The sequence below is a fragment of the Zootoca vivipara genome, chromosome 2, assembly GCF_963506605.1.
Source record: "Zootoca vivipara chromosome 2, rZooViv1.1, whole genome shotgun sequence".
Taxonomy (NCBI): domain Eukaryota; kingdom Metazoa; phylum Chordata; class Lepidosauria; order Squamata; family Lacertidae; genus Zootoca; species Zootoca vivipara.
This window is the reverse complement of record NC_083277.1, coordinates 110090399-110378756: the sequence shown is the minus strand read 5'-3', so window position 1 is coordinate 110378756 and position 288358 is coordinate 110090399. Positions and strand designations below refer to the sequence as shown.

At 47.2% G+C, this 288358-nt stretch overlaps 2 protein-coding genes and 1 non-coding gene across 8 annotated transcripts; all 3 read left to right on the top strand.

Moving 5' to 3' along the window:
- Positions 1 to 17503: 17503 nt before the first annotated feature.
- TRNAV-GAC (transfer RNA valine (anticodon GAC)) lies at positions 17504 to 17573 on the top strand. Its single transcript has one exon. It is a non-coding gene; the product is annotated as a tRNA-Val (tRNA).
- A 59226-nt stretch (positions 17574 to 76799) lies between these two features.
- Positions 76800 to 254340, top strand: ASIC1 (acid sensing ion channel subunit 1). 4 transcript variants are annotated; one of them, XM_060270982.1, is made up of 15 exons: positions 76803 to 77164; positions 81829 to 82024; positions 113507 to 113528; positions 121061 to 121087; positions 128678 to 128692; positions 171129 to 171157; positions 241473 to 241623; positions 242453 to 242580; positions 245622 to 245772; positions 248160 to 248216; positions 249100 to 249253; positions 250247 to 250338; positions 251572 to 251651; positions 252229 to 252333; positions 254033 to 254340. In XM_060270982.1, the coding sequence occupies exons 1-15, from the start codon at positions 76803 to 76805 to the stop codon at positions 254135 to 254137; spliced, it is 1674 nt and encodes a 557-aa protein (XP_060126965.1). In that variant the 3' UTR covers positions 254138 to 254340. The 4 variants fall into 4 exon arrangements, with proteins under 4 accessions (XP_034963831.1, XP_060126965.1, XP_060126964.1 ...); XM_035107940.2 differs by lacking the exons at positions 113507 to 113528; positions 121061 to 121087; positions 128678 to 128692; positions 171129 to 171157 and having other exon boundaries at positions 76800 to 77164; XM_060270981.1 differs by lacking the exons at positions 76803 to 77164; positions 81829 to 82024; positions 113507 to 113528; ... (1 more) ...; positions 128678 to 128692; positions 171129 to 171157 and adding exons at positions 214340 to 214489; positions 214526 to 215038.
- An 11356-nt stretch (positions 254341 to 265696) lies between these two features.
- Positions 265697 to 279366, top strand: SMARCD1 (SWI/SNF related, matrix associated, actin dependent regulator of chromatin, subfamily d, member 1). 3 transcript variants are annotated; one of them, XM_035103782.2, is made up of 13 exons: positions 265697 to 265897; positions 267079 to 267266; positions 268216 to 268258; positions 268347 to 268469; positions 269327 to 269449; positions 270300 to 270416; positions 270929 to 271030; positions 272229 to 272390; positions 272484 to 272581; positions 273782 to 273917; positions 276477 to 276599; positions 276810 to 276911; positions 277636 to 279366. In XM_035103782.2, the coding sequence occupies exons 1-13, from the start codon at positions 265730 to 265732 to the stop codon at positions 277687 to 277689; spliced, it is 1539 nt and encodes a 512-aa protein (XP_034959673.1). In that variant the 5' UTR covers positions 265697 to 265729; the 3' UTR covers positions 277690 to 279366. The 3 variants fall into 3 exon arrangements, with proteins under 3 accessions (XP_034959673.1, XP_034959674.1, XP_034959675.1); XM_035103783.2 differs by lacking the exon at positions 265697 to 265897 and adding an exon at positions 266037 to 266172; XM_035103784.2 differs by lacking the exon at positions 265697 to 265897 and adding an exon at positions 266287 to 266342.
- Positions 279367 to 288358: the final 8992 nt, after the last annotated feature.

Here is a 288358-nt window from a genome sequence, read left to right as displayed (position 1 = left end):
GCCAGGGCTAATTACTCCCATATCAACCCTGAATTACCGGCACGGCTGAGGTCCCATCTTGTGAGAGTCCGCCATTTCTCACCGCTGGAAACAGGAAGCCTTGTGGAATGGACTCCCTTGAGAGGTGGTGAACTCTCTTTCTTTGCAGAGCTTGGACAGCCATTTGTCATGGATGCCTTAGTCGAGAGTCCTGCATTGCAGAGGTTGGACTAGATGTCACTTACGATGCCTTCCAATTGCAATTCTATGATTCTACAAGGTGTGACCGGAAAGTTCGGGGAACGGTCACAGAAATCGGACAACGGGAAATATTTGAACATAAAATCGCCATCGGAAACCCACGAAATTCTCACAATTGTGTATGTAGATGATGAAGCTGTAACTCAAAAGACAGTGTATGAGTGGTTTAAGCATTTCCGTGAAGGGTGGCAAACCATCGAAGATGATCCTCGGTCTGGCAGACCGGCAGCGAGCAGACCAGCGGCAAATGTCAACAGAGTTCATGAGTTATTGATGCACAATCAGCGTTTGTCCGTCCGAATGATGGTGGAAGAATTGCATATTCAGTGTGAATTCGTTACTGAGGTTACTGAGTTGCCCCACCCTCCATATTCTCCCGATCTGGCCCCACCGGATTCCTTTCTTTTTCCAAAACTGAAATCTGCACTGAAACGGCACAGATTTTCCAACATTTCACATGTCTTAAGTTGCTGTGACAATGGAACTGAAAGCAGTACGAAAAGAGGACTTCTCCAGAAATTTCCAACAGTACTGTGAACATTGTCAACAGTGCATTGTATCAGAGGGGGCCTACTTTGAAGGCCTGTAAGGTATGTATGTTCGAATTTCCCCCCCTGTCCAATTTTTGTGACCATTCTCCGAACTTTCCGGTCACACCTTGTATGAGACCGAGTGCTTGCTTTTTAAGTTAAACGTGTTCAACAGCAATTCTTAAGAAACAGGTTTCAGTCTCAAAAGTAGAAGCTCATTGCTGATTGATTACCCAAAGTGTGTCCACTGGGATGCAGAATATATTTACTCCTCCCAGAGTCCTTCACGAGAGACGGAACTGTTCTGCATGACATTACAGGCCGCCCTGGCAGTAATGGCGGCAACACCAATGTACTGCAAATGCCGGAAAGCAGCGAGTCAAGTGGAGTCAGACAGACTCTCTCCTATTGATCCCCTTGATCAATAGTAACGTGAGGCCCAGCAGTAGCTGCGGCAGGTCTTTCACTCCAAGACACCCTGCCCAAATTGAACACAGGAAGCACAGTATTGATATAAGAAAACCATGCACCCCTTACCCAAGCGAGACGCACATACAGAGTTTTTTTTTCCACGACAAGGCAACTGGATTGTTTAACAAATTGGCTCCTCGGCAGCAGCAGAGACAAAACAAGGATTGTGGGAGAGGCTTCTGCTGAGACTTGCTCTTTATCCCGGGAAGCTTGGCGGCTAAAATCCTCCTACATCGTGTATTAAGGGCGAGTGGGCAAGTGGAGTTGGCAGCAGAGGTGTTTGCGGAGGAATTAAAGTCATGGTTAATGTTTATCTCATAGACCGGCAAAGGAGGAAAGGGGTTTGGGGAGGGGGACTAATCAAAAACGGCACACTGGCTCCGGGTGATCGAATCACAAGCCTTGTGAGTCCAAACCCCATTAGCTCAGCTGATGGGGAACAGACCGCAAGATAGAGCCACACACTGTTTGGGGATAGGAGAATAATGTCTGGTCTTAAGGCACTCTGGAATCACAGAAAAGAAGTACACATCCCTGCTTGGAGCAGCCCCAGGGCCCCCTGGGCATTGCGAATCTGTGAATAGCATCATTTTCATAATGTAGACAGAAGCAAGCAGGCTTGGGTTTCTAAAAGGCGGAGGGCTACTTCTCCGGGTTATGTTCGTCACACTGTTTAAAAAGCGTGCTGAAACTGGCCAATTTTATTTTGCAAGGAAATCATCTGCATCAGAATTATGTTCAAGATTAGGGGCCCACAGATGCTTTCCCCTTCAAAATAAAATTTGCCGGTTTGAATCTGCTTTTTAAAACGGCATGAAAAATGTAAGCATATTGTTTGGGGCAGAGAGAGAGAGAGAGAGAGAGAGAGAGAGAAAGAGAGAGAGAGAGAGAGAGAGAGAGAGAGAGAGAGAGAGAGAGAGAGAGAGAGAGAGAGATTCAACGCTCCTATGTGTTTGGAAGAGTTGGCTGTGGTGGCAATACCTCTAAGTGCGTACAGACTGCCTGTCTCCGCTTTTCAAGAAATGCAGCCCAAAATGTAGGATCGGGGAGGCCAAGCTCCCACATCAGTATCATTTCATATAGCACAAAGCAGCCAGCTTCCCTTCAAGAGTACAACCAACGGGAAACTGGGGCCAATCCAAGTTCTTGGACAACTATACCAACTTTGCATATGTGTACAATCACCAGTTTCTTACATGTACACCTAGAAACGACAGAGCACGTCAACCCCTTTAAATCGATCCACAGAAGCGAGTTTGAATCCCGGCACCTGTCATGAAAATAAACACATATCACTATGATAAATTGTCTAAGGGGCTTCTGCCCAACTGAACGCCGTTTCGGCCCTCAGGAAGAAAAGGAAAAAGTGGGTTAAACTGTGGAACTCACTCCCACAAGAAGCAGAGAAGGCCATCAATTTGGAGGGCTTTAAAAGACAATTGGACAAATCTATGGAAGAGAAGACTATCAATGGCTGCTAGCCAGGATATCTATGCTCTGTCTCCACTCTCAGATACCAGTGGCTGGGAATTGCAGGTGAGGAGAGTGTTGTTCCATCCATGTCCTGCTCCAATCAGGATTTTGGTTGGCCACTGTGAGAACAGGGCATTGGACTAGATAGGCGTGGTCCCCCGACCCCACAAGTTCTCCTTGTTTTCTTATATTATGTTTTTATGTTGAAGCCACCTAATAGGCTTAGAGGAAGCTGGTTTTTAATAAGCACAATCAAAATAAGCATAACTGAATCATCATCAAATACTACTCCTAAGAAAATCTATCAGTGGAAGAACCATGTAGATGAGCACTTCCAACTGTTGCTGGAAGGATTGAGTCATAAACCTCTGGCAAATTCAGGTTGCCCAATCATAGTTGACTGGGAGGTCTCCCACAACAAACTCACATTCCCCAATTAGGCTTTTTACACTAAGAAAAGTGACAGGAAGATGCACAGGAGTGTGTGGGACAACACTTGCTTTGATGCAACTGCCATCTAGCCTCCCTGCAAGCACCAGCAGGATGAATGCTCAATAAACAGCTTGTCTGTAGAAATAGCTCAGTCAGTAGAGCGTGAGACTCTTCATCTCAGGGTCATGGGTTCGAGCCCCACGTTGGGCAAAAGATTCCTGCATTGCAGGGGGTTGGACTAGATGACCCTTGTGGTCCTTTCTAAACTCTTATGATTCTATTTAGAACCTAAAAAGGCCGTACTGCATCCTTCTTTTAACAGGGAATATCATAGCAAGTCAACGGATGGCTGGTTAAGGGGTTGGTATTATGGATCAGAACTCAAGTTCTTTTTGTCATTCGCACACTTTTAATAGCAAGTGCCTTCTTTTGTGTGCCCGCTAAACCCCTGGCAGGCCATTCCTGCTAAACCCTGATAAGAACATTTCCCCTGAAGAATGTACTCTGATGGGAAGGCTGTTCTTTTTTCAAGGCAACATCATCTCGTCATGAACTGGCCAGAGAAGGGAGATGCTTTTTTGTCTGCAGGAGAGAAACCCTTCTCTTAGCATGAAGGAATGCCATTCAGTTTCCTAACACAAAAAAGCAACTGACTTGGGGAAGGGTTGGGCTGTCCCCAGAAGCCCATTTTTCAGCTTTGTAAAACGCAACTCCCAGCTTCCCTGGCCATTGGCTTTACTAGCTAGGGCTTATGGGAGCTGGAGTCTAACAATAACTGGAGCTGGAGTCTAACAATAACTGGAGGGCCACAGCTTCCCCCATCCAACTATAAATACAAGGTGTGACAGGAACGTTAGGTGAACTGTCACAGAAATCGGACAGCGAGAAATATTCGAACATACAATCGGCATCGGAAACCCACAAAATGCTCACAATTGTGTATGGAGATGAAGTTGTAACTCAAGAGACAGTGTATGAGTGGTTTAAGCGTTTCCGTGAAGGGTGGCAAACCATTGAAGATGACCCTCGGTATGGCAAACCCCCGAAGAGCAGAACGGCAGCAAATGTCGACAGAGCATGAGTTATTGATATGGGATCGGCGTTTGTCCGTCCGAATGATGGCGGAAGAATGGCATATTCCGCATGAAATCGTTACTGAAGTTACAGAGTTGTCCCACCCTCCATATTCTCCCGATCTGGCCCCATGGGATTGCTTTCCTTTTCCAAAACTGAAATCTGCACTGAAACAGCACAGATTTCCAACATTTCCAACTATGGGGTTGCAGCGCTCATCTCTGCTTTCAGACCAAGGGAGCTGGCATTTGTCCACAGTCAGCTTTTCTGGGTCATGTGGCCAGCATTACTAAACTGCTACTAGCACAACGGGACACTGTGACAAGTGCCAGAGCACATGAAAATGCTGTTTACCTTTCCGCCGCAGCAGTACCTATTTATCTACTTGTGCTGGTGTGCTTTCAAACTGCTAGGTTGGCAGGAGCTGGGACAAAGCAACGGGAGCTCGCCCCATCACGCAGATTCATATTGCCAACCTTATGATCAGCAAGCCCAAGAAGGTGTGTAATGAAGGCACCAGGCGAACCTCCCTGGGAAGAGCATTCCACAGATGGGGAGCCACTGCAGAAAAGGCCCCTTCTCATGTTTGCCACCCTCCAGACCTCTCATAGAGGAGGCACATGAAGAAGGGCCTCAGAAGATGATTTCAGGGTCCGTGTAGGTTCATATGGAGAGAGGCGGTCCTAGAGGTATTGTGTAGGTTACATGGGCTGCTCTGTCTAAGCTCCCCACCTACCTGCAAGCTGGCCTGCTGCTCTCAGGTTCAGAAAAGGACACTGTCCCACTGCCGGTGCTGAAGCAAGACTCCACTGTGACTTTATCGGGGACTGGGGGTTGCTATCTTGTCCCTTGCCTCAGCAAAATGCATTGGGCCAGTTCCATGCAGATTGCCAGGGGTTTTCCTCGTGATTTGAAAGAAGAAGAGGGCAAATGGCTGAGAATCGATGCAGCCACCGAGCCACTCAGCTATTAAAGGTACAAGAATCTCTGCTCTCTTTGGGTCAAGCGTTGACAATTCCAATCAGCCTCTTCTCCTAGGAAAAAAGACTATCTGTCCAACCCAATTCAGCCTCTTTCTCTCAACCCACTGTCATTCATACACACACACACACACACACACTGGATATATTCACAAATGCATTTAAAAAAATCAAAGCGGCCTGCAACAACAAATATATAAAGTTGAAAGCACATTACACACCTATGATTCAAGCAACTGCTGCCGCTCCCACCTCCTTGAGTCAGAGTGACTTTGAGTGACACCTGCAAGGTTTCTGCGGTACCTGGGGAAGCTGCTGCTGCTGCTCTTCCCATTGACTCAGTTCAGCCAAGAATGCATAATAAGACATGAAGTTTATCCCAGGGGCCCCTTGAGCCCCACTTTGCAGCCTGCTAATTAACTCCTTAATTGTGTTTACTTTTGCTGATATGGCAGTTTGGAGACAGGGCACCTTCTGTTCCTCACAGGGTCGGGTTCACCCATCCTGTCTCCTTGCTGCATCGTGAGGGCTTGGGGATGGGGTTATGACTCAGCACGTGCACCCTTAGTGTCGAAGTGGAAATTGGTTGCCACAGAAGACAGTAGCCCTACAGAGCTGGTTAGGCTGTTGTTGGTCTCAGCAGGCTTGCAACATTTCCCACTTGGGAATGGCTTTCAGAGTATGTACACATTGTGCAATTATTTCACATCTGTTGTCTGCTGCTTTGGTCTGCTTTCCTTTGAAATCCTTTTAGCCAAGTGGTTTTTGGCTTAAGCCAGTAGCTTGGCATTCCTTGCTTGCTCCATTTGTCGGGCTGCATACACACTAACCCGTTCGTAGCACAAAGATGTAGGTCAGTGGTGGCCAAACTTGGCCCGCCAGCTGTTTTGGGACTACAATTCCCATCATCCCTGACCACTGGTCCTGTTAGCTAGTGATGATGGGAGTTGTAGTCCAAAAACAGCTGGAAGGCCAAGTTTGGCCACCACTGATGTAGGTTTTCTCAATCTGGAAACGTTCATTCTCGTCCTCAACACACTGCTGCCAGCCTAGATTGATTCTAGGACCAGCTGCCCACAAGGGTGGGTACAGTTACTTGATATGCATTTGAAAAACCTCCCCTTGATTATGTTATCCATACTTTTTCCTCCCTGCATGAGCCCTAGGCAAATGAAGATGGAAGTGACAATTGCATTCTTGGTATATACAGGGTTGCCATATTGCAAACACAAAGGTTGTTGAGCTTTTCCTGGCGAAATCACAAAAATGACGTTTTTGGATCTATTTTAAAGGGAAATCGCCAAAAAATGACACTGCCGACATGGGTTGTCATATGTCCAGACATTTTAGTGATTTCTGCCCAGACACTGCTTACGACTGCAGTAATTCCAGTACAGTATTCCAGTATTCCAATACAGTAATTCCAGTGCAGTATTCCAGTACAGTGGTACCTCTGCTTGCGAACGGGATCCATTCCGGAGGCCCGTTTACAACATGAAAAGGCCACATCCTGAAGTGGCGCGTCTGTGCAGGTGAGTAACGTAATTTGGTGCTTCTGTGCATGCGCAAAGAGTAATTTAGCACTTCTGTGCATGCGCGCACGCCTAACCCGGAAGTAACCCGTTCCAGGAGTTTGGTGCGTCCGTATCCCAAAAAGACGCATCCTGAAGTAGACGTAACATGAGGTATGACTGTATTACGGCTATGTCCAGACATATGGCAACCCTAGGTATATGTTCACCCACAGCATCATTGGCTCTCACTGGCTGCTTTGGATGAAGTCAAGTGTCATGCCAAACAAGGGCATCCCTCGGCATTCCTAGGGAATTCCTGTTTTCATGTACCACTCTACTCCACTCCACCTACCCATCCACCCCCAGGAGTCATTTTTCATCCACCCCTTGGTCCTTCCAGGCCTTCTTGTCCAATTGCCCTGAAAGGTTGGAGTTAGGCCTAGTTCAGGAACACTGGGCACATCAGAGAGATAGACGAGTAAATGGCAGTGGTTGAGAGGCCCCCGGTTCAGGTAACAAATTGGAATATCATTTGCCTCTCCCCGATCCCCTTCGGAACAGGTGCAGGTATTGAACTGGTATTCACACAAAGAATGATGTCATAAATGTACATGCCAGGTGACAATGCAACACCACAGCACTAGATATTGCATGACAGTGTGATTTACATCTTTCCTGATCCCTTTTGAAATTAAGCACAGAAGTCGAACTGGTGTTTGAATATGGAGTGCAGACTTAACGTACATCCTAAGCACACATGCTGCCTATCATTCCGGTATTTCATATATTGGATCACACGGCATTTCCCATCTTTCCACTCCCCTTTGAAATGGCTGTCAACTTGGGTATGCCAAGTTGAAATGCAGAGCTGAGCTCCGAACAAGCAAATCAAATGCCATTTCGATGCACAAAGAATATAGTGGTTGCATATCCATGTCATTTCATTCTACGCTCGATGAAGACTGGGTACTTTCCCACGCACGGTCTAGAAAGATCTACTGTGCATGTTTTTGCCTGTGAAAAGGGCATCTTGAGGAGCTGGCTTTGTTCTCAAAATAAAAGCTCATTGCAGATTGAGTCTGCATTACCCTGCAGTGTGTCCATTTGAAAACCAGGTGTAGGTGGTCCTATCAACAGAAGGTGTCTTCACACCTGCCCCATGGGGTTGTGGTATACTAAGATATAAATCACCACATCCTTCTTCATTCACCTGTGGCATTTTGTAGGAGGAAAAGGTCAGTCAGTGCCTTTCAGCCTAATCTACTTCACAGGGATCTTGTGGGGATTCAGGCTGAGAAATATTCCTCACACCTGGGGATAGAGGGTCTCTCCCATTTACAAGAGTATGGCATGTACATAGCTCCTTTATTTCCTATAGAATGAATGAATGACACTTGTTCAGCCTGAGGTCTAGCTCTGAGGGCCTTCTGGCAGTTCCCTCACTGAGAGAAGTGAGGTTACAGGGAACCAGGCAGAGGGCCTTCTTGGTAGTGGCACCCACCCTGTGGAACGCCCTCCCTTCAGATGTCAAGGAAATAAACAACTACAGTGGTATCTCACAAGACGAATACCTCGCGCAGCGAAAAACTCGCAAGACGAAAGCCTTCTTTTTGTGATCTTTTTGTTGACTCGCAAGAAGAATTTTTCTATGGCCGTGCTTCGCAAGACGATTTTTTTTTTGGCTTTTTGCTTTGTTTTGTTAACATTGGAAAACCGCAAGACGAAATTTTCGCAATACAAAACAACTCGTGGAACGAATTAATTTCGTCTTGTGAGGCACCACTGTATATGGCTTTTAGAAGACATCTGAAGGCAGCCCTGTTTAGGGAAGTTTGTAATGTCTGATGTTTAATTGCTTATTATTATTATTATTATTATTATTATTATTATTATTATTATTATTGATCCTGTTCACCACCTTGAGCTCCTTGGAGGAAAATGTAGGATGTAATGTAAATGCAGCAGTTAAATAATATAAGTCCATCCTAACTGATTAGTCTAAATTGTTTTAATTGTGAGCTGCTCTGAGCCCGGCTTTGGCCGGGGAGGGTGGGATACAAGTAAAATTATTATTATTATTATTATTATTATTATTATTATTATTATTATTATTTCTATTTGAACCCACTGATTTGGCTCCTACATTCTGGAGGAACAGGGTTGCATTGCACAAAGTTGTTGCACGAGCAGAATGACGTTCCCTTGCAGAGTGGAAGTTCCCACCCCTCTCTTCTCTGTGCACCTCTCATAATCTCTTTGTGGGGGGGAGCACTGGGAGGGAAGGCGGAAAATTTACAGGGTGCACATGGAAGATGTTCTCTTTGTGTAGTGGATTCAAAACACCGAGAACAAATTTGCTCCACCGTCCTTGTGATACGTTTGAAGACGGCTATCTTATCACCTCTTAATCGTCACGTCTCCAACTTTCCACCTTTCCTTTGAATCTTGGGTTGACTCCATTTGTAAACACCTATAAACTTCTGTTGTCCTCTTGCACATCAAAGTATTGCTCTCCAGTTGGCCTCAGACATGTGGCAGCAGTCTGGGCTTACTAGCACCATCGAACACTGTGAATCAGGGGTAATGTATATGAATATCCAAATTAGCACTCACATCACCCCAGGAGCATTGCAATTCAACTGATTAGATGTTTGATGAACTAATTTCGGTGATGACCTCGGAAATTTTCCTTCCCAGCAATTACAGCATTAAACGCTGAGGATGGAATACATTTTCGGTTTATCAAGGGGAAGCCTGACAAAATGCTCAGGGTGAGACAGCCAAAAGACAGCGTGCGATACCACAGCGAGTCTGTCGGGACAATGACTAGCAAAATATGCCGTATGAGAGGGACAATATACAGAGGGAAACCCAAGATTATAGGAGCAAAGGGAGCTGTCCAACCATTTGGCCCATTTAGCTAAGTAAAAAAAAGGTAAAGGTAAAGGACCCTTGGACAGTTAGGTCCAGTCAAAGGTGACTATGGGTTTGTGGTGCTCATCTCGCTATCAGGCCGAGGGAGCCAGTGTTTGTCCACAGACAGCTTTCCGGGTCATGTGGCCATTATGGCTAAACCGCTTCTGGCACAATGGGACACCATGATGGAAGCCAGAATGCATGGAAACACTAGTGTATCCGAAGAAGTGTGCATGCACACGACAGCTCATACCTAAATAAAAACTTAGTTGGTCTTTCAGGTGCTACTGAAGGATTTTTTTTATTTTGCTTCGCCTCAGACCAACACGGCTACCTACCTGTAGCATGGAAACACTGTTAACTTCCCGCTGCAGCGGTACCTATTTATCTACTTGTGTTGGGGTGCTTTCAAACTGCTAGGTTGGCAGGAGCTGGGACAGAGCAATGGGAACACACCCCGTACTGTGGATTCGAACCGCCAACCTTCTGATTGGCAAGCCCAAGAGGCTCAGTGGTTTAGACCACGGCGCCACCCACATCCCTAGTCCAGCAACGTCTACGCTGACTGGCAAGGGCTCTTGAGGGTTCCAGGCAGGAAGTCTTTCCCTACCCTCCCTGTAGATGTCAGAAATTGAACCTGGGACCTTTGACATGCAAAGTAGGTCATCTACCACTAAACTACAATCACACCACCATTATGTAGTATAAAGAATCTTAAGTAACTATACAACGTGGAATTGTTCATGGCTTACAGTGGGGCGTAATAACACTACCAGGATTCTGAAATGGAAACCATTCAATGAGACTTTGCAATATTGTCGAAATAGAATAGCTTTGTCTATCTTTTCACCCTATTCTTGTGCATCTCCTGTGCTGCTGTGTTTATTGTAAATATTTTTTAAAAAATTAAACATAAAAGGCTGCTTTCACCTATCTACCGTGTTTCTCCAAAAATAGGACACCGTCTTATATTTATTTTTCCTCAAAAAAAAAACCACACGGTGGCTTATTTTCAGGGTATGGCTTATTTTCAGAGTATGGCGTATTTTCGGGGTATGGCTTATTTTCGGGGTATGGCTTATTTTCGGAGAAACACGGTAGCCCAGTCAGCAGAAGCCTAGCACAAGGCCAGTGGGATTTTCCCCACCCGAAGCACAGTTTTCTCCTCCCCTCCCCTCCTAACCCCCCCAAATTGCCTGTGGGGGTTCAGGAGAACCCCCCAGAACAGCACATGGGGTAGGGGGGGTCATTCCATCAGACAAGCTTGAAGTGCTTGCATGTACGGAACAATTGGGAGAGCGCAACATTGAATTCCATTCAAAATGTGGTTTTTTTAAATAAAATTAAAAAAGACAGAAAAGACAGGGAAGAATAGCAGGATGAAGAGAAAGAACTGGGAAAAGAAACAAATATCTTTTGAGACTCAAGACTGGTCAGAGCTGAACTGAAACAGGACTTCCCAAATTCTCCGTACTATTTACAGACAGTGAATTTGGGGTTTGTGCATCTGTGGACTTCCTCCAAACATTTGCCAGGGGAGGACTGAAATTCTCCAACAATTCAGGAGGAGTTCGAACATGTACATTTTCCCTCAAAAAAAAAAAAGTGCCAGAAAATTCTTTCCTGAAACATTTCAGCTCACTTAACGTTGACTGAAGGGTTATTGTTCGCGATGATGGATGAATTCAGCTCTCTAGATGTTGAACGCAACTCTCCTGTTCACGTTGATTGATGAAGGAAGCAATGGGCTAAGAAAAGACGGGAAGAGTAGGGGCCAAATGTGAGGGATTTATTTTCTGGGGAACTTTAGGATCGGCCATAGTTTAAAGGCACAAGGCCCATACTGTATAAGGATTTGAATAAAGCAATGAAAGGGTGCTTTGCTATTTAAAACATAAAAGAGAGACATAGGCCACATTCGCAAAATACATATCACTGTCATGACTTCCCCCAAAGAATGCTGGGGGGTGTAGTTAGTTAAAGGTGTTGAGAGTTGTTAGGCAACAATTCTCAGAATGGTTTAACAATCAATCCTTCTTCCCAGAGAACTCTGGGAATTGTAGCTTCCTAAAGTTGTGTCCTGACAACTCTTGGTGCCCTTAACAGCTCCCAGAATTCTTTGGGGGAAGCTGTGGCTGTTTGAAATATTTGTTTCTCGTAGATCAGTTTGTTCTTTTAATTATGTTGTGAAAACCTCAATAACCCCCCCCCCCAAAAAAGTGTGTCACCTACTGTAACAACTTCATGGTGAGTACTGGCACTTTTTATTTTTTTTATGAAAAAACAAGCACTGGGTAAACAACAGTGCCCAGAATTCCTGGAGAGAAAGAATGTGCTTTGAAATGTGCTCTAAGGATGTGATTTGTACACAGCCCCTGAGTTCAGTTTCTTCAATTCACTCTGCTATGTTAAGAATGATATCTGGACTGTCAGTTTGCATTTCTTAGTGCAGAAAGTATTGATCTGATGTGTAGAGATCTTTCCTATTCTACTTAATTCAAGAGGGTTCTTGAAATATACCCAGAGTCCTGTAGCGACTTCTTGCTCCTTATTGCAAAACAGTGAATAAAATGCACCCCAAACCTCAGGCTTTTATATACATTATTTACACAATGAGTCCCGTCTGGTTGGCTGATTCTGCTTCCCTTCTGGAGCCTGATTGGTCTTCCTTTTTTTTACCTGATTGGTCTTTTCCTGCAGGCCAATCAGGTGTTGCATTCTAGATCCTACCAACCTAATAGGCTGATTAACTTCTTCCTGGAGCCTGATTGGTCTTCTCCCACAAGCCAATCAGTTGTTGCATTCTAGGATCCTACTTGACTATTGTTCTAGGATCCAAGCTTAGTACATAACGCCTAACAGTTCTGGAAGCTTCTCTGTGTGAAAGAAGATTCCTGATGTTTCAGTTATTCCTTCAGAGAAGCTGAATACAGCTGGTTTAAACTGGTTCTTTTATCTCTTTCTGTCAGAAGTTTAAAACTTTCTCTTTTCTGGTTTAAAACTTTCTCTTTCTATATCTCTTCCTTCTGGTGTGTTCTGTACAGAGTGTTAAGTTTTTAGTCTTGTTATAAGTTATTGTAAGTTTAAGTTAAGACTGCTGCAACTGGATTTCTTATGCACATTGCCAATCCTGAATGTATTGGATTTGTGACCATTATGCTCATTTGCCTTCAGTAGCAGTAAAGCTCTGTTGGATGAAATACAATTGCCACTGCTCTATTTTTCTGGAATCTTGCAACGTGTTTAAGTTGTTACTCTGCTAACTATACATTGGAATCTATTCTGGATCAATACTGAGTGGAATTTAAATGACATGGACATCCTGGATTCCAACTACTTGATTTAGCCTTGGAGAAGACAAAATCTGGATGCTTTGGGCCCATCAGTACGGCTGGGGCAACCAGAGGCGAAGGAAGATACAGTGGTACCTTGACTTACGAAGACGATCCGTTCTGCGGCCGCCTTCGCAAGTTGAGGTTTTTGGATGCCGAAGCACGCAGGTGGCGAAAAGACTTCGGAAGTCAAAACCTTCGGAAGTAGAAGCGTTCGGATGCCGAGGTATGACCGTACAGCTCCTGCTTTTCTTAATAATTTGAGGTCATTTCAGCAGGTCTCGCTTTTCTCACCCACACACGACAAAAAGGCGCCTACCAATATTTGCTCTTCTACAAAACTTTTGATGCCTTGGGCACAGCATCGTACAGGAGTAGCATCTTCTTCCTCGGCACCTAGTGGCCTTTAGAGCTACTGCTGCTCTCTGAGCTGTGCTGAGCGTGCTTCCGCCTCTCCTCCTGGCACACCCTGCCTCTGTCCTCTGAATCAGTGGCTTCTCTTGCTCAGCTGCAGAAGGCACCATATTTTCCTTCCTGGTCCTTAGGAGGATGCAGAGACCTCCCGAGGGCTCACTTTCCCCTTAACAGCAAGAGCTTCTCTCTCCCTCCTCTCTCTGTTCCTTGTCCCCTCCCAACCTGCTAAATGCCTCCTTCTTCAGTGATCCGGCTCACTGTTATCCCAAGCAAGGCACTCTGCAGATTTAAATAGAAAGATATCAAAATAAAAGATAATTGTCGAGGAAAAGGAAGGTGCCGGGGGGGAGGGGGGGAGCTGTCAGTGCAAAGGAACTCTTGTCTAATTTTGCTACCCACGCAGAGCAAAGAGATACTAGTGCCTTGAACTCCAGCAGGTAAAAAAGCTTTCCAGACTCTCTTACCTGCTCCTTGAACAGCTGGTTCCTTCAACAAGAGGAAGTGTCTGGGTGGTAGGCCTGTCCCTAGAGGACCCTGAGAGCCAAGGTTTATGCACATCATGAGGGGGGCTAGTGTCACAGGATCATAGGAATCTTATTCTAGAATCAATGGAGACTTGAGTACTAAAGAGCCTCTGCTCTGTATACCTGAAAGAGTGTCTCTACCCCCCCCCCTCGTCCAGCCCCAACACTGAGATCCAGCTCCAAGGGCCTTCTGGCAGTTCCCTCACTGTGAGAAGTGAGGTTACAAGGAACCAGGCAAAGGGCCTTCTCGGTAGTGGCACCCACCCTGCGGAATCAGTGGCGGAGCTACTTGCTCCGGCAATGGGAGCGGTGTACATCCGGGGGCGTGGCGCATGTCAGGTGTGTGTGCAGCAAGTGGTACACGTCTCGGGGAGTGGGGGCGGCCGCAATGTCACATCCCCCCAGATGGCAGGTGGGGTGGACTGCCCTCACCTTCATCCGCCAGTGTGTGGAATATCCTCTCATTGGATGTCAAGGAGGTAAGTAACTCTACAACTTTTGGAAGGCAGCCCTGTATAGGGAAGTTTGTAATGTTTGATGTTTTATTATGCTTTTATATTTGTTGGAAGCTGCCCAGAACCTCTGGGGCAACCCAGTCAGATGGGCGGGGTACTCCAGATTCTGCTGCATATTTTTGGTCCCTGAAAAACGCTTCTCGAGAAACTGGTTTCATTCTTAAACTAAAAGCTCATTGCAGATTCATTCTGCGTTACCGTGCAATGTTTGAAAACACATGTAGGTAAATCCAGGAATGTGGGGTGTAGCCATAGTCAACCAATGACGTTGTACCAAGTTTGCAATCACGACTTTCTTCTTCATTCGCCTGGGGCATGTGCAGGGAGGAAAAGGCGTGAATCATGTAATCAAAGGGGGGAGTTTTCAAACGCATATTTAGTAACCACACCCACATTTGCAGATGACAGGATCCAAAATCAATCTATGTCTGTTATTGTTTGCCACTATGGACATCATATGGAAGGGTGGAGAGAATAAATGTAGAGATATGGTTGACCTGCCTAATTTCCAGTTTGTTTGCTTTTTTGGCAAGCGGAAAACCAGGTACACCAGATTTTGAGGTTTGAAGAAAGGTTGGAGAGATGCTATAAACGACTGAATCTCTAATGGCAGGAAGGAAAACCATTGGAGGGGGGGAGGTTTGAGGCAATTTTCCAGGAGCCGTTTTGCATCACCTTCTTTCATAACAAAATGCATTTGCACACATGATGCAGTCAGCCAGTTCCAAAGTCCATACATTACTTAATTAATTACTCATTTTAATTACTCAATCACTTCCAGTGATGCTTAATTGCACTTGGTTTCTTAATTATGTGGCTAGCTTGCTGTTTATAACCCACAATCTGCAAACCCTCTCTGCAAAAGAGATTCACACAGAGAAGCAGGATTATGTATGTGACGCCTGAGCAGATTCACACTCATGTCTATACTTATAAGTTTTGGAGGAGGGGAGTGCCCCTCCCCCCCAAAAAACCCTAGAATGGTCGAATTTTGATTTTTGGGGGATATGAAGGGAAAATACAAGCTGCAGAGGAATTCCTGGGCTGGTCTATGCAAAATAACCTGGCCAATAGGTTCTCAGGGCAATCAAGAACAAGAAAAACAGCAATTAAAAATCAGAATAAAACTGGGCAATAAATTAAAGCAATTAAACACAGTTGATTAAAACAAGAAAGGTCGAGGGATTCAAAGGTCTGGGAGAATAAAAAGATAAATTTCCTTAGAGGGGGCACCACCAATGAAAAAATCCCTTACCCAGAAGTAACCAAGTCAAACAAATACAGTTGGATCTACTAGTGGCTCTTTTCTGTTATTGTTGTTTGTTTGTTTGTTTGTTTGTTTGTTTGTTGTTGTTATTGTTTAGTCGTTTAGTCATGTCCGACTCTTCGTGATCCCATGGACCATAGCACGCCAGGCACTCCTGTCTTGCACTGCCTCCCGCAGTTTGGTCAAACTCATGTTCGTAGCTTCGAGAACACTGTCCAACCATCTCGTCCTCTGTCGTCCCCTTCTCCTAGTGCCCTCAATCTTTCCCAACATCAGAGTCTTTTCCAAGGATTCTTCTCTTCTCATGAGGTGAGGTGGCCAAAGTATTGGAGCCTCAGCTTCACGATCTGTCCTTCCAGTGAGCACTCAGGGCTGATTTCCTTAAGAATGGATAGGTTTGTTCTATCCATTGTTTGTTATTAAAACACATTTATTCAAAAGCTACAATACAGCTTCATCCACTGCCACAATATTGCAGACTGATTGCTCCAATCCTCAATCCCTCATCACTGCCACGTTAGCTCACCAAATACCCTCAGTAGGAACCCAACTACCGATCTGATTTACTAGACATTTTCAATTGTTGGGTAAGAATGCGGGTGGCACTGTGGTCTAAACCACTGAGCCTTTTGTGCTTGCCGATTGGAAGGTGGGCGGTTCGAATCCCCACGACGGAGTGAACTCCTGTTGCTCTGTCCCAGCTCCTGCAACCTAGCAGTTCAAAAGCACGCCAGTGCAAGGGCGGTAGATAAATAGGTACCGCTGCGGCAGGAAGGTAAACAGCCTTTCCATGCGCTCTGGTTTCCATCACAGTGTTCCATTGCGCCAGAAGCGATTTAGTCATGCTGGCCACATGACCCAGAAAGCTGTCTGTGAACAAACACCGGCTCCCTCAGCCTGAAAGCGAGATGAGCACTGCAACCCCATAGTCGCCTTTGACAAGGGTCCTTTACCTTTTTACCTTAATAAATAGTCTAGCTGCTGTGAACAGGGAGGAAATTCATTCTTTAAAGAGTAGACTTTGGGATCAAATCTAGTGATAGTAAGGCAAGCGCCGAATTAGGAGAGAGAGATTGTTTAATGATTTTGGACGTCAGAGAAATGACTTTTCCCCCAAAGGCATGGACCACAGCTCACATTCTTGATCAGAGGAGAAGAGCCAATAGAAGGCTCACACAGGTCCATATGGTACAGAAGGAGCATGCAGAAAGCAGGATAGAGAGCTAAAGAGCCTTGGCCATTACACAATAACTCAGCACAGGACATAGCCAATCACTTTGTACCGACTGGGAGATGTTAGGTCAAATTCCTGAAGCTCACAGTTCCCCCTAGCAAGAACTCTTGCTTCCTTAATTTAGTCTCTGCATCTATTTAATATCGGCCAGCAGGAACGAGCATCTTTTTTTGTTAGGGAACAACAGGGACAGAGGACCTGGGCTTCTGTCCTCGGGTTGAAAGGCCGCTCCTGCTGTTCTTTTCAAACAAAATACTCTCGCTGCAGAAAACCTGGACAAAAGGTACATCTGGTGCTCTGGAAGGCAGTGATTACAAAAAGCAAAGATCAATATAGAAGAGGAACTTGCAGCTCTCTGGGTCCTGTTTCCTGAACCTGTAGCTGATGGTCAGGAATGATGGGAGTTGCAGTCCAACACCACCACATGGTGGGATCGGGTTCCCCATTCCTGACACAGTCCTAGGGGCCACAGCAAATTGAGATGGAGACCCCTATTTGTATCACATGCATGACTCCCTAAAGGCAGGCTTGCTTTGATTTTGGCGTGTGTGATTCTGAAGTTGCAGCTTCTTATTCTGTGGATAGCTGGATAGCTCAGTTGGTTAGAGCATGGTGCCGACAACGCCAAGGTTGCAGGTTCGATCCCTGTGTGGAACAGCTGCCTATCCCTGCATGGCAGGGGCTGAATTAGATCAGGGGTCAGCAGACTTTTTCAGCAGGGGGCCGGTCCACTGTCCCTCAGACGTTTGGGGGGGGCTATATTTGGGGGGGTATGAACAATTTTCACCCACTTGCAAAGAGGCCTGAAGATGCTTCACTTTACCTGTCCCAGTTGTTGTCCCAATAGCCGCAGTTGGGCTTCTCCAGCCAGGCAGGCACCATGGCGGGGTAGGGGGCTGCGCTGGCTAGCAAAGACAGAAGCAGCAGCCCCGGTGGAGGAGCCACGGACAGAGGTAGCGGAACCGGTGCATTGCAGAAGGTGCTGCTGCTTCCAGAGAGGTCTGGAGAGTCTGGAGATGACCTTTATCTCAGATTCCAGAGAAAGAGAGGGGTGGCGGTGGGAGAGGGTGGGAGGGAGCACCACTCCAAGAATCCATATATTGAAACCACAAGTTTCCTCTTCTCCATATGGAACAGGTGACACCCCTAGACTCTCTACACAAGAAATCCAATTCCCCTGCTTTGATCACCTGCTCTGCCTTTTGCACTTTGATGGGCCTTGATCAGCCTGCCTGGCAACCCCTCACATCTCTCTGCCGCAACTGCCCCAATTTGGGGGTTTGGGTGCTTAGCGGAGCCTTTCATCTCTTTCCTTCCTTAATCAGAACCGCGCCAAGCGGCTGTTCTGTCGATCACACGCCCAGAAATAGAAGAGAACGAAAGAAGAGAGCAGTAAAGCGAGCCCAGTCCCAAATGCCTGCTTTGAGTTGCCAAATATTCAACTAGCCTCTGCAGCTGTGCCTTGAGTACCAGCTTGATGTAACAGATCTTAGCTGGCAAGAACAGCTACGGCATAGACTCTGCTGCAACGAGCTTTGTCTGCTGATTCCTGCAGGCCAAGCTGCTGTCAAAAGGCACAAGAGCAGGCAGGGTGCTTTTCTGCTTTGTGGTCAGTTGGCAACGTTATGTCAGCAAGAGGACGGAAGCGCAGACTCTTGCTAATTTGCCGCATGGCAAATTCACTGAAACGTATGCAATTTTTTTAAAAAACCACTCACCTTCTCCTAACAACGAGACAGGCAAACCAGCAAGCGAAAGCAGCGCTATGCTGGCCACGCATCAAAAGAAAGGTCAAACCAATTTAACATTGGCCAGGTAACAATCATTAACTCCAATAGGAAGAGAAATTGGGCGAGCAGGCAGGGAGCTCTGCAGCCAAACAACCCAGCCGCTGTTAAATCAACAGCTTTTGCAAAATGCAAAAGGGGGCTCTGTGTGTTTGGATGCGTGGGTAAATAGGTGCCCGCCCATGCAAAATCTGGATACAGTTATCCCGGACCTGCTACCTTATTGTAAACAGATTCCGAGGGACATACAAATGTGTGTTTCCTTCCGAAGCACGCCTCCCATCTGCTGAACCAGCTGCATCTCTTGATGCAAATGGGACTGTACCTACTCTCTACCAAAGTGAACCATTGCTTCAAATGAGACCTAGGCTGGGCCCAGAGAATCTGTGCTTTCCAACAGGTGCACAGCAGTCTTCAACAGGGACGCACCCAGTGCCGTAGCGTGGGGGGGCCACGACACAGGGTGCAAATTTCTGAGGAGGCACAACCAGGCACCCCCGCGGCAGGATCCCTCGTAGAGACCAGAGCCGCAGGGGGGCAAGCCACGCCACAGACGCTGAAGGAGCGTCTCCACCCCCATCGTTCTGCCCGGACACTGAGGTCCAGTACCGAGGGCCTTCTGACGGTTCCCTCGTTGCGAGAAGCCAAGTTGCAGGGAACCAGGCAGAGGGCCTTCTCGGTGGTGGCGCCTGCTCTGTGGAACGCCCTCCCATCAGATGTCAAAGAGAAAAACAGCTACCAGATTTTTAGAAGACATCTGAAGGCAGCCCTGTTTAGGGAGGCTTTTAATGTTTAATTGTTTTATGTCATTTTTCTGCTGTAAGCCGCCCAGAGTGGCTGGGGAAACCCAGCCAGATGGGCGGGGTATAAATAATATATTATTATTATTATTATTATTATTATTATTATTATTATTATTATTATTATTTGGTCCTGCGGTGGCAGCAACACCTCTTTCTCCTCATGGCCAGTGAAGGGACACCTGGGCCATCTGCTGCCCACTAAGGAGGGAGGGAGGAAGAGGAAGGCAGACAAGCACCGCCAGAGGCATGTGCATCGCCCAGAGCTCTTTCCTGCAAGGACAGGAGGGTGAGGCGACACAGCCATGCTCCTGGCTTCATGTTTCTCTGCTCCTAGGTTGGGGCTAGCTTGGAAGGTGTTATAAGAAAAACTGCTCCCTTTTCCTTATAGGGTATTCCAGAGCCCATATAGAGTCCTGAAGTGGGTTCCCCTAGAGGCAGGAAAAAGCAACAGAGGCCAACCAGAGTATATTGAGAAGCAAAGCGGCTAGTAAGCCTGATCTTTATTAACTGTTGCAACAGGGTCCCCACTCACCACATGCAGGAGGGAGGAGAGAACCCTGAACAATGGTGTGCAAGCCCTTATACAGACTTTGTCCACCCTGTAGCCCAAGACCACCCCCAAAACATCATACACACACCACAGAAGTTCTGACAGAAGGAGGCGGTCTACAGCAGAAATCCTGTCTGCCAGGGTACCTGACAATGGTCACTACCCAGGTAATGCAATCAGCGAGTGCCACTGCTATTTACTACATTGTTTACCCCTATGTGGAGATAAATTAGACATTGTGTGTAATTTTCTCAGCAGGTTGCGGGGTTTTTTGTGGTTTATCTCTTATTGCAAAGGAATTTTTGAGTTCATAGGGAGAGTCAAAATGGCTTCAGGGTTGCTCTCCCATACTATTTCAGACACATGGTTCATATATTTAGATATGTGTGCATTTATGAATATTTATTCTATATTTGAGACCTTAAAATAACAAAGGAGAGACTTCCCTGATTAGATGCTGGCTGGCAAAGGGACTCATCGCTGCCCAGTCCACCGGGTCGCCAGCAACCCATGCTACGTCCCTGGGCACAGGACAATCAAACATTGCACAAAATAAGCCAGAAATATAAAATATTGGGGTCCAGGAGGATGCCTTTGGCCAGGCCAGGCACATGTCCATCTTCCCCATTTTCTTCAATTCAGGCTATTAGTGGCATCCTGGTATCTGAGACAGAGGAAGATCTTTCTCCCCATGTTGCAAATGCAAGACGGTCTCTTCCATTTGCACCCAAGAGGCCACACCATTCTCAGCCCCCCACCTCTGTTGGTACTAGACAACCTGATGCAGAAATCTTCGGCGCTCCATCGTCTCCCATTGCCCCTCTGTGGAATATTAGTCGATTAATTAATTAATCTCATGCCAGCTGCGTGGCCTCCACTTGCTCCTGCCGGGGGGAGATGAGGCTCCAGCCTCCAGTCCCAGTTGCAGCAGCTGCTTCCAGTGGGTCCCGCCAGCCTTGGCCATCTGGGAAATCAGGCGGCCCCCTCTTTCCCGAGGTGTAATTGCATTTCCTCGCCTTGTGCGCGGCTGCGGCATTGACATGCTGTTTAATTGGTGTTGCTCTAATTTGCCGCCGGCCACGCTAATTGATGGCAGCAGTAAAAACTGTGCTGACAGGAGGAAGCAGGGCAAGAAAACACGGTCGAGATGCAACGGCAGAGTTCCCCACGACCTGTGTCTGAAAGAGCTGTTTGTTTGCGGCCTCTTTCAGAACCAACTTGGCTGGCTCTAGATCTGGGTTCTTCAACATCTCAGATATTGACGGACCGCAACTAAGATCATGGCCACTGGTCCCATCACCTCCTGGCAAATAGAAGGGGAAGAAATGGAGGCAGTGAGAGATTTTACTTTCTTGGGCTCCATGATCACTGCAGATGGTGACAGCAGCCACGAAATTAAAAGACGCCTGCTTCTTGGGAGAAAAGCAATGACAAACCTAGACAACATCTTAAAAAGCAGAGACATCACCTTGCCAACAAAGGTCCGTATAGTTAAAGCTATGGTTATCCCAGTAGTGATGTATGGAAGTGAGAGCTGGACCATAAAGAAGGCTGATCGCCGAAGAATTGATGCTTTTAAATTATGGTGCTGGAGGAGACTCTTGAGAGTCCCATGGACTGCAAGAAGATCAAACCTATCCATTCTTAAGGAAATCAGCCCTGAGTGCTCACTGGAAGGACAGATCCTGAAGTTGAGGCTCCAATACTTTGGCCACCTCATGAGAAGAGAAGACTCCCTGGAAAAGACCCTGATGCTGGGAAAGATTGAGGGCCCAAGGAGAAGGGGGTGACAGAGGACGAGATGGTTGGACAGTGTTCTCAAAGCTACCAACATGAGTCTGACCAAACTGCAGGAGACAGTGGAAGACAGGAGTGCCTGGTGTGTTCTGGTCCATGGGGTCACGAAGAGTCGGAAATGACTAAACAACAACAACAACAACTCCCATCATCCCCCAAGCACTGGCAAAACTGTCTGGGGGAGATGGAAGGTGTAGTACAACAACATTGAGGATCCCATGGCTGATGGATGCCGATCTGGAGGCTGGGTTCTCACAACTACCGTAGCTACCATTTATCAAGAGTTGACAGCAAGGGATGTGGGTGAGTCATCTCACCCAGCCAACTCCCTTGTTCCAGTTCCACATGTTGACTGATTATTGCATACTGAAAAGAAAAACACACATCAAAAATTTTAGAAAGGGGCAATATTCAACACGGACACAAAAATGATGCTTTCAATTAAAAGAATCAAGATTCCTTGATTTTGGTCCTTCTGGTCTAAGAAAAAAATTATACGAAAATGATATATCAATGGTATCTAACACCGAGTAAATTGGCAAAAATGTATACAGTGGTACCTTGGTTTAAGTACACAATTGGTTCTGGAAGTCCACACTTAACCTGAAGCGTACTTAACCTGAAGTGAACTTTCCCATTGAAAGTAATGGAAAGTGGATTAATCCGTTCCGGACGGGTCTGTGGAGTACTCAACCTGAAGCGTACTTAACCCGACGTATAACTGTAATTGGTTCTGGAAGACCTGAAAGAGTGTCTTCACCCCCATTCTTCTGCCTGGACACTGAGATCCAGCTCCGGGGGCCTTCTGGCGGTTCCCTCACTGCTGGAAGTGAGGTTACAGGAAAGCAGGCAGAGGGCCTTCTCGGTAGTGGCGCCTGCCCTGTGGAACGCCCTCCCATCAGATGTCAAGGAAATAAACAACTACTGTATCTAACTTTTAGAAGATCTCTGAAGGCAGCCCTGTTGAGGGAAGTTTTTAATGTTTGATGTTTTATCGTGTTTTTAATATTCTGTTGGGAGCCACCCAGAGTGGCTGGGGAAACCCAGCCAGATGGGCGGGGTATAAATAACAAAAAATGTTGTTTTTGTTGTCGTCGTTATTATCATTATCATTAAATCATAAGCCTGGATGGCTTTCATAATTCGGTGACTGTACTTGGGAAAACAGGAGACTTAGAGGGTATAATTATTGTAAGCCGTACAATGGGCCTATTGATGCATGCTTTTCGAAGTCACAAATCCCTTCGTGTTTGGTTGACGACCTATGATGGTTGTTATGAGGAATTGTTAGAAGTGAACACAACAACACACTGCTTTTTGGAAAAGTGCACTGCGGATTTATATCCAGGAGACATCTTTCCGGTAACATCTTGCTCCTGAAGTGAAATCTCTTTTTTCCCCTTTGCCTCATCTGCCACCGCTATCATCCACACACAGAAAAATCCAAAGCAGCGCCTCGGGCAGCATAAACAGATTTGTGGGGAATAAAAGGTGACAGAGCAATTATGGGGCTGCTGGAGGCAAGGAATTCATAAAGCAAAGATTTTAGGATCCTGGCCCAAATCAGGCTCTGGTCTCAAGGCCACATGGCAAGGAAACACTTCTGTGACGAGTGAAACATTTTTGGAAGGGTTATAGCTCAGTGGTAGAGCACGTTGCTTTGCATACAAAAAGTCCAGAGATCGGACTCTGTCACTTTCAAGTGTGGTTTGGGGCAAACTCCTGCCAGAAACTTTGGAGAGCTGCCACTATGTCTCTGTTGATCACACCCTGCAGATGCTCTCAACCTGGTGCCCTTCAGATGTTTGATTATTTGCCGTTTTAAACATTTATAATCCACACTTCCATGAACTATATCAAGGCAGCTTACAACATACAATAAAATCAGGCTAGGGCTATCCATAGAACGTAATTTTAAAGCATAAATAAAACATCAGAGGATGCTGGATGGATAAAAATAGAAATTAGTATTGTGATGCCTGGGAGGGACAGCAATTGCAGTTTGACATAGTGGCTAGAAAAACTGTTTTAAACGTTTTAAAAAAGTTTCTAATTGCATACCCCGCAGGTGTCCTGGAAAAAGACAGGACATCCTGTGTTTTTCCTGTGAGCGTACGGCGGTCATTTTGGTCACCTTGATCTTGCATGATTTCATGCTGCGATTTCCCGCTTTTGGGGGGGCCTGTGATCTCGCTCATCACCCAAAACCACATTTTTTGGGCTCCATGAGAGCAACCCCCCCCCAGAAAAGTGAGTCTTTTAAACTCTGTGTCCTTGCACGTGTCACATGACTTGCGCAGAAGCATGTACAGGAAGATGCATGCCCCAGTTTTGGGATTCAACATGTTGTTGTTAGATTTGTTTACCACCCTTCATCAAAAGATCTCAGGGCAGTTGGTATATAACGGTGGCAATAACTCAGGCCACCTCACCCAGACGGCCTCACTCTGCAGAAGGACCCCCTTGACCCTTCCTAAGAGCAAGGTGAGTCTGGGAGGAAGACACAAGGGGACATTAAAGAGCATTGGCTGGGGGTGGCCAAGCAGGGAGCCAAGCTAATAATGAGGCAAGGGGAGGGAGGGAGGAATATTTTGCATCCCTGCAGCTGCCACATAACACAAGTGTCTCATTCTCCCTCATTATTGGGCTGCCCTGACACCATTTTTATGCAGCACCGCTCACCCTGAAAAAAATCTCCCTGAATGGCAAAACAGGTGGCGATGCTAAAAAAAAGGGGGGGCACAGTCAGGGAGAAGATCAGAAGATATAGGGAGGGTGGAAAGAGGTTGTGGGGATGGCAAAGGCGTGGTTCACCAGGGGACTGGCAGGAAAAAAAGAAAATGCTGCGTCCCCACTTGCCCTCTCGCTGCCCCCGTCTCTCGCTCTGAGCGGCACAGGTGTCTCTCTTGAGATGCAATTGGCCTTTGCTCTCTGCAGCCTGTGCTTTGTCACCTCCAGGTGCGGCAGCTATTTAATTACTGCCACAGCCACCCTCTCATGAAATCCAATCCTCAGGGCAAGCCGGTATTTAATGTTGCCCGGGCTGCTGCTCCATACACGTGATGAGGCCGGGGAGAGTAGGAGAAAGTGGCCCGTCCTTCCCAGAGGGACCAAGCCTTGAAAGAGATTATTTATTCTAATGAATTGCACTAACTTGAAACCAGCTTGAATAATTCACCAGCCATGCGCGGCTTCAAGCTTGGAAGTAAGTCGTGTTCGCTGGGTTAGGGTTCTCCGGCTTTCTTCCTTCATTTCTCTCTCAATCGTTCACCTGCGCACAGGTACCTTGCCTCATAAACAGTGACTTCCAGTCCCATCCCCTGCTTTTCATCAAATCTACTCTGCTCCACATTTCTGCTGTTTAATGCATCGTGGAATTGCACTGTTGCTCAGAGGGCCTGGGCTTGGTCCAAGGTTTCGGCTTCACAGATACTGGACAATGTAAACCACTTTGCTGGATTTCTAATGCCCTTTCCTGCTAAAGGAAACTCCAGCAAGGCTGCACAAATGGCCTGCTTGCTGGGGGAAACAAGATTTGATTCCTCATCATGCGCTTGAGAAGTCTTACCCACAGAGGCTAGTGGTGCTGGGCGCCAGGGTGCCAAGTTCTGGAGGGTGCCAGGGAAGAGGCGGAGGCTGGATGCGGCACCTCACAGCATCAGCTCGCCGCCCTTGCCCGCCTCCGCCATGTCACGCCGAAGCAGTGCCATTCCCAGAGCCTCCATTTGTTGTGGCCACTGCGGCACGAAGCGGCCAGCTGAGCTGGGAGGCGCCATGTCCAGCCTCCGCCTCTTCCCCGCCAGAGGAGCTGCCCTCCAGCCGCTGCCCGCCTCCTCCAGCCCCGGTCGACAACTCTGAGAAACAGGGGCGTAGGGTGGCGCCAAAGGGAGCTTTGCACCACGGCACCGGATATGCTTAAGACGGCCCTGTGAGAAGCTATACTCCATACAATGCTCCACACAGGAACATAGTGGGGTTTGTAGGTAGCACAACTCTTTCCACCACACCAGACACTGAGCCTAGGGGGTGCCGCAAGACGTTGCAACTATTATAGTGAATTGAGCAGAACAGAAGGAAAGAGGTGGGGGTGTTGCATGGGGCGCTACTGAAATTTGAAAAACCAAAGTCCACCCCTGTTTCTAGTGGTTTCCACAAGGCTTTGTTGAAGTAAGAGTAGCGAAAGCACAGCTGAGAAGCTCAAACCATATATATGACTGACACCCTTCTTTGGAAATCAAACCAATGTCTTGACATTTAACATTCAAAAACTTTGCATGCAGAAACTCATAGTTATAGATGAATTAAAACATAATAGTTACAGGCACATGCTTATCTCTTCCTCTAACTTCCAAACAACTGTATTTTCTGTCTCTTTCCAGAGCTCAGCGCTCAGCCTTCTGTATCTCAATGAGGCCAGGCCTTGCAGCTCCCATGAGAGATTTCCTCTTTTGCCTTCTCCTGCAGCTTTGCTCTCTTTCTCCCAAGTGGAGAAGAAGCCCTCCAACACTCGATTCAATTTAGCAGTGTTCACAGTGGATTCTAAAACACAGCCATCTTGCTTCACATAAAACGAGGTCTCTCCTTCGCTAGATACCTCCCATGTGACCAAAGTTAGCCAATCCGATGAGAGCTGCTAGAGAACTCTCTAAAATTCGGTTGGCAACCAATCGACATAGTAATGCATACAAGCACCTAAAATTTTAGTGGATTAAAAAGCCTTAACAGGCTGGAGGTGATGACTTAGTGGCCAACCCAAACTACTGGTCAGCCATGGTAGGGCTTGGTGGAGCCACTGGTGCTTCCGTAGTCCAGACCTTCAGGGGCTCCCTGACAGTGCATCTTCTCCACCAACCACAGTCCTGCCCGTATGACAAAATACAACTAAACCTTCTCCAACATTGGAGTTTGGATGGCTCTGCTAATCATTTGGGACCCATCCCTTGAGGTATTATTCCATTTCGGCAGAGGTTTCCTGTACCTCATTACTGCCATGAACATCAGTCACCCGAGAAGGTCTGCCTCCTTTTATAGAAGGCCTATTGTAATTAATCCAGGGAAAGGCTGTTTTCTGCCACATTTGCCTCTGAAGAGTTCCCTTTTTATTAGGTCCTTTGGTAACATACAATACTTAAGTCCAACTGCAATCAACCTACAGCAGGTTTTATTAAGGAAATTGTGTCGGGATTGTGTGAGAATAGCCTAGAGCAAATATTGACTGTGCAGAGACGGCGGGAGGACATGGAGTCTTCAAGCCAGACGTTCACCGTGTCTAAAATCCTGTCTGGGATGCAAAATTCAGGCTATGTTGCGCAGTTGAAATGTTCAGCTCCGGTGGGCTGTAAGTTGTGAAAGCCTCTATAGCTCAGGAGCTGGGAAGAGGTCTCCCCCATGGATCACAAATCACACCATTCTTCAGGGTGCTGTACCTGGGAATTGCTCTGTTCCATCCTTGCAACAACTCTGTAAGATGGATGAAGGTGGCAAGGCAAGGATTGGCCTGAAACCCACCAATAAGATTCATGGCTGAGCCAAGATTTGAAATTTGCCACCCACCCAGTGAATTACAGCTTGCCAGGCACTTGACGGTCCCCCTGTTATTGCAGACCTGGAACAAATAGCCAAATCAGGAAGTTTATGGAGCCCTCTAGTGGGCTTTTCATCAGGGATTGGGGGGGGGAGAGAAAAGCGATTCGGTTTGCATTTATAGACGAATCTGTCCAATTTCGCACTTCCTGAAACATGAGGACCAAAGCACAGCCATCCCTTGAAATTAGCAATTCTGTGATTCAGTTCTAACCGACTAAACAGTGTTTACAAAAATGCATATAATTGCATGGATATGAATATATTAAGGCATTGAGTAAAATTCCTTGCAGGAAATGCGTGCATTAGTCAAAACTGAATTTAAGCATGTTTATTGGGAGAAAGTCACACTGAGATGTGATGACTTTCCATGGGGATCTTTTTCTAAAATGCAAATTGGTGCAGAACTGTGCAGAACTGAATTTAAAATTTAAAGCAGGGTAAATGGAGAGAACTAAAAATGGACAGTTCCTTGCCATCCTCAGCTGGTGGAATCTGTTTGGCTTTCTGGGTTCTGAGCCGTGCAGGCATCTTGTAAAGAAGAAACATTGGCAGGGTCAGCAAAAATTATTGAAACACCTGCATAAAGCGATTCAATCCTTGCCAACGCCTTTAGTTAAAAGGATCAGGTGACAGGTGTAGACCCTCCAAGTGTCCCTGTTTTCCAGGGACAGTCCCGGATTTACAGAAGCCGTCCCAGTTTCTGATTTGATTTTGGAATGTCCCACTTTTCCTTAAGATGTCCCTATTTTCTTTGGAGAAATGGTGGAGGGTATGGAGTTCTGTGACCCCTGAGCCGTCTGAAGGCAATCCTATATGGGGAAGTTTTTTTAAATCTTTTTTAATCTTTTATTATGTTTTTATATATGTTGGAAGCTGCCCAGAGTAGCTGGGGCAACCCATTAAGATGTGGAGTTATGCAACCCCTAAGCAAAGGAGATAAGTAACTATACGGAAGACATCTGAAGGCAGCCCTGTATATGGAAGTTTTGTAATGTTTAATGTTTTATTATGTTTTTATGTGTGTTGGAAGGCACCCAGAGTGGCTGTGGCAACCCAGTCAGATGGGTGGGGCATTATTATTATTATTATTATTATTATTATTATTATTATTGAATAAAGGTAAAGGTAAAGGGACCCCTGACCATTAGGTCCAGTCGTGACCGACTCTGGGGTTGTGCGCTCATCTCGCATTATTGACCAACCCCGGCGTATAGCTTCCAGGTCATGTGGCCAGCATGACAAAGCCGCTTCTGGCAAACCAGAGCAGCACATGGAAACGCCGTTTACCTTCCCGCTGTAGCAGTTCCTATTTATCTACTTGCATTTTGACGTGTTTCCGAACTGCTAGGTTGGCAGGAGCTGAAATGTTTGTGTGCGCACACAGACAGATTATTTCCTGATTTAACCTAAATTCTGCGCTGAGAAATCCTGGCCTTTGTGCATTGTGTAAATCATGCACATTTGCATATATTTGCTTGCTTTGCACCATTGATCCTGCTAATCATGAGAAGGAACAAGATACTGAGCAGGGGCTGAAAGCCGCTGCTCCTCCGCCCATATCTTATTGAACTCTCCAGCCTGCCGCCGCCGCTGCCCACACAATTTCAAGCCTATCCTCATCGCCGATGCTGTGTAGAAGCTATGCATATCCCTAGATGCTGCCAGCCCTAATAAGCTACTGCGTTTAAAATCACAATCTGAAAAGGACACTGGCTGGTTGGCAGAAGTACAGCCACAGCATTGCCACTTTCAGTTTTTCTGAGACATTTCTGGCTAAAAGCCCCCTTTTTGCAAAGGTGTGCAGCGCCTGCTTTACAGAATGGAGGGAAATGATCAAAAAAAAGGACTACTATCCTGAGCAACTAGAGGTTGGATCGTTTCAGTGTAATATTTAAGTCACCTCATAAAGGGTGAAGTGTCACCTCTGCAGGGTTCAGAGTTCAGCTACAACCTGGCAAATAATAATAATAATAATAATAATAATAATAATAATAATAATAATAATATTTATACCCCGCCCATCAGGCTGGATTTCCCCAGCCACTCTGGGCGGCTCCCAACAGAACACTAGAAACAGATTGAAAAGGGTGAATTTAAGATCAAATGTAATTTGTTTTGTTTATTTGGAAAATTTAATAAAATTTATTTAAATTTAAAAAAGAACACTAAAAAACAAAACAAAATTTCAAACATTAAAAACTTCCCCAAACAGGGCTGCCTTCAGATGTCTTCTAAAAGTCAGATAGTTGTTTATTTCCTTGACATCTGATGGGACAGCGTTCCACAGGACCGGCGCCACTACCAAGCAGGTCCTCTGCCTGGTTCCCTATAACCTCACTTCTTGCAGTGAGGGAGCAGCCAGAAGGCCCTCGGCGCTTGACCTCAGTGTGCCCTGCTCCCATTTTCTGCAGAAAACCATCCAACAAACAACACTGGAACATCAGTGGTTGTACAGGAGATATATTAGGCAAACTTTGGCCCTCCAGGTGTTTGGGACTACAATTCCCATCACCCTTAGCTAACAGGACCCGTTGTCAGGGATGATGGGAATTGTAGTCTCAATCATCTGGAGGGCCAGAGTTTTCCTATGCCTGAAATATATGCACTCAGGATGCCGGGATCTCTGCGTTAACCACAGCACATGTCTGCAGAACTGGAAAGTGTATGCGAGAAAGAAAACTATAGGTGGGCCCTGATGAGTAGAGTCAACTGGAGATTCCCAAAGCTCCAGAAATAGCCAGAGATAGGACTGAAGCATGAAACAGCCAGGCATTTAGGTTCTCCCCTTCGAAGCTTGAAGTCCAAGCATATCTCTCTCTCTCTCTCTCTCTCTCTCTCTCTCTCTCTCTCTCTCTCTCTCTCTCTCTCTCTCTCTCTCTCTCTCCTTGGTGCTGATTCCTGGCACAAGATTGCTGGTCTAGCAATGGGCCCTCCTCCCACCCCCCCACGCACCCATCCATCCATACGGTTAATGCATCTGCTATTGCTTTATTATGCACTATTATTTAATATCAGCGCTCCAACAGGGGCTTGAAATCCCTTTATAGCTTGTGTAAATATTTTATACTTGTTACTGTAAATAGAAGAAGCTTAAGAAGTGGCACAGAGGAGGGGATGGGAGAGCTGGGCTCCAAGATTTCAGCATGAAGAGCACATCCAGAGGATGGTGATAATTCAATCCGCTTGCTCCAGCTGCTTAATGCCCCCACTACAGGGGAGGAGAAGGAAGCGGGTGTCACCAGCAGATCTCTCCTGCCAGGTGCCAAGATGAGAGGGGAGGAGGAAGAGGACGGAATCCTCGCATTTGCGCAAAGGGAAGCATTAAACATATTGCATTAAAATAAAATAAAAACCTGCAACCCACTAATTTTTCATCCAGGATTGCACCCATTCTCCAATTTAAACTTCACAACAATCCTTTGAGGTACAGTAGGTTAGGCTGAGCAATACTGACTTGCTCAGGGTCATCTGTGAGCCTCATGGCAGAGTGGGGATTTGAACCTGTGTCTGCACAGTCTAAATCAGGGATGGGGAATCCTGTGGCCTTCCATATGTTTTTCGGACTGCATCTGCTGGCTGGATGTCAGGCTTCTGGGAATCGGATCCCTCCCCCGGTGGCAGTAAATCAGCAGATCAAACAAAAGGAGCATTCTTACCAGATAAGTTCTTTAATTATCACAGTGAGAGACATCTCTCTCTAAAAAATGGTGTTGCTCCCAGTAAAGGTTTACCCTCTCCGTCCCCATTAATCTACGTCACTCCTATGTCGGGTAATCTGAGTTTATAGCTACTGTGCTCTCTGTTCTATCACTTTCCAAGCCCGTCTAGTCTTAGGTGAAAGGGGGGGGTCAGGAATGCTGTCCAAGGACACTGAATCTGCCAGCTCTCTCTCTCCTGATGTTTCCTCTTCTAGCTGTTCCTCATCCAGTATTTCCCAGCTTTCCCCCTCTGGCCTATGCCCCTCTGCAAACCACTGTTCTAAATCAATACTGTCCTCCTGCCCTTGGGAAGGTTCAGAAAAAGGGGGTGTGGCTCCCACCATTCCTCCTCAGTCCAGTCCCCGAAACTGGACTTGGGAGTCCAGCAGGATCAGGAGAGATGTAGCCATTGTACCGCTCTGAAATCTCCCCCTTTCTTCTCCACTACAAATATGCACCAGCCTATAGAGATGCATAAGCTGTTGCTGCCTACTAGCTAGGTTAGGTCAGAATCCAAGGTTCAGGGGTATGCACTTATCTATTTAAGGTGTTTACATCCTGCTTTTCCTCCAGGGTGCTCAAAGTAGCATGCATGGTTCTCTCCCCACCCACCTCATTTAAGTATCACAACAACCCTGCAAAATAGATCAGGGACTCGGCTATATTAGTAAAGAAACAGCATTTTGAATGCGTTATCATCCTGCAACACCAGATGGAGCTGGAGAAAAAAAAAATCCGGGATTTTCCATAGCGGTTTTTTTCTTTTGTTATAAAAATTTAATTTCTAGTGTTGTTTTCCTGTGTGAGAGCCACCCTATATTGAGTGGTAGTAACTAGTCCAAAGTCACTCAGTGAGCTTCATGGCTAAGTGACCATTTTAATGTGGATCTTCTCCAGTCCTAATCTAACCCTTACACTACATTGGCTCTAGCGCTGGGGTATTCCGAGTTGACCCCATGTCTAATGCAAAGTCTAGATTTCCATTCAGCTTCTCTATCCCAAGTGCAGCAGAGCTCAGGAAATGTCCTTAAAAAGAGTAAGCCCTTCAGTGAAAGGAAACCCAAATCCACAGACTCTGCAAATCAACACAGCGAGCGGATGCAATTATTTTTTGCATTCCCGTTACCGGGGATGTTGCAGAAAAAATGGAGCACTGGATAAATGAGAGAAGGTGAAGGGCAGGAGGATCAAATCGGTAGGGGAATATGAGTAGAAAAATATACAGAAGCAATTGCTTTTCCAAGAAAGCTGTTTTGAGAGGTGAGTGTCTGCCGACAGGCTGCTAACTATCCCCCACCATAAAAACACACAAAAAGTTCTATTTTCACAGGTGTCACTTTCCCCAGATGTCAGCAATGGAGGGGCCAGGTCAGAGGGTGCTTCTTCTTATGGGCCTGGGTTTGGCATCAAGGCCTTCGGTTGCTGATTCCAACTGAACGACATAGACCTTAGAAAACATTGTCAGGAAACATTGTTACATACAGTCGTACCTTTGTTGACAATCGCCTTGCGACTCGAACGTTTTGGCTCCCGAATGCTGCAAACCCAGAAGTGAGTGTTCCAGTTTGGAACGTTCTTTAGAACCCGAACGTCTGACGCGGCTTCCACAGGTTCTGATTGGCTCCAGCAGCTTCCTGCAGCCAATCAGAAGCCGCACCTTGGTTTCCAAATGTTTCGGAAGTCGAACGGACTTCTGGAACGGATTCCGTTCGACTTCTGAGGTACCACTGTTTTTTTTGTTCTCCACAACTGCATACCCTCCAAGTGTCTCGATTACCCAGGGGCAGTTGCAGAACTATGAAAGCTATCCCGACTTCTTATTGGATTCCAGAATGTCCCTATTACCTCCGCCAGTGCTTCTGCCACTGAGCTCAGGAAGGAGAATGAGCCGGCGCTTCTCCCGAGCAGCGGCCGAGAGGCAGCATCCCATTGCCTCTCCGTGGCCTCTGCTCTGCTGCCAGCCTCCCCTTTTGTCAGCTCATAGTGGCTGCTTAAGAGTGGGTGACAAGGAGGAGAGGCTGCGGCTACCAAGGCGCTGTAATGTGCCAGCTCCGAGGGGCAGGCAGAAGGCCTGGGTGGAAAGAAAGGGGAAGCAGAGAGGAGCACAAGGAGTTTTGGTTTGGGGGCAGGGAATGCTTTGTGCATCCATCCCTAATCTTGCCCCTTTCTAAATTTTATGAGAAGAGAAGACTCCCTGGAAAAGACCCTGATGTTGGGAAAGATGGAGGGCACAAGGAGAAGGGGACGACAGAGGACGAGATGGCTGGACAGTGTTCTCGAAGCTACCAACATGAGTTTGACCAAACTGCGGGAGGCAGTGCAAGACAGGAGTGCCTGGCGTGCTCTGGTCCATGGGGTCACGAAGAGTCGGACACGACTAAACGACTAAACAACAACAAAATTTTATTTATTCATGTACATTTCTCTTTTTGTAAATCTACCAAAGAATAAAATAAAATTGGGATTAGAGGGTTTTCTCATGATAGTGGAGGGCATGTGTTCTTTGTCCCATTGATGTAGTCTCGGTGGCAGTGTGGTGTAGTGGTTAAGAGTGGTAGACTCGTCATCTTGGGAACCGGGTTCGTGTCTCCGCTCCTCCACATGCAGCTGCTGGGTGACCTTGGGCTAGTCACACTTCTCTGAAGTCTCTCAGCCGCACCCACCTCACAGGGTGTCTGTTGTGGGGCGGGGGGATTGTTAGCCGCTTTGAGACTCCTTCGGGTAGTGATAAAGCGGGATATCAAATCCAAACTCCTCCTCCTCCTCCTCCTCCTCCTCCTCCTCCTCCTCCTCCTCCTCCTCTTCTTCTTCTTCTTCTTCTTCTTCTTCTTCTTCTTCTTCTTCTTCTTCTTCTTCTTCTTCTTCTTCTTCTTCTTCCTCTGGTAGGCAATGCTTTGTGGGGAGGGTCACACAAAAAATGGAAGGTTGAGGAGGGTCAGTTGGCAGGGAGTGAGAAATGCAGAACCTACAAGTGTCCCTATTTTCCAGGGGTGTCCCCGATTTAGAGAAGCCATCCTAGTTTCTGATTTGATCCTGGAATGTTCTGCTGTTCCTTAGGATGTCCTTGTTTTCGTTGCTGAAATGTTGGAGGGTATGGAGTTATCTGACCCCTAAGCCGTGTGAAGGCAATCCTGTATAGGGAAGTGGTTTTTTAAAAAAATGTTTAATGTTTTGTTATGTTTTTATGTATGTTGGAAGCTACCCAGAGCGGCTGGGGCAACCCAGTAAGATGTTTGGGGTATCAACAGTAAAATTATCATTATGAAATGGGACGTCCCTCTTTTCATCGGAGGAATGTAGGGGAGTGTGCAACTGCAAGGGCTAGAACATGGGTCAGCAAACTTTTTCAGCAGGGGGCCAGTGCACTGTCCCTCAGACCTTGTGGGGGGCCAGACTATATCGGGGGGGGGGAGGAATGAACGAATTCCTATGCCCCACAAATAACCCAGAGATACATTTTAAATAAAAAGACACATTCTACTCATGTAAAAACATGCTGATTCCCAGACCGTCCATGGGCCGGATTTAGAAGGCAATTGGTCTGGATCTGTCCCCTGGGCCTTAGTTTGCCTACCCATGGGCTAGAAACTTGTTAGGAAAGCAAATATGTAATAAAAGGGAGGGGGAAGCAGATTTGAAAGCAGCAACAGTCATGCAAACTGTGTCCTAGACACCATATTGCAAAGGGGGGGGGGTCTTCATGTGTAATTGTTTTTGTGTTCAGTTCAATCAATCAATTTATTAACAATTTGACAGTCTGTCTGAGAAGCGGGTTGTTCCTTGGCCTTGATTTGGAAGCATGAAGGAGAGATTCCACCAACAAATGCCACCCCCTCCCCAACCAGCCTCTTGTGCCAACGGGTAATTGCTTATTGTTGCTAAAAATTATGCCTTGCTTCCCATCTGAATTCGCCTCGTCGGCGCCCCGAATGAGTACATGCGAGTGGCAGCCCTTTCCGTCTTTTGCGTGGGAACTCAGGCCGTGAAGTGGAGGGGAAAACCTCATCACAGAGCACAAGCAAACATTAGGCCCCAGGGCCCTATTATGCGTATGTTTGCAAAGCGGAGTAGGCTGTGTGGCTGCCGGGGTCTTTAGCATATTAAACACCCGACTTCACGGCCTATAAACAAGAGCAGGGATTTTGTGTGTGTGTGTGCAAGTGTGGGATGACGTGGTGGCTGCTGAAATCCTGCAAATGAGATCAAGCCCACAGCTGAGGCTCCAAAAATGTCTCCTTCCCCACACACACGTACTCAGCCTAGTTGGCGAGGAATGAAAGCACAGGGAAACTTCGCATTCTGGGAGACAGATGGCATCTTTTGAAAAGGGCATGTGCCGCTTTTCCTCCTCCCACAAAGAAAGAATGGGGCATGTTCACCTGCAAGGATGAAACGAAACACGCCCCTCTCCTGTGCCCATTCGCAGCAGCCTGAAATATGGAACTATTTTCATAGCTTCAGAAAGCATCAACTGTTTTCATAGCTTCAGAAAGCATCAACTGTTCCATTTGCATTTTCTACCAAACAGAATCATAGAATTGCAGGCCCTCCAAGTGTACTTTTTTTTCAGGGACAGATCCCGGATTTACAGAAGCCGCCCTGGTTTTCGATTTGATCCCGGAATGTCCTGCTTCTCCTTCGGACCATGGGCGTACCCAGGACCAAAGCTAGGGGGGGCACACCAGCCATGCCCCCCAGCCACCCGATTGGCTAGCTGACAATGACGTGGTCAGGATCCCCCCGAGAGGCATGGTCAACGTCCGCCCCCCCCCCCCAGAGAAAAGGGGGCCATTTGCAAGGCAGCACACGGAGCCATCCACGCTTGCACTCCTGCCTCACCCGCTCCTTTAATGGCAGCGGTGACTAAAAAGAGGCAGCAGCAGCAAAGCTGCCTCCGTTGAAGGAAACCTGGACCTGGACCTGGACCTGGACCTGGACCTGGGCTAACTTCAACCCACACTCATGTATGCAAATGAGGTGCCACGGAGCATTGTGGGGCAGCACTTTCTGTGCTGTGCTGGCTGTGACTTGAAGGAGTGTGGGCTGAAGTTAGCCCAGGTCCAGGTCCAGGTTTCCTCCAATGGAGGCAGCTTTGCTGCCGCTGCCATTTCGCTTCGGCCAAGCAGGCTGAGGCGGAGCACAGCAGGCAGCACCCCTGCCTGTCCTCTCCAGCTGCCCTGCTTCTAGGGGAGGGCAGCTGCCCCCCACCCCATGCTGGGTACGCCCATGCTTCGGACGTCCCTATGTTCATCCGAGAAACGTTGGAGGGTGGGGAGTTATGTGAGCCCCGAGGCAAGGAGATAAGTCACTAAACAACCTTTAGAAGACACCTGAAGGCAGCCCTGTATGGGGAAGTTTTTAAAAAAATCTTTAATGTTTTTTTATGTTTTCATATATGTTGGGAGCCACCCAGCGTGGCTGGGGCAACCCAGTCAGATGGACGGGTTACAAATAATAAAATTGTTGTTGTTGTGAGAATTATAAGTTCTAAGATATAAAATAAATGTACCAAGCAAACACATACATACAAAAATATATAAACCGTGTGTCTGAAACAGTACAGGAAAAAAGTCCAGAAACCATTTTGTCTCTCCCAAATTGACCTCAAATGCTTCTCTGCAAGGAGGGAGGAAATGGGAAAAACCTTTCCATTGTCTCTTTGCTCACAAATCCTGCCTTAAGGGCACATTTAAGATATGAATAGGGTGAGCCTGTGACCTGGATTCAGGAATTAAGTATTTATCATCACAAAAGAATGACCAGACTCTCCAGGAAAACCCATTAACAGCCAGGTAAACCCACCAGAGGTTAAACCACAGAGCCTAGGGCTTGCTGATCAGAAGGTCTGCGCTTCGAATCCCTGCAACAGGGTGAGCTCCCGTTGCTCAGTCCCAGCTCCTGCCAACCTAGCAGTTCAAAAGCACGTCAAAGTGCAAGTATGTAAATAAATAGGTACTGCTCCAAGCGGGAAGGTAAACGGCGTTTACGTGTGCTGCTCTGGTTCGCCAGAAGCCGCTTTGTCATGCTGGCCACATGACCTGGAAGCTGTACGCCGGCTCCCTCGGCCAATAGAGCAAGATGGGCGACGACTGGACCTAATGGTCAGGGGTCGCTTTACCTTTACCTAAACCCATCAACAAATTTCCTGCCAGGCAGGATTCTGTTGTAGACCGCCCCTTCTGTGATGTATGTATGCTGTATTGGGGGCGGGTCTTGGGCTGCAGGGTGGCAATTTTAAAAGTCTATATAAGGCCTTGCACACCATTGTTCAGGGTGCCTCCTCCCTCCTGCATGTGGTGAGTGAGCACCCTGTTGCAACAGTTTAATAAAGATCAGGCTTACTAGCTGCTTTTCTCCTCAATATTCTCTGGTTGACATCTGTTATTTTCTCCTACCGATAGAGAACATACAAAAGGACTCTATATGTGCTCTTGGATACCCCATAAGGGAAAAGGAGCAGGGTTTTTTTTCTTATAACAGTTGTTGAACAGGATGTCCCTCTTTTCATCTGAGAAATGTTGGAGGGTATGAAATTATAGAGTTGGGACCCTGAGGATCATCTAGCCCAGTGTTTCCCAAACTTGGGTCTCCAGCTGTTTTGGGACTACAGTTCCCATCATTCCTGACCACTGCTAGCTAAGAATGATGGGAACTGTAGTGCAAAAACAGCTGGAGTCACTCGCACGCGCCACGGGGCTTGCTGATGTCGCATGCACATGCCCCATGGCTTGCCCGCATAGCTGCCATAGAATTTTGAGGGGGCCACCCCCTCCTTGAAAATTTGGGGGACCCTCAGTCCCCCCAACCCCTAAATGGTTCACCTGCTAGTAGCCATTGATAGGCTTCTCATCCATGAATTTTCTTTTAAAGACATCCAAGTTGGTGGCCACCGCTATCTCCTGTGGCAAGGAGTTCCATAGTTCAGTGTTTCTCAACCTTTTTTGGGCCAAGGCACACTTGTTCCATGAAAAAAATCACGAGGCACACCACCATTAAAAAAGTTAAAAAATTTAACTCTGTGCCGCCCTATATTGACTATATAATTATGACTGTAAGAAACACTTGCCAATTGCTGTGTTGGTTGCAATCTCCTGTAATAAGGCTTCACAAGCCGCTGATTTCTCTGCCAGCACAATCCTTTGCTCAGCAAGTTTCAGGTTGAGCTCATCCAGCCAGCTTCTTTAAGTTTGTCTAAAACCACCCTCCCGTGGTGGTGGCTGTTGAGAGCTGCGCTCGCCCCGCGTCGTGACCCGTCCGGCTTCCTTTCCGGCGGGTCAGTGTTGCTTATTGGCGGCTGCCAGGCACGTGACAATGCAAATCGCCCTTCTCGTCGCCGCATGTCGCGGCACACCAGCCACCGTCTCGCGGCACACTAGTGTGCCGCGGAACAGCGGTTGAGAAACGCTGCCATAGTTTAACTCTGTGTGAAGGTGCACTTTCTCTTATTTCTCTTTTCACCTGCTTCATGCTGTGGCTTTACTTCGCGTGCCAAACTTCCTCAGAGCTAGGGTTGCCAGACTCAATAGAGGACAGGACTTCTGTGCCTTTAATTGCCCTGCTCTCTTTTGAGTCTGGAAACCTTAAAGAGAAACCAGCAGACCCTTTGCTTGGAAATTAAACAAAGGATCTGCTGGTTTCTCTTTAAGGTTTCCAGACTCAAAAGAGAGCAGGGCAATTAAAGGCACAGAAGTCCTGTCCTCTATTGAGTCTGGTAACCCTACTCAGAGCGCAGCCAGGGCCCTATCTATTATGCTTCCTAGGCACTCTCACCCCCCTCTCTGAGTTTATGAGATTTAACCAACCATGCTGCGGAATAGCCATTGTCTTGAGGCCATTAGAGCAGAAGCTGCTTTCAAGTAATTGAGTTTATTTCTGTAAATTAATACAATCTTAAGTGTGGTTGGTAAACTCTCTGATCCCACAGGCTTTGTGGGCCAGTTTCTCTGAGGAAAGGACGGTGTGTGTGTGTGTGTGTGTGTGTGTGTGTGTGTGAAGAGGGATGTAATCTTGATGCATCAAGATGCCTCTGATTGCAGGCTGGCGTGTATATAAATGAGGCTCCATCCAGGCAGAATTAAAAATATCTTTCACCATATCGCATCTGACGTATTCACAAAGAGCAAGATGGTATTTGCCTCCTATCCAATTTAGCCTCCTTCTTACTAAACAGTATATGCAATGAAGGCTGCAGTCCTGTACACACCTGGCAGTCTTCAGGTTACCTCTGAATACACACCTGAGATGCATCCTGACACAAGTCACTGTGCAGTTTATGGAAATGACTTTGCCTGACATCACCACTTCCCAGCGTATTTTGATTATTTTTGTTCCAGGCCTGGTCTGGTCTGCGCTTTCAATAGGATACAGAGCAGGGATCCTTTAGAGGTGTGGTGGCCTGTGGAATAATAATAATAATTTATTATTTATACCCCGTCCATCTGGCTGGGCTTCCCCTGCCACTCTGGGCGGCTTCCAACAAACATTAAAATACATCTAATATCACAGATTAAAAACTTCCCTAAACAGGGCTGCCTTTAGGTATTTTCTAAATGTCAGGTAGTTGTTTATCTCTCTGACCTCTGATGGGAGGGTGTTCCACGGGGCGGGTGCCACAACCGAGAAGGCCCTCTGCCTGGTTCCCTGTAACTTGGCTTCTCGCAACGAGGGAACTGCCAGAAGGCCCTCAGTGCTGGACCTCAGTGTCCGGGCAGAACGATGGAGGTGGAGACACTCCTTCAGGTATACTGGACCACGGCCGTTTAGGGCTTTAAAGGTCAGCACCAACACTTTGAATTGTGCTCGGAAACATACTGGGAGCCAATGCAGGTCTTTCAGGACCGGTGTTATGTGGTCTCGGTGGCCGCTCACAGTCACCAGTCTAGCTGTCGCATTCTGGATTAGTTGTAGTTTCCGGGTCACCTTCAAAGGTAGCCCCATGTAGAGCGCATTGCAGTAATCCAAGCAGGAGATAACCAGAGCATGCACCACTCTGGCGAGACAGTCTGCAGGCAGGTAGGGTCTCAGCCTGCGTCCCAGATGGAGCTGATAGACAGCTGCCCTGGACACAGAATTGACCTGCGCCTCCATGGACAGCTGTGAGTCCAAAATGACTCCCAGGCTGCGCACCTGGTCCTTCAGGGGCACAGTTACCCCATTCAGGACCAGGGAGTCCTCCACACCTGCCCGCCTCCTGTCCCCCACAAACAGTACTTCTGTCTTGTCAGGATTCAATCTGTTAGCTGCCATCCATCCTCCAACCACCTCCAGGCACTCACACAGGACCTTCACCGCCTTCACTGGTTCTGATATTATTATTATTATTATTATTATTATTATTATTATTATTATTATTATTATTATTGCATTGCATTATGATATGTACAATGAACCATGAAAAGAGAAGAAGGGAAGTCATTTATATCTTAAGGATGTAAAATGAGTATCTTAAATTGTAAAACAGAAAACTTAATAAAAATTATACACACAAAAAGAAAGAAACCAAGACGGTTTCTGTATATCCGGGACTGTCCCCGGGAAGATCGGGACACTTTGAGGGGCTGGGATTCCTATGTCCTTGTTTTCAGAGCACGCTTTGTAGTAAAAGAGGAATTCCAAAGAGGAGAAAGTGGGAGCATTGTCGGAGAGTCTCCATAGCTGCCAAGTTATCCCTTTTTTTAAGCGATTTTCCCTTATGCTGAATAGGCTTCCTCGCGAGAAAAGGGAAAACTTGGCAGCTATGTCGGAGAGAGAAGGGACCCAGCAGAGCAGTTTTTTACAGTGCCACAAAAAATAAAATAAATAAAAGAGCAAGCACAGAGCAAGGATAAGAGAGAAATCCAAGCAGAGTTATAGCCCCTCGCAAAGAATCTATCAAAGTCAGTAATACAAGTGATGGGATCAATGTTGGTTTGCGCGTCGGAAGCCATGGGCTGTAAACTGCCAGCCGATTGCAAATACTGAACCCGTTTTACAGCAGAGGAGGCCCCACTGGCTGCAATCCGAAAACGACCACTCCATAGAAAAGCCAGGATTGGAGCCATAAAATTATGACAGCCTTGTAATGCCTATTGCAGCGAGGCCTGTGGGGGCTCTTTTTAATGCACATAGCTTTTCATAATAAATTCCACTTCGGGGCATCACTGACCTGAGTGATTCTCACCCATCATGTCTCCAGCCTGTGGAGCTTCCTGGCTCGCTCTTGCTTAAATGTTAAATAAATAACTAGCCTTGAGCTCCAATCACAGGGACTGTTTAGCATTTAGATGGCAAGGAAGTGGCTGAACGCTCAGGGCGCCAAACGGCCAGGAAAGGAGGCATCTGAGAGGCTATAGGCTCGCACAGATCTGGAGACAGCCATCCTAACTCAGTAGTCAGAAAACAGGAGCCACTTCCAAGGAAACAATGCAGAAAAGGGGTTGCTAGTGAAGCCCTTGGGGGACCCAGGTGGCGCTGTGGGTTAAACCACAAGAGTCTAGGGCTTGCTGATCAGAAGGTCGGCGGTTTGAATCCCTGCAACGGGCGTTTCCGTTCGCTGCTCTGGTTCGCCAGAAGCAGCTTTGTCATGCTGGCCACATGACCTGGAAGCTATACGCCGGCTCCCTCGGCCAATAATGCGAGATGAGCGCGCAACCCCAGAGTCGGTCACGACTGGACCTGATGGTCAGGGGTCCTTTACCTTTTCGTGAAGCCCTAAGTTGATCCGCTTTCTCATTGCTCCTGTGACTGTCTTTTGTTTTAAACTGTTTTGTTTTAAATTGTCCCGGATTCCAAATAGGGAATTAGCGTCCGGGGGGGGGGCGGATTTCGGAAAATTTCCGGATTTTTGAAACTTTCCCCTCAAAAGTCTGGATTTTTTTTTACTTCTTGAAATATGGCAGACCTACCATAGTGTTTCACAGTCCTAAATAAAAGCATGAGGACACACTGACCTGCAAAACGGAGGGCTAAAAATCGCAATAAAAAACACACAGCAGCAGGGTTTCAAAACAAAATAAATCAACAACAATCCTGCAATTAGACTAGAAGCTTTGTGAGGCAAAACAGACTTCTCAGCTCACTGAAGAGCTATTAAAGAGATGGGCCTATCGGGTCTCTCAAGGAAAGGAGGTCCACAGTTTAGGTGCCACAGCCAAGAAGGCCCTGTGCCATGACCCAGCTGGCTGAATCTCTGATGGCAACATGACTTGGAGCAAGGCCGCAGAAGAGGGATGCTAACTGGGGAGGTGCCTGTAATATTGATCCTTCATCCTGGAGGTTCCTTGACACCTGTCTCTCTACTGGGTGGCTCAGAGATAGCTTGCCTCATCTGGGTTGGGGATCTGACATTACTGCTGGTGGGGGCTGACTTTTTGGAAATTCAGAGTGTTTTGTGAGACAGATCTTGTATGACAGCAAAAAACACACTAAACCGATGGCCTCTGATATCAATATGCGCTTGCCAGGCTGTGGGAAAATATACTATTAGAACTTAATATTTCAAGAAGACTTGCGTGGAGCATGCTACCAGATCCACTGAAAACTGTCATTTGAGATTTGCTTCCTACTACCCAAGGAGCCTCTTTTCCCCTTCAGTTTTGCTTTTGCTTTGAAAATGGGTGGAAGGTGTGGGTTACCCAGAACCCCAAAGGGCACTGGAGATATCCTAGCACTGTCTTCCTGCTGTCAACACTGCCACCCTCATTTCTGTTTCCCCAACGGGGCATGCGAACCCTTCCTCCCTTGGAATGAAGCGAGGAAATCATGCTTGGCCTCCAGGCTGCTCCATCCCAGCAGCTTCAGAATCTTGCGCTTGTCACAGCAATTGGTGTGATGATCTATGACCACGGAAAGAGCTTAGACTGCAGTGGCAGAGAGAAAGCGAAAAAGAGGCATGTACCCATGATACATATTGTAACCATAGCTGCCAAGTCTCCCGTTTTCCCCAGGGAATCCCTGTTTTTCCAGCTGTTCCTAGCTGAAAAAACAGATTTTTTTGTTTTTCCCCGGTTTAATTCTGGCGCGGCAGCCATTTTGGAACTGGGCAGAGCATGCTCAGAAGCGACTTTTGATGCTGCTCTGCCCAGTTCCAAAATGGCTGCAGTGCGACTTCTGGCGCGACAGCCATTTTGGAACTGGGCGAAGCAGCATCAAAAGTCACTTCTGAGCATGCTCCGCCCAGTTCCAAAATGGCGGCAGCGCTACTTCCGGTCTGCTATTTCCAGCCCGGTCCCTTATTTCTCTGACAGCAACTTGGCAGGTATGATTGTAACCACCGTGGCCGGTACTGTGATATGTGACCAAACACACACGCACACACACACACACACACACACACACACACACACACACACACAGAGACAGAAAGCAACATACATACATCAGAGCAATGTCTGATAACAGACCCTCCAAGTGTCCCTCTTTTCCAGCGACATCCCAGATTTACAGAAGCCATCCCAGTTTTTTATTGGATCCCAGAAAGTAAATATGCAACCTTTCGAAGACATTTGAAGGCAGCCCTGTATAGTTTTACTATGTTTTTATATGTGTTAGAAACCACCCAAAGTGGCTGGGGCAACCCAGTCAGATGGGTGGGGTATTATTATTATTATTATTATTATTATTGAATAGGATGTCCCCATTTTCATCAGAGAAATGTTGGAGGGTATGTGATGAATGTGTTTGAATGTGGTTTTTGGAGAGACCCAGGGGGAGCATCCTTAAGAAAAGGGGCAAAATTTTCTGGAAAAATAAGAAATCAAGACAACAATTTTTTTTATAAAATAATGGAAATGGTTTATTGAATATGCACAAATAAACTGTAAACAGATAAGGACATTGGCAGGCTCATTGTAATAACCTGCAGTTTCATAGGAGTAAATAGTTAAAGTAGATTAATAAAAGAATAAGTTAATTCAGAATGTGCAGGAAATGATAAATTTAAATTTAAGGAACCGCAGAAAGAGGAAGAAGGGAGTTGAGTTTTGAAATGTTTAAATGACTATAGAACTATTGAAATGTATATAACTGAAATTTTATTTTTTTAAGGGCCCGTCCAGACGTCCTTTTTATTGTACATCCATGGTCTTTTGTGTTCATGATGATATTGGGGCATTTATTCTCAATCCTGCTTTCAGAATCCTGCCTGTCTGCAAATGTTTTGGGGCGGTCATAGCACTTCATTTCCAGTAACTCCCTGCTGAAATCCTATAATTTTTACACTGCAAATGTTCCAGTGTGTGTGTTGGAAGGGGCAATTCTCCCACTTCCATTGCACTATAGGCTGTCCTATATTTTTCCTCCAATTTACTCTTGCTTTCAGCTAATTGCTGAAAAGCAATATCTGCAAAGCACTGAAGGGCTCTTATGTGGAGCAACCCTAGACTTGACTCACTATGAAGTCACCATTCTCTTCTAATCCTATTGGGCTCCTTTTCCAAAATCAAAATCCTTCCTCTTTCTGTCTTTCTCCAAAGAGGTGTTAACATTCTCAGAAGTTAAGCAAAGCATCATCAGACCTATGCAGGGTAATCGATCTCCTTTTGCATCAGACTAGAAAGAACTTTACCACTTTCAACAAGAAGCATTCATCTCAAAATGCACACAAGGACATGGGACCCACCCCCACCCCCACCTATCAAACAGAACAATAACCCTTTGTCATTCTAACTAGGTAAATGAAGATATTAAAGTGGGTGCAGGTAGCCATGCCTACATCCTTTCCACCTTTCAGGTTTCATTTCAAGAAGGAGAAGGAGAAGGAGAAGGAGAAGGAGAAGGAGAGTAGTTTGGATTTGATATCCCGCTTTCTCACTACCCTAAGGAGTCTCAAAGCAGCTAACATTCTCCTTTCCCTTCCTCCCCCACAACAAACACTCTGTGAGGTGAGTGGGGCTGAGAGACTTCAGAGAAGTGTGACTAGCCCAGGCATCCCCAAACTTCAGCCCTCCAGATGTTTTGGACTACAATTCCCATCTTCTGTTAGCTTCTGATAGGTAGGGATCATGGGAGTTGTAGGCCAAAACATCTGGAGGGCCGCAGTTTGGGGGTGCCTGGACTAGCCCAAGGTCACCCAGCAGCTGCATGTGGAGGAGCGGAGACGTGAACCCAGTTCCCCAGATTATGACTCTACTGCTCTTAACCACTACACCACACTGGCTTCCTTCTTGCAGGTAAGGGAGAGAGAGAGAGAGAGAGAGAGAGAGAGAGAGAGAGAGAGAGAGAGAGAGAGAGAGAGAAACAAGGCGGTGGGAAACTTGAAGATTCACCCACACCTCCATACACAATGAGTCATATGATAGAGATGATAGATAGATGATGATAGATATAGATCAGGCATCCCCAAACTTCGGCCCTCCTGATGTTTTGGATTACAATTCCCATCTTCCCCGACCACTGGTCCTTTTAGCTAGGGATCATGGGAGTTGTAGGCCAAAACATCTGGCAGGCCGCAGTTTGGGGATGCCTGATATAGATAGATAGATAGTGTTATAGAAGATTATTTTTCCATAACAATAGATAGATAGATAGATAGATAGATAGATAGATAGATACCCGGTAGATAGACAAATAGATAGATATAGATGGTATCATATTATATTATATTATATTATATTAATACATAAGCAAAGATTTCCCACAACACCTTTCATCCTTACTGCTTTCTGCAGCAATAAACCACATGCTTGCCCTGACACCCCAAACTTGCCACTTAGCCTCATGAAAAATTCCTTTGGAAGGTTGTCACCAATAATGCTTTACCATCATGGAAAGTTTACATAGAAAGTTTCAGCCTTCATTCCCAAACTAGAAGAAGAAATCACTACTGAAGCTGGTAGGCTGATGTTGTGAACATAGCCTAATCCTTCACCTGCAATCTATAACTATTAAAGTCACTGGACCAATATTCCACAGACTAGGCATCGTGTTTCAAGCCTCTGTCTTCAACATTTTCTGTACAGACCTGCCCAGTTACTAAGGTTATCGTTGCAAGGCTGCCCACACCTGAGATAAGCAAGGAAAGGAATGGGAAATTCATGGTGGTAGCACCATAGCAATGAATTGCTTTAACCTGCTCTGTTTTTCTAATGCTGAGTCTATTGACTCTTAGGCACCAGGTAAGAAGAATAAGATTTTGTCTTCCTAAGTTTTTAATAGCTTTTAAGTGGTGTCTTGTGACTAGCTCTTGAGAGGGCTCTGTTGCTGCTGTCATTCAGGGTTTATTTAAGAAAAAACTGCTTTGATTGTTTTATTGTTAGACTTTAATACTTTGCCGTGGAAGCTTTCTTGGAACTGTTATAGGGAAAGGCTGGAAATAAATATTAAACAACAAAATCTTAAAAGTCATTGAACTGAACTGTTTTCAAATAACTGGGGGATGGGGCCTCCTTGCAACCCTTGCATTGCCTTTTAAGACAGCCCCTTTATCTATTGTTTTTATAAAGGGTGGTGGGGGACATGATTTGACTATAATGCAGGAGGAGGTGTCATGGGGCTGTTGTGGATTTCATTAAGAACCTCCTGCATAACCCATAATTTGAACACAGGGTATGTATGAAATGGCCCGATGGGTCTTAATTTCCAGAGGAATAGTGTTGTCACAGAGAAGCACTTATTTCCTGTTATATACAACAGGAAATGAAGTGCTTTTCTATGAGAAGTTATCCCTCTAGAAATTAAGATGGGAGAGCTGGCATGACTGCCCTTTGCACTGAGGAAACAAGTCATTTGTATTGCAACCTCCCCGCCCATCCCTCCACCCACCCACATCAAGGGCCCATTGCTCACCTCCAACAGAATAATTATCAAACTTTTAACTGGGGAGATCGGGGGGAGGGAAACAGCCCTTGCAATGGCAAAGTCCACATCCACTCTGAGGCTCCCCATCTCGGCATGATTTACAGCTCAAGTCATGCCTCCTTCCATTCTACCTCTTCCAGGGATTGATAATTCTGCTCCATCTCTGCATTGGGCAGAACTGGATGATTCAATCATTCCTGATGCCAAAACACAGCTCCATTGTCTGCTTTCAGAGGAGGGTGTTTATTGTGTCTCTATGTGAGCCAGCTCTCTGGGCTTCCTTCCTTCCAAACAGCCACCAGCAGCAGCAGAAAGCTTCTCAGCAGATGTGACCTGATCATGGTAATGATACTGGCCTGGAACAATAGCCAAGGCTCAAAGATGGAGGAAGAAAATTCTGTCAACTCCACCATTGCAGCCAGGTTCCTGATATCAAAACTGTGGCTGGTGGCTATGAACCCACAGACCCTAAACAAGGACCCTCAAGGATGCCTCCTTAGTCTGATTCCCTTGAGAAAACAAGTACCTCCTTCTCCTGAACATCCCCAAGTGAGACGCCACTGCGAAGAGACGCAGTTGCTTCCAAGACAAGGAAATGGCCATTTAGGAAGCCACACTCCCCAGCGAAGGTGAGATTATCTGAACTGAGAGAGTTACAAATCCTCCGTCAACTTCCAGCTTTTGTTGGAGCAAGTACTGGGAGCTGTCCAAGGTGCTAAACAATCATCCAGTCTCTCTTGATGCAGAGAAAAGGCTACCAATTGGGTCTCTATGTGAGTAAATGCTCTGAGCTGGCCTCTTTCCAATGAGTAAATCTATCTATAGGTCTGTGATTCATGCAGAAGCACCTGGGATAGGCTCCTCTGAAGGTGGATATTTCTCATTCTTAAAGTAAACCCCTTTGGGGGATGAGAGGTAATAGTACAAGTGTGTGTTCCACTTTTAATTTGGAGAAAAGTCTCCTAGCTATGAGATGTTTGGGAGGTGCAGCTCCAAAGAATTGGAAGAATCTTTTCCTCCCAGGGGTGTATTAGGGGTTGAAAATAATGATTATTCAAAAGATGTAAAGGGGTAAAGCTCGCAGACACTTAGCAACTCCCCCAACCTGTTAGGAGGCACCTCAGCTGGACCAGAGAAATACACACAGTCTTCTTCTTCTTCTTTGGCGATCACTTGTAGCTGAGCAAGTTTGTCTTCCATGAACACGGTTTTAACAGTGAGTCCATAAGTGACTGTGGAGGGCAATTCTGGATCCACACGTCCTTCCACAGTGGCGACATAGGTTTCCGGGCAGGAGTTGATCACGGCAAGGGTTTGCCAAGCGTGTCTTCCTCTTCACACGTTTCTCCCTTTTGTCCTGAGTTTGAGCGTCTGCAAAGCCCATGACACCTTTGGCAAAGGCTGTTCTCCAATTGGAGCACTCACAGGCCAATGTTTATACTACTTTTTTTTAAGATTTGCCTTGAGAGAGTCTTTAAACCTCTTTTGTTGACCACCAGCATTACGCTTTCCATTTTAAAGTTTGGAATAGAGTGGTTGCTTTGTAAGACGATAATCAGGCATCCGCACAGCATGACCAGTCCAACAAAGTTGATGCTGAAGAATCGTTGCTTCGACACTGATGACCTTTGCTTCTTCCAGCACACTGACATTAGTTTGCCTCTCTTCCCAAGTGATGTATAAACAACACACAGTTAGTTAAATGATGATTTGACACTTTATTTACTAGTCAGAGTGATAACTAATTTCTTTCCTGCCCTGTCATGCAGAAGGAGGATTATATTCACAAGATTAAGCAGAGTAGAAAGATTTCTTCTCCACATATGAAAGGCTCTGTGGCCTACAAGAGTGGCTGGGAATCTGCTTGGATGTTTCAAAAGTGGCCCTCATCTCAGGGTGCGTCACCTCTTAATACCCTCATTATTGCACCAAATATCATCACTGCTGCTTACATTAACCGGATTGACCAAGCAATTTCTCTCCCACCCCCGCTCCGCCGCATCATGAATTCTACTCATTTCTGATCAGAATGCAGTTATTTGCCTTGCGCCATTGCACACTGATCTTAATCAGTCAGCCAGACATTCTGTGGCTTTTCTTGACCACAGGTCCCGCTCAAACCAGTTGACTTCTCCCTTTCAGGCCACGGGTGTCTAGAGCAGTGTTTCCCAACCAGTGTGCCTCCAGATGTTTTGGGACTACAACTCCCATCATCCCTATCTAGCAAGACCAGTGGTCAGGAATGATGGGAGTTGTAGTCCCAAAACATCTGGAGGCACACTGGTTGGGAAACACTGGTCTAGAGCACTGGCATTTTGTCATACTGTGTGACTTCTGTTCATAGCTGTCAAGTCCTCCCTTTTTAAAAGGGAAAATCCCTTATGCTGAATAGGCTTCCTCGTGAGAAAAGGGAAAACTTGACAGCTATGCTTCTGTTACAGTAAATGTTTGCTGCTTTCTGCCTTTTTACAGTAATATGCCAGCTGAGGCCTTAATGAGGTTACGGATCCTGAAGCAAAGTGTGTAAAGCAGAGATTTTAAGACTGAAAACAGGCTCTATAGCCACTAGAAGCCTATTGCAGATACATGTGCATAGGTTGAAGCAGATTTCCACAAAACTGGTAAGTTTAAAACTCTAACAGATGGTCTTGGTTCCCAGTGGCCCTCATGAATTACTTCATAATAAATAATAGTAATGATTTTATTATTTGTACCCTGCCCATCTGACTGCGTTGCCATAGCCCAGGGGTCAGCAAACTTTTTCAGCAGGGGGCTGGTCCACTGTCCCTCAGACCTTGTGGGGGGCCGGACTATATTTTGAAAAAAATAATGAATGAATTCCTATGCCCCACAAATAACCCAGAGATGCATTTTAAATGAAAGGACACATTCTACTCATGTAAAAACACCAGGCAGGCCCCACAAATAACCCAGAGATGCATTTTAAATAAAAGGACACATTCTACTCATGTAAAAACATGCTGATTCCCAGACCGACCGGGGGCCGGATTGAGAAGGCAATTGGGCCGCATCCGGCCCCCAGGCCTTAGTTTGGGGACCCCTGCCCTAGCCACTCTGGGCAGCTTCCAGCATATACAAAAACATAACGAAACATAAAACATTAAAAACGTCCCTATATGGGACTGCCTTAGATGTCTTCTAAAGGTTGTATAGTTACTTATCTCCTTGGCATCTTTATATATATAGATTGATATATACATACGTATATACAGTTTTATTAAATCTCCAAATATATTTCAAAACACTTATCATCCTGTACATTTTTTTATACATACATAACTTCTTCTTGACTTCCCAGCACTCCTTTCCTGATGTTTATTTTTATTACTCCTTTTTATTAGCTATTTTAAAACAAATACATTTTTATTACCTAAGCTTCAATGTCGTTAATTCTTTCAATAATCTGCTGCTTATATTTCAAATCCTGACTGTGGCTTCATGTATAGGTGATAGTTTGATAGATAATCCATCAAAGGTTTCTTCTATTCTTCCTTAGTTGTACAGTTACTTATCACCTTGACATCTGATGGGAGAGCGTTCCACAGGGTGGGGACCACTACCAAGAAAGCCCTCTACCTGGTTCCCTGTATCTTCACTTCTCGCAGTTGAAGAACTGCCAGAAGACCCTCAATGCTAGACCTCAGTGTCTGGACTGAGCGATGGGAGTGGAGATACTCCTTCAGGTATACTGGGCCAAGGCCGTTTAGGGCTTTAAAGGTCAGCACCAACACTGAATTGTGCTCGGAAATGTACTGGGTTTCCCGCACTCCATCCTCGATATGTCCATGGCTTCCACTTGTTGTCTCATAGTTTCCCCAGTTATTTCTTATTCATATTCCATTCCTTGCAGTTAACCACAATACAATAATTTTCGTTGTTTCTAACTTATATGCTTAACCGTCAGCTAACCACTTGCCAATTCCTGCATGTATACCGTAATATTTTGACATTTCCAATATCTACAAGTGAGATGCAGCTGGGCTTTCTCAGATCATGGCAAGAGTGAAGTGTGAGAGACTTTTTCGGGGGGGGGGGAATCTTATTTGAAGCCTTTGGACCTTGTGAATTTGGCCTGTAAGCAATAGTGAGCTAAATGGACCAATGATCTAACAGAGGAGAGTCCATCACCGTCTAAGGCAGTCTCTTCCACTGGTGAACAGCTCACATCATCAGGAAGTTTTTCCCAATGTTTAGTTGAAATCATAGAGTTGTAGAGCTGGAAGGGACCACAAGGGTAATCTAGTCTAACCCCCTGCAATCTTTCACCCAATGTGGGGCTCGAACCCACAACTCTGAGATTAAGAGTCTCATGCTCTACCAGCTGAGCTATCTGACTCGGTAGAAGGCTTCTGTCAGGCGGCAGAGGAACCAACCCCCCAAGGCAGGTTGCCAGGAATGGATAAGACAAGGAAAAGTCCTTACCATCTGCTTTTTATTCAATATTTACAGAGAGAGGCTTGGGAGTGCAGCCTCTTGGATTAATGGTGTTGTCCCGAGTAAATCTCCATGCCCCTTCTCTCCCACTTCCTCATTCGTCAACAGTAGCAGCACCCAAACAGTTGCTGCTTAGGGCCATCTGTCTCCAAGCTTTTTGCTCTCCTACTTTTAGGGCTCACCGGGTTCTGGAATGCTTTCTAGTGAAAACGTGTCAGCCAGCTGCCTCTTCCTCTCCCATTATTTCCCAACTTTCCCCCTCATCTTCCTCTGAGCTGTGACCTCCCTCAAACCCCTGTTGTAATTCTGAACTGTCTTCTTCTCTGGAAGGGTCAGGCTGGGACGACGGTCTCCACCAGGGGTCGGCAAGGCTTACTAGGCATGGGCCGGATCACTCCCATGGAGATCCTCCATGGGCCGAACTGGCACAGCACAACGCCGGAAATCATGTCTGTGCATGCCCAGATACCGAAAATTGTGCCTGCGTGGACGTGATTTCCGGTGTCTGGGCATGCACAGGAGCTATTTCTGGCATCACAGACATCCGCAGACGCGATTTCCATCATCTGGGCATGCGCAGAAGCGATTTCTGGTGTCTGGGCATGCGCAGAAGCGATTTCCGGAGCAGCGGAAGAGAGTCCCCACACCACACTGCACTGGTTTAGCACAGTGCGCAGGGACTCGCCGAGCAGGTGGCTCGGTTCAGGGGCAGCTCAGGGGCTGGTTAAATGGCCTCCATGGGCCACCTCTGGCCCATGGGCCTTAGGTTGCCGACCCCTGGTCTCCACCATTCCTCTTCTGCCAGGTCCTTGACAGCTGCTTCCTAGGTTCCTGTCTTCCTATGCCTACATAAGTCTTTGGTTTGCTCCAGCAGGGCTCTACTTGGGTCCTTCTGGCCACAAAGGCACTGTGCATCTGTCCCCACAGCCACTGAATAACAAAGACCTGCCTTGCCTGCTGCTGGGCTGCTGTTTAAGTGCCTTCCTCCTCCTCCTCCTCCTCCTCCCCATCTGGCCTCAGGTGATCATCCGGGTCAGGCGATTTACGGGGCACTTCAGAAAGCGTCTCAGGCTGTTAACATGGAAAACAGCACTGTAAAAATGAGAGCTATTCCCATTTCCCAAGGACTGGCGCAGCCACATGGCGCGCCGTCACCCAAGCACCTCCAGCGACTGCAGCACTTAATAGACCCATACGAATTAAATTGCCTCCCATACAACAGATGGACTGTGGCTCCAGATAAAGAAGCAATTTGCAAGCAGGGGGGCTGCACATTCGGAGAGAATGATCAAAGGGGAATAAAGAAGAAAAAGGCGTGTGAGAGTTACAGGCTGCGAGGAGAAACTTCGCCTGCCCTCCAGGACAAGGAGTGGATGCTTTTCGGCCACCAAGTCTTCCTCATTTGGACTGAGCACATGCAGTCTTGTGTCATAGGGCCAGGACCAGCCCTGTGATTGGGCATGGTGAAGCAGCTAGTTTCAGGTGTTATGGGAAGGCAGCAAATTGCCAGTCATCATCATCATCACTTACATTTTTACTGGCAGGGAGGGAGAGAGGTGCTTGCGGGATTTCCTGCTTCTGGTCGTGGACATAATTTGGCTGCCCGGGACTTGATGGGACTTGAGGGGGAGGGGTGACATTTTCTGCTTTGCCTCAAGCTGCATAACGGCTTAGGTCAGCACAGGGCTAGGCTGGCCTTGCAGTGTTGTGCGGCTGCTTTCTAGAAAGGCAGAGGAATCCTCATTCAAACTGAAACAGAGCAAACCATCATGGGGGAGTCGAGAAGGCAGAGAGGGAGGGGACTCTGTACAAAGGGAGGCTGATGGGTCCAGGCTTTCAAAGGTCAGTGCATCTGTGTGAGGGGCTATTAACAGGAACATATTCCTGGCTGCCTTACAAAGACTTCCTACGAGGAGACTTGTACATCTCCTCTTAAAATATAAAAATGGCTGGGAACATTTCCATTCAGATGACGTTATCGCAGACCTGCTCTGCTGCCTTGCAAAATTATTTTGCACACATGTGTATATTGTTTTCTCTATAGCCCAGGACTGGAATGATGGTGATGAAGAAGATGATTCTGGTTAATGGTTTCTTAGGGACAGTGGCTGACAGATTTGAGGGGCCCTTAAAGGGCAGTGATAATCAATTATATTAATTTATTGTAATAACTTTTAGAGCACAGAGGTGTCATTTTTAATTTTCTGCCTCAGGTGCCAACATTTCTTGAGCCAGCTGTTTGTACTGTCTGAGTGTGGCCAGAAGAAAAGAAAGAAAATTGTAGGAGGCGGGTGGTTTTGAGATTGGGAGCTGGCTTAGAAAAGATCTGCCAAAACATAAAACAGGGCTGTCTTTCTGGGTCGCACCAATGGCCCATGTAGTCTGGAAACCTGGTTCCAATGGTGACCAGCCAAGACATCTCTGCAAGGTGCTGACTAACATCAGGGCATGAGGACATTGACCATTTCCTGTTGTTTATGCCGGTCAGAGTGAGAGGATGCAGACTGGTGGGGTGATGACATCATACTGCTGAGGGACTATAAAAGGTAAAGGTACCCCTGACCGTTAGGTCCATGACACTTGTTCAACCTGTGTACTGGTAAATGAATTAATGTTACAAAACACTGTTTACACCTCCGACATTTTTTATTTCTGCTCTGGTTCTGTTGCTCTGGGAACTGGGGAGAAGGCAATAACAGATGTTCTCCTTAAGGCATGGTATTGTCAGTGAGCATGCTGAGGAGGTCCGCACTGAGGAAGAATGGTGGGAGCCACCCCCTCCCCCACATCCTGATCCTGAATCTTCCCAGGAGCAGACGGCCATCGAGTACACCCACGTGGCTCTCCATCTAGAGAGGAACCTACTGTCTCCTTTTATCTTCTCCATGGTCTGCTTAAGATCTCTGTGGCACAACCAAGCCACAGGTGGTGTAAACCATAGCTGCCAAGTACCCCGTTTTCCCCGGGAAACCCCCGTTTTTACTTACCTTTCCCCGGTGGTCCCCGTATCACTTCGTCTCCCGTTTTTCTCCGTTATTTTCTCCTGCCAGCAGCCATTTTTTTTTCTTTCCGATTTGCCCTTCTATGGGCACCAAAAATGGCCACCGTCGGCTTCAAAAGTCGCATCTACGCATGCCCGGAAGTGCATAGATGCGACTTCCGGTGTTGGCGGTGGCCATTTTTGGTGCCCATATATGGGCAGAGCGAGACCAGAAGTTGCGTCGACGCACTTCCTGACATGCGTACAAGTGACTTTCAAAGCTGCCGGTGGCCATTTTGGTGCCCATATATGGGCAAAGCGACACCGGAAGTTACGTCGACGCAACTTCCTGTGTCACACGGCTGCCAGTCCTGGATTCTGCAGTCTGGGACTTAGAAGGTAAGGTGTAAACAGACTGGGTCAAGACCTACCACCTCTCCTGCCCTGTCATTGGGCCACCCATTGAGTGGTGCTGCATTAAAAGGAAAGAAAAAAACAATGTCTATCCAAGGGATAATGGTGATTGTTCAATGGGCTCCAACTTCTCTAGGGATGCCCAGATAATCTTCACATATGTTGATGGCTCTGATTGCCCTGACAGGCTGTCAGTTCAGTTGGCCCTGAAAGCTCTTCTTCCTCTTCATTTCACCCCCAACCTCACTTCTCAGTCTCCCCCTCACTCCCTGACAGCTTCCTTCTGGTCTGGCTCTTGCTATTTCCTTCTCTGTTTCCATCCCACACCCACCGTGTTGGCCTTAGCAGGAGTCAAGCGGGAAGCAGTATCTTCTGGCATTGGATGCCAAAGGAAAACCATTAAGTTGATGCTAGCAATTGCCAGGTGGAACATTTGTAAAGGCAAGGATATGATTAAGTCCTCACTCCAGGCCAGCTCTATCATTAGGCAGAGTGATAGAAACATTAATACGAGAAATATAGGAGGAGGATAAGGACGAAGTTTTTACTGCTAAAGAGGAAAAGGTACTTGCAGGATTTTCTACTGAAGGAACTCGGTAGGACTAGGGTCCTGTACACTGTGACTTGTGGTAGGAGAGTCATAGAATCATAGAGTTGGAGAGTTGGAAAGGGATCCCCAGGGGTCATCATGTCCAACCCCATGCAATTTAGGTATCTCAGCTAAAGCATCAATATCAGATGGCCAACCAACCTCTGCTTAAAAACCTCCAAGGAAGGAGAGTCCACCACCTCTTGCGAGAATCCATTCCACTGTCACACAGCACTTAGTGTCAGAAAGTTCTTCCTGGTGTTTACTTGAAATCTCCTTCCTTGTAGCTTGGATCCATTGGTGTGGGTCTTCCTAGCCTCCAGAGCAGAAAACAAGCTTGCTCCATCTTCCAAGTAACAGCCCTTTAGATATTTGAAGATGGCTATCATAGCTCCTCTCAGTCTCCTCTTTTCTAAGCTAAACATACCCAACTGCTTCAACCATTCCTCATAAGGCCTAGTTTCCAGACCCTTGATCATCTTGGTTATCCTCCTCTGTGCACATTCCAGCTTGTCAACATCGTTCTTAAACTGTGGTGCCCAGAATTGGAGACAGTATTCCAGGTGTCAACTGACCAAGGGAGAATAGAGTGTTACTATTATTTGATCTGAACACTTTCCTTCTGTTGATGCAGCCTAGAACAGCATCAGACTCTTAGATCCTTTCCCCATGTACTATGGCAAGCCAGGTGTCCCCAATCTTAAATTTGTGCAGCTGGTTCTTCCTGCTTAAGTGTAGAACTTGACATTTGTCCCTATTGAAATTAATTTCGTTAGTTTTGGCCCAATTCTCCCATCTGTTAAGGTCATCATTAATCCTGATTCTGTGTTCAGCCAAATTGGCTACCCCTCCCAGTCATTTGCTGCACCGCCTCAGGCAGCAATATGAATTGGACCAGCCCTGGCCCAACTGAGGCGATGTTCTGCAGCAGTGCAGGAGACTCTAGTAGGAATCTAATGAGAAGCAATGGAAAAGAGGAGACTGAGAGGAGCTATGATAACCATCTTCAAATATCTCAAGGGCTGTCACGTGGAAGAGGGAACAAGCTTGTTTTCTCCTACCCTGGACTTGAACCAATGGCTTCAAGTTACAGGAAAGGAGATTCAATTTCAGACTAAACATCAGGAAATACTTTCTGACAATAGGAGCTGTTTGACAGTGGAATGGTCTCCCTCAGGAGGTTGTGGACTTTCCTTCCCGGGAGGTTTTTAAGCAGAGGTTCGATGGTCATCTGCCATGGATGCTTTGGCTGAGATTCCTGCATTGCAGGGGGTTGGACTAGATGACCCTTTGGGTCCCTTCCAACTCTACGATTCTATGAAAACCTAATGCCTGGTGAAGTGAAAACTATTGGGAAATTTTATATATATATATATATATATATATATATATATGAGATAAGAATAATATTGAAGAAAACTGGATATTGAAACCTGCTTAACCTAAATCATATAGTTTTACAGTGGCCCTTTAAAGTACGCTTCATGCAGAGTATACGCAGTCAGAAGTTGACCTGGCTAAGAAAACACCACCAAGAGCATAGGGTATTATCTCCCTTATATGAAACCCCTTACTAGCTGCACACTTGTAAAAGTATACAGATGAAAATATAAACAATTTTCAGTTTCTTTAACTGAAAAACAAACTGAATCTTTAAACTAAAGATAAATGCTTTCTTCCACATTCCAAACCTCCCTCAAACTCCCACAAAACTCCCATTAAACTACCCAAGAATTAACAGCAAACTAGCATTATAACTAAGCAACTCTCATACTAAGATTAAACTAAGGAATCTCTTAAACAGAGAACAACTGAGAGAGTGATCTACTTAGAGATGAATCAAACTGAAAGATCTAACTAAGAGATACAGAAGGCTTTCTGGCAGAGCCTTATATGCAAAAAGCAGAGCCCACGCCTGTGAGCAATTAACAGAAACACCGGCACCTGTTTCTCTTAAACAGACAGTATTTACATTAGACCGGCTCTAAAGTAACTTGACTGTTCAAAAAAAAATCCAACAAAAACACACCCTTAGGTCCTCTGAACCGCCTGTTTTAGACAGGGCCTAGCCACCTTGACCACAATGCCTGAGCATGTCAAACATATAGCTTAAACAGGCAGTGTGGATCAGGCAGTGCGGGGTAGTGATTAGATCAGGCAACCCAGGTTTAAATCCCTACATGATTCAAACCAACAGCTTTTACAACTATTTGTTTTTTTTGGGGGGGGGGAATACTGTCTTCTCAATCTCGCCTGCCTTCCCAGTGCATCTCAGTTGCTGTTCCCTCCCTTCCTCTCCCTACCACTTATCCCACAATCCTCCCCCACCCTTGACCCTAATGCAAACAGACTGTTGCTGAATGAGCTGGACATGGTGAGCCTAAGCAGGCCCCTCCAGCACTTCCCTAAGGAAACCTCTCTCCCATGTCAGCAGCACATCTGGACAGCTTTGCTTGCATTGCTGCCCGGCAGGGCTGAGATGCTATGCTGCAAGGCCAAAGGATCTTTGAACTTCCTGCCCAGCTCCTGGTCCTGCCTCAAACTGTTTGGAAACTGAAACCACCAGGGAGGGCGTTTTGGACTGATGCTCTGGACTTGAGATGTCTAGGCTGCTTTAAGCCACAGAGCTAGTCTCAAAGCTCAGGGAAAGAAGCCATTAGAAGTTCACCTATTGCATGATGAAGTGCCCCGGCTGTAGGCTTGGGAGAACAGGGTATCCCCCAGCTCCTACAGTGGGTAACTCACTGCTGCTTCCAGTATGTTTCATTTCTGGAACTGATGGAGTCCAGATTCAACAGCTGACTTCAATATTTCCTGTACCTGTATGTTGAGGAACAACATCGTATCATCATGGCACCACTACTGTTTCTGCTACTGGTTGGCATCCATCCGTCTCAAGAGACAATGCATTACCCTTCCAAGGAGGTGAAGTCAAACCATTGAGTTAGCAACTCCGAAGTGGCCTCCCCGGGACACAAGTCTGGGCAGTGTATATGGAGGTCCTGGGCTGCCCCTTCCCTTGGCCTTGCTGATGTGGTCCAAAGGAGAACAGAGCAATACATTTGGCCCCAGCCTGGCTGCAGGAGTGGCCGGAAGGAGACACACAAGGCTTAGGGACCTACTCTGGATTTGTATAGGGTTTATTCCTTATCTTCTTCTCTCCATGAAGATATCCTGCAATGCAGAGGTGGTTCAGAGTTTTCCTTCTCGTAGGTGGGCTCCCTTCCCATGTTGATGAGCCCCATCTTCCCTTCACTTCCATCTGCAGCAAAGTTTCCCAAACTTAGATCTTCAGCTTTTTTTGGACTACAATTCCTATTGTTCCTGACCACTGGTCCTGCAGATAGAGATGATGGGAGTTGTAGTACAAAAACAGCTGGAGACCCAAGTTTGGGAAACTGATCTACAGCATGTGCAGAAACCACCTTCTTGACCGTTAGACCTTGTATGGTATGGGTCTCGTCTGCTCAATCTGCCAGAGTCTGCTACTATTACCGTGTTTTTCCGAAAATAAGCCATACTCTGAAAATAAGCCATACCCCGAAAATAAGCCATAGTGATAGGCAGTTTAACCTTGTACCATACTTAATTAAAAAAAAAAGACATCCCCTGAAAATAAGCCACCGTCTGTTTTTTGAGGAAAAATAAATATAAGACGGTGTCTTATTTTTGGAGAAACGCGGTACTACTAATGATATCATAATTATCTACCTACCCACCTACTTATTGTTGCATTTGTAGCTCACCTTCCCTCCAAGGAGCTCAATGTGGCTTTCATGGTTCTCCCCATCACTAATTATCCACATAGCAACCCTGTGAGGTAGGTTTGACTGATAGGCAGCAACTGGTCCAAGGGTCACCCAATGTGCTTCAGTGCTGAGTCGGGACTTGAACCCAGGTCTCCCAAGTCCTAGTCCCTCCAACTCTCTGACCACTATACCACACTGGCTTTCCTCACCACCACCATCACCACTATTCCAATTGACATTTGAAACATTTCACATTAGGTTGTATTAGATCCACTGAGAAGCATACATATTTTAGAAAGGGGAGGGGAAATGGGACAACATACAGGAAATTGGCAGTACATTGTAGTTGTTCATCTCTTTATTTATCTATCAAAGATACGTTCACACTGCTCTTCTTCAAAAACTGATTCCAGGGTGGTTCGAAATAAAAATGCAATTAAGAGTTCGGTCCCAATAAAAGCACAGAGATGAAAGCTCACCAGTATGTCATACTTAAAATTCCTGTAAACACCCCATTAAGGTACTTGCAGTTGCAACACTCCCAGAAAATAAAACTGAAGATTAGAGGGGGAAATGCAACACACAGACACACACACACACACACAGAGAGAGAGAGAGAGAGAGAGAGAGAGAGAGAGAGAGAGAGAGAGAGAGAGAGAGAGAGAGAGAGTCTAAAAGGGAATGTGGCCATCCAAAGGTCTGATTTCAATGGCAGGATTCCCCAAGAATGTTTCAGTAGAGCCAGGTCTTAAATTATTTCACACTTCACACTTCCCAGCCCTGCAGTGGAGAGTTCTTGAAGCAGTGTTTTACAGCGTCAGTTTCCGTGTGAGGACAGAATGCCAGAGACTTACAGTTCCTTTTGCAATGCAATGTTTAGTTGCAAAAGTACATGGATGAGCATGGATGAGCAGACAGAGCGTGCTAAATTCCAAAGCGAAAGGAAGCATAAGACTGGAGACCCTCAAGGCTCCTGCTCGCCAGGTAACTTGCAAAACTCAGGCTACATTGGTAGAGATGGTGCTACAAACCTGCATCTGAATGCTCCCACTTTGGATGACTGGTGGGAGAATCGCCAAGGTCGAATCGAAAGCTTCCCAAGAAAAAGAAAATCCCCACACATACAAAGCAAGCATATCAGGGAGAAAGAGGAGTTAGTATACATAAGGTAAAAAGGTAAAGGACCCCTGGACAGTTAAGCCCAGTCAAAGGAGACTATGGGGCAGAGCAACGGGAGCTCACCTGGGACGCAGGTGCTGCTGTGGTCTAAACCACTGAGCCTCTTAGGCTTGTCGATCAGAAGGTTGGCAGTTCGAATCCCAGCAATGGGGTGAGCTCCCATTGCTCTGTCCCAGCTCCTGCCAACCTAGCAGTTCGAAAGCACACCAGTGCAAGTAGATAAACAGGTAAAGCTGTGGCAGGAAGGTGGTGTATAAATAGTAAAACTATTCTGATGATGGAATAGGGTGTCTCTAATGTCATCGGAGGAATGTTGAAGGGTAGGAAAGAGGAATCCATTGCATAGAGTTCAAACATGGGTCAGCAACCTTTTTCAGCCGTGGGCCAGTCCACCATCCCTCAGACCATGTGGTGGGCCGGACTATATATAACCCTTTAATAACCCAGAGATGCATTTTAAATAAAAGGACACATTATAAAAACACGCTGATTCCTGGACCATCCACGGGCCAGATTGAGAAGGCTATCCAGCCCCCGGGCCTTAGGTTGCCTACTCCTGGTTCAAAGGGTGACACAATTATCATTTTGCATGTCTCACTTCTTTCAGACTAAGGGGACCCACAGAGGATGTTTCACCCAGGGTTTCCTGAAACTAGCACTGATAACATGGATGTGTATCTTGCGCCCAGAGTATTGGAACCCTGTCTCCTGAGATGAACAGATCCTGGTGGAAGAGAACCTCAAACACACACACAATGGCGCTTACAAAATAAATCAATATGCTTAGAATCAGGGTGCCAGAAGCCACCTTGTCCTCCCCGCTGCTAGCCTAGGATATTGGTTCCAGCCTAACCCGTCTTTGTTCTTTCCCCATCGTCTATAAGAGCAGAACAGGAGAGCTTGGACCTCACATTGTAAAAAGGGCCTTCGTTTCGTCTTGCCTCTTTTGCAGAAAAGAGTTCTTGGCTCGTTCCCACCTTGTCTTGTTCCCAGAATGAAAGAGGCCTAACAGGGTGGGAAGAGCGGAGGCTGCAAGACGCCACTTCCAGGGAGTCCATTTGCCAGTTCCTTAATGCCTTGCCTTTGGTCTATAAATCTACAGCCCGAATGCCAGGGGGAGTTGACCATAAAAGAAAACCCACCCTTTTCTTCTTCAAGTGTCTCTAATCAACAAGCTGGCAGTGACAGGTCTTGGCAAATGAGGTTCATTAAGTGCATCATTTGTGGGAAGTGTTTATACTTTTGTTCCTGAAAGCAAAATGAAAACAAAACAAAAACACAAAAAACACCAGAGCCAACACTTTTGGAGTTGGATGATGGACACTGGGGAGGCAGAGATGATTGGCAGACTGCAACTGTGTACACATATGCTCCAATGTTTCTCTGATGAAAATAGGGACGCCCCATTCCATAATGATAATTTTACTATTTATACCCCACACGTCTCACTGGGTTGCCCCAGCCACTCTGGGCAGCTTCCAACATATATAAAAACATAATAGAACATTTTTAACAAAACTTCATTATACAAGATTGCCTTCAGATGGCTCAGGGGTCGGATAACTCCATACCCTCCAACATTTTCCCAATGAAAATAGGGACATCCTATGGAAAAGTGGGTCATTCTGGGATCAAATAATAAACTGGGGCAGCTTCTCAAAATCAGGGATGTCCCTGGAAATTAGGGACACTTGGAGGGTCTGCATACACCAAATATTTAAATCGCTTTCAAATCACCACACCCAAAAAGGGATCTTGTAAGCCGTAGTTTGTTAAGGGTGCTATGAGAACTACAATACTCAGGACTCCTTTGGGAGGGGGGACGTGCTTTAAATGTACAGGGTGGTATTCAACTAAGTTCTACTCAGGCTGGACCCATTGAAATGAATGGGCCTAACTTAGCAATGTTCATTCATTTTAACCCTCATGGCACAGTGGGTCAGTGCATCTGTCTGTTAACCAGAAGGTTGGTGGTTCGAGCCCACCCAGGGACAGCTTTGGGCAACATTGCAGGGAGTTGGACTATATGACCCTCGGGTTCCCTTCCAAAGTTGCAGTTCTATGATTCTATGAATAGGTCTACTCGGAGTCAAACAAAACCTGGCAGAGGCTGGCAGGGCTCTGACAAGTGTGTGACAGAGGCAGGCAGTCGAAGGCTGACCTAGGAGATGGGGCCAGAGATTTATGGGGTTTGGTGACACCTGCAAGGCAGGAGACAGGGCAGGGGGAAGCTTCCAAGCAGTCACAGACAGGGGTTGGGGGCACAGGATGTGTCAGAAGAGGCTGACCCTTCCAGAGAAGAAGAAGAAGACAGTTCAGAATTACAACAGGGGTTTGAGGGAGGTCACAGCTCAGAGTCAGATGAGGGGAATAGCTAGCTGGGAAATAATGGGAGAGGAGGAAGAAGAAGCACCATTCCCTTCTGCCCAGCCCCTGCCCCCCCTGCCCCAGTGTCTCCCAGAACCAGGAGGAGCTTGAGGAGGGAAGCCCAGAGATGACTTCTGTGCAGGACAAGTCTTAGCTTGCATGCGCGCACCTCATCAGACAAGGGTACATATGTCTGCGGTTGGGTGAGCATGGTCGCACTGTTGCTTCAACTGCTGCATTGGGCACGAACCTTGAAAACTAATGCCAGCTATTTATATGCTAGAAAAGTGTGTGTGTGTGTGTGTGTGTGCGGTGCACCTTAGAAACTGCTGTAACATGCTTTTGTCAATAAAGATGCTTTTGTCAATAAAGAATTGACTATCGGCCGTTGTCTTCCTTGGCTGGCTGTGACAGGACACTTCTCATGGTGTGTACACAGCTTGCATAATGACAGCACACATATTGTACAGTGGGCCAACTTAGGCCTCAGAGATTTGGGTTGGAATCGGTGCCGGATTTACATATAAGCTAAATAAGCTATAGCTTAGGGCCCTCTCTCTTGGGGGTCCCCCCCCCCAAAAAAAAATAAAGGGAAAAAACAACTGGATGTACATTCCCAAAATATAAGATTAAAAAACACACGAATAAAATAAAACCTATATACAGCAACAGTGTTTTGTTTTGTGTTGTGTAGGCTCCTATGATGTAAGTAATGGGCCCCGCCTGCTTGCCTGCTCCCTAAAATATCACTGGCTAGAGACCTATTAGGTCCATAAATTACCATATAGCATATATTCAACACAAAAAACAGTGACCGGCCCTGGTTGGGATCCTTGTTCCAGCATGAACTCTCTCTTTTAAATTTTTTTTTATTTCAGCAACGATTTATACATCATAAAATTACATTAAAAAAATCATACAATATTTACATTACAAATACATACATATAAATAATATATATGTAAATAATATAACTATATATGAAGTAAGAAATAAAGAATATATACACTTTAAAGAATTGAAATATAGAATAATAAACATAAAGAAAAAGAAAAATAAGAAAAACAATAAAAGAGGAGAAATAAAGAAAAAAGAAAATAAAGAAGAGAAAAAAAGAAAAAATACAACGAAGAATACAGCAAAAGAATCCACTGTGGGATACACTTCCACCGCTTTCCACACAGTAGTCTACAATTCCCTTTTTTTTCCTGTCTTGGATTATATAATATATTTCACATATAGCAATTAATCTATTAACGTTATCTTCTTACTTTCCATGTCCTTCAAGGTCAATCTAAACATAACCATATTCTGTTCCCTATTTCCGTCTTCTTTAAATAGTCATTAAGACATTCCCATTGTTTTTTGATCCTCTCTTTTGGTTTTTGTCTCATTATATCTGTAAGTTTCGCCAACTCTAGGTATTCACATACTTTGTTTAACCATTCCCCTTTTGTTGGTGTGGATGTATCTTTCCAGATTTTGGCAATTGTTATTCTAGCGGCCGTTGATGCGTATAAAAAGATGTTAACTTTATCACATGGAATATCACCGCCTATAATTCCTAAGAGATATGACTCTGCTTTTTTAACGAATGATATTTTTATTAGTTTTTGAGTTTCTACATGCACCATTTCCCTCCTCACCATATGATTTTTAAATTCTTTATGTATTTTACTCTTTTCATACACCAGGTACCCATGCCATCCATAGATTTTATTACAGCCTTCTAGTTCCAAGATCTCTGGTGTTTTTAAGATTTCCCATTCTCTCAGCCATGTCCAACAGGCCGCTTCAAAATATCTTCTTAAATCTGGCAAGGCAAAACCTCCAGATTCTTTTGTGGCTGTTAATGTCTCAATTTTCATTCTCGCTTTTTTGCCCTGTCCATAAATTACCATATAGCATATATAGCATATATTCAACACAAAAAACAGTGACCGGCCCTGGTTGGAATCCTTGTTCCAGCATGAACTCTCTAAGCATCCCTGCGGAAATGGTTTTGTCCTCATCCCAGGCAATGGAATTCCCTCCCCACAGAACCCCACCGGGAACCTTCACTGTACAGCTTTCCTCATATGCTAAAGGTGTCCCTCTTTTGACCCACACCTGATGTAGACCTACCCGATCCTTCTGAATGTAAATTGCTCTGGCAAATTGTAACATAGCATAGTATTGTAAACTGCCCTGTGACTTTAAGGGGAACAGCTGGTAAAAAGCCCGATAAATAACCAGTGGCAATGAAGCACAAGCAGAGCTGGTGGAACGAGCACGTTGCTTGCTAAAGGCGCTTCAAATTCTGAGCCAATTCCATGCCAAGAAAAGCCACCAAGTCAGCAGGTTCTGCGAATTAAGCACATTCAAACCAAGTTGCTTGTTTTGTATCACTAATTGGCGCCTGCTGGTCATAGGAAGGTGCAGTTTGTGCCTTGACTTCTCTGGCTATCCTAAGATCTGCTCAGTCCTCTGTCACCAGCTGCGAAGAGTTTGCCAGGGCATTTCCCACAGGAATTCAAGCTTAAGAACTACTTGTTGAGATCCGTCTGTCTCAAGAGACAATGGAGGGCACCTCCAGGGGAGCAAGCCTGGCCAGTGGGTATATGGAGGTCCTGGGCTGCCCAGACGATGAAACGCACACACCCCTTCTTGGTCTCGCTGATGTGGTCCAAAGGAAAGCAGAGCAATACATTTGGAACCAGCTGGGCTGCTGGAGTTCCCGTAAGGAGGAATGCAAGGCGCCATCCAACCATCTTAGGGACTCCACTAAGAATCCCTAAGAGCTAGTAACATTAACAATGAATGCTTAAATGCATAGGATTCTGGCTCCTGTGCATGATGTCAGATTTGGAGCTGTTTCCACAGTGCGGTCAGGGAATGACAAGACATACGCAATGCTATGTAAGCATGATCGGGGTTTGGCGTATAGTCAGTTTAGAATGCAGGGTCCCAGTAACGAGAGATTTGGGACAAGCAAATCAGTGCCTAGTTAGCTTGTGGAATTCACTGCCACTGCCAGGATGCTGTCAGCAGCTCCCGGCTGGTCGCCCAGGAAAGTATAAAGACAAGGAAAAGTTGCTTACAGTCCTTTTTCATTTCAGTCTTTACAGTTGACTTATAGAAGTCAACCTCTTGGATAATGGCGTTGTCCCAAGTGAATCTCCATGCCCCGTCTCTCCCACTTCCTTATTCGTTACTTCTATGGGTGCTGCTACGTGCCCTCTGTCTTTGAGCTCTTTGCTCTACTACTTTCAAGGCTTGCCGGGTTCTGGGAGATGGAGGGTCTGGAATGGTTTCTAATGATGTGTCAGCCGGGTGTTGTTCTGGTGCTCCCATGAGTTCCCAACTTTCCCCCTCATCTGCCTCTGAGCTGCAACCTCCCTCATACTGCCCTGTTGTAAATCTATACTGTCTTCCTCTCCCTGGAAGGGTCAGGATGGGGAGGTGGTATCCCCCATTCCTCCTCTGCCCAGTCCCTGACAGCCACAAGATGTGGTGACGGTCACTAGTTTAGGGGTCTTTAAAACAGGTTAGACAAATTCAGGAAGGATAGGTCTATCGACGGCTGCTACTCCTGATGGCTGAATGCTACCATCACTCTGAATACAATTGGGAGAAGGCCATTGGTCCCATAGCCTCCTTGTGGCCTCTCCAGATGTATCTGGATGGTCAGTGGGTGGGACATGATGGTAGGCTAGAAAAGCCTTTGGTCTGATCCAGCATGAATCTTATGCTTTTATAGCTTCCCAATATAGCAATCTTTTTGTATCTCAATGTCTAGTGCAATCTTAGGGTCCTTTTTAGGGCTGGGCAATATATCAAGATATTGTCCCAAACTAGTTTGAAGTATATATTTGTGGTATCAATTTCATAGCTTTTGACCTGGCAATATATCACGAATCATGATGTGTGTTAGGGCTGGGCAATATATCATCCAAATCTGGTTTCAAGTCCATCTCATGATATTGGTTTCATAATTTTTGACCTGGCAATATATTGCGAATCATGGTGTGTGTGTGTGTGTGTGTGTGTGTGTGTGTGTGTGTGTGTGTGCACGGAGACACACTATGCAAAAATCACAATGTAGGGAAAACTGTGAAGCCATCCAATGCCTCTACATAGCTCCATCCTTCTTTCAAACATCGTGATATATCAGTATATCACAATGTTTAGCCGGTGATATATCACAATGTTGAAAACCAGATATCACCCAGCCCTACTGTTTGCCTCTACATAGTTCTATCCTTATTTTGGACATTGTGATATTTTGGTATATCACAATGTTTAGCCGGTGATATATCACAATGTTGAAAACCAGATATCGCCCAGCCCTAGAGCTTTTACACCAACCTGACCAGCATGTCTGACACAGGATTTGTTTGGTACCGGTTTCAGCTAGGATCACTTTACACTTTCTCATTTATGCAGCCACGTTTCAGTCAATCAAAACATTTGGGAGGTGTGACAACCTGATAGTTCATCAGGCTTTTGACCCAGGGCTTTCCTCCATTCAGCTGATCATCTGTAGTCTGAAGATGATGGAGGTGACTGCTCTGAGCACCTCTTTAGCACTGAGTGATCTGGTTTCGCAATGCCTGCCCTGATCAGCTGTTTAGCACTGACAGTTTCAATCAGCCATTCAGTACCAAACAGCTCCTATCACTTGCCTTCCATTTAACAGCCCTGTTTTACAGTAACTGCTGATCAGCCCTGAAACAGTTAGCCCACTAAATCAGGGTTCACATGCTTCTTTGGGGGGGCAACAGCAACAGAGGCTCGTGATTCTGCTTTGCAACCTGCCAGACTGCTGTACAGGACTTTCTGCACATGCAGCGATGATCTGTTCTGGCCCTCCGCCATCCATCTCTGTGTTGTCACTGTCTGCCATACTCACATAATTTTAGCCAAGTTTACGATGCTGCAGGAGAACCAAGCAACTGCAGTTTCTTGCAGCTTGTCTGCTTCCATCAGTTCCTGCAATGCACTAAGTCTCCTGGGCACCCTTACTTAGGCAAACTGGCTTTAGATAATAAACTGGGATATTCACCCTCTCTCAAAAAAGAAAGTATGGGAAGCAAGCAAGAAGAGCAAATGAATTGTTGTTGTTGTTTAGTCATTTAGTCGTGTCCGACTCTTCATGACCCCATGGACCATAGCATGCCAGGCACTCCTGTCTTCCACTGCCTCCCGCAGTTTGGTAGCTTTGAGAACACTGTCCTATGCAATATTTTTCTTTACAGCTTTGGACTTTCCTTTCGCTTCCAGGCATATCTGCAACTGAGCGACCTTTCGACTTTGGCCCAGCCGCTTCATCAGCTCTGAATCTACTTGTACTTGTCCTCCACTCTTCCTCAGTAGCATGTTGGACGCCTTCCGACCTGAGGGGCTCATCTTCCAGCGTCATAACTTTTATATGCCTGTTCTCTTTGTCCATGGAGTTTTCTTGGCAGGGATACTGGAGTGGCTTGCCGGTTCCTCCTCCAGGTGGATCACGTTTGGTCAAAACATAACTTCTCTAAGTTATTCAAGCCCCTTCGCCACGACAAGGCAGTGATTCATGAAGGGGAAATTAATTTAATTTGGGAGAGAGAGAGAGAGAGAGAGAGAGAGAGAGAGAGAGAGAGAGAGAGAGAGAGAGAGAGAGAGAATATTTGAAAATTGCACAGAGAAGGAGCATCTTTTTGACTTTTTTCCCATACCTTTAAAGATTGGTTTTTAAAAGGAAGTTCAAGTTCCAAAAGTCCAAAGTTCTAGTTCTTGTTTGTCTCTTTGCAGAACGAGCCAGTTCAGCTTATGTTCAGTTCACAGTTCAAGTTCATTCAAACGATCCTCACGGTTCTCCCCCCCCCCCCCCGTTCAGAATGTTACAAACTGCTGGGCTGCAGTATAAAACATACTTAAGAAGACTAAGGAAACATAGAAAGCAAAACACATTGTGGAATGAGAATTGGTTTATTTATTGTTCCTAACAATTATGAACTTTAAGCTGAAAGCCCCAAAGAGTCTAATGAATTAAAAAATGAAAAACATGTAGGAGAATGAACTTGCAAGATGAACTAGAAATTCTCCCAGCTATGATGGGAACTATTTTCTGGTGTAGTTCAGAGATTTTTGAACAAATTCAGTGAATTTCATTAAACTGAACTAGCTCATTCCAACCACTGATTGTTTTAGGTTTCAAAGTGTCTAAGGACAGCACTGAGAACATTATAATGCAGTTAATAGTGAGAGTTGATGGGCTTTCATTGCCTACACACAGCCCTCTGTTCTAACATTTCCCACGTCCTCCCTTATCACCCATCGTATTTTGTTTAAAAATCACCAAAGGGTGCAGATTAAGCATGCCCAGTCTTGCACAATGTTCTCCAGTTGCAGTAACCAATTCTTCAGGTTATGGAATATGCAGCTTTTACACATAGAACGTATGTTGCTTCCTGGTTTCTGGGTGATTGTCCACATAGCATAAAGGACCACCACCAGAAGTTCATGGAGATGTCAGTTGTACAACCATGATATTTTTCTTTAAGGTGCTGCGACCATGAAAATTATGCAAGGCTCGTATCCATCCTCCCTTAGATGTTTGTGAAGGGAGTGGTAATTAACCCGCAGGAACATAGTTTATACGCTAGATCAATTAAGCTAATGTACTGAGATAGTTCACAAAGTTTCCCAAGTTTAGCATAGCTGGTGAGTCATGCAGGAGATGTCGCTGCAAACCAAGGACCCACGGGAATTATCTGTTGTTGCTTTGCTGTTTTAAGAAAAATTCATTGGATTTTCAAGAAATACTTTTATTGGAACAATAACAATAACAACAATAAGAAGTACTTAAAGCAACCAATTGTATTTACAAATAATATAGACAACAAGAATTGTATATATAGAAGGGTTTATCTATTTACAGACAATTTATGGTCAATTGCGCAAGCAGAACAACAATATACAGAATGGATAAAGACAATGTGAAGAATCTAGAAGCGACATAAAGAAGTCAGAAGAAGGAAGGAGGGAAGTCAGCTCATAAGAGCAAACTATAAATGTATACTGTAATATAATGAATATTTGAAATATGAAGTTTGGAAAACTAATAAAGATTATATTTTTAAAAGGAAAGAAAGAAAGAAAGAAAGAAAGAAAGAAAGAAAGAAAGAAAGAAAGAAAGAAAGAACGTACCCTCGACCTCATTGCATCTCCTGCACTTATCTCCACCACTGCTGTTGGCTCTCTATATGCGAACAGGTTGACGGTATCCACAGATACTGAATGCCCAGACAAGTCTATAATTATAGAAAATAGAAAATAACACAGATCTTCATTCAACCAGCACCTCCATACAAATCCCAGTAAGGATGTGCTGTAAGTCCATCGCTGGTATCACACACCCCAGACACCTGAGCCTTAGGCTATGTACATGCATAGTACATTAAAGGACATAGTTTTCCCCCAAGGATACCGGGATGTGTAGCATTTTAAGGGGAATCGTAGTTATGTGGGGGATAAATTACAGTTCCCAGGATTGGGGGAAGCCGTGTGTCATTAACTGGCAGGACCAAAGAGGAGGAAGAGGATCCCAGCAAGGGATGTAGCCAGGACTGGGACAAGTTGATGTAGAAAGTACTCAGGGGGTGACGGAGGATGATGGGGGGATGGGGGTCAGTGCACAGGAACCAGAGCAGCAGGACCCATCACCCAAAGGGTGATGGCTGCCTCTGTGGCATAGTAGACAGGGGGTGGGTTGCTCCAGGAGGCTGAGACAGGCAAGGGCCCACAGCCCAGCCCCCTAGCTTACTAGCTCTGGGAGGAGATGGCTGATTCCTCAGCTGGAGGAGGCTTAGAACAGGTGACAGTCACCTGGCTCATCAAGCCCAGATGCTGCAATCAGCATATAAAAAACAAAAGGGAAGCAGAAGTGAGGTGCTGTGTTGTGTCTGGTCAACTGCCCATGTTGATGGACCTCAGCTTGGATGCTTCTGAATCTCTGCAGGACTGTGCTTCAGTTTGGATTGACCCTGGACTGGAGACTTGACAGACTCACTTGCTACCAGGTAGGCCAGGAGTTCAAGACACTGTGTGCTTTAAATGAATCATTTGTATATGCAGACTTGCACAGCACCAAGAGAGAACAGGGGCGTGTAAAGGAAGCAGCTGGAGTTTTCCATGTGATCTGAAGAAGCACCGGTGAGAGGCAGGGATTTAAGAGATCTGAGAAAGGGAGGAGAGAGGCTCCATGGGGCCAACCAGCATTTTCATAAGGCAGGGATACCCACAGCCTGATCAGACTACAGTCCCCACAGCGGCCCACCCCGGGATTCTCAAATACGCTCACAAGAGAGCCATTGGAGCAAATCACTCTCCCCGGCTCCCAGTTCATTTCCTTGCCTCCATTGATTTCTGCAAGGAACAGAACAAAATTCATAAAAGGAAAAGTGTGCACAGTTGCCTCCCGAAATAGATTCATTTTAGCCCGCGCTCCCCAAGCTCACGCAGCAGCCATTTCCTCCAACATGCTCCCACCTCCCGGCAACTGCCTATTGAGTGGTTGCCAGGATATTGATGTGTGTACTGCTGATGTCAGAAAGAAAGAAAAAAACCTCTGTCCGACATAAAGGAAGAAGACAGAGTAGCGCAGTGGTTAGAATGTTGGACTAGGACCTGGGAAATGGGAATTCAAATCCCTGCTCAGCCATGAAGCTCTCTGGGTAGCCTTGGGCTGCTCACTGCCTCTCACCCTATCCTACCTCACTGGGTCATTGTGAGGATTAAATAGAGACCAATGTGGGACATCAGTGAAATAAATAAATTCATAGCCGAGAGGGCTGGGAGAAAGGGGACTACAAAGCTTCCTCGCTCTGGGAGGGTTTGGCTCCAGCATTCAAATTGGAATGAGAGGGCTGATAGCTAGGACTCCTGGGTCCTAGTCCCAGTTTTGAATCCCAGGAAAATTTGCAAAATCCCTTCCCTATATCTGGGAATCGCAACCCCTCTTGTCTTCCCAAAATTGAGAAGGAATCTACAGCAGCAGAAGCAGCAGCTGGAGCAGGAGGAAGACTAACCTTGGGATGACTCTGGCTGGTTCTGCCAAAACACAAGGAGGAAGGAGGTCAGGATGCCTCTGACTGGGTCAGAGGAAGAAGACAGGCACAAACGGTGTGCGGCTTTTAAAGTTATAGCACGGAGACTGCGTGGCACAGCAAGCACAGATGTTCCCTTCGCCATCCAGCCTGTACATATTTGTTGTATGTTTAACTGGTGCAGCTGCATTCACTGAGGGGAAGTGGCGTGTGGGGAGAGCAGGGATTCCCCGTGCCTGAATGCAAAAAAAAAAAAAAGGCCTGTGCTTTTTGCATTTTTCATGGGAATATGCATTTCGGATCTGCACAGGAGTTAGAAACGCTGGGCGCAGCAGTGTGCTGATAAAGGCATGCTTTGTGCTTTTACAGGTATAACCTGTGAAGTATAATAGGCTGGGAAATCAGATTCTCCACCCACCCCGCAAAAAGAAAAAACAAAGATTGACTGGAAATATCTGTATACCCCATCCTGAATTTCTTTCCTAGACCTGGATCCTGCACTCTTCATTCTAATTCCCTCCTTCCTCCCTATCTGTTGATTCTGTTGGACCGGGAAAAGACTTGCGGTGGTGGGTTGTTGCAATGAATGGCAGCTCTGGATCAGTTCCAGGAAAGAATGTGAAGTTAATCAAGTGCTCTCAAGGGTCTAAGGCAGTGTTTGCCTTCCACTGAACTGCTGACCATGGCTGATTGGGTCCGTAGCACATGACACAGCCACCTGCTGACGCAGAGGAAGCGCTCCTTCCTCCAGCAGCAAACAGAGCCCAAACCAGACAGCAGCAAGACCACAGCAAAGAGTGCTTTATGCTGCTAGACAAGAACTCACCAGGGACTGGCTGCTTGGTTTCGGCTTTTACTCCTGAGAGAGGTGAGCTCGTCAGTATCGCAGGAAACTGGTTGGTTGCCAGCCTCTGAATTCCACACCTGGATGAAACAGAGATGGAGAGCCTGTGGCCCTTCGGAGCTTCATAGAATCATAGAATTGTAGGGTTGGAAGGGACCCCAAGGGTCATCTCGTCCAATGCAGGAATCTCAACTAAAGCATCCATGGCAGATGGCCATCAAACCTCTGCTTACAAACCTCCAGGGAAGGAGAGTCCACAACCTCCTGAGGGAGTCCGTTCCACCGCTGAACAGCTCTTACTGAAGTTTAGTCACCAATCTCTTTTCTTGTAACTTGAAGCCATTGGTCCAGGTACTGCCCTCCAGAGCAGGAGAGAACAAGCTTGCTCCATCGTCTCATTCTCCTCTTTTCCAAGCTAAACACACTCAACTCCCTCAACCATTCCTCATAAGGCTTGGTTTCCAGGCCCTTTATCATCTTGGTCTCCCTCCTCTGCACATGTTCTAGCTTGTCAATATTCTTAAAAAACTGTGGTGCCCAGAACTGGTCACAATACTTTGGGTGTCGTCTGACCTAAGCAGAAAGGAGCAGGGACACTATATTTCCATTGATGCAGTCTAGAATAGCATTAGCTTTTTAAAAAGCTTTTGGTCTACTAAGACCCCCAGATCCTTTTCACATATATTATTGGCAAGCCAGGTGTTCCCCGTTTCATATCTGTGCAGCTGGTTCTTCCTGCTTAAGCGTAGAACCTTACATTTGTTCATACTGAAATTTATTTTGGTAGTTTGGGCCCAATTCTCCAGTCTGTTAAAGTAATATTGAATCCTGATTCTGTCTTCTGTAGCATTGGCTGCCCCTCCTAGTCTAGTGTCATCTGCAGATTTGATGAGCTTCCCCTCAATTCCTTCATCCAAGATGTTGAACAACAAGAGGACCAGGACAGACCCCTGCAGCACCCCACTTGTCACTTTTTTCCAGGTTGACGAGGAACCATTAGAGAGCACTCTTTGGGTTCAGACTGTCAACCGGCCAGAAATCCACCCAACAATTACCTCATTTAGCCCACATTTCACCAGCTTCTCTGCAAGAATATCATGGGCAACTTTGTCAAAATCCTTATTTTGAAATCAAGATACACTACGTCCACAGCATTCCCCTGATCCACCAAACCTGTAACTCTACCAGAAACCCATGCTGTGTCTTTGTGATCACAGCATCCTTTTCTAAGTGCTCACAGTCCGGCTGTTTAATGATCTATTCTAGGACCTTTTCTGGTATTGACATCAAGCTGAATGGTTGGTGGATACCTGGGTCTTTTTTCTTTTTTTCTCCCCCTTACTGAAGATGGGAGCAACATTTGCCTGCTTCCAATTTCCACAGTCCCCAAGAATTCTCAAAGATTATAGACAGAGGCTCTGGGATTACGAGCGCAAGCTCCTTTAGTACCCCTTGCATGGCCAATAGTTAGGGTTGGTGGTAACTGGAGTCCAGCAACATCTAGAGGACAACAAGATGGTTACATTTGGTCTAGTACAATAAGCACCTGTATCTGGGTGGTCTTCCTGATCATGGCTTAATTTCTGGATTTTGTCCAAGGAGAATCCAGGGCAGTGTACATGCCATACATTTAAAACTCATTTAAAGCACCCCCCACACATGGAATCCAGGGGATTGAAGCTAACCCTTCACAGTACTACAATTCCCCAAACCCTTCAGAAGCTACAGTTCCCAGGATTGTGGTGTGTGCATGCTTTAATAAGCTGCCTTCTAATTATTCAGACAATTGTCCACTCTAGTTGAGTAGTGTCTACTCTGACTGGCAGCAGCTCTCCATGATTCTAGATAGGGGTCACTCCCAGTCTGCTAGGAAATGTTGGGGATCCAACAAGGGACTCTACCCTGCCCTAAGCTCTTCCCTTCATTTTAATGGGCACTGAGTGCAAATAACATCCCTTCTGTGGTCTTACTGAGGGTGGGAGGGAGATGATGAAAAGAGCCACTTGTGCAAGCCCAGGGACCTCTTGGCCTATTACATATTTAGGTATACACCATAGGAGCCACCTCCTAGGGGCTGAGGCACTCCCCCCCCATTGATGGGCATTGCCATTCAAATGGTGCCTGTGCACCAATTTGTGTGTGATCATTTATGAGGGCTGAAGCTTACCTGTCCCCACCCCAATATTTTAGTCAATATTTTATACTCCTATCTGAAGAAGTGTGCATGCACACGAAAGCTCATACTTATGACAAACTTAGTTGGTCTCTAAGATGCTACTGGAAGGATTTTTTTATTTTGTTTATACTCTTGGGGGTTTTGTTTTTTGGATAAACCTGAAACCTTGAAGTGAGAATTTCAGAATGCAACACCCAGCCTGGTCTGTGCCTGTACAAGGAGTATTGTATAGGCACACTTGTTGTTGTTGTTGTTTAGTCGTGTCCGACTCTTCGTGACCCCATGGACCAGAGCATGCCAGGCTCCTGTCTTCCACTGCCTCCCGCAGCTATAGGCACACTATTCAAGATAAAGCAGCATGGTATAATATACTTAGTAGCAAGCCCTGCATCATGGGTGCAAATCGGACCTTTCCCGGGGACGCAGTGAATGGCCATTTGGACTTGGCTAACTCAGCTGGATAGAGCATGGTGCTGATAACGCCAAGGTTGCAGGTTCGAATCCCTTATGGGACAGCTGCATATTCCTGCATTGCAGGGGGTTGGACTAGATGATCCTCGGGGTTCAATTCTATGTGCCCCGGGTTGTCGGGGGGGGGGGAGCACCATTTTACAATATGCCCGGCGTTGGGCGAACCGTCAGCTCGTGTGAGCTCTCGAAGCGCACTGAATGATGGCGTGAATAGGTCTTTGAATGCTCTGCGTGCGGGAGGGAGGGGGACGACGCGGGACTTTGGCATCAGTTCAGAGAAAAAAGCAAAATGTGAATGGGAGGCCGCTGCGGGAGCGGGGAAGTCTCCGATTTTCTCTCGCTCTCTCTAGCACACACATGTTCACGGCCTCAGCTTGCAACAGCTCCTGCTGCCGGCGCGCACACCCTACGCCGCCCCCTGCAATCCCAGATTGGGCACCTCCAAGCGCGGCGAGCCGCTCTCCTCCTCCTCCTCGCGCACAGGCGCGCGCACTCACACACTCGCACGACGCCCAACCCTCGCCGCTGCTGCCGCCACCCGGCGATCTCTCGCAGGGGCTCCCGGCTCGGCCAGCCAGCCCTGCCAGCCCACTTGGGCCCTGGCTCCCGTGGGGGACGCGGCGAATTCCTGCGGATCCTCCTCCTCCTGCTGCTGCCTCGGAGCCCGGCGCGATTCCCTCCCTCGGCCGCCCCGCCCCGAGGAGCAGCCGCCGCGCTCGCCACCAGGGGAGAGGATGCCTGGCTTTGGCACCGAGACACGCGCCGCCGCCGCCGCTGCTTAGTCGCGCTCAGCTGCCTGCTTTCCGGCCCCGATCGCTTTTCTTTGATTCCAGCCAGGAAGGGAGAAGGAGGAGGATCCTCTCCGCCGCCACCTCCTCCTCCTCCCCGCCGCCGCCAGGTGCCGCTGGGCTCGGGCACCCTTGGCGCTCTTGCGGTGCGCCTTTGCGCTTCGCAGCCTCTCCAAAAGCCCCGCACGGCCAGCCCAGCCGGCGAGCATTCCATCCCTCGCAGCGCGAGCTCCCGACTGCCGACGCTGGCCCTGCTTCCAGGTTTGCATGCTCGGCGCGTAAAGCGAGACCGCGCGGTGTGGGGAGGGGAATTGGTGGGGTAGGAATTGGGGAGGGGGGATTCCCACACACCAGAGCCGTGGCTACGCTGGGGAGATGGGGTGGAGTGGGGGGAGGGCTAACCCTAGGTTTGTTTGCCCCTGGTGAAGCCTCCAGAGGGGCGCCACAAATGCGCAGGGAGGGGGTGGCTGCCAACGTGGATCTTGGAGCCAGGGGGGGTGAAATAAAGCCTAGTTTCGCCCCTTCACGCGCGCACACACACCCCGGGTTAAAGGGGCAGCCGGGAGAAGGGGTGAACTCCGGGAACCGGGAAGAGCCAGAGAGGAAGGGGAGGGCGCCTCGGCGTCGATCTCGTCCTCTCCCCTAAACGACGGCTTGGCTTGGGAGGCGGGGAAGAGGAGCTGGCGGGGTTCGCTCTCTTCCCGAGCAGGTGTGGAGGGATCCGAAGAGGGCAGGCGCTTACCCGGCGCCGCTTTCCTCTCTTGTTTGGCCACAGAGCTGCTTCTCCTTCCCTGTCCCAGGCCTGACCATGATGGACCTGAAGGTGGACGAAGAGGAGGTGGAGAACGGGCACCCGGTGAGCATTGAGGCGTTCGCCAGCAATTCCACGCTGCACGGCCTGTCGCACATCTTCTCGTACGAGCACTTCTTCGCCAAGCGCGTCTTCTGGACCCTTTGCTTCTTGGGCTCCTTGGCCATGCTGGTCTTCGAGTGCAACGAGAGGATCCAGTACTACTTCCTCTACCCGCACGTCACCAAGCTGGACGAAGTGGCCGCTTCCCACATGACCTTCCCGGCTGTCACCTTCTGCAACCTCAACGAGTTCCGCTTCAGCCGGGTGACCAAGAATGACCTGTACCACGCTGGTGAGCTGCTGGCCCTCCTCAATAGTCGGTAGGTCCCAGTGTGGCGGGGGGTTGGGTGATGGCGCAGGGCCTCCGTGCCCGCTGAGCGGGGTACCCAAGCACACATCGCTGCGGGTTGGCGTTCAACAGTTAGGGCACCTGCGACCCTCGCACAGTGTGCACCCAATGTGTAGGGTGTGTGTGTGTGTGTGTGTGTGTGTGTGTTGGGGGACTTTGTGCACCAAAGTGTGTTCTATGGACACTGTTCCCAGACTGGTGCATAAATGGGGAGTTGCCTGTAATTGGAATTTGCTAGGTTGACACCTTTCAATATGTGCATTTTTGCACATGGAGAGCTGTATGCCCGGCCACTTACATGGGCTACACTGCAGGCCCAGAAACACCTCCATCAGGCTAGATCCAGTGGCATGCGCTGGGCATGCCACACATGTGGCTCCTTGCAAGTGCTGCACATGTGGGTGAAACACCCCTGGCAATGTGGCACCAGGCATCCCTTTTTCAGTCGTGTTCCTTTAAGACTCTTCAAAACTGATTTATTCCCCTACTGTGGATACAGCTGTGAGTACTGCTTGCACTTCTGATTGCTTCCTTCCTTCAATGCAGCTTTTCACGCATTTGTGTCTGAAGCCTCATCACACACACACACACACACACACACACACACACACACTTCCCGGTACTTAACAGAGCTGGTCCCTATGGGAACAGGGTAATGTTTAGGACCAATTGGACAGGCCCTGAAGAAGGTCCCACCCTGGCAGTCTTACAGGCACGATCCCTTAAAATTCCCTGCAGGTGTCTTCAAGAAGATCCAGGGATAAGACCACTAAAACTCAACACCTGTGTGTGGCTCTTGTGAGTGGGCAAGAGACCACTTGGGTTTATGGAAGGTTGGCTAGCACAGGAGTTATGCAGTGGGAGTTTCTTTGCTTGTCTCTAGCAGAGCTGTGCTGCAGTCGCTCTCTGCTTGTTTTAGTGACTGCTCTTAAGTGCTCCGGAGCATGAACCCTAAGGAAGAACCCCCATGTGCATTTCACCGCATCTCATCCAGGCACCTTTCTGCCCTCTGCTGGAGAGAATTGCAACTCCTTGGCAGTGCATCCTGATCCAATTATATTCCCAAACACCGAGGGATGGAGGAAAGTCTTGTTGCTAAGTTTGCATGGGTTTCTAAGTCAGGATGGCCCAGAATTCAGCTCGCTTAAATGCTCTCACATCCCTCTGCCTCAACGGGGATGTTGTAAATCCATTCTGTATGGCAGAATCTGTCCTACCTAGTGCCTAATTTTTTTGATTTGTTGTTGGCCAGGATCTTGGGCTGTATAAAAAGGCAGTGTTATGCAGAATGGTCCGTTTTGAACGGGGCTTCCTTTCTTTTAAAGCCTGCTCCTTATTTAAAAGGTCACCGTGCCATAACATCTGGGCAGAAGGCCCCTTGTTTCAGAGCATAAGAAACACATGAAGAGCCTAGCTGGATTGGACAAGAAGTCATAGTCCAGAGTTCCTTTTCCATCCATGGCCAGCCAGAAGCTTCTGGGAAACTTACAAGGCAGCAGCCCATCCCTGGTCCCAACTCTTTGGTATGAATGAAGTGACATAACTGCAGCTGAACATGGAGGGACTGTTTAGCTATCGGAGCTAATAGCTGTGATAGACGTCTCCTCTGTGCATTTGTCTAATAACCCTTCTCTTTCCTCACCCCGAGCTGTCTAACCTATTTGCTGTTTCTACATCTTCTGCCAGAACAATCCGTAAGTTAAAATTGGGCATTTTGTAGGCAACAGCTGCCCAGGGTCGGGCTGATGGTCTGAGCCATTACACTTCCAGCAATGGCCAAATCAAAATGGACCAACTAGCTAAAAGAACGCTATTCCTCCTGGCTTGTCTCTCTGGATGTTCATGGTCTTTGGAACAGAAGTCCACAGTCTTTTTGACTGGACTTGGCAGCTGTTGTCTCAAGTAGTGGGGCTCATCTTTTTGGCTTCCTGGTCTACGAAAGTAACATAAGCAATGCCCTTCTTTTTGCAATCATTTCTTGGCAAGGGGGTTTTAGCAAGGAAGGAGCAGCAGGCTGTGTGTGCACATGTTTGAAGCGATGGTTCTCTAATGCAGTTCTCTATGTGCAAAATGTGCCATCTGGTGATGAATCTGGATTTCTGAGAATTGTAGTAAGTAATATTGTGGGTGGGGGTGGAGCCACATCTCTCCATCCAGCCTTAATGGTCGTGTGAGGTCTTGCGAAAAGCCAGCAATGTGAAGTCCCAAGGCCTGTAATAATTTCTGGTCTTGCTCTGCCTGCTCCCATGGGTTCTAGTTATATTCCTTCAGCCATGCAACTCTTGCCTGCTGCATCTTTCTCCCAATGCACAGTTCCGTGCAAAAATATTTCAAATTATGATCCAATGTGTGATGCAGAACACTGCACACAATCACATTTATGCAAAGTAAGCAAAATCTACACATGCCTTGTCAAATTTGCTTGATTTGAGATTTCGTGTTGGAGAACTGGGTTTATTTTATTTTGAGCAACATCTTCTGAGTCGTTTTGCAGCTGGCCCTAGCCATCTCTGAAAGTGGTATCTTTTATTTCTATCGGGCGCTGCGGGACAGATGCTGATCCCCCTGGTCCTTGAACCACTAGGGCCACTGGTAGGAGGGGGAGCTTCCTGCAGGCAGCTTGAGACTCTGGCATCATAGCCTAGAAACCTCCTGGTCCTTGGAATTGGGTAATCCCAGTCAGCCAGCCATGTACTGCTGGCTGATAAAAACTTCCCAGATCAGCTGCACTCTGTGAATAAATGGGCGACTCATTCTAGGTAATGGTGGGATGGATTTGAAGGTGCAAAAGTCTAGGACCCCACTGAGCAGAATGAGCAGGAGGGTTCCCCAATGCAACAGGACTGACTTGCCAGAGTTTGCAATAAGTTTAGTACCATCCAGAATGGGGGTTGCCAACCTTTTGGAGCCCTCAGGCACCTTTGCAAACTGGAGAACTGTTGTGGGCAACACACGCCTGCACTCTGCAATATTGGCTACAATGGAATATTTCTTTCATGTCTAATTTCAATGGGAGGGAGGGCAGGAGAGCTTGTGGGCACAAGGGAAGGCCTCTGTGGACACATGTACAATCACAGGGTGCATGTTGGCAACTTGTGGCCTAAAGAGAGGCCATCCCATAAGATCTTTTTTTGTCCAGGATCTAAAGTTTCCCAGTTGCTCCACTGCCTCCATGCTATTCTTCTGTGCCTGTCTGCTCCAGGAACTTCCCAGTCTTCTGGCATAGCATTTACTTTTATTGATTACTATTTTATTATTTATTAAATTTATGTACCGCCCTTCTTCAAGCGATCTCGGGGCAGTTCACAGAATAAGACACAAGATGAAACACAGTAGATAATTAAACCCAAACAACAAAATAATAATCCTCTCCCCTTCCCATAGCTGCATTTAAAAGGCTGTAGAATATTGATCAGCCAAAGGCCTGGTTGAAGAAGAATGTTTTATTTTTAAAAAGATGTGTTTAGGTTTTCAAACACAACAACACACAAGGAAAGTGGAGAGCAACAACTGTGTGGAGCACATTATTGCCGTTGGAATAAAATAAACAGAAGGTTCCCTGTACTTTTGCAGACATGTTAATAAAACAGATTCCGCAAAGGGACATTTTGGAAGTAAGAGCCAGATATCGATAAAGTAGCCTTGGCATATAATTTATTTAAAAAACACACAACCCAAAACATTCACCGCTTTCCACAAAGAAAGAAAGAAGTCACCTGATGTATGCATATTTGTAATAATATGTTTTATATATATACCCCGCCCATCTATAGCTGGGTTTCCCCATCCACTCTGGGCAGTTTACAGCATATATAAAACAGTAAAATATAAAACCTTAAAAACATGTTTTGTTGCTGTTGCTGCTGGAGAACCGCACTGCAAAAGTTGGAGAAGTGTGAAGGTCAGAGGATGGCTGCATTTTGGTTCATAAACTGTTTCAAGAAGTGCAAATTGCCAGGCCAAATTTCTTTCCGATCCATATGCTGGGATTTAGTCGGTTTGCAATTAATAATAATTTTTTAAAAACCTAACCCAAATTTTCCATCAGGTGCAGAAAATTCCACAACTGGCATAGATTTAAGCAAACATGCATATATTGCATTATAAAAAAAGTCTAACTAAAAAAGAAAGAAATGTTTGGGGTAAGGAGAAAGAAAACCCCACCACATTTTTTGCCCTCATTCCTGTAGCACAGAATATTTGTTACTCATGTAAAAAAAACCCAACCCACCCAGATGTTATACCTTTGCAAGTTGCAGTTGCAGTTTTTTTAAGAAAAAAGTAACAGCATGGTCTTGAGAATGCCAGACAGCCCTTGCAAGGAATTGAGACCCGTTGCATATTATCTCAGGGGTAATATGGTGCTTTAATTACACCCTGCTTTAATTGCACATATGTCTGTGTGCTGCAAGATGCTCACAGTCGATTGCCTGTAATGGCAATGTCCCAGAATGCTTCAGACCCTACCCTTCCCCGTTGCAGTGCTCCTAGACTGCCCTCCATCAGCTCCTCTCTTGCACAGGGACACCAGAGGGCATGGTGCTCCCTGTGGACATAGCAAACAACCCAGCAAGCTGGGGAGACTGGAGTGGAGCCATTTCTCCCCTTGGGACTGAGCTGTGCGTTTTCCTTCAGGTACGAAATCCCAGACACCCAAATGGCCGACGAGAAGCAGCTGGAGATCCTCCAGGAGAAGGCCAATTTCCGCAACTTCAAGCCGAAGCCCTTCAACATGCGGGAATTCTCCGACCGAGCCGGCCATGACATCCAGGAAATGCTGCTTGCCTGCACGTTCCGTGGGACGCCGTGCGACCCCAGTGACTTCAAAGTGGTGAGTCGCCGTTTTCTCGGATCCGGTCTCTGAAAAGCGAAAAGGGTTTGGCTGCTGTGAAACCGCCGGTAGACGTGGCTTGGTGCTCGTGTTGGGTGGGGAGGGAAAGTCTGTCTGTGGCAAGTGAGATGAAACAGGGGCCAAAATGTGTCAAGAGTACGAGATTGTGTGTATACAACAAGCATGTTATCTCTGATGGGCAGAGAGAGACAAACGATGTACGAAGGACCGAAGTAAGTCAGGGCCTATAACAGATATCCTCGTTCTTTTAAGCAGAGCTGAGACCTTGCTGGAGTCTAGGGCTGTGAGCATTAAACCCTGAGTTGATTGTATCTGTGGCAACTGTGTGGACATATTGAGGCCTTGTGGTGGACATTTACATGGCTAAGACTTCTGAAGAGTGTGTTTGCGTGCTGATGCAGGGATTTCTGTCTTGGTGGATACCACAACAAGATTTAGAGATGCCTTGATTCTCCCCTCCCCAGTCCCAATAAGATGTAGGAGGAAAAGTCCTGTGGGGGAAACTGAGCATTGCTTGCCTTCTCTTCACTCGGCCTTTACATCGCGAGGCCTGTGGGGAGATGCTCGTTGCTACGAGGGCCTCTCCCAGCTGTAGATTTGTATATCTCTTAATATAGAATGGGGTTTGCACCATGCCTGTTTATTCATCATCTGAATTATTTTGATGCTCGGTACTATTGGATTGTTGTGGTGACTCATGTGAGCTTTTAAGCGGATGGGCTTGCATTGCGTGCGATGCTTTATCAGATCTGGAAGACGGCTACCGGGCGGAGGATCTCGCAATGTGCCTCAGATGCGATTGGGGGGGAAACCGAAGGGCAGCCAGCCCGATTTGTGGCTTCTTTTGCATCAGACTGACGGGGCTTGTCTGCCTCAACCTAGAGGAAAGCAGCACAAAAACTATAGGGAGGCTTCTTGGAGGATGGATGGCGGCTAACAGATTGAGGTTGAATCCTGACAAGACAGAAGTACTGTTTGTGGGGGACAGGAGGCGGGCAGGTGTGGAGGACTCCCTGGTCCTGAATGGGGTAACTGTGCCCTTGAAGGACAAGGTGCGCAGCCTGGGAGTCATTTTGGACTCACAGCTGTCCATGGAGGCGCAGGTCAATTCTGTGTGTAGGGCAGCTGTCTATCAGCTCCACCTGGGATGCAGGTTGAGACCCTACCTGCCCACAGACTGTCTCACCAGAGTGGTGCATGCTCTGGTTATCTCCCCCTTGGACTACTGCAGTGCGCTCTACGTGGGGCTACCTTTGAAGGTGACCCGGAAACTACAACTAATCCAGAACACGGCAGCTAGACTGGTGACTGGGAGCGGCCGCCGAGACCACATAACACCGGTCTTGAAAGATCTAGATTGGCTCCCAGTACGTTTCCAAGCACAATTCAAAGTGTTGGCGCTGACCTTTAAAGCCCTAAATGGCCTCGGTCCAGTATACCTGAAGGACCGTCTCCACCCCCATCGTTCTGAGGTCCAGTACCGAGGCCTTCTGGCGGTTCCCTCGTTGCGAGAAGCCAAGTTGCAGGGAACCAGGCAGAGGGCCTTCTCGGTAGTGGCGCCCGCCGTATGGAACACCCTCCGATCAGATGTCAAAGAGAAAAACAGCTACCAGATTTTTAGAAGACATCTGAAGGCAGCCCTGTTTAGGGAGGCTTTTAATGTTTAATCGATTGTTTTATTTTTCTGTTGGGAGCCGCCCAGAGTGGCTGGGAAAACCCAGCCAGATGGGCGGGGTATAAATAATAAATTATTATTTATTTATTTATTTATTTATTTATTTATTTATTTGCTGTCGTGAGTGTAGCCACCAAGTCACTTAAAACCTCCACCTCAAGATGGGCAGTTGCAATAATGGCTCAGGCTCCCTAGCAAGGGAGTTTTGTTTTTAATGAGAGCAGGGGAAGAAGCAGAATTATATGACTGCTAAAATATATTGCTACCCCCACAGCAGGACTACAGAGAGAAAAAATGAAGTCTGAAAGTGACAGAGATGTGGGCACCAGCATCCTCAAGCAGCAGATTCAGCCCATTGATCATCCATTTGATCCAATCAGATGCACAAACTGGGTTTAGAGGAAGGGTTAGGATGCAAACCTTATAGCTAGGGGTGTCCAAACTCTGCACCAAAAGTAACCAATGGTTTGTACTGGGTTGTAGCTCCGTGGTGCGACATTTTCATGCGGAAGGGCCCAGGTTCAGTCGCTGGCACCTTCAAGAAGGACAAGGAGAGACTCCGCTCTTGAAACCCTGGAGAGCTACTTCCAGCAACTGTTGAGAATACTGAGCTGGATGGGCTAACTCATGGAAGGGACCATGAGGGACATCTAGTCCAACCCCCCACAGTGCAGGAATCACCAATCGAACACACAACCCTGAGATTAAGTGTCTCACGATATTCCGTTCCTAATTTCTGGCTAGTTGCAAGTGGGCTTCTCAGATGGCTTTTTGCCACCAAGGGCTTGCCTGGGATTCCACTTGCCATAATGAAGCTGGAAGTATCAAGTATGTAAATTAAGTTGTCTGCATTTGTTTGGTAATAATTTTTTTGCAATGAGAGAGAAGGAGACTGGGCTTCAGGGCCAGCTCACCTGTGAAGCAAGCTGACTGACGCGACCGCCTCAGGCAGCAAGATCCACAGGGGCAGCAGATCCCAATGTGGATCTTTATTCCTCCCTTGTTCCTGATGTAGATCCTTAGCCACCCTTCTTCCCTGGCAGGGAGGATGCCATTTTGTGGTTCACCTCAGGTGGCAAAATGTCTTGGGCTATCCCTGCTGGGCTGTCAGGGTGTGTGGTACCTTTCAGGGTTATATAGGCAACACCATTGCTTCTTCTTTTTTAGCAGGAACTCGCCGGAACCCAGATGGGTGCTATTGTCATTCTAAGAGAATGAGGGAGGTGTTCATAGTGAGTTCTGGCACCTCTTTTTCTAGAAAAATAGCACTGGGCAACAGAGATGGGGGTATCTGTTTATAGAGCTTATAGACTATAACTTACAGATAGTTGGAAACAATGCAGGGAGGGAAAGAAGTGTGAGCTGTTGTTACCTGAACCTTGTTTATAACTGGGAATGGCGATTAAAAGAGGATAAGTCAAAGACCGTGTGGGAAAAGTGGGGTTTGAGGAGGATGGATCTGAAGGATGGGAGAGCGGTGGTGCCATGTACACATCACAGAGAGGCAGCCGCACTTGTAAGGAGCAGCAAGAGAGAACAGGCAGAGATCATTTGAGAGAGCGGGAAGAGACCTTCAGTAGGCCGAGAAGGTGAGGGAGCTGGAGGAGAGACGTAAAGAGAATATAAAGGAGCAGGAACATAAAAGAGGGAAACCAAAAAGAGGCAGAAGGGAGCAAGGTGGGGCAAGGCCACAGATCTCTTTCTACGTAAGGACAAGGAGTTCGCGCAGGACCCCAAAGGGGATGGGAAGCCAACAAAAGGCACTAAAAGGAACATCACATGTTCTGAGTGACAAGAGAGGTAAATATTTTTGACAGCAAAGGTTTGGAATAGAAGTGAGATGATGGAGGGAATGAGGAAGTCTGAAGTGGAGAGGGCTGCTGCAACAGTCAAGGTGGGAGATGACTACTTGGGCATGGACCAGAATTTGACCAGGGCAGAGAAAAATGGGGGGTGGGTGTTATGTTGTGAGGCAGTGTCCTATCACTGGGGTGATGGATCTCCTTGCTGGCTTTCAAAATTTCCCCAGCAATCAAGCCTGCATTTATTTCCCTAAGGGCTTCTTAAAAAAAATAGAAAAGGAAAAGACATGTATGATCTGTTGTCTCTTTCTGGTTACTGAGTTCTGAGTGCAGTCTTGATCTCTGCACTAAAGTGGTGCAATTGCAGCACTTCTTCCTTGTGGCTTGAGGAATTAGATGCCCGGATTCAGGGAGAATATACCCTGAAGGAGCAAAAGTCTTCTGCGCTGGGGAGGTGGCACAAGGCAGAATACCACACCAGTTGTAGGCTTGCTTGCGGAAAAGTGGACAAGAGATCCCATACTTCCAGCGTCCTGAGTGGTTAGATCACACTTGCCGCACAGCTGCTACCGCCAGCTTCTCTTGGCTGTGCTTACTTTCAGCAGTAGCGCGATGCTGGCTGTCTACAAAGCAGTGGGGCTGAGACTTTTTCACAATGAGCCTCCATGTGCAGCCATGGAAGGACTGTTGGTGGCTAGCTTGGAGCCCCCGCCTCTCAAGGCGAGGGAAAGGCTTCTGCTTCATATGTAAACACACCTAGACTGAGACAGCATGGAACCAGGATATTTGGAGGACAGTTTCTTCTAGGGTTGGGGGATAAATGGATTTGAAGTTGATGCAGTGGTACCTCGGTTCTCGAACTTAATCTGTTCCGGGAGTCGGTTCGACTCCCAAAACTGTTTGAAAACCAAGGCGCGGCTTCCGATTGGCTGCAGGAGCTTCCTGCACTCAAGCGGAAGCAGTGTCGGGCACTCGGCTTCCGAAAAATGTTCGCAAACCAGAACACTTACTTCTGAGTTTGCGGCGTTTGGGGGCCAAGCCGTTTGAGTACCAAGGTACCAGTGTATTGTGATACTGGTTTCATAATTTTTGACCTGGCAATATTCTGCATCGTTCTGCCCGGACACTGAGGTCCAGTGCCGAGGGCCTTCTGACGGTTCCCTCGCTACGAGAAGCTAAGTTACAGGGAACCAGGCAGAGGGCCTTCTCGGTAGTGGCACCCACCCTGTGGAATGCCCTCCCACCAGAGGTCAAAGAGAACAACAATTACCAGACCTCTAGAAGGCATCTTAAGGCAGCCCTGTTTAGGGAAGCTTTTAATGTTTGATGGATTTCTGTATTTTAATGTTTTGTTGGAAGCTGCCCAGAGTGGCTGGGGGAACCCGGCCAGATGGGTGGGGTATAAATAAATTATTATTATTATTATTAATAAATTATTATTATTATGTGGCACTGTACCTTTGTTTTCAAACGTTTCCATTGACAAACATTTCGGTTTATGAAGCCGTAAACCTGGAAGTAAATGTTTTGGTTTTCGAACACACCTCAGATTGAAAATGCCACCTGGCTTCTGCTGAGTGCAAGATCCTGAGGCCTAGCTATCAGTTGTTGAGTTTTCGGTTTTTGAACTTTTCAGAACTTGAACGGTCTTCTGAAACAGATTACGTTAAAAAAATCAAGGTACCACTGTATTGCGAATCATGATGTGTGTGCGTGTGTGCGCGCGCTATGCAAAAATCACAATGTGGGGGAAACCGTGAAGCCAGCCAGTGCCTCTGCATAGTTCCATCCTTATTTCAGGCATTGTGATATATTGGTATATTGTGATGTTTAGGCTGGTGATAGATCACAGTGTTGAAAACCAGATATCGTCCTGCTCTAGCCTCTTCCCATTCAAATTCCTGCTCCCTCTCTGCATTGAACATCGGAGACCCTGGAATGCATTCCATTCATCTTCGGAGGCACAAGTGTTGGGATACAAGGCAGGGCCTTTTCAGTTGTGGCACCCAGCTTGTGGAACTCCCCCTCTAGAAAGGCTCAGTTGGCCCCCTCCCTGCTAAGACTCTGAGGAGGACTGTAGCTCAGTGAAAGCATTTGCTTTCCTTGCAAAAGATCTCAGGTAGGGCTGGGAAGGACTCCTGCCCCAAACCCTGGAAAGTTCCTGCCATTCATTTCAGTAACAGTACAGAGCTAGATAAACCATTGTTCTGACTCTGTATCAGGCAGCTCCCTGCATTTTTTTAAAATTGCTTTTTGTTTCAGTTTGAAGTTTAATCTCCCTGTGTTGATTATGCTTTGTTTTGTTCTGCTCCTGGCTTTTATTCTGTTTAATTGATGTCATCGTGTGCCGTTTGCTTTATCGCAAGCCGCTTTGAGGCCCCGTTTTCAGGATAAAAAGCAGCATCTCAACTTATTTTACAAAATGAAAGAGCGAGGGGAATGTCTTAGCCGAGAGGAAGAGAGGAACCAGAAGCTATGGGGTCAGATCAGTAGGAGTAAATGCCCCAAACTCCTTCCCCTCAATGTGAGCCAGGAGCTTTTGCAGTCAGTCAATTCTCTCTTAACCATTTCAGAGCAGGGAGAGAGCCCCGCTGAATAGGGATCGACGTTTTGGCTGGCTCCCCAAATTAAACCATTAGCTAATGCGACTGTAGGACAGAATGGAGAGGAGGAGATCGGATCAGACAGACGTTTGTCCCTTTGCTGAGCAGCTGCATCTCCTAGCCATAGGAAGGTTCACATCTAAGCACACCCAGTTTATAAACCATGGTCCTCATTGTGCAGACGTAAAACCCTCTCAGGAAAGCAGCAATCGTATTGATCATCCATGGGGCTAAATGCTGTCCTTCCAGTCCTCTGAACAGCTGACAGGCCCCGTGGCTGCTTTTCTAGGGGGGAGGAACTCCAAGTGTGCAGCCCTGACAGCAGGATCGGGGGAGAAACAGCATGCACAGCACCCATTTCTACATACAGTCACGGGAATCCACAGGACAGGGGACTACGCCTGGTCCGTAATCCCAATTACTGTACCAGCTTCCCTGGGTGAAGGAGATGCGTTCCCGTTGAGAGGTTCCTCAACCTGGAAGTCGTTCCAGTTGGCCACCAGAAAACATTCTGCACATTCTCAGAAGCACCCGGCCTTAAGCATATTATGGTTTCACATATTCTATGTCAGCCTTTAGACTTTCAGAACAAGTTCCAGGGCTCTCTTTTGAAACTCAGCCCTGATGGAATCAAGCTGTATTAGCTCTTGGCTGTTCATCCAGATTCTGATGTTTTGAATCATCCTGAGCCACACCTGAGTGCATCATGATATTTGTGTTTTATGTTTTTATGTTGTGATTTTTATTCTGCGAACCGCCCTAAGACCCGCGGGTATGGGGCGGTATACAAATTTTAATAATAATATAGAGAAGGAGGAGTGGCCACACTTTGCCAGCAGGTCCCGGGACCGGTTACAACAATTTAAAATTCAGAGCTAGAAAAAAACAGATTATAGATGGCAGCTAAGAGATTGAGGTTGAATCCTGACAAGTACTGTTTTGGGGGGACAGGGGGTGGGCGGGGGTGGAGGACTCCTTGGTCCTGTATGGGGTAACTGTGCCCCTGAAGGACCAGGTGCGCAGCCTGGGAGTCATTTTGGAGGCGCAGGTCAATTCTGTGTCCAGGGCAGCTGTCTACCAGCTCCATCTGGTACGCAGGCTGAGACCCTACCTGCCCACAGACTGTCTCGCCAGAGTGGTGCATGCTCTAGTTATCCCCCACTTGGACTACTGCAATGCGCTCTACATGGGGCTACCTTTGAAGGTGACCTGGAAACTACAATTAATCCAGAATGCAACAGATAGACTGGTGACTAGGAGCGGCCACTGAGACCATATAACACCGGTCCTGGAAGACCTACATTGGCTCCCAGTACGTTTCCAAGCAAAACTCAAAGTGTTGGTACTGACCTTTAAAGCCCTAAATGGCTTGGCTCAGTATACCTGAAGGAGCGTCTCCACCACCTCGTTCAGCCCAGACACAGGTCCAGCTCTGAGGGCCTTCTGGCGGTTCCCTCGCTGCACGCTGACAGGGAACCAGGCAGAGGGACTTCTCGGTAGTGGCGCCTGCCCTGTGTAATGCCCTCCCATCAGATGTCAAGGAAATAAACAACTATCTGACTTTTAGAAGACATCTGAAGGCAGCCCTGTTTAGGGAAGTTTTTAATGTTTGATGTTTTATCGTGCTTTTAATATTCTGTTAGGGGCCGCCCAGAGTGACTGGGGCAACCCAGCCAGATGGGCGGGGTATAAATAATACGTTATTATCATTATCATTATCATATTAATACAGTCACAAGAATTGGGTGAAGAGGTGTGTCTTCAACATTGACCAAAAGCTGTATATTGAAGAAGGCAGACACACCTCTGTAGGGAGGAAATTCCACAACTGAGGGGCTGCCACCGAGAAGGCCCCCTCTCAGGCCACCACCAACCCAAACCTATGAGGGAGATGGAACTACCAAGGGAGCCCTCTTCAAAAACATTCTCACCCACCCCCAAAGGCGAGCTGAGCTCTTTCTTGAGGTGTCCACCCAGGTTCTAGTAACCTCCGGTCAGGGAATAGAACACAAAAACTCTGGTTAAATCCTAAACTGAGCTGCACCATCATTGCTAGGCCTGGCATCAGTGCCTGGCACTCTTTGGCAACTGCTGATTTCTGTCATTGCTTTCTGCCTTGGGTGGCCAGGTGTGGGAACGGGCCCTTTTTAATTCTCAGCGCTGCCTGGAGTGGCAGAACATGGGTGAGGTGGGGTGGAGAGACCTTTGGGACACCGTGTGAAAATGTTAATGGTGCTTCCCTTCTCTGCAACCACCAAGTAAGCCGGTGGCACTCGAGGCCAGCACCCGCCAGGCACACCCCCAAGCCCAGAGCATCGCCGAGCATTTCGGAGCCTAACTAGTTAACCAAGGTGCTTGGCACCTGCTGAAGGGGGAGTCGGGATCATCCTTCTGCAGTCGAGCGTAGCAGCACAAACATCTCAAGGCAAGGCGGAAAGAGCTTTATCTCCCGTTGCAGAGGCTGGGCACTAAGGCATATCAATTGCTTGGCTGCTACTTCTGGCCAGAGGGCGGGGAGAAAACTTACTGGCGAGTTCCTTCTCTTCCATGCATCAAATCTCTTCCTATCTCTGTCCTTCTATCTGCCCTGTCCAGCACTCCAGTTTTGGCTCGCAGTCTCCAATGCCACCATGCTTCTCTCGGTGCCTGGTGTTTGTGACCTTTCCTATGTGCCATTCCTCCCCCCACCCACCCCTTTCCCATACCCTCTACCATTTCACCGATGAAAATAGGGGCAATCCTATACCACCACCAGCAGCAGCATTTTATTATTTGTACCCCACCCATCTGACTGGGTTGCCCCAGCCACTCTGGGCAGCTTTCAACGTATATACAAACATAATGAAACATTAAACATTTTTTTAAAAAAACTTCCCTATACAGGGCTGCCTTCAGATGTCTTCTAAAGGTTATCTCCTTGGCTCAGGGGTTGCATAACTCCATACCCTCTCTGGTGAAAACAGGGACATCCGGACCTAAGGGAAAGCAGGACATTCCGGGATTAAATCAGAAACCGGGACGGCTTCTGTAAATCCAGGACTGTCCCTGGAAAATAGGGAAACTTGAAGGGTCTGCTTTCCCTGGAAATGTGCTCTAATGATAGGCAGGACTCCTTGCAAAAGGCCTGCAAAGGCAGCAGAGATATGGGGGGGGAGGGGAGAAGCGCAGCACAAGGGGGCTCCCCTCTTTTTTCATCTCCTCCACCTCGTTCTCCCAGAGCGGTGCTATAATGAGATGTCATCCCCCGAAAATCCAGCCAGAGTGAGCGAGACAAACGACAAGACAGAGAAACATAAATAGACACGCAGGCGCTTGGCGTATCAGTGGAATACAATTTCCAGATTCTCGCTGGTGCTTTGTCACCCGCCTCCTCTGTTCCCCTCTCTCTGTGCACCCTCGCCCCTCCCCTGGGCCAGCGTTTGCTTCGTGCCGCCGCCGACATGCGAGAGCCGGCGCATGATCGGCTCGGGGTTGCTCCCTGTCTCGCTAAGTTCGGCTGGAAAATTATATGTTAACGGTACTGCGCTGCAGGAAAGTTGGCTGATAAACACCACGGAGGGAGATGGTGTCGCTTACAAGAGATCAGTCCTCTCTGCTGCTCCAGGTAGGAGGCACAGCATCGCCTCTTCCCTTCTGCTTTGTGGTCCTCACTGTTTCCCCGCGAACGCACACGCACAAGTGGAGACATGCAACAGAGCACAACCAGCCACCTCTCTCTGTGATCAGTGCTCAGACAGCAAACAAATCTGGAAAAGACACAACTGCAAAACATTCGCAGCCGATGTGTGAGATGCAGCACTTCTGGATCAAAGGACTTGCTTCCTGTGTCTTTGGTGGTTGGGCTCAGGTATACAGTGAACCAAGCACAATTTATTTGTGTGTCGCTTTTTCAAGGAGATAGGAAGATGAATAAAGCCCATCTGGGCTCTAAATCCTAGTTGGTTTTAAAACCTTTTAAAAAATCTGTTAGTACGGCAATCCTGTGCATGTTTATTGGGTTCAAGTGCAGAGAGTCTTGCTCCCATGTGCCTAGGATTGCAACTCCAATCTGCATACATTTGCATACGAGGGGGACGGAAAACACTTGCTCCAGCTCAGTGGTAAAGCAAGACACTTTACATGCAAAAGATTCCGGGTTCAATCCCTGGCATTTGCAAGAGGCTCACTGCCTGAAACCCTGGATAGGGGCTGCCAGCTGCTGTGGATGATGCTGAGCTACCCATTGGATCATAGAATGGTAGAGTTGGAAGGGACCCAAGGGTCATCTAGTCCAGCCCCATGCAATGCATGGACCAATTGTTCTGACTCAGTGGAAGGCAGCTTCCTAAGTTCTGAAGTGGGGGGGGGGAGGAACTTATTTTTCCAGATCGGGGGATGGCAAACTTTTTGACCCTAAAAGCCATATGTTGTGGTGGTTGGGTGGCCAGGGGTCGCATATTGGTAGGAGTGGCTGGAGCTGTCAGTGGGTGGGACGTGGTGTCAGGAGCCAGAGTCAGTAGTAGGTCAGAAATAAACCACCCAGTGAAGTTAACGCCTTATTCAAAGAAACCACAGCAGCGCAAGCCTAGTGATCACAGCAGCTCTTCCTTGTATGCCTTGCCCCAATGAGGACTGAAGGTCCCTGCCTTCCCACTGCAATCTAAGGTTCCTCCCCAGTTCCTTTCCCAGCAGCCTTAGGCTCCTCTGTGGGTTCTGGGCGAACAGCGGGAGGGGAGCTGGCCGTAGCAGAAGCAAGAGAACCCCTGGATCTTCAGCATCCAGCCTCATCTCTGCCTCTTGACCTCCCCTGTCCTCCAGCCTCCACTTCTGCCCCAGATTCTGGACTGCTCTCTGCCGCGGCCTCTTCCTGCTCACTAAATTTTGTTGCCTCTTCAGCTTCTGACACCTCCTCCTTCCAGTCCACTCCTTCTTCCTCTGACCACTCTTTGGTCCATCACCAATCCCCAGGCTCTGAGCCTTTTCCCCCCTGGGGGTTCCTTTTGGGGTTCCCCAGCCACCCCCACCTACCGTATGTCTCGGTGAGTATTGCCTTCCAGGAGACACTCTCCCTTCTTTCTTTAACAGGAGGGGGCGCCTCTTCTGATATGGTGTTTGCCATCTTTGTTTCTTTCTCTTTTTTTAATATAAAGACTTGTACAGTGGAACCTTGGTTCTCGAACGGCTTAGTTGACGACCAAACTGGCTCCCGAAGGCCAAAAACCCAGAAGTAAGTGTTCTGATTTGTGAACGTTTTTCGGAAGCCGAACGTCCGACGCGGCTTTTGCTTGAGTGCAGGAAGCTCCTGCAGCCAATTGGAAGCAGCCCCTTGGTTTTTGAACTGTTTCGGTTTCAAACAGACTTCTGGAATGGATTAAGTTCGAGAACCAAGGTACCACTGTATTTGAAATCTCTCTCTCTGTGTGTGTGTAAAATCACCTGCCTCGGTTAATCAGGAGACACTTTTTAGCCATCTCTCAAAACGTTCACAATGGATGAATTTTATCATTTCGGTAAGCAGCCGCACCAGATTCTAATTTGTTATCATCTCGTGCTTGGGGATTAAGTCCTAAAAAGAAAAGATACCCAGGGAGCTGCTGAGGAGGCAGCCCCCTGGAGCCCATGACTGCAAACTGGACCTGTGACTAGCCCTGGGGAGCACTGGCTCAAATTAAGCCTGGGGGAGAAAGCAGTGGTCCCGGCATTAGCGGATGCTGGCTGCTACTGCGAGACCATTTCAATTCCGGACAGAGGCTCCAGTTATCAGCTACAGCGAGGTAGGCAAATGCTCAAAAGGCTGGCAGCACCCCCTCCAGCCAAAGGAAAACAATAGCTACAATTCGATCCAGAAATGGCTGCCTTGATGGAGCCTATTCCTGTTGCTTCACAATTTATGTAACAGCTGGATTCTATCAGCAGGGCTGGACCTGCTATTAGGCAGGGTGAACTGACTGCCTCCAATCGCAGATGCTGGGGGATATGGGGTGGGGAGAGGGGAAATAGGGCCACGTCTTAAAGGGCAGTGCTGTGTGTGCTACGTGGCCTGCCCTTTGCCTCTGATGGGGTAAAGGATGCTCTCGCTATCCTATTTCACCAGGGTTGGAAGAAGATGCAGTTGGCAGCCCAGTCCAATAGGCCTTAAATAATCTTGTCCTTTGCCTCGGCCAGGAGAAAAGTATAGGGCCAGGCCTGTGTATGAGCATCTCACTCAATGTTTGCAGCGATAAACCCATGAAGTTTGAAAGGAAAATGCATCTTGCCAAAAGCACTGGAACAACTGTGCCATATTGGACCATAAAGCCCCTTTAGCAGTGGTTGGTGGGGTCACAGGGGTAGTTGCCCTGGGTCACAGCTGCCAAGTTTTCCCTTTTCTCGCAAGGAAGCCTATTCAGCATAAGGGAAAATCCCTGTAAAAAAGGGATAACTTGGCAGCTATGCCCTGGGTGCAAAAATTATTAGAACCGCAAAATTTCAAAATAGCACTCCCTTCCCCTCTGTCTGTGCCTCTCTCGAGAGGCGGGGGAAAGGCTCAAATCCCACCCACCCTGGTCCCACAATTGCACTCCCACGATCTCTTTCCCCTCCTAAGTCCTTTGCTTCTCCCATCAGGTGAAAGGTACGTGTTTTGTTGTGCTGTTTATATTATTTGTTTTTTAATGTAGTAGTTGTTATTTTGGCCGCTGGCTGCGATCCACATTGAATTGAAGGTGGAAAGGGAGAAATGGGCGGTAGGAACCGATCAAGAAGGTAGGTGGGGGGCTGCAGTTGCCATGCCGGTGCTGTCACAGGTTAGAGGACGCAATACTTGTCTTGCCCTGGGCACTGGCAACCCACGCTAGGCCACTGCTCTTGAGTCCAGCATTCTGTTTACTTTCAGTCGCCTCTGGGAAGCTCCTGAGCAGGATATGAAGGCATTAGCTACCCCAACCTGCACCTGCTATTCAGAGGTACATTGCCTTTGACCATGGAGGTTTTATTTAACAGTTCAACTTTAAAGGTGTGTTTTATTTTTTAAAAAATCTAAATAAAACAAAGCATAAATAAAGACAAACAACTAGGAAAAGAAATTTTTGAACTGCATTTTGTGAAACATTCACCTCTTTAAAGGCCCACAGATTCATTTCTACCTTTAAAGTTGTTTGCTACAGCAGACTTACCAGTGGAACCTAGAAATATGGAACCTCTAGAAGCATGAAGTGGCACAAGTTGAGAGTTCTTATCTCTCTATATATAAACAGTGGAAAGGTTTTGGGAACATTTAAAGGGGCTTCTCAGCAGTGATGGGAAGTGGTGAGGTGAAGGTTTGTTGTTGGGGTTAGCAGCCCAGACTGCAGTCCAACCGTGGTGATGAGGCAGTCTGGGTTTTTCCTGTACCCGTTCCTAGATTCCCCACTAACCCTAAAATGGGGCTTTAATTAACTCTCCCCTGTTTACCATTGAGAAGCCACTCAAGATGCATATAGATTTAATTACACTTGTCAATAGCAACATACTGATCCTGTGTTTAGTAAAAGAAACTCATTGCCTGAGAAACTGAAGCACAAACAGGACAGAATATGCACTGAGCAGTTCATAACAGACCCTCCAAGTGTCCCTGTTTTCCAGGGGCAGTCCCAAATTTACAGAAGCCATCCCGGTTTCTGATTTGATCCCGGAATGTCCCGCTTTTCCTTAGGACGTCCATCAGAGACATGATGAAGGGTATGGAGTTATGCAACCCAACCCCTGAGCCAAGGAGATAAGTAACTATGCAACCTTTAGAAGACATCTGAAGGGAAGCTTTTTAAATCTATATATATATAAATGTAAAAAGAGCATGTGGGTGGGTCTCCATTTTTCTCCAAAACCGCTTGACGAATTGCGTTCAAATTCGGGCACAACATCCCATGCGAATGTCTGAAGGATTTTATAAAGTTTCCTAAGACAAATGTCACACCTGGGCCACATAAAAACCCCATGTTCAAGAACTCACAACTCACCCTAAAGTGCATGCTGGGAAACAAAAGCCAGAATCAGGAGGCCGTGCACAACAGCGGCCTCTAGTGGCGGCTACACTGGTACTGCAGGTAGGAAAGCTTCCCTCTCCACAGCAGCTTGGCTCAGCTTTGCAGACTAGGGTGAGTAGAGGTTTGCAGACTAGGCCGAATAGAAGTGGGGGCTCCCCTGGGTGGGGGGGGAGGGGCGGGAAAGGTCATGGGTCGGGACATGATGGGGCCAATCACAGGGATGAGCCAGGGGGTGGGGGGAGGAGTCTGAAGGGGGACTCTGAGGGCCCGTTTAACAGACTAAGCCACAGCAACGCGTGGCCGGGCCAGCTAGTGTTTAATGCTTTATTATGTTTTAGAATCATAGAATCATAGAGTTGGAAGAGACCACAAGGGCCATCTAGTCCAACCTCCTGCCAAGCAGTAAACACCATCAAAGCATTCTTGACATATGCCTGTCAAGCCTCTGCTTAAAGACCTCCAAAGAAGGAGACTCCACCACACACCTTGGTAGCAAATTCCACTACCGAACAGCTCTTACTGTCAGGAAGTTCTTCCTAATGTTTAGGTGGAATCTTCTTTCTTGAATGTTGGAAACTGCCCAGATTGGCTGGGGCAACCCAGTTCAATGGGCAGGGTATTATTATTATTATTATTATTATTATTATTATTATTATTATCATTATCATTATCATTATCTTCATCAACATTATTATTCAAATCCCTATTTTCATTGGAGAAATGTTGGCGGGCATGCTATAAGAGCATTTCCTAAATGCCTAGCCAGCAACCTCAGCCAGCAACTCATCTCTGTTCACTGAGTCTACCAGCAACACCATAGCAGGATGGATTTGGGGAGAGGGAGCAGGGGGTACATGCATGTTTTCTACAGGAATCCCCGTCGGTCCTCAGCTCTACACCAAGGCCACAGAAGTAGCTGGTCCTTAACCAAGGGTCCCTGTCACTCTGAGCCGTAGCAGGTGGCAAGAGGCTGCAGGGGGACAGAGACAGCAGTGTCTCTGTCTCAGAGCTGGCCTGTGCAAAAGAGCGGGATAAACACAGGGTGGCTCAGGGTGTTTAAATACATGGTGAACTTTCAGGCTGTCCTATGGCCCGGGGCTCACAGAGCCATAAAAAGGCCAGATTCTTCAGCTGGAAAAATCCAAATGCTATGCTCCTCAATCAATTTATGCAAAATGCAACGGGTGGCCTTGGCTCTCGAAAGGGAGGGGGGAATTCATTAAGGGGTCGTGTGGATTCTGTATAGATAAGGAACTGCCTCTCCAGCATTTGTGTGAGGCTCCTGGGTGTATCAGAGCCAGTTTCTGCGAGATATTTTATTTATCAAGAGATAAATACCTTCCCATACTTGGGGTTGGGGGGGTTTCTTTTTTCCCAGCTCACATGAGCCAGTTCCCACTTTCTTCAGTGAGCTGAAAAAATAGCGGTCCTTAACAAAGCAAAGGGGAACCTGTGACCCTCCATCAGCCCCAGCCAGCGAGGCCATTGATCAGGGTTGGTGGAAGTTGTAGTCCAACATCTGGAGAGCCAATGTTTCTCACCACTTCCCTAAGAGATTTCTGAGTCTCCCCCCTCCCACCCACCACCTGCACCCAGAAGCACTGGAAGAATTTTCCTGAGATAGGGCTCGTCCACACTCCCCCCCCCCCCCCGGCCGAGAAAACCCACTGTTTACCACTGAATCATAAGGGTCAACTGGGTTTTCTCCGGATTGAAATTTGCTCCAGTTTAGTGCTAAAGAGCAGCTTTTCCAGGGGGAAGCAGAGGGGTATTGGGCAAAACGACTCAGACCCGTGCCTAGATAGCATGGGACAATCAGAAAACCGCTCAGACCCGTGCTTCCTAGGCATAGGACAAGCAGAAGTGTGGCCGAGCCTGCGAAGAGAATATCTCAAAATACATGGGGAAAGAACCGCTTGCAAAACTGTGTTTCCTTTTGGTAGTTTTGGCTTCTATAGCTCACTGTGTGTGTGTGTGTGTGTGTGTGTGTGTGTGTGTGTGTGTGTGTGTTTTAGCCTCTCAATTACGTGACTGCTTTCTAATCATCTGGTACCAGTGTTGTAGCATGGGTTGTCACCGCCCGGGGCATGTCAAGTATTGCTCCCCATAACCCATGGTTCCTGTTAGGGCCGGGTGGCAGTGACTAAGGTGGTAGGGAAGGGTCTTCCCATCAGGGAGAGGGAAGCTGGGGAGGGGGCAGTGGCAGCAGTCGTTTATTATATTATTACAATTTATTTCATAATTTTTTACACTGCTTAATTTAAAAAAAATCTCCAAATGGGGTGGTTGTGCTTGAAATTTTGTACTCCCCATTTTTATTTTTATTTTGTGCCTGGGGCAACAGCCCCTCTGCTCGCCACCCAGGCTACGCCACTGTGTGGGAACCTGGAAGATGAGAGGCACCATCTATCTGTACTGCATCGTATCTGCTCAGACACTGTGCATGAGGACTTACAAAGGATGCTGGGAGAATACAGGGATGGAGGGGATAGCGATTTGTGGGGGCGGCTAAACACATCGTCATGTAATGCTATGGCCTGGAGGCCTTTTGAGGCTCTCTGTCCATTCACAAAAGCTCCTCCAGGCTTCAGTCCTATGCACTGGGAGAAAACCCTGTAGAACACAGAAATACTTACTCCCAAGTAACCATTCCTGGGGTTATGCTGCAAGGGAATCCGAGGCTCTTGCCTGGCTCCCTCCTTTCTCCCCTACTGCCCCATCCCCCCCCCCCAAAAAATTTAAAAATTCAGCCTTGTAGCCAGTTGCAAGACATTTGAATTTTTAGCCCTAATAAACATGCTTGGGATTACAGATTACTTAATCAAAGGTCAATCCCAGTGAGTTCAGTAGGCCTTTCTTACAAATAAGCATGCATGGGGATTGTAATCTTAGAGTGAATAATTTACTTTGGTTGGCATTTTAGATTTTAACAAGCTTTGGAATATTCTCAAGACGTGAGTGAGGAAGGAAAGCAGTAGACGGAAGAAGCATATGAACAAGGAGCCCTGGGGGAAACTGGCAGAGTTACGTGGTCCACGTGAAGCTCTGATTAACAACTCCTTAGCTTTAAGCTTGGCTCTGAAACTTAATGTATTAATTTAAAAAACCCTGTACATCCATGAGGTCTAGAAACTTGGGAGGGGTTGGTTGCTCTAAAAGTAGAGATTTCTGTGTCACTTCTTCTTTTGACATGTAACTACTGCCCTGATTGGTTTGTTCTGGTTGCATCTTATACTGAAATCACATTTGCATTTTAAGTGCGTGAATCATCATTTGGAGAGTGCAGAAGGAAAGAGAGAAGGAAGTTTTTAGAGTCATCAACAGAACACCTCTTTTGTGTCCTGATGTCAGAAGTATGTTTAGCTGGGGCCATGGGTAGGGCCTTCTTGGTAGCGGCCCCTCCTTTAATTGCATTTTACTGCATGGTAAAAAGCCTTCCTTTTTAAGAGGACTTTTCGGCCAATAGCTGTCTTAATCTTCCTCATATTTTCTCTCTGCTGTGGGCTTTAAAATGCAGCATTTGTCCTGCGTTACAATTTAAACTGAGGCCATTTTGATGTAATTTCAGTTTGTTTGGCTGTTTTCGTTCCTGTATTGACATTTTTTATATGGTTGCTTTACTCTTTTATGACTGTTAGCGCCCCTTGAAGATTTTAGGAAGGGCAGGAGAGAGATCTTTTAAAGAAGCAAGAGAGACTGAGATCCGCACTGGTGGAAATGACAACATTCCTCACGCAGATGCCGCAAAAAAAAAAAAAAAACACTTTCCTACGGGGAGATGAGGTTAACATGGGGAATAAGCCCGTTCCCAAATGTGCACAGCTGTACGGAAAGAGGACTAGAAGCGCATTTCAAACAGAACATGCCAGGCACACGCATAAAATAAACTGCAGGGAGGTTGTAAATTCACCTTCTTGCACAGCCATCAATCGATTAATGCCCCCCACCTGATAGGAGCACATCTAAAATGGTGCTTGTCCTTCGCACACCAGGGACAAGGGAGAGGCTCCCCAGTGTCTGAAACCTGTTCAGAGTCTTAAAATGCCCAATAGAATATCCAATCAACAGAATCAAGGGGGTTTTTTTTGGGGGGGGGAGAGAATTCTGCTCTGGATGGACTGAAACTTGTGTATTGCAGGAGTCACGACGGGCGAGGAAGCCTCATCATTGACTGTGAGCACACATTACCGGCTTAATTAAAACGCAGCCTGGTCCTTCTTTTTCTCAGTTCCATAGCTGCCAAGTTTTCCCTTTTCTCGCAAGGAAGCCTATTCAGCATAAGGGAAAATCCCTTAAAATAAGGGAGAACTTGGCAGCTATGCAGTTCGGATTGACGCTGGTTCTTGAATGCATCCCAAAAACCAACATCCCGCGCCAAAATGACATAATAGATCTGTGTTGTGGCTACCATCATGTGAACACGATAGGGCGGGGGGGGGAGAGACTATTGGGTTGTTGTTTTTGTTTTTATTATGTATTTTGTGGTTTTATATCTTGATTTTATTCTGTGGACGCCCGGGTGTAGGGCGGTATATAAATTCAATAAATAATAATAATAACATTGTTTCCCAAAACCGGCATCGGGAGGCAGAGTCCACACAGGAGAGTGTGTGTTTTTTTTGTGTGTGTGTGTGTGTGTGTGCGAACACACATCCCTCGCCTCCTTCCTATGGCTCTTTGTTCTTGCTGCTTGGCTTCACCCTCCCCAGCAGGTTGGGGATGATTTAATGGACTTGATTAGAAAAAGCTGGCTCTCTCTGAACTATATTTATGCTTCTCTCTGGGTTTCCCCCTTGCAGCCTCACGCAGGCGCCTGGGTTGTGCAGGCGCTCGCGGACCACCACCACCACCCCGCCCAAACACACAATGTGCTTCAGAGAGAAGCCTTCGCCCTGGTTGCATATGAACACATTTTCTGCCCCCCCACTCCTCCCTGGATTTGCCCGCAGGCTCCCTCCTTCTCCCTGCTGAAATATCTGGCTGCATCTCTTTGCACATGGGCTTCCCGAAGCGTTGCCTGGGCTGGGGTGTGTTCATGTGCCATTGCTGCCCCGACCGCTCCACATGCCTGCCTCCCCATGGCAGAACCGCTTGCCTTTCCCTCTCATTCATGCTCACTCCCCCTCCCCCTTATTCATGCCCGAGCCAATTCCTGGGAAGGGAGATGGCAGGGAGGGGGGGGCAGTGTTTGCCCACAGCACTGCTGGGGAACACAAGCCGGGCAGCAGGGCAACCCACTCACCCCTTTCTCTCTTTGGGGGCAGGAGTGCCCCCCCTGCCTCTGTTCCTTAGAGCCCATCGGCCACATTGTTATTCATACAGCCTATTATTTCAGAATGAACCCCTGGGCTAACATTTCCAGGAGGATCACATCAAGCTTTGCCTTGAATATTAAGCCTTCGAAACCTTGCAAGGCAAGGCGAGGGGAGGAAGGAAAACCCGCTTTCGATTGCGCGGCCTCACGATGCACACACGCACATACACACAATGCACTCCCCTCCTCAACGTGAGAGGCAGGGGAAGATGTGTTTGTGTGTGTTTTTGTTTTAATCTTAAGTGGAAGATGGCAAAACCAGCCAGAGGCTTTTAGACAGGTTTTTTTTTTAAGGAAAAAAAAACCCTTAAAGGTTAATTTCGACTGCCTTCTCGCCGCTTGGATGACTTCCATTAATGCTGTGCCGCACCAGGTTCAGTGTGCCACGAGCATCATGCTGTAGAGCTCGCTGCAGCCGCTACCACATTGGGAGGGAAAGGGGGGGAACCTCCGAAGGAACTATTAGATCCCACCCACCCAGTGAGATTTGGCAGCCACCCATTTTGGGAGCCCTGAAGCTTGACCTGTTATGGGGACCCATTTGCGACCAGCAATGAGCTCTGGGTTACCACGATGGCGTTGTTCCATGACAGATCACCACAATTCCAATTTTCTCAGATTTTGAATAAAATTGCTGGGCTGGATTACTTCACACGTCAAAGTCACTAGTGTGAACAAAAATTTCCAGTGCCTTCTAGTTTTCGGGTTACGGGGGGCATGATGCATCCTAGAATGAACTGAGTCATGTCACTCAAATGGGGTTCTATAGACTCCAAAATTTTAAGTCGCTTCTGGGGCCCCTCTGAGATTAGGGCGTCCTGAAGCTTAAACTCAATAGTTCCCTGGTAGATTACCCAGTCACCCTCCAAGTTGAGGCTGAAAAAGTGACGACCTGCAAGTCATTGGTGTCAAGCAGAGGGTCCCCTCCCTCTCTCTGCCATTCCCCCCCTCTCCTGGCTCAGATCCCCTTTGTGTTTATAATTGTTGGCCTGACACATAGAAATATAGCCTGCAGGGTGCTTTTCCTGTCCCTTACCTCTATGGCGAAAGACACTTTGCCTGGCAAATTCCTGTCTCGTGTTGCTGTTATTAAAGTCGTGAGGTGACAGCGTAGCCAGCGAATGAGAGACAGTCATGGACTAGCTCTTTGACCTCTTCATAGCTCTAGATCTTGATTCCGCTACACCAGGTTTGAAAACCTGGGAACCTCCGAAAGGACTGGTACCCTGAAGAACTACAGCTCTTACCATCCTTGGCCATCAAGCCATGTTTGCAAAGGCTGGTGGGAGTTGTAGTTCAGGAACATATGGAAGGTCAAAGGTTCCTCACACCACGCACGCACACAAACCACAAACACACAGAGAGATACATATACATAATGCGCGCACACACACATTGCAAATGCTTCATGGGCCCTGTGATGTTGTTGACAGTTACGGCTAATGCTATGTTTCTAGAAAAAGAAGGGTCAGAAATCACCATGAATGCCTGCCTTGTTCTCTTAAAATGGCACCAACCTGAGAGGTGCCAGAATTGAATTCTGGTAAATTTGGGCTGGAAAAAAAAGCTCTGGTTATGGCTCTCCCATGCATCACTTTTGTCACAACCTGTGGAAATGCACTCTGGTCCGTGACCAAAATAAATTCATTCATTCAGTTTGTGGCAACTCAGATACATAAGCTAGGTGTCAAATGGCTCCATAAACCAGGGTTACAGTCACCAAAGCAGAATGAGAATGCCTAGTTGGCATGGGGGGGGGGGCAGACAGCTCAAAAGTCAAATTTTTCAAGAGAACTTTTTGGTCCCTGAAATTCCTTCTGATTGTGCAGATAAAATATAACAGAATTCTGCAGGATGTGTTGCTAGTGTGGGAAAACAGTCAGGATCCAAGGATCCCCAGGCATGCACCTCCAGATGGTGGAGACGTCGGATGCCATCCTGGCACCCGGGCATCTTCGCTTGGTTGCAAGTGGCTGGCAGCTAGGTGCAAAATGCACCTGGTGGATTTCGAACGCTGATCTGAAGGCACAGGGGAAGTACATTAGAAGTGCAAAGTGGGCACCTTTCATTTTACACTTCAGAGCCGTGGACCTGGTAGCCACTCAGATTTTACAGATGTTGCTACACCTGGCCAACTGCCTTTTGTGGCATGGATAAGCTTGCCAGCAATCTTCCTCCTGTGTGTCTAATAACAAAATGGCACATGAAGATTAAACAGGTGAAGTAGCTCTGTAGAAAAACGGCAGGAAAAATATGCCCACCTGCTGAATTTCCACTTGTTGCTTTTAAAGACACAGCAGTGTGGCTAGTTTAAAAAAGAAAAGTTGGGAACCCTACTTTTTCCGAGAGGTGTGCTGTGCACAGATCCCCAGGGATGTTTGCATGCCTTGTCCACCAGCCTTCTGACGGAGATATAGAGACTCTTGATTATCTGCCAAAACAGAAACAATATTTTAAAATTGTGCTGGATGCTGACACCGAATCTGTTACAGAAACCCGATGCAACTGTTCTCTCTTTTCTGGCTTTGCTCCATGAAAAAAATATCCTTAATTGACTGAATCAAAAGGTGTCCGGCCTAGAAATAGAACAAAGAAGGCAGTTTGGTAAGAAGGCACAAAGGTGAATGTAGTATTAAGTCATTATGCCCAAGATGTTTCTGCTTCATGCAGTTCATCCGAAAAGGAAAATCTCAGAAATGGATAATGAAGAATGATACTTCATCACAACTGGGCTACCAAAAGAAAAAGAGTTAAGCATTTAGAGGACGGCAACCTTATTGTTATCTGGGAGTCTGCCCCATTGAACTTAGTGGGGTTAACTTCTTAGAAAACACCGTGATACATATACCAGATACAAAAAGGAATAATTAAAATGACTAATGCAGGGATGGAGAATCTCTGACACTTCAGATTGTTGGACTCCAATTCCCATCAGCCCCAGCTAGCATAGCCAATGGTCAGGGATGATGGGAGATGGAGTCCAACAACGTCCAGAAGGTACCCGGTTCCTTAATGCTTAGATAATGCTTTGATGCTGAAACCTTAGCAGACCAATCTAACCAATCTCTTAAAATTAACCTATTTTTTGTTGTTGGTTTGTTTGTTCCTAAGGATAAATACCTGGTGTTTGTGGGGTTTTTTTGCTCCTGTTACACAATGGGACCATCATTATCATCAACATCAATTCTTAAACTCAACAGTTTGAGTACCTCCCAGTAGCCGAATCTCTGCTGTGCTGCATTTGGCAAATCAAGTGTTTGTTATCAGGACATAAGCATTATAGCCTTTCAAAAGGACTGCTAAGAAAATAAACAGTAGTGAATGTATTCTAACCTTGGTTCTGTTCCACAAGTTGCCTTGTTCTAACTCACTGCTATTCACTCCCTTTCAAGCACTGGAAATTGCAGGGCTTATGTTCAAAGGAGGGCTCATCACACCTGCAGTCTTATGTTCGGTGCTTAGCTACTGAGGGAATAATCCAGACCCTCCAAGTGTCCCGATTTTCCAGGGACAGTCCCGGATTTACAGAAGCTGCCCCAGTTTCTGATTTGATCCCGGAATGTCCCGCTTTTCCTTAAGGTATCCCTATTTTCATCAGAGAAATGTTGGAGGGGACATCTCTATTTTCACTGGAGAAATATTTGAGTGTCTGGAATAGGATGTCCCTAATTTCATTGGAGAAGTGTTGGCTGGTATGATCATTGTGCCTGTAAATGGGAGCAGAATGTGTTTGCCACAATACTAACCACAGTCAGGCATCTTATCCAGGATTTTGGGGGGGGGCTTAAAGAGCAAAAGGGGGCACACAGCGGATGGGCACTGAGTCTTCCCTCCCCACCCATGACTTCCCTCAATCTCCTGACCCATAAGAGCCACCTCCTAGGGGCTGAGGTTCTTTTGGCCCCCAATAAATATTTGAGGAGGCTGCCGCCCCTCAAAATTGATGAGCATTGCCATTCAAATGGGGGGTGGGGTGCCGTGTCACGTGATTGATAATGTGTGGTGAGGCTTACCTTCTCCCCCCAATAATTTATTCAAGTTTGCACCCCTGTCCTGACTTCCCCCAGCAGATAAGCAGTAGACACGGGGAGAGTTTAGTGCCCCTTACTCTAAAAATTGCAACCCCACCTGCCTTGATCCTACCAACCCAGACTGCAGTTGGGGGCAGGAAACTAGGCTGAAAGGGTCTGGTTCAACCCCCTGCAATTCAGGAATCATTTTGCCCGATGCGGGACTTGAACCCATAACCTTGAGATTGCGAGTCTTGCGCTCTATTGACTGAGCTTTTCTGCTGGCTGGGGCAGGGCGCTGGGGATTTAATGAGTCAGACCTGCCAATCATCAGATCTAGTTTGGCTCTTTCAAGGGTCTTTCCAGGCGATCGGTTTATAGCACAAACAGATGAACCGCTGTTTGGGATCCAGATGCTTCCCCTCAAGGAAGCTTTTACTTTCTGAGGTGCGCTGCACATGTGTCAAGCGTTCAAACTGTGTAGTGCATTGTTGCTGCGAGAAAACACTGCTCTCGCCCTAGCTTGCCTCGCCAGTGGAGCTGCTGCAATTTGTCATGCCATCTGGTATGTGGCTGCAGACAGTGGCCACAGACAGCTCCCGGGTGTTGTCAATGGCATTGCAAATGCCCGCCTATGGCACAGCCTCCGCTGTCCCAAAAACGAATGCCTGAGCCCCACTGTGCCTGTCTCGCTAGTGCTCAGCTTGTGCCGGCAAGGCAAAGAAAACCGGAAACTGCCTTTTGCTAGGTTTATTTGCCCATCCTCTGAGTGGAGGGAGCTGTCCTCTTCAGGATCTCACCCAGAGGCATATTCCCTGTTCCATACTGTTTGAAAAACAACCTCCAAAACTGGGGTTCTATGTGCACAAAAATGGAAGGAAGACGTTCCAAACAAAGAAGAATGGATAAGTAAGATAATGAACTGTGCAGAACTGCCCAAATTAACAGCAAAATTAAGAGACTCTAATGATTGAGTGCTTTATGGAAGAACGGGTGCCTTTTTCAGACTATTTAAAGAAATATTATAGTATGATGGGCTTGTGAGCAGGATTTGAACAGTGAGCAACAGAAGTAATTAGATTCTAATATTGTGATTATGATTTTTTTTAGGGTTGCCATATGTCCTCTTTTTTCCCAAGACAAGTCCTCTTTTTCATGGGTGTGTAAACTGAGAGTCGTCATAGTGATCCATAGTTAAAAGTAGAAGTCGGCAAATGTTTCCTCTTCTTTGCTCTTCAAAATATGGCAACCCTATTAGGTTGCAGCAGAAGGGGAGCAGCAACAACACGCAAAAAGAAGTGAGAAGTCGACAAAAATAAGAGGAAAGGCGAAATTGTGTTTTGATTGTATTTGTTAAAAGTGTTGAAACTTAATAAAATATAATTGGGAGGGCCGGGGGGTGGGGTGGGCAAGCCACAAAACTGGAGATGCCCAGGATCGAATACAAGACCTTGAGGGGTAATTGGCAAGAGATTCTCTAGATCAGAGATGGTGATGATGATGATGATTTATTTACTTATACCCTGCCCATCTGGCTAGGTTTCCCCAACCACTCTGGGCGGCTCCCAACCAAATATTAAAAACACAGTACAGCTTTAAACATTTAAAACTTCCCTAAACGGGGCTGCCTTCAGATGGAGGCCAATGTTATCCAGCCCATGAGCAACATTCTCCTGTTTGCAACTTCTCTGGGGGTGTGGCCAACCAAGTCCAGAGCACACATACCTCACAGTAAGCACATCACAACACATGCAATAATCACACACCCCATTTCCTCAGCTGATCTGTGCATGTAAAAGTTATTTTCCTGCCCGGCACTGTGACAGAAGAGGGAAAACCATGCTCTCTCTGCTTTTTAGATAATCAGTGTGAGAAGCAGAGATGGTGCAATTTCCCACCCCATCATAGGGCTGGGTAGAGAGCTTCACCTGCCTTGGCTTGTGGGAAACATTACAAAATTTGCTTTGGGGCCAGATTTAGCCTATGAGCTTGCCACCCTTTCTCTATTTTTACTCTCTGGACTTCCCACCTTCCCCTCCATGGGTTCTGTTCTTAAACCTTTTCTACTGCATCTTTTCCAGTAATCCACGTTTTTCATAACTCCATTGTCTCCATAGTTCTCATTACAATACAAGTGTTATTGCAATCCTGCTAATGTTTTCAACTGCTTACAGTGGTCTCCAAGATAAATTATTTAAAAAATTCCATGCCTTATTGAAGTTTTGGTCGTTCCTGAGCTTTCCAGTCAATTTTGCCATTTTGGCATAGTCCAACAGTTTAATTTGCCATTCTTCTCTGGTAGGGACTTATCTTCTTCCCATCTCTGGGCTAGTGCAGCTGTTGTTGCATACATTAAAAGGCTTTTCTGCTCCCTTGGAATATCAGCACCTACAATTCCTAATAGAAAAGCCTCTGGGTTTTTTTTATAATAAAAGTTATTTTAAACATATTTGTTTCAATTCATTATATAGCAATTCCCAGATTGCTTTTATTACCTTGCAAGACCACCACATATGATAAAAGATGCCTTCTTTTTCTTTACATTTCCAGCAGATATTTTCCACCCTTACTCTAGATCAGGCACTTCCTAGAGACTGTGATCTACTCTTTAAAAAAAAAAACCTGGCAGTGATCTACCCCTTTGATTGAGTTGTTGAGGTTTTTTTTGGGGGGGGGTGAGCCAGAGTTGTTGAGTTTTTTTTGGGGGGGTGAGCCAAAGTTGTTGGGGGGGCGATCAGGATCCTAGGATCGACCAAGGACACACCGCGATCAGCTGGTTGATTGCGATCGACCAGTTAGACATGCCTGCTCTAGATCATGCCCAAAATGGATCCATTGCCATTTCTGGGCAAGTCCCTTGTTTAGAATCTAAACAGCACCCACCCACCCAAATGCAGTAACCCATTGCATGCATACTGGGTGCCAGGTCTCATAGAGTGAGGTTGCATTTGTTAAAATGCAATTGGGGCGATGCTACGAAGCTGGTGTTTTCATAACCGCTGGAAGAATAGACGAGGGAATCTAGCTCCCAAACCTGCTTGTCCTCACCCTGTGCTCCTCATTTCCCCCTCTAATGTTGGAGAAAAGGTCTCAGGAGTCCAAACTTTGCTAAATGTGTTTTCTGACACTGTGCTGTATTCCTTTGCTCTCTTTCGACGGGCGCGCGCACACATTCTCTTCATTTACTTTTTCTCCTGCCCAGATGCTTTGATGAGTCTCTCCCCTGAGCTCATTCTGCTGACTCAGCCCATCAGAATTAACAGGCAAGCAACCTCAGCAACTGCAGTGGCCCCAAGGTTGGGAGGGGGGGAGGGGAGAGATGGAAGAAAGGAGCATGCAAGGGAGTCTCCTCTGCTAGAAGCTTGGCAATAGCAAGGTGTAGGGGTGCTGTAGCTTGGGGTAGTTTCAAATACAACTTGTGCTACCCACCCTCCAAAAAAATATATCATCGAAATAAATGAGAACCATGTTGCAATATCCTTAAAGCCATATTTAGACAACAAAGCAGAGAACAGCAGCTCAGGATTGCAACCAGGATTTGTAGATGGAAGCTCTTCAGGGCCGGCCCTACGGCCAGGCTGGGTGGTGCAGGGCCCTACGGCGCCGGCCCGCCAGGGGGCTCCGCGACTGTGCCCGCCCGCCGGCTGGCCGATCTGCCGGTCTGCCGCGCAGCTGCGCCCATGGCCCCCGCGCTGTGCCGGCCCGCCCGCCGCTTTGCGCTGCGCCTGCCTGCCCACTGCGCTGGGAAACGGGGCAGGGGGCGCCGGAGGGATCCGTCGCACCACGGCGCCAGGGGCGCTTAAGACAGCCCTGAAGCTCTTGGAAAGCCTGCGTCATGAAAGATTCAGAACAACAGCTGGGCAGGAGCCCCCTTCCACTCTGAGGAGGTTGTATCCAGTGCGGAGACAGGGAAGACCCACTTTTTTCTGATAAAGGCCACTTTTGTTGGTAGACGTTCTTGGGGATCCCTGAGCTCCTGAGAGACTGTGACAGTCTCTCCACAAAGGAGCCACTCTCAAAGAATCAGAATAAAAACTGGAGTGAGTCTCCCCCCCCCCTCCACACACGCAATGAGACTGAGTGCCTCATTGCACTCAGATGTCATACCTTCCAACATTTCTCCAATGAAAATAGGGGTGCCCTATTCCTCCTCCCCCCCCTCTTCCTCTTTATTACCGTATTGGCCTGAATATAAGCCTCACTTTCCCCCCCCAATTCCAACCGTGAAAACTTAAAGTGCGGCTTAAATTCGCGACCTTACAAAAATTGGCTTTTACGATATCGTTGCTGAAAAAGACAATGCGGTAAAACGGAACGGGTGTGAGTGCCTGCGGAATTTTAAGGGAGCGGCTTATATTCGGGTATTGTCTTATTTTCTTTTTTCCCTTTGAATTTTAAAGGTGTGGCTTATATTTGGGTGCAGCTTATATTTGGCCAATGTGGTATTATTATTTATTTATTTATTTATTTATTTATTTATTTATTTATTATTATATCCAACCCAGCTGACTGGCTTGTCCCAGCCACTCTGCGCATTTAAAAAAAAATCCCTATACAGGGCTGCCTTCAGATGTCTTCTAAATGTTGTATAGTTATCTCCTTGGCTCTGGGTTTGCGTAACTCCATACCCTCCAATATTTCTCTGATGAAAAGAGGGACATCCAAAGGAAAAGCGGGACATTCCGAGATCAAATAAAAAACCAGGACAGCTTCTGTAAATCCGGGGATGTCCCTGGAAAATAGGGAAACTTGCAGGGTCTGCTCTTGCTCTTAAGAGAAACCAGGCGGTCTGTTCCTTTCTCTGCAAAGGCAGACTGTTGCCCGTTCCAGCTGCTGGCTGCAATGAGCTAACAGGGATCCTGTTGCTCAGTACTGTATTGCGAACTGCTGCAAATCTGCCTGCAGTTTTGTTTATATCCCTCCCTCAGCTTTTTTCGCTTATTTCAGAGACTTCCAAAAAAAAAAAAATAAGAAGGGAGGTCCTCTCATCCTAACCAGCACAGTATAAATGCTCCACTTGACCCATTCAGCGTCTGACTGCATTTGCACATAGCCTCCAACCCAAAAAGGGGTGTGTGTGTAATTGTGCTGGTGTTTAAAATAGCACCGGGAGAGAGAAGAGGCTGCAGCGGAGGAGTTGCGATTTCTAATGATGCTCGCATTGCACAGCACTAATAGCACTATCAGGATCCGAACCACAACCCACCACGTTATGTAAGTTCCCTTCTGGCATCTCGCCAGCTTTTTTGCAGGTATGCACGCACACATTATTTATTATTATAAATAATAATAATAGTCCAGGAAATCTGATATGCTCACCTGCATAGTGCAACAGGGTGAAAGCCTGTGTAGTGCTAGGACCGGCAAACCATTGAATTTCCAAAACACATTTCAAAGTGTTTCTTGCTGACCTTTAAAGCCCTAAACAGCCTGGGCCCTATAAACCTGGAGGAACATCTCCACCCCCATCGTTCAGCCTTCGGCTTAGACTCACTCTGACCCCTTATATGGGATTTGGTATATAAATTTTCCCTGGCTTCTTTGCCCATGTTGGACCAGCATGGATAGCTGGCTCAGGTGAATATCTGATGTTTCCTCCCTTTATGGTCTTGATTTATGAGCTACTACTAAAATGAGGGGGACACGGGTGGCGCTGTGGGTTAAATTCTGGGCTGCATCAATAGGAGTATAGCATCTAGATCAAGGGAAGTAATAGTACCACTGTATTCTGCTCTGGTCAGACCTCACCTGGAGTACTGTGTCCAGTTCTGGGCACCGCAGTTCAAGAAGGATACTGACAAGCTGGAACGTGTCCAGAAGAGGGCAACCAAAATGGTCAAAGGCCTGGAAACGATGCCTTATGAGGAACGGCTTAGGGAGCTGGGTATGTTTAGCCTGGAGAAGAGAAGGTTAAGAGGTGATATGATAGCCATGTTCAAATATATAAAAAGGATGTCATATAGAGGAGGGAGAAAGGTTGTTTTCTGCTGCTCCAGAGAAGTGGACACGGAGCAATGGATTCAAACTACAAGAAAGAAGATTCCACCTAAACATTAGAAAGAACTTCCTAACAGTAAGAGCTGTTCGGCAGTGGAATTTGCTACCAAGGAGTGTGGTGGAGTCTCCTTCTTTGGAGGTCTTTAAGCAGAGGCTTGACAGGCATATGTCAAGAATGCTTTGATGGTGTTTCCTGCTCGGCAGGGGGTTGGACTGGATGGCCCTTGTGGTCTCTTCCAACTCTATGATTCTATGATTCTAAACCACAGAGCCTAGGGCTTGCCAATCAGAAGGTCGGCGGTTCGAATCCCTGTGACAGGGTGAGCTCCCGTTGCTCGGTCCCTGCTGCTGCCAACCTAGCAGTTTGAAAGCACGTCAAAGTGCAAGTAGATAAATAGGTACCGCTCCGGCGGGAAGGTAAAGGGCATTTCCGTGCGCTGCTCTGGTTCACCAGAAACGGTTTAGTCATGCTGGCCACATGACCTGGAAGCTGTACGCCATGTCCCTTGGCCAGTAAAGCAAGATGAGAGCCGCAACCCCAGAGTCGTCCGTGACTGGACCTAATGGTCAGGGGTCCCTTTACCTTTACCTTACTGTCTATATAGGCTGCCAGCGGCTCTGCAGGATTGGAGACAGAGAAGAGTTTTTCTCAGCCCTGCTTGGAGATGCCGGGGATTGAACCAGCGACCTTCTGCATGCAAAGCAGATGCTCTGCCACAGAGCTATGGCCCTTCCCCTGTTCTGAGAGTGGTTGCTGTGGCAACGGGACTCTGGCTTAAAACAACAACATCTAACAGTCCCCTCTTTTCTGCCGTGCTCCCAGAGGAAGGGCCCTGGCAGGTGCACAAGGGGGCTCAAGTGGGAGATGGAGCTGATGCCATATGCTAATGGCTTCCTGGCGAAGGGCTCTGAAATTCAGCCCTTGCATGTTTGCATCGGCGTGACATCATCTTGCTTTGCCTGTCACTTTCAGCGGGAGAGAGACAGGAAAGTCATCGTCATGGCAGCCAGGGGAGCTGGTATGATGTCAGGTCTGTACAACTTGCAACCTGCCCTACTGAATAGTGCCCACTGGGGGGGGATCAATAGCCCCCTCCCCTCATTGGTTCTTGCCTGTCTAAGGACTGCAAGATTGTATGGACCTAGTCAATGGCTTTCGGAGTGGCAAACAAGGAGAAGAAATAGACTCTGGACACTTAAGACTGCATCTGAGAAGTTGCTTGGTTGCATGCTCTGGGTGGCTTTGCACTCTCCCTGAAGGAGAACTAACCTGGTCCCGAGCTCCATAGGGCCTTATATGTTAGCATCAAAGACGTGAATTTGGCCTGGTAGCAGATTGGAAGCATGCAAACAAGGTAGTTTGCCGCCGCCCCCGCCCCCAAATAAGCAGCCAAGCTTTTGTGTTCTGCTCTAGCTGCAGCCTCTAGATCAATCTCTCATAGCCTCCAACATTTCTCCAATGGAAATAGGGACATCCTATTTATTTTATTTTATTTTATTTTTACTTTTTACTAGCTGGCCCTGCACGCGTCAAATGGAGGGTAATAGCCCCCCTTCAGATCCCCCTGAGTCTCAGAGTCCCCCTGTTTTACAGGATCTCATGGCGGAGGCAGGGTTTGTGGGTGTGGGCTAGACTCCATGGGGTGGGAGGAGGAGGTGGAGGAGGAGCTGTGGAAATAACGCCACTTGAGGGCGCTGTTTTAGTTTGTGGAAAAGCAGGTTTTTACCTGCGCAGGTATGAGATGTGAGCAATCCGAGGTTGTGCAAACACTCGGGTAGTGGCATAGACCGTTGTGTCCAAATTCCAGGACAATCGGTCAAGCGGTTTCGGAGAAAAGTGGAGCCCACAGTTTCACCTTTTTTACATTTATATATATATATAGATTTTTTTATTTTTTTTATTTTTTTATACCCTGCCCATCTGACTGGGTTGCCACCCAGCTACTCTAGGTGGCTTCCAATGTATATAAAAACAAACCATTAAACATTTAAAAACTTCCCTATACAGGGCTTTCATCACATATCTTCTAAAGGTAGTATACAGTCAAACCTCGGTTGTCGGACGTAATCCGCTCCAGAAGCCCATTCGGCTTCCGAAATGTTCGACAACTGAGACGCGGCTTCCGCTTGGTTGCAGGAGCTTCCTGCACTCAAGTGGAAGCTGCGTCGAACGTTTGTCTTCCCAAAAACGTTTGAAAACCAGAACACTTACTTCCGGGTTTTCGGCATTTGGGAGCTGAAACGTTCTAAAACGGAGACGTTTGGGAGCCGAGGTTTGACTGTCGTTACTTTTCTCCTTGGCTCGGGGGGTTTGCATAACTACATGCAACATTTTTCTGATGAATATGGGGACATCCTAAGGAAAAGTGGGACGTTCTGGGATCAAATGAGAAACCAGGATGGCTTCTGTAAATCCGAGACTGTCCCTGGAAAATTGGGACACTTGGATGCAGGTAGCGCTGTGGGTTAAACCACAGAGCCTAGGGCTTGCCAATCAGAAGGTCGACAGTTCGAATCCCTGTGACAGGGTGAGCTCCTGTTGCTCGGTCCCAGCTCCTGCCAACCTAGCAGTTCGAAAGCACGTCAAAGTGCAAGTAAATAAATATGTACCGCTACAGCGGGAAGGTAAACGGCGTTTCCGTGCGCTGCTCTGGTTCGCCTGAAGCGGCTTTGTCATGCAGGCCACATGACATGGAAGCTGTACACCGGCTCCCTCGGCCAATAACGCGAGATGAGTGCCGCAACCCCAGAGTCGGTCACGACTGGACCTAATGGTCAGGGGTCCCTTTACCACACAATAAAGCGATGGTTGTCCTTTTCTTTCCTAAAGGAATGGGCAAGTTCCTTATGGATAGGCCTATCAGGGACTCTTAGCTGTGATGGCTAATTGGACCACCACCCCCCAATGTCCAAAGGAAGCCTACCTCTGAAAATGCAATGCTCAGCATGGGCAACTGAAAGGAGTTGCCACCTTCATGTCCTCCTTAAGAACTTCCCATGCACACCTAGAGGGCCACTGAACAGACAGACCTTTAATCCAGTCTAGCAGACCCTCTTATTTTCTTACTGTGTGCACAGGCCCATGATAAGGCAACAACATCTCTGGCCACCTGGGGAGCAAGAAACATCACTATAACTTTGTGCAGCCAGCAGTGTGGCTCGCAAGCGATAAAACGACGCAGAGACAGTTTCAGTGCTCCACATCGAGAGCACGCCATCCATGCTTTTATTAGTTGCATCCATGCGCCGCTGCCACTGCCCTAGCCCTGCAGAGACAGCACCATCTGTACTGTGAACCGCAGGCCTTAATACAGCGGCATTCAGTCTGATGTCTCACCACACTGTACCATAGTACCAAGTGCCAGGCAGCTGCTCTGTCTGGGGTATTCAGTCCAGTACAGCTATAATAGCTGGCACAAATACTGCAATATCTCTGCTCTGCACCACTTGTGGTTTTTCTAGGGCCCTAAGCCAGAGTCAGATATCGCAGACCCTGAGCTGTGATGCTATCTCCTCCAGATCTTCGGATACTGATACAAAGCCTGCTGCTTTCTTAGCCGTTTTGAAGAGATATGGTTAATGTACCACTTCATGGTTTGACTTGCACAAGACTGATCTGACCTGCTGATCCTGCCAAGGATAGGGGTGTGTATACTTCTGTAGCTGGCCTCATGGGTGTCACCTAGGAAGTGTGGCCTTCTGGAAGACCATCTCCTTTCCTACAGACCCTCCTGAGTGTTAGGATCAGCAGAGGGAGCCGCCTTGGTGGCTCTGTCGAGGCTGCTCAAAATTGAAGGGGAGGTTCAGAAGGACTTCAAGGAGAAACGTCTGCATAACTCTTGGGGCCACCCACAACCACGATCAGGAGCAGAATATGTTATGCAAAAGTAGCCAGTCTGTTTTTTCATTTGGCCAATCTGTATAATTCATACAGGCTGCAGAATTCAGCCTTTTCTTGGCACAATTTTCTGTGGTACATAATTAATACAAATGGCTCTGGGCAACCCTGCCCTCTATCTGCTCCATCTTTGCTTCTCCGTTACCCAAGTCCTTATCTCTACGGTCACCTCTGTCCTGTCTCCTGGGCAGGGACCACTTGACTTCTGTGTTCAGTTCAGCACCTAGCACAGCCTTGGTTAGGTACTTCATAAATATTGCATCGGCATTGCTGTAATGAGACTTTCTGGAAGAAAAACACCGTCTGTTCTTTCCCGGTTGAGACTGCCATTCACAACAGCCATCTCTGGATGCTGAGCTGAGCCCTCTTCTCACAGCCCTGAGGCTGAGCTGAGCTGGATTCAGGAGATGCAAAAAGGTGCTCTGCTGTATTTTTATTATCATTATTATTATCATCACCATCATCATCATTATAATGCGGGTGGAGTTGTGGTCTAATACACTGAGCCTCTTGGGCTTGCCGATGAAAGGTCGGCAGTTCGAATCCCCGCAATGGAGTGAGCTTCCGTTGCTCTGTCCCAGCTCCTGCCAACCTAGCAGTTTGAAAGCACACCAGTGCAAGTAGATAAATAGGCACCGCTGCGGCGGAAAGGTAAACAGCGTTTCTGTGCGCTGTGGTTTCCGTCACGGTGTCCCATTGCGCCAGAAGTGGTTTAGTCATGCTGGCCGCATGACCTGTAAAGCTGTCTGTGGACAAATGCCAGCTCCCTTGGCCCGAAAAGCGAGATGAGCGCCACACCCTATAGTCGCCTTTGACTGGACTTAACAATCCAGGGGTCCTACATCAAACTGTAGCTCTCAGAATTCTTTGAGGGGAAGCTATTGGTTTAAATGCATCGTGCGGTTATGCCGCTTTGTTTTGGATAGCTCAGTCTATCAGTTCCAGCAGGTAAGAGGGAAGAAGGGTCTGTGGCTTGGCACTGGTTGGACTAATTTAGTGTCGCAACATGAAAACTTCCAAGAAAGATACTATGATCAATGGTATTGAAAGCTGATGAGAGATCAAGTGGAACTAATAGGGATGCACACTTCTCTTAGCACCATCGCCTCATCCAGCTCCCAGCACAGATCTTCCACTAAGATGACAAAAGCTGTTTTCTCTCACAAAAGCAGGCCTAAAAACTGAACTAATTGGGGAAATGGTGTGTGTGTGTGTGTGTGTGTGTGTGTCATACCTGCCAACTTGCTGTCAGAGAAATAAGGGACCGGGCCGGAAATAGCAGACCGGAAGTAGCGCTGCCGCCATTTTGGAACTGGGCGGAGCATGCTCAGAAGCGACTATTGATGCTGATTTGCCCAGTTCCAAAATGGCCACCGCGCCAGAAGTCACACCGCAGCCATTTTGGAACTGGGCAGAGCAGCATCAAAAGTCGCTTCTGAGCATGCTCCGCCCAGTTCCAAAATGGCCGTCGCGCTAGAATAAACCGGGGAAAAACAAAAAAATCCGGTTTTTTTTCAGCTAGGAACAGCTGGAATAACGGGGATTTCCCGGGGAAAACGGGAGACTTGGCAGCTATGGTGTGTGTGTGTGTGTGTGTGTGATCCAGATAACCCCCGTCATCCAGAAAGACTTGGACTTGCTCCTCGTTCCAAACTGGAAAACTGGATCCTCACAATAAATTATCCAACTTGGTAGGATCTAGTGAGCAGTGGCGTAGCAGGCAGGGGAGCCAGGGGGCGGTTGCCCCAGCCGCAAAATTGTTAGGGGCACAAAATATCAACACATCTGCACCATGCAGTCAAAGCACCTGACTTCCCTCTAAAGCGGTGTTTCACAAAGTGGGTGGCAATGCCCCCTGGGGGGCGCTGGAACAATCCGGGGGGGGGGGTGCTAGTAGCCTTGGGTGCAATTGGGGGGGGGCATTGAATAAAAATAAGGCAGCAGTGGCATAAAAAAAAGAAGAGAAGAAAAGATTGAAAAACCATTCTTACATGTTTCTTCCATTGTGTAATGACGCTTATCGCTAGGTCGGGCACCATTGCAAGACGGTGACAGCACCCTCCAATGGCAGGTGGGCAGCTCCACCATCCCGACACCTTCGCCCTAAAGAAGGTAGATTTCCAGGCGGGCGCTGAGTTTGTTTGTTTTTCTTTTCCTGAAAGCGGGGCCACCTAAGTTTGGAAACCTCTGCTCTACAGAATCCTAAAGGATGCTGGGAATTATAGCTCAGTGAAGAGCAAACCGTAGCTCCCAGGGGACGCGGGTGGCTCTGTGGTCTAAACCACCGAGCCTCTTGGACTTGCCGATCAGAAGGTCGGCGGTTTGATTCTGCCCGACGGGGTGAGCTGCCATCGTTCTGCCCCAGCTTCTGCCAACCTGGCAGTTCAAAAGCATACCGGTGCAAGTAGATAAATAGATACCGCTACGGCAGGAGGGTAGACAGCCTTTCTGTGCGCTCTGGCTTCTGCCACGGTCCTTCGTGCGTCAGTAGCGATTTAGCCATGCTGGCCACATGACCTGGAAAGCTGTCTGTTGACAAACACCGGCTCCCTCGGCCTGAAAAGGGAGATGAGCGTTGCACCCCATAGTTGCCTTTGACTGGACGTCGCCGTCCAGAGGTCCTTTACCTTAAACTGTAACTCTCAGGGTTGTTTGAAGGGAAGCTATTTGCTTTAAATGCATGGTGCTATTGTGAACTAGTGATTCCCACCAGCCAGCGGCGTAGCTAGCCGCTCAGGTGCATAGTGCAGGGGCGTGTCCTGCCCCCTGGGGCGGGGCGATCCACTCTTAGGGGCGGGGCGAGCCTCTCTGACGCTTGGAGCCTCTCCGCCGCCTCCCCCTCAGCGTAGGGCAGGTGAGGGAGAGGCAGTAGGCAGGCACAAGTCCCACGCTGCCATTTCAGGTAGCGCAGAACCTACAGGCGCCTAAGCCACCACGTCACTTCTAAAAAGTTCCGTGAGCCCAATTTTCTACTTTATTTTTAAACTCATTTTTTCACCACCACCACCCCAATGATGACACCCAGGGCAGACTGCACCCCCGGCAGCCCCCCTTCCTCTGACACTGCCACCGGCCGGCCAACAGCACACTTTGATTCTGACCCCATTTTCCAGGCCAGGGTAGGAGGCGATATCCATGGCAAGAAGCAATGGCAAGGAAGGAGTGCCGTCATTCTCGCACGAGCAGGGGAGCATGTGCTGAGCTTCACTCCCAGTGACTGATGTCCAGGGGTCTGCTCTCCCACCCTCCCCCTCCAGCCTCTCCCCCCCCCCCAACCCCTGGCTGGACAGTAGTTACTCTTCAGAAATCTTTGTTTCTCGGCTGCGAGAGATGAAGTTCTTTCCTGATGCTATCTGACGTCTCAGCCGTTTGCAGTCGCAGATTAATGGCTCTCCAAACACAAGTGGAGGGGGGGAAGTGCCCCTGGAGAGCAGGCCGGGAGTGAATGTCAGCCTGGTGCTCTTACAACATTCACCAGTTCGGCCCCCGCCTGTTGCTGAACAGGCATGGGCCACTGGTCAAAAGAGGTGTAAGGCACCCTGGACTGGAAAATGGGACAGTGAGGATATGGCAGCCGGCAGGAGAGCTAGGAAGTTGTGGGAATGTTGTCAACTTCCCCCCCCCCCCCCGGCAGTGCTCCTCTGCCCCTATCAGAATTGCTGAAATTCAACAGCTGGCAAAAGTTTCACTCGCTGGTTTTTCCCTTTATTTTTAGGTATTTTATTTTTGTTTTCTTTTGCCTGTTATGCAAGTGTTTAAGGCAGGGGTCCCCAAACTTACCTGGCTTCGGGCTGGTGCCGATCGCGCGGCAGGCCGGAGCGCGGGGGAGCGTGCGCCCATACACATGCTATTTCTGGCACACTTCTGGGTTGGAGGAGCGCCAGAAATAGCTTGTGCGCATGCGCACGGGCCTCTTCCGACCCGGAAGTGCACTGGAAATGACGCTTGCGCATGCGCAAGCTATTTCCGGCGCTCGTCCGACCCAGAAGTGGGCAGCCGCGCTGCTAAGAGCGGGCAGGGGCGGCTGGATAAAAGAGGCATTCGGGCCGTATCCGGCCCGTGGGCCGTAGTCTGGGCATCCCTGGTTTAAGGCATAGTAAGTCTAACGGGGGGAAGGGGGGAGAGAAGATGACTATGTTGTGTAACAATAGAAATGTATAAATGCAAGGCATCAATGCAGTTGCTAGGTTTGGCGGTTTTCTACTGGGTTTGCTCTTGTGCCTGATACACATAAATTTAGCACGGGAAGCAAATGTCCTGGAGGAAATAAGTAAATTTCAGGTATCTTGGGAAGCACATAAAATGATAGGAAGATTTTCATCTGCCTCATTTCTGCACATGTCAATATGTGTAGCAGAGTCATTGTGACAAAACGGATGACACTAATGGTTTAACCCACAATTAAAACCTGAAGATTCAACCATTTCCATTTTCAGGGCGACAATAGAGCTATTCGGGAGGGTCTTGAGGTATTTCCAGCATGGCACACCACTGTTCACCTTTTATCCAGGCCTGTTTGCTGCCACAGTTCCCCATCTCAGATGCTGCTTTGCCGCCATTTTGTTAGAGTTCAGGCTTCTTTCCGGTTGTTGAAGTGGTCCCAGCCAATCAGTGATCAGGAGATGAATGTGTTGGCATTAGGAACCAATCAGATTGGAGAATGACACTGAGGGCAAACAAAGCCAACTGAGAGCGAGGACGATGCTTCCCACAGTCTTTAGGATAACCAGTTGCCCTCACTCTGCATGGGTGAACTTTATCAAAATCCTGGGAGGGAGGGGATACCCAAAAGTGGTTTCCCCCTTTTGTTGACATGACTGAACGAAAAGTCAAAAGTATAACCCGAGGCTACCTTGGAAAACTCTGGGTTAACAACAGGTGAGGGAGCTTTATAGTTGCTGCGCATATAGACCACATCAAAACATCTGGCAAGTCTGTGTTGGAAGATAGGATCCTCAGATACATGAGCCACTAGGCTTATGCAGCATGGTAAGCTGTGTGTGTGTGTGTGTGTGTGTGTGTGTGTGTGTACACAAAATGGAGTCTGTGGATGGAACCAGCTACCATGCAGGAAAGGGTTTTAGTTGTGTGAAGATATTATTATTATTATTATTATTATTATTATTATTATTATTATTATTATTATATTTTACTATTTATATCCCGCCCATCGGACTGGGTTGCCCCAGCTACTCTGGGCAGCTTCCAACACATATAAAAACATTTTTTTAAAAAACAACCTTCCCTATACAGGGCTGCCTTCGGATGTCTTCTAAACGTTGTGTAGTTATCTCCTTGGCTCGGGGTTCGCATAACTTCCTCCAACTTTTCTCCGACGAAAATCAGGACATCCCAAGGCAAAAGCAGGACAGAAACCAGGAAGGCTTCTGTAGATCCAGGGCTGTCCCTGGAAAATGGGGACACTTGGAGGGCTTGGGTATGTGAAACCATCATACAGATGTCTTGAGGGTGGGGGCTGCAAGCTGCTCCCGATGCTTCTGGCAATCCTTGGCTCACAGCTCAGACCCTACTGCCCCCCTTGCTCCCTTTTCTTTCTCCTCTCCTCTAACCGGCCCCCCTTTCCCCTTCCCCACCCCCATCATGCCCGTCTCTCCTTCTCCCTCATGCTGACAGTTCCCTTACCAGGTCCGATCAATGGCTCTTGCTTTCAGGCTCCTTCATTATTCATGAGCTGGACTCCTGACTGTTTTGCTGAAGGTAACCCAAGACGGAGCTCTGCGGTGCTGCAGCCACCCTGGGGATGAGGGGATAAAGCGCCGAGGTGGAGAGCTTAAAAAAGAAAAGAAAAAGTAAATGAAAATGAAAATAAAAAAAGCATTTGAGCATAGAGCTGTTCGATGGGGTTGGACGAGAGGAGGGGGAAGCTGCCCGCCAGCTGCCCACCAGGGAAGTGGAAGTCAGAAGGAGAAATCCAGGTTTCCAACCTCCTGCCTGAACTCTTTTTCATTCCCGCTTCCAAAAGCCATTGATGGCTAGCTCGCCAGGCAAGCGCCTAAATTGCCTCTCTCTCTTTCAGAAACAACAGAAGCAAAAGACTCCTCCTTGCACCCCTCTTTGCTTCTCCAACACATTTGATACCATTTTCTCCCTCCCCCCTTCCCCCCCCCAACTTCTGGTTCTGAGGTTGCCAGGAAGAAGCAAAAATTCCTCATTGGGTTGTGTGTGAAGATCTGGTTTGTGTTAGCTCAGTTGGTTAGAGTGCGGAACAGGCAACACTCAAGGTTGCAGGTTTGATCCCCGTATGGGACAGCTGCGTATTCCTGCATTGCAGGGGTTGGACTAGATCAGGCAGGGCCAAACTCGGCCCTCCAGCTGTTTTGGGGCTACAACTCCCACCATCCCTAGCTGACAGGACCAGTGGTCAGGGATGATGGGAATTGTAGTCCCAAAACTGCTGGAGGGCCGAGTTTGGCCATGCCTGGACTAGATGATCCACAGGGCTCCTTCCAACTCTACGATTCTGCGCATCTATACGTTCCGATGGGCAGCATGATTGCCACGGGTCAGTGGCATGAATGTGCTGTGTGGAGATGATGGTCACACCAAGACTTTCTCCTTCCTAGGCTGATTTATTTCCATGAGGCTGCTGCTGGTCTAAGGCTTCTTATTGTGAAGCAACCATACTTTGATGGGTATCTGATTCTGGCTTGTGATGAATAGCATCAATTGATTCTGTGTTTTAATTTCTTATATGGCTTGTTTGGTAATGAATTTATAATGCTAGCATTATTGAAACGTTTATTGGGATTGATGTAATGCGTTTTGAAACAAATTGGTACTAGGCTGCTCATAGCAACGATGCAACGATATGAAGTCTTGCATTACTGTTTGTATGCTGTGAACAGCTGTGGGACAACATTTTTTGTGGGAAAGCAGCATACAAATTTAACAACAACAAAACTTGAGTGGGCATATGGAAGCCCGGAGTTTTGACGGAGGGAAAGGCTTCAGAATCTAGCCCTTGTAGCAGGAGTGCGGCCTTCAGATGTTTATCCCAAGGAGCTCAATGTAGCGTATATGACTTGTCCTCTCCTAAGTTCATGCTCACAACAACCCAGTGAGGTAGGTTAAGCTGATAGAGAGTAGCTGGCCTAAAATCACCCAGTGAACTTCATAACTGAGTGGGGATTTGACCCCTGATCAGTGGCGGAGCTTCATGCTCTGGCACCGGGGGTGGGGGCGGGGCTGGCGCCCGTTCCAGGGGCAGGACGCACCTCCTGGAGGGCCGTGGCGCATGTTCCAGGGCCGTGACGCGCCTCCCGGGGCTGGGGCGCACCTCCCGGAGGGCCATAGCACGCATTCCGGGGGCATGACACGCCTCCCGGTGGGGCATAACATGTGTTCCAGGGGCGGGGCGGGCGCCTCTTGGAGCCTACCACTCGGGGCGGCCCACCCCCACCGCCCCTATCTTCCTACGCCCCTGACCCTGGTCTCCCGGGACCTAGTCCCATAATGGTCTTACCGCCGCAGTCTCTCCCACTGTCTTTTTCTAGTTCTAAAAGCAACCACGGGCAAGACGAGTGTGTTAAGTTTCGCCCTCATTGTGTTCTTTGGCCCTGAGATTCTGCAGAAATATGCCGCGGCAGAGAAGCAATAGAGGAGCTACGTTTGAAAATTGTAGAAGTGGTTTTCCAAATCTGCCGTGTGCGCACTGACAAAATACAAAAGCTAATTTTGCTCTTTTTCTGCCAAGGGCAAAGGATATTTAAATATCTGTAAGGAGAACCCTGTAGGATCAGGCCAAAAGTCCATCATCTGGTTTCGCTCAGTAACCAACCAGTTGCCTACAGGAAGCCCAGAAGCAGGATATGAGTTCAGCAGCCTGCTCTCCTGCTATTGCCCACCAAAGACTGCTAGTTGCAGACATGCTGCTTCAACGGATGCCTTGGAACTGGTAACTCATAGCTGTGTCCCGTCCATTCTTTAGCATCCAAGCCAGTGCAATGCTTAGCGTTTCACCTTAGAAAGCTATGCAGTCCAAGCTTTGGGGGTTGGGGTGGTATCACGATAACATAGGTCACAATCCGCCACTCAATTCTGCATAAGCGTCCAGGGAAATGGCCGTCGGTTGTGCAAGAGCACAACTTTCCTCTCGCCTGGCACACATTCAAGTTGAACGAGGCAAGATGGGTCCAATCGCCTGGACCCCCCCCCCCCCCGTGTGCACATCTCATCTTTTCCACGGCGGTGGGAACTTTAAAAAGGAGTCGGGACACTTCAACTGCAAGCGGAGGCCATCGGGAGAAAGGAGCAACAGCCTCGACAGTTTATGAGTTGTGCCTGGCATTAGTACGAGCACTAATGAGCCTAGCCCTATTGTGCTAATTGGGCCAATTTGTCTGAGATTGCTAGGGCTGGTGATCCATGGAAGGGATGATGAAAGGATGGGTTAATGAAATCGATCCAGGGCAATTGAATATGAGAATAAACGGTTCTGTTTGCCTGGTGTCATTTTCCCCAGGGGATTCCCTTGGCCTGACTGGGCCCAGCAGCTTAGTGCAGCTATCTAAATGGGAACCTCTAGGCTGAAGTGTTGGAACTGACTCGAAACCAAATAGTGGTGGTGATGGCCGTGTATGGTAGGGGAAGGGTAGGGTGTTCCCATTACGCAACAGCTACAGGGGAAGACTGCTCAAACCATCAAGGGACAGGTTTTGGCACCTGCTGTGCCCCACCCTTCTTCCTGGAACCCTTATAAGGAAGGATTGATGTCTATAAGCATTTACACAATTGTAGAGTTGGAAGGGACCATGAGGGTCGTCTTTTTTGGTAGGAACACAAACGTATTTGGTTTTTAACATTTTTTGAAATGTTTAGGTTTTGCTTCCTTGGGATTTTTAAAAAAATTCTGTTCTTTGAATTTGTGTGTTACTCTTTGTGAACCACCTTGGGGGCCTCCGTTGGCCTAAAGGCAGCATATAAAAAACAGTAGCACAGCACACGAGCTGATGGGTTCACTAAGCTACCTTTGAATGACCGACTGTCTTCCATCCAGAAGAATGTTCCCTTGTTCTCTCCCTTTTTCCTCTGTACCATAGATGGTGTGTCACTTTGTATGGCTAGAGAGTCTCCTCCCTCCAAGTGCATCCTCAATATATGCTACTTCAGGCAAGCCCTTTGCTGAACCACTTCAGTCTTGTTTTGCTGGCTGCCACCTCCCCACCCCACCCCCCTGGAAGGCCTTCTGGCTCTTTTGACATGGTTCTTTCCTGAAAACATACTGTAGTACCTTTCCTCCAAGCCAGAGACTGCTCACATGGGAAGAAGCCACATTAATTGCCTTGGCCACAGTCAGGGGCGCCACTGCTGAGGGCTGAGATGTTTTGGGCTGCCTCAGTATCTTTTGGGAGGGGACTGCCCCCTCCCAGTGTTGAGGAAGTGGAGGACACTGACCACGGAGTTGAGTGAGGCGTAGCTCCAGTGGCCAGATCCTGCTCCTCCTGCCATGGAGGGGAAGGAGGTTGGAAGTAGCCTCCACGCCAGTGGCAGCACCGGGGGAGGCGGAGAAGGAGCCACCAGCCATTGAAGCCATGTGGCCACCCCGTTTGACTTCGCCCCCGTCTCCTCCCGACATCCTGGCATCACACACACAACATTGGACTCGCAAGCTGGCACCTCCCATCCCAGCTCTGCATGGCACTGCGCCAAAAGAAAGTGTAAGAACCTTAAGAAGAACCCTGCTGGATCAATTCATCCAGAATATGGCAGCTAGACTGGTGACTGGGAGTGGCCTCCGAGACCATATAACACTGGTTCTGAAAGACCTACATTGGCTCCCAGTACGTTTCTGAACACAATTCAAAGTGTTGGTGCTGACCTTGAAAGCCCTAAATGGCCTCGGGCCTGGTAGACCTGAAGGAGTGTCTCCACCCCCATCATTCAGCCTGAGGTCCAGCTGTGAGGGCCTTCTGGCAGTTCCCTCCCTGCAAGAAGCGAGGTTACAGGGAACCAGGCAGAGGGCCTTCTTGGTAGTGGAGCCCTCCCTGTGGAACGCCCTCCCGTCAGATGTCAAGGAAATAAACAACTATGACTTTTTGAAGACATCTGAAGGCAGCCCTGTTTAGGGAAGTTTTTAATGTTTGATGTTTTGTTGTGTTTTTAATATTCTGTTTTTTAATATTCTGTTTTTAATATTCTTGTTAACTCCTATCTTGCAGTTCTTTATTGTCCTTATTTTAATCAATTCGTAGGATTTATTTCAATCCTGCAAGTGTTTTTAAACTTCTACAGTTTTTCTCCATATAGTCCACAAATTTACTCCAGTCTTTTCGGAACCTTGTCTCTCCCTGGTTTCGGATCTTGCAAGTCAGTCTTGCTAAGTCTGCATAGTCTATCATTTTCATCTGCCACTCATCGATCGTTGGTAATTCCTGAATTTTCCATTTTTGGGCCAACAATGTCCTAGCCGCGGTTGTCGCATACATAAACAATACTTGATCTTCTTTCACAATCTCCCCTCCCATAATTCCTAACAAAAATGCCTCCGGTTTTTTGGGAAAGGTATATTTAAAAATCTTTTTCAATTCGTTATATATCATTTCCCAAAATCTTTTAACTTTATCGCATGTCCACCACATATGATAAAATTCCCCGTCTACCAGTGGCCAACTTTTCAACCAGCCACTATAATTATGTGCGTTATTGGGTTGCTTTTGTTTGTATTTTGATTATGTATTTTTATATTATGATTTTTCCCTGGAACCTACAAGTATAGGGTGGTGTACACATTTTAATGATAATACTGTCATTATTATTATTATTCATGTAACAGCGGCAGGATATGTGCAGGGATTCTCAGATGATGGTGTTTGTCTTCATACTGTGAAAAGTTTGAGCACCTATGTCTCACGAATCAAGTTGATGCTAAAAGCCCAGGCTGTTTTCTGTCCGGTCAGTTCTCATACCTACTCAACATTGTGGGAGACTCTGATTTAACTCTACCATTTATTACTAAGCAAGAGTGCCGGCATCCATTGCGAAGCCTACGCGTTCCATTTTTTATTTAGTACGGCACACTTTCTCAGTTTCCCTCCTTGGGAATTTCATATCCAACTTGCGTAGTTCAAAGTAATGTAAGAGCTCACTTTGCTGGCTTGTGCTTTAAAGAACCCCAGGGCGAAAAAGGTAATTTTAAACAAAGAAAAAGGTTCATTCAGGAAAAGCAGATCTCTGTGTGTGTGTGTGTGCGCGCGCGCGCGCGCGCGTGCCCAAAATAGCATGCTAACTTAACTGGAATATGGTAATTGCTTTTGTCAGGGCAAGATACCCCAGACAGAGCATTTTTAAGTGTCAGAATGCTGAATCTAGAATTGCCAGATTTTTATGGCAGGGTTATTATGCCTTTAATTGCTGTGTGATGGTGGGAAATACAGCAAGCAGAGCTATACCTAACAGGCAGGTGCAGCGATGGGGAAAGTTTTACCTGCGATCATGCAACAGTTAGAGCAGGGGTGTCAAACTCAAATTCATCGGGGGCCACATCAATAATAATGTAATAATGTAAGTAATAACTAGCTCTGAAAGCAGAAACATAGTCAGAATAATGGCAAGTAGATATTCAAATGTACAATTATTGTACAATTTATTGAAAAATGATTTTTGGTAACTGCACTGGGTGGTGGAGGCTCGCTAGGGTTTCATGCAGGACCTTTGCAGAGCTACTAGTACCTGGAGATGCTGGGGTCCTTCTGCATGCAGGACAGATGTTCTGCCAGTGAGCCACCACCCTTCACCAAAGGGACTGGCTGAGGTTGACTCACTGGAGCTGCTCTCCTGGTTCCAGGGTTTAAGGGCCAGAAGTATAAAGCAGCATCCTATGTTTCTGAGGAGAGGGAGAGGGAGGGGAGAGGGAGGGGAGGGAGGGAGGGAGGAAGGGAGGAAGGGAGGAAGGAAGGAAGGAAGGAAGGAGGGAGTGGGAGGGAGAGAGGAAGGAAGGAAAGAGGGGAGAGAAAGAAGAGTAGGAAATAAGGAAGGGAATAAAGAAGGAAAGAAAAAGAAAGAGGGAGAGAAGACGGAAAGGGAGAAAGAAGGAAGGAAGTAGAGGGAAAGAAAGAATAAGAATGAGGGAGAGGAAGAAAGATGGGAAGGACGGAAGGAAGGAAGGAAGGATGGAAGGAAGGAAGGAAGGAAGGAAGGAAGGAAGGAAGGAAGGAAGGAAGGAAGGAAGGAAGGAAGGAAGAAAAGAGGGAGCAGGAGGGAGAGAGGAAGGAAAGAGGTGAGAGAAAGAAGAGTAGGAAAGAAGGAATAAAGAAGGAAAGAAAAAGAAAGAGGGAGAGAAGATAGAGATAAAGAAGGAAGGAGAGGGAAAGAAAGAATAAGAACGAGAGAGAGGAAGAAAGAAAGGGAAGGGGGGGTTGCCGCCTTGATTCAGCACCAGAAAAGAGTGCGAAGGGACTCAGGGGCAAAAAGCATTTCCCGTGCAGCATGAGGCAGCGGGTGTCCGTTTTAGGAGAAGTGCGTAAAGCCTCAGAGTTGCACGTTCGTGAGGCTGAGCCGCTGCTGAGCTCACGTTCATGAGGCTGAGCCACGGCAGGAGGAGGAGGAGGTGAGGCAAGAGAAGGAGGAGGCGGTGGCTTGCCGGGTCGGTGCCCAGCAGCACCGTGCAGAGAGTCCCGAGCCTCTGGGACACAGCAGTGCTCTGTAGCACTTTGAATCCTCCTCCTCCTCCACGCGGCGCTGCTGGGTACTTTGTCTGTGCTTCAGCAGCAGCAACAACAACAGTCGTTTCCAGGCGCCGAGCCGTGGCAGGAGGAGGAGGATTCAAAGTGCTACAGAGCACTGCTGCGTTGCAGAGGCTCGGGACTCTCCGTGCGGCGCTGCCGGGCGCTGACCTGGCAAGCTGCCTCCTCCTCCTCCTGCTGTGGCTCAGGGCGCTCCACGCAGTGCTGCTCCGGCCGCCTTTCTACACACACACACCCCGCCGCCCCAGCTGTTTGTCGGTGCTTTGTCGGCGCGGCACTTCAGCAGCAAGGTCCCGCTGCTGGGTCCCGCTGGCTGGGGCGCTCGGCGGGCCACATGACGAGGTCTGGCGGGCCGGATTTGGCCTGCGGGCCTTGTGTTTGACACCCATGAGTTAGAGAAAGAGGAGCACTGCCACAAAAAGTGATTAGCCATCTTAGTTGACTCAGCCTACCTGACACCCCATAATGAACTGGGAATGCTTCCTGATAGTGCTTGCTGCTAATGCAAGGCTGCACATAGACATTGTGATTTTTCAAAGATTCAGCGTTATAGTAGAGCTAGCGGTATTATAGCAGAGTTGCTTGCGGCGCACACGTCCATTCTGACGTCCCTTCGTTGAACAAGGTAAGCCAGCCAGTCCTGGTAAAACTAGTTTTTCAAGGGGGTGGGGGTTGGAGGACTGAAAAGCTGAAAATAGACCCAGCAACTCAGCCAGCACTGCTGCCCTGCTGTTCGTGGAACCTGCAGTATTGGATATTGCTGATATTGCCAATAAGAACAAAAGGAGTGCTCTGTTGACTCAGACCAAAGGCATATACCATGAGAACCTAGCCAGACCCTGAGATTATCTTCTTCGTGTGACTCCTCCACTAGAGGTCCAGAGGGAGACAACACAAGAATGGGCCTTTTCTGCAGTGGCTCCCCATGTGTGGAATGCTCTCCCCAGGGAGGTTCGCCTGGCACCTTCATTATACACCTTTAGACTAGAGTTGTCATATCTTGAAGAGTCATTTTGGACTCACAGCTGTCCATGGAGGTGCAGGTCAATTCTGTGTCCAGGGGAGCTGTCTATCAGCTCCATGTGGTACGCAGGCTGAGACCCCCGCAGACTGTCTCGCCAGAGTAGTACATGCTCTAGTTATCTTCCACTTGGGCTACTGCAATGCGCTCTATGTGGGGCTACCTTTGAAGGTGACCCGGAAACTACAACTAATCCAGAATGCAGCAGCTAGACTGGTGATGGGAAGTGGCTGTCAAGACCATATAACACCAGTCCTGAAAGACCTACATTGGCTCCCAGTATGTTTCCGAGCACAATTCAAAGTGTTAGTGCTGACCTTTAATGCCCTAAATGGCCTCGGCCCAGTATACCTGAAGAAGCAGCTCCACCCCCATCGTTCAGCACAGACACTGAGGTCCAGCTCTAAGGGATCTTTTGGCGGTTCCCTTCCTATGAGAAGTGAGGTTACAGGGAACCAGGCAGAGGGCCTTCTCGGTAGTGGTGCCTGCCCTGTGGATTCGCCCTCTCATCAGATGTCAAGGAAAGAAGCAACTCTCTGACTTTTAGAAGACATCTGAAGGTAGCTCTGTTTAGGGAAGTTTTTAATGTTTGATGTTTTATCGTGGTTCTAATATTCTGTTGGGAGCCACCCAGAGTGGCTGGGGAAACCCAGCCAGATGAGCGGGGTATTATTATTATTATTATTATTATTATTATTATTATTGAGGAGGGAAAAAGAGGACAGCCTGAGTCGCTGCCAGACTGAGCCAGGGAGAGAGACACACAGGCACAGGTAGCATCCGCAGCATGCAGAGCACCCGCACGCCTCTTTTCCTGGCTCGGGCTGGCAGCCGCAGCGTGCAGAGCCGCTTGAACCCAAGCCCAAGCTGCCTGAGCCCCAGCTGCCCGAGCTACTGCCAGCCGAAGCAGAGACAAGACCCCAGCTCCTAACTGATTCCTCCGTTGGGATACTTCCGCTTCCAGGGCACAATGCCTGCCCGAGCATGCCCGTGCCCCCCAACCCCCCCCCCAAAATAACCCCACCAAACCCGGGCATTTCCTTTGAAATGTACGAATCCCCCCCCCGGGATGGGCATGTTGGCCCCCCAAAAGAGGACATGTCCTGGTTTTCCCGGACTAATGGCAACCCTACTTTAGACGCCAGGCAAAAACGTCCCTCTTTAACCAGGCCTTTGGGCGATGGACACCCAGTGCCCTTTTAAAATGCGTTGAGGTGGATTACTGGTTTGTTCTTGTCTCTATTGTGCATTTATTGTTTTCACATTGTGTTTTTATGTAGCGGACGGCCCTGAGACCTGCGGGTATAGGATGGCATGCAAATTTTAACAACAAGAACATCTAGTCAGCTATCTTGTTTTCACACAGTGACCATCCAAGATGCCTTTAGGAAGCCCACAAGAAGAGCACATGCAATGGCGTGCTCTCCCACTGTTGCCTCCCAGCTGCTGGTATTCAGAGGCAATTTGATCCTGATCTTGCAGGGAGCATGTGGTCTTTGATAGTCTCCATGGTAGCCTTGTCTCCCAGGTAGCCTTTGATAGCCGTTAGTTGCTGTTGATTGGCTTATACTCCACGAATTCATCTAATTCTCTTTCAAAGCCACCTAAGCCAGTGAGAAATACAGACCCTCCAAGTGTCCCCATTTTCCAGGGACATCCCTGATTTAGAGAAGCCATCCCAGTTTCTGATTTGATCCCAGAATGTCCCACTTTTTCTTAGGATGTCCCTATTTTCATTGGAGAAATGTTTGGGGGAGTATGCAGTGGCCAACACTACATCTTGGGGCAAGAAATCCTATAAATTAATGTTGTTATTATTATTATTTCATTTCATTTATGAATCGCTTCCCACGAGGCACCGCAAAGTGATCTTAAAAATATAACTTATACAGTGGGTATAGAAACACTGTCGACGCAACTACATATATAAAATCATTTTCTTTTTTTCTTTTTTTGCAATAATTTTTATTAAGTTTTCCATTTCTATGTTCATTACATTATATTCATTACCTTTATCATGGCTTTAAATTCTTAAATTTCCAATCAAATAGAGAGAAAGGAAAAGAAGAAAAGAAAAGAAAGGGAGAGAAAAACATAAAGCTAGAAACAAAAACAAACATATTATTAAGTCCAATTTCTATTCAACTTTATATGTTGGACTTCCATTCTTCTTTCTTCTGTCTTCCTTCTGTCATCTTTCCCTTTTTCGCAAATATTTTCACAGTTCGTTTTAATTTTCTTCTCTCGTTCACAAATTATAAACATAACATTGAATATACATACAGTATATAACCTGACTTTTGATCAATCATGTATTTACTATACCAAATTAATGAACTTCTTTTGTATCCTATGTTATGTTTTAATATTCATACCCTGTTATCTTATTGTAATAAAGTATTTTATAACATCATTTTCAAAGGAAAGAAAACACCAAATACAAAAATACAAAACCAGCTTAAAACAGCACCTGCATAAAAATCAATTCAAATCCAAGACAGATACCAACTAGGATAATGATTTTAGAAGGCATGTCGAAAGGACTCTAGATGCGTGCGCATTGACACAAGGTTGTGTTTTTCCTTGCCTGCGAAGAGTTGTGTGCATCTGCGTTTGAGTGAAATTCTTATGCCTCTTCCCATGTCCTGATGCTCTTTTAGCTTCTCAGCCATTTAATTACTGCCCCTCTCATCTGAAGCCAGCAAATTCATTACAGTTTATGGCCACAGAGGGACCTGCATTTTTGCAGCAATCAAATGATTGCAATTAAAGGCCTAGAGTTAAAGTGGAAAGCAGCGGGGTGGGGGGAGAGAGAGAGAGAGAGAGAGAGAGAGAAGCATCGAACCTGCTATAGCTCTCTTTGCACTACATGCACAGGACTGAGATGTGTTCTGGACACACAGTGTACTCTCAATCTGCCCGTTTGCCATGGAACAAACCGCCAGAACTCCCTTCAAGGCAGCATCAAACGTTCTGCTTTGGAGACATTGCAATCTAGAGAAGGTGCATAACCAATCTAACCTCCCTTTGCAAGTCACAGGCCTGTTCCTACGCTCCTGGTTTGTTTGTTTTTCTGTGCTTTTTCCCCCTTTGCTATCGGCTTCGCTTCGAGGGCTGACTCAATTTAACTCCGGCAAATATAGATTTGGCACTGGGAGGATGCTGCTATTAGAGCTGCCACTGCTTTTCTTGCTGTCCGTACACCTGTACTTTTCACAGCAGCCTTACACACAAACATTTAGCAAGCAAAGTTCCTTGGCGTGGGTATAAGTGATGGGAAAATCTTCACCCACAAGATGTCTGTGTGGCAGGCTGGAGTTAGTGGCACAGGGGCAGTGGGGGAAAACTGCCATTCTTGTAACATGTTATATCTGTTGTTTTTAAAGGTGATTTTACATCTCTTGGGTAACAGGTGAGCACGAATATTTAGAATGAGAGAGCATAACAGTGCAACCCTATATTGCTCTACTCAGAAGTAATACACCACTTTCCAAGGAATACAGAGAAGTAAATCACAAATGAAATAACTCCAAATGTGGTTTACAAAAATTCAACACCTTCTAATACTTAAGAGCAGGGGTCCCCAAACTAAGGCCCGGGGGCCGGATGCGGCCCAATCACCTTCTAAATCAGCGTGTTTTTACATGCATAGAATGTGTCCTTTTCTTAAAAATGCATCTCTGGGTTATTTGTGGGGCCTGCCTGGTGTTTTTACATGAGTAGAATGTGTCCTTTTATTTAAAATGCATCTCTGGGTTATTTGTGGGCCATAGGAATTCGTTCATATTTTTTTCCAAAATATAGTCCGGCCCCCCACAAGGTCTGAGGGACAGTGGACCGGCCCCCTGCTGAAAAAGTTTGCTGACCCCTGCTTAAGAGTCTTAAATGATATTTACTATGCCAAAATAATAATGACATATACAACTCGATATCTCAAAGCCAAACAGTCCAAATATTCCTGTAGGAAGTCCAAGAAAATAACTCTCTATGTATATACTTGTTTCTGGTGCGATTCCAATGTAACTCCAGCAAGGAGATAATGGGATTTCAAACTCTGTTTTGTGAATCATCTTCTCGTTGGCCCGCAAAAATATGCAATGGCAATGCAATACTCAACCAAAGAGGTCAGTTCCAACCTTCGAAAGACACTTCGTTATTTTTGAAAAGGCTCAGAAGTAAGCCCTATTGGATTCAATGGGACCAAGGTAAGTAAGAATAGATTTGTAGTCTTAAAGGTAAAGGGACCCCTGACTATTAGGTCCAGTCGTGACTGACTCTGGGGTTGCGCGCTCATCTTGCGTTATTGGCCGAGGGAGCCGGCGTACAGCTTCCAGGTCATGTGGCCAGCATGACAAAGCCGCTTCTGGCAAACCAGAGCAGCACATGGAAACGCCGTTTACCTTCCCGCTGTAGCGGTTCCTATTTATCTACTTGCATTTTGACGTGCTTTCGAACTGCTAGGTTGGCAGGAGCTGGGACCGAGCAACAGGAGCTCACCCCGTCACAGGGATTCGAACTGCCGACCTTCTGATCAGCAAGCCCTAGGCTCAGTGGTTTAACCCACAGCGCCACCTGCATCCCATAAATTGTAGTCTTTGTTGTTGTTGTTTAGTCGTTTAGTCGTGTCCGACTCTTCGTGACCCCATGGACCATAGCACGCCAGGCACTCCTGTCTCGCACTGCCTCCCGCAGTTTGGTCAAACTCATGTTCGTAGCTTCGAGAACACTGTCCAACCATCTTGTCCTCTGTCGTCCCCTTCTCCTAGTGCCCTCAATCTTTCCCAACATCAGGGTCTTTTCCAAGGATTCTTCTCTTCTCATGAGGTGGCCAAAGTATTGGAGCCTCAGCTTCACGATCTGTCCTTCCAGGGAGCACTCAGGGCTGATTTCCTTAAGAATGGATAGGTTTGATCTTCTTGCAGTCCATGGGACTCTCAAGAGTCTCCTCCAGCACCATAATTCAAAAGCATCAATTCTTCGGCGATCAGCCTTCTTTATGGTCCAACTCTCACTTCCATACATCACTACTGGGAAAACCATAGCTTTAACTATACGGACCTTTGTCGGCAAGGTGATGTCTCTGCTTTTTAAGATGCTGTCTAGGTTTGTCATTGCTTTTCTCCCAAGAAGCAGGCGTCTTTTAATTTCGTGACTGCTGTCACCATCTGCAGTGATCAAGGAGCCCAAGAAAGTAAAATCTCTCACTGCCTCCATTTCTTCCCCTTCTATTTGCCAGGAGGTGATGGGACCAGTGGCCATGATCTTGGTTTTTTTGATGTTGAGCTTCAGACCATATTTTGCGCTCTCCTCTTTCACCCTCATTAAAAGGTTCTTTAATTCCTCCTCGCTTTCTGCCATCAAGGTTGTGTCATCTGCATATCTGAGGTTGTTGATATTTCTTCCAGCAATCTTAATTCCGGCTTGGGATTCATCTAGTCCAGCCTTTCGCATGATGAATTCTGCATATAAGTTAAATAAGCAGGGAGACAATATACAACCTTGTCGTACTCCTTTCCCAATTTTGAACCAATCAGTTGTTCCATATCCAGTTCTAACTGTAGCTTCTTGTCCCACATAGAGATTTCTCAGGAGACAGATAAAAATTGTAGTCTTAGGAGTGTATATATATATATTTAATGGCCCATTTTAGCACAAGGACTTCCTCTTCTTCTTCTCTCAACATGTACCCCCCCCAATCCCCCAGATCTGTGGATCAGTTTCTAGTATGGGGAGAGGAGAGGGAGTCCCATTGCACAGGTAGAAAGTCTTGCACTAATGGCTTGATTTCATTTCATGCAACCCTATTGGTACTTTAGAAGGGAACAAAAAAGGCAATCAGGTCCAACACCATACCACTTCAAAGTAGATTAGTTGGACATTAACCATACCCATAAACCAACCCACACAATCTGGATTGTGTTATGGCACAAGGAGAAAGAAGGTGCATAACAGTAAGGTCCCTGCAGAGAAATGGAGTCTGGGTGACTCAAGAAAGCGAGCCAAGCCGCATGCCACCAAGAAAAGACAAAAGGACACAAGCACACCTCAAAGCTTTACTAGCAAAAGTGAGCTTTTCAGTTTGAAATATGGCAATAACTAAGATGCCGAGCTTTAGTATTTCTTATTGTCTAAGTGAGCCATCTGTGATTTCATTTTCAAATAATATGATAAAGTGATCAGAAGGAAAGCATCACCGTGGAGATGTTTTTCTGCAGATGTTAAGGGCTGGAAGTTCGTTTTAAAAGCCAAGAGTCTCAGAAGGTTGAATTCCATGCACGGTAGAAAGAAAAAAAGAACTTATGCTTACAGGGAAGGGAATTTACATGTGGAATACACACAGCCCTGACTATTTCTTGTTGTGCTTTCCAGAAGAGAGAGATCTCATTTCCTTGTACATTTCCACTCCTTCTTTCTAGAGCAGCAAGATTGCATTGCAAGTAAGAAACCGCTTCTTCCCATTGCACTCAAAAGTTGAGAGTCTTCTCATACCTCATTGACAGAATCTATCACCCCTTTTTAATATTGCGGTGAGACATTTGTAGTAGCAATTCTGATAAACAAGCAGTGGTATTTCCACTAGAAGCGTTTGCAACTTGGCATTGACCTCCCGTGCTCGATATATATCATTGGAGCGGATTTGAATTTGATTATGAAGTGGGCGTGACTTTACAGCATCAGGGATTTTATTCTGATCTTAAGCTAGGGAATTCTCTTTATGATTCATTTCTGAACCATTCCATTTCTATCTTTTTTCTGCTGTATAAACTCAGGTCTGTTGTAAAGTCTGTTTTTCCTTATTTGTTCGAAACAAGACAAGTCTATAGCTTTTGTTTTTAAGAATAGTGGTTCTGGCATATTGCAGCATGGAGAAAACTGACCCCGGATAACACTGAATCTAAATCTATTCCAGGCACATGCACACCTAATAGAATAGTCTGTGGCGGATGCTTCGTACATTTGGGGTCCATTCAAGGACACAGGTCTTTGGGGCCATGGGATGCCAAACTGTGTTTGGTCACACCATGACAGGCAAAGGCAGCCTCATAAACTTCTCCTTAAATTCAGTGAGATTTGGAATGAGCTTGAGAAGTGTGGTTTTGTGTTCAGCTTTTTTTAAAGAAAGCTTTGAAACAAGGTTGTACTTAGAACATCACAATTGTGGGATAATCAGCATCATATAACCAGCATGCTTAAGTCTAATCAATACATGAAGGGTTTAAGACCATAGAGTAAGCTGTCCTGCCAGGCTTAGCTCACTTTGGGAGGGTCTAGGTAACCAAGCTTTGGTTGCCCTTCAGTCTACCTTAGAAGCTCCACTTGGGAGGACAACTGAGCTGGTTGCTGCAGCTCAGACCACATGGCTCTTAAAAGTCACTCTTGAGTTCCTATACCAATAATTTAGGAATTGTCACCACTTTGTAATGAAGCCATGTATTATTACTACTGCCTGGACAACTTTCTGAAGCACGTGAATCTGACCTTTGACGAGTTTGTAAGTAAACCATTTTTAATTTACCAGACAAGAGGGAAAATTTGTAATTCACAAGGCCATAGTTTAAAGATCTAACAGTCTATATTTCCATGTTTTACTTTGATACATATTTTGTGATTTTTAAAATCTCTGCCGGGGTTCTGTCACCAAAGAGTTCTTGCCTCAAACTCTCCCTTTATACCTCCCCCCCCCCCATTGAACCAACAACAACCTCTCTTGATGATATTAGGGCTTGAATATTACTACAGTGCCAAAGATGCCACAGATTAATTTGAAAATTCAGTGGTGATTTTTACCTAGGAATTTGGGGGTCCTCAGCTATGAATCTGAACATTTTACAGTGTTCCTTTTGAGGAGAAAGGAGTGGAGAGGTATCTGTGGTTTCCTAGCCATTCCTGTCATCCCAGCAGGTGCCAGCCATACTGTATTTGTAGTAATAGCTACTTTTGGACTTCCTGGCTAGTTGTCCCATTACCAGAGCTAATTATTTTTCTTTTTAAAGTGATAAATACCTCAGCTGGCGACTTTACTACCTCAGTTTCACCTGAGGAGCCATTTGTCTGGAAATCACCCTCATGTGAAGATCAGTAAAGGGCTCACACTGCGGGAAATAAGCGGCCCCTCGTAAGAAACTGAGACGGTTCGACTGAAGTCGCCGCGTGAGGACTTAAATGCCTCACAAATGACTGTGTATGAATCTGCACTTATGGAGTCCTGTATTATAAAGTGAGTTTGGCCAGGGCAGCGAGTGGATCTAGAATGCTGAGGCAAGAGTTGCCTTTCGGATGGAACTTGGCTCCAAACGGCAGCCAAGCCCGTGATGGGATAGCAGGATGGGGTCATAAGAGCATTTTTTTGCTGGACTGCCCACCCAATTTGTAATTTAATCCACTTTTACCAGGCTCCCTTCTTCTTCTTTGGTGATCACTTGTAGCCAAGTAAGATTGTCTTCCATGAACACTGTTTTAACAATGAGTCCATAAGTGACTGTGGAGGCCAATTCTGGATCCACACGTCCTTCCACAGTGGCGAAATAGGTTTCCGGGCAGGAGTTGATCACGGTGAGGGTTTGCCAAGCATGCCTTCCTCTTAGCACATTTCTCCCTTTTGCCCTGAGTTCGAGCATCTTCAAAGCCCATGATACCTTTGGTAAAGGCTGTTCTCCAACTGGAGCGCTCGCAGGCCAGTGTTTCCCAGTTGTCGGTGTTGATACTACCTTTTTTTAGCCTTGAGAGAGTCTTTAAACCTCTTTTGTTGACCACCAGCATTACGCTTTCCATTTTTAAGTTTGGAATAGAGTAGTTGCTTTGGAAGATGATTATCAGGCATCCGCGCAACATGACCAGTCCAACAAAGTTGATATTGAAGAATCATTGCTTCAACACTGGTGATCTTTGCTTCTTCCAGCACACTGGCATTAGTTTGCCTGTCTTCCCAAGTGATGTGTAAAAATTTTCAGAGGCACTGTTGGTGGAAACTTTCAAGGAGTTGGAGATGGCGTTTATAAGTGATCCATGTTTCACAAGCATACAGTAAGGTTGGTAATAGTACGAAAGCTTTGTAAACAAGCCTTTTGGTTTCCCTGCGAAACCGGGCTCCCACACATATGTGAAAGTGTGTTGCAAACACTATACAGTACAGTACTGACTTCAGAGGTCGGCCTCTGGAGAAGCAATCACAAAGCTGTGTTTTCATTGCAGAAGAGTTGGGACGGATTCCCACTACGCTGTGGCCCTCTGGGTCAGGAATGGAGTCCATGCCCAGGGGAGAGGATGATGAAAAGTGAGAGAGGGGCACTGGTGGACTAAGTAGTGCTCAGATTACAGGGGCAGAGGGAGCCCATCTCCCTTACCTTTTCTGATGGCACCCTTCCTTGCTCTTTCAGAAAGTTCCAGGGGAGTCGTGATTTGCCTACAGCTTGTGGGTCCCCCTGCTTTTCCAACCAGGATTTGAGCCCCAGCAGTGACAACCCAACCATTGGACAGAGTGAGGTGGCTGCTTCAGGCAGTGGATGCTGTGGGCCTAGGAGCCAATTCCTAGAGGCTGAGGTTCCTTTGTTTCTACTCAATAAAATATTTGAGCCCCCTGCCCCAGGTTGAAGGGCATTGTCATTAAAATGGTGTGTGTGTGTGTGTGTTTGCCGAGTCTTGTGATCAATTATGTGGGGCGGGACTTACCTTGCCCCCCCCATATTTTATTGAAGTTGGCACCCCTGGCTGGGGGGTTGGGGGTAGGAAGGCAGCCCACCCACCCTCTGCCCCTATTATAGAAGATGGAGTAATATGGGCCACACAGCCTGTGGTGGGTCACCTCAATTAATCTGTTGCCCTGAAGTGTAGCTGTATATTGGAAGCTGTTTTATACCAAGTTAGACCATTGGTCCATCTAGTTCAGTATTGTCTACACTGACTGGCAGCAGCTCTCCACTTGGAGATGTTGGAGATGGAACCTGGGACCTTTTGCATGCAAAGTCACTGAGCTATCTCCTTTCCCAATCATCTCAGTTGCCAGAGCAGTTGGCCTCTGTAGTTTATCCTTTGCCCAGTCAACAAAATGTATTTACTTGAGTCAGCTGAGCCATGGGGCCAAGTCAAAGAACAAGCAACGGAGGGAGCAGCAGCTCAGATATGGAGGTGGCAAGTAGCAGTGTCTTAACAGAAGTGGGCCCTGCAAGAGGGAAGCATGAGGCCTTTGGCAGATCAGAATCAAACATTCCCCCGGCCAGAAAAAGCAATTACAGTTGGCATAGCAGTAAAGGCCAACTTGAGAGTGAAACTTGGAGAGCTTACGACAACAGGAAGAAGAAGAAGAAGAAGAAGAAGAAGAAGAAGAAGAAGAAGAAGAAGAAGAAGAAGAAGAAGAAGAGGAGGAGGAGGAGGAGGAGGAGGAGGAGGAGGAGGAGGAGGAGGAGGAGGAGGAGGAGGAGGAAGAGGAAGAGGAAGAGGAAGAGGAAGAGGAAGGAGGAGGGAGAGGCCAAACAGCATGGATCTCATGCACTTTGCTCAAAGTAAGCCTGGAGGCAAGAAGGCCAGAGTGCAAGTGTCTGGAGACCCCACCCTTCCCTCCTTCTGAGGCAGGCATGTCAAACCTGCGGCCCTCCAGATGTTTTGGCCTACAACTCCCATGATCCCTAGCTAGCAGGACCAGTGGTTGGGGAAGATGGGTATTGTAGTCCAAAACATCTGGAAGGCCGCAGGTTTGACATGCCTGTTCTGAGGTCTTGGACAACCATTTAGGATAGGCTGGAAGGAGAGAGCCCCACAGCCTGACCCACAGACATGTGTTTCTGCCCATGTCCATTCCAACCAGGGCTTTTTTTCCAGCTGGAACTCATCGGAACTCAGTTCCAACACCTCTTAGGTGGACGCCATTGTCATTATTAGAGAAAAAGGGAGGTGTTCGCGGTGAGTTCCCGCACCTCTTCTTCTAGAAAAATAGCACTGATTCCAACCCGTTAATGTGACTAGGAGCATGGGCGTACCCAGCGTGGGCAGGGGGGGGCAGATGCCCCCCAGAAGCAAAAAAGGGGAGAAATGATATAAAACAGCTCACAGTGCGCACTGTTGTCAAGGCAATTCACCTTCTCGGTCGGGTACATGATCTTGCCACAGCGGGCAGGGCCGTATTAACTATACCAGCCGCCATGGTCTGGCGCCCTGCCGGGCAGGGCCAGGCACAGCGGGGAGCAGGGACGATGCCAGCTGTGCTCTGCCTCAGCCTGCTCGGCTGAAGCAAAATGGCAGCAGCGGCAGCGAAGCTGCCTCCGTCGAGGGAAACCTGGACCTGGACCTGGACCTGGGCTAACTTCAGCCCACACTCCTTCAAGTCACAGCGAGCACAGCACAGAAAGTGCTGCCCCGCAGTGCTCCGCGGCACTTCATTTGCAAAATGAGGTGCCGTGGAGCATATTGGGGCAGCACTTTCTGTGCTGTGCTCGCTGTGACATGAAGGAGTGTGGGCTGAAGTTAGCCCAAGTCCAGGTCCAGGTCCAGGTTTCCCTCGACGGAGGCAGCTTCGCTGCTGCTGCCTCATTTTAGTCACCGCTAAAGGAGCGGGCGAGGCAGAAGCGCAAGCGCGGGTGGCTCAGTGTGCTGCCTCGGCAATGGCTGGGAACGGCCCCCTCCCCTCTGGGGGGCGTGGACGTTGACCACGCCTCCTGGGGGATCCCGGCCACGTCATTGCCAGCCAGGCAATCAGGTGGCTGGCGGTGGGGGGCGTGGCTGGCGGTGGGGTGTGTGGCTGGCATGCCCCCCCCTAGTTTTGATCCTGGGTACGCCCATGACTAGGAGTTGAAATTGCTCTCGGTAGGCTATATATCTAGATATACCTGCTTTCTCACACCACCAGTGGGGCCCAGCATTCCCCACTTTATTTGCAGAAATAATGTGTAGCGGCAGCACCCATTCACTTGATCATCTCAAAGGACGGGGCTAAACCACAAGCACATCAAAACCATGGTCCTCAGAAGCACATTTTTACAAAGTTATTCAAAAGAGAAACCAGTGGTGGCAGGCACTGAAAACACTCCTTGCCTGAGGCACCATTTGCTTAAGGGCTGGCCCTGCTAAGATGAGCAATGCAATGCTTCATCCTAAATTACGGATATTCTAAACATTTCCCTGCAGCCGTAGTCACAGCCATTGCTCCTGTCTTGGGCTGAGAAAGCAGCCACCTTGCTCCTTGCCACAGCTGCCAGGAATGATAAACCCATTCCAGGGGATATGAGAAGCATACTTCCTTAACCTGGCATGCTACCAAATAATTATTTACAGAATCCTTCCCCCTCCCCCTCAACTTGTCCACAGGGAGAATGAAGCCACCGGGCAGAATCTAGTACTAATTACCTCCCTTCCATTGTGAAACGGAAACAGTGATTTGGTGTCCAGACTACAGGCTACAAGAATGTATTGATGCCTCCCTACACGGCAACTAAAGGAATAAACAAATTAAGCATCCGCTTAATTTGGTGGGGAGAAATAGACGTGGTTTTGCAAAATGCTTAGTGAGAAGCCAAACCGTCTTGCTATGTAGTCTTTCCCCCAAGACAGCCTTGTTGAGTTGCTGATCTATGAGCCCTCGTCTCAACATTCTTGTCGGAAGCTTAAATGCAGGAGAGTCCCCTGGTGTCCGGACGTGATTCTGATGCCGGATAAGACATTAGATCTAAGTTGCTGCAGCTGTGTAGAGCGTGCTCACCGTGTGCTCTGACCCATGTGCTCCACAAGTGGTAGAAGGATCCAGCCAGCGCATGACAGCAGGCGCTGAACTGGCGACAAGTTCAGCAGCAGAAGTTTTTAAAAGTTGCACAATGCCAGTGCGGAATAATCTCCCCCCCCCCTTCTCTCTTTCTCTCTCTTTCTCTCTCGCTCTCTAATGCTCTTTTTACTTACAGGACTTGACTGCTTCGCTCATTTCATCTCACCTCATATAAATATGATAGCCCAGTTTGTTAGAGCGTGGTGCTGAGAATGCCAAGGTTGCAGGTTTGATCACCATAGGGCAGAGGTTTTCAACCTTTTTGAGTCCACGACTCCCTTGACCAGCTACCTTCTTTCTATGGCACCCCTGTGGGGATCAGGAGCTCAGTTATGTCACCCCTTGCTTGTAGAGCTGGCAGCCTCTCGCCCTTTTTCAAACACCCTCCCTTGTGGAGCATTCCCTCAGGCTCCTCTCCTCTCCTCTTCCCTCTCCCTGGGAGTCCTCCAGGCAGCATCCCTGGTCTTGAGCTGCCCCCTCCCACCCCAAAGAGTTGCCTCCTCACCCTGCCCCACAGGGACCTGGGAAGAGGACGCCCCCAGCCTTAGTGGCCCAACGGAGACTGGCCAAAAGTAAGCATGAAGCCAGCACCTTACCTTAGGTGGCGGCAGCGGCGGCAGAGACATGAGAGGGCATTAGAGTTGTGAAAGAAGGAAAAAGGGACAGAGGCCAGTGTTCCCCTTGGCACCCCTGGCCATCCTTTAAGGCACCCCAGGGTGCCACGACACACTGGTTGAAAACCACTGCCATATGGGACCGCTGCATATTCCTGCATCGCAAGGAGTTGAACTAGATGATCCTCAGGGTCCCTTCCAAGTCTATGATTCTGTGCGCGAATTGGCGTGTATAGGCTGCAGAATGAGGAACCTGTGGCTTTCCAGATGTTAGCCTCTACCTCTCATCAGCTCCAGCTGACATGGCCAGTTATGAGGGACGATGGTAGATGTAACCCAGCAGCATCATGGCTCTCTGTCCAGGCTATGCATACTCTGCGAGGCCGACTTCTACTTATATCCATTGTAGAGCATTGTGCTGTTAGCGGCTTGCCGGTGAATGTCTGAGCTACATCCAGTTTAAAGGGTTTGTTTGTTGTCAGATGGTACGAAAGCTCTGTCTGTGGTGCTTTAAGTAGGGGTGGCTATTTTTCATATGCACAAGTCATCACTGTTGCAATTAGAAAGTAAGTCAGATAGGTGTGTGCATTTTGTGGCAGGCAAAACATCTACAGTGGTACCTCGGTTTTCGAACGTCTCGGAAGTCAAACGTTTCAGTTTTCGAATGCAGAAATCCCGGAAGTAAATGCTTCAGTTTTTGAACACGCCTCGGAAGCCGAACATGCTGCGTGGCTTCCAGGGCCGTCTCAAGCCGGTTGGGCGCCATGGCGCGGAGATCGCTCCGGCGCCCCCGCCCTGGTGGGCGGGCGCAGCGCCCTCCTGCCAGCCCGCCGCCCTGGCGCCCCGCGCCACCAAGACTACCCCTAGAGCCGGGCCTGGTGGCTTCTAATGAGTGCAAGATCTGGAGGTGTAGCTGTCGGCTATTGAGTTTTCGGTTTTCGAACGTTTCGGAACTTGAACAGTCTTCCAGAATGGATTGTGTTCAAAAACTGAGGTACCACTGTACAGAAAGGCAGGGCCCTAAATGCTCATTAGTCCCTTTTGCCTATGATTCTCCAAACATAGAGGGACCCAGTTCTTCACTGCACCATGAGGGGTGAATCTACACTCTTGGTTTTTAACATTAAGGAAGGGTTAAGGAATGGTTTGGATAATGTAAGATAAGATATCTTTATTGTCATCGTCCCCTTGCGAGAACAATGAAATTACTCTTTTTTTCCCTCTCTTTTTTTTTGGACGTGTAGATGGACACATGACGTCCTACTTTTTATGTTCATAATGCGTTATTACCTTGTCTTTTTTATCACTTCATTTTTAATCATTTTATGCTGCTATGTCAGTGAAACCCTGCTCATATGTCCCTATGTAGCTTTTTTTTTTACTGCATTCAAACTCTGACCCCCCCCCCATGGTATTCAAGGGGCAGATAACAAAGGACAGGGTGGGAGGGAAGGAGGGAGGGAGGAAGAATTAAAACGTGACACCAGAGGGTGGAGCAGACCAACAGCAGGGAAAGAACAGCGTTTTGGAAAATGGGTGTGTCTGGGTTTAACTTTCATTCGTCAAGGGGGGGGGGGAGGAAACAAGGTAAAAAGCATTTGAATTTACAAGTATGCCCTGTGATAGGGATGCGGGTGGCACTGTGGTCTAAACCACTGAGCCTCTTGGGCTTGCCAATCAGAAGGTCGGCGGTTCGAATCCCTGCGTCGGTGGTGAGCTCCTATTGCTCTGTCCCAGCTCCCGCCAACCTCACAGTTCTAAAGCATGCCAAAAAGTGCAAGTAGATAAATAAGTATCACTCTGGCAGGAAGGTAAACGGTGTTTCCACGCGCTGCTCTGGTTTTGGTGTTCCGTTGCGCCAGAAGCGGCTTAGTCCTGCTGGCCACATGACCTGGAAAAACTGTCTGCGGACAAACGCCGGCTCCATTGGCCTCTAAAGCGAGATGAGCACCGCAACCCCAGAGTCGTCTGCGACTGGACTTAACTGTCAGGAGTCCTTTACCTTTATGCCCTGTGATGTTTTAGAACAACATATCTAATACCATTCTAATAGGGGGAAATAACGTTAAACAGGTCAGTGTAGACCCAGACCCAGGCTACCCCATGACACGTCTGGGCAACATATTCTTACATACACACACAGGACTGAATCACACATTGCAATGTTCTTCAGTGAGCACACACAGCCCTATACAAATCTCATGCGCGTAAGCACTGGGTTTCTTCCTTATTTCCCTGCCTGAAAACCCAGAGAGCAGCATACCATTTCCAGCACCTGTCCAGGCAACCTTTTTTCGCACAAATAGGCTCCCTTCCATTCTCTCTTCTTCCCTCTTATCTCTCCTTTAAGGCAGTCCCCCTCCCCCCACTCCGATGCTCGCCAGCAAACGTGTGAAATCCTTTTAGCTTAAACGCTCTCTCCATGTGAAAGGGGAGACCCCATATCTTCAGGAATGCGACACCACACAGACCCAGAATGTCTACCCTGTTTAGAAGGCAAAGCGCCTCTGGCTGTTGCCAGCTCCTGCCAAGCTGCCAGGAGTCGATCCTTGGCAGCCAGATGCCCTGGGAACCCAAGCCCCTGTGGTGAAGGCTTGGTGGATAATGACAGAGCAGGAGCAAGGAAATATCCCTTGCGTGGCGGGGAGAGGGCAGGCCATACCTGCCAAGTCTCCCGCTGAAAAATGCAGGATCAGCAGCGGTGCGGCACCGGAAGTTGCGTAGAAGCAACTTCCAGGGCTGCTCTGCCCATGTGTGGGCACCAGAAATAGGGCAGAGCGGCACCAGAAGTCGCTTCTACGCATGCCCGGCGGCCATCTTGGTGGTGACTGCATGGCGGCGGCCATCTTGGTGGCAGCCACCACCATGTGGCCACCACCAAGATGGCTGCCGGGCATGTGTAGAAGCGACTTCCGGTGCCGCTCTGCCCTATTTCCGGTGCCCACACATGGGCAGACCACCTTACCAAAATGGAGGCTCCCTGGCAGGTAGGAAATCCGGGGGATTTCCGGGATTTTTCTCCATTCAGGAGAACAGTGGGAAACGGATTAATATTCGGGGGTTTCCCGCGAAAAACGGGATACTTGGCAGCTAAGGGGCAGGCTTGGAATTGACTGGACTTAGAAAATTTACTGTATAGTATAGATCAGGCATCCCCAAACTGCAGCCCTCCAGATGTTTTGGCCTACAACTCCCATGATCCCTAGCTAACAGGACCAGTGGTCAGGGAAGATGGGAATTGTAGTCCAAAACATCTGGAGGGCCGAAGTTTGGGGATGCCTGGTATAGATCAATAACACATGAATAGAATAGGTTCATCAGCCTTGGGATAGAACCACCTGATATGGGCTGTGGGATCCCAGGCAATCAAAGTTGGGCTGAGCTGGCTGGGGGGGGGGGGTCAGGGTGCAATTGTGCACATAGTGTGACACGCTAGACACGACCCTAGAGTTGAAACCAGGTACATTGTGCGCATATCTTAAGGGCATGGTCATGTATATGTTGCATGGAGCTTCAGAGCTACTTATTGAGCAGCAACGTTGGGTTGCCCGCCTTTTTAAGAACATGGACCTCAGACAGTGGCAGAGCAATGTATCAAGACGAGGCCAGCATCAAAAACTCTGCCTCTTGCCTAACAGGACCTGGGAGAGCTCTCAAATAGAGCCAGGACTTGAACAGGGGCCTGAGCTCAGCTGAGCACTAAAATAGCAAAGCAGCCCTATGGACTGCCCTGAATAAAGAGGACTCGAGTTCCTTTTTAGTCTTTGATTATGGACTCTCAAGCACAGAGCCTCGACACTTTCCGTTGCTGCCACTCACACCCTCTCATTCACTCACTGCAAGCCCCAGCCTCGGATTGGAGATAGCATATCTGAAAGCCACTCAGACTTTACCCCTTTAAGATTCTTTCAGCGCACAATGGAGGGGGGAGGCTTCAGTAGTCATCAGGCCCGCTTTGATACTTAAGTGCTTGCTTTTCTGAGAGTCATTGCAGTGCTTCCAAATTTGCCTCTGGACTGCCTGGATCCTGCAAAACCACTCCTCTCCCATCTTGTTGCCTGGGGGGAGGGGGGACTGCCCCAGCAAATCCACTGGCCGCAGCCAAAGGCAGAATTGATCTCCGATGTCCTGTAAATGGTGTCGAGTCTGTGGATGCACTGTGCCAACTTACGCATGCTCCTAAATTCTGTGCTGGGATGAGCTGAATTCTGCAACTGGTGTAAATCAACAAGCATAAGCAAATCTGCAACATTTGTGTAATTTTGCACAGTTCCATTTTGCTCCTGCAAGTTGATGGGAAGGGGAGAGAACTCTGCAGAGTCTTCAAATCTTCACCACCTGTATACCTCCTCAGTTCCCTCTCTGGCACAAGGTTCTCCACGCCTAGGCCTTTTTCCTTCATTTTTAGCTGTTGCGGAAATATGTTCTCCCCCTCCCACAAAGATGCAGAATTCTGACTCTCAAAACCAGGGGGGTATCTCTGCCGCACCTTACTTAGTACAGTGGTACCTTGGTTCTCAAACGGCTTGGCTCCTGAACAAATCGGCTCCCAAACGCCGCAAACTCGGAAGTGAGTGTTCCGGTTTGCAAACTTCATTGGAAGCCGAATGGCTTCCGTAGCTTTCGATTGAGTGCTTCTGCAGTCAATTGGAAGCCACACCTTGGTTTTCAAATGGTTCCGGGAGTCAAACGGACTCCCGGAACGGATTAAGTTTGACAACCAAGGTACCACTGTAAAGGCAAAATTGTGAGCCTTGCAGTCCTGGCTATAGGTAGCCCACTTTCTGGTTCCATATTAAGTCTGGTTGCTTACAGACAGCCTTGTCCTTCCTCAACTCACTGCCAGAATGCCACCATCGCTATTAGCAAGAGTAGGTTGAAGATGCTCTTCGAACATTGAGCCAGTTTTCACAAATACTGTAGCTTCAGAAGTACTCCATGGTGGTTTCCATCCGAGGAAAAAAAGGGTTCCAAGTGTTGAGGCAAAGGCCCACCAGTTCAGAGCGGGGTGTAGCACTCTACCAGAAACAGCTGGATCTTGTGGTCTGTGGTGCAACCTGGGACATATGGTGAAATATTCAGGTGTATTCTTCCAGAGTGGTAGCTATGTTTGTTGCAAGGAACAAGAAGAGGGGGGGGGGACTCATTAAAGACTAATAGATGTATATTATGGCATAGGCTTTTGTCAACGAGAGTCCATTTCATCGGATGTATGAAGTCCTCGCCTCAGTTGGCAAGTGTTTGTGTGTGTTTCTAATAGATATTGGGGAACTTTCAAAACAGTTGGGGGTCAGATGACAATGAAATGCAGAAAAGGAGTCTGTGACAAAGCGCAAATGTATTCAAATGCATCACAACAGCAGTAATGGGTAACAACACAATCATTCAAGATTTGCTATGTTAATTAAAACCTGTAGCAGGATAGGAAGCCATTGTCTCTTTTATCTTTCAATATTTATGAGGGTTTCCCCTCCTTCAAAACAGTACAAGAACTGTGTAGAATAGGGATGGAGGAGAAATTCGATTCAGTTAGCATCTAACGCCAGATCAATCAAATCTGCCTTTTCCAAAATATGAGAACTGGAACACAGCCATCTGAATTTTGCAATGCACTTCTCCAAACAAACAGTGGTTTCAAACATGTGTATGTTACAGGAAAGTGTGCAGAAAAGTGAAGATATTAGTGAAAACAACATACAAGCATGCATTATATATGGGGAGGTTGCTTGCAAAAGCGAACACATTCGTCAAAACGGCATATTAAAATGTATTTATTAGGCAGATGAAATGGTGGTTTTTCTTGCCCATGAAGTGTATTATTCATTCCAAATGAATAGCAGCTGCATTGTCCAGAATGTCTCCCCAGTCACAGGCCATGTTTTCTTTTTAAAATGAAAATGAAAATGAGAGGGTGAGGAAACCACTTAAAAGCACACTACAACAAGGGAACTTTGATCTGAAGATCTTGGGTTATGCAAATGCAGCCTGAGTGAGCTGCTCACGGTCAGCCAGGGGAACAATGAGAGCAGGAAATTGAAACCAATGACTCGTTTTACACAGCTGCTAATAGAACATTTTAAATGTGTTGTAAAGTGTGATATACAAATGTGGCACTAGAGGGCGACAGCGAGCTATGCAAAATTTGATGTGTTTTTCAAAATGGTTTTTTTAAAAAAGCGTTTCCACAGCATTTCTTATATGTTCATAGATTCTACCCAAGTCTCCTCTAGTCCCCATTTAGAGCCATCAGAACATTTCAAATTTACCTGTCACATAGATTGGGCCTTGTCTTTTGTCCAGGAAAAGAGTGTGGAATTGTGGTTTTACAACAGATCCTCCTTCGTCTTCTGCCTTGAGGTCTCCACCCACAGGGAATTTTAACCTAGTTTGAAAGCAATGTAAAAGGTCCTTCCTGGCGGATGGTTATCAGGGGATGGGGATTTAAAATGTGTTTGTTCATTGCGCTTCCTACCTCTGCAAGCCACAAGGCATGCGTGAGTAGGGTTGGTTCCCCAGCACCTCCCCGTGCCACATCATTCCCATTCCCCCCCATCCCTCCGCCCACTAATGCCTAAGTTAATTTGCAGCACAAGGGCTATGAGAGGTCCCCATGCCTTAATAGGCTTAGCGCAGGGGTTGGCAACCTAAGGCCCATAGGCCACAGGCAGCCCATGGGGGTCCTTAAACTGGCCCATGGATCCCCACCGCCCACTCGGGGACCCCTGCCTGTGCACCGCAGAGCAGAGTGGAGCAGAGCGGGGACCGCCTTCTGTGACACTGGCCGGCTTCCCATTGGCTGCAGGAAGCTCCTGCAGCCAATGGGAAGCTGCGCTCACCTCCTCCGCTCCAGAAGGAGCGCCGGAAATGACGTTTGCGCATGCGCATGCACTCTAGCCCACCGCGGCGTCTGCGGGATCGGGAACCGGCCCAAGCCACAAAAACTTTGCCGACCCCTGGCTTAGTGCTACCTGGATTTGCTCTACCGCTGGGCAGAACAGAATCATTCCCTCCAAAACAGAACTTCCCAGTGTGTTCTTAGAAACAGGTTCATACTGACCATGTCTGACTCATCCCATATTGTTTTCTTCTCCGGCTCATCCTGTGTGTACATGTGCGAGTGGCTGGGAGGGGGGGAGAGAGAGAAGGCGGAAGACACCTAAAGGGTGATGTACTAATTAATAACACTCCGGCTCTCAAGGTTTTGATTAATCAGACTCTCTTCCCAGGATGCATCAGGAGTTGTTTTGGGAGCACTCACCTCTCCTTGTCCTCATACAATCATGCTAATCGGCAAAGTGTCTGCGGTGTCTCGTCAGTGTCTGGCAACTGCTGGACAACATGTGCATTGTGCCCAGGTATACATATTCAGCCTGATCAGTGTCTCTCTCTTGAACAAACACGTTCACATCCAGCCTAGTCTTTCCTCTGCTCCACAGTGTTTATATGATTATACTTCCTCCATCTCCGCCATCAGAGGTCCTTGCTAGGTTGTGATCTCTGGACCCTTTCCCTTCCCACCTGTTCAAAGCATTCATTTATCCTGACCAACAGTGGGGACAAATTCAAAATAAATAAATTTAATAATAACTAGCATAGTCTTTCCCACCAATATTAACAAGAGGGCACCCAGCAAGAGGGCGTTTGATTAAAACCCAGTGAGCTGGTCAACGGTGGAACAATATCCCTCGGGAGGTTGTGGACCAGGAACCCCCAAACTGCGGCCCTCCAGATGTTTTGGCCTACAACTCCCTTGATCCCTAGCTAACAGGACCAGTGGTCAGGGATGATGGGAATTGTAGTCCAAAACATCTGGAGGGCCGAAGTTTGGGGATGCCTGTTGTGGACTCTCCTTCCCTGGAGGTTTTTAAGCAGATGTTGGATGGTCATCTGTCATGGATGCTTTAGCTGAGGTTCCTGCATCGCAGGGGGTTGGACTAGATCATCCTTTCACAACCTTGGGTTTTGGACTACAACTCCCATCATCCATATCTAGCAGGACCAGTGGTCAGGGATGATGGGAGTTGTAGTCCAACAACTTCTGGGGACCCAGAAAGGCTGGACTGGATGACTCTTGGGGTCCCTTCCAACTCTACGATTCTCTTGATTCTGTGACTAAGAGGCCATTGATTCTCATTTCCTGACTCCTTCCAATTTCCCAGTGGTGCAGCGTGTATACTTACCAACACCTCTCTGTTTCAAAGTCCGCCCTTCAGCAAGGGTTGAACCACTACATTTGGAAGCTGTCTAAAACCAAGGTCAGGCTAAGTGTCCACCTTGGTCTTCTCTGACCGGCAGCAGCTCTCTAGAGTCTCAGGCAGAGAGAGGCTTTTCCAATCACCTGCTACTTGATCCTTTTAATGGGAGATGCAGCCAGGGGCTAGAAGCAACCCTTTACAGGCAAAACATAACAATCTACTACCCATCAGTGGTCCATCTCTGGTGGCTCTCCTTTCTTTTGCTTTACTCCCATGCCACAAGGAATATCCCATATTAACTCTTGCATCGAGAAAGCGGTACCTCTGAAAAGGGTACTCTGGTCTTCCATCCGATGTCTCCCCAGGAGCCATCCATGCAGTCTGTTGCAAGCGTCTTGCGGGAGTAATTTAGCAAACTACGGCTGGCCAACCAGGAAGGGGGGGGAGCGTTAAAAATTAGTACAGCAGGAAGCCGCAAATAGGAACGCACCCTATGCCGACACACCCTCCTATCCATCCGTGCACCATCACCATGGCAACAGACAGACCTTCCCAGCAGGCTGAGAAGCTCGCAGTGAGCATCCCATCTGCGATGTGACTGCCACCATAAGGCACTGCTTGCCACGCCCCTAAGTCACCTTGCGCACCAGCCTTGAACCTCCTGGAAGGGTGTCTCTCCTCTGCAGCCATCCTGCCACACTTTGGGGGTGAGATGGGGGCTCCTGTCTTGTGCTATTTCCTTCTGCTTCAAAGTGCGCTGCATTGATTTCCATTTTCGTTTCCTGATCGTGCGGATGCCACTCAGCTAAACACCTCCAGGTGGAAATTGGGGGAGTGGCAGGGCGGGTGGGCTGGCTGGCTGGCTGGCGGCAGAAAAACCAAGCAATAACCGAGAGAGCAAATGAGCCAATATATGAGCCACTCACTTCTAAGAAGGGACATGCAAGTGTCAAGTTGTGAATTCTAGCAGTAAACTCGTAAGCAAGGCAAACTCTCCAGACGGGGCAGTTGCACTTAACGCAGTTAAAAACCCATTATTTCCCGGGTTGGTTTATTCTTCCAATAATATATAATTGCACATTAGACGTTAAAAGTGGGGGAAAGCAACCACCCAAAATATCACCCCAGGATGAAGCTAGTGATATTTGGGGTCAACAGCAGCTACAGTTGGATAACTTCAGGAGAGAGAAAAACTGAAGTTTATCATGCGTTAAAGGGGTTAGAGGGAATGGGGACATTCCGCCTTTCCTGCTGTAGCTCTCCCCATCTGTAAGAAAGGTCACAGTTCAATGAGGGAGCAGGTGCTTTGCAGGAAAGGTCCCACATTAGGTCGCTCACAGCTCCTGTTAAAAGGGTTCTCAAGTAACGGATCTGGGAAAGATCTTCTGCTTCAGATCCTAGAGAGACTTTGCGGCCAAGCAAAGTAGATACTATTAGGCTTAATGGACTAATGCAGTATAATACCGCTTCACACTTTCACCTCTGCTTCTGATCGTGCACCACAAGCTGCGTTTGGGACTTTTTAGCCTAGAGGAAAAAGCATCTAAGAGGTAACTTGATAGAAGCTGATAAAATTATGCATTGCATGGGTAAGTTGGACAGGGAAAAGTTTTCTCTCCCTCCCTCTCTCTCTCGTAAGACAAGAACTAGTGCATACCCAAGGAAGCTGAACGCCGGACAAATAGAGGATAGTGCTTATTCATACAGTGAATATTAAAACTATGGAACTTGGATGGCTGTAAAAGAGGACTGGGCAAATTCAGGCCATCAACGGCCACGAGCCATAATAGTTTTTATGCTCTGCCTCTGACCATAGAGGCAGAAATGCAAACCCTCCAACATGTCTCTGATGAAAATAAGGATGTCCTATTCCATTATTATTATTATTATTATTATTATTATTATTATTATTATTCCCCGCCCATCTAACGTGGGGCACACACCCCACAGGGAGGCAATTTGATTTTTAAGGGGGGCAATGAGTTACTAACAGTTAATGGCCTTTTAGGCTTCCTCCACAGAAGGAGGGGGGATGAGGATTTTAGAGATGCTTAGGTGGGGCATGGCCAAAAAAAGGTTGGGAACCATTGCTCTAGGCCATCCAAAATTTCTCCGTTGAAAACAGGGACATCCTAAGGAAAAGCTAAGGACATTCTGTTATCAAATCAGAAGCTGGGATGGCTTCTGTAAATCTGGGCAGTGGCGTAGCAAGGTCAGGTGGTACCCGGTGCATTTATTGCCACCCCTCACAAACATTGAAATCTAGTTGGACTCCCAAGAGACTGTGATATACTCACAGCATCACAGTATAAAAAAAACTGGCTGTTTTTTAGGGAAGGATTGACCAAAGTTGTTGAGCTTTTGGGGGGGTTGCAGGGTTTGGGTCCTGAGTTGAGAGAGCTTCTGCTTCTCTCCTTCCCTCCGCTTGTTTGCTCACCTGTCTCCTTCCCGTCCTCTCCCTGCCTGCCTGCCTGCCTGCCTGCCTCCTCCAGCAGCCCGGTAGCGTGAGGCTGTCGAAACAAAGCGGCAAAAAGCAGTGCAACTAACCCCTTTCCCCTGAAGGCTTGGGGTAGGCGGGAGTCACAGGTGGCACGCCAAATGTCACCCTGCTCGGTGATGACACCCAGGGTGGCCTGCACCCACTGCACCCACCTTGCTTCACCTCTGAATCCGGGAACTACTGTTGAACTCGTGCCCTGTTTACCAGTTTCCCCCAGGCAACTGGTTGGCCACTGTGACAATGGGAAGCTGGACTCGATGGGCCATTGGCCTGATCCAGCAGAGCCCTTCTGGTGTTCTTAAGAACATGAACTTGGACACAGACTGAACACAAGCTGCAAGGCTTGGCTGTATTCCACACACACTGTAACATTAAATTACTGCAAATGAAGGGATTTGGAGCCTCCCCTATACATCCTACTGTGTGGGCAGCAGCATCTAGCCTGGCTCCCCCCCCCCCCCACACACACACACAAGGAACAGCATGAATTGACACACCATGGCGTCCTGGGATTCCAGATCGAGTGATCTCCCTGCCAAATGCGAAAGCTGCCAGCTGCAGAGGTCTCCTCTGGGATCACCCAGTCCCACAGCACGGGAGCAGAGTTATGGAGAATTTCCTGGCCCAGCTGGGTATTCTCGGCTCCTCGCTGAGCTTCGTTACCCGTAATGAGTCATTAATCAGGGAAGGTTTAATAACAACACTTGGCTCATCAATAGTGTCTTCTGTCTGACAGTTCTTTGCTCCCAACTGGAGACTGGCTACGCCCCCAAAACAGGCTGCCTTTGGGTGCTGCCGCAGCAGGGTCACTTTCCCCTTGTAAGGACACAGTCAGGAATAGAGCCATGATTCACAGCGCAGAGCTCTATCAACAAGACATCACTTTTGCTTCCTGGAACAGTAATTCCCAAACTGTGCGTGTCTGTGTGTCAGTGGTTTATGTCTGTGTGCGCCACTAGAAATAATGAAATAAGTGCGCGCGCACACACACACACATACTATATATCTCAGAAGCCTCCTTCTCTGTATTGTGCATTATTATTTATTTATTTATTTATTTATTTCACCACCCATCTGGCTGTAAAACATCAAACATTACAGTGGTACCTTGGTTTTCAAGCATCTTGGAAGCCGAACGTTTCAGTTTTCGACTGCCAAAAACCCAGAAGCAATTGCTTCCATTTTCGAATGCGCCTCAGAAGTCGGACGGCTTCCGCTGCATGTTTTTCCATTTTCCAACTGAACTTGCAGCCAGCCCTTTGTGTCTCAGTTTTCGAATGTTGTGGAAGTTTTCCGGAACGGATTATGTCTGAGAACCGAGGTACCATTGTACAACCTTTCAAATTCAGGGCTGCCTTTGGATGTCTTCTAATAGTTTTGTATCTCCTTGACATCTGATGGGAGGGCGTTCCACAGGGTGGGCGCCACTGCCGAGAAGGCCCTCTGCCTGGTTCCCTGTAACTTCATTTCTCACAGTGAAGGAACCGCCAGAAGGCCCTCGGAGCTGGACCTCAGTGTCCCGGCTGAACGATGGGGGTGGAGACGCTCCTTCAGGTACACAGGACCGAGGCCATTTAGGGCTTTAAAGGTCAGCACCAACACTTTGAATTGTGCTCAGAAACACTGGGAGCCTGAATATCTCCACCCCATCGTTCAGCCCAGACACTGAGGTCCAGTGCCGAGGGCCTTCTGGCGGTTCCCTCATTGCGGGAAGTGAGGTTACAGGGAACCAGACAGAGGGCCTTCTCGGTAGTGGCACCCGCCCTGTGGAACACCCTCCCAGCAAATGTCAAAGCAATAAGTAACTATTTTACTATTAAAAGACAACTGTTTATGGAAGTTTTTAATGTTTGATGCTGTATTGTTTTTAATATTTGGTTGGGAGCCGCCCAGAGTGGCTGGGGAAACCCAGCCAGATGGGTGGGGTATAAATAATATCTGTACCTGTATGCAGTTTTTGCCTTATTCACATATTCTTTTTTTGCAAGCAATAACTAAGTGCAATTTTGGATGTTGTTTTAAGTCCTTTACGCTTGCATTTCTGTGCATACTTTGCCCTATATTTGCAATTTGTACACATTTCTGTATATTTCTGTCGCTTGCCTATCGTTTCAAACACAGACCATACCAAACTCCTCTGCTTCCCACAAACCAAGGGAAGACAGAGACCCCTTCTCTTATAAGTTCTAAATACCGGTACAAACCTTTTGGGGGGTGTAAGAGTAAAGCTTGCCTCAAACCTTAAACCAGAAAAGAGTGGGTTCCAGAAGTTGGGGGAACAAGGTCTTAGAGCTGGAAGCCACTTTGACTTCCACTGCAATAATGTTTCCTGTGCCCTGAACATGGGCAGTCCTCCAAGCTGGCACAGGCAACAGCTTTTTCTCTGTCTGAGCATCTGAAATTCTGCCCCAGATCCTTCAAACAGTGAGTGGCTGCTCTTGAAATGAAGCCAGATTTCTCACCCAAATGCTGCACCACCCACTCGAGAAATGCAACTCCTTACTCCCGCCACCCTCACCACTACGTTATAAACACATACATATTTGTTCTGGTACAACCGCACACGAAATCACTTCTTACATAATGGTGCAGAAGCAGATTATTTATTGGAGGCGGCAATAAAGGCCGCAGAGAGATCCAGTGGCGTAGCGTGGGGGGGGGAGAAGAGGGGCAGTTGCCCTGGGTGGGAAATTGTTAGGGGGTGCAAAATTTCAATGGTACTGCCTCAATTCAGCTGCGTGCTTCTATCGCTGGGCTCCATTGAAAACAGCTTCTCCATGAGAATTAGGAAGTGAGTTGTCCAGACAATGGAATGGTTCTTCTTTTCTTATCTCTGTGGCTGTGATCTCCTGGATGACACAGAGCCATTAGGCAGTTGAATGCACAAGTGAACTCCCGTCTTATTTCCCTCCCTCCTACCCCTCCCTTCCATGCAGCCCGGGTACTGGCAACCCATGCTACGCCACTGATGAAGTCATACCTATGCACCAGGACAGCTGTGAGGTCCGTGCACCATGGCTCCAGGTCTCTACTCAGGTCCATGGCTGCTGGGGTCCCTCATCAAGGCCACGTTCGGATTGACTTTTTACTACCCAGTTCCAAAATATTTCTGGATTGGATAATGGGGACTTCTCCCTTCCTTGAATTCCTTTCTTATGGTCTTGTGACTTACAATAAAGAACACGCTAACATGGGCAAACTGCCTTATACTGAGGTCCATCTAGCTCAGTCTTGTCTACCTAGACTGGCAGCAATGTTCCAGCAATTCAGACGGGGAAATATTCCCAGCCCTACCCAGAGATGCCTAGAGATTGACGCAGGGGCTACAATTCTTCCCCGAAGTTTCTGTCCTTTTACCATTATAGGTTTAGTTTCTCATCCTTATTGGTTACTAGGGCCAAAAGAAGAATGCCCTCCCAGTTTTGCCAGGTGACAAATTTGTGAGTCATTCCAGAAATTATCGCTGAGGAGCAAAATTTGCACAAAAGTCAAGAGGGAGATTTTAGTGGGGGGGTTGACCAAAAAAAGTGTGATTTATTATTATTTTGCATCATTTGTTACTACCACCACTGCAGTGGAGGCAAAAGTTAAACTAATATAAAAATTTAAATAATGAAAGTTAACCAGCATCACACACACCCTTGGAATGGTGGTATGTCACAAAGAAGTATCCTTGTAGCAGGGCTGGGGGCAGGATAATGGCCAATGGGAGGTGGCTGCTGAGAGGCAAAATGGAGCTGGGGGGACATCAGAGCTTGGGGGAGCTGTTTAAAGCGGCAGATTGCAATTATTCACTTATTCATTTTATTTATTATTAAATTTGCAGACCACCCTAAACCCGCAGGTCTCAGGGCGGTTGCAACATAAAATCATAATATAAAAACTCAAAACACTTAATAAAAATAAAAGCAGAAGCAACCCAATAAACCTTCTCCTCCCCAATGAGATTGATATGGCATGTTTTGTTTCATGTAAACAACAGGCACACACGCCAAACACAGAAGATGTACCCAAGGCACATCTAGTTTGGCGCCTGACTCTAGCAGGGTGGAAATGGATATTTCAATGGGCACACATTTTCCGCCTCTTGCAGCCCTGTGCTGTGAGAAGCTGCGTCTGCTGAAATTCCCTCTTCTGTGCGACTGTTTAAGGTAGCCTGAGTATTATCTGTCCTCTTTCTTCTGCACCTGCCCACTGTGCCCTTCAGGGTAACATGCCCATTTCCCCGCTATCACCCCTGCCACCACAGTGAGAGGTCCCTCTCGCCTTAAAACCGGTCCTCGGGCATCAAGGAGGGCACAGAACCAAGCCTGACAAACTTTGCCTTTCACGCCTTGGCGCAGAACTGTCCACAAGACCAGGATATCCACAAGAGGGGCCTTTTGGGAGTGAAAATGTCACTGCCAAAATTCACCTTGCAAAGGAAAGCCTGTCTGAATCCTCTGCTGTACTGTCAGTTTCTCTCTCTCTCTTCTCTCTCTCTCTCTCTCTCTCTCTCTCTCTCTCTCTCTCTCTCTCCCTTCATACACAAACACGTTCTTTTATTCCCCCCTCTCTCCCCCTCTTTTTTCCCTTCAGCCTCTCCATCCCTCGAGCTGATAAGGCCGAATATAAAGCTACTCAATTGGTTCCTTCTTAATCTTCTTCCCATGTGTGTTATCTCCCATCCGAGGCTGTGGCTGTGGACCAAACAGGGACACACAGAAGAAGGTGCTTTTCCCTCTTGCTCAGAACCCGTACACAGGAAATGGAGTTTCTTATATCACACACAGAGACACACTCTCTGTTTCTTCCCCTCTCCACCCCCATTCTCCTAAGATTGCATTTGGGAACAAACAGGATTGCTCAGATGGGAAGCGGGGAAATTAATAGTCGGGAGGCCTTTTGCTTGAAGTTTAATTTACCCAGCTTTTAATAGACTCACGTCTCCGCTTTATTGCTCTCGGAGTGCGAGCGGCCAGCAACGAGAGCCTTTGAAATGCCAATGTCATCACAATTTCTGGAACAATCGTGTATCCAGATGTTGCTCCAGGGTGGGGCTGGGTGAAATCCCTATTTACGTTCAGCCTCCCATGTTCAGCTGCTCCAGCCATATTTTCCTCAATGCTGCTGCCATGCTGCAGGGCTGGCTCAGCCTGGCCTTTGCTTACGCAGTTGGCTTGGCACTAATGGGAAGCGATTGGCCATAGCATTTCCCTGCTCTCTGAATGAAGGCCATGTAGGTCTCTCACTCCAAAGGCAGCATGTTCTAAATCAGTCATCTTCAACCTTTTCTGATCCTGGGCCTGTGAGGACACACCGTTTCATTCTGTTTTATTTTATACAATGTATTTGCAGACCCTCCCAAGTATTCCTATTTCCCAGGGACAGTCCCAGATTTTCAGAGGCCATCCTGGTTTCTGATTTGATCCTGGAATGTCCCGCTTTTCCTTCGGACGTCCCTTTTTTCATCAGAGAAATGTTGGAGGGTATGAAGGTATGGGGCCCCTGAGGCAAGGAGCTAAGTAACTATACAGCCTTTAGAAAAACATCTGAAGGCAGCCCTATACCAGGAAGTTTTTAAATGTTTAATGCTTTATTATGTTTTTATATACAGTCGTACCTAGGAAGCCGAACAGAAGCCGTTCCAGAAGTCTGTTCGACTTCCGAAACGTTCAGAAACCAAGGCATGGCTTCCGATTGGCTGCAGGAAGCTCCTGCCGCCAATCGGAAGCCGTGGAAGCTACACCAGACATTCGGGTTCCAAAGAACATTTGCAAACCAGAACACTCACTTCCGGGTTTGCAGCGTTCGGGAGCCAAAACATCCAAGTACCAAGGATTGTTGGAAGCCACCCAGCATGGTTGGGGCAACCCAGTCAGATAGCCAGGTATTATTATTATTATTATTATTATTATTATTATTATTGACTAGGACATCCCTATTTTCTTTGGAGAAATGTTGGAGGGTATGTATCTGTATGGTGATAGTGCTGCTGTTGCAATCCACCTTAGATCAGGCCGCAACCTGGCAATGGGTCCCAACCCATAAGTTGAAGAACAGTGTTCAAAATAGGTCAAAGAAAATGTTGCTGGGGCAGTAACACAGACTCTGGGACCTCCTGCTGCGTAGATTTGGTGCGGGTCAACAATTTTAGTATAGTTCCAAGGGTGTTTTGCTACTGCTTTCAACAAGGATGTTGACAAATTGGGAACAGCTCCAGGGAGAGCCGTGAGAATGATGAAAGTTCTAGCCGGCAGCTTAAAGAATGTAATGTGTTTTAATATAGGAGAAAAGCAGATTTAAGGGAGAGCACATCGACTGTTTTAGAATATTTAAAAGGCTGCAAAAAAAAGAGGGAGGGAGAGAGAAGGCAATTGTCCTATCCCCAGTGGAGACAGCACAAGTAGCAGGGTTTCAGTTATAAGAAGATAGATGTAGGCCAATGTTAAGCAACATTCCTTAACTTCCTGTCACTTCATCACTGGAAGAAGCTTGGTGAGGAAACTCAAGAATCTCCATTCTTAGTTTCCTTTGAAAGGCTGAGAGCTATCTGTCACAGATGCTTTATGGAGCTATTTGCAGGGGTTTCCCCCGAGTTCAGGGCATATGCTAGACCAGCCCTACCATTAGGGAGGGTGAGGTGGAATTTCACGTGGGTCATTTCATCCTCCAAGCCCCGGACATTGCTATGTTTCTAGTTTTTGTAGCCTCCTGCTTCCCTGTTCATTGCAACACATGTTCAGGGCAACATGCAGGAAGACTGGGAATCATGGGGAAACTGCATTTCCTATGGTTCCTGTTGACCTTAGATGCTGCTGCACATTGTCCTGGCAGCAATCAGGGCCTCAGCGAGACACTATTGTAGTATCTTTGCCAGGAGCCCAGCACCACCACCAACCCTCCTTGCCAGTCCATTCCCCCATCTCTTGATGGGTTCGGGGGAAATGGGCAGTGGTGGTAATGGTAAGGGCTCTGGGCAGGGTGCTTCAGTGAGTCCTAAAGCCCCTAGGCCCTAAAGTGCAAGTCAGGGCCACAAGACCTCAACAACTGCCTCTCCCCATATGAACCAAACTGGACCCTGCCATCATCACCCGAGACCCTCCAAGGGAGGTCAGAAACAAGAGAATGGGCCTTTTCTGCGGTGGCTCCCCATTTGTGGAATGCTCTCCCTAGGGAGACTCGCCTGGCACCATCATTGTATATCTTTAGGTTTTTAATGTATCTTCCCCCCTTGGTTCTAATGTATCTGTGAAGGTTTTTTATTTTATTTTTTTGTTGGCTGGTTGGTTGTAAGTGCTTCAAATTCAATCCAGAGATCAGACTGTTTTTGCTGAATGTCCTCCTAAATAATCCATTTTCTCCATATTATTTATGGGATGTATTCAGGTGATTTACCCATCAATAGTTTACTACGACCATTTTTTAAATAAAAAAACCCAAACAAACATGGTATTTTAAGGCTTAAAAGCTGCATAGGGTGAAGTTTTAGAATCACCAAGGCAAAACAATAGATTCTTGATCACTTTGTATTTATTAAGAAACTAAATAGCGGGAAGAAACCAGGGACTGGAAATAAAAGAACACAAATGTGTGTTAACTGAATGCCAAACTTAGATTTAGCCATCGGCGGAAGATGCTCAGCCAAGGCAAAAGAACTCAGTTAGCACTTCAGGAGAGTTACATGTTTATAGTTTCAAGAGTTTGAAAAGTCCAGGTCAGAAGCAGAGTTGTGTCAATCCAGAGCACAATATGGATAGTCAAAGAAAAGCAGACAAAAGACAAAAACATGTCATCAGAATATCACTTTTTCGCCAGTCTGTGTGGCCGCCCCAAATGATGTATCCCAGAAATAAATAGATAAGTATTTGTGACATCATTGCCTCAATATGGCTTCAGCCAATCCCCATCATTCTCTGCTGGGTTTCCTGAGGTCAATTAAGAATGCACATTTCAGATATATAGGGCAGAGGCTACCCTCCTTCGTATAAGATACTTGCATCCCGGCCGCTGTGAACAAAACGAGCCGTTTGCTCTGCCTGAAATGTCAAAGGCAGGTTTCTGGATTCTGTGAGTCTTTCATTAGGCAAATGGACATTCAGACATTTGCGATGGAAGGGACCACTTTAGCTTAGCCAGGCGCAAAGATTAAAAGGGAGAAGCTCTCGCAAATGAAGAGTTACCATCAAAGGCTTCTGCCAATGAGTGGCCATTGGATTTGAATCCATATATACTCTGGTGCCAGAAGCAATGTGTGGTTGTCACCTTTTAAGTTGAACCTTGCCAGTTCAAAGGTAGGCTGGTGTTAGGCTTGTGCTCACAGTCCAGAACGAGTTGATTTCCCCCCCCCCCCTATCAGTTGCAGCATTCAGTTGATATCTAGCAAGCAGCAGCAAGATTTCCCCTTGCCCTGCAACAATGCCTCATTATTTGGGAGTCTTTTACCCTGATATATATATATATGATTTTTTTAAAAATTATTTAAATCGGATTTTTAAAATAAAATGCTTTTGAAGGAAAAATCTTTCTAAAGATAGTTTTTCTATTTAAGTTACAGTACATTATAGTCCAAAGGCTATTCATCAGGAAATAAGAATTTGTTTTAAGTTTTTCATGTGTGCTAAAACTCAGTCTAAGGTTTGTTTGTTTTTATAAAAAAAAACATTTAACCACATCAGTTAACAAACATGGATACATATGCTATACAGTCATACCTCATGATACGTCCGCTGCTTTTCAGGTTACGGATGCGCCGAACCTGGAAGTCCCGGAACGGGTTGCTTCCAGGTTCGGCGTGCCCATAACCTGCGCGCATGCGCAGAAGTGCCACATTGCGTCACCCGTGTGCACAGATGCGGCGCTTCATGTTGCGGCCTTCTCACGTTGCAAACGGGCCGCCGGAACGGATCCCGTTCACAGCAAGAGGTACCGCTGTAATGTTATTGTTTCAGTTAAATAAATTGTTTAAATTGTTATTAAGGAAATTATTACTTTTCTCCTTCCAATAAAGTACAGCAGAAAAGTTGTCCAGATATAAACAGTTAACTTATTAAACTTCACAGTAATTTTATAATTATCTGTCTCTGTATTTCTAATAGTATAACCAAATCAGTAATTTTTGATATACTGGTAACTGTAAAAAGTACTCTGAAAATTTATTATTCCAAAAATGAAAGCTTCCTCTGGTTGTAAATATTAAGATTATACCAGCAAGAATGAATCTTTCTGTAAAAAAAATAAAATGATTTAAATCAAGTCTTATTGACTAGTGATTTCAATCAAGTCTTACTGACTAGTGATTTAAATCGTGATTTAAATCGATTTGATTTAAATCAAACCCGCCCTGCTTTTACCTGTTCTCTTATCCTTTAATTGGTTTCTATGATGTGCATCCCTCCCGCTCCCGTTGGTGCTTGAGCACATATACACTTTTTTTAAAGCGGAGCAGGTAGGGAATGAGATCAGGCCTTTCCTTCACAACATGCTATTTCGCCCCTCCAATAAGGGAGTACTTACCATCTGTTATGATTATTTGTTTAGGTCTGTATTTCAAGGTACAGTATATGTATCAATTGGTTATCTGTGTGCAGGCATTGAATACTTTTATTTCCTTTTTGTTTGAAACGGCCAGGATGGTTGCAACAACAAATAAACTTTGATGTTGTGAGTATGCATCAAGGGGCTCACTGCCTTTGTTGCATGGGACTACATATTGCTTTAGCGCTGAGAGCTTCTCCCAGCTTTCCCGCTCACTGGAAGCCCTTTTGGGTGGCTTTTCTCCAAAGCCTTTCTTGAAAATTAAAGTATACTTTGGCCACATACATCAAAAACCAGTGTGATGTCTCAGTAGTGTATTGTGGAAGCTGCAGTCCATTAAGAGTGCTGAAATTAGGATATTCCAGTTCCCTTCCCAGAGCTACAGTTCTCTAAGCTGCTGGGGATTTGATTGCTAAACCGCTCTGGGAATTGTAGCTCTCTGGGAGCTCCTTTGGTGAGCTGGTTGATTTTAAGAATAAATTACAGATTTCACCTAATATTCCAACTTCAGAGCCTTTTTACAGTGTTTGACATCTTAAGAGAATTATAAATGATGTTCTTTGTGACCATTACACAACGCTATCAAACCCATTTTGTTGTTGGTTGTTTAGTCGTTTAGTCGTGTCCGACTCTTCGTGACCCCATGGACCAGAGCACGCCAGGCACTCCTGTCTTCCACTGCCTCCCGCAGTTTGGTCAAATTCATGTCCGTAGCTTCGAGAACACTGTCCAACCATCTCGTCCTCTGTCGTCCCCTTCTCCTAGTGCCCTCAATCTTTCCCAACATCAGGGTCTTTTCCAGGGAGTCTTTTCCTCTCATGAGGTGGCCAAAGTACTGGAGCCTCAGCTTCATGATCTGTCCTTCCAGTGAGCACTCAGGGCTGATTTCCTTCAGAATGGATAGGTTTGATCTTCTTGCAGTCCATGGGACTCTCAAGAGTCTCCTCCAGCACCATAATTCAAAAGCATCAATTCTTCGGCGATCAGCCTTCTTTATGGTCCAGCTCTCAAACCCATAGTTATGTAAATTCAACTAACAAATATACCCACAACATAACTGGCTGGGTTTAACTACGTATTTACTGTAAATTCTTTATACATCATATAAGCAGAACTCTTTTCACATTATCTAGTTGAATACTCTACCACTCCTACAGATGAGATTATGAAAATTCTAGTCCGTCTAGTATTAGTGGATCAGATGATGATAGAGATCTTAGGCTCAGATCCAGTCACACTTACCATTCTTTTTCCAAACAGCTCACCAGGCGCCCATACCGGAGGAGGTAGTATCAGATACTCACAGTTCTACTTTAGTGGTCAATTTATCTAACAGAACACTTAAATCAGATGAACTCCGAGTATTGGATTTAGGTTTGGGCTTTGTCCCTACACCAAAATATTCTGCATTCCAAATAAGGATTGATTGATTTCAGCTAATTAGGCAGATTAAATTGAGATATTTGGGGGGGGGAATAGACCTTTGGTTACCAGAACGTTTTAAACACAAATCTACTTTTATTCCGGTTTCTCACAATCACCTCATTAGAACATTTCAACATTTGGTACATCGTGACCTAAGCATTAGAGCAGGGGTCAGCAAACTTTTTCAGCAGGGGGCCGGTCCACTGTCCCTCAGACCTTGTGGGGGGGGCTGGACTATATTTTCGGGGGGGGATGAATTCCTATGCCCCACAAATAACCCAGAGATGCATTTTAAATAAAAGGACATTCTACTCATGTATAAACAGCAGGCAGGCCCCACAAATAACCCAGAGATGCATTTTAAATAAAAGGACACATTCTACTCATGTAAAAACATGCTGATTCCCGGACCGTCTGCGGGCTGGATTTAGAAGGCGATTGGGCCGCATCCGGCCCCCGGGCCTTAGTTTGGGGAACCCCTGCAATAGAGAAAAGAAGAAGAGTCATACTGACTTCTCTTGTGTTTGGTAAACTTGGCTAGATGTGTCTCCATCTTATGACCCTGTGTCCATATGGAGACTGCTCCTCTTCTTTCAAACTAGGCTTTGGTGAACCTTGATCCCCTGTAGGAACGGGGATTCTGGGGTGGCACTGTTGCCATGGCAGCAAGAGTCCAAGATGCCCAGATGGCTTCGTAGCGTAACACGAGGCTCACAAAGTGACACGGCTTAAGTGCCAACGCGAGTTCAGGTGGGTGAAAGAGAGCGGTGTTCGCAGCTCTGACAGTGATGAAGCAAGGTCCCTCACAAGGTGGTAGGGAATCAGGAGGAAATGGAAGTAACAAGGAGGTGACACAGCCATGTCTGCAATGAAGAAATGTTCCTGACAGGCAAAAATAAGTAGTGCTGCTGTGGGGTGCTGAAGTGGAACAGCAGCTGTTGTGGCTGAGGCCGTTGTCAAGCTCAGGTGGCCGAGCAAAAGAAGGGAAAAGACACCGTTTACCATACCTTCCAACATTTCTCCAATGAAAATGGGGACATTACATCCTGTTTCAGAAGAAGAAGAAGAAGAATTTTATTATTTATATACCCCGACCATCAGACTGGGTTGCCCCAAACACTCTAGGCGGCTTCCAACATATTTAAAAAAAGCACAACACCATAATAAAACATTACCATGGAATCGTAGAGTTGGAAGGGACCCCAAGGGTCATCTAGTTCAACCCCCTGCAATGCAGGAATCTCAACCAAAGTATCTATGGCAGATGGCCATCCAATCTCTGCTTAAAAACCTCCAAGGAATGAGAGACCACCACCTCCCAAGGGAGACGGTTCCGCTGTCGAACAGTTTTATTTAATTTTTTTTTAAGAATTAAAACTTCCCTGTACAGATGTCTTCTATAGATTGTATAGTTCCTTATCTCCTTGGCTCCTTGGTCTCCTTCCATTGCCTCCAATATTTATTCAATGGAAATAGGGACGTCATAAGGAAAAGGGGGACATTCCATGATCAAATCAGAAATCAAATCCGTAAAGTGTCCCTGGAAAATAGGGACACTTAGATGGTCTGAGTTTACTAGCCTTCAGAGAAACCTCTTGCTTATTATTGTAGCTCAGACTGACAAGATGGGGCAGCTGGACTGTGGATGTATCTGCTGCAGTGACACAGGCCAGCCATTCACTTGCACGGAACTCCCTGTTGATGGGAGAAATGCCTTGTAAACAGAGAGCTGCAGCTGAGCCACGCAACCTGCCAGCCCCATCATGGTGATGGATGGCTCTTAATCTCAGTCGTGATGATGGTGACACAGCTGCTGCTGTTGCTGCTGCTGCTGCTGCTGTTGCTGCTGCTGATGCATCTTGTATAGCAGCCCCCATGCAGGAGCCAGGAAATGGCAGGCATGGTCTTCATCATTGGTAAATGCATTAGACCTTGGCATTGGTTTCTGTGGCCAGAGAAGTCACTGGAAGTTGAGGGGCAGGGGACAGTGTTAGCCAAACCAGTCAGGACAAGGTTGACCACAATGTGTGAATTAGGATTTGGGCAGGGCAAGGTATAAAGGTAAAGGACCCCTGGATGGTTAAGTCCAGTCAAAGGTGACTATGGGCTGCAGCGCTCATCTCACTTTATGCCAAGAGAGCTGGCGTTTGTCTGCAGGCAGCTTTTCCGGGTCATGTGGCCAGCATGTCTAAACCGCTTCTGGTGCAATGGGACACTGTGACAAGTGCCAGAGCGCATGAAAATGCCGTTTACCTTCCTGCTGCAGCGGTACCTATTTATCTACTTGCGCTGGTGTGCTTTTGAACTGCTAGGTTGGCAGGAGCTGGGACAGAGCAATGGGAGCTCACCTCCGTCGCGCAGATTCAAACTGCCGACCTTCCATTCGGCAAGCCCAAGAGGCTCGGTGGTTAATAATAATAATAATAATAATAATAATAATAATAATAATAATAATAATATTTATACCCCGCCCATCTGGTTGAGTCTCCCCAGCCACTCTGGACAGCTCACAATCGAATGTTAAAACAATACAGCATTAAATATTAAAAGCTTCCCTAAACAGGGCTGCCATCCGGTGTCTTTTAAAATTAGGATAGCTGCTTATTTCCTTGACATCTGATGGAACGGCGTTCCACAGGGCAGGTGCTGCCAGAAGGCCTCGGTACTGGACCTCAGAACGATGGGGGTGGAGACGGTCCTTCAGGTATACTGGACCGAGGCCATTTAGGGCTTTAAAGGTCAACACCAACATTTTGAATTGTGCTCGGAAACGTACTGGGAGCCAATGTAGATCTCTCAGGACCGGTGTTACGTTGTCCCGGCGGCCGCTCCCAGTCACCAGTCTAGCTGCCGCATTCTGGATTAGTTGCAGTTTCCGGGTCACCTTCAAAGGTAGCCCCACATAGAGCCCATTGCAGTAATCCAAGCGGGAGATAACCAGAGCATGCACCACTCTGGCGAGACAGTCTGCAGGCAGGTAGGGTCTCAGCCTGTATACCAGATGGAGCTGATAGACAGCTGCCCTGGACACAGAATTAACCTGCGCCTCCATGGACAGCTGTGAGTCCAAAATGACTCCTAGGCTGCACACCTGGTCCTTCAGGGGCACAGTTACCCCATTCAGGACCAGGGAGTCCTCCACACCTGCCTGCCTCCTGCCCCCTACAGACAGTACTTCTGTCTTGTCAGGATTCAACCTCAATCCGTTAACCGCCATCCATCCTCCAGCCGCCTCCAGGCACTCACACAGGATCTTCATCGCCTTCACTGGTTCTGATTTGAAAGAGAGGTAGACCACAGCGCTACCCGTGTCCCTATTTGGGCAGGGCACTAATAGTCTAATGTAGTATGATAATAATCCAGACTAGGAAAGGCAAAGGAGATGGGATTTTGCGCTTCTTGGTGTCGCCTAGGAAGTGTTTGAGGCATTCGGGGGAAGGGAGAGTCGTTTGCAGAGCTTGCAGGCAGAGCTGCTCAGCATGGGAGATAAAACCTGCCACCTGGCTCTGTTTGATAATAGCATCAGTGTTGTGAGAGATAGTCAGGTAGGGGGTTGTGGAGGAGGAGAAAGAGCCTGCACAGAGCTTGCTTTGAGCAGGGAATGCTAATAGAAGGAGGAATGAACAGCGTTTGGGTGCAGAAGGGGGGATTACATCCTGGCGTGGGGTGGGGAAGATTCCCAGGGCATCACCCACCCAAGGATAACGTGAAGACTTTGCTCTAGAGGCTGAGGGTTTGCTTCTCACCACTGTTCCCCCTTTCCCCTAACATTGGGAGAGTAACATCTTCAAGCATCGCCCTCAGTAGTCATAGCCTGGTCCCGTGAAACAAAGGAATGACAGGCCGTCTTTTTGGTGCTACAATTTGGAGTGTGTGCAGGACACTCACACATGTACACATTTTTGACGGCCTGGAGCAACAAGGAAGTGAAGGCAAGACCGATGCAATCTAATGTTACTAGAGGGAGTGACAACCCACACAGGGGCATAGACAGGATAGAGCTGCCAACCAAGAACCCTAGGCTGCATGCAGACAGCAGTTTATTCCATTTCCCCAAGCTGTTAATTTCCATATTATACTTGACATAAAAGAAACTTCCCCAAAATACAGGAGGACCTAGCACACATTTAGCTCTCATTTCTGTGTTATTTGCAAGCTCCTTTTTTTCTGGAAGCAAGTAACACAGAAATGAGCACTGTGCTTGTGCTATACTCTGCTATAAGGGGACACGGGTGGCGCTGTGGTCTTAACCACCGAGCCTTTGGGGCTTGTTTGGAGGTTCTAGCAGGGGAGCGCAGCTATCGTATACCCTTGACCGAAGAACGGTACACTCCTTCTATCTGGCAAGGTCGTCCTCTTCCACCGAGTGCGCAGCTTCGGGAGGGACGCACATGGAGCGGTGAGGGAGGAAGGGGACACCCGCCTAGCCAGCCAGATCAGCCGAATCAACCCTGGCGATCAATGGGGTGACAGATGTCGCAGCCAGATCGCCCTCACATCCGTGTGAGCTGTGAATTGTGTTTTGTTATTTGTGGCTTGAACGAGTCCGCTGTTTTATTTGATTTATTTTGTTGTGTTGTGTTTTATGATGGGCATAAAGCCGAATAAACTTCCTGAACAGCTTGCCGATCGGAAAGTTAGCGGTTCAAATCCCCGCGACAGGGTGAGCTCCTGTTACCCTGTCCCAGCTCCTGCCAACCTAGTAGTTCGAAAGCACACCAGCGCAAGTAGATAAATAGGGACCGCTGTGGCGGGAAGGTAAATGGCGTTTCCATGTGCTCTGGCTTCCGTCATGGTGTCCCGTTGCGCCAGAAGCAGTTTAGTCACACTGGCCACATGACCCAGAAAACTGCCTGTGGACAAATGCCAGTTCCCACGGCCTAAAAGCGAGATGAGCACCGCAACCCCATAGTCACCTTGACTGGATTTAACCATCCGGGGGTCCTTTACCTTTACCTTACTCTGCTATATTTCTGGGAGTGGCTTTTGCATCATGTGAAAGCTCAACTATAGTGTGGAAATGAGCAGTTAGGGAAACGTTGGGGAAACAGAACAAACACCCCCCCCCACACACACACTCCTAACAGCAAGTGCAGGTGGGCGCTGCTTTGCAGAAGAAGCTCAGTAACAGCCAGTGGATAAGCTTGCAGCACTGAAGTCTCTAAAGAGAGAGACTGATAAGACACTGCTGTGGAGAAGTGTTAGCCTTGGCACCGCAAAATAGTCAAGTAGAGCACACTGTGCGAGAGAGTTCATGCAGGCGTTGGCGGGGCACCGCTCCAAACGTGCCCTTGTTGCTGGTGTTGTGATCACAGCCTGAGTTTGCAAAGCCTGTTGCGCAGTTTTCCCTATTCCCAGCTGTCAATTCCTACCTTGGGGCATTCATAAAAACCAGACTTTTGGGAAAGGTCGCATGGCCCATGCATGGTGGGTGGGGGGTGGGAATCCAAAGGTCATGGAGACTCATAGAGCTGGTTTTGAAAGGACTGGCTGCAGAGAGGAGCAAGTAGGTGAGGCAGCTTGGGTGAACTGTTGATCCTTTCCAAGGTACAAAACTCCCAAGCCAATGCCATTCACATTTAGAAGTGTTACCAAATGCATGGGTCCAGAGAGACATTATTGGGGGACTCTGCAGCTCCTCCCCTGAGAACAGCAAATTATCTTCACATGCTGAAGTGGGTGGCAAGATTGCCTTCTGCCAGCTTGTAGTGGAGAAGCTGAAATTAGTTCTGGGGTCACCTTTCCCCCTGTTTCAGGAAAGACTGCGTTTTCCTTAGGAAGACCAGCCCATGTGGGAATGGATCCTTGGTTAGGGTGCTTAGCAAAGTGCCACCACCCAGAGATACAACCTTTTGGCAGATTACACCTTGTCAGTTCAAATAAAGACAGCCCAACTACCTGGCCTTTTATTCTATTTATTGTACATTATGTGTGACACCCAATGAACAGGAGACGAGGGGGGATGACCTCACACAGAGCCCTCTCTACCAATTGTATTTCTATGGTTGGGGTATCTGCCTATCAGCAATACAGCTCTGTGGTATCAGCCCCTTCTCATGCTAACTAGCAAGAATACGCATTTGTTAGATTTGGCTGCTCATTCCCCACATTCTTCACTCTTCAGTAAGTGCTTCTGTTGTCATATTCTGGGATGGGAGCCTGACATGGAGGAGATAATGCCAGCCAGAATCAGTTGTTTGCTTTTGTTTGTTTGTTTGTTAAATTTCTATACCTCCCTTCGTTCAAAGCTCACAGGGTGGTTTATAATACAAAAACACAAAAATACATTTCCATAATAACAAACAAAAACAATAACCCCTCCCCCGATACACAATTTACTTAGCCAAACAGTCTAGGCTAATTAACCCCACACATATATATATATACACACACACCATGCTTTAGTGCAGGCATCCCCAAACTGCGGCCCTCCAGATGTTTTCGCCTACAACTCCCATGATCCCTAGTTAAGAGGACCAGTGGTCAGGGATGATGGGAATTGTAGTCCAAAACATCTGGAGGGCCGAAGTTTGGGGATGCCTGCTTTAGTGCATATCAATATCCTTATAAGAGTGCAAACCCTTTGAAAGGCCAGCATTGCCACTTGGTTTCACACATCACACAGTTAACGCAGGCAAGGACCCATTTAACAAGGAGCTGTGGCTGCTTCTGGCTCCCTAAAGCCTGTATCTTTCTGCAGGGTGCACATGTTGGCATGTGTGTTGCATGATGTCTAAAACAACTTAGGACCGCACCTGCAAAAATATAAAAGTGTGAAATGTCCCACTCCTATTCAGTAGGGATGCTCCTGTTCGGGAGAAAGCTTGCAGAAAATGTCCTGTGCAACAGCTGGTTGAATCCTCCACTAGCAGCGCATAATGCCACACACACACATGGGTAGTCTCCTCACTCAATGCAGGACCCAGCCCCGTGCTTACCGGTGGTGCCATGCTCTGGCACAAGGATCAAAGCATGGCAAAGGAGGCTTGATGCTGTGCCGTGCTAGAGATTGGAAGACGGCCACGGCTGCTGTGTATATTCTAAATGTCTAGGTGAGATGAGATGAGATTAGATTATATTAGATAGGAGAAGCAGGAGGGGTGCAGAACAAGCTCCAGCGAGCCCAGCAAGAAAGCAAGCTGCGAATGTTCTGCTCGTCAAACCACTGGCTTGCATCTTGTCTGCACACAAACCCAGGGAACAATTGCAAATAGTGCTGGTGGAAGAGGAAAAAACCCACAGCAATCGCATCTCTTCTGTGGGTATTTCAGTTTATTAAAATGATGATGATGATGATGATGTTTGGATAACTGTTGGTGTTTGAATAAATGTACTGGTGTGGAATAATCACACCAGATCAGGAATTATCAGTTCCAAACTGTTGGTTATACTACCTCTGCTACCCAGGCTAGGCTCTTAGGTTGGGGGGGGGCGGTTTGTGCCCACCCCCCCTTCCCCATCTGCTTTGTGCATGAATCCCTCCCGAAACCTCTCTGCATTACAAACGGTTTCAATTACAGCAGCGTAAATAGGTTCATGGCAAGAAGGATAATGTAGTTATAGAAACTGTCACATCAAACACGCCGTGCAAGAAGCAGAATCGGGCTGCGGTGCCCAGCACCACCCCGAACCCAATCTGCCTCCTTGCCAGTGAGATGCTCTTAGGTAAGACAAGAGCCAATCACAGCAGAAATTATACTGGGGGGGGGGGGAGAAGCAGAGGCACCACAGCCTCACCAAATTGTGGGGTCTCACGAGAAAGGGAGCTGAGTGCCAATGTCTAGGGCGGGGGGGGGGGGGTTGCGAGTGGTGGAGGCAGCTCGATAATGCAAGACTCTCTTATGATAGTAGTTGCTGATCAAAGCGATGCCTGGTACACACCCTTCTGTCACTACATAGCAAATCAATTGTCACATTGTATTTCGAGTTTTGTGCTCTGAAGATTGCAAGAGGCCATGAAGGCTGCTGTGTTGTTTCTGTTCTCCCCCTTGTCCCCGTCCCCACCCCTCCCCCGGTGGATCATTTTATTCCAGATCCTAATCTAATTTTCTTTCGGGCACTCACCCCCATTTGCATGTATTTATTTGGCTTAGGAGAGAATAACACCCAACAGAAAGAGGAAGGGGGGGAGAGAAAGAAAGACTCGTTGCTAAACAAAGAGAAATCGTGGTTCATAGTAGAGGTAGAAGTTCTCCAGTCTACCGTGTTTCCCCAAAAATAAGACACTGTCTTATATTTATTTTTCCTCAAGAAGACACACTATGGCTTATTTTCAGGGGATGTCTTATTTTTAATTACACGTCCAGCCTAGCCTCTTCCTTGGCACCCTCCAGAACTGCACCTATCACTATGTCTTATTTTCAGGATATGGCTTATATTGCGCAAATGCTTAGAAATCCTGCTTATTTTATGGGTATGTCTTGTTTTCGGAGAAACAGGGTATCTCTGGCATCTTTGGCTAAGCCAGGCATCCCCAAACTTCGGCCCTCCAGATGTTTTGGATTACAATTCCCATCTTCCCCAACCACTGGTCCTGTTAGCTAGGGATCGTGGGAGTTGTAGGCCAAAACATCTGGAGGGCTGCAGTTTGGGGATGCCTGAGCTAAGCAGATCTCAGGAAGCGAGGCTGGAAGGAGAGATCTATGTACCTGAGACCTTGCTGGATTTCTGCTAGCCAGAATAAGCAGTACTGAGGCAGGTGTGAGGTAGAGCCACATGTGAAAAAGGAAGCGGTGTCACTGTGTGGGATCAAGAAGCATTTTGGGTGTTCCCCCCAAGTCTAGAGAAAAGAATGAGATGGTTTAAACCAGGCATCCCCAAGCTGCGGCCCTCCAGATGTTTTGGCCTACAACTCCCATGATCCCTAGCTAACAGGACCAGTGGTCAGGGAAGATGGGAATTGTAGTCCAAAACATCTGGAGGGCCAAAGTTTGGGGATGCCTGGTTTAAACCCCTTCTGCGAGTGACCTTTCCCCCTCCCTCCTTATTTTGCAGAAATGGGGTAAATATGTCTGCACCATCATGCATGACTTATCGCAGGTGTATCCATTTTAGAATCTCTCTATAGCTAGATCTTTAGAAACCTTATTAGCTTTGTCTCCTTGCCCTGTCCAGCACCCTTTCTGCAAGTCCTCTTCTGACCCTGTCCGTGAATTCAGATCTATTTTTTTATTTACTTATTTTTGCTTGCCTTCAGGAGAGGTGTGGCTTTCTTTCGGCTTCTTACAGGAGAAATGGGAAACTGAGAGAGAACCTTGAAGAGGAGTTTGTGTCCTCCCCAACCCTCCCCCCCCCCGCCTTCCTTGGCCTTTTGCACATTCCCATAGCATAAATACCAGAACATATACACAGAGTGACCAAAAGCTGCCAATTCGAGGAGTGGTTGGGGAGGGAGATTCCTGCTAACGGGATCCAGATTCCCTTGCTGTTTCATAGGCAGAGTCCCTTCACAGAAGCCTCTTATCCTGCCTCTGCCTGCAGGTGTTCTTCCCCTACCCATCTCTCTCTCCAGCCTGCTGGGATGCTGTGCCATGTGAAACCCCAGGGGCTGCCCTCTTCCTTCCTGAATCACATCCATCACCTCCGGTGTTTTGCTCCCTGTTATAGCAGCGTCCCATCCCTGTGGTTCCCTTGCTTAGTGATAGCTTCTGCTTTTTTACAGAGATTTAAGTGGGTGCTGCAGCAGCAGCAGAGAGACAGGGAGGGGAGAGTTCCCTGGTATATTTCATAGGAATTCAGCAATTCCCACCCCCCAAGTACCCTTACATCCTCAAAGCACACTTCCAGCATGCTGCTTAATCCCACCCTTATGCCCTGCTTTACTAGGAGCTGGGGAACTTCTCGGAAATTCTTTCCCCTCCTAGCATGCAGGGTGAATGCTTTTGTCTTCCCGGAGTTTCTCCAGCATATGCATGTGCAAGATGAAGCCTTGGAGTCCCTCCTTCCTAATGTCTCTGTTGCAGGTGAGCACCCACCCAGTCATAGCCGAGAGGCACAGTGGGTGATGTTTATCATGCCTGACAGGTGGGCAGGGAAGAAAGTGCACATTTAATTGTCTTCCTCTGCCTTGGCTGAACTTGCCAGCCTTTTTATGCTGTGTCCATTTGGGCAGCAGTCGCATCGGAGACTCTTAATTTAATGGCACAGGGCCAGGATCATTCTGGCACTAAAGGAAGACCATGTTGGTTCAGGAGTACGGTCCAGTTAAGAAAGGCTTACCTACATACCATGGCCTACAAACCATTTTTATTTTTTGCAAAGCAATAGTATCAAGATTTGATGGGTCTTGATGGACCACAAGCTTAACATGAGTCCACGGTGTGATGCAGCAGCTACAAAAAGCTAATGCCATTCTAGGCTGCATCAACAGAAGTACAGTCATACCTTGGAAGTCAAACAGAATCTGTTCCGAAAGTCCGTTCAACTTCCAAAATGTTTGGAAGCTAAACTGCAGCTTCTGATTGGCTGCAGGAAGCTCCTGCAGCCAATCGGGAGCCGCGGAAGCCCGGTCAGACGTTAGGGTTCCATAGAACATTCGCAAACCGGAAGACTCACTTTCGAGTTTGTGGCGTTCGGGAGCCAAAACGTCCGAGTACCAAGGCGTTCGGGATCCAAGGTACGACTGTATAGTGTCCAGATAAAGGGAAGGAATGTTGTTGTTGTTTAGTTGTTTAGTCGTGTCCGACTCTTCGTGACCCCATTGACCAGAGCACGCCAGGCACTCCTGTTTTGCACTGCCTCCCGCAGTTTGGTCAAACTCATGTTTGTAGCTTCAAGAACACTGTCCAGCCATCTCGTCCTCTGTCGTCCCCTTCTCTTTGTGCCCTCCATCTTTCCCAATATCAGGGTCTTTTCCAGGGAGTCTTCTCTTCTCATGAGGTGGCCAAAGTATTGGGGCCTCAGCTTCAGGATCTGTCCTTCCAGTGAGCACTCAGGGCTGATTTCCTTTAGAATGGATAAGTTTGATCTTCTTGCAATCCATGGGACTCTCAAGAGTCTCCTCCAGCACCATAATTCAAAAGCATCAATTCTTCGGCGATCAGCCTTCTTTAGGGAAGGAATAGCACCACTCTATTAGGGAATAGTACCACTCCTTTAGGGAAGGAATAGTACCACTCTATTCTGCCTTGGTCAAACCACTTAGAAGACTGTCTGGTTCTGGGCATCACAATTTGGGAAGGATATTGAGAAGCTGGAACGTGTTCAGAGGAGGACGGCTTTTGCAGTTTGAATAACGAGACTACACGTGAATCACATGCTAGCTGAGCTGTGACACTTCCCGACAATACTTTCAACACCCCTCCATTGTAAGGACTGTTCATTTATTCTTGCTCTGTGCTACCTGTTACTGCTCTCTCCCAGTAAGCACGGCTACCTGCCTACGATGGCCACCCCTGCCTCTTATCCTGCCACAGCTCAGCCTACTCGGGAGTCTTTAGTGGACCTTTGATCAAAAGCTCTTGAGAGTCCAAGGGAACAATGTTGTCGGGATCAAACCTGGCCCTCTTGTTTATTGACACTGTTAAAGGTTCGTTAGACAAAGATTTACCAGATGCCATATTGATCCTTCTTCAGCATGTTTGGGCTGGCAACAAGTGGCAGGGGGCTAGCAGCAGACCTACTGCACAAAAGCAGCATATGCATTGGGCGAGTTCCCAGCACTTATAACAGCTTTATGTGGTGACAGCAACCTTGTGCAAGGGTTATGTAAGAGGGGAGGATTTGAGTTTTAATTACTGCATTTGCATCCTACCTTTCCTCCAAGGAGCTCATTTACTTTTATTTGTTTCAGATGTTTCTACCCTTTCAGAGACCTATCAGCACACCCAGAACGAGGTGGGTTAGGCTGAGCGATCGTGACCATGCTCTCCAACATTTTTGTGATGAAAATAGGGATGTCCTATTCCCAGGTGGCGCTGTGGGTTAAACCACTGAGCCTAGGGCTTGGTGATCAGAAGGTCGGCGGTTCGAATCCCTATGACGGGGTGAGCTCCCGTTGCTTGGTCCCAGCTCCTGCCAACCTAGCAGTTCGAAAGCATGTCAAAGTGCAAGTAGATAAATAGGAACCGCTACAGCGGGAAGGTAAACGGCGTTTCCGTGTGCTGCTCTGGTTTGCCAGAAGTGGCTTTGTCATGCTGGCCACATGATCTGGAAGCTATATGCCGGCTCCCTCGGCCAATAATGCGAGATGAGTGCAAAATCCCAGAGTCGGTCACAACTGGACCTAATGGTCAGGGGTCCCTTTACCTTTACCTTATTCCATTGTTGTTGTTGTTGTTGTTGTTGTTATTCCAGCCACCCTGGGCAGCTTCCAATATATATAAAAGCATAATAAGGCATTAAACTTTTTTTAAAAATGTACAGAGCAGGCTTCCAATGTCTTCTAAAGGTTCTATAGTTACTCATCTCCTTGGCTTGGGGGGGAGGGTCACATAACTCCATATCCTCCAACTTTTCTCTGATGAAAATAGGGATGTCGTAAGGAAAATCGGCACATTCAGGGATCAAATCAGAAACCGGGGCGGCTTCTGTAAATCTGGGGCTGTCCCTGGAGAATAGGGACACTTGGAGGGTCTGATAGTGAATAGCCGAAGTGTTTTCCAGGAAGCCCTTGTAGCTGAATAGCAATTTGCATAGCGTAGCCTCTTTTGACACCCTAGCCACCCTGTTATACCACACGGACTCTGTTCTCTCCGTGTCTCTGATCAAGCCAGTCCTCATGAATCTGCACCTTGAGACTGCGCACTATAAAGCACAGAACCGTGCCATTTCCGAGAGCCTAGATTTCCCTTTTGCAATTGCTTCCTACCCATGTTGTTTGCCCGATCTGAGGCAGGGGCTGTTCGCCAGAACCTTCGCTGCCTCAAGTTTCCCTTGCACATCTACTTATTATTCCCCGACACCAGCAGGATTCCCATTGAACATTGCAGGGAATTTGCTCCTAGGGAGTTTAACAAAGGCCTGGAGCAGTGAGTGATTTTTAGCTCAGGAAGCTGCAGACGACAGATAACATGGTATTAGTGCTGCAGTGCTGGGGCGGCGCAGGTTTGCCACAGTATTGCTCTCCTCCTCGTGGTCCCTAGCATTCCGCATTAAGATCCTTGACTTTGGTTCTGGCTTTTTTGCACCACTTATAAGAAAGCCTGTCTTGGCTCGTGGTCCTCAATTCATTTCAGTGATTGATAGGCACGGAGTGTAGATCTTTATGCCGGAGACTGTGCACTGTGCATCTCCAGCAGAGTCTTGTTTTCCTATGTCCAAATCTTGAATTTCAACTTCGCTTTTTTAAAAAAAACAAAACAAAACACTAGTCCTCATGATTTTGGAGCTAAATGGAAAGGGTCGAATCACAGTGAGGAGGGAAAGAATTTCTTGTGGTCAGAGGCCAGAATTTGGTTTCCTCTATGTGCAGCCCTCTGTGTGCTTTTATCATTGCACAACAACTGCTCTCGGATTAATGCACACATCCCTTTCTTTCCACCTTTCCAGCCTAGCCCTCCTCCTTTGCAAATAGAAAAGGGCAGTTTCTGAAAAAGGCAGTCTGAAGGTTTTACGCAAATGGGCTTGTTTGATCTGCGCACCCTTTTCTGGTAGCAGAATTAGGTTGGTGTTTTTTACAGCATAGTGTGGAGATGGGCGGACATTATTTATATACCGTGTTTATGTAACAGTGTTTTGACAGTCTTAATTTTCAGTTTCATGGGTGGGGAAGCGAGACTAAGAGGTGGAGGCATAGGGCTGAGTGAATGGTAGCTTGAGCCCAGGATACAAAACTCCAGGCGCTTGACAATGGTGGCAGCCTGACTTTTTTTTTTTACTTCCTTGGCCTGGTCGGCTGCAGCTGCTGTGGCTTCTCTGTGGGGTGAATTTGGGAAGGCCCAGCTGGTTCTAACGGATCCTTTGCCAGTAGCTTTTGTTAACTCTCCTTGCCACCTTTCCCACCCCCCCAACTCCTTACAGAAAGCAGGCATTAGATAGTGGCACCAGCCGCACACCAGGCTGCCAGCATTTCCCTTCCTGCTTTCTCCACCGAGGATCAGCAGCTCTTCTGCATCAGGCTTTGCAACTGGGGCACTCAGTGTGCTTCCCACATTGCAAGGTGTAGTAGATAGCAGGCCCGTTGGGGATCTCTTGCAGTGGTGTCCAAACTTTTTTCGAAGAGGGCCAGATTTGATGAAGTGAAGGGCCGTGGGGGCCGACCAAAGGACCGACCTTTTTTTAGGATTGAAGTTGCTGAGCTTTTTTTAGAGTTGGAGTTGTTGAGGGTTTTTTTTTTAGCATTTTACCCCAGGAAATAAACTGCCACAGGGCCTGGATTAAACCAACCAGCGGGCTAGATTAGGCCCCCAAAACGGACTTTGGACATGCCTGTAAGGTATAGGAGGCTAAGAGCTGGGGCTCTCTTGGCCCAGGGTGGAGCCAAGTCTTCCTTGGTGGAAGCTTCCAGTCGCCAGGCAACAGTTCCCACGGAGGACTTTGGCTCTGGAGCGAGGGATTATATCAGACACCCCCAAACTTCGGCCCTCCAGATGTTTTGGACTACAATTCCCATCTTCCCCAACCACTGGTCCTGTTAGCTAAGGATCATGGGAGTTGTAGGCCAAAACATCTGGAGGGCCGCAGTTTGGGGATGCCTGGATTATATGGGGATAATACTCTTGGCCTCCCTTGCAGGGTTGTTATGAACATGACTGAGGCAAATGCAGGTGAAGTGATCTGAATGCTAGTGATGCGCTCTATAAATTCCGCCCCGGAATTTATCTACTTGCAGTGGTGTGCTTTCAAACTGCTAGGTTGGCAGGAGCTGGGACAGAACAATGGGAGCTCACCACCGTCGCGGGGATTCGAACTGCCAGCCTTCCAATCAGCAAGCCCAAGAGGCTCAGTGGTTTAGAACACAACGCCACCCACCTCTACATTGTGCACATGTGGTGCTCAATGCATCACAGGTCCCACCAGTGTTTTAGTTCCAAAATCTAATTCAGGAAACAATGGAATGGAGTTGGGGGGGGTGTTTTTAAAATTTCACCCGAGGTGCCAAAACGCCTCCCGTTGTCCCCAACTCCACAGGAACCTCAAGGAATAAATAAATGGGCCGTTGCTATGTTGGTGGTGGTGACGTTTTCCTGGGGTCACACAATTCAGGAATCCTGGTTGATGTGCTTGCTGCTGTGACAAAGAGTTGCAGGCATTCCCCCCCATCCTTTTTTGCGTGCACCACAACACAATAGGAGAGCACAAACGGAGGCAGGGTGGAAGAGGGCAAGGAGCCTGGGCAGAGCCAAAGGGAGCAACAGAAGGAGAATCTGAAAGATGAATGGGGCTTAAATGGAAGCATTCTGAGTGGAGATAAGGCCGCTCTGATATGAAATAATCTAGAACAATGGGGAAGCGCGCATCTCGTAATGAAGTCCACTTAGTGCATTACTCACTTTAATGGGCCTTTTTATTAAACTCTGTAGCAATGGATGGCAGGTGCTGGCCGATAAACCGACTGGGGCTAAGCTGTGTAGTGAGTGGAGCTGCTTTGTCTCTCAGTTGCAGACCATGCTAGCATCCTACAAGGAAAAGCCTCCTTTTCACTTATTTCAGGTCCCAAATCAAAGGGGCCACATGCTGTTGCTTTTGAATTGGGGGAAAAAACAAAATGAGGTCTGCTCATGTTGGGAGCATTATTCTATAGTCAAGGGCAATTGCAGACCCTCCAAGTGTCCCTGTTTTCCCGGGACAGTGCTGGATTTACAGAAGCTGTCCCAGTTTCTGATATGATCCCAGAATGTCCACCTTTTTCTTAGGATGTCCTTATTTTCATCGGAGAAATGTTGGAGGTTATGGAGGTTATGCAACCCACAAGCCAAGGAGAGAACTATAGAACATTTAGAAGACATCTTAAAACAGTCCTGTATAGGGAAGTTTTATTTTATTTCTTTTTGTTTCGTTTTGGTTTTATTTTTGTTGGAAGCTGCCCAGAGTGGTTGGGGCAACCCAGTCAGAAGGGTGGGGAATAGTAGTAGTAGTAATAATAATAATAATAATAATAATAATACAGTGGTACCTCAGTTTAAGTACACAATTGGTTCCGGAAGTCTGAACTTAACCTGAAGCATACTTAACCTGAAGCGAATTTTCCCACTGAAAGTAACAGAAAGTGGATTAATCCATTCCAGACGGGTCCATGGAGTACTCAACCTGAAGTGTACTTAACCCGAGGTATGACTGTAATTGGTTCCAGAAGTCCGTACTTAACCTGAAGCGTACTTAACCTGAAGTGATCTTTCCCATTGAAAGTAATGGAAAGTGAACTAATCCGTTCCAGACAGGTCCTTGGAGTACTTAAACTGAAAGTACTCGAACCGAAGCATACTTAAACCAAGGTATGACTATAATAATAATTAAAAATAGAATAGGATATCCTTATTTTCATCAGAGAAATGTTGGAGGGTATTCCATCTGAATCAATAAGACAGGTGTGCTTCACTAACAAAAAATAGCTGTCGAGGTGAGCTCACTGTGAAAGTGTACTGACAGCATTTTGTTCAGATGAATGGACACTTAAGGGTTTGGACCAGTGGGAAGTTAACTTTTATGGATTGCAGTCAAAGCTTCCCTAGGCTGGCTGACTTGCTTCCTTTGACATCAAGAGTCCCCTCCACTCATTGTAGTGATTCAACTTTGCGGGGTGGGGAAGATTGAACTTGTTTCTGTGCGTTTACATAAGGTGGAGAAGGAACTTCAATTGAATGAAGGTATACTACATGCTGTGCTTAAATTTTTGTTCAAAGGAAGAGAGTAACCCCAAAGCAAGCAGGGAAAGGCAATATGATTGATTGAGTTAGTGTTAAATTTGCTAGTAGGAGTCGATGAATCTGTCGATTTCTGTTTCTCTCGGTTTCTCATTTCCAGTCTTCAGTTCACCACATTTCTGGATCAGCTTGTGGTGGTTTTGTGTGTGCCTTTTTAAAAGACCTCAAGTTTTCCCCGCAACTGTCTGACAACAAATTGGTAGGCTTCTGCCATCTCTCTATGTGTGGTGTTGTCGTTTAGGCATTTAGTCATGTCCAACTCTTCGTGACCCCATGGACCAGAGCACGCCAGGCACTCCTGTCTTCCACTGCCTCCCGCAGTTTGGTCAAACTCATGTCCGTAGCTTCAAGAACACTGTCCAACCATCTCGTCCTCTGTCATCCCCTTCTCCTTGTGGCCTCCATCTTTCCCAACACCAGGGTCTTTTCCAGGAGTCTTCTCTTCTCATGAAGTGGCCAAAGTATTGGAGCCTCAGCTTCAGGATCTGTCCTTCCAGTGAGCACTCAGGGCTGATTTCCTTCAGAATGGATAGGTTTGATCTCTGTGTGTAGCATACCAAAATCAGAAAGGAATTGCTTTCAGTTGCTTTCCATAACATTAGCTGTGTTGAACTGTTGTACCATGAGCCAGTCAGTCTCTCTCAGTCTAGCTTTGCCTGAGAAGGGTTCTGGTGAGAATCAGATCAATTGCCTCCAGGTATGGTGCTCTGAGCTCTTTGCAAGGAGGGTGAGATGCAAACATGGTTCAAAACAATAACAGCTTGAATTTCAACTTCTTTTTAAAAGCTGCGAAGTTTGCACATCTTAAACGAACGAGAATGTGCAAAATTGAGCAGAGGAAGACATGTGCTGCTGCTGCTGCTGCTGTTTGCTCTTGAAAAATGGGGTGGTCCCGATGGAAAGGCTGGATGTGGGGAAATAGCGTTGTAACAGAAAGGTGCACTAGAGCTACAGCGTACCGAGAAGAGCAGAAACCAGAGACCAGGGTTGAATCAACCTTACTGAATCATTGGCAGGTGCAGCCATGCTTTTGGTGCTGACCTTATTAAAATGTTCCGGTCTCAGGGCAGAGCTTTTAGGATTAGCCAGGCGTGAAAGGCAGATATCAACACGGGGTGTTTTTTGGGGGTAGGGGTTGATTTTGTGTGTGTGTGTGTGTGTGTGTGTGTGTGTGTGTGTGTGCAGGGTGGGGAGGGCGAGAGTACAGAGAGGATGAAACAAGGAGGAGAAACAAACTGATCCATACAGTTATGGGTCAAAGAGCTCTGCCTCCGCTGCTGCCCAGCATTCCAAGGGCAACCCCAAATCTCACAAGCAGGTCCTTTATTCAGCATGGTCTTCTGTCTTGGCGCCACGGTGCCAAGATCCCTCTGGCGCCCTATCCCCCCCCGCCCCGTTTCACAGCGCGGCTATCTGGTGGGCGCCGCAGGCACAGCAGCGCGGCGCCCCACTGGCGGCCCGGCGCCCTGGCGCATTGTGCCACCCAGCCTAGCCTTAGAGCCGGCCCTGCACCAGGGATGGGAAACCTTAAACCCTGGGGCCAAATGTGTCCCTCCATGCATCTCTGCCTGGTCCTCTGAACTCTCCCTGGGCCACACCCTTAAATAGGCCTGATCTACACCCTGAGTGCCCTTCCCTGGCTGGGATAGAATTGTGTGGGATGTGATCCATGAGAGGCAGTCAAGTCCGGGAATCAGCGTGTTTTTACATGAGTAGAATGCTTCCTTCTTATTTAAAATGCATCTCTGGGTTATTTGTGGGGCATAGGAATTCGTTCATAACTTTTTTCAACACACAGTCCGGCCCACCACATGGTCTGAGGGACGGTGGACCAGCCTATGGCTGAAAAAGGTTGCTGACCCCTGGTCCAGCCAGTCAAAAACTTCCTGTTGCTCCTGGCTGGAGCATCCTTCCTTTTGCATGTGATAGAAGGTAGGCATGACCTAACCTGTCCAGATAACAAAAGGATGAGTGATGCAGCACCCTTCCTTCTTTTTCCCTTCCTTCTTTTTGACTTCTTTCTTCGTTTGAACAGCTTTTCGCTAGGACTGCTCTGCTAGCTCTCAGCTAGCAGAAGCGCTGGGATTATTCCCCCATATGGGGTAGATCCACATGTACACATAATACTGCCTTCAGGGATCCAGCTGTGAAGTGATGTGAGTAAACGTCTTTTATTGACTTTAAATAAGATCCTTGTGTCTTCATTCTTTTAAGAGGGATTAAAGGGAATTTACCAGGAACGTACAATGCAATCTGAGACAGATTGAATTGTATAATAGTGAGAGGCTCACACGGGCCTGCAACGAGCTATCTGCTATGCATGTAAAAGGGGGAATGTAACTCTGCTAACTAAAGGAACTTGCTAGCTCAAGTTAGGGAGGATATTAATAAATAATACATCCTCTCCTGCCACCCTGAACATTCCTACAATTCGTAGAGTTGGAAGGGACCCCAAGGGCCATCTAGTCCTAATCCAACCCACTGGAATGCAGTAATCTCAGCATCCATGGCAGGTGGCCATCCAACCTCGGCTTAAAAACCTCCAAGGAAGGAGAGTCCACAAGCATTCGAGGGAGACCAGTTCCACCATCGAACAGCTATTAGTTGTCAGAAAGTTCTTCCTTTTTTCAAATTATTTTTATTGGTTTTCCAGATGGTTACAAATCAAACCAAAATTCTTTAATTTAATTTCCTGATTTTTTAAAAAATTCAGGTTTCCGGCTCCTGTTGCAAACATATGTCAATCATTCCCTCCTGTAACCACATCATCTTTAATATCCATTTCATCCTTTACTTGTTGTCAAACAAGAAAGTTCTTCCTGATGTTTAGCCAGAATCTCCTTTCTTGTAACTCAGAGCCACTGGTTCGGACTCTCTTAGAAATGGAATTGCAATTGGAAACCTTTGCCATTGGAAACCTTGAAAAATCTGGGATTCCCATTCAATAATGGATTTCAAAGCATGTTCAGTTGGATGTTGTTGGTTTAAAAAAACACCAAAAAAAACCCTTCAGGGCTTCATGCTAATTTCACAAAAACATGAAGATTAACCCATCTGTTCCGGGACATCAGGGACAAGGCTTAGGTGCATTGCCTCTGCCACAGGTTTTACACCTCCTGTGTTCAGGCGAATCATAGAATTGCAGAATTGGAAGGGACCATGAGGGTCATCTAGTCCAACCCCCTGCAGTTCAGGAATCTTTTGCCCAGTGTGGAGTTCAAACCCACAACCCTGAGCTTAAGAGTCTCAATCTATACCAACTGGGCTATCCCAGCTCACAAAGACTTTTTGACTGTTCCAAATTTCCCACCAATCAGCTTCATTGGACAATTCTGAGCTCTACTAGTATTTTGAGATAGAGCAAGAGAGAGGTTGTTTAGTCCACTTTGACTGAAAAGGAGATCCCCACTATCAGTGGAATGTATACTTTGTATATTTCTTCTTAGTTCCATCCGGCCTATAGCAAATAATATGATTATATGAGGTTTAATTGGGTCCGGTGGTTAGATTTTACAGCTTGCATCCTTCATGATATCTAGAGAGACAGAGAGAGACACAGACACATCTATATGCCTCTGAACACAATTCAAAGTGTTGGTGCTGACCTTTATAGCCCTAAACGGCCTCGGTCCAGTATACCTGAAGGAGCGTCTCCACGCCCATCGCTCTGCCCCGGACACTGAGGTCCAGCGCCGAGGGCCTTCTGGCGGTTCCCTCACTGCGAGAAGCAAAGCTACAGGGAACCAGGCAGAGGGCCTTTTCGGTAGTGGCGCCTGCCCTGTGGAACGCCCTCCCATCGGAGGTCAAGGCGATAAACAACTACCTGACATTTAGAAGACACCTAAAGGCAGCCCTGTTTAGGGAAGTTTTTAATCTGTGATATTTTAATGTATTTTGGTATTTCTTGGAAGCCGCCCAGAGTGTTATAGTCACAGCCCTGTGCTCTTTTCCACCAGAATACAACATTCCCCCCCCCAAGTGCCCCTGCTTTCCAGGGACGTCCCTGATTTAGAGAAGCCATCCTGGTTTCTGATTTGATCCTGGAATGTCCCACTTTTCCTTAAGGTGTAAAGGGACCCCTGACCATTAGGTCCAGTCATGACCGACTCTGGGGTTGCGCACTCATCTCGCATTATTGGCCGAGGGAGCTGGCGTATAGCTTCCAGGTCATGTGGCCAGCATGACAAAGCCGCTTCTGGCAAACCAGAGCAGCACATGGAAACACCGTTTACCTTCCCGCTGTAGCGGTTCCTATTTATCTACTTGCATTTTGATGTGCTTTCGAACTGCTAGGTTGGCAGGAGCTGGAACCCAGCAACGGGAGCTCACCCCGTCACAGGGATTCGAACCGCTGACCTTCTGATCAGCAAGCCCTAGGCTCAGTGGTTTAACCACAGCACCACCTGGGTTCCTTAGGACATCCCTATTTTCACTGGAGAAATGTTGGAGCGTATGGAATTATCTGACTCCCAAGCTATCTGAAGGCAATCCTGTATAGGGAAGTTTTTCCTTTAATGAATAATGTTTTACTATGTTTTAATATATTTTGGAAGGCTCCCAGAGTGGCTGGGACAACCCAGTAAGATGTATAGGGTATAAATACAGTAGTAAAATTGTCATTATGGAACAGGACGTCCCTATTTTCATTGGAGGAATGTTGAAGTGTAATGAATGCAACAGAGTACAGTCTATTATTATCCAGGTTGTCAGAATATTTTTCATGTTCCCTCTGAAAGCCTGATGCTTTGGCACATCTTCTCTCAGCTACTGCCCCTATCCCCAAGTCCCCTTGCCTTTTTCTCGAACACCTACACCTCCTGTTCGCCCATCCCAGCTGCGCTGCTGCTGCTCGGATTATTAACTCCATTCTCCAAGAGAGAGAGAGAGAGATTTGCTCAAGGGATCCCTCTCAGCCTGCCTGGAAAGAGGGTAGCAAATGCGGTGGATTCGCTGCTCTTTTAATCATCCGTCCCTTTGCATTAGAATGAAAAGGCGCTAATCCGCCAGCAAGCACCTAATCTGCAGGATAAAGGGCTGGATAACACTGGGCACTCTCTGCAGCAGTGGCTGGCTCAGGGAGGAGTCACAAGGTGGCAACATCTGATAAAGGGGCACTGGCAGATTAGTGCCTAAACCTGCGGGAGAGGCGGCGGCGGCGGCAGCTAGGGGGAACAGCATCTGCCCCTGAAAGAGGAATGGCAAGGGTTGCGGGGGCGTTGCGAAGGCAGCAGATAAACTCTGTCAACACTGCTGTGTTTCACAGCCATATCTGCTGTGTTTTGTAGCCGTATCCAGAACCTGTTCCGCATCGGCCTTGTTCCTTTCATGTAACGTTAGTGCCCAGTTTTGGGGATGCCAAAACCACTGAGCCTCTTGGGCTTGCCGATCGGAAGGTCAGCGGTTCGAATCCCCACAGCGGAGCGAGCTCCCGTTGCTCTGTCCCAGCTCCTGCCAACCTAGCAGTTTGAAAGCACACCATTGCAAGTAGATAAATAGGTACCGCTGCGGAGGGAAGGTAAAAGTTGTTTCCGTGCGCTCTGGCTTCCATCACGGTGTCCAGTCGTGCCAGAAGCGGTTTAGTCGTGCTGGCCACATGACCCAGAAAGCTGTCTGTGGACAAACGCCAACTCCCTCAGCCTGAAAGCAAGAGGAGCGCCACAACCCCATAGTCGCATTTGACTGGACTTAACCGACCAAGGGTCCTTTACCTTTTACCTTTATTATCCAATTCTGTATAGGATCCTCACCCCCCCCCCCAATCACCCACCTCCCAACACACACCATTTTTTAGAACAATGAAAAGTGAATGGGAATAATAATAATAATAATAATAATAATAATAATAATAATAATAATGTATGCAGTGAATGGGAATAATAGAGACATGTGATGAACATCGATTTTAGAGGGACATTGCAGGTAGGTTCGCCACCATTGTTCTGGCAAAATACAGATAGGGTGGAATGGGGTGGTTGGGGGCATATTTCCCTCCCCCATATGGTGCAGAAGAGACTTCAAAGCAATCCATTACAGCCTCACCGGATGGCTCCTTTGGAATTTGTTATGCGCACATGCATGCATGCACACACACACACACACACACACACAAACATGAATTTGTAAATCTGTCAGTGTTTGGCTACCCACAGCTTAAATACATGACCTTTGACAAACCCTTTTAAACACATTTGGAGAGGATCCCTTGGCAGAGGGAGAGAGAGAAGACCTGAAATACAGGACAAAACTGTAGCAATACAAGACGTGATATTTTACATTGAAATATGGAACAATCCTGTATTAGGCAGGACAGGCGGCAACAGGGACAGAGAGAGATGTAACCGTGGGGGGGGGGGAACGGGACACAGAGCACCCTAGAAATTTCTCCTGCTCAGGAGGACCTATGGAACTAGGAAAAACTCTGCTGCATCAGTCAAACGCCTTTTCAACAACCAGTTCTCACAGTGGCCAAGCAGACGCCCATGGAAACCAGGACCCATGGAAACAAATGAAGAGCTGAGCAAGGGGAGCAGCGCTCTGGAAGATCTCTTGTTCTTTATACAGCAGAACTTCTCAGTGTTTGCCCTATGTCACGGTTTAATCAACCAGTGGGAATACAGTTTTCCCACCTAAGGCATGAAAATGCTTTGAGGCAGCTCTCCCCTCCCACAGAAAAAACGCTTCTCTCTCTCTCTCCCCCCCCACCCCCCGTGTTAGTGTTAGTCAAAGTAGCAGAACACGGCTAAATAACAGCAGTCAAATCAAACACTTAGCTCGTACAGATGGGCCTTTATTGTGACTGAAAATGTACTTGCGTGTGAAAAATGCAGCGAAATGTAATGGAAAGGAAAAACAGAAGCACACCCTGGGAACAGATCAGAACAACGGGTTCTGAGAAAGAGAATTATAAACCATCCAGGCACAATTTCACTATAAGATGTTGGGGGGGGGGGGAGTTATGAAAGGAAACCAGCACCAATATTTAACACCTTTTCCACTCTATGGGAAGCAAAAGTTGACTAATTAAGGGGCAATTTAGCACTAATTCCCTAGCCAGCAGAACAGGAAGCAGTAGTACCAGTAGTAGTAGCAAATGCTACAAGGAGGAAGCTTCTAATCTTTGTTGAAGAGGACTGACTTGTGAGTAAGCAATATAAAAGCTTCTTAGCCATTGGATTACTATTGATAGCATATAGCAGTATAGTAAGTGTTGTGTAGAACCTCTTGTTTTAATTCTGTTTCTGGGAGATTGTGGGGAGCCGTGCCTTAGTGCTGTAGGACCATAGCGTGGAAACAACTTGGGTTTGTTACGCTGCTGTTGAGCAAACTGAATAGCTCGGTTAGAGTGTGGTGCTAAGAATGCCAAGGTTGCAGGTTCAATCCCTGTATGGGGCAGCGGCATATTCCTGCATTGCAGGGGGTTGGACTAGAATGATCCTAAGGTCCCTTCCAACTCTAGAATTCTAGAATTCTAAGAACCTTGGTAGTCATACAGACCAAAAATTCAGAATTGTTATTATTAATTTTGTTTCTAGACCACTTTATATTTTTTAAGGGGGGAAACGTCAAAGTGGTTTTCAACACATTAAAACAGGGGTCAGCAAACTTTTTCAGCAGGGGGCCGGTCCACTGTCCCTCAGACCTTGTGGGGGGGCGGACTATATTTTGGAGAAAACAATTTAATTCCTATGCCCCACAAGTAACCCAGAGATGCATTTTAAATAAAAGCGCACATTCTACTCATGTAAAAACATCAGGCAGGCCCCACAAATAACCCAGAGATGCATTTTAAATAAAAGGACACATTCTACTCATGTAAAAGCACACTAATTCCCAGACAGTCCGTGGGTTGGATTTAGAAGGCGATTGGGCCGGATTCGGCCCCCAGGCCTTAGTTTGCCTTCCCATGCATTAAAACATCAGATGAAACAATCCACAACGAAACATTACTGAAGAAAGTCAAATATAAAGTATACATTCAAAGCAACATAATTAACTCAAATGTTATCTTAAAGATTTCAAAATAAAACATTGCAAAAGAGATCAATTACAGAATGCACATTTAATGCAAGCAAAGTTAACCGGGGAGGGAAACTTAAACATTTCAAAAGAAAACATTACTAAAGGAAGTCAAATATGAAATGCACATTTAAAACAGCATAATTAGCAAGAGAATAAAATGTTATCTTAAGCATAGAATGTATCTGCTGCTGCCAATCCTGCCCGTGCTTATCCATGGTAGGCAGTGGCTATGGACGCTCAGACTCAATGACCTGGGTCTGCGCTAAGAAACAGCCAAGATGGTCTCTGGCCTCTTCAGCAACCTCAGCTTTTCATAGCTGGAGTCAGTCAGGGTCCCACCCTCCCAGGCCAGATGGGAAATTTTGGTCTTCCGGGATCATACCTGCCAAGTCCTGGACTGCAAAATCCGGGATCGGCAGCCGCATGACACCGGAGGTTGCGTAGGCGCAACTTCCAGTGTCGCTTTGCCCATCTATGGGCACCAAAAATGGCCGGCGCCGGCAACGGAAGTCGCGTCTACGCATGTCCGGAAGTGTGTAGACGCAACTTCCGGTGTCGCTTTGCCCATCTATGGGCATCAAAAATGGCCGGTGCCGGAAGTCGTGTCTGTGCACCTCCGAACATGCATAGACGCGACTTCCAGCGCCAGCCATTTTCAGTGCCCATAGATGGGCAAAGCGGGGGGGAACGGCTGTCAGCAGGAGCGGAATAAGGGAGAATAATGGGAGAGGAACCGATACGGGGGACCTCCGGGAAATGGTACGAAAAAACAGGCATTTCCCGGGGAAAACGGGGTACTTAGCAGCTATGTCCGGGATTTGCAGCCAAGAATACCAGTTATGTTCCAAAGAAATGACACAAAATTCTTCCTCAAACTGGATGTTCAAATAATTGGGGGGGGGTGTTCTGAGGCCAAGTGTAATGTCTTTTCCAAACACACACCCCTCCCTCCACCAGTCTTAAAATGGAAAGGAGGAAGTATTTGATAACATGGGTCATGACTTTCCAGGACCTTCTCGTGCAGAAGTCACAATGAAATGAATGCGAAACTACAAAAGATAACAGAAGTAAGTGTTATTGTGCAGCTCACAGCTTCTCTTAGGAAGCTTCCTTAGACCAGGTCAGGCTATTTGCCCATCTAGCCCAATATTGTCTGCTCTGACTGGCAGTGACCCTCCGGGTCTCAGAAAGAAAGAGAGATTTTCTGTCACCTGCCATGCAACCCTTTTCCTTTTTTTAAACTAGAGATGCGAAGGATTGAACCTGAGACCTTTTTTTAAGGCAAGCGTGTGTACTGCCAGTGAGCTATGATCCTTCCTTCATTCTTTTCATCTAAGCTTGCACAGGAGACTGAACTCCTAATAATTAGGTTAAAGTGAGACTCTGCGCTTAAGGTACACAAAGTCCTCCTGGAATAAAGTAATGGATAATCTTGTTACACTTGAAAATGTAAATACCAGTAGTAAGTCATGTCTCGGAAGAGCGGCTTGCGAAGCACTTCTCCCTTTCCATCTTTCAGATGAACAGAAATGCCTCTGAGGTCCCATAGGTTTCTGCCAATATGTCGGAGGATGTATTATGCATTATTTCTCAAGGTTAAATCCTCGGTTGTAGGGCCACAGACAACCAACTCCAACATGTGGCGCTGCTGGTGTGGTGGAAACAGGCTAAAGTGTTGGTACCACATCCATCCCCTCTGCCTCTATTTATTGGCCAACCTGAGTGCATATAAACAATACAGATTATGACATTGAAAGATCCCTATCTCAGCAACAGAACATCTGTTTTGCATGCAGAAGATCCCATATTCAATTGACGGCATCTCCAGGAAGCAATGGGAAGGGCTGTGGCCTGAGATCCTGGGCAGTCGCTGGCCATCAGAGAAGACGGTTCTGAGCTATACGGATCAGTTGTCTGAATTAGTACAAGGGGTTTCCTCTGCATTGTTATTGTTATTGTTATTGTTACCTCACCCATCTGATTGGGTTCCCCGCAGCACTTGCTATACTGCTATATTCTGTCAATAGTTGTCCAATGGCTAAGGCGCTTAAACAGCCAACGTTTGCTTCCCATGGCAATTCAGCACTAATTCCCTAGCCAGAAGAACAGGAAGCAATAGCACTAGCAAATGCTGCAAGGAGGAAGCTTCTAATTAACACTGCAGGTGCCTTTGTTGAAGGGGACTGACTTGTGAGTAAACATGGTAAAAGAGGAAGGTGGTGTAAATGCCAGAACGGAGAGAAACAACAGTTAAGATTCAAGGTTGTATATTTTTGTTGCTTACAAGCATGATTCAAGCTTGCGTTCCTTGAGGTCTGTAGGAAGTTCCAAAGTTCCATATTGTGGAGCACAATATGACAAGTGTCCACTATCTGCACATTCCAGAAACAACTGAAGATTTATTTGTGTGTGTGTGTGTGTGTGTGTGTGTGTGTGTTGATTGATTAAGACCTGGGAGACAAGGGTTCAAATCATTTCTCTGCCATGAGGCTCATTGCATGACCTTGGGCCAGTCATTGTCTTTTAGCCCAACCTACTTCACAGGGTTGTTGTGAGGATAAAATGGGGAGGAGATGTGCAGTTTGAAAAGCCACAGGCTACATCTCTAGCTGATCCTAATGAAAGCTCAGTGTTATTTCATCTGCTCTTTGAGCGCAGGTCATATATTTGTCTCGGTTGCCAAACTTAATTCATTAGGGCAGACAGAGACACGACCCAGCTAGTTCACACACGTGTGTGGCATCACACTTGATCAAGTGCTGTGGCTTCTAGGGTCTGTTGTAGCTTTCCGGCACACTCAGTTCTTGCAAACAGTACCTTCAACTTCAGACTACTCTTCCTCAACCAGACCATGATGATCAATTGCAGGAACAGAGCATAGTCTGCATGCATGGCTTCCTGTGTGGGTAATGTCCGAGAGCAAGCCAGGGTGAGAAAGAAGAGCATGTTGTGTGTTTCCTCCTCCATTAGTTGTGGCTGCAATCCCAAATCAGACATTTCAGAAGCTGCCATCTGGTCAGATCCAATTTAGTCCATCCAGCTGCTAGGGATCTGTGGTGAGATCTAGAATCATAGAACTGTAGAGTTGGAAGGGGCCCGAGGGTCATCTAGTCCAACCCCCTGCAATGCGGGAATCTCAACATTGAAATCATAGGCCAGAATCACAGAAATAGCTCCTGTTGTTGTCATGCACTCATTATAGGGCCCCTTCCAACCTATGATTCCATGACAGCCTCCCCAACCCAAAATTAAAAATGCCTTTTATAAATAGTTGGTAATTGTTTCAGGATATTTATTTGAATTTTTTAAAGTCAAATCTAAAACTATTTAATTCTTTTTAATGGTGGCTATTGAGTCTTTTATATGTTTTATGTGTTTAATATGTCTGGATTGCCAATGTTTTGTGGGTGGTTTGTTGTTGTTTTTTCTCTTATGATTTTTATTGTCTGAATTATGCCAATAAAGGCCAAATGAATGAAATAGTTGGCAATAGTATCCACCACGCTTACTGCTCTCTGGCAGCAAATCAGAGACTAAGTGTGTTTCTGGATTACCTGTTCATAGAGCATTCAGATTCTGCTTTGCTTGCAAGGAGTTTAGACAACGTTGGCTATATAATGAGCAGTCGTTCTGACATGTTTGAGGGAAAGTTAGATGCCATTGTGTCAAAGCAAGTGTTCTCCCATGCCGTCCATTGCATTTTCCTTATCTCAAAAAAGTCTATGGGGAAGCGGTTTTGTTGCACAGGGCCTACCTATGATTGCACAACCCACATAATTGCCAGTATGTGATTGAATCCCACCTGAAAACAGCGGCAGTCTGGAAGTGCCTAGAGACAACCTCTGGCCCCTGAGCACCATTTCCCCCAGGTTCTGCCTCCGCCATTGCAAATAGTCCGTTCCTGTGACCCATACTGATGCAACATAGAAAGCTATCTTGCAGCAAATCAGACAGACCACCAGTCCAATATGGTCTACACTGAGTAGCAGTGGCTCTTTGGGGTTTCCGTCAGGTCAGGTTCTCTCCCAGCCCTATCCAGAGATGACTGAACTTCCTGCGTGTAACATAAATGCTACACCACTGAGTACAGCAGGTCTGACTCTGAACAGATTGTCGTTTCCATCCAGTTGGTTATTTTTGTGAATCAAAGAGACTTTGCCAGCATCACAGAGACAATGTGTGTTTCATCACCAGACCCCCTATACACTCCAGCAGAAATATTAATATTTTTGTGGCCACTGATGCCCTACCCCACCTCTCTTCCTTTCATTACTTTTCAGCGCTGTTTGTCAAAATTCTGCACAATCCTTATTCATTCATTCATTCATTCATTCACTCTTTGAACATTTGGCATGGGGGAAGATAGCAGCATGTATGCAGAAGTGTGTTTGCATGTGTGTGTGGATGTATGTATGGCTGTGTGTGTGTGTGTTTGTATACATGCATGTTATTGGATACATATAATGTGTGAAAGGTATAAGGGTATCTTATAGGGAGAAACTATTGCCTAGCTGGTCACAGGGAGACATTGCCATCTTGTGGAGGCTGGAAGGAACTCAGAACAGAGACGTTCCTTAAACCTAAATTTGTGCCTGAGTTACCAGGATGGGGACGTGTCTCTTGAACCCCTCTGGCTCTTGGTCCGCATTCCCTTGCCTGGTTTGGATCACCACAGGTGCCTGATTCATTGCTCTTCCTTCCCCATCAGTCAGATCAGAGTTTGATATTATTCTGGTTTTGATTCTGCCAGGGTTATTCTGTCTATTTGATTCTTCTTCTTTGGCTGCTGTAGTTCCCATCTATTGATTTGTAGTTTGATATTTTTGTAGCTTGATATTTATGCTTTCCTGTATTTTGGCATCTGTCACTTATAGAGATAAAGTGGGGTATAAAAGGTTGAAATGAAAATCAAATGCTGTCTTTTAGCATGCCTCCCCTGCCTACCCCACCCCACCCCCATGAAGTGAAATTGCCTACTCCATCACAGAGCACACCTGAAGCCACACTTAAGAGCGGCCTGGGAAGTGACCCTTATAAGATTTGCCTTTGTGAAGGGAGCCATTTGGAGATAGGCAATTGGACTTACCTGCCCAGACACAGCTGGCTTCTCCACCAGATTTTAAAGAGGAATGTCAGGATGACAGGCCCATCTGCACACCACAAAATCGGCATGTTCCACAGGGCTTAATTTTTTTTTAACCTCTCCGGAACCAGCCTCAAATCCTATTGTCCATGCTGCCGCTGAGACCTGGAGCACAGGAAGGAAGGAACATACTGCAGAACATTCCTCTGAGCATGTGCAGAACGATTTCCCACCAGGGCCAACAAACAAGCACAGTCACTGGAGCACCGGTCAGACTTGTGTCTTCAACCAGGCAGGTTCGAACCCCAGTGTTAGGGATTTTTTTTTAAATGGCTCTGCTACTCCTATTTTCCTGGTATTGAGACTTCCCAAGAGACTCGCAGCGTAGGCCGCCTGACCCTGCCTGGCGGAGGGGGGAAGAGGGGGACAACTCTGAGCTGCTGCTACGACACTGCCTGCCCTGTCAGATATCCATCACCAGATTGGATTTCTAATGACTCCGGATAGCTGCTTGCTCACACCCAAATCGATAGAGGCTCCTGAGGGGAAGCAAGAGAGATACCAGCTGCTCCTTAGCACAGATTAGAGCCTAGCCAGCTCAGAGCCTGCTGGTGGCAAGCCAGAAAATTAATACCTTTCCCAAGTTCAGGCTTCGCGAGGAAAACGGCCTTGTGTTTTCCCTGCACCCCCTACCCGCTTGTAGTTAGCTGGAGGTGGGGAAGGGACTGGGAGAGCTGTTGCCTTTCCTCCCAGACCAAGAAGCCGACAGGAGAGCATGTATAATCAAATGCAGGTGCTAAGGATGTTTTCACATATGACCCACTCCTCAGCTTGGTTTTAAACACAAATGTGAAAAGCCCGTTTGCAGAGAGATGCATATTCTGTCTCTTCCCAGTTCTCTCTGCGCCAGCCAGGACCGAAAACTGCCAAGGCTGTCCTGGCTATTTATTTCTCACGCTGGCTATAGGCTTCCCATGTAGCAGTGAGGAGACAGAGAGTTCCCCCTGGGGAAGGCAACTCACACAATTCAAACTGTCCTGCCATGGGGGTTAGAGAAGAGCAGTGGTCTGAGAACTGGGAATGACAAGAACTGCATTTTCTACAGATGAATGTGCCACTTGCATTGCTCTCAGTCGGGTGCGAATTCTTTTTCAGCCCATATCAGGGCTGACATATTGTGGTTTTTTTTCCCCACCTGACCAGGCCACTATGTCTTTAGAGCTGTGCAGCAGCCAGAAGTCCAACAGATGAAGTGTTTTCTTTACCTGTTGGGTTTCTTCCTGTAGCTGTTTAAAAGGTCAGGCTCTCTGGTAGAAAGGCAGGTGGCGACCAAAGGATTCCCCTACCTTTCCCACCCCTCCCTCAGAAAGCAGGCGTAGTGATTGGCACCCGCGGCACCCTGCAGCTCTGAGCAGGCCTGTTATGTGCTGACTCGAGCATTTCATTGCAAATTTTGGCTGGTTCTGCAGCTGAGTTGAACACACTGGCTCAATCTGTGTCTCTATATTTAGCATTTCCCTCCTTCCTCTGAGCCCAAAAATAATAATGCTGTCGTACCTGAATGAGGGCAAAAATAGCCCATCGTAAGGGGGAAGCTGGAGCGAGCTTGGGAACCAAATTGAATTCTCGAGTCCTTTTCCGGGCACCAAAACACTTTGCGTTACTCACTGTGATTCACTATGTTGTACGTCTGAATGAGCTTTGCCCGCCTAGCAGAACAGCAAATGTAAATCGAGCTCCTGCTCATAACGACTAAATCCTCCACATACACATCTAAGAAATGGGCACAAGCTTATGGATGGAAGTGGTGAGCTAGAGTCCCTCAGGCCCAGGGGAAGTCCTTATTGGCACTGCTTGGTATACAGTTGAGCTGCTTGCCACACTCTAATGGCCAATGCCAGCTAGACAGGGATTCGCCAGAGGCATTGCAGTGTTCCGATCTACATTTGCAGAGAATCACGGTGGCCATCAATGGGTAGGGTATAAATAAGTTGTTGTTGTTGTTGTTGCCTTGGAGGCTGCATTTGAGCTTTTCCAAAGGGCATTATGTGCTGTGCTTTATTTGCAAGTTTAGCACCAGGGCAACATTACGGGTGTGAAATGCACTGTTGACCAATGGTCCTTCTTTATTAAATTACCTTTAGAGGACCTTGGAGTAGAACACAACTGCATGCATATTTCTGAGCAGAAGTAGTTAGGCAGAGTGCTCTTTTCAGAGTGCCTCTTTGCTCAATGAAAAGCAACACCAAACGTGCACGGATATTATTCACAGTCTAGCGGGAGAGCAGAGGGGGAGCAGCACTCTCTTAAACAGTGTCTCTTCAGTGATTGTACAAACGGCACTGGAGTGCTTCGCAGCTGAAGTTAACACATCTGTAAATTACTGCTGTTTGGAAGGAGCCAGTGAAAATGCATCCAGTTAGTCAAGGGAGGAACAATAATACACTATCCTCCTTCCATCACCTGAAAGGCCAGCGTTGCCTAAGACATAGGCAGGGTCTAGACCACGGGTGTCAAACACAAGGCCCGGGGGCCAAATCCGGCCCGCCAGACCTCGTCATGTGGCCCGCCGAGCGCCCCAGCCAGCGGGACCCAGCCAACAAAGCGCAGACAAACAGCTGGGGCCGGGGAAATGCTTTTTGCCCCTGGGTCCCTTCGCGCTCTTTTCTGGCGCTGAATCAAGGCGGCGACCCCCCCCCTTCCCTTTCTTTCTTCCTCTCTCTCGTTCTTATTCTTTCTTTCCCTCTCCTTCCTCTTTCCTTCCTTCCTTCCTTCCTTCCTTCCTTCCTTCCTTCCTTCCTTCCTTCCTTCCTCCCCTCCCTCTCCCTCTCCTCAGAAACATAGGATGCTGCTTTATACTTCTGGCCCTTAAACCCTGGAACCAGGAGAGCAGCTCCAGTGAGTCAACCTCAGCCAGTCCCTTTGGTGAAGGGTGGTGGCTCACTGGCAGAACATCTGTCCTGCATGCAGAAGGACCCCAGCATCTCCAGGTACTAGTAGCTCTGCAAAGGTCCTGCATGAAACCCTAGCGAGCCTTCACCACCCAGTGCAGTTACCAAAAATCATTTTTCAATAAATTGTACAATAATTGTACATTTGAATATCTACTTGCCATTATTCTGACTATGTTTCTGCTTTCAGAGCTAGTTATTACTTACATTATTACAAAAAACAGTAATAATTGAATGCAGTGACAATAATTTATGATAATAAAGAGTGGACACATAGTCCTACAGATACAACCGGCCCTTTGAGGGTGACCAAACTGCTGATGCGGCCCCCGATGAATTTGAGTTTGACACCCCTGGTCTAGACTGAGCACTGTCTGGGGGGGGGGGGTGTCGATCAGTCAGAGCTTGCTCCTTGAACTACACCAAGAAGCTAACACGAAGCCAGTGCAACCATTTTTTGATGATGATGGTGATGATGTTGTTGTTGTGAGGTAGTGTCCTATCACTAGGGTGATGGATCTCCTTGCTGGCTTTCAAAATTTCCCCAGCAATTAAGCCTGCATTTATTTCCCTAAGGGCTTCTTTAAAAAAAAATAGAAAAGGAAAAGACATGTATGCAAGGGCGTACCCACCATACGGCAAGTTAGGGCAGCTGCCCTACTCTAGAAGCAGGGCTGGTGGGCAGAGGCGGAGCACAGCCCGGCGGAGCGCGAGTTCGCCATTCCCGCCGCACCGCGCCGCACCCTCCCTCCAGCTCCCCGGCGCGCCCTCAGGCAAGGCCAAGCGCGGCGGGGAACCAGGGAGCGCGGCGCGGTGGGCGGGAACGCCGAACTCGCGCTCCGCTGGGCTGGGCTCCGCCTCCGCCCACCAGCCCTGCTGCTAGGGAGGGGCACAGCCCGGCGGAGCGCGAGTTCGCCGTTCCCGCCCACTTTGTGGCCCCTCCCCTTCCATGCCTTGGCCCCTCCCCTTGCCCCCCCCCTAGTTTTGATCCTGGGTACGCCCATGCATGTATGATCTGTTGTCTCTTTCTGGTTACTGAGTTCTGAGTACAGTCTTGATCTCTGCACTAAAGTGGCGCAATTGCAGAAATGTGTCTTCTTCCTTGTGGCTTGAGGAATTAGATGCCCGGATTTAGGGAGAATATACCCTGAAGGAGCAAAAGTCTTCTGTGCTGGGGAGGTGGCACAAGGCAGAATACCACACCAGTTGTAGGCTTGCTTGCGGAAAAGTGGACAAGAGATCCCATACTTCCAGCGTCCTGAGTGGTTAGATCACACATTCAGCAGTAGCACGATGCTGGCTGTCTACAAAGCAGTGGGGCTGAGACTTTTTCACAATGAGCCTGCATGTACTGGACCTGGAGTACTGTGTCCAGTTCTGGGCACCACAGTTCAAGAAGGATACAGACAAGCTGGAACGTGTCCAGAAGAGGGCAACCAAAATGGTCAAAGGCCTGGAAACGATGCCTTATGAGGAACGGCTTAGGGAGCTGGGTATGTTTAGCCTGGAGAAGAGAAGGTTAAGGGGTGATATGATAGCCATGTTCAAATATATAAAAGGATGTCATATAGAGGAGGGAGAAAGGTTGTTTTCTGCTGCTCCAGAGAAGCGGACATAGAGCAATGGATTCAAGCTACAAGAAAGAAGATTCCACCTAAACATTAGGAAGAACTTCCTGACAGTAAGAGCTGTTTGGCAGTGGAATTTGCTACCAAGGAGTGTGGTGGAGTCTCCTCCTTTGGAGCTCTTTAAGCAGAGGCTTGACAGACATATGTCAAGAATGCTTTGATGGTGTTTCCTGCTTGGCAGGGGGTTGGACTGGATGGCCCTTGTGGTCTCTTACAACTCTATGATTCTATGACTGTCTATTCTATGATGATGATTTGCATGCCACCCTTCATACATAGATCTCAGGGCAGTTCACGACATAAAAAACACATAATGCATAATAAATACACAACAAAAACAAAAACAACAGGGAAGGGCAGCTGGAGTCTGACTTGGGAGAGGGGGGCAATGATTTGTGGAGACCTGTACCAGCCAGGAGGCAAGAGTTGGAGGCAGGTGGAGCACAAGGTGGGTCGGAAGAAGAGGAGAAAGAGGCAGGTCAGGCAAATGAGGGGCTGGGGGATCCCCCACTTTCTCCTGCACCTCTTGTCTCCCAGAACCAGGAGGGGATTGAAGAGGGATGAGCAGAGGCAGCTTTCACGCAGGCGCAGTCTCTGGCTGTGTGCACGGCGCAGCCCGTCATGGGGAGGAACCTAAATTGGTGGAGGGAGAGGCCTCCTGTTGCTGCAACTGCTCCATAGAGCACAGAGCTGGGAATAGCAGCCTAGGCGTTAGACTAGTGTGCGTAGGTACCTTAAAGAGCGAGGAGGGGAGCATGTTCACGCTGTGCAATGTGAGCACCTTCGGGGATCACCATCCTCACTTCAAATTAGGTGAGCAGGAGGAGCTCCAAATACTTCTCTAGTTTGGACTAAAATCAAAGCCCAAGGAGGATGGGTGCTTATCCATGTCCCTGGCCATCCCCTCCCCTAACCCGCTTCTGTTTAAGCCCTGCTTCTTGGCTGGTCTAATGATGATGGTCCTTGTTACTGCATTTGCTAGGAAACACCAAGGCCTTTTGTCTTGGTGTGCTGCGATGCAGTGCACCTTGCACTGGGATAAGGGGAAGCAGGGGGGGACCTCCCCTCTCCCTGCAGCCACAGCACCCCCTCTTCTGCTGATGCTGATGCCAGTCTGGCTGGTGAGTGATGATTTTTTTATTTTGCTTTGACTCAGACCAACACGGCTACCTACCTGTAACTATTATTATTGTTGTTGTCATTATTATTATTATTTATGCTCTGCTTTGCTTATCTCCAAGCCAATCTGCTCCAAATGGTGAGGAACTCACCTAGAGCACTTTACATTCATTGTTAGATTTGACAATAATGCTGCCTGGTTGTTATCATACCATCCTTACTGCTTACACACACACACACACACACACACACACACACACACACCGCACAAAAGATTTGCCAGTGGTGGCAGTGGAATATTGTTGTTTGTACAGGGCCGTCTTAAGCGCCCCTGGCGCCGTGGAGTGACGGATCCCTCCGGTGCCCCCCCCCGCCCCGTTTCCCAGCGGTGGGCGGGCGGGTGGCCGCTGCGCGCAGCGCGGCTGCCACAGGCGCTGCTGCGCGGCGGGCGGGCAGGCAGGCACAGTGTGGTTGCTGTGGGCGCAGCTGCGTGGCGGACCAGCAGACCGGCCGGCCAGCGGGCGGGCGCAGCTCGCGGCGCCCTCCTGGCGGGCCGGCACCATGGTGCCCTGCGCCACCCAGCCTGGCCGTAGGGCCGGCCCTGTGTTTGTATAAGGTCCAACAGAAGACCTGAACCTTTACCAAATAGTATAAGCAAATGAGAGGACTCATCCCCAAGGAGCTTCCAGTCCAAATTTTGATTGGGGGGGCAGTAAATACAGGAGTGGGGTGGGGGAGAGACAGAAAGGCCAGGCCCAGTATTTAGAAGATGACTTTGGCTTGCTTTCCAGTGCCCTTTGCCCTGCTGAGCCCAGCACCAATTAGCTGCGAAAGGTGTCACAAAGAGCTGCCAGACTCTTGCTGGCCCTGACCTGACTCATTAACACAAATAGATGCTAATTGCCAAATACCTCTGGCAGCAAGGCCAGGCCAGGCTTCGCAGGGTCACCTTAGCACAGTTCCCACAGGAAGGACAGCTCCAGTGTCAACACCACTGCTAGCTGGAGTAATTGGAGCTACAGTCTCAGAGGCAGTTCTATGCAGGGATGAGAGAGAGAGAGAGAGAGATTGTGGTGTGTGCTGCTAGGTCATTTTTAGACGCCAGACTTAAAGCCCTTACAGGGCAGGGAGGCTGCTTAGATCATGATGTGCATTAGGAAGAACCTAGAAAGCGGCTGCATAGGCAGTGTCGCCTACCGAGCGGAGTCTGCAAGGGGCTGTGCACAAGGGGATTAGGCCACATACCTGTGAAATTAAAATGGTCACTCAGGGCTTTCCACTGGACTCATGGGAAGGGGCTGGCTGGCTGGCTGCCTTGCAACCTGGTAGGGCGGAAGGAGGAGAATGGCCGGACTGTAGGGAATGGGTGGCAAGGAAGAATACCACGTTGGCTAGCTTGCTGTGCTTCCTTGAGCTTGCTACGGCACCCTGGCCTGCTGCTCTTGCCAAGCCCAACCTAAGAGTCATTCTGCTCCCCATCTGTTCACTTTTATCAAGCTCACTCAGAAGCATGACCCACTTGTTTGATTTGGGCTTTCTTGCACCCACAACCACGTGTACAAAAGTATTCAGAGGGCACATGACGGGCAGCTGCCACCAAGGGCTCAACTTTCTGTGGTTAACTGGTCACATAGCCGTCCTTCACTGTAACCCAGTTTCCCCATTCCCAGGTAGATGCTCCTCCAGGCAGCTGGGAACAGGCAGGTAGGTTCTCTGCCTGCCTGCATGCCTGCCTATCTCCCCCACCCCACATGTAGGTTGTGTGGTGGCCCCCTCTCCTGGGTCACTCTCCTAGCCCCCTACCTCTGCCACACACCCTTTGGGAACCCTGCCAGTTCCCAAGTTATGCACCTTTATCCGTTGATTTGTGCTTGCATGGCATAGCTGCCGGCAATGTTGTTCAAGATTTGCATGGGGTTCCTTGTGATGGGAAGCCTTGCATGGTTGCAGACTTGCATGCTCAGACAAGAGCCATTTGCCTTTGATGGGGGTAGCCAACTGGGTGCTCTCTAGGTATTGTCGGCCTCCCAACTCCCATCAGCGCCAGCCAGAATGGCCAATGATCAGGGATGATGAGATGGGTAGACCAATAACATCAGGAGAGGACCACTGTGAGGAACAGAGCCTTGCAGCACCAAACTCTGGTCCTGGGGGGTGGGGTGGGGGGCAGCCTCCAGGCCGTGCCCAGGTGGCAACATTTTGTTTCCCACAACAGCTGGCAGCCCTCTCTATCAAAAGGGACAGCTGCTTGTCCAGCGCACCTGGGAAGAGGCTGACAGGTTTGAGCAGCAGGAAGAGGAAGGAGGAGGAGGAGGAGGAGGAGGAGGAGGAGGAGGCGAAGAAGAAGAAGAAGAAGAAGAAGAAGAAGAAGAAGAAGAAGAAGAAGAAGAAGAAGAAGAAGAAGAAGAAGAAGAAGAAGAAGAAGAGTAGGAGTAGTTTGGATTTGATATCCCGCTTTATCACTACCCGAAGGAGTCTCAAAGCGGCTAACAATCTCCTTTCCCCTCCTCCCCCACAACAGACACCCTGTGAGGTGAGTGGGGCTGAGAGACTTCAGAGAAGTGTGACTAGCCCAAGGTCACCCAGCAGCTGCATGTGGAGGAGCGGAGACGCGAACCCGGTTCCCCAGATTACGAGCCTACCGCTCTTAACCACTACACCACACTGGCACAAGCCAAAGAGAGGTTTGGCTTGAGCACTCGGGGACAAATGCATGTATATGCTAACTGAGAGAGAGCAGCCTCGGAGCTACAACGGTTAGCCGAGAGAGGGTACGAAATCCATCTCCGCTCTCATAAGCCTGCCTCCTCAGCCCAGACGCGGAGTGCTGGAAGCAAGCAGTAATTCTCCGCCGCTGCCACGGCGTGAGCCAAGCCATGTGTCAGGCTGCTTTGCCTGCCTGTGATGGAGTGTTTTCATTACAGCAGTGCCTCCCCCGGCCTCTAAAGACTCCCCCCACCTCCAACTTCAATTACTTAAAGGTACTCCCGTTCCAGACATTGGGTCCCTCCGCCTCCTGGAGCACATTTGGCTTAATGCAATGCTCACTACCAAATGCACCATTAAGGTGGCCCCGAGGTGCTCACCTCAATGCGTCAGTGGGGCCTGCGGTACTGGAAGCAGCGGGCGCTGGGCCTGGAACTGGAACAAAAGCATTCCCGGGAGCTGCTGAATGCAGGCTTCCTTATTTCTCTCTTGCTCTAAGAACGCAAGGCGGGCAAAGGCAGAGAGATTCCAACACTGGAGCGAGGAGAGAGAGAATTTAGCCCGTCTCCCAGCTGTTAGTTGGCGGCAGGTAGCAGGGGAGGTGAGCAGCGAGGGAGGAGCTCAATTCTCTTCCAAGGCACATCGTCCTCATACCAAGCAAAATTCACATTGATAAAAGGAGACAGATACCCCTCAAGTTAATCTCTTAGGCAGAGTCAGCTTTTCTTCTCCGTACGTCTAGGCAGCTGTCCAAGAAGGAGCATTGGCTACACCGGAGGGGGGTGGGGGACATCTTTCAGACCAGCGTTCTGCATTCCTTGCCAGGGACAGAAAATGGGCGGGGACAAAAGCAAAAGTGGGAGGGGCAATGGATGCCATGCTTACCATTGTACAGGGGGTTATATTTCAGCCGTACAAAAGCCAGAGGTTTCTTCAACACACACAAGTACAGTTGGTAAAAAGAAAAAAAGATCATACCCCTATGACTGTTAAGAGAACGATCCTGTTGGGTTTTCAGATGGTTTGTAGAGATAACCCACTGGTCCATGGCTCCCTTGACCAACCACATTCTTTCGGTGGCTCCCTTGCGAGAGCCACTGAGGTTCCGTTAGAGGATGTGTGTGAGTGAGAGTTCTCCAGTTCCAGTACCACTGTGCCCCATTCTACCCCGCTGGCTCCCCAGAATGTTTCTGGGAGAGGGGAGAGAGATGATGCAGGAAGACAAGGGCTGCAGGCATAGCTGCCAAGTCTCCCATATTCCCCGGGAAATCCCTGTTTTTCCAGCTGTTCCTAGCTGAAAAAACGGATTCCCCCCCCCCCGGTTTATTCTGGTGTGGCGGCCATTTTGGAACTGGGCGGAGCATGCTCAGAAGCGACTTTTGATGCTGCTCTACCCAGTTCCAAAATGGCTGCAGTGCGACTTCTGGCACAGCGGCCATTTTGGAACTGGGCAAAGCAGCATCAAAAGTCGCTTCTGAGCATGCTCCGCCCAGTTCCAAAATGGCGGCAGCGCTACTTCCGGTCTGCTACTTCCGGCCCGGTCCCTTATTTCTCCGACAGCAACTTGGCAGGTATGGCTGCAGGGTATTAAAGGGATGCCCCCCAGGGCTCCGCTAAATGTTCGTGAAGCCTCCCTGGGGTGACCCAGTGCACTGATGATGATGATGATGATGATAATGATAATAATGTTATTATTTATACCCTAATGTTATTATTTTCCCCAACCACTTTGGGCTGCTCCCAACAGAATATTAAAAACATGATAAAACATCAAACATTACAAACTTCCCTAAACAGGGCTGCCTTCAGATGTCTTCTAAAAGTCAGTTGTTTATTTCCTTGACATCTGATGGGAGGGCATTCCACAGGGCGGGCGCCACTACTGAGAAGGCCCTCTGCCTGCTTCCCTGTAACCTGACATCTCGCAGTGAGGGAACCTGCAGAAGGCCCTCAGAGCTGGACCTGCGTCCGGGCTGAACGATGGGGGTGGAGACGCTCCTTCAGGTATACTGGGCCGAGGCTGTTTGGGGCTTTAAAGGTCAGCACCAACACTTTGAATTGTGCTTGGAAACATCCTGGGAGCAATGCAGGTCTTTCAGGACCGGTGTTATGTGGTCTCAGCGGCCATATACAGTAGCACCTTGGCTTACGCATCTCCTCCGGTTGCGAAAACCTCAGGATCCAGCCGGACCTCAAGAACGAATCAAATTCATGTTGGTTCTTTGACTCAGCTATTGTTATTGTTGTTGGGGGGTTTTCGTGAGCTTTTTATTTGTTGTAGCTCACCTTGTGCCATGTGGGAAAGCAATGTAGATAGAAATGTGTTGATAAGATAAGCATGTAAGCATCAGGCCTTCTCAAGCAGGCCTTCTTTGCCTTGCCTGGATGTGCCACCCAGAGGATGCAGCAACTTCAGCCCTCGCATTAAAAAATTACAAACCACCACTGCCAGCATCAACCTTCCCCGACCTCCTGATGTTTGGAACTACATCTGCCTTCAGTCCCAGTCCGTCTGGAGGGTGCTGAGTTGGGGAAGATGGACTCTCGGGATCTTTGGAACTTATCAAAGCTGCAGAAGCCAGATTTATCCTTGTGCCACACCCTCAGCTGAAAAATTTGGAGGGAGAGTTTCCCCATTCAGGTGGCAAAGTCATAGATTCACAGAGTTGGAAGGGAGTCACTCTAAGCACCAGCTAGTCCAGTGATGGGCAACCTTTTGAGCTTGGTGTGTCAAAATTCACCAAAAAACCAAGCATAACTTGGGTGTTGTGTCACTTCATGGAAAAAAAAATATAATTTTGCAATATTTATAGTTTAAATAACAAAAATGTATAATTGTAGTATATAACTGTATTTAATAAACCAAATCTAATTATTTAACCAAACCAAACCAAAAAACCCTTATTTTTAAGAGCTGCTGACCAAAGTTTTGGAGGTTTTTGGGGGGAGTGCAAAAGATGCTTTGCTTTTTTTGGGGGGGTGCCCCAAAGCTGCTGCACTTTTGGGGGGGGAAAGAGAACAGAAATAAATGACGAATAATAATACTTTCGCTGGAACTAACACGCAGCACCGACATAGTCTGCTAAAGTGCCAAAAAAAACCAGCACAGAATGGGTTAAAAAATGAACACTGTTACACCCATAGTCTGCCAAAGCGCCAGAAAAAAACAGCACAGAAAGGGTTAAAAACCACTCTCTGGCTACCAGCAACAACAACAAAAAAGTGGAGACAAGCTGTAGCGTGAGGAGGAGTGGGAGAACAAATGGGGAAACAACAACAACAACAACAACAACAACAGTGCAAATGGGCTGATGGGGCACATGCCAGCAGTGAGGGCTCTGCGTGTCACGTCTGACACGCGTGTCATAGGTTCGCCATCACTGAGCTAGTCCAACCCCCTGCAATGCAGGAATATGCAGCTGTCCTATACGGGGATTGAACTTGCAACCTTGGCATTATCACCACTGTGCTATAACTAACTGAGCTATTGAGGTCACATGGCTCTCTGCCTCCTTTGCTAAGCCCATCAGGAACTAGCCCTCGCATCACCAACTTTTTGCTCCTGCTGCCTGAGATGCTGTGGGACTGGGATCTCAGCTGTCAGCTTTCTCCTCGGCCCTTTCACTTCTATCAGCAGCTTGATCTGCAGGCAGTAATGCCGCTTTTACGTCAGAAAAGGACCGCCTGTTGTTCTGTGTACATCATGCTGCTGCTAAAGGTCAGGCCATTTTTCTCCTGGTCAGTTGGCAACCCTAACCAAGGTGCTGATAACTAGCATTCTTCCTGTCTCCTTTCCTTCATACCCTACTTGGTTTCCAGTGCCCTTTGTAACCTTCCTGAGCCGTAACAATGGATTCTCAGGTTCACGCCTTCATTCAAAGAAGAGCGATTCCTGCTGCAGGAGGACTGAACTTTCCATCGCGTACCATTCTATACAGGTATAGAATAATCAGGCGCTACGTCTCAAGGTCTGAGCAACCCATCTGACTGCAAGACATGGAAGATGATTGATCTATTGTATTTATTAAAGAAATCTCAATTATTTTTCCCTGCCCTTAGGCCAAAGGAGGTTGATGATCATCAGTGGCTCTTGAAAGCCAGCAGGCAATAAAAGAAGGAGCAGAAGCCTTTGGATGGCATTTCCTTAGTGCAAGGAATCACAATCAGGCACCAATTCAAACTACGAGGGAAGTAAAGCACTGGAACAGAGGCTCATCTTCTCAGTGCAGTTTCTATGGATGTGTGGGCTTTTGGGTTCTTTGATTTAGAAAGCTTCAATATGTCCTATTGAAACTGGTGAGGGCAGGGACCCAAACTCTTCCTTCTTCTGGAAGTGGTTTTTATCACAGAGACAATTCCTCATTGCCGTAGAATCTTAGAGTTGGAAGGGGCCCGAGGGTAATCTAGTCCAACCCCCTGCAATGCTTTTGGGCATCCTTGTCTATCCGGGTCTGGAGAATAACAGATGTCTTGCAGATAGTTTTTCTGATACATGTATGATATTAGAAGGAGAGCACCTGGTACCTTTGTTCCATATCTTTATGCATCAGGCAAAAACGTTCCTCTTCTCCTAGGCCTTTGGCTAATGAAACATTTTATGGCATTTCAAACTGTGGGGGACGGGCATTTTTTTAAATTATTATAATATGTATTCATAGAATCATAGAGTCGTAGAGTTGGAGGGGTCCCTGAGGATCATCTAATCCAACCCTCTGCAATGCAGGAATATGCAGCTGTCCCATACACAAGGATCGATCCTGCAACCTTGACATTATCAGCACCACTCTCTAACCAACTGAGCCATCCAGGCACAAAATATTTCTGTGTGTTTATATTGCAAATTGCCCTGTGGTCTTTAGATGAAGGGTGATATAGAAATTTACATTATAATTACAGTCGTACCTTGGAAGTTGAACAGAATCCGTTCCGGAAGTTCGTTTGATTTCCAAAATGTTCAGAAACCAAAGCACGGCTTCTGGTTGGCTGCAGGAAGCTCCTGCAGCCAATCAGAAGCCGTGGAAGCCCTGTTGGATGTTCAGCTTCCCAAAATAGTTTGCAAACTGGAACCGTCACTTACGGGTTTGCGGCGTTCAGGAGCCAAACGTTCGACTTGCAAGGCGTTCGTGATCCAAGGTACGATTGTATAATCTTACTCTGAAACACTTTAATCTAGACTTCGCATATCCATAACATTTGCTTCTTTCAGGTCAAAGAAAATGGGCAGAGCAGCCCATCGTAGCTCCTGGCATGCTCCAAGGGTGGGTCATCAGGGATCAAACCTACCAACTGAAGACCAGTGCTTAACACTACCACGCATTCCCTGTCTAAATGAGAATGCATTCATTCATGCATTGCAGTGACAGGGAAACCAGTTCCCCACCCCAGATGTTGCTGGACTCTGGCACACATCAGCCCTTGCCAGAATCGCCAATGTTCAGGGGTGGTGCAGTCAAATAAACGGCCTCGGTCCAGTATACCTGAAGGAGTGTCTCCACTCCCATTGTTCCGCCTGGACACTGAGGTCCAGCTCCAAGGGCCTTCTGGTGGTTCCCTCAATGCAAGACGTGAAGTTACAGGGAACCAGGCAGAGGGCCTTCTCAGTGGTGGTGGAACACCCTCCCATCAGATGTCAAGGAAATAAACAACTATTTGACTTTTAGAAGACACCTGAAGGCAGCCCTGTTTAGGGAAGTTTTTAATGTTTGAAGTTTTATCGTGTTTTTTATATTCTGTTGGGAGCCACCCAGAGTGGCTGGGGAAACCCAGCCAGAAGGGTGTGGTATTATTATTATTATTATTATTACTGAAAATAACAGTTGGAGGCCATACGGTAGGTATCCCATCCCAGATGAATTAATTCACTGGCTTTACTTCCTTCCTCCTTTCCTGCCGTGGTGAAGGGCCTTGATATCAGCCGTGGGGCTTCCTTGATCCAACCTAGGACTCTGTTTTTCAGGAGGTGACATGCTGTTAATAGCTGCTTCAGAATCTGCTGGTCCCTTCCCTGTTGCGTCCTTCTTTATAGAAAACAACCCTCTCCTTGAAGGTAGTGGATTTCTGTTTGCAGAAGCCTAAAAACACCAGGGAGGTGCCCGTCAACTGTGGCAGCACACAGGTCACCTCGTTGCAGTCTTCCCCACAATGGGGAGAAGTATTTCTATTCAAATGTTATTTCAAAATTTCTGAATTTGCATTTGTGCATATCAATTCTCTCACACACATTTTATGCAGTCCTGATTCCTCTTTTAGCCGTGTGTGTGTGTGTGTGTGTGTGTGTGTGTGTTAAATTTCTTCATTTTTTGGCAATTCACAAACAGCCACCCCGTTGAAAGCCAATGTTTGCAGAGAGTATGCAGGAAACATCTGCTTGTGTCACACACTAAGCACTGATAAGGAGGAAGCAGCCAGTTTGTACTAAATAGAGCTGAAGTATTGATGTTTTTGTCTTTCAAATGTAAGACATGGAGAAGACTGGCTTTCCTAAGGGACTGAGTTTCTATCTCTCTATCTCTTTCTATGTGCCTCTGAGTGGTCGAACCTTCCACGTGAAAGCTTTTGAGAGGTCAGTTAAAATGGTCCCTGCATGATTTTTCAACCAAAATTATAGCTTGCCTGACCCAATGGTCCCATTGACTTAGTATAGTAAACTTCAACCAACAGCAGAAGTTAAGCCCAGAGTTTGAGGAGCATGTCTTTCCTACCCAGCCCTGAACTCGTATCAGATTCCCTGACAATGAGAATGGTGCTGTACAATCAATATATTATTATTTATTGCATTTCCTGTACATCTCACTTTGTACATCTCCTGTACATTTTCTCCAAGGAGAAAACCATGTCCATGGTTCTACGCCTCCTCAATTAATCCCCACAACAACCCTGTGAGGTAGGTTAGGCTGAGAGGCAGTGACAGGCCCAAGGCTATCCAGTGAGCTACATGGCAAAGTGGGGGATTTGAACCCAGGTCTCCCAGCTCCTAGTCTGACACACTAACCTCTGACACACTAACCACTACACCACGGGGCTCTCCCTTGGAATTACAGTCCCTTGTCTTTGCTCTACTTAAGCAGCTGGTGGGGTAAAGCATATATCTATATCCACATATCTATATTCATAGAATTATAGAGTTGGAAGGGACCCTGAGGGTCATCTAGTCCAACCCCCTGCAGTGCAGAAATGTGCAGGTGGTCTGTATGGGGATCCAACCCACAACCTTGGTGTTATCAACACCATGCTGAGCTAACTGAGTCCATGTGACATTGAGACAAATCATTGGCCCATTGAGCTCAATATTGTCTTTTATTTATTTATTTATTTATTTATTGAATTTATATACCTCCTTATACCCGGAGGTCTCAGGGCAGTTCACTGAAAAGATCACAATATATAAAATAAAAATAAAAACAAGAACCCAATACCACCACCCCTCCCAAAAAAGAGCCACGTTTTAAAAAGAGTATAGAATGTCAATCAGATCAACCAAAAGCCTGGTTAAAAAGGAACATTTTTGCCTGGTGCCTAAAGGTGTATAATGAAGGCATCAGACAAAATTCTCTGGGGAGAGCATTCCAAGATAGGGAGCCACTGCAGAGAAGGCCCTGTTCTTGTGTTGCCACCCTCCGGACCTCTCAAGGAGGAGGCACACAAAGGAGGGCCTCAGAGGATGATCTCATGGTCTGGGTAGGTCCATATGGAAAGAGGCAGTACTTGAGGTATTGTGGTCCTGAGCCGTCATAGAATTAGCGAATTATAGAGTTGGAAGGGTCCCTGAGGGTCATCTAGTCCAACCCCCTGTGATGCAGAAATATGGGGATCGAACCCGCAACCTTGGTGTTATTAACACCATGCTGATCTAACTGAGTCCGTGTCACATTGAATCAAATCATTGGGCCCATTGAGCTCAATATTGTCCACACTGATAGGCAATCTCAGATCTAGCAATCTCAGATTGAGAACTCTCTGGGACTTGAAGTTGTTGGACTTTTTTAGTTTAGGGTGCCAGAGATTGAACTGGAGCTATCCCTGAAAATTAGACGCTGTACTACTAAGCTCTGCCTCCAAATGGTCCTAGAGGTCAACAGAGAGGCAGTGGATCGGTGGCAGAGCATCTTTGTCACATGCAAAAGGCACCAGGTCAAATCCAGGTAAAACTGAGACCATCTCCTGCCTGAAACCATGGAGAGCCGCTCCCAACCAATGCAGACAATACTGAGCTTGATCATGGACCAATGTGGTGGGATAAGGGGCAGCTTCCTAGGTAGCATCCTCAAATTCCCATGCCCGTGTAACCAGCAGGTGGCAATCAAGAGCCAACCATGGACTAGGCAGGGCGATAGCTCACAAACAGTTAAGCCAACAGGGTGCGGTGAGGTGATCTTATGCTGAGCTGGCACTGGCCAAAAAAGTCAATTTCCTGAGCGCTTTCCCCCTGGCCCAAAAGTGCTGCCCGGTTTGCCCTCTTCTCATTCCCCTCCCGCTTCCCACACTCGGGCTGGGCGGCAGCAGTGACCAAGCTGCTGGAAATTGCTTTGTGGCCACTGCTAATGGGCTCCCAAATGCAGGGAAAGGAAACCACAGGGCGGGGAGGAGGAAGGGAAGGCCGCAGAGCCAGGGGAGCGATGGGGCTGCTTCCTTTGCAAAGCTGCATGCAACCTGCTGCTTCTTTCTACTGACTTGCCCTCACTCACAAATCTGCAAAATCCAACTGTTTGCATGAATAGGGCCCCTGGATATCCCTTTGTTTGAAGGCTGTGTGTGTGTGTGCACGCATGCACGCACGCGCACGCACGCTGGATCTGTCCCGCAAGATGGTTGAGCAGGGGCTGCCCCCTGTCAATCACCTGATGATACGATACAATGAGGACCACCTGATAGTCAAGGCTGGCAAAGTGTTGTGCACAAACCGCCTTTGGCCCAGCCTTATCTTTCACCGCCCCACATCAAGGGTGTAGAGCAAGTGGGCACAGCTTGGGCAAAATAGCTTCATGGGGTAGACATTCGCCACCAGTGGGGGTATTGAGTGATACTTCTCATTGTCAGGAATGGTTCCTTTCCTCACTGTTGCTCCATTGCACTTAATGGGCACCCCATATTTCAAAACCTCACAGATCCATGCAACTTCCATTAAGCCAGGGGTTCCCAAACTTGGGACTACAACTCCCATCATCCCTAACTAGAAGGACCAGTGGTCAGGGATGATGGGAATTGTAGTCCAAAAGCAGCTGGAGATCCAAGTTTGGGGAACTCTGCATTAAACAAATAACCGTAATCTGAACCACCTCTTCCCCCTCTAAATTTTGAGCTAGCAATTCAGCAGTTTGCTTTGTTGCTATCAGACCTACAGATTTCATGGACTCTTACTTTCCTTGTCCTCTCTGCTGATCCTTCTTAGCTAGGGTTGCCAACTTCTTCCCAGCCCCTGCTCCTCTGCCTCTAAATCTACAAGTGTTAGCATGAGCAGGCCAGACCATTTTCTTCTTCTTGTCACTTGATAACTCAAGGCTTCGAAATTTGAATGAGCGGTTTTCTCTACTTGTCACTAAGAAGATCCATGTAGCCAACTCTTCGCTTGGCAGAGGCTCCTGTGTCTTTATCGACTGCGTGTTAGCCCCGAGTTCAGCAGAAGCAGGGTTTTCCTGCAACCATAACGCCATGAAATCCACACCGGTTGAATACCATGCCACTGTTAAAAGTTTAAAATGCAGAGCCTTGCTTAGGAAAAGGGGCAGGCGGTGCTAAAACTGGCATGTTGACAAAGAGGCATGATGTAGCCTTGACCAGTTGAGATTCGAAGAGCAGAGACAGGGCAACAACCAGCATCTGCAGTGCTATAGAGAGGGGTCTGATGGGCAATAGCGAACGCCCCATACGTTGTCCTGCTCTTCCTAGATTCCCTAGTGATCTGGAAACCTGCTAGCGGCAGCAAAAATGTAAGCAAAAGTGGCATCCAGGATCTGTGTAATCGGAGCACAAAACAGGGATCAGGCAATAGACAAGCACAGAGCAGCCTGGAATCACGTTCAGGTCCACTTATGGGCAAACAAAGTTGGGTAGAGACTGGTCAGCAGGTTAGCTTGAAGTCAAAGCACAATGCAGGTAACAGCGATGTTGTTCCAGGAGGTTTTCCAGCCAAGCACTGAGGTTGTTGTGCTGCAGTTGCTGGAAGCGAACCCTTAATCTCGATGGTTCCTATCAGCTGGCTGCATCCAGAGGTCTCCTCCAGACAAGGGTCTTACTCCTGATAAGGATGCGGGTGGTGCTATGGAGCCTCTTGGGCTTGCTGATCAGAAGGTTGGCGGTTTGAATCCCCGTGATAGGGTTGCTCTGTCCCAGCTCCTGCCAATCTAGCAGTTCGAAAGCACATCAATGCAAGTAGGTAAATAGGTACCACTGTGGCGGGAAGATAAATGGCGTTTCTGTCACGGTGTTCCATTGTGCCAGAAGCAGTTCAGTCCTGCTGGCCACATGACCCGGAAAGCTGTCTGTGGACAAATGTCAGCTCCCTTGGCCAGAAAACAAGCTGAGCGCCGCAATCCCATTGTTGCCTTTGGCTGGACTTAATCGCCCAGGGGTCCTTTACCTTTACCCTTACTCCTGATGAGATCTGATGAGCTCTGGACAAGATGGGCCCTTGGCCTGATCCAGCAGGCCTCTTCTTATGCTAGGTTCTTATGTATCACCCATGTCGGCAACGGTGGTAGAGAAATGGGCAGCACAACAGGAACTGATCCATTAAAATGCAATTTTGAAGGTCTGTTCACCATTGAAGTGGACCAGAAGCTCGGTGGGCTTTGCTGTTCCTGGCTGTCTCTAGGGATTGTGAGGGACTGGTTCTCTTAATCGCCTGCTGAGGAATTGGTGTGGAAGCAAATGTGCTTATTGGGCGGAGGGGATGCCTTCTTTCTTTTCGCAGACACAAAGCCGAGGCGCTTGGGGTTGAGGAGGGTTTGGGACGGTGCATGTCCTCACCCCAGTACAAACCCCACCTCACAGCCTAGTTTAAGAATCCACAGAACTCTGCCTTCCCTCTGAGTCAATGGATAGGCATGAGAGCAGATAACCCCACCTTGGCTGGATAAAAACCCAAGACCCAAAGCCGAGTGCAATTGCAGGGGGCGTGCTTCTGATCTCTCCTGAAAGCCATCAGCACTGGGCTTTCGAGAGCCCCGTGTCCTACGATTTTAAACCCAAATCCCAGTTTTGTTTCGAGGCTACGGCTTCCGGAGGCACATAGGAGCAGCTGCGAGAGGCTGGAGCCGTCAGTGACATGCTGGGTGCAGGAAAAAATCTGGCACTGGCGTGGCTTCTGGGTGTGCGTGTGCTTGGGGGCGGGCGGGCGGGCGGGGAGGAGAGTGGCTTGTCCTTCCCTTGGCACCTCCCAACCCCAACACAGATACCAAGGAAGCTGTTGAATTATTAAGCAGACCCTGTCCTAGGCATCTGAGTCTGACTTCTGCGCTGCTGTAGCCTGTTTAGGAGGAACATATGCCCAGCAAGCACCAGCGAGGGAAACAGCTCGCTCTGTCCGGTGCAGCCATAAACTCCCAACTTTGGAGCAGAGTGTCGGAGGACGGAAGCATTCGGAGCCAGGGATCAGCTTTTGACTCTGGATGCCAGATTTGAAGGAAGGAGGCAGCTCATCCTCTCATTTCTTTCTGCCACACTCCTCCTTTTCTCTCTCCTCCCCACCCCCAAATTCCCTCACTTCTGGTTCCATCTTATTTTCTTGCCGTTTCTGTCCCATTTCTCCTTTGGGGTCTTCTTTCCCTCTGTGTCTCCTTCTGTTCCCAACCTTTCTCTTACCCATCTCCTTCTGTCCCCACCCATCACATCTTACCCACCTCCGTTCTGCCCATCCTCTCCTTTTCTCTTCTCTCTTTGACAACCCCTCCTCGTTCTCCAGCCCCAGAAGAAGTCATTCCAAAGCCTCCCTCCAAATACAACAGCCAACAGGCGAGGGGAGGGCTGCTCAGAGGGGGCCCCTGTAGGATGCCCATCCAGATATATTGCACCATCTCCTTCTCTTCGAACAAAGAGAAGCACGCCGCGGTCAAGTGTGCGACAGAGAGCAATGGGGACAAACCCTACTATGAACAGCAAGAGCCAGAAGCCATGGAGGAAGCCTATGAGGATGGAGAGGTGCCAGAGGAGGAGCAGGAGGAGGAGAAGGAGAAGGAGAAGGATGAAGACGAAGAAGGAAGCGCTCCAAACCTGGTGGACTTTGCCAACAGCTGCACTTTGCACGGCGTCAACCATATCTTCGTAGAAGGCAGCTTTGGCGTGCGCCAGGCCCTCTGGCTGGGTGCGTTCCTGATCTCCCTCTCCATCTTCTTGTCCCAGGTAGCTGGGCGGATTTTCTACTACCTGGAATATCATCACGTGACGCAGCTGGACGAAATGGAGAGCGCCGAGATGGTCTTCCCCGCCATCACGCTCTGCAACATCAACCGCATCCGGGGCTCCCAGCTCACCTTCGACGACCTGTCCTATATCTCTCCACTCATGGGCTACGATGACCCTGGCGCCTACCTGGAAGCTGGCTTCCCGTTGGCCTTGCCTGACCTCGAGGGCCCCGAGGAGCCTCTCAACCTGTACAGCTTTTACGACCGCCATGGCCACAAACTTGAGGACATGATGCTGGCCTGTAAATACCGCGGTAAAGACTGCGGTCCTGATGACTTCACCATGGTGAGTGGCTCGTGCATCAGCCCCTAGTGCCTGTGGGGCTGGTTTGGGGGGGGGCTTGATTTAAGGTGCTGAGTTCGAGTAAGAGGGGGACCTACTTATGGCTGAGGTCTGTGAGCTTGCTTACTGTCAAATTTGTAATGCCTTTATTAGAACCAAAGTAGTTTTTGAGTTCCCTGGATCTATTCTACAGACTAAGTATTAACTAAAGCAATAGCAGAGGTTTGCCATGCTGGAGGAGCCCCCATAGTCTGCAGGTTGCAGGGCCGGCTCTAGGGGTAGTCTGGGTGGCACGGGGCGCCAGGGTGCCGGCCCGGTAGGGGGCGCCACGCAGCAGAGCCGTGCGGAAACCATGCTGCGTGCTGCACCCGCCCACCAGCCGCGGCAAGAAACAGAGGGGGGCGGGGGCGCCAGAGCGATCTCCGCACCACGACGCCAGGGCGCCCGATGTGCTTGAGACGGCCCTGGCAGGTTGTAACAGTGTTTTAAGATCCATATATGTTTAACCTGGAGGAAGCCCCACACATGTTAAAGGGGCTTACTCGTAATTCAGGGTTGCTTAAGGCTGCAGACTTCATTGGATTAGGCTTGTGCTAAATTGTAAACAGAAGGGCTGCTCTGGGACAAAGAACAACAACAGCACTTCCTCCATTATTATTATTATTATTATTATTATTATTATTTTGAAAATGATTTGGCGTTCTGGAGCCGTCTCTAGGACTGGTCAGAAAACACAGGTTCCTTTTGAGTTAGGGAGCTGGAAATGAAGAGGAAATGGGCTAGCCCTAATATTAGCAAAGGTCCATACCTTACCTTCCAAGTTCCGGACTGCAGAATCCGGGACCGGCAGCCATTTGACACCAGAAGTTGCATCGATGTAACTTCCGGTGTCGCTTTGCCCTTCTATGGGCACAAAAAATGGCCACCGCCAGCTTCGAAAGTCGCTTGTATGCATGTCAGGAAGTGTGCCGACGCAACTTCCGGTGTCGCTCCGCCCATCTATGGGCATCAAAATGGCCGCCGCCAACACCGGAAGTCGCGTCTATGCACTTCCGGACATGCGTAGATGCGACTTTTGAAGCTGGCGGCGGCCATTTTTTGTGCCCATAGAAGGGCAAATCGGAAAGAAAAAAAATGGCCGCCGGCAGGAGAAAATAACGGAGAAAAACGGGAGATGAAGTGATACGGGGGACCACCGGGAAAAGGTAAGTAAAAAAGGGGTTTTCCCGGGGGAAACGGGGTACTTGGCAGCTATGGTCCATACAGAGGCATGGACTGGTTGGACGCAGAGGAATGGCAGGAGGAACCAGCTGGGGAACCCCCAAGGGAAGAAGGTTCAGAGTCTGCAGATTGGTGGTGGGATGACAATGAGTGGCCAGAGGGAGAAAAGGGAGAAGACTGAGAGAAGGAGGTGTCGGAAGCGGAAGAGGTAACAGGGCTTAGTGAGCTGGGAGGGTCTGTAGCAGTGAGAAGTCCAGAATCAGAGGCAGAAGCTGAAGCAGATTTGGAGGGAGGCCAAGAGTCAAAGATGAGTCAGGCTCCCCTTCCCTCCTGACTCCCAGAACCAGAAGAGGCATGAAAAGGGTGGAGGGGAGGTTGGCTGCATGCAGGTGCGGCCTCTGATTGCTTAGGGGAAGCCCTGGAGAGGAAGGGACTTAGACAGCTGTGAGACGGCGGGGACTTTCAGTCTTGGCAACTGATGTCCATGGAGGAAGACCACCGGGAATGAGCTGCTCTGCTCATTAGGCCTGACACTCAACCAAGTCTGTTGGAGAAAGAGTTAACTCCATCTTTGAACCGTGCGATTGCTGACTGGCACAACCATGTGCCAGTCAGTGGAGACTCATCCCTTAGGATGAACAGAGCACAGCCCCACCAACCTCAGTCTGCCCTCAACTACCGGTAGTCCCCAACTGCCTGTTTCCTTGTTTTCAACCAGGCAGGGGGTGGTTCCATCTGTCATTGGCCCTGGCCTCATCAACTGTTGGTCTCCCTGCTTTCTGTCCCAATGGACAGCAGCCACCATTGGGCATTGCCAGCAGAAGCCAGAGTGGGCAGTCTTGCAAGTGGTTGAGGGCATCTAAGTACCTGCCCAGAGCTAAGTCTGCTCTTCAGCTGAGAGTTTCCTAAACTGCAAGTTGTTGTTATTGTTGTTGTTGTTGTCTTGCAAAGAGAGAAGGTTGGGATGACAGACTATAGCAGTGTTTCCCAAACTTGGGTCTCCAGCTGTTTTGTATTACAATTCCCATGATCCCTGGCCACTGGTCCTGCTAGCTAGCGATGATGGGAGTTGTAGTTCAAAAACAGCTGGAGACCCAAGTTTGGGAAACACTAGGCTTTAGCCTCAGTGTCTCTGTTAGGAGCAGGAATAGCTAGCATTCAGATAACTGGCTGCCACGCCATGCCTGTCTGCTCAGAAGTGAGACCTATTGAGTTCAGTGGGACTTACTCCTAGGTCAGGGTGTGTGCAGGATTGCATCCTAACGCTCCGAGTTTTGCGGCTGGATTCAGCTAAGAGTTCATCAAGGCTTCCACTTGTCCCACTCTTTCCCCGGGAAAACCTTCTCTTTAGTGTTGATTCGGAGCAAACGTCAGTTAGGTTGTCCACAAATTGATGTTTGCTCCGATTCAGCTCTAAAGAGCAGGTTTCCCTAGAAAGCATGGAACAAGCAGAAAGCCTCACAGGTCCGTACTTTCTAGGCATGGGATGAGTGCAAACAAGCCCTAACTGGCCTTTCCAGCCTGTACAAGAACTTTCACTAGCATTTTCCTCTTCTCCTCCCCTCGCTTGCCCCCAACCCAATTGGTTCATGTAGGGGAGAGAATCTCCAGAGCAGCACACGGGGGTGGGGAGAGAGAAGAGGACACACTGTCCCATCAGGAGAGCAAAAATGCTTGTGCTGACAGAGCAATCTGGTTAGCGCTGCTTGAAATTTCCCTCTATAACAGCAGCTAAAGCCAGCATTCAGCAATTAAGGGGATAGATATAGATACATAAGCACACAAGCACGCATGGTCATAGTATTTAGAGACCAGACACGACCCAAGACAGTATTTGTGCTGGAGGGGGGCGGAATCCAAATGATCCCCTGCTCGTAAAAAATATTATAATAGTAAGTAAATAATTGATGCGCCGCTTTTAATGCTACCTTAAAATCTGCTGAATAAAAGGGACTGATTTCTCCTGCTGAACTGTAAGCAGTGGCATAGCATGGGGGACAGGGGGCCATGGCCCTGGGTGCAAATTTCAGGGGGCCCAACCAGACACCCCCACACACAATAGGTTCCCTTATCGAGGCTGGAGATGCAGGGAGCCAAGCCACGCCTGAGCTGGGCCTTTGGGGTTGGGGGGCACCTCCTTCTCCTCATGGCTGACGCACCCCTAAGAAGGGAGGGAGGAAGAGGAAGGCAGGAAAGCACTGCTGGAGCTTGCTGAGCACCTCTCAGCAAGGAGAGGAGGATGAGGCGACTCAGCGACTTTGCATTTCTGTCTCCCAGGATGGGGATAGTTTGCAAGGAGAGACTCCCTTGATTAGACGCTGGCTGGTGAAGTTACTGCTCAGTCCACCAGGGGGCGCAACACTTGCCCTGCCCCGGCTGCTTGCAACCCATGCTATGCCCTTGGTTGTTAGAGTGTCTTAACATCAGGAGTCTGCAGCCAACACTCTCCTTCCTAACCTTGTGAAACTCACAAGGGATTGCTAACTTCTCTCTAGGCAGCTTGTCATTCCTTCACAAACTGTCTTGATGCTACACAGAAAGCATAGAGCCAATGAATCCATGCGATTGATCCATTCATATATTCTCCACAAAAGAATTCAAAAAGCAAGCTACCTGGTGCCATCGCTTGTAAAACATGACTCAGCCCCTTCAAATACAATTGGCGTGAAACATCTGTGTACATCTTCTGGTTCCAGTTTAGGCTTAATGTGTTGGGGGAGGATTTTACTTATAATGAATTATTTGTGTTGCCTTGGAAAGGGAAACCCACAATCTTTATTGAACAGGAGGAGCCTCATACCATCAACCAGTGCTGGAGAAAATGTAATATGGTAATCAGTTAAGAGCAAGAGATTTAATAGGTTAAAGAAAAAAATACTTTAATCAGTTGACAGGCCAAGTTATTTCTAATGAGTTTTGCAGCTGGGAGTTTGCTGTTGAAAGCGCAGGAGCTAAGGGGGTGGGAGGGGGAAAATGGAGCAAATTCAAGAGCATTTTGCATTTATCACAACTGTTAACACACCGGAGCTATCCGAAAACAAAAAAGCTGGAAACCCTCCCTCCAGCTTCATTGGAACCAGATAGAGACATTAATTGCAATATATGCATGGGTTTTTGTTGTTGTTATGTAAATAGCACTCCTGATGGGCAGTACAGTGGTACCTCGGTTTATGAACACAATTGGTTCAGGAAGTCTGTTCATAAACTGAAGCGTTCATAAACTGAAGCGAACTTTCCCATTGAAAGTAATGGAAAGTGGATTAATCCGTTCCAGACGGGTCCGCGGAGTACTCAACTTGAGGCGTAATTAACCCAAAGCATGGGTGTAATTGGTTCTGGAAGTCTGTTCATAAACTGAAGCGTTCATAAACTGAAGCAAACTTTCCCATTGAAAGTAATGGAAAGTGGATTAATCCGTTCCAGACGGGTCCGCGGAGTACTCAACCTGAAGCGTACTTAACCCGAAGCATGGGTGTAATTGGTTCCGGAAGTCTATTCATAAACTGAAGCGTTCATAAACTGAAGCAAACTTTCCCATTGAAAGTAATGGAAAGTGAATTATTCCGTTCCAGATGGGTCCGCGGCGTTCATAAACCGAAAATTCGTAAACCGAGGTGTTCATAAACCGAGGTTCCACTGTACCTGGGCCATGGTAGAGGGGGAGTTTAACCCGCCTGGAGCCACCACCAACTCCGGGTCCAGGAGCCACCCTCAGGAGCATTGGCTTGTGATGTGTGCAATCAAGACTTCAAACCAGTTTGGGGCAATGTTTCAATTCAATTACATCGCCCAGCCCTACTCCCAAATATGAGGGACGCGGGTGGCACTGTGGTCTAAACCACTGAGCCTCTTGGGCTTGCCGATCGGAAGGTCAGCGGTTCAAATCCCCTAGATGAGAGTGAGCTCCCGTTGCTCTGTCCCAGCTTTTGCCAACCTAGCAGTTCAAAAGCACGCCAGTGCAAGTAGATAAATAGGTACCACTGCAGAGGGAAGCTAAACAGCGTTTCCGTGCGCTCTGGCTTCCATCACAGTTTCCCATTGCACCAGAAGCAGTTTAGTCCTGCTGGCCACATGACCCGGAAAGTTGTCTGTGAACAAAGGCCAACTCCCTCGGCCTGAAAGCAGGAAAGCATGTCTGTTGCACAAGACCTCCCAATCAACTGTAATTGCGTAACCTGAATTTGCTGGTTTGTGATTGAATATTGTGATTGAATCTCTACCCGGATATAGTGACAGGTTGAGATCACCCTCTGTGGATGTGCTGAAGACCTACAGAATAGAGACGTCTTTCAGGGCAGTGTGGGGAAAACAGGAAAAGTAAAGGAGATCCTATTACAGGGAATGAGCAAATCCTACATGATGAGTGCTTGAGCCTCTCTGGGTGTGTTTGTGTATGTCTAGGACAGACATGAGTACTTCCTTACAGAGGACAGTCCTCTGTGTGCACCGCTGTCCGGTCCAAGCCCACTTCAGAAATAAATTATATTAAAAGGAGAGCAACTCTGACGTTGCCTTTCAGTGCCATCACCCAGACAGCAGATAGATCAGCTGGACACACTATGGGGAGCTGGGATTGTATTTCTATTCTGTTGTTGTTGTTAATTCTAAATTTGCATCTATACCCATGAATTAACCTACGCAGATTTTATGCACATCTGCCTACTTTTGTCTTCTTCTTTTTTAAGTTTAGCTGGCTGGATAGCTCAGTTGGTTAGAGTGCGGTACTGATAATGCCAAGGTTGCAGGTTCAATCCCCATATGGGACAGTGCAATATTCCTGCAGTGCTGGAGTAGAATGATCCTCAGGGTCCCTCCCAGCTCTACAATTCTAATAATAATAATAATAATAATAATAATAATTTTATTACTTATACCCCACCCACCTGGCTGGGTTTCCCCAACCACTCTGGGCGGCTCCCAACCGATTATTAAAAACATGATACAGCATTAAACATTGAAAGCTTCCCTAAACAGAGCTGCCTTCAGATGTTTTCTGAAAGTCAAATAGTTGTTTATTTCCTTGACATCTGATGGGAGGGCGTTCCACAGGGTGGGTGCCACTACCGAGAAGGCCCTCTGCCTGGTTCTGTGTAACTTCACTTCTCACAGTGAGGGAACCGCCAGAAGGCCCTCGGAGCTGGACCTCAGTGTCCGGGCTGAACAATGGGGGTGGAGACGCTCCTTCAGGTATACTGGGCCGAGGCCGATTTCATCACAGATATGAACGGGCTGAAAAAGTGATAGACAGCTGTCAGTCTCGGAGTTCAGGTTAAGGGTTGTATCCAACTACGTCGGGGTTGTTGACCTTTGTGGACCAGGTGTCACATTTTGAATTTTGAAAGTGTGTTGGTGGCATCAGTCACGATATGGATGCCAGGGGAGTTATGGCATAACACAAAATTAGAGTGCTCCCCCACTTACGTAGGGGTTATGTTCTGGGTGCCCACAGGCCTAAGTGGAATTGTGTAAAGTGGGGAGCACCCCACTTTAATAGGGAGGGCACACAGGGAGGCGAGAGAGTGTGCTGCAGTGACCTAACATGCCCTCCCTCGCTCCCTTCTGGGCAGTGGCCCTGAGCAAGGGAAGTCCAAACAATTTATTTATTTATTTCGCAACGGCCCATGTAAATGCAGTCGCGTGCAAGTGGAATGTACGTAAGGGGGCTGCCTGTACAATCATTGTGAAGCTTTCCCCACGGTTGTGCTTCCTTATGAGAAAATACTTAACCTGTTGAATTTCTGTCTGGAAAATAAGTAAGAAGCAGGAAAAGCATTTTGAAGAGGGGGGGATGGTGGAAAACAACAGACAGAAGCAACAGGCAATGCTCATTTCACAGATATTGTGCAGGTAATTTGCACAGGGGTGCTGGGTTACCCCTTAACTAAGTCCTACTCAGAGTAGACCCACTGGAATTAATGGACCTAACTTAGTGGTGCCCTTTAACTTCAGTGGATCTGCTCTTGAGTTCGACTAAAGTTGGATACAGCCCTATATTGCTACTATCTGAAGATTGGAAATACCGGTAGCCAATTTATTCTCCTACCTCTGGCCCCAGAGACATTGACCCCCTACCTATTCTACTGAGTGCTTATCCTGTGCATAGCTGTCAACCTTCCCTTTTTTTGCTGGAAATTCCCTCATTCCAGCGCCGTTTCCCACTGCTATCCTGGATTGTTAGATATTCCGTAGACTGTCCCCGGGACAGGTGAGGCTGCTGATCCCTTATTTTCAAATCCGAAAGTTGACAGCTATGATCCTGTGTCATAAGCAAGCAAGCCTCCATCTGATAGATCAGGTCATTTTTGGGCCTCATGGCCCCTTTAAGAAAGAGTTGCATGCTCACAGAGGCGAAAGCAGACACTTGAGCTGGCTGATCAATATCGCAAGAGTCCCCTTTCTGTGGGCAAGGACAGCAGAGGTGACTCTGAGATCCTCACTGGGAACCCAGACAGAGTTCAAGGCTAAACTTTCCTCTAAATTTAAAACAAGCTTTCTGCTGCTGCAGATATCCTGTAGTGTATTGTGTCCCCATATAGCATATAAAATGTGTCTTTCGGTTGTCTGGGGACCTTGGGCGAGGGGGTTAATTAAGGGGGTTAATTAAGAACATAGGGATATAGATTCATAGAATTGTCGAGTTGGAAGGGACCCTGAGGATCATCTAGTCCAACCCTCTGCAATACAGGAATATGCAGCTGTCCCTTACAGGGATCGAACCTGCAACCTTGGCATGATCAGCACCATGCTCTAACCAACTGAGCTATCCCAAATCAGCCTAATACCGATTCCATCAGTATCAGCCTAATGCAGTTCAATACAGTCATACCGCGGTTTAAGTACGCCTCAGTTTGAGTACTTTCAGTTTAAGCACTCTGCGGACCCGTCTGGAACGGATTAATCCACTTTCCATTACTTTCAATGGGAAAGTTCACTTCAGGTTAAGTACGCATCAGGTTAAGTACAAACTTCCGGAACCAATTGTGTACTTAAACCGAGGTACCGGGGAACTGTAGTTAATTATCCCAGGAAGTATTGAATTATGGGACACTCAGAAGGAGCAGGGGTGCGAGGATGGAATGTGTGCATGCGAGACCTGTTAATATCTCGACTTCATAAGTTCTTGTGTGCGTATCCAAAATGTGTATCCAAAATGGGCACTGTCCCTCTGCCTAACCCACTTCAAAGGGGGTAAATGAAGATAAAATGCAGAGCACTTCACTGGGCCTCCACTGGGGCCACCAAGAACCTCTGAACCTTGCCCTCTGGACTCACCTTCTGATGCCCTCCATGCTCTGCCCCCAGAACTCACCCAGCAACAGAATGTTTATTTTAAAACATAGCTGAGGTATGTTTAAAACCCATAGCTGAGGTGCGTTCATGACAGACCCTCCAAGTGTCCCTATTTTCCGGGGACATTGCCAGATTTACAGAAGCCATCCCGGTTTCTGTATTGATCCTGGAAGGTCCCGTTTTTCAGGACATCCCTCTTTTCATCAGATAAATGTTGGAGGGGATGGAGTTATGCAACCCCTGAGCCAAGGAGATAAGAAACTATACAACCTTTAGAACACATCTGAAGGCAGCCCTGTATAGGGAAGTTTTTTTTAATGTTTAATGTTTTATTATGTTTGTATACATGTTGGAAGCCACCCAGAGTGGCTGGGGCAACCCAGTCAGAGGGGCAGAGTAGTAATAGTAGCAGTAGTTGTAGTTGTAGTTGTTGTTGTTGTTGTTGTTGTTGTTGTTTAGTCGTTTAGTCGTGTCCGACTCTTCGTGACCCCATGGACCAGAGCACGCCAGGCACTCCTGTCTTGCACTGCCTCCCGCAGTTTGGTCAAACTCATGTTCGTATGTGACATGAACTATGTCAATGTAACAAAGCATACCCTCCAACATTTCTCTTATGAAAATAAGGACTCATTCTATTCGTGTTGTGTTGTGTTGTATTTTGTATTGATATCCCACCCTTCTGACTCAGTTGCCCCAGCCACTCTGGGCAAGTTCCAACAGATATAAAATCATAACAAAACATTAAACATAATAAAACCTCCCAATAATAAATACCTCCCCATCTGCCTTCAGATGTCTTCTACAGGTTGTATAGTTACTTATCTCCTTGGCTTGGGGGTCGCATAACTCCATACCCTCCAACATTTGTCCAGTGAAAATAGGGATGTCCTAAGGGAAAGTGGGACATTCTGGGATCAAATCAGAAACCGGGACAGCTTCTGTAAATCTGGGATTGTCCCTGGAAAATAGGGACACTTGGAGGGTCTTACAAAGGGAACTTAATATTCTCATCCTCAGGAGTGTGACACACATCCTGGTGTGCATATAGATTTGCCACCCTCTCTGATGGATCATGCATTCTGTATTTTTATCCTTCCTTCTGAGTTCTTAAAGCCCCATGTTCCATCTGTCTGCCGTGTGTGTACTTTCAGAAACTTCTCATTTCCTGCTGATTTAATCCCCTCTGGTGGCCATAATTGGCAAGTGCATGCCGTACCCCTCCTGGACCCATCGAATTTACTGCATTTGCTGCTGAGATGAAGACTACTGAACCTTGAATATTGCTCAAGTCTTTTAAGAGCCACTATCATCAGCAAAACAACCTAGTTAAATAACTCTCTGGCAATACGCCATAATTGCTGTGCCTTTGCTATTAGGTGTTGTTAATGTTTGAGTAAGTAAAGGCTGTAAAATATGACCTTACAAGGGAGGACATGCAGTAATTGCAGATAACGGGGAAGCAGCAGCAGGGTGGATATACCAGGTCGTAGGTGCCAACTCCCTGGGTGCCTGAGCACCCACAAAATTCCCCATGAAGGGGCTGGGCACCCATAAATTTCAATGCCAGGGCCATGCACGCTGCATGGCACCCACTGCCTGCATTCACGGTTGTGGGGCTAAGCTGGCACTCCTGTACCAGGCCTCTACCTACCACAAATTATGTGCACAAATTGGTGTTTGCTGGTTTGTACATATAAATGTGCTGTACATGCATAGATATGCATGCCTTGTTAGCGGTGCTGGATTTACGTATAAGATAAACAAGCTATACCTTAGGGTCCCACTCTCTTGGGGGCCCACCAAAAATGTAAAAGGAAAAGAAACTGGATGTATAAGATAAAAAACAAATAAAACCTACATACAGCAACAGTGTTTTGTGTTGTGTAGGCTCCTATGATGTAAGTAATGGGCCCCACCTGCCTACCTGCTCCCTAAAATATCAATGGTTTGCTCATTTCTGTATATAGGCTGCCTACATTCTGCATGTGCAAATGGCTTTAGATGCCTATTAGGTCCATAAATTACCATACAGCATATACAGTGGAACCTCGGTTTATGAACACCTCGGTTTACGAATTTTCAGTTTACGAACAATCCTAACCCGGAAGTTAGTAAACCAAGGTGCCCGAGGCCTACTGAGTGTCTGATGCCTTCGGGGAGGCTGGGTCTTCACTCCAATGCCTCCCAGAGGCCGGGGAGTGCTTCCGCGACTGGGCTGCAGCCACAGAAGCTCTCCCCGGCCTCCACAAAGGCATCAGAGCGAAGGCCCAGCCTCCGGAAGGCATCGGAGCCGGGCCTTCATTCTGATGCCTCCCAGAGGCTGGGGAGTGCTTCCACGACTGGGCTGCAGCCACGGAAATGCTCCCCGGCCTCCACAAAGGCATCGGAGCGAAGGCCCGGAGAGAGAAAGAGGATGGGCCCGGAGGTCAGGCCCGGAGGAGCCGGCCCGGACTGGGCTGCCCACGCTGCGTTGCCGCTGCCGCTGCTTGCTCCCGCCGCCACCTGAGCACCCCTCGCCTCACTCAGCTCTGAAAAAGAAGCAGCACAAGAAGTGGCGGTGGCAGCTACCGAGCGCTGGGTCGTTTGTTGTTTCCCCCCTCCTCGCCGAGCTTCTCGCACTCCAAAAGCAACCAAGCGTCCTACAAAGGCCCCGCAATTGGCCTCCAGCTGCAGAGGCCTCCACAACTGTCCCACAGGATGTCCAGCAGGTAGCTTCCCAGCCCCAAAATTAGGTAAGGAAAAATAAATGTTCATTTTTTTCATATACAGTACTGTTGATTATTTTATAGTACAGTACATTGATTATTGCTTTCATTTTATGTATAAATGGTCTTGGTAGACAGTAAAATTCGTGTTAAATTGCTGCTTTAGGGGTGTTTTTCATCGTCTAGAACAGATTAATCTACTTTCCATTCTTTCAATGGGAAAGTTCGCTTCAGTTTATGAACGCTTCGGTTTATGAACAGACTTCCGGAACCAATTGTGTTCATAAACCGAGGTACCACTGTATTCAACACAAAAAACAGCCACATTTTGTTGTTGACAAAGGACAGCTGGACATATAAAGGGCCCCATCAGCTTCAGTAACTTAGGGCCTCATCAAACCTAAATCCGGCTCTGCTCTTTGCCCTCTCGCAGACCCTCCAAATGTCCCTATTTTCCAGGGACCATCCCAGATTTGCCGGAGCTGTCCCAGGTTCTGATTTGCTCCCAGAATGCTCCTATGAGGAACAGCTACAGTGCTCAGGGATTTCCAGTTTAGAAAGAAAGTGATTGTGAGAGGGGATCGGGATTGCTTCATAGTGTGGAGGAAGTGGATAGAGACTTTTTTAATTCCCCTCTCTCACAAGCACTGTAATGCTGACACCAGACAACAGGAGCACCTTCACACAAAACATGATGAGTGTAGGGAATTTGCTGACACAAGAGGTAATGGTGGACAGGGCCAGCCCAAGACTTCTAGCTGCCTGAGGCAAAGGGCAAGTTCGTGCCCACCTCAGTTCCACATAGTTGGCTAGACTGGCAGAAGAATCTTACTTCAATGTAGGCCACTTCAACTCTGCCACAGGGGGCAAGTGGGGACTCAGGGGAAACAGCTGGGGAGAAGCACCCGGTGCCCCGTCCAACCCAGCATTTACCACCCGAGGTAGTCACCTCACTCTGCCTAATGATAGGGCTGGCCCTGATGATGGGCACCAGCTTAGATGCCTTTGAAAGGACTAGAAGCGTTCCTGGAAGATACGTCTATCAATGGCTATTAGCCACAATGCCTGTATTTAGGAATTGAGGGCTATGGTCCTCTAGAGTTTTCTGGACTACAGCTTGCGCCATCTTTGAATATTGGCCATGCTGGTCTGATGGGAGTTAAACTTCAACAAGAGCAGGAGCGGCACAGGTTCCCTCATCTATATGAGCTCTCCAGGTTCAGAGGTGGTACATCACCAAATGCCCGTTGCTGAGAAGCAACAGTTGCAGAGGGCTGCTGTCCTCATGTCTCACTTGTTGGCTTCCTAGAGCTCACTGGTTGGCCACTGTGGTTCTCAGGGTGCTGGACTAGGCAGGTCTTTCAGCTGTTCGAAGAGGGCTCTTGTCTTACTTGGTGAAGGGCAGATTGCAATTCATAACCTTGCCCCAAAATGGAAAGGAGCAGAAGTCCCAGTAAAGGAAGAACGGATACCGGATGAGAGCCAGTGTGGTGTAGTGGTTAAGAGCGGTAGACTCATAGTCTGGGGAACCGGGTTTGCGTCTCCGCTCCTCCACATGCAGCTGCTGGGTGACCTTGTGCTAGTCACACTTCTCTGAAGTCTCTCAGCCCCACCCACCTCACAGGGTGTTTGTTGTGGGGAAGCAAGGGAAAGGAGATTGTTAGCCGCTTTGAGACTCCTTCGGGTAGTGATAAAGCGGGATATCAAATTTTTAAAAAAAACCTCTACAAAAACTTACGGAATATGCAGAAATGGCGAAACTTACCGGAAGAATAAGAAATCAAGATAACAAACTTTTTATAAAAGAATGGAAATGGTTTATTGAATATTTACAGAAAAATTGTAAACAGGTAAAAACATTAGCAGGATTATTGTAATAACCTGCAGTTTTATAAGAGTACTTGCTGGCCCTGCCACGCGTTGCCGTGGCTAATCCCTGTGACTGCCACCACCCGCTGTCGATCCATGACGTATCCCACCCCCTCCTCCCCCCCACCCCGGGTTTTCCCTGTGATTCCCCCCAACCTGTCCAGTCCCATGACGTATCCCACCCCCTCCTCCCCCCCACCCCGGGTTTTCCCTGTGATTCCCCCCAACCTGTCCAGTCCCATGACGTATCACACCCCCTCTTCCCCCCACCCCTGGGTCATCCCTGTGACTGGCCCCACCGTGTCCTGACCTATCCCGTCCCCTCCTCCCCCACCCAGGCGAGTCAGTACCTCCATTCGGCCTAGTCTGTAAAGGCTTCGGCCTAGTAAAGGCTTCGGTATAGTATGTAAACAGGGAAGGTTTTATTCTTTTCCCAGCATGCATTTTTGTCTGAGTGGTGTGTTTTGAAACACGGGGTTTGGGGTTTTTTAGCTGGCACAGGTTTGACATCTGTCTTAGCAAACTTTCCTATAGCCTTCGGACATTCGCATGTGATGTTGTGTCAAAATTTCACCTCAAGCGGTCAAACGGTTTTGTTGAACATTGGAGACGCAGGAACATACCCAGTTTACATTTTTATATATATACTGTAGATATATTTACAGTAGATAATTAAATGAGCAAGTAAAATGAATTTGGATATACAAAAGATATTTAAAAAGAAATTTAGGAATCGCAGAAAGAGGGGAAAGGGGGTCAAATTTTGAAATGTTAAATGGATTGTAAACTCAGTGAAATGTATAAATTTGAAAGGTATAAATACAAAATTTGAAGGGGGGGAAAGATTGCAATTTATACCCCACCCCAATAGACTATCTACCTCAGTGCCTCTATCTTGTTGTCTACAGTGGAAATAAAATTCTTGCACTAATTGAACCTTTGGCAATATTTCACAACTGGAATAGGACTTTCTGAACATTTTCTAATTTCACTTTTGACATTTAACTTACGCCAACTCAGGTTTCCATTGTTGGGTCTCCTTGCTGGGTCAGTATTTGGTTCTACAAGAACCCTTGGTCCTCCTAAGGGGGGAAAATGAAGACTTCCCCACCTCCACCTTCCCCATTCCTAAACTCCCCAGATCCCTAGATATTGCCTATGGGAGGATCTCTGACTTCACTTATTCTTTGATGGCATAAACTACTGTATATATACATTCAGTAGTCACTAGGTGGCATCATCACCCTGCAAAAAGCTAGCACTACTAAGAAGGAAAGGAGCACTATGCTTTTTGTTGAAGAAGGAAAAGTTAAGACCCGGCTGGACAGCACTGCCTTAGAATCATAGAATCATAGAATCGTAGAGTTGGAAGAGACCATAAGGGCCATCCAGTCCACCCCCCTGCCGAGCAGGAAACACCATCAAAGCATTCTTGACATATGCCTGTCAAGCCTCTGCTTAAAGACCTCCAAAGAAGGAGACTCCACCACACTCCTTGGTAGCAAATTCCACTGCCGAACAGCTCTTACTGTCAGGAAGTTCTTTCAACTTTATGGGACCCCGTCAACACCCAGGAGAAAGAAAATGTCCTCAAAGCAAGGAGCAGCCTTAAGTGTTTGTTAGATTTGTGGTCCACCTTTCAGAAGGGTTGTTGAAATTAACGGACTTAGCAGAGATGGTGAAATTGACCTGCTTAATCAGAGAAAAGCCATTGTTGACATTTACTAAAGATTAGGAAACTCTGCGTGAAAAAAAGAGAGGAAATGGTGACATTTGGATTTGAGGATTGAAGACAAATGTTTGCTTATAGAAAGTGGTGTTGTTGAGTGTTATATTTAAGTGGATGAAGTGAATATTGTAGACAGACAAAGAATCAGAAGTTCTTTAGTTTCTGAACTTTATTTTTCTTTCTCTCTCTTTTAATCCCTTTTCTATTTCTTTTTCTGAATCTCTTTCTCTCTCCCCCCCCCCACTTTCTCTCTATGTTTTTATCTTATTTAAATTAATATTTCGGGTTGGACAAAATATTTGATATTAAGCTTCATGTTCCTCTTTATAAACTCTAATAAACTCTCTCTCTCTCCAAATATATATCCAAATTTGTATCCCACTTTTCCACCACATTGTGATCAAGGTGGGTCAGCGCTGTCTTTGAGAGAGACAACAATCATATTAATACAGATGATCTGGTTGATAAAGTGTACCTGGACTATCAAAAGCCTGTTGACAACACACCTCACCAAAGACTCCTGAGTAAGCTTAGCAGTCATGGAATCAGAAGAGAGGTCCTCTTGTGGGTTGGTTAAGTCGCGGGGAATAGGGATAATTGGACAATTCTCTCAATGGAGGGGCCTAGAGTCCCACAAGGATCACTATTGGGACCCGTGCTTTTTAACTTGCGCTTAAATGATCTTGAATCAGGGGTGAGCATCAAGGTGGTCGAGAGGGTCGATGGTTCAGCGTTGTTGAAACAAAAAGAGATTATGAAGAGCTCCAAAAGAGTTGTCCTCAACTGGTGGATATATACATACATGGGCACAGAGCAGAGATGGAGGGGCTTCCTTCTGAATTAACATGCACAGGACTGTGCCAGGAGGCTGCCTTTCCGAGACCCTTGATGTCCGGTTGCAGTGAATAGAAAACAAACCCCGCCTCGTCTAAATTAAGTGTACGATCCTCTTGACACTCCTTGATCCTGTAACTACGTGTAAACAGCACCCCCGCCAGTATCTGGGATCCCCGCCCCAAATACAAGGGATCTCACCTTCTAGGCTGTTTAAGGCAGGAGATGCTGCAGCTGCTGCAGCTGCTGCACTGTGCCTGTCCCAGCTTGTGGGTGCACATAGAGGGGGGGAAAGCCAGTGCAGGAGTTGTAGAGACTGACCAGCGCATGGTATGCTGGTGAGAGGAGGGCCGGGAGTGGATGTTGTTGCAGGGGTGGGGAGGGGTGGGTTGCTGCAGACAGCTGCAGCCGGAGAGTTTAAGGGCATTTGTTGCTAGCTGAGAAGAAGCTCTTCAGTCAATTGAGCTGACAGCAGGGGGGGCAGGGTTGGACTCAGACTTATCTTGCTGACAGTCAGGCGCCATTTCCTCCCAAACCACATACATGCTCTCTCTCTCTCTCTCTCTCTCTCTCTCTCTCTCTCTCTCTCTCTCTCTCTCGTCTCCCTCTCTCTCCCTCTGCTTTGTTCCCTCCTCCAGCACCCTAACATCTGTGTCTTCTCCCTCCTTGTCAACATTTCTCATCCCAAGCTCCCTCCTCTCTCTCTTCTTGTCTGGCTCTCTCTCTCTCTCTCTCTCTCTCTCTCCTTTGCTATTGCATCTCTCTCTGGATCTGCACTCCTTGCCGGTCTCTCCCTGCCTCTGGCATGCTCTAGGTGGCTCTACCGATGCCTGAGCCAAACAGCTTCCCCCTAGGCACAGCCGCCTCTCTTGGAACCAGTAGTAGATGCTGTGAGCTGCTCCTGCCCAAGGAAGCTGCAAGCAGACGCGCTCCGCATCTCCCAGCTTGGCCTCCCTCTGACAGTCGAAGTTGAGCGAGCGATCATTAGGAAAGAAGCAGGGAGATGAGCTGATGTGGCGAGGAGTGCGGGCGGGAGACAAGCTCGAGGGACCTCCTCTTCAACCCTCTTCTTGGCGACATGGAAGGCAGCTGGTCTGGCTGTGCCACCCACCCGCCTCTCTTCTATCTCCTGGAGCAAACGAAGTTCCACGGGCTCCGCCATGTCCTCTCGGGACACCGGTCGTGTCCCCGCCGGGCCTTCTGGCTCCTGGCGTTCCTGGGCTCTGTGGCCTTGCTCACCACCTGGTCCTCCAACCGCATCCGCTACCTGCTCTCCTGGCCCGTCCACACCAAGGTCCACCTCCTCTATGCCCGCCAGCTCACCTTCCCGGCCGTCACCCTCTGCAACAACAACTTGCTCCTCCTGCGCCGCATGAGGCGGGCAGACCTCCACCTAAGCGGCTACTGGCTGGGGCTCCTCAACAAGGACCTGCAGCCCGTGCCGGCCGTTGGGGCCATGATGCGGGACCCCCGGTGGCTCTGGCTGGGGAACCTGCTCAATTTCTCCCACTACCTTCCGCCTTTGCCGCCGCAGGAACAGTCCACGCGGCGCTTGCTCGACAGGCTGGGCCACCAGCTGGAGGAGATGCTCCTCTCCTGCCGCTTCCAGGGTGAGCGCTGCGGCCCCCACAACTTCACAACTGTGAGTCAGGGCAGGGGAAGGGGGGCCTTGGGGAGGGCAGCTGCCCCACCGGAGCAGGGGGTGAGGAAGGGCATATGGTTACAGGTGGGATGGGCCTTAGAGATGCGTCGTATACCGTGCAATTGCAGAACAGCTGTTTCGACATGGTCCCTGGGCAAAGGGCCCTTGAATTTTGCCATGTCCCCAGAAGGTGCGAGTATCTCCTTGGCAGCCCGGAATGAGAGGTCAGCGCCAAATGCGTTAGGAATTGTTGAGGAATAAAAGGTTTGCTTCTTTGAAGAGCTGTGGCAGTCTTTTCACGCTAACGTGTGTGTGTATGTGTGTGCGCGCGCAACAATGTTAAGACAGAGTTGTGCCTATACATAGTCTGCAAACATATAACTTGGCAATGTGTGGTGTAGCATTTACTGTTTGGGGAATTTCAGTGAGTTTCTGGCTCTTTTCAATGTTAATAGCATGCAACCAGAATTGGGGGCTCAGTGGGCCTTCATGGTTAGAACAGGAGGGCATATTTCACATCTCCCAACCCTACCTTTCCCCCCAAGAATCCCACATTATTTCAAAGCTCGAAACCTGAAAGCAGGACATATTATGCAAAAATAACCACAAGTAATCTTGTTTGCAAGCTGGAGCAGAGTTAGTCCAACTCTAGACTAAGAAGGTGGCTGTCTAACTACTTAATGGGATGAGAGAAAGGGAAGGAAAGAGACCAGAGTATAGGTAAAGTAACCAGGATGCAACCCAGAGAATTGCCCTCTTGTACTTCCGAGTCTGCTGCCGAAATCAGGCGAGGCAGCCATGACTCCTCCCAACTGTTTCCTTCCTCTCCTTTTATTGGTTCCTCACACCTGCCAGCTGCGTTGCATACCTAGGGTGTGGATCCTGATCACTACAAGAGCCGGAGAAGGCCAGGGGAGGGGATGGACGGAAAGGAAGGGGGCAGGTGTCAGAAGCTGCATTTTCAAATTCAGGCAGATTTCAAGGCACAAGAAGAATTTCTGGATTATAACCTGGCACCGCTAAGTATGGGATGATATGAAGAATAGTTGGAAGGTTAGTACTGTAGCAAGTGTGTTGATAGAGGACTGTCAGAAATGCTACACCCACAGACCTTAAATGATGAGTTGCAGGTTGCAGCCTGTGGGTGCTGAAAACAAGGAGTTGTTAAGATATGGCTGCTCAACCAGAATTCAGAAATAAGAGTTCTCCGTGTCCCTGGCATCTGTTCTGCTATTAAGGGGCCAAGGATGTTCTGAAACAAGAGGCAACCTTTATACAGTAATGTTCTTGGACAATTTAGGAATGTGGGTCACTTCCTTAAGGGGCACCGCGCAAATCTAAAATGATGGTACTGTAACAGAGAAGCAGCATTTGAAAATCAACAGCATCCCATTGGTAGGTCCAGTTTAATACCCATGTTAAGAACTGCTGAACCAGTTCTGCCTTGCTGTCCAGGGTTTCAGCAAAGAACGTTTCATGGCCTTCATCAAGGAGATTTAGAGATTGGCACTGGCAAGCGTGGCAGGGGACCTGACTCTTCAGGTCTGCTGCAGATGTAATGTTAAACCATGGTTTCACATCGCAGAAGCAAACCTATGTGAGCTTTGGCCTCTCATAATCCTCTTCCCACCTATGTGCTTCTTCTTCATAATCACTCACCTGATTGTGACAGGTGAGTGATTGGTGGGTGTTCCTGCCCACCTGTCAAAGTTGACCCTTGGGTGGGGGAGGGAGTCTGTTTCTGCAGTGTGTTTCTCTGCAGCAAAGCAGCACCCAGCAGGAAAGAACTACCAGCTCAGCAGCGGATTAGTAGGGGGTCCAATCCTGCTCTCAGCTGGGGTCTGCTTTGCCAGTGTCTTTTTCCCTGCAGGAAAAGTTCTAAACTTTAGAACTAACTAACCAGCTTTAAGACTAACAATGGTTCCCTGTGACTTCAGAATACAGGAACCATGGCTTTGTTCCCACCAGGCTCGTCAACAAGTCAGGACATCTGGCTAATTTGATCCTTGCTTACTACAGTTCAAATGACACGGGGAACTGTGGTTATTTCTAAAGTGAAGGCAGAATATTTCAGTCTTCTTGCGTGTGCAAAGGAGGAGAAAAGAGAAGGAGTGCACGTCAGAGGCTTGCCTCAGCTCGTTCCTGAAACAGGAAACTATGGTTTAGCAGTATGTCTGAACTAGGCCTGAAACTTGTGGTAGATGGAAGCCATGAAACAAGAGGAGAGCTGTGGAATTTCCACCCAAGGGAATCTGTGTGACATGGTCCCATTCCCACCTCCCCTGTATGATTTGCCAGTGTATTTGCAATCATGACTCATGACAGATTGTTCATCTGAGTGTTTGTATTGTTTGGGTTTTAAAAATAAATGTATGACTGTATTTATTTTCGCTCCGAACGATGGTCTAAATATACTGTGCTGTTTTAGCCACCCCCTTTCTCTTCTCAAATCCCTTCTGCATGAAACGAAGCACCATGCTCTCTAACAAAAAGCAAACCTGGAATCTGCCCCAGGCTGCTGTCTTTTACACTCGCTTCCTTGGCCACACACCCCAGTTCACTCAGTGTGACCTTGTTATGAATGAACATGAATGTAATCTGGCTGCACATCCTGCCGTGGGAGCTTTTTGTTCACTCGCGTTTAGCTGTGACCTGCAAGAGGCACCACACAGTCACCAGTAACTTGGAGGCAGGCTGCCTCTCTCCTGCAGAGCTGTTTCTGGTACTTGTGTGGGAGGATCTTTAAGCCTCTTCGTGATCTGCTAACATACTTCTGTTTCCAACCACGAGGTGTGCTTATTTGCAGTAACAGATGGCAGGAACCCCAATTCCCATCCCTGATGGTTAAGAAAAGAGGCAGAGCTAGGTGCTCTGGCACCCAGAGTGGCGGGCACCCGGGGGGCGGGGCGAGCAGCCCCCCAGGGTGCCGTGCATGGCGGGCACCGGCCCAAGGGGGTGCCGCACGCAGCGAGCGGCGTCCCACGGGGTGTGCCACGAGCGCCATCCCACAGAGGGTGCTGCGCACGGTGAGCTGCAGTCCGGGGGGTGCTGAAAGCAGCACCCCGGGGGGCACGGCAATGTCACACACACACACCCAGGGATGGCACCCAGGGCAGGCCGCACCCACCACACCCACCTTCCTCCGCCACTGGGTTAAGAGTCACTGCATGATTTGAACTTTGTGAGGTTTGTTTATATGTGTATGTGTGTGTCCGGCACATTTTTTTTGCTCCTGTGCTGACCCTGGCATGTGCATGTGTGTATCCAGAATGCTGCAGGGCTGGGGGGACAAAGAATCATAGAGGTGGAAGGGACCCTGAGGATCATCTAGCCCAGGCACCCCCTAACTTCGCCCCTCCAGATGTTTTGCACTACAATTCCCATCTTCCCCGACCGCTGGTCCTGTTAGCTAGGGATCATGGGAGTTGTAGGCAAAAACATCTGGAGGGATGCAGTTTGGGGGTGCCTGATCTAGCCCAACAACCTGCAGTGCAGGAATATGCAGCTGTCCCTTACAGGGAATCGAACCTGCAACCATGGCATTATCAGCACTGCACTCTAACCAACTGAGCCATCCAGCATCATTAGCCTGATTCTGATTCTAGGTTTGCCAGTAGCTCCTGGAGACCATTTCAGTGTCCACTAGAAAAGTCCCCTCAGATGTCTGCCATCCAGGAGTCCCAGCTTGAGTGCTCAGGGCCCTGGGTGCCATGCAGCCTGCATGGCCATGGCACCAAAAATGTTGGGTGCCCAGCCCCTTCATGGGGAATTTTGTGGGTGCTCTGGCACCCAGGGAGTTGGTATATATGCTGCCATCCCATCCTTTCTGGGCTGTTCAGAAATGGTTGGGAAGTGTATTATTTCAGACCCTTCTCTTGCATTAAATAGAGACCCTGGCTCTGTAAATAAATAGATGCTTCTAACTCCTACTTCTGTCTCCTGCAAGATCCTCAGTTATATATCCATCGTATTTACCCCCCGACACACAACTTTCCTCCAGGCTAAACATGCCCAACTCCCTCTTGAAATGAACTGCATTCTCTTTGCCACTTAGGCAGCAGTCCTGAATGTCATGACTTGGATATATACTTCATGCATTGCGTTGCACTGCAAAAACTCAACCATAAGTATGTTCAGATAGAAGTACGTCTCACTGAGTTCAGTGTTCAGGATTGCAGCTTTCGGATTATCTGGGGCTTAATTTATTGACATGCTTGGGTCTGCACTGCTAAGCTCCTTGGCTACACCCTGTACTTGCTTCTCTTATTAATAAATTTGAATTTGAGTAAATCTTTCTCCCTGTACCAGAATTTATTTGCCCCTCCCAACGCATTCTGAAAGCCTTGCTCTGCTGAGCTCCTGCTGGCTTTGTAGATTTTTGCAGACATCGCCACACACTTTCAAGTCTATCTTCACAGCGATAAGAGTTCTTAAAGTATATTGGACGCTGAGACTGTTGAAATGCTCGACTAATTGGGCAGCTTTTCCACCCTTTTAGTCAAGAGGCCTGAAGCATCTAGGCAGGGAAGCTGCACAAATGTACAAATGCCCATGGAAGCATCCTTGATAACTGAAGGGTCTCTCCTTTTTCCCTTCCAGTGGTATTTCATGACATAGATGTCACGACTCTAAATGATGCCCCCTTTTAAGTCTGGGTGATATATTTGAAGCCCATATCAGTTTCATTATTTTTGTGGTGGCAATATATCATGAATCATGATATGCGGCGTTTGTGTGCTATGCAAAAATCACAATGTGGGGGAAACCGTGAAGCCAGCCAGTGCCTCTCCATAGCTCCATCCTTATTTCAGATATTGTGATACAGTCATACCTCAGAAGTCAAAAAGAATCCATTCCGGAAGTCCGTTCGACTTGCGAAACGTTCGGAAACCAAAATGTGGCTTCTGATTGGCTGCAGGAAACTCCTGCAGCCAATCGGAAGCTGCAGAAGCCCCGTTGGACGTTCGGCTTCCAAAAGAACGTTTGAAAACTGGAACACTCCCTTCCGGTTTTCAGTCGTCTGGGAGCTAGAACGTTCGACTCCCAAGGCGTTCGGGAGCCAAGGTACGACTGTATATCGGTATATCACAATGTTTAGCTGATGATATATCACAATGTTGAAAACCAGATATCATCCAGCCCTAGCCCCTTGCTCCCATGTACTGTATTTTCCTTGCAAAGTAGGGATTAGTATCATTTAAACTACTAGGGCATATGAGAACGAATAGAGCTTTCTGTATATCCGAGAGCTAAATTCAGGGATTCATTTTTCATAACAATGACTTGAATCCTTGCTCATGAGACCTGAGTACTTTGATGAAGACTGAACTACTTTTTAATAATTCACCAGCCAGGCACACAAATTCATAATTCACCAGATGATTAACACCCCTTTGAACGGCTTACTCTCATTGACTTCCAACATCCCCAGGGTTGCAGGCTAGATGCCACAAAGACTTCACACCATGGGTAGGACTCCCATTGATGTGAGTGGACTTAAGGAGATCAGACAACTTGGCAATGTAACACATGCAAGTATTCAAAGTCAATGCAGAAGTCTCCTTGAGTTCGGTGCCTTCGTTCTGCGATGTTTCATTTTTCATACAGTTCACAATGTTCATATAAGTTTAACTCTGAACGGACCTTTATCAAGGCAAACGCTTTTTTTAACCAATGAATTTTTATTAGTTTTCCAAATTTTAAACAACTTAACAACAAATTAATTCAAATTTAACACCAATTTAAAAATTGACTTTCCACCCCCTTCCAAGATGCTTCTTTCCCCTCCCTCCTTTGCTGCTCACAGTAAAATACTTAATTTCTAATACTTTCCCATCCATTCCTATTTCCATCGACTGCGCATGTTCAGTTCCTGTTTAGACATTTACCCGACCATTTTTCCAATTAATGAAATAGAAATAATCTTCCTTTACTGGTGCATATGAATCATTAATCATAATTTTAAATTGTATTTCCTCCAATACAGCTTTATCATCCTGTCTTTATACATTTGCAAAAAAAAAAAAAAGCAAATGCTTTTATATTCACCGGCTAGCCCGCAAATAGAACCAAGAAATAAAACAAGTTATTTGAAAAGAACTTGCATGCATCCAAGTTTAAATGCTTGACAAAGCATCGGTTCAGTGATGATGTAGTGGTTAGGAGCGGCGGACTCGTAATCCGGCGAACCGGGTTCGATTCCCCGCTCCTCCACATGCAGCTGCTGGGTGACCTTGGGCTAGTCACACAAGTCTCTCAGCCTCACTCACCTCACAGAGTGTCTGTTATGGGGGAGGAAGGGAAAGGAGAATGTTAGCCGCTTTGAGACTCCTTAAAGGGAGTGAAAGGTGGGATATCAAGTCCAAACTCTTCTCCAAACTCTTCTTCACATACAGAGAGGCTAGTACACACTTCCCCTCATTTTATTACTAAAAGTAATGTTATGACATGACTTCTCCTTGCAAGCAAGTTTTCCTCCCTGCTTTTTTTTAAAGCGGAAAAGAATTTTATTTCAGATTTGAGGAACACCATCATCTTTATTTCAAAATAAAAAAATTCCTTCCAGCAGCACCTTAGAGACCAACTAAGTTTGTCATAGGTATGAGCTTTCGTGTGCATGCACACTTCTTCAGATACACTGAAGCAGAAGTCCTCAGACGCTTATATATAGTCAGATGGTTGGGGGGGGAGGTATTACTCAGAAGGGTGGAGGGAGTGGGTGATTGACAGACTGATAGCTGTTGATGACCGTTAACGACTGTTATTCAATCCAGGTCTCTCCATGGTTTTAAGCTTGGTAATAAATTGGTAATAACTTGGTAACTCCACCATTCTGAGTAATACCTCCCCCTCTCCACCCTCTGACTATACATAAGAGTCTGGGGACTTCTGCTTCAGTGTATCTGAAGAAGTGTGCATGCACACGAAAGCTCATACCTGTGACAAACTTAGTTGGTCTCTAAGGTGCTGCTGGAAGGAATTTTTTTATTTTGTTTCGACTACGTCAGACCAACACAGCTACCTACCTGTAACTATCTTTATTTCAGTTATCAGACAGCGCATTCAGACTGTGCCTGTAAACTGGATCAGGAGACAGTCTCGTATCAAAACTGGTAATGCAAATAAATGCTTAGAGGCAATTCCCAATTCCATCTAGCTACTGTCAGTGCAGATAAGAGGGATGGAATATCATTTATAATACCTGAAATTCAAGCACACCACTGTATGCATTAGGCACTTTCCAAGGTGAAAAACAAGAAGATTAGGCAAACATTTCTAGTAATAGAACAAAGAGTGGTTTGGCCAGTGGTAGTAATAATAATAATAATAATAATAATAATAATAATAATAATATAATTTTTTTATTTAAAAAACCCCACAGCAAAATAGAAGAAAATCCAAAATGTTATAAGCCAGTATTTGTTGGGAAATCCCAATGTGTTTAAAGCACAAATTGCTTTCTCGGGAAAGTAACTTGAACAGCTTTTTATAATTTAAGGAAATATGTTTCTCAGACAGACATAATGATGAATGCATATACAATCAATTAAAAAATAATCAAAATCTACCCCAAATTATATTGTTGCATGATAACAACTAAATCCCATATTACTTCCTCTTTAATAGAGCTAATATATTCAAATATCTTGTTTTGCAAAAAAACTTTTTCTTCCCCATCCCTTCAAATTGCATTTGTCTCCCAAAACTGACTGTGTTCATTGTAACATGAGCCTACTGTATAAAACAATGGCCACTTTATGTTCAGCTTAGTATTGATTTTCAAATCAAGGCTAGGCACCAGGATTTGTGTGTTATATACCGAACATGGCGCAATGAGAGGGGCAGGATGGAGCCTGGGAATGACTTGGAACCCGGTAGTATCAACCGTGGGAAGGGAGAAGAGTACACTGGGGAAGTCACAAATACTTTTTATTGTGAGCCTCCTTAAATCAAGAAGAAAAAACCTCTGTGTCTTCTCAGGTGTAATGGACAAAACAAGGATGTCGCGTCGTATATAAGCACAAGGAGAAGGGATAATCCAGGCCCACAAAGTCTTCGATGAGCTATAAATGCTCAGCTCTGCAAGCTACAAATGGTTAGCTCTGTCATTATGAAAAGCGACATGACTTCAAATGAGCAAACACATCCACCATGGGGGAATAGGAACATGCAGCTACCGATATTGCACTAATCGGAAAGCAAATCTAACTACTGGAGCATGTAAGGCACTCGGAAACTACACTGGAAGACAGAGAGAAACCTGCCTCACACTTTTAAGGGATCCTGGAATTGGGGCAAGAAAACAAACCCAGAATCTGTGATATAAGAATATCCCTGGTGTGATCACTTACTGTCACTGGGTGAACTCGTTCCCAACCTGCGCCCCATTTTTATCGCCGAAGACTTTAGCTTAAACATATCCATTACATAAGCGCTGGATGGGATGGACTTAACTCAGCTGGTATCTACAAAACACATTAGCATTTCTTGGGTACTAGCTGCCAAATCTAACTTCTCGGCCTGTTTGTTACATGAATTGCCTGGCAGGGACCATTATCTGAGCATCTTCAAATGATTAATTACCCAGTAGAGTCTAAATACTAGCATAGCTGAGGTTATCCTTCTTCGGCAAGGTTTGGGGCGGGTGGGCAACTAATGAATATTTGCCTCTGGAACTTGAGTTCTCTAGACTTCACTGTGTTGCCTTTTTTTCACATTCTCTCCGGGGCCATTGGTGAATACATAACCCAAAACCTGAGTCGCAAAGGAAATTGCAGTAGAATGACAATGCTCCAGTTCTGCTTCTGTCACACATTGCAGCCCCACCACTCAAATCCAGTACATTCCACATTCCTTCCAGGCAATTCACTTGTACACTCCCAGTATCCCTATGGCTTCAAGGTCATTGAGAATGGGTTGTTATTAGGAAAGCTGCAAAACTCCAGGTAGCCAGGAGCTGTCCCTGGTGCTGAAACCAAGTGCTGAACACACATCCTTGGAATCTTGCTTATTATGCCTACCAGCAGAGCGTGGTGGAGCAATACGCCAGGATTTCTCTTGACCATCAAGAGCTGGCAGGGACACATGGACTCCAAAGGAATATTCTGTCTCCTTGTCTAATTTTTGTTCTTCCGTTCTCCTCCACAGGTGTACACACGCTACGGAAAGTGCTACACATTCAACTCAGGTCAGCCTGACAAGCCGCCACGCATCACCAATAAGGGAGGAACAGGGAACGGCTTGGAGATCATGTTGGACATTCAGCAAGATGAGTATCTCCCTGTCTGGGGAGAAACAGGTAAGAGTTACTCCTGGCTTCCCTGACTCTACATTAACTCCTCCCTTATCCATATTTTCCTTTGTGCCACATGACGATTTCTCCTCTTCTGCTGACGCCACATCTTCACAGACCTCTGCCTCCCGCACCCATTCCTCTTGATGCCTCCTCCCAGGATACCCCACCCCTTGCTCCAGCTTCCTGTTGATCACTCCACATTCTGCCTCCTTGCCCCGTTCCTCAACCCAGTGGGTCTCTCTCTGCTTCGTTGCTTTTCTAGACCTGTGCCGACTCCTTAAACCCACACCACACTTTCCCTCCTCCCTTCCTTTCAGTCACTCCCCCCGCCATTTGTGTCCTATGTGTCTCACCATGGCAACCAGCTGATCATAGCCAGGGAAGGCTATGCCTCTTATCTACAAATAGCACATTGTTCTTTGTAGGGGGAATATGTTGTCAAGGCTACGGTGAGACGCGGTGGGAAGTAAAGCCTGAATCCCAGTTCAAAGGTCACCATGGATCCCACAGGAGGAGCTTTCTAGGTCCCTGGCTGGGCCTCGATTTCAGTAAAGCAGGGTTGGAGCACAACCCTGGCTGGGAATCTTTCCCTTTGACCTGGAAGACCTTTCCCCTAACTAATGAAGGGGTTGGTTCTAGGTGCAGCTAAGAAATGTTCTGGGAAGATTTACTTTTATCGGTATTACTTTATGCATTCCTGGACTCAGCCTTGCTTTTTTTAAAAAAATGAAGTGGGGACGACTGATTTCTGGTTTAACTCTCCAGATTATTCTGGCTCCGATCATGTAAAGCTCAAAATGTAGTTTCTACTCTCCATCTCTCTGTTCTGCAGATGAGACCTCATTTGAAGCTGGGATTAAGGTGCAGATACACAGCCAGGATGAGCCACCCTGCATTGACCAGCTGGGATTTGGGGTGGCACCTGGTTTTCAGACGTTTGTCTCCTGCCAGGAACAGCGGGTAAGATGTGAAAATTCCCTCCCCTTTCAACCAGCCTCAGATATCTGTACTAGCACTTCCCCGTGGTCTAGGCAGCAGAAGAGTAGAATCCCCTCTTCTTTTTCTTGCTCATGACAAAGACAACAGCGGTATTGAATGGATAGTTTAGAGCCAGAAAAACTCCGGAAAGTGAAAACCCGTACAGTCGTACCTTGGAAGTCAATCAGAATCCATTCCGAAAGTCCGTTCCACTTCCGAAACATTCAGAAACCAAAGTGCGACTTTTGATTGGCTGCAGGAAGCTCCTGCAGCCAATCAGAAACCATGGAAGCCCCGTCAGCCGTTCAGCTTCTAAAAATAGCTTGCAAACTGGAACAGTGACTTCTGGGTTTGCGGCATTCAGGAGCCAAAATGTTTGAGAACTAAGCTGTTCGAAAACCAAGGTACAACTGTACTCATTTCCTTTATGAATTGTTCCTCATGAGTCAGCCGAAAGCAATTTACAATATAATAAAAACAAATAGAGAAGTAGTTACTATTGCAAATATAAAAATGTGCTCACGCACACACAGAGAGCTTAGAATAACAATAGCACTTGCACAAAGTTAATTCATATCTAATACAAATACCAAGTAGGAGAAATAGAATCATAGTGTTGAATAGAATTCGAAGTATTGGTTCTGACCTTTAAAGCCCTAAACAGCCTCGGCCCAGTATACCTGAAGGAGCATCTCCACCCCCATCGCTCAGCCCAGACATTGAGGTCCAGCTCTGAGGGTCTTCTGCTGGTTCCCTCACTGCAAGAAGTGAGGTTACAGGGAACCAGGCAGAGGCCTTCTTGGTAGTGGCGCCCGCCCTGTGGAACGCCCTCCTATCAGATGTCAAGGAAATAAAAAACTATCCGACTTTTATAAGACATCTGAAGGCATCCCTGTTTAGAGACGTTTTTAATGTTTTATCGTGATTTTACTAGTCTGTTGAGAGCCTCCCAGAGAAGCTGGGGAAACCCAGCCAGATGGGTGGGGTGTATATAATAAAACTATTATTATTATTATTATTATTATTATTATTATTATTATTATTATTATAGAGCTGGAAGTGACCCTAAGGATCATCTAGTCCAACCCCCTGCAATGCAGGAATATGCAACTTGTCCCATATGGGGATTGAACCTGCAATCTTGGCGTTATCAACACCTCTCTCTAACCAACTGAGCTATCAAGCTTGGTCATCCCAAGTACTGGAAGTCCAAAAGGACTTTAGTGTCAAGGGAGTGCCAGCAAATGGTTAGTGCAAGTAAGCTAGTAGAAATGACTTCTGACTTCTACCCTTCTCTGCATGTGAACATCCTCAGTATAAGCCTACATATTCAATGTTGTATTTTATTATTGCCCCTGTGTTGTAAGGAAGCTGCTTTCAGAAGCATTTTTGTTGAGAAATGGGTATATAAATATTCTTTAAAATACATAATATAAATAAATAAACCAGCCTTTTTTAACATCCAAGTTTGGGGAGGGCGAAAGGCTCTAAAAGGATAGATTCTAACCACTCTTCCACGGTCAAGTAGTGAATCACAATCATCAGCCTGAATAGAGCAGATCTGGTGAGTTATTAATTTCAGCTGGAATATTTAATTACAAAAACTCAGTGGGAGATCATAGAAACTAGAAAGAAATATGTGCTTGAAGACCTTGTGGATGTCTTAGGTAGAAAAGTGTGTGAGTGTGTGTGTTTAAAGCAAAACAAAAAATGCAAAGTCTTTTTATTTACTTTTAAAAATATTTTTCTCTACCACTTTTCCAGCCCACTCCAAAGTGCTTGCAGCAATAAGTATTACAATAATACATGACCAAATCCCTTCCAGTCTCCAAAAACCCAATGCACAGTGGAATATGTCACATTAGGGAAGAGGTTAGAGTAGAGCCTTTCTTCCTGACCCTTGCTTACTTGCAAGTAAGTACAATACAGCCAATGTGGCATAGCGGCAAGAGCAGGAGTCGGCAAGGTTTACCTTGCCTGGGCTGGTTCACTCCAGCAGAGATCCCTCCGTGGGCCGGAGCACACACACCTGCAATTTCTGGCGTCTGCATAGACGCGATTTCTGGCATCTGCGTAGAAGTGATTTCCAGCTCTGTGGAAGCGAGTCCCCATGCCATGCTGTGCCAGTTTAGCGCAGTGCGCAGGGACTCGCCAAGCAGGCAGCTCGGTTCGGGGGCAGCTTGTGGGCCAGTTAAATGACCCCATGGGCCATTTGTGGCCCCTGGGCTTTAGGTTGCCGACCCCTGGGCTAGAGGGCTCAGCTTGGACTCAGCCGCAAAGCCCACCGGGTGACTTTGAGCAGACTGCTACCTCTCAGCCCAACTTAACTTCACAAGATAGTTGCGCAAGATAAAGAAATGGGGAGAGATCCATTTATGTTCTTTGGATGAAGATCAGGATAAAGATGCCACCTAAATAAATAACATGAAAATGAAATATCTGTCCACTGCTTTTCAGCCATCACTGTCTGAACTAGCATTCCACTTTCAAGGAATTTGTGATCATGGGGGAGGATTCAAACATGAGATCTCTCTCCTGTATCCTGTGTTACAGTCATAGGAGGGTTGTAACATGTGCCTTTTTGTTATAGCTTAAATCAGCTCTGGCACAGTGTGATACCTTCCTGCAAGAGCAAGAGTTTTGATAGGCCATTTTTTTTTTGGCATCTGTTCTTCTGCTGTCCACATGGCCCTTGCATTCAGCCCACACTGGTTTCCTGCCTGTCGACATTGCAGGTGCAATTGTGGAGCCAAGGCAGCGGATGCAGTCCTGTAAGGCAGATATTGTTGGAATACAAGTCCCATCAGCCCCAGCCACTGGAGCAAATAGACCTGGGCGATGGGAACTGTAGTCCATGTTGACCGCTCTTTCTCTGTTTGTGAAAGTGGGAGAGGAAGGATGAGGTCTGATGGGGCCCTGCTTGAGCACTGTGGCCCAAACACAGCCCTTCTCCTTCTCTAGGAAAGGGTGATGAGATACCGGTAGTGCCATTCTCAGCCCCTCTTCGCCCATTCTTCGTGCAGCTCATCTACCTTCCTCCACCTTGGGGTGACTGCAAGTCGGTGACCATGGAATCCGAATTCTACGATACCTACAGCATTGCAGCCTGCCGCATCGACTGTGAGACCCGCTACTTGGTCGAGAACTGCAACTGCCGCATGGTGCACATGCCTGGTAAGGTGGAGGAGCAATAGCCAGTGGCAGAGCAAAGAGTGGAGGCCACAGCAGACAGAGAGATTTAAAACAAGCCTTCTGGGAGATACTTTGAAAGATCAGGATTCCCCTGCTTACCTACGAGAGCAGAGTTCCTCGTGAATAACCACACTGGGCTGGTGGTGGTCTGGCATGCCATGTGTACTTGTGAGTTAGCACAGTGGCGTAGTGGGGGGGGGCACAGGGGCAGTTGCCCCGGGCACAAAATTCCTAAGGGTGCAACCCATGCTACGCCACTGGGCCACAGCAGCCCTGAAAGTGCCGCGAAACTGGGAGGGAGGTGGCTCCCTTTCCTGGCCCGGTAATGCATGGAGCAACCATTTCCGAGCACAATTCAAAGTGTAGTTGCTTACCTTTACAGCCCTGAACGGCCTTGGCTCAGTATACCTGAAGGAGCGTCTCCACCCCCATCATTCAGCCCGGACACTGAGGTCCAGCATCGAGGGCCTTTTGGCGGTTCCCTCCCTGCGAGAAGTGAGGGCATTGCTTCCTGGGTTGTTGAATATTTTCAACCCTTTGCAAAATCAAAGTTTTCGGTGCTGCTGAAAATGTTTATTAAAAGGCCCCCCCTTTTTTTTGGTTCAAGCTTAATTATAACTATTATAGCTGTTCCCTAATTGCAGCCACTCCCATTCTTTATATTGAGTGCGTCCTTTAACAGAACCCAGCCTCAACCAGCCCACCTTGGTCTGTATTCAATCTTTCCTGTTAAGCAGAAATCCTTGTCAAGGGATGCAATTAGCATAATAAATACGAATTAATTATTCCAGTCAGTTGCATCTCCTGGGGAGAAGAGGGCAGGCAGAATAATAGTGCAGATGTATGAGGAGAGAGGGAAGAGTGTGTGTTTTTTTTTCCAAAGGCAGGCTGATCCTGTCAAATGGTATCCAGACTTCTGGAGAAGGAGATGGAATCATGATTTGAATGACAGCCAAGGAGAGACAGCAGCACAGACTTGCATCCAGCTTTGCTTATGTAATGACTGCTTTGGTGTTGTTGTTTTTTGCTTTATCAGGTCTCTGTCTTACAAGGTCTCTGAGAACCCTGAATGCAACTAGAGATACAAAGGAAATGTATCTCCAAGGACTATGTTTTCACTAACTGCAGTGTGTTTTGCTTGCTACACTGGCCCAATTCACACACAGCACTAAGCCAAACCTAGCCAGACAGAACAAGCGTGAGGATCCCCAGAGCAAAAATCATGGCTGCTTTGCTCCTCGGTTCTACTGCCACCACTGCACAATCCAAGACCAATCCATGGTTTGGCTTAATATTATGTGCAAACCCAGACTCATGGTTTGTATCACTCCCAAGTCCCAACAAACCATGAGCTGCAACCAAGGTTTATTCTTGATTTCCCGCTTGTGGTTTGTTCACATAAAATGCTAAGCCAAACCACGACAGCTCTGGGTAGTGTGGCAGCAACAGGACCATGGGAGGAGTGAAGTGGACTTAATTTTTGCTAAGGTGCCCACACGCTTGGCTTGTCTTAGTGTGAGAACAAGACCACTCTGTGGGCAGGGCTTAACAAAACCCGACCCGTTAACTCTCTGGGCAAGGCTTCAGCATTTTTTACAGATATGATTCCTAGGGAATTCAGCTTTTGAATCTTTCCCCCGTAATGGAGAAAATCCCCTCTCCCCACACATGGAAAACTAGCATGTCAAGGGAAAAGGCTCAGCCCCACCCTTCCTTCTGACTTGCTGTATTTCTACCTGCAGGGGATGATCTCCACACAGGAATTAGGAATGATAGCAGCTTCTAACCACAAAAGATTAATGAGGAATACAAGATGTTCCAGCAGAGTCAGAGCTCAGTTTCTTAGGAGGGAGGCAGGGAGCTGAAATGCCCTTCCCTCGCTGTATAGGAGACACTTCTGCATCGAAAAGCCACTAGAGAAAACCATGGAGCTTATCTACCTTGCATGCAAAGGCATAACAAGGTTAATCATCTGGGCATCTCAACCTGGGAAATGACAGCTCTAAAAAGATGCAGTTGACTTCCTTAGCAGTGAAAGTTGACAGAACAAAGGAGGGAGGTGGGGGACTCAGCATCTCTTGGAGTTTAAGGATCACCTAATGCAGAGAAGCCGCAACTCCTTTATCACAAAACTGCAGCAATTTAAATGTGCAGGTTGTCCCCTCCTCTTTCAGTTCACATTTATGGGTAGAATGAGGAGTCACGTTTGCACTCATGCAAAGCAGGGAGGTGTGTGGGCTTTGCAGAACATTGCACATTTCCCTCCCTGATTAAATTTCACTGCTTGTGAATGCAGGAGGTCAGAATAGAGTCTCACCGTGATATGTAACTTTGTGGTGTGATTTGCTTGCTTTTCTGTTTCCCTACAGGTGATGCTCCCTACTGCACCCCTGAGCAATACAAGGAGTGTGCAGACCCCGCTCTTGGTAAGCAGATGGGTGGCATATGAATAATAAAAATATGATGATATGATGGTGGTGTCTATGTGGACACAGACATGGAGTAACTGTGCCCCTGAAGGACCTGGTGCACAGCCTGGGAGTCATTTTGGACTTACAGCTGTCCATGGAAGCGCAGGTTAATTCTGTGTCCAGGGCAGCTGTCTATCAGCTCCATCTGGTACGCAGGCTTAGACCCTACCTGCCCGCAGACTGTCTTGCCAGAGTGGTGCATGCTCTGGTTATCTTCCGCTTGGACTACTACAAGGCGCTCTACGTGGGGCTACCTTTGAAGGTGGCCTGGAAACTACAACTAATCCAGAATGCGGCAGCTAGACTGGTGACTGGAAGTGGCCGCCAAGACCACATAACACCGGTCCTGGAGGACCTACATTGGCTCCCAGTATACCTGAAGGAGCGTCTCCACCCCTATTGTTCAACCCAGACACTGAGGTCCAGCTCCGAGGGCCTTCTGGCGGTTCCCTCACTGTGAGAAGTGAGGTTACAGGGAACCAGGCAGAGGGCCTTCTCGGTAGTGGCGCCTGTGGAACACCCTCCCATCAGATGTCAAGGAAATAAACAACTGATTTTGGAAGACAGCCCGGTTTAGGGAAGTTTTTAATGTTTGAGGTTTTATCATGTTTTTAATATTCTGTTGGGAGCCGCCCAGAGTGGGTGGGGAAACCCAGCCAGATGGGCAGAGTAGTAGTAGTAGTAAATCTGTCCCTGGTTGGAAGACCCTTTAAGTCACATGGAAGGACCCTTTCAGATTCTAAAGGAAGAGCTTAACACAAGCTGTATCTCTTCCCCCAAAACACCCTTGATTTTATCATGTTTCGAACTGACATCTACTTCTTCCCTGCTCCCACAGACTTCTTGGTAGAGAAGGACAATGACTACTGTGTGTGTGAGATGCCTTGCAACGTCACCCGCTATGGCAAGGAGCTCTCCATGGTCAAGATTCCCAGCAAGGCATCAGCCAAGTACCTGGCCAAGAAATACAACAAGAGCGAGCAGTACATTGGGTGAGTGCTGCCGCCTGTCCAATCCGCTTGCCATCATTATTTCTGCACCCCGTGCTTGAGCAAGGGAGGTCAAGCCCAAACAGCAAGCTTGGGGCATTGCTGAGTACCTAGGAGATTTGGGGCACAGACCCATGGCTCAAATTTCCTGGTGCAAACTTATGTCTCTGGGTGAAAATTTGGGTCTCTGGAGAAGTTACGAAGGTGGGAATCCCAAAAGCGCTGTGTTTTGCAGCATGCCCAACAGCCCTGTAAGCAAAGTTTTGTTTGCCATGGAGGATTGTTTTTAAAAGGCCATTTCAGTCAATCCACACCTAGCTCCCCTACATGTGTGGCATCACATGAGGGGCAGGTGAAAATACACCTCCCTGCCAAAAATAAGGGTATCCAGACAATAACCTCCAAAGCATGGGTAGGCAAACTAAGGCCCAGGGCCTGGATACGGCCCAACCGCTTTCTAAATCTGGCCCGTGGACGGTCCAGGAATCAGCGTATTTTTACATGAGTGGAATGTGTCCTTTTATTTAAAATGCATCTATGGGTTATTTGTGGGGCACAGGAATTCGTTCATTTTTTTTCTTTCAAAATATAGTCCGGCCCCCCACAAGGTCTGAGTGGACCGGCCCCCAGCTGAAAAGGTTTGCTGGCCCCTGCTCTAAAGCCTCTCTACCTTAGTTCTTACAGTCTAATTTCAATCTGTGTGGTGTTAAAAATGGCCCAGGGGGGTTAGGGGGGGAAATCTAAGGATATGGTCCACCAGCTAGATAGGTAATCCTATCCTGTCCTACAAAATATTTGGAGGGTCTCTGTTTCTTGAAGGCTGAGAGCCTTAAGTTGTTACCAGCTACATCCCTAAATCTTGGGTCCAGGCAGGTAAGTGCCCATGCTGGTTGTAGGCATTATTTATAAGGCTGGTTGAGGGTAGATACTTTGGTCACTGCCAGGCAGATGCTTGTTTTAGATGCCTGTAAGCACTTTGCTTCCTCCCATATACAGGGAGAACATCCTGGTACTGGACATTTTCTTTGAAGCTCTGAACTATGAGACCATTGAACAAAAAAAAGCATACGAAGTGGCTGGACTTCTGGGTGAGATTATCTTCTTCTTTTTGGGGGGGGGGACAGCAACTGAGGGGAACTGATGCACATCTCCTAATTTCTCTTACCCCTTTGGGGTGACTTCAGTGCCTGTCTATAGTCCTCAAAATGCACATATAATCGGGGACAAAACTAGAATTACAGTTTCATTCAGTCTGTCATGGGCTCAGACTCCACCTACTGCCTGGGCTTCCCACTTTCCTCCCTACCAGGCTAGCGGGCACCAGCCACCCACATTTAAGGCTGCAAAGATAGGTGTTAGCAATCCCCTGGTGACATCAGAAATGAGTGGAGAGGGAGGGTGGCAAACTAGGATTGCCAAAATGTGGTTTGAACAAGACTCAGGCGGTGGATGGAGCCAAGCATGGCTTTTGATTTTTTTTAGCGGATGGGGCCTCACCATTTCAGGAGAGGACAAACAGGAGGTTGGGGCACATGTTGGCATGTCAGAGAACAATCCAATGGACCAGGCTGGGGAGTTCAGCAGAAATATTTAAAACAGGCTCATTTGAGAGGAATGGCAGGAGATATATATATCCAAACACCTGATTTATTCCACAAAGTACCAGTACAGTACCTGATAAATACCAAACCTAAGGCAGGCAGGTAAAGTAAAATATCAGACAACTGGCAACCCTCTCTCCAGACCACAGCACCGCGGCCTGTGTTTTGTTAGCCCCAAAATGGAAATCTAAAGTAGAATGGCAACTTAAACTGACGGTATATGTGCTGCTTGCGGACCTAACATATAGAATAAGAGAAAAAGAAGAACATACATTTAAAGAAGATTGGAAAATGTTTATTGAATATATGGTGGGAAATTGTGTATATTTGAAAACATGGGCCGCATTAAGTTAAATTCAACAATTTTGATAGGTGTAATAATGGAATATTGAATGGTTTAGTTTATTTAAAATATGCAGGGATTTATGTTATGCAAAATGAACCATGGAAAGAGAAAAAGGGGTGTCACTGATATTTTAAGGTTGTTTAAATGAATATTCTAAAATGTAAAAGAGAAAATGTAATAAAAATTATTGGGGGGGGGACCCTCTCTCCAGACCACATAGGGCTTCTTAAACCACCATGTCCCTGCCTCCCTCCCCTGTCAGCATAGATTGGACCAACCAAGTCTGGAGAGCTGAGTGCTGAGATTAGGGATCCAGAAAAAATGTGCCCCAATCTCAGTACCTGATTATTGCTTCCCTCTCCTCTTGCCTGCAGGTGACATCGGGGGACAAATGGGGCTGTTCATTGGAGCCAGCCTGTTAACTGTGCTGGAGCTATTTGACTACGCCTACGAAGTGAGTTTGGCTCCCTGGAGCATGATGGAGAACGGGGTACAGATCTGCTTACCATCTAGAGAATGTTTTCAAAGGCACACAAAGCCTTTCCACTGCTAAAACAAGGCCTCCTCTGCTGCCTGAATGGAAGACCCTCCTGGGGACTATATGGGAGGTGCTCTGAGCCCTTAGGGAGGTGGAAAGTGTTCTAAATCGAATGGTGCATTGTGGCGGTAGGGAAATGCCCCTTCCTCAGAGTTGCAAATGCATCTTTATTTGGGGTTCTCAGCCGTCTAAGCTAAGGCAGTCTTACCCATTGCAGCCTGAAGGCCACATTCCCCCTAGAAAAATATGCAGGGATACATGGGACCGCTGCATTCTAGCGTCTCCCAGCAAGGTTCTCCCAGCACCAAGATGCTGATGGTCCCGATCTTTGCCTCCTTTACCATTGCGCAGACAAGCTCATAGCAGCAAACCAAGCACCTTCCCTCCATTTCTCTCTCCGATGCTCTGAGGCACCAGCTGCAGTCTTAAGCGACAAAACGGCATGAGTGGTTTACTTGAAACAAACAGCCTTCCTCCTCCTTTCCATCCCCAGATTATCAAGTTCCGCTTCTTTCGCCGCGGCAAATGCCAGAAGAAACACAAAAGCAACAACAGTGACAAAGGGGTAGCCCTGAGTCTGGACGATGTGAAACGCCATGTGAGTGTCTAAGCTATTTGTCACGTTGCGCCGTGCATTCCCATGTTGCGTGACATCACCCCACCCACCCACCCGGTCTGCACTAGCAATGTAACTGACTATATCATGCTTGTGCCACTTACTTTAACTATCACAAATTAACCGCAACAAATTTTGAGACTTGCAGTTTGGAGAAGCGGCTGCCACTTCTTTACAAAGGATCCCTTACCAGCACCACACAGACTCATACACATAGGGACGAGGGTGGCGCTGTGGTCTAAAACCACTGAGACTCTTGGGCTTGCCCATCAGAAGGTCAGCGGTTCGAATCCCCGCGACGGGGTGAGCTCCCATTGCTCTGTCCCAGCTCCTGCCAACCTAGCATTTCGAAAGCACGGCAGTGCAAGTAGATAAATAGGTACCGCTGCGGCGGGAAGGTAAACGGCGTTTCCGTGCGCTCTGGTTTCCGTCACGGTGTCCCGTTGCGCCAGTTTAGTCATGCTTGCCACATGACCTGGAAAGCTGTCTGTAGACAAACACCGGCTCCCTCGGCCTGAAAAGCGAGATGAGCACCACAACCCCATAGTCGCCTTTGACTGGACTTATCCATCCAGGGGTCCTTTACACATATAGGCACAACTCCAGCTCCCAAGATGCCCTGGCAAGAGGGAGTCACTGTTATTTACAACTGTAGGATTAAATAAGCTTTCTCCAGTCTGGTGCCCCCACCATGCTGACTGGGACTGATGAAACTTGTAGCCCCAAACATCCGGAAGACACCAGGATGTGTTAAGAATAAAGCAAACTATTGTAATTCTATAGCAGGGGTGGCCAACTCCCAAAAGACTACAATCTACTCACTGAGTTAAAAACTGGCAGTGATCTACCCCCTTTTGGGGGGTTTAGGTCGAATTTGTTGATCTTTTTTTTTTAGGAAGGAGGAAGGCCCATTTTTGGGGGGTTCGGGCCAAAGTTGTTGAGTTTTTCAGGGAGGAGGTAAAATGTTGAGCTTTTTTTAGGGGAGCCACAGTTGTTCAGCTTCTTTGGGGGGAGCCAATGATCTACCAGTGATCTACCACAGATGTCCAGTGATCTACCGGTACATCACGATCTACCTGTTGGACATGCCTGTTCTATAGTATACAGTAATGCTAAATCACAGTTAAATTAGTTTTCAGCATAGAGACCCCCCCCCAAAGAGTGGATTCAGAACATGACTGGCAGTCACTTAAAAGCTTATCGCATGATGAAGTAGTCATTCTGTAGCCTCCAGTCTCATGGTACAATGCAACATAACCATCCCTTTGCAGCGCCTTGGAAATTTTTGGAACTCAGGAAGTTTTGATACTAAGCATAGCTGCTGAGTTAAAGGTTACATGTAATCATCATCTCCCTATGAGGGTGCACACACCAAATGTGACCTTTTTCAATGACTGTTCCCTGGATCCTGACCTTATGAAGTAGGTTAGGCTGAGAGACAGTGATTGGCCCAAGGTCACCCAGTGAGCTTCATGGCTGAGTGGGGATTCGAACTCTGGTCTCCCAGGTCACCGTCCAGCACTCAAACCTGGATGCCACACTGCTTGAAGGCCCCCAAATCCTGGAACTGCATGATCTCCTCCACGCCACCCCATTCATTATCATTTCATGTTTACGGTGCTAATTCCAATGCCCACTGTTATTTGTGTTCTTCTCTCCTCTCCCTCCGCTGCAAAACCAGAATCCGTGCGAGAGCATCCGAGGCCACCCGGCGGGCATGACGTACGCAGCCAACATCCTACCTCACCATCCGGCCCGGGGAACGTTTGAGGACTTTACTTGCTAACTGACCACTGGATGTACAACTAACACTACCAAAGGGAAGGACCTTCGCTGAGCAGCCCTGGCCCAGCCCACGAACCTGCCAACTGACTCGTCAGGGCCTCTATCTCAGACTCCCAGGGGGAGGCAAGCTGGATCCGGCCTCTCCTCAACCCATCCGCCCCAGGCCAAGGCAGCGATACGCACACAGAGCAAACTGGACAGAGGGGTTTGGGGGGGGGGGTTGGGGGTTGTCTGTTCTACCAGGTCCACACCAGTTTCTGCTCTTGTCCCTATGAATGCCCTCAGACTCTTAACTCGACAGAGGAGCAGCCAAGCGGAGGAGAGGACACCGCCTTCTCCAGTCCACATGCGGAGAAGTCTTGACTGCCTATGTGCCCCTCCTTTGGCCTCCATGCTGCCCCATGCCTTGTTGGCGTCAGCCACCTTGCGTGAAGGCCCTTTTTTTTTCAACGTCGATGCCAAGAAGAACCTACAGGAGTGCCAGCCAAACTGTTCCCCCGCAGCATTCGGTTTCGTAAGGGCCACTTGCCGTATCCAAAGGAGGTGCTACATCAATTCCATTCCCTCCCTCCCACCATCATCCGCATTACCACCTTGCTGTGTGTTGTGGGAGGCCACAGCCGAGGCTTTCCCTGTAGCAAGACCGTAACTGAACTGTGAGGGCCCATCTGAATATCACCTGTTGTCTCGCCCCAACTGCCTGATTCCCTTTTGCTCCAGCCTGGTCTGGGTCTCAGCCTTGTTCACCCCCCAAGAGAGGCAGAGGAATGATTGGCAAATGTTCCAAAGTTCAAAACATTGGTGTTGCTATGAGCTGCCCTGTGCATGTTCTTAGGGGTTACGTGAAAAGTAAGGTTCAAAGAGAAGTCTGCCATTTCTCAGTAGGGTACCAAACCAGATTGCTTTCAAACAAGCCTCACTTGAGGGTTCTGCAGCTTCTGAAAGGAGAAGAGGCAGCTGCCTACCCTGCTGAATTTGACCCTGGGTTTCCTCTCCCTTGTCTTCTACAGAGGCATGGCAACTTATAGCCCAGTCCGACAGACAGAAAGGACACAGCATCATTTATTTGGCTGTGCAGATGTGTAAGGTTGACCAGTGACAGTTCCTGCCCCAGCTGCACCACACTATAAAAGGACAGAAAGGACCTACTGTAGGCTAGTGACAATGATAGCTCCGCTTTGGTGCAATGCAGAAAACCTGTCGCCCCTTAATTTCTACAGGCATTTAGCAGACATGACCCATCCTAACTTTCAGCCAGGAGTTTGCCAGCAGTGGTGGGCAGAGGGACACACCACCATCAAAAACACATAGATGGTCTCCAGGCAATTGCATGCTAATGGTGTAAAACATTTTTATTTTGTTTTTAATGTTTGGTCTAACGCATCGTCAGCATAGACAGGAATAAAAACCAGCTCAGGAGAGTGAAGATGACAGTCTTGGAAGTCTTGGCAAGGAAGGCCTCCTGCATTTACCCAGTGCAGGAGATTTGCAGAATCCCACCACCATGTCCTGTTTTGGAACAACTGTGTTACAACCACCTGGTTGTACAACAGGGAGGTCACCAAGATTCTTTGGGGAGGAGCTTTTCCAGGTTGGGAAGGTCAAGTACCATGCGGGGGGGGGGGAGGATTAGGCAGGGTTGTCTGGGCTTTCTTATATACTGATTCAGCTTCCCACACAACCTGTTCACAGTGCCCATCCTGAGAAGACAAGAGCGGTGGTGAAAAACTATCATGATGAAGAGGGGCTGACCTCTTCACAAAATGGGCCCCCACCTGCTCCTGATTCCTACTATAGTTCAGTGGCAGGTCATCTGCTTGGCTTGCAGAAGGCTCCAGGTTTAAATCCCTGGCACCTCCCAAGTGCTGCTGGGAGATCTCCCTTGCCTGAAACCCTAGAAGAGTCCGTCAGTCAGTTTTGACAATCCCATTGAAAACCACCTTCAGAAAAGCCCAGCTTTGTTATCCAGAGATTGCCCAATCAATCAACTGCTCAGCCAAACAGAGGGATTGGCATTGGTGGGGAGGCTTGGCCAGAATTTGGTTTTGCAGAACGAATCTGGCAAGCTCATCTGCCCAGCTTTGTCCTGAGAGAAGGTGCATGTTGGAATCACTCCTGGTCTCTTTGGGAGGAGAGAAAGGTCCGTAAGAATTTTGCACTGAGCTGTACAGCTTGACAGGGCTGGAAACTAGAGGCCTTAGCAGGCAGGGATGAGGAGGGCTTTGTCTTCCTCATCCTACCTTTTGAGGGCTGCATTTGTTGATGCCTTCTCCCACTCCAGTGTTGGTGGTTCAACTGGGGTTTGCCCACAAGTCAACAGAGCTGTCCAAGTTATAAAGTACACCAGCTGGGATATGAACAGTCTGGAAGAACAAACAGTCAGAATGCAAATCTGGATTATTCAAGTCCATCTCTGGTGTGTCTTTGTGTGTGAGGCAGAGTGGCACCGGATTAGGCCTCTGCTCCTCCTATGCCTTATGACCCGATGGGTGTGAAGGGAAAAGCAGAGGTGGTGGTGGGGAGACAGAAGTTCTAATTATATTATGGGGATTAATGGAAGGGCTGAAGAAGAAATGGGGCCTGGTGGCTACTAAAACTGCCTCCATGACTCTTTTTGCCTGCTTGTTTTGATGCCCTTCAGGGCCAGCTCTCAGATTTTAAGGGGGGTGGGGGTGGAGAGGAGATATGCCAACATTGGTGGTTTTTCGCTTTTAGAAGCAACTGGCCGACCTCTCCCAGCCTGGGTCCCCACAGCATCTCGTGCCTGCCCCGGTCCAGCCTCTTTCCTCAACATTAACCAAGATTCGCTGCATGGGCAGCCTTCCCAGGTCCAAAGTTCTCCTTATCTTTAAGAGCTTTTGCAATAAAATCTCATCGTCGCTTTGGTTCCTCCCCCCCCCCTTTTGAAAAGGCTTTATTTTCTTTCGATCCTAACTATTCCAGGGCTCGGCAGTCCGGACTTCCTTGTGAAAGGGGTGTTTGTTGTTTGTATTCAGCCTCCCGAATATATCGAGGCCCTTATTTCCCAAAGACGCTGCAACTCTGCCATGGCTGGACCTTTCTGGAAAGAAGCAGGGGGTCTCTGCATTGAGGAGGGGGTGGGAATATGTTTACCTTTCTTTAGTTTTAATTTGGTTATTTCTACTTCTCTGCTTGAAAGCTTTTGAAGATAGGGCTCGAGTTTGACCTCTCTTTTCCCCCCCTTTTTAATTTGACCGTTTTTACTACTTCATGCTCATTTTATATTTCTTATGTATAAAATATACGATATATATTATTATAATATATATATATATATATGTACATATATATATAGATAAATACGTACACACTTCTCTATATGCGCCATCTCAGTGTAGATATATCCATCCAGTAGCATCAAAAGCCTTGATATTGTGCCATTATAATTTTTCCCCCCAACTACCGATCTCTGAATGCCTTCAAGTGTATAAAGTGTTGAATTCTCTCTGGTATCTGTACTATGTACACATTTTCATAGGAAGCACAAGAAGATGACAAATGCATTGTATATCAAAAACTGCTCCTCTTTAACAATGATATAAAGGATGATATCAACCATGGAGACTCGGCCTTTTTTTCCTTAGCTTTTTTTTTTTCCCACCGCAGAAATCCATCACAATTAGCATCGTTCTTTTATCTTGCTTTACTGCAACGGCGCCATAGTGACGCGGGGTTGGCAGCCATCACTCACACGGTGTAGAGGTGGATGACGGCGCCAGCTCTGCACACTTGTTTGGGGAAGAACAGAACATCAAGAAAAGTCAGGGAAGGGCTAGAGCATCTGCTTTTCATGCAGGTACCAAGTTTGATCCCCAGCATCTCCAGATAGGTCTGGAAATAGGGTTGCCCCGCCAACTGAATTGTCCCATAGTTCAATATAAAATACTACATCTTGCATTGATACAGTTTTGCCAGTGCCATAGCTACAGTGGGGGCTAGCCAGGTTTTTTGCCCCGGGTGAAGCCTCCAGAGGGGTGCCATTGAGGCTCCCAGCCTGTGTGCGTGTGTACACAAATGCGAAAGGGTATGTGTGTGCGAAAGTGGGTCTTTGACCTGGGTGAAATAAAGTCTCTGGTTTTTGTCCTGTATTTCTGGTCCTCTCTCTCTCTCTCTCTCTCTCTCTCTCTCTCTCTCTCTCTCTCTCTCTCTCTCTCTCTCTCTCTCTCTCTCTCTCCCACCCCCCCCCCAAGTTAGGGATCCTCTCCAAAGGCATGTGTTTGAAAGGGTGTGTGAAAGATCATGTATTTAAGCTCTGGGTAGCCAAGCACATAGACCTGGCGTGCTATGGTCCATGGGGTCACGAAGAGTCGGACACGACTAAACGACTAAACAACAACAACAACAGCCAAGCACAGCCAGATTTACGTGTGTGTGTGTGTGTGAGAGAGAGAGAGAGAGAGAGAGAGAGAGAGAGAGAGAGAGAGAGAGAGAGAGAGAGAGAGAGAGAAATTCTAGAAGGGCCATCATGTTCGTAATGGATTGCTTTGAATCCACTTCTGCAACAGATGGGGGGGGGAATCATACTGCAACGCACCACCCTGTATTTTGCCAAAACAAAGGTGGCAACCCGAGCCGGAAATGTCCCGTCTGAAACTCTGGAGAGCTGTTGCCAGTCAGCGTACACCAATATGGTAACCTCCAGATGTTTTATTTAGACTACAATTCAGAGTGGCTGGAGCTGATGAGAGCTGTAGTCCACAATCTCTGGAGGACTACTGCTGATGTAGGCAATCGAAGCGAGATGAACCAGTAGCCTGACTCAAATATAAGGCCGCTCAAGCTTGCTGAGGCATCATTAATAGGAGAAGCCAGGCATATAGACACAAGATTAATTCATAGTGCCTTCTTGGGACGCCCTGTGTACAAAGTGAGAATGACAGTGCTGTTGGGGGGTGGGTTCTTTGCCGGTATTGGGGACCCCAGCAAACCCTTGATCGTACAGACCTCTTGAGCCTACCCTGGCAGGTGAGTGCCATGCTTGAATTTCTCCACGTGGCTGGGACAACCCAGTCATATGGGTGGCATAATAATAATAATAATAATAATAATAATAATAATGCTGACTGCATAGACGCAATCTGGTGTGGAGTCACACACCTCTTCATCACAACCATCTATGCATATTTCTGTAATTAAAGGTGTGTTTATTTATTTTATAAGTTGGTTTTTGATGATGAGAATAGGTCACAATTACACCTAAAATGATGGGGCTGAGGAGCTGTTTCAAAGCAGACTGCAAGCAAGAGTTTGGGGGTGTGCACACATGCTCTCTGTATACTATTGTCAACTGTATTAGGAACCAAAGATGCAAATTTTAGGCAGAAGCTTCCCAAACTAGTTTTTGAAAATCCATATTAAATGGAGGCGTATTTTGATATTCATGGACAATGAAAGGTCCAGGCTTGGGCTCGAGAGACTGTGCTTTTAATTCATGTGCAGCTATGGATTGTTTTGATTAGATTCTATCCATTTTCCCATCTGTAAAATGGGAACAGCAGCCTAATCCCTAAGGGTGTAGTGAGGATGAACAATATAAGAATAACAACTAAATGATTTGGCATACAGTATTAGCTTTCTACAGGAGGGAACTTGAGTTTGGTATGTTCCACCAATCGTGGGCAAGGCTCTGGAAGCCTGGTGACATGGAAAACATGGAGCCAATGCTTTGTTTTTAAAATGAGACATGTTCTTGGTCCTCACATCTAAACCCAAATTAGTGGAGGCTTGTTTTGCAAAAGTCATTTTGGATGTGCTGCGGCAGAGCCGATCCTTGGCAATTTAACTGCAAGGGATGCTTAAATTGGCTTCTGCATTTCTCACATCTCTAATTTGAATGTAAAGCCGATAGAAGTTTGGATGCCTTCCCTCATGTGTGCATTGATTCCAAAAAGAATTCTCTTCTGCCTTCCGCCACACTTTAAAAAGTGACAAATTCCAGATGAAGGCATTGTTGGTACGATTGATGAAAACAGCTTTATTCTGTTCCTACTTACTGAGCCTGGCTTCGCCAGATGACCCATTTATTGAGCATGAGCATTCATCCTGATTTGCTTGCACAAAGCTTACACAGTGGTTAGACTATGTCTGGTCTTCACTGAGCATTCATTCTGATTTATGGGGCAGTTATATGACAATGAGCATTCATCCTGTTTTGGTTGCACATGCACCAGGGCAGCCCAATGTGTCACAAGAGGCTTGGAACGGAATGGTACCATTGTGTTGGCTGCATCCTCCATTCAATGTCCATCGGGGATGAGTGGCCCTCTGGGCACTGACTCCTTGCAAATCTCACTCCTCTCAATATGTGAACCGTGCCATCATCTCAAGAAAGGTACTAAGAATGCCTCCACAATCTTAGTCTAGATTGAAAAACAAAGGCTGGGTATTAAAAGGCTGGCAGACTCTCCCACTTTGCAATCTCTTTTCATTGTTCTCAGAGAGGCAGTAACAAACAAACAGAACTACACATTTATAGTGGGAAACCAGATAGATTCCCTCAAGGTTGTGGGACAGTCACGTTCTTCCCAACACTCAAATTTCAACATTTCTTATTGACAAAAAGGGAAATCCCTCACAGCTGGAATATTCATTGCAGTGTTGAGTATCTGTGGTCTATGCTTGCCTGAGACTCGCAGGCACCTATTGAACAGCGCCTGTGACATCACTCGTGGTGAATGATATCACTTCCCCCTCTGTGTCTGCACTTTTTGTGATGCTATTACAGGATATGTATGTACTTTAACAAGTTCATTAGATGTTAGCCGTTTCCTTGGTGTACCTGTCAGCTGCAAAACTGTTCTTGAAAAAAATGTTTTCTAAATACATTTAGGCTACAACCCTAAAACCATTTACATGGGAGTAAACCCCAATGAATTGAATCAGCTTATTTCTGTGTATTGAGCCTCCTTTGGCTTCCTCTATAAAGTGAAGCATGGTCAAAAGGATTTCAAGTAATGCTATAGCTCATTAACCAGACTGAAGAAATTGGGGGGGGGGGAATAAACTTCAGACCTGTACAAGTAGGCAGTAACAAATTAATTGCTCTGAATCACTGACTTTATGGATAAAAGGCAAAATTATTAGTTGAAGATACTGTTAATTGATTAAGTGTACACTGGGGGGGGAGGCGATTAGGGATTACATTTCTCTGTGAATTACTATTTGTTAGCCACCTTTAGTCTCTTCGGAGGTAGAGGTGGGATTTATCAAATAAATAAATGCAAACACCAAATAAATAAACATTAAAAAGCCCCTTTCTTTTGCAGCAATAAGCAGCCATTATGTGAAAGGGGGGAAAGTAAACCTTTTTTTGAAGGCTGTGCACCTCTTTGATATTTGTTTTAAAGTTATAAACAGGAGTACAGTATAGTTAATTCATTTGGCAGGCAGCGGTGCTCGTTGTCTAGAAAGCCCCCAAACAGAAGCCTCTATCATTGCCACAAAGCTCTTGAAAGGAAGGAGACCCTTGTATTCTGCCCAGACCGTGTTAAGTGGAGTAGATGAGCCAAATGTGCCTGCCTTACATATTTTATATGTTGATTGTGTAACACACCGTTTCCAAAAGAACAGCTAGAGACTGCCTGGCAGTGGCTCTTGCCTTCTGTCATTAATGACTTTACTTTGTCCTCTGAATCTCCATTTAACTGAGACATGTGGTGCTGGGAATTAATTGTCCTTTCCTTCTTATGTTAATGCATCATGGAGATGACTAATTCTGGCTGCAGCCATACACAGGGATAATTAAAGCAGGAGCTGAATAAGGCTGAAGTTGACCTGTGGATATAATGATTGATGATAGTCCATCATCAGGGACTTGAAAATCCGCCTGTTTCTGCTGTTTGTCTGGATTGTAAGAACAGGGGAATTATCAAACACCTGGCAATCCAACGTGAACTGCTCTCAGCTCAGTACTTCGCATAAAAACAGAGGGGGGGTCAATTCCAGATGACCTGCTTATTGAGCATTTGCCCCAATTCGTTGGCACGAAGTTTGCAGGGAGGTTAGACTATGCAGTTGTTGTTTTTACTGAGCATTTGTTCAGATGTGTTTGCAAGGAGGTTGCGTCAAGTCACTGCCATCCCGCACCTTCCTGTGCAGTTTCTTCATCGCTTTCCTCGCTGCAAAACGTCTGATTTGGAGAAGTGAGTTTGTTGCCCAAAAACATCAAATTGCCTTTAATTGTGGAACCTGAATTCGGTGGCATCTCACCTCAAAATAGCAGCAGTCTGGAAGTGCTCAGTGACCGGAATTGTATGAGTTTCATCTGTGAGCTGATGAGTGTGTGAAAACTCATTATTTGCCTCTGTCCTTTCCAACTCCTATGATTCGGGAAGGATTTTGCCACCTAAATTACGGTGCCACAAACTACTGTCTCATTCATGGGTGACTATGCCTGACTAGTAACCAATACACAATATTGCACAACAAATGGGATTTCTATATATAAGGAAGTTGTTGCTGGCTTGTTTTGTTTTGTTTTTAAGCTCTTTGACAAGGCATACTCTTGGTCTCCAGGAATACTGGAGGTTTGTTCACTACCATCACACATCTGCAGTTAACAATGTGTATTTTCCAAAGCTGGGAGCAAATGGCACTGCTGTAGGCAGCTACCGGCATAATATGCCCTTCGAGTTTGCTCTCTGTTTGCCTACATTACCAGTGTGGCATGAGAAGCACCCATGCAGAAGTAGGTAGCAGCCAAACTACTAAAGCAGGGATGGAGAACCTGTGGCCTTCCCAGATGATGCTGAACTGCAACCCACACCATCCCTAACCATTGGCTCTACTGCCTCGGACTTATAGGAGTTGCAGTTCAGCTGCATCTGGAAGGCCACCCTGGCCTATGTAATACTTTGTTGTTGTTTAGTCATTTAGTCGTGTCCGACTCTTCGTGACCCCATGGACCATAGCACGCCAGGCACTCCTGTCTTCCACTGCCTCCTGCAGTTTGGTCAGACTCATGTTGGTAGCTTCGAGAACACTGTCCAACCATCTCATCCTCTGTGGTCCCCTTCTCCTTGTGCCCTCAATCTTTCCCAACATCAGGGTCTTTTCCAGGGAGTCTTCTCTTCTCATGAGATGGCCAAAGTATTGGAGCCTCAGCTTCAGGATCTGTCCTTCCAGTGAGCTCTCAGGGCTGATTTCCTTAAGAATGGATAGGTTTGATCTTCTTGCAGTCCATGGGACTCTCAAGAGTCTCCTCCAGCATCATAATTCAAAAGCATCAATTCTTCGGCGATCAGTTTTTTTGATGTTGAACTTCAGACCATGTAGTACTTTACAACATACGAAAAACCAGGCTCCTGCCTTGACGGACTAACCAACTGGAAATCAGCACAAAAACTGTATTTCTAGAATAGCATTAGCTTCCAATCTACCCAGTGATAGGATTCAGATGTACAGTGGTCGAGAGAGGAAGAGGGAGATAAATGGGGAACAGCAAAAAAGGAGAGAAGAATGTGTGATTATTTCAATCCTGCAACTCTCAGCCTCAATGCATTCTGAGGTTAAGCCAAAGGCTTCACAGGAAACCGTTAGCCACCAGATGTACACACATGCAACAACAAATTAACCAGCCCTAAATTATTCTGCTCCAGGGCTAAAGTGGATTTCTCACAACCAGTGAGCCCTTCTATTCTATAGCTTCTTCTTACTATAAAGATGCAAGCGTATGGTCCAGAACAGTAACCCACAACCAATGAATGATACTAACCAAAGTTAGTACAAACCAATTCAAGAAAAGGCAGGGGGTTAAGAAATGCTGAAGCGAAATGCAGCCCAAGAGGCAGGGTACTAGGGCAAGGCAGGAAGCAAAGTTTGAGCAACAGGGCTAGGGGAGCTTGAACAAGAGACAATTCCCAAGTGTCAAAAAAATGATGGATGGGTGGATGATTTATATTTCTACGCTGCTTTTCATTCAAATTGAATCCCAAAGCAGCTTACAGACAATAAATAATAATAATGTGACAGAGCATAATGGAACATCAGAAATGCAGCATAAATCATATAGAATAATTAGCAATCAGTGAAACAATGACAATCTATAAAGCACTGAACATCACAATTAAAGCAAAGGCCATACACTCTCCACACACCCACGACTCATGATAGAAACTACCGTATAGTTATTGCAAGAGGTGCTTTGTCTCTCGGCTGCTGGGACGTGGCAAATCCGTCAGAAAGAAAGAAGTCGTGCCACTGACAACAAGAGATGAAGTGGCTGGTTGTCCACACTATCATTCCAGGATGGGTCTGCCAACGTCTAAACCACAATCCTAGGAAGTGGTCTTCTGCTGAGGTCAGACCCTTGGGGTCCATTTCTCTCGGTACTGTCTACACCAGTGGTTCTCAAACATTTTTCTCTTGGCCACACTTACAGACTAAAAAATTGCTCGCACCACACCATTTTAAAATTTATTTATTTAATATTGTATACCGCCCTATACCCGTAGCTCTCGGCAGTTTGCAAACATAAACATTAGCTACACTGGAAAACAAAAAGAAACAACTCTTAGCAGGGTGCTTGATTTAGAACATAGAACACAACTACTTCATCATATGACCCACAAAGCATAAAGCAATGCAGCTACATAAAATCATCAATCATTCCCAAAATATATGCACCTTAAGTTCATATACAAAACTGTGGCAATGCTTCTATTCTTCTACTTATAGTGTGTGTATGTATGGGGTTTTGTGTCAGCGTCACTTGTGCGGGTTCTCTTACTATTCACTTGTACATATTTCCTTGGTGGTGAGATGTTGGGGGTGGCCTAGGGTGAGGCTGGTTGTCTGGTTGGCTGTTGTGAGATTTGTTTTTGTGTGTAAGTGGGATATGCGTGTGTTTTTGGATCAGGTTTGCCAGATTCATTCGTATGCCATCAGCCGATTCTTGTCGTCATCTTGTTGGACTGTGTACAGTATGTGATAAAGGGGAACCATACCGGGGTGAAGGTGTAGTCTTCTATTTGTCCCCATCAGTTTCAGTTTATTGGTTAGTTTTTCTAGTAAGGCTGTTTCCCATACTATTTGGTACCATTGGTCCCTGCTTACTCCTGACAGGACTCTCCTGCGTCTGGCTATGATGCTTCTGGGCTGCCGAGAGCTCTTTGTGATGTGAGTGGGCACCGAACGTCACCATTTTCATAGGAGAAATATTGGAAGGTACGCATTCATGTACACACAGACTGGCAGTATGCCTAACCCAATATTTTTGACAGGGATGCCAACCTTGCCGAGAGGATGCCGCTCCAGGATCTAGAATCCGGCACCTTCTGCTTGCAAAGGCAGGCGCTCTGCCACTGAGACACGGCCCTTCCCCGCAGAGCGGTTAAAAGTTCCAGCCTCTGGAGGCTGACTGAGCAGCCCTCCGAACGGCAGGGGGAGCCCGACAGGCTCACCTCCACCTTCCGCCCGGCTCCGGGCTCTATGGCCAATCCGGCGACGCTCTGCCTCCGGCGGGCGGCACCTCTGTGGTAGCGAGCCCGAGTAAAACCATCCTAACCCCACATCCGCCTCCTTCCCTCCCTCCCCTCCCTGCGCCCCGCCGCTTTGTACTGCTGAGGGAGGGAAGATGGCGGCGCGGGCGGGCTTCCAGGCGGTGGCTCCGAGCGGCGGCGGCGGCGGGGCCGGCCCCGGGGCGGGAGCGCTGGGCCCAGGGGCTGCCGGGCCTCCTGTGCGGATGGGCCCGGCCCCGGGGCAAGGAATGTACCGTTCTCCTCTGCCCGGCGCTGCATACCCGGTACCCAGTCCGGCCCGGCTGAGGGAAAGGCGAGGGGGCGGGGCCTGTGGGCGGGGCGCCGAGTCGTCCGCGAGAAGCGAGGGGGGAGGCGGCGCTGCAGTAGGCGGGGCTTGGCGGTGGGCGGGGCGTCCGGAGGCTGGGAGAGGCTTTCTTTGGGAAGATGGAGGAGAGGAGCAAACGGGAAAAAAGCTGCTGGAAGAGGGGAGGATCCGGGGCATAAGATTTATTGGACCCAAAGGAGAAAGGAAAAATAAAAGCGGGGGGAGAATATGGGGGTGAGGCTTCAAGGGCTGGGAGGAAAGGAGGAGGGAAACGGGGGCGCTGCGGGTTTAAGGATCAAGCTTTTAGGGCCGAGGGGGAGGGGAAAGGGGTGGTATTTAGGGCGATGTGGGGAGGGGAGGAAGATCCGGGTTCTCTGTGGCCTTAAGTGGGGGATTAGCAACCGGTACGTGGAAATGCAATTAAGGGAATCTTCTTGGGGGGCGGGGTTGGATTATGGTATTTTCATTCGTTTCATTTATAAGGTTTTGCGTGTTTTGGGTTTTTTTATTGCATAAAAGTGATGCATAAGGAAACGGAAAATAGAGCTGCACCTGTTTTGAAAGCAGAGAGAAATTTAAAGCCGGCATGAAATCGGCTAGCGGTGTAAAGGTGTTTGGTTTGGTTTTTTCAAATGAATAAATGAAAAATTCCAAAGGGGGAGGTGGGGTGTTCTAGAGATAGCGAGGCTAAAGGCTGGTTTGTGCAAGGAGCGGGTACAAGCGATAAAGCTTTGCTTGGATTGTACCATTTCAGGGGGCAGGTAAGTTGCTTGTTTGAATGCTTCTCTGACCAGGAGAGATACCTACCTCCGCCCCACATCTACACACACATTTAAGCTTAATGCAATAATAGGGAAATGTCTGGATTCTTCTATGGGTAGTGCTAGATGCACTGCACACAAAATAATTCGTATGTTGGAGGCATAGCGAAACCTGCAAGTCTCCAGCTGCAGGCTGAAATGGCACAATCCAAGAAAAGTGTGCCACTTGATTCTGTTGGGACCAACTGTGACAGATGAGATTAAGAAATACCCTTGATGGAATTGAAGGGAAATGCTTTGGGGTGTTTCGCTAAAGGGAAGCAGTGATGTCCTGAGACTCTTCAGAAGTCATGTTCCTCTGTGTTCTTTATTTTCCCAGCGCCCTGGCATGCTGCCTGGCAGCCGCATGAACCCTCAGGGACCTGCCATGGGACCTCCAGGGTATGGCGGGAGCCCTTCAGTCCGACCAGGGATGGCTCAGTCGGGAATGGACCAGTCTCGCAAAAGGCCAGCCCCTCAGCAGATCCAGCAAGTTCAGCAACAGTCAGTTCAGAACCGTAACCACAAGTAAGATTACCCTCTTCTTTCACAAGCCTCATGGCAATGAAGAGCATAAATGCCATGCACTTTTTAAGCTAAGAAACTTCAGCATCTTTGGGGGGGATGTTGGCTGTTCTTTTAAGTTCCAAAAATTGTTTACTTGAAAAAATACTGAGGAGCGGGGGAGAGAAGCCTCAAGAAGACAATTTAAACTGGGAAATCGCCATTGAAAAACTAGGAGGAAAGGAGATGGATCAACTGCAGACCTGCTGACAGACGTGTATTTATGGGAGCTTCCTGCATTCAACATTCCATTCATGTACCCTCAGTCTGTAATTCCCACATCAGTCATGTGGTCAGATATTGGCATGGGACACTGTGTGGGTGCATTGTGGTTTGTGCAGATCAGGTGCAGTGTCTGAGATTCGGAAGAACCCAGAGCAAACAAGCCAAGTGGTGTTCTCTGATACTTGCATATGCTGGTGCTGTTAATATGATAAGCTTCTCTAGGCTGCAGATGCGAAATAATTTTACCTATATTAAGATCCCCACTGCAGATTGCAGCTGTGTGCATACTTAATAAGGAGCATGTCCGTCTGAACTCAGTGGAACTTACTTCTGAGTAAATATGCCTAGGATTATGCTGTGATTCTTAGACACTGGCATTCAGCTTCCTTTAGAAAGTTTCTTTTTAAAAAAATTATTGATTTTTCACCAAAAAACATTTACAAATTTTAACATAAACTGTAAGTTACTTTACCCCATTGACCATTTAGAATTGTTCATAGCTTTCAGCAGCAGCGCCTAACAAAGCTCTATCATAGTAGGAAGTATTCTTTATGTATTTTGTTTGCATTTTTATTTTTATTTAAAATGGATCAAATAGTAGATATGATTCAGTAACATATCCAGTCTACAAGGTACTGCTTAGGCAGGGTTTCGGACTTACCACCCTACCAATTTTGTTTTTCCATAGTGCCAAGAAAAAGAAGATGGCAGATAAGATTCTACCTCAGCGGGTGAGTGAGGCTTCAAGTGTTTTGAGGTCTGTCACGGTTTCAGGGAGCCAGGCCAGCCCTGACTGATAGTGCTTGTGCTCTGTTCTAGATCCGGGAGCTAGTGCCAGAGTCTCAGGCATACATGGATTTGTTGGCGTTTGAGAGGAAGCTGGACCAGACCATCATGAGGAAGCGGTTGGATATCCAGGAAGCCTTGAAACGGCCCATTAAGGTAACAAGAGGAGAGTCCCCATAAGAAACACTGATCTTTCCTACAGCAATAGAAAATAAAGTCAACATGCCCAGTACAGACATAACAATTATATTGTTGTCTGAGGCACAGTTACAGGCTCTGGGCTTCTCTAAATAGGAATGCTCAAGTGTGCATTTGCGATTAGAAATGTACAGTGGTACCTCGGTTTTTGAACATCTCCGAAGTCAAACGTTTCTGTTTTCGAACGCCAAAAACCCAGAAGTAAATGCTTCTGTTATCAAACGTGCCTTGGAAGTCAAACGGCATCCGCTGAGGGTTTTTTTTTAAAAAAAAATTCTCCATTAAATTTGCCCTTTGTGCCTCAGTTTTTGAACGTTTCAGAACTCAGAACGGTCTTCCGGAGCAGATTGCATTCAAAAACTGAGATACCACTGTATTCACTTCCTGTCTTATTGCAAACCATACCTGCTAAGATGGTTAGAGTTGCTTTCAAACCAAAGTCCCATCTACACTTCAAGTGCTGAAATGAATTAAGCCAGGAGACCCTACAAAGCAAATGGAAGAAGGCCGTGTTTAGTCGCTTCTCCTTCCTGTAGTAGATTAATCAAAGGTTATGAACTGAGACCTGGCTTCTGTAGGTGCTGACTGATACAGAAGAAATCACACTGCTCCCTGATGGCACAGTTTAAGTTAGCTGCTGCTTCCTCGCTCATTCTGCAGCTATCTCAGATACAGAGATGAGCATTAGCAGCTGTGCAGACCCCTTTTCTTTTTTGGGTGTCCAGTTGGTTCCTTGGGTTGAGGAAGTGTTAAATATTACGGTTATCGGTTCTCACTTTCACAACTAACGCGCACTGGGTGCTGCTCCTTTTTAGCAAAAGCGGAAGCTGCGCATCTTTATCTCTAACACCTTCAACCCAGCCAAGTCTGATGCAGAGGATGGAGAAGGCACTGTGGCCTCCTGGGAGCTCCGAGTGGAAGGACGTCTGCTAGAAGATGTGAGTGAGGGCTACAATCATCATCTCCACTTAGGGCTGCAGAGAGTTTGCAAATGTATCATTGCTGAGTTCGTAATGCATGGTGTTCTTTATTAAACTAGACAAGGTGGCTAAACCTAGCCTGTTGCCAGTCCTGAAAGTTGGCTTCTACCAATGCTTGAAATAAGGGTTCCGTCACAACCAAAATGGGGGGGTTTGCAAGAAGTGGCATGTGACTCATCTGCAGCCTGGAATCGCACAATTTCTCATACTTTACATAGCTGCACTGTGAGATAATTCTTTGGTTTGTATTCAGGAACATCGAGTGCTTCTGCTGATTGCAAGCAGCAAAACAGATTGGTTGAACAGATTCAGATTGTATACTCTCTGGTTCAACAGTGGAGATCTCTAACCAGCACCTGAGATTTCATTCAGGCCATATTCCTAATCTGCCTTAATATTACAGTTCATAAGGTCTATATTTTCGATGGTCAGGTGTATCAATTTCACAGCTTTAAGAACTTCAGAGAACTTCCAGGTTTTTTTAAAGGGGGGGGGGAGAGAGCCATGAAGCTGGCATAAGCCTAACCCTTGCAAGTGACATACACTTCAATAAGCCCCAAAGAAGACCTTAGATAAAGGATACTACTCTGAGGAGGGGTGGATGCAATACAGTACTAGAGAGGACATTGCTCTTGGCTCTGTGGAAGGCATTTGACAGGTCACAGATAGCAAGCTTTCATATCTTTCTTTGAGAGATGATTCACGGTTCCTGTTAGTTTCTCAGGCTTGACTGCTCTGTGTAATTGGTTGCTGTGATCCGGGATCTGCTGGTCTCATTCTCCCTTTTCCCTCCTCCCATTTTCATCAGTCTGCTCTCTCAAAGTATGATGCTACTAAACAGAAGAGGAAGTTCTCATCCTTCTTTAAGTCTCTGGTGATTGAGCTGGACAAGGACCTCTATGGCCCTGATAATCACCTGGTGGAGGTAAGATGCTTCTTGTGGGTGGGTGTTTCAGGACACGGGTGGCGCTGTGATCGAAACCACCGAGCCTCTTGGGCTTGCTGATTGGAAGGTCAGCAGTTCGAATCCCCGCCACAGGGTGTACTCCCCTTGCTCTGTCCCAGCTCCTGCCAACCTAGCAGTTCGAACCTAGCAGTTCGAAAGCATGCCAGTGCAAGTAGATAAATAGGCACCACTCTGGCGGGAAGGTAAATGGCGTTTCCATGAGCTCTGGTTTCCATCACAGCGTCCCATTATGCCAGAAGCAGTTTAGTCATGCTGGCCAGATGACCTGGAAAGCTGTCTGTAGACAAACACCAGCTTCCTCATCCTGAAAGCGAGATGAGTACCGCACCCCATAGTCGCCTTTGACTGGACTTAACCGTCCAGGGGTCCTTTACCTTTAACCTATGTGTTTGTTATATCCCTTAACCCCTAATAGCTTTCTAAACCAATATAAGTTCTCAACCTGCCTGTCTCTTTCCCCGCCACCTTAGTGGCATAGGACTGCTACCACCCAGGAAACCGACGGTTTCCAGGTGAAAAGACCTGGCGATGTGAATGTGCGTTGTACTGTCCTCTTGATGCTGGATTACCAGGTAGGCAAAAGCTCCTTCATGACGGGGCCAGCTGAGATGGGGCCTGAAGGGAGAGGAACTTAAAAAAAAGTTCACAAATGGCAACCAAGGCACCCCTTTGGTTTTAGATAGTACATGGGTGAGCAGATCTCAAAAGCCCAGGACCCAAATTTTCATAGCCCTCTAGCAGCTATGGTGGCTCATTTACCAGACGTAATGCATTTAACGTTAACTCTAGATGTGTATACTTGGTTCTGACCAAACCAAGCCTCCTAGACCCATGTACAATCTGAAACCCAAGGGGTGCATTGGTTGCTAGATGTGAAATATATTGGCATTATTTCCAGCTCTTCGGCCCCACTAATAATGTTTGTGTTTATCAGCCAACAACTGCTCTGTCAACAGTCGCTGTAATGATTTCTACATTTAGATCATTTACATAATGATTAAAGATTTCTACATCTTTAATCCAATTATCAGAATCAGGTATTTCTTGTGTTTCATTTTCTTCTGACTTCACCTCTAGCTACCCATGTGTATAGATGGACCTGATAAGTTCCAAACTGCTCAGAGGTGTTACTACAGCCAAGGGGGTATATAAACGTTTTTAAATAAATAAGATAGCACCCCATCCTTCTGATGAATTGGCTTCTGGGCCATGAAAGCTTCTGCTATAATTTTGTTAGTCTATAACAGGCACCCCCAAACTTCGGCCCTCCAGATGTTTTGGACTACAATTCCCATCTTCCCCGACCACTGGTCCTGTTAGCTAGGGATCATGGGAGTTGTAGGCCAAAACATCTGGAGGGCCGCAGTTTGGGGATGCCTGGTCTATAAGGTGCCACAGTTTTCTTTGGCTTTTTTTTTTGCTACAACTGACTAACACAGCAGCCCCTCTGGAAATAGTTAGGAGGGATATCAGCAACTCTGGTAAAATTGTAACTAGACCGTCTCTTGGACCTGTCCGTGTTCCCACGGACACTTTTTTTTAATCAGAAAATTGCTTCAATTCTCTTTCCTGATGAGAGTTTGTGTAGCAAAAGTGATGATTAAAATAATGAGTGTTTTCTCTCCACCACACCCCGCCAAAATGGTCACAGGGAATTTTTTTCTCCCCCTCAGAAGTTGAGGGGTTGTTGTTGTTTTTTTACGGTTTTTAGGCAAGGCAAATAAGAGAGTTGTGTTCTTGCCCTTTTGAGACTTTGCTTTTTCTTGGCAGCCTCCTCAGTTCAAACTGGACCCACGTTTGGCTCGCCTCTTGGGCATCCACACCCAGACCCGCCCAGTGATTATCCAGGCCCTGTGGCAATACATCAAGACCCACAAGCTGCAGGACCCTCACGAACGGGAGTACGTCATTTGTGACAAGTACCTCCAGCAGGTAAAAGCTTATGAGGCCAGGCAGTGGGTCTTTCTGGGGTATCCTAAGAGCTGGGCCCTTCTGAGCTGCTTGGCCTTCCCTTTCGACCTGCAGATATTTGAATCTCAGCGAATGAAGTTCTCGGAGATCCCTCAGCGGCTGCATGCTTTGCTTATGCCTCCAGAACCAATCATCATCAACCATGTCATCAGGTAAGGCGCAAGGGGGGGGGGCTTGGCGTGGGAATCTTTGCCAGGCAGGCCGCAAGACTGTCACCGGGGGGGGGGGGGGGGTAGCGTGACATAAGAGAAAACATTTACAAAGACAAAAAACCGACCACTTTGGAACAAACTTTCTACTTTAATGTAGAAGCAGAAATCAATCTACAGAAAATTGGAAGCTCTGGGCAGACTGGATTTTTGGAGGCGGAGAAATGCTACCTAAAAATGTTCTTTGCCTAAGATGGTTAAAGAAGGGGTGATGTAAGCTGTGGACCTTCAGATGGTGGTGGTTGTTATTATTATTAAATTACCAGTATTATTTGCTGGTATTTAATTTTACTGTTTGCTATTATATTCTAGTGGATTGTGAAATGTTGCTTTATTTGATATAAGTTGTTTATTTCAAAGTTATTGTGACTTTTTTGTGTTGGGTCAGATTGTTATTATTAATGTTTGATGTTTTATTATGTTTTAAAGGGGTTGGAAGGTGCCCAGAGTGACTGGGTAACCCCAGCCACTCTGAGCGGCTTACAACAAATATAAAAGCGTAATAAAACATCTAACACTGCAAAACTTCCCTATACAGGGCTGCCTTCAGGTGTCTTCTAAAAGTTGTGTAGTTCTTTAACCCAGGGGTCAGCAACCTTTTTCAGCCGTGGGCCGGTCCACCGTACCTCAGACCATGTGGTGGGCCAGACTATGTTTTGGAGAGAGAAAATGAACGAATTCCTATGTCCCACAAATAACACAGAGATGCATTTTAAATAAAAACACACGTTCTACTCATGTTAAAAAGAAAAAAGAAAACAGATTCCCGGACCGTCTGCAGGCCGGATTGAGAAGGCAATTGGGCCGCATCCGGCCACCGGGCCTTAGGTTGCCTACCCCTGCTTTAACCCCTTGACAACTGATGGGAGGCCATTCCACAGGGCTGGTGCCACTAGCATGAAGGCCCTCTGCCTGGTTCCCTGTAACTTCTTGCAGTGAGGTTACTGAACTACAACTTCCATCATCCCTGGCCATGCAGGCTGGGGACGATGGGAGTTGTAGTTTGACAATTCCTGAACAAGGCTACTGACTGTCCGTCCCAGCTTGATGATTCATTTCCCCAGTTATCTCCATTGGTGACTTGGGAGAATTCTGCTGAACCCACACTCTTCTCTCTCTCTCTCTCTCGTCTTGCTTCTCCAGCGTCGATCCAAATGATCAGAAGAAAACTGCTTGCTATGACATTGATGTGGAAGTGGATGACACTTTGAAAACCCAAATGAATTCTTTCCTACTCTCCACAGCCAGCCAGCAGGAGATAGCTGCGCTGGATAACAAGGTGGGAACGAGCCTCTGAAAAGTGGTCTTTGCACTGTGCAAATACTCTTGCCTTGATCTCTGTGATGTCTGAGAAGGGACAGCTCCTCCTGCGTCGTGTCCAGTTGTGAGCTTTTAAAGTTGTTGTTCTGCAGCCGTGTAGATTAGGTGTTTCTGTCATAAAAAATCCATTGAAACAGCAAGCATTACACAACTCTGTTGGGGGTGGGGGAACAGGGGCAAAAAAAGAAAAAAAACTTTATAATGCTTGGGCGCCAGTTGGCAGTTCTGGTTTCTTCCATGGCTGTGTGTTGATGTCATGCATTGGATTGCAGCCTTGACGTTCAAACAGACAGCTTCTCCCCATTGCCTTTAGAATAAGCCCAGATTTAAGTTGTGTGCATTCAGCTTTACGCACTTGGCAAACAAAACCAAGAAATTTAGAGGGGGGAGGCGGGTGTCCACCGACCATTGCACCCAATGCACTTTTGGCTTTAGGCGTGATCCCTGCAATGTATCCCCTGCTTTGTGTATTTCAGAATGCTTTAGGTTATCTAGGGACCCCAACTGCCACCCTCCTGCAGATTTTAGGCATGAGAACAGCCTCCTAAGGGAGCTAGTAGGCTTTTTCCAATTGCAGTGTGGGGGTGATTTGGGGGGGGGGTCATAGCTTGGGGGGCTCTAATCCTGCAGGTGCACACACGTACACTGAAAACTCTCCCTCTGCACCACAACGAGGATTGAAAACAGTCTTCTATTGAAAAGCTGTTTTAAGCCTAATTGCTGTGTGTAATTTTGTGGAGAGAAGGCTTCTCCAGCTGCAAGCGCCTTGAAGAACACAGGCACCGTTCTGGCAGCTTGGCCTGAAAACTGCCAAAATGATTGCTGGCGGGGGAAGAACGAGTGTCTGTGTGCATGAGAGAGTATGATTTGACCAGGCCCATATTGACTGCACCCACTGTTTATTTTTTGGTCCCTGCCACCATTGGCTAATGCAGCCTCCAGAGGGAATTGTGGCCTATGGACCCATAAAAGTTCCCCAGCATGAGAGCCAGCGTGGTGTAGTGGTTAAGAGTGGTGGACGCGTAATCTTCCCCGCTTTGCTTCCCCGCTCCTCCACATGCAGCGGCTGGGTGACCTTGGGCTAGTCACACAAGTCTCTCAGCCTCACTCACCTCACAGAGTGTTTGTTGTGGGGGAGGAAGGGAAAGGAGATTGTTACCCATTTTGAGACTCCTTAAGGGGAGTGAAAGGTGGGGTATCAAGTCCAAATTCTTCTTCTTCTTCTTCTTCTTCTTCTTCTTCTTCTTCTTCTTCTTCTTCTTCTTCTTCTTCTTCTTCTTCTTCTTCTTCTTCTTCTTCTTCTTCTTTTCTTTCTTCTTTCTTCTTTCTTATCCCTGCTCTGCCTGTAGAGGTGAGCTGCACATTGCACTGACTCACTTGACTCTCCAAATGGTATTTTCTGACCAAAAGGGAGCACAGAATACTCTGATCCAGGCCCCCTTCCCTTGTGTATTTTCACTGTATCCCTACAAAATGCATTCCACCTACTCTTATGCAGGTGTGTGATATCTCAGTGGCGAAACTACCTATTTTGTCTTGCAAACGGACAGCTTCTTGATAAGCATATGCCCATTCAGCGGTTCAGCATCTTGCAAAAAGAGTTCAAGGGCAACTGCTGTCTGTGAGATGTTTGTGGAAAACCTTGGAGCAGCCTTGGAGTCTAACCTGGGTTTTCCCAGCTTCCTGGCCTGGAGACAGCCTTTCAGAGCCTCTGGGACAGCTGCCCAGTCACTGTCGTTAAAGGATGAAACAAAACAGATTCCTGGCTGGTAGGATTCAGGCTCTGGGGCAACCGCTGAAGGATCCACCACTTGTAACCAGGACAGGGGGTGGGACTTGTGGGGATAGTGCATGTGAAGAGAGCATATGACACAATTGGGCCAGCTATAAAATATCCCAGCCCTACTGCATACTTGCAAGCATATTTACTCAGAATAAACCTCACTGAGTTTTTAACGGGACTTACTCCCTCCTTGGGATCCCAATCCTAATGCCATTTCAATTCTGCCCTTTGATGTTCTGGAGTTTTTCAAACACATTTAAACTTCCTCGGCTGGGTTTTCCCCCCTCCCCTTAATTAACACAGCTGCTAATAGATCCGTATAAACCCCTTCATAAATTTTATCCTGTTTGCTGAATTAAGAGAAAAGGGGGACCCTGAGTTGGGATTACAGTTGCCTTGTTATGAAATGATGCAACGAACCAGGTGGGTGCATGGATAAAATGGTACAAATGGGTGCATGGATAAAATGGTACAAATTTACAGGAAGGAAGAGGAAAAACTTGCCACAGCAGAGTAAAGGACTCAGACGGTGGCCAAGAAGAGAGGTATAATGTGTGTTCTTGCTTCTGAATATGTTCTGCGTTAAAAGAACAATGAGGAGTGAAAATGTGCCCCAGGATACATTGGAAGCTGCAGACCTACTTCATGTGTGTTCTGCTAGCAGGTGGCATTTCAGCACGGTGCTGTTGCATCCCTTTTCCCAACGTTTCCGTGCGTCGTTTTCTCCCCTCTCAGATCCACGAGACCATAGAAACAATCAACCAGCTGAAGACCCAGCGGGAATTCATGCTGAGCTTTGCCAGAGACCCCCAGGGCTTCATCAACGACTGGCTGCAGTCCCAGTGCCGGGACCTGAAGGTGAGAAGCCTCAAAGCAGAATTCGGGCACAGATCACCACCTGGCTTTGTTTGGGCTGGCAACACTTCTTTTCAGGCTGAAAGGCTAGCCTATGGGATTAAAATTTAGAATCCTTGTTGGGCCTTTTAAGGGAGGGCTTTAGGCTTAGCTCATGGATGAATGGATGCATTTAAAGGAGTCTGCCTCTCCCTTTCCCTATGCTCCTTCCAGGCTATGACTGATGTTGTCGGGAACCCAGAAGAGGAGCGCCGAGCTGAGTTTTACTTCCAGCCATGGGCTCAGGAGGCTGTGTGCAGATACTTCTACTCTAAGGTAAACTGGCTCATCCCCTGCGATCCCTTCCAAACAGTGAGCTGGACAGTCTGCCATATCATGGAGTGTCACCTCCTCAGTTTGGGCAGGATACTTTCGTCCTGGTTGCCCAAGCACCCCAGAGACTCTTGGCATTTCAAGGCCCTGCCAGCCATGAGCATATTTAACACATTTAGCAAATGAATAAAGGATAATTTTCCATACTCCTTCAGGTTCATATTTTGTCCTGTGCAGTTCAGAGCCTAACTCATTCCCATGTGTGGAAAAATTAAATCACCGAAACCCCCAAACAAGATGTTTCACATTTCAAATTGTGTGATGTAAAAATTGGAGGTGCGGACAGGGCACCCAAAAGAACTTAAGAGTTCACATGTTTGTGAAGGGAAGAGCACAGGAAACAACCCTGTGGTCCTTGGAATGAAGGGTGATATGTAAATTTAATAAGTTAAAGAAAGAAGAAGTACTTCTTGAGCCAGGACTATAGCAGGGGTAGCCAACATGGTAACCTCCAGATGGTTTGGACTACGATTCCCATCAGCTCCGGCTGCAAGGGCAGGTCTGAGTTGTTGTCAAATGACATTTGGTCCCCCATCACTGCTATAAAATGTCGCTGGTAGGTGTGGCGTCTGCTGCTAGCTTCCTCCTGTCTGGAAACATCAGAAACTGGACAACACCTGCTCTTGCTACACGCATGCTAAAGCTCTCGTTTTGGCTTCTCTCACAGGTTCAGCAGAGACGGCAGGAGCTGGAGCAGGCCCTGGGAATCCGCAACACATAGGCAAGCCTGCCTCCCCCAAGCAAGCCAGCAGGTCTTAACGGCTAACCAAACACTGCAGGGATTCACTGCTCAGGCCTATACAATTCCCACTTCAGCACAGAACCTACTGTTCCTCTCCAGACATCTCTTTCCGCTGCTCCGGTCCCCTCCCTCGGGGGGAGGAGGGGATGGTGTCACGCCAAAGGTCTTGTATTTCAGCTTGGCCTCCTTCCTCGATTGTTGCCTTTGGAGCCCCAGGGCTCTCCTGTCCTGGCTCTAGCTGAAGCTCTTCCACGCTTGGAACAGTTTCAGTTAAGAGCCTTGCAAGCTCAGGGCCTCCTTGCCAGTCCCTAGGAACTCCCCCCCCTGCCCCCAATTCCACCCCCAAAGCTGTGTCTGCACATCAGCTTTTTACCTGGGCAGATGGGCACAAGCCTGGGCCTGTTCAGCTCCTTGTAGGGTTGCAGGAGCAGGAGGGTTTCGCTGCCGCAGATTCCATATGCCTTTAAGGGGCTGAGGGATGTTGTGCAAATTCATCTATTATGAGACAACGGAAGCTCCCTCTGGCTTTTTCCCTGGGAACCGCGACACAGCAAAGCTGGCAAGGAGTCTGCAGCGTCGCAACACTTGTATCTGTCTTAACTTCATGTTGGTGTTTTGCTTTTCGTTTTCGAATGGGATAGCTGGCGGAGAGGCCCAGATGCTGTCTTGGGCCTAGGCCTGTTCCACAGTGGTCATCCCAAATCATTGCCCCCCCCCCGGCGGGGGAGGAGGGGCCTCTTCATCTCACCCCTACCTCCATCCCAATTCCTAAATGCTTCTCCTTCCCTCCTCCCCACCCAGCAACTCTCTAGATCCACAGAACTTGGCGGAAGGGCACCTTCCCAGTAACGGTTGCTTTCCTAATGCCTTCCTCACCTAATTTGGCACAGAGCAGGTTTCTGGAGCGAATTACAGGGTGCGGAACTGACGGAGCGGGGAGAGATGGCAGGCAGGTGTTCTTGACCTGGGAGGAATTTCTGCCAAAGTTGGCCAAAGCAGCCACTCACTTCTGACGTGGTTGTTTAGGGCTGGAAGGTTGGTCCCAGGCACCTGCTGTGGGGGGGGGGGTTGGGCGGAGCTGCATCTTTCTGCAGACTGGTTTTTGGGACTGTAATGCAGCTGGACAGGTCCCAGCTGCTTGTACTCTTATGACACTAGCTGCAAAAAAATAAAAAAATCAAGTTACTGACAAGCCCCTCTTCCTCATCCACCTCCTGGAATGAGGCTAGGGGGCCGCTTTGAATTCAGGAGTCCGGGTGGCCCTATTCCCTTGTGTATGCGTCCATGTTCAGAGAGTGAGAGGCTCTATCCTTCTTGTCTCGTCTTTGCCATATGAAAGACCACCTCGCCCTTTTTGCCTACCTCCCCGTCCACCACCAAACCCCGCTTTGTGGTACCAGGGAATAGAACCCCGGTGCCTTAACGTAGCTGCCACAGGCTCTCAGGGCAAGTATAGATGAAGGAAGCTCGGAGACTGACTGGCTCGGCAAAGTGTAGCTGCTTTTAACTGCTCCCTATTATGCTTTTGTGTTTCGTGGCTCTCTTCTCTCCCATCTCCCTCCCCGTGGACCAAATCTTTTTTCTTTCCTTTTTTTCTTTTTGTACTGTATCCTTTTAGATGTCACCTTCTTCTAATAAAAACTGCCTCTAAACGATGGTGCTCTGCATCCTTTTTGTGCTGCACTGCCAGGCGGGGAAGTTGAGTTTCCGTTTTCCTCCCCGTTTCAGAAAAATCCTAAAGTGTTTGCTGTGGTTGCTTGGAACACTTAATGGCTCGGACGAGGTGACCCCCCCTTTTTATTGGTTGCCTTGGAGAAGAAAAATTGCCTGGCAACGTAGGAAAACCAGGCTGCTGGGTGCATGCTTAAGCTTTCATTAAAACACTGGATATTTTCTTTTGTGCATGTGTGTGTACACGTACACACATGGAGAAAGCAGCCTTGGGAGAGGAATGGGGAACCTTCAGTCATTTTGGGACCACAATTCCCATTCTCCCTGGCCATTCACTCCTGTGGCAGGTGAGAATCGGAGTCCAGTGTCTTGTTTGGAAAGACCACAGGTTTCCCATCCCTGCCCAAATGGAAGCCAGGCAGTGCGTTTGCGCTTACATCTTTTCTCAAAGCACTTAACCATTTCGAGTTAAATCTCATGAGAACAAGCCGGATCAGATGATCTCATGCAATTTCAATATTATGTATTGCACCATTAATGTCTGCTGCTTTTTACTGAGTAAGCTAAAGTTCGACAAAAGAAGGCAAGAGTCGGATGAGGGTAAGTGGGAAGATAAAGTCAGTTCACCAACCAAATCTGTCATTTTGTAGTAATTCCTCAAGATGGCAACAAAAATATTTCTTGTTGAGAAAGGTCTCTAGATCAACATATCCAACCAAAATAAAAGGTCTGCCATTTGGGGATGCAGTGGTTGATTTCAGGTGCCATGAACTTAGAAAAATGCATGTGATTGGATCGCCACACATCTGATGAAAACACACTTTTGTTGCCATTTCATTGTGGCCTTCGACCCTACGTTTTTCTGGGTGGTACACAAAATTTCATCAAAAATACAATGCAACAAATAAAACATTTAAACCACAATAGAGATGTTTGAAGGTAGGGAAAAGTAGTTTGTGTTGTATCGAGGAGCAGACATGGAAGCTAGTGTAGCTTAGAGGATGGAGATTTTATTTTGTCTAGAACTGTAGTCCGTTAAAATCATTAAATCTTTATAATGAAGTTAGATACCGTACTGTGTTCTTAAAAGTAAGCCTACGTCTTTTAACAGCTGTGCATGGGTAACGGAAGCAGGTGTAGAGCGGCCTTTACTAGTTTAGGCTTTCCTAAGTGAGGAAATTTCATTTTTGGGATGTTCCCTGTGTTAAAAAAAAAAGATCCTGCAGAAAGAAAATGAGTACCTCAAGCACAAAGCAGAATTCAGATGTTTTGTGGCATGCTAGTTTTCTGAATATAGGAAACTTTCTGAAGCAGCAGAGCATTAAAAAAATGTTAGCCCCTACTTATATAGCCTGAAGCAGTATAGCTCATTCTTCCATCTGTTGCATGTGAAGGCCCAGCCTAGATTCTTCACAGGGAGGAGGAAGAATCAAGGGGTGGAATGAGCAAGTTGTGCCATGCCAAAGCCTGAAGCAAGAGAAATACAAACCTGGCAATGGTTGAAACAGAAGACATCAGTGTGTTGCCTAGAAAGTCTTAATGGCCAACTGTTGCTGATTTAAGGACAATCTAGGAAAGGTATTGGGTTTGCAACAGAAGCTGTTTGTTTGTTTGTTTGGGGTCCCTCTGCCAGAGCAGGATTCCCCTTCTCTCAGCTGTGATAGGGCACTTGCTAAGTTTGTAAAATGGGCCTTATCCCATTTTTAGACACTAAGCAGGCTTATCAGGTTTATATTTTATTAAACAAATTTTGTGTATTGCTCTACGCAGCTTACAAATAGATACTGAAATTACCAATAAAATCAGTTTAATCAAAACATTTAAAGATAATTAAAGTTAAGAAAAGATTAAAACACACCAGCATCTACGTGTCTGGATAGGCTTGACTCAACAAAAACGATTTAAGCAGGTTCCAAAAATGATACATTGAAGGTGCCCGTCTGATGTTCCACAGAGCAAAGTGGGCAAACGAAGGCAATCCTGCGGGTAAACTGGTCCCAAGTCGTTAAGGGCTCTATATACCAACAGTAACGCCTTGAATTTGGCCTGGTAACAGATCAGCAACCACGGCATATCTCAGAGCAGAGGTGTTACATGCTGACAGGGTCTGTCTCTTGACGGCAGCTGTGCTCTAGCATTCTGTACTAGCCAGTTTTTGGGCCAATACAAGGGAAACCCCACATAGGTGCATTGCAGTAATCCAATCTTTTAAGTCACTAGTGCCTGAGCTGCTCTGATTGAGTTCTCCCAGTCCAAGTTAGGTTAGGCTGAAGGTTAAGAGCAGGGATCCCCAAACTAAGGCCCGGGGGCCGGATGCGGCCCAATCGCCTTCTAAATCCGGCCCGCAGACTGTCCGGGAATCAGCATGTTTTTACAAGAGTAGAATGTGTCCTTTTATTTAAAATGCATCTCTGGGTTATTTGTGGGGCCTGCCTGGTGTTTTTACATGAGTAGAATGTGCCCTTTTATTTAAAATGCATCTCTGGGTTATTTGTGGGGCATAGGAATTCATTCATATATTTTTTTCAAAATATAGTCCAGACCCCCACAAGGTCTGAGGGTCAGTGGACCAGCCCCCTGCTGAAAAAGTTTGCTGACCCCTGGTTAAGAGACTGGCTCAAGGTTGCCTAAAGAGCTCCTTGCCTGTGCTACCTATCCAGGTTATTGCCAAAGGAGACGCAAACTGACTTCAGGAAGTTATGAATGGAGCAGCAATGACCCTAGGGCACCAAACACCAATAATGTTTAGCATACACTTCTTCCAAAAGTGAATATTATGGGAATGTTAGGGATGTGGATTAGGATATATTATTAGATAGATCCTATCCAAGCTTGTGTTAGCAAGCTTCCAATATTAGCAGAGTGACATTCCCCTTTTGTGCGCAGCAAAGCATGTGCATTAGATTCGCTAGAATCTCTATAACAATATTACACTTTATAGTTCAATATTACACTTCCTGGCAAAGGTCCCCTTTGTCCCTCTTAAAAGAAATACACAACACAGTGTTTATAAAATAAGATAGAGTTTACTTACAGTTTCATCCTGAGTTACAGCATAATCTCAGAAAGGCAGGCTTGCTTAGAAAAGTTACAAGTACATATACATCTAGAGACTACTTAGTAAAGTAAGACTCCATTTGGTCTCACTCTTGGCTGCAGGCCTAGAGTGAGAACCATGCTAACTAGAGATTCTCTGGAGATGTGTCCTCATCGAGGGAGGAAGTAGCTAAGAGAGAGAGTGATTGCAGGCTAGGGCTTTTGTCTAATCCAACTCATTTGCATGTCTGAGGGAACAGGAACTGACCTGTAGTCAGGTGTCCCTCCAGGTGAGTTCCTGTTAGTGGACACTCTAGGAACTGTTGTGACTTGTCTGCCCCAGTGTTCCATCCCACAAACCCCTTCTCAGGCAATTCACAACATTCATTACATACAAAACAAAACATAAGCAACTTTATTCAACCACCCAAGAGTCCCAGCTTGACACGCAGGTTCTGGAAACTCTGTCTTGGCAGGGGTTTCGTCAGGATGTCTGCTGTCATCTCCGATGTGCAGCAATACGACAGTTCGACAAGTCCATCTTGTATCATCTGGCGAACGTAGTGGTACCTGACCCCAATGTGTTTTGAGCGTGCTAGGAACTTCTCATTCTGCGCCAGCTTTAGACAGCTTTGGTTGTCCTCCAGCAGGCTTATAGGTTCCTTTCTCTCCACGCCAAAGTCTGTTAGGAGTTGGTCCAGCCAGGAAATCTCTCTGCACGCTTCTGTAGCCGCAACATATTCCGATTCTGTAGACGATAAAGCTATACATTTCTGTTTATAACTGCCCCATGTAATAGCTCCGCCCCCATACATAAAAACATGCCCGCTTGTGGATTTATAATCAGAATTATCACCCGCCCAGTCAGCATCAGTGTACCCAATGAGCTTAGGGTCACTGACAGCTGGTAACTTTAATTTACAATCCATTGTACCCTTAAGATATCGAACCACCCTCTTCACACCAACCCAATCATGCTCAGTGGGACTACTCACTTTCCTGCTGAGAATCCCTACTGCATTGGCTAAATCAGGTCTGCATGTGGTAACTAAATACAAAAGTTTACCAATTGCTGAACGATATTCGGTGTTGTTTGGCAGCAGCTTCGAATCCTCTTGGTTCTTTAAGAAGTCTGTAGCCATCGGGGTGTCGACGGGTTTTGCATCCTGCAATTGCATACTCTCCAACAGTTCAATTATCTTTTGCTTCTGATTAAGTAGAAATGAACCATCCTGTTCTCTTTCCACTTGAATCCCAAGGTAATACTCAACTGGTCCTAATTCCTTCACTTGCACTTCCTTGTTGAGGTGCTGGACTACATTTTTATAATCCCTGTCATTTGACGTTGCGATTAAAAGGTCGTCAACGAAGGCAAGAATATAAGAAAATTGTCCATTACTCTGCTTAGTGTACAAACACTTGTCAGCTTCACCTTGCTTGTACCCAAGTTTCACCAGCATTCCATGCAATTTCAAGTTCCAGGCTCTGGCTGCTTGTTTTAAACCATACAGTCCCTTTTGAAGCTTGCAAACCAAATGTGCCTCATTTGGCTTTATAAAACCTTTAGGCTGCTTCATGTAAATTTCTTCAGAAATTTCCCCATGCAAAAACGCAGTAGCTATATCGATGTGTTTCACCTCCATCCCTTTAGATGCTGCGATGCTTAAAAGTAATCTTACGCTACTGTATCTTACTGTCGGAGCAAAGACTTGGTCATAGTCGTGGCCATATTGCTGTGAAAAACCTTGTGCCACTAGTCTTGCTTTGTAACGTTGCACCTCCCCTTCTGAACCCCTTTTAACCTTGAACACCCATTTGCTCCCAATTGCTTTCTTACCAGCAGGTAATTCTGTGAGTGTCCAGGTCTTGTTCTTGTGCAGTGCGTCAATCTCCTCCTGCACGGCTTTCTTCCAGAGACTGGCTTCGGTGGCTGGCATCTGCTCTACCTCTTCCCAAGTGGAAGGTTCTGGTGGAGACGCCGACCCTGCAAAGTAGGACAGTCGTAGTGGCGGAACGCCCTTGTTGGTTCTGGATGAGCATCTGACCTCTGGTTGTGCAACCGCATCAGCATCCTCATCCTCCTCCAACGCTGGCATGTCCACGTACAGCTCCTCCTCTTCGTCTCTGGTGCCGCCAGGGGTCTGGACCTCTGCGTCTTCTGGGGTGTCGCCTGTAGGGGGTGTTGTGACACTAGAAGGTATATTAGTTCCTTGTGCTAAAGGAAAACTTATAAACTCTTCATCTGGTGACTCTCTAGAACAGTCAATAACAGTGTTCTTTGTATCAAACTTTCCTAGTTCATCAAAATGAACCACATGGTATGGGTCTACTCTGCCACTCTTTGGATCTAGAACTCTATATCCCTTTCCTCCAGGAGCATATCCAACCAGGATACCTGCTTTTGCTCTGGAGTCAAGCTTGTGTCTGCGCTCTTTGGGCACGTGGTAATAACAGACACTTCCAAACACACGTATGTGCTGCAGACTTGGGACTCTCCCGTGCCAAAGTTCAAATGGTGTGCGTTCTGCACCCTTTGTAGGCAATCTGTTTTGCAAATAAATCGCCGTATTCGCCGCTTCACCCCATAGCTTCTGTGACAAGTTGGCCTCTTTTAACATGCACCTTGTCATCTCCATAATAGACCTAAACTTTCTCTCAGCAATGGAGTTCTGTTGAGGCGTGTAAGCAACTGTAGTTACATGTGCTATGCCTTCTTGTGCCATGATGGCCTTCATCTGCCGTGAGCAAAACTCTCCACCATTATCCGAAATTAAGGTGGAAGGAGCTCTCTGGAATTTGTTCTTCACCATGTTTAAGTACAGTTTGAACAATTCCGGTGTCTGACTCTTTTCTTCTAGAAAATATCCAACACAATATCTTGAGAAGTCATCTATAAATATCAGAATGTACTTATTGTTTCCTAGGGAAGGTACATTCAGCGGACCACATAGGTCAGTATGAACAGTGTCCATGACTTTTGTGCTTCTCTTCTCTGTACAACGTGGGAAGGAAGGCTTGACTGCCTTTTCAGTTATGCAAGTTGTACAGTTTGGCATTGGTGTACTGCAATTCTTTACCTGTAGACCTTTTACCAGATTTTCCTTCTGCATTTTCAGGATAAGGTTGGTATCCCTGTGTCCAAGCCTTTTGTGCCAGAGTTCCAGATCTGGTTGATCCTTTCTGCTGGGTTGTGCAACCCTTGCAGACTCATTCTCTGAAATATCAATCTCATACACATCATTGATTAGTTTGGCTTGAATAAACACTTCACCATCTTTTATCACATTGCATTGTCCATTTTTAAATATAATTTCAAAACCTTTCTTGTCCAAGCTAGACACACTTATTAGATTACAGTTCAGCTTTGGTGCATACTTAACATTACTCACTGTAGTATCAAAAGACTCATTGTTCACTTTGAAATTCAAGTTCAAAGATCCTGCACCTATTGACTTTATAACATTTCCATCAGCAATTTCAATCTCAGACTGTTTATTATTGTCTATTTCATTGAAATATTCCCTTTTATAACAGAAATGGCTGCTTGCTGCACTGTCTAAAAGCCACTTATTGCGCTTTCCTTCACAGCTCTGGAAAGCTACATTTCTTTCTTGCAATATCGTTGCACGCCCACGACCCCCCTTCTTTTCGCCTTTTGGTGGAAAGGGGCGGGATTTATTCCTAGGTGCCCGGCATTCCTTCGCCATGTGCCCTTTTAAATTGCAGTTAAAGCAAATTATTTCCTTTGGCGTTTGTCTGGACCTTTGGAAATGCTTGGAAGCATAATTAGTGTCCTTTCTCCCTGTATTCCTTTCTGAAGAATCAAGGTAATCTCTGCATTCCTCTCTCAAATGATCAATCAGTTCTTCAAAAGTCAGGTCCTTTTTGTGATCCATGCAACTCTTGAATGAACTGAAGCTTGGTCCTAGAGATGCTATCAAAAATGAAACCTTTGTTTCTTCATCAAGGGCTTTAGTAGTAAGATCAATCCTCTGAACAATTTCACTAAATTTGCTGATATGGTCAGTGAATTCTTCTCTTGAATTCATCCTCAGCGCAGTTAATTTGCTCATCAAATTCCTGTAGGAGTTCTTAGTAGATGCTCCATACCTGCGCTCAATATCTTTTAAGATTTTAGCTGCATCATCTTTGCTATTAACTGATGTTAGATGCCTGTTGCGAAGTCCACTCAAAATTATGTATCTGGCCTCGCTGTTCATGCGTTTCCAAGTTGCTATCTTGGCTAAATCCTCTGCTGTTGTGCCAGTAGGCATAGGATTTTCAATGGCATCCAAAACATTCCTTGCATCTAAAAATGCTATCAGGCGTTGTTTCCAAAATACATAATTGTCATCATCTAGAGCCATGAATCCTGGCTTAACTCCACTATCAAAATCTGCAAAAGCCATCTTGGAATCTCAAAATTCTAAAAATTTCTCAAAATTCAAAAATTTGCCAAAAATTCCAAAATCAAAATCTCTAAAAATATCTCAAAATGCAAAATAATCTTCACTGCCTCTGAGTTCTCAGTGCTGTAAACTCTGAGGGAGGGGAGGGGTAGCTAATCCCCTAGGCACACTGGAGAACAATAGACCATGTGCTCACCAGGAAGTTCTAACTGAAAAAATCCTACTCAGTTCAAAATCACAATCCAAAGCAATCCTTCAAAAATACACAAAAATACGCAGTCCTGGGCCGTAATAACCCTTTATGGGAATGTTAGGGATGTGGATTAGGATATATTATTAGATAGATCCTATCCAAGCTTGTGTTAGCAAGCTTCCAATATTAGCAGAGTGACATTCCCCTTTTGTGCGCAGCAAAGCATGTGCATTAGATTCGCTAGAATCTCTATAACAATATTACACTTTATAGTTCAATATTACACTTCCTGGCAAAGGTCCCCTTTGTCCCTCTTAAAAGAAATACACAACACAGTGTTTATAAAATAAGATAGAGTTTACTTACAGTTTCATCCTGAGTTACAGCATAATCTCAGAAAGGCAGGCTTGCTTAGAAAAGTTACAAGTACATATACATCTAGAGACTACTTAGTAAAGTAAGACTCCATTTGGTCTCACTCTTGGCTGCAGGCCTAGAGTGAGAACCATGCTAACTAGAGATTCTCTGGAGATGTGTCCTCATCGAGGGAGGAAGTAGCTAAGAGAGAGAGTGATTGCAGGCTAGGGCTTTTGTCTAATCCAACTCATTTGCATGTCTGAGGGAACAGGAACTGACCTGTAGTCAGGTGTCCCTCCAGGTGAGTTCCTGTTAGTGGACACTCTAGGAACTGTTGTGACTTGTCTGCCCCAGTGTTCCATCCCACAAATATATTTCAAATGGGTTCTAATGTTTTGGCTTGCAGTTGCTGGTTTACTTGGAACTCCAAAATGAGTTTTTATGACTAGTGATATTTCCTTGCGAGATGTCCTCCTATGATTTATTTTCAACCTGCATTTTCATTAAGCAGATTGAGCTCTCTGACATATCCCATAAAGCACCAGAGAGTTCCTCCTGCTTCCACCCACATGTGTTCTCTGTTCTAAAGCCTGGGCACCACTCACTTTCCTTTTGGCGGAGTAGATTGCTTGTTTATGACTCACATCAGTACCGCATACAGATTCGGTGGCTTTTAAAATGCGGCTTTCTTTTGTCAGAAAGAACTCATAGGCCAGGGGTAGGCAGCCCAAGGGCCGGATACGGCCCAATCGCCTTCTCAATCCAGCCTGCGGACGGCCCAGGAATCAGTGTGTTTTTACATGAGTAGAATGTATCCTTTTATTAAAAAATGCATCTCTGGGTTATTTGTGGGGCATAGGAATTTGTTCAGTCCCCCCCCCCAAAAAATAGTCCAGCCCATAACATGGTTGGGATGGTGGACCGGCCCCTGGCTGAAAAAGGTTGCTGACCCCTGCCACAGGCAATGTCTGATGTGATATAT

Coding starts and splice junctions, on each gene's coding strand:
- ASIC1 (XM_035107939.2), top strand. CDS start 214,340: ATGCCCATCCAGATATATTGCACCATCTCCTTCTCTTCGAACAAAGAG. Junction 242,581..245,621: donor TCTCCTGCCAGGAACAGCGG/GTAAGATGTGAA, acceptor TTCTTCGTGCAG/CTCATCTACCTTCCTCCACC. Junction 249,254..250,246: donor AAGAGCGAGCAGTACATTGG/GTGAGTGCTGCC, acceptor TCCCATATACAG/GGAGAACATCCTGGTACTGG.
- SMARCD1 (XM_035103782.2), top strand. CDS start 265,730: ATGGCGGCGCGGGCGGGCTTCCAGGCGGTGGCTCCGAGCGGCGGCGGC. Junction 268,470..269,326: donor CCTTGAAACGGCCCATTAAG/GTAACAAGAGGA, acceptor GCTCCTTTTTAG/CAAAAGCGGAAGCTGCGCAT. Junction 271,031..272,228: donor TCTTGATGCTGGATTACCAG/GTAGGCAAAAGC, acceptor TTTTCTTGGCAG/CCTCCTCAGTTCAAACTGGA.